Here is a 288358-nt window from a genome sequence, read left to right as displayed (position 1 = left end):
AGCCGAATCAGAAAATTTGAGCATTTTCTATCAAATACTTGAACCATGGTATTTATTTGGACTAAAAACGTACCTTTACAAGCCTTAAAGTCACAGAAGTATGACTTCCATCAAATAGCTGCTTGCTATTTTCCATTTCAACATTTAGTTATATAAGCTATTTTTAGCATAAATAATTGCAATCATGTACTCAGAGTACCTATAAAAGGGACTTTTGAAACTTACAATAAATTTCTCCCAACTCCCCTTTATTCATCATTTTCTGATTATGATTTGAAAAATCAAAGTCATTATTTAAATTTGAAAGGCCAAAAGATCTAAACAGACATTTCTCCAAAGAAGACATACAGATGGCTAACAAACACATGAAAAGATGCTCAACATCACTCATTATCAGAGAAATGCAAATCAAAACCTCAATGAGGTACCATTACACACCAGTCAGAGTGACTGCTATCCAAACATCTACAAGCAACAAATGCTGGAGAGGGTGTGGAGAAGAGGAAACCCTCTTACACTGTTGGTGGAATGCAAACTAGTACAGCCACTATGGAGAACAGTGTGGAGATTCCTTAAAAAACTGGAAATAGAACTGACATATGACCCAGCAATCCCACTCCTGGGCATACACACCGAGGAAACCAGATCTGAAAGAGATACACATACCCCAATGTTCATCACAGCACTGTTTATAATAGCCAGGACATGGAACCAACCTAGATGCCCATCAGCAGACGAATGGATAAGAAAGCTGTGGTACATATACACAATGGGATATTACCCAGCCATTAAAAAGAATTCATTTGAATCAGCTCTAATGAGATGGATGAAACTGGAGCCCATTATACAGAATGAAGTAAGCCAGAAAGAAAAACACCAATACAGTATACTAATGCATATATATGGAATTTAGAAAGATGGCAATGATAACCCTATATGCAAGACAGCCAAAGAGACACAGATGTATAGAACAGACTTTTGAACTCTATGGGAGAAGGCGAGGGTGAGATGATCTGAGAGAACAACATCAAAACATGTATATTATCAAGTGTGAAACAGATCGCCAGTCCAGGATGGATGCATGAGACAAGTTCTCGGAGCTGGTGCACTGGGATGACCCAGAGGGATGGGATGAGGAGGGAGGTGGGAGGGGGGTTCAGGAAGGGGAACACATGTAAATGTCAATGTACCACTACAATATTGTAAAGGAATTAGCTTCCAACTAATAAAAATAATTGGGAAAAAATAAATAAATTTGAAAGGCCATTTTACTTATCAAGTGTTGATGGGTCTTCCATAAGCCACAATAAAAAGCCATTCAAAAACTCAGAGGAGAAATAGTGATTAAAGACGTTGGGCTCTGGAAAGATTAACAAGGTTACTTCAAATAGTAGGACCTACATGTTCACTGTGGCTGTCCGGTGTCTGGGAGTCTCTGTGTGCATAGCATGAAGAGGAACTGGGGATTTATGGTGACATGAAAAACCAGCTGTAATTTTAAAAATGAAATGCAGAATATTTCAGCTTTGTAAAAATGTTTTTACAGAAGCAAAAAATGTAGAGTCCCTCATGCCCCCATCTAAACACTGATTCGTTCTATAGTCTCCTTGAAAATATCTACTGATATCTGAAAAAGGGTCCCCCTGCCTTCCAGATGCTAAAGGATCATGACTCATTAGTCAAACAAGGTGTTCACATGTCCTCCCTGCCACCTCAAACCTCTATGCAGCTTTTTACAAGTTGTTAATAGTACACATTGCCATGCCAGAGACAGAATACAAATGTGTTAGGCTTTCATTTTCATTTTAATGTCATGAGAAACTCATCTATAAAATAGGCTGAAACCTGCTTTTGAGAATGTACTCTAAGATGACAACTTAGCAAAAATATTTTTATCTAACTCTTTTTACTGGGTGAAGATGAACATTATCATATCAAAATTTCTCTTTTCCTTTTCTCTTCCCATTCTCTACCTGTTTTGAATGTCTGGGAACGATTCTGCACTTGTGCTTTTACTTAATAAATATATAATACACAGTGTGCATAAACTAAAAGTTTAGCATCTTTATCATGTTTCATCATTTTCAGTACAAGCGAAACAACATACTACAGTACCAAGGCAAATAATATAGTCTTAGTAAGGGAATCATTTTAAACTGCTGTTCAACCATTTATACCTTTATTCAAGTGATTTTGGTTCTTGTCCTAAAATCAAAATATAGACAATAGCAGCTTGCTGAAGACCAAAGAGGTGTTTCTTTCTTTTACCAGTCCATTTAACCAATTTTTTTTAACACCTGCCACATCAAGCCCTGTCTTAGACAATTGGAATATAGAGACAAACAAATAAATTAGACATTTTCCCTCAAGGAGCTTACATTTTGATGTATGTTGAAGGAAAATATGAGTTCAGAAATAAACCTAACTGAACATAATTTTTCTAAGGTGAGGTCATTTTAAAACTTGCCAAATTTAGAGACAGCTAACTTTTTGGAGGCTATACTTTGGTTCTTTCAAGTGTGAGATAGAAATTTCAAAACTCCAAGTGCTGAGGTCTGGCTTTGTGATTTTTGGATGTTGCTCTTTTTCTTTTTTTAAATTTTTAATTCCTTCATTCTCTGTCGAAGACAATGCTAAATGTCATTCAGATATTCAGTCAGTTCAGTTCAGTCACTCAGTGGTATTCAGTTCTTCGAGACCCCATGGACTGCAGCACGCCAGTCTTCCCTGTCCATCACCAACACCCAGAGCTTACTCAAACTCATGTCCATCGAGTTGGTGATGCCATCTAACCATCTCATCCTCTGCCATCCCCTTCTCCTCCTGCCTTCAATCTTTTCTAGCATCAGGGTCTTTTCCAATGAGTCGGTTCTTTGCATCAGGTGGCCAAAGTTTTGGAGTTTCAGCTTCAGCATCAGTCCTTCCAATGAATATTCAGGACTGATTTCCTTTAGGATTGACTGCTTTGATCTCCTTGCAGTTCAAGGGACTCTCAAGAGTCTTCTCCAACACCACAGTTCAAAAGAATCAATGACATTTAGCATTGCATTCCCTGAACTTTGGATTTCCCTGGTGGCTCAGAAGGTAAAGCAGCTGTCTACAACGCGGGAGACCCGGCTTTGATCCCTGGGTTGGGATGATCCCCCGGAGAAGGAAATGGCAACCCACTCCAGTATTCTTGCCTGGGAAATTCCACGGACGGAGGATCCTGTTAGGCTACAGTCCATGGGGTTGCAAAGAGTCGGACACAACTGGGCGACTTCACTTCACTTCCCTGATTTTGGCTCTGTGTTAAATAAGTAGCTTTTTCAAATAGACTAGTCATCCTGTACACTTGAGCTGGCAAAGGTTTCTGGAACAAAGCCATGGCTGTGATGGTCTGTGAGAGTCAAGACTAGTCCTGTGGGCATTGTCATTTCAGCGCCTCTAGAGATGTGTGTGTTCTTCTTCCCTTTTCTTCCTTCCTTCCTTTATTTCTTCCTCCTGCACTCCCTTCCTTCCTTCTTTCCCTTCTTCCTTCCTTCCTTTGTTTCTTTCTCTATCTTTTTTTCTCTCTCTCCATTTGTTTATTTATTGATTTTTACAAAGCACCCTAGTAGAGATTAGTTAATAGAATCTATATAAGCTGATGAGAACTATTTGCATTTTACACTTAAAACACATTCAGTAAAATCATGCATCACTTTTGTGGGATATTCGTATAAACTTTCACATTTCATCGTCAAAGGAAAGGCAACAAGAAAATATTTTGTGTTTGTTAGTTTCTTTTTCTTTTCTCACTTTATGTTTTTACTTAGACACCAACCACAATCTTTAAAAAGTGTTTACTGAGACCCAAGTAGTGCTTAATGAGTGTGAAGCCCATGCTAGGTGCTGGAGATAAGGTGATAAAAGCCACAGCCCCTAAGGAACTCTGACTCTAACGGAGCTCCTTTAATAGCTAATGTTGGTTAGTTTTAATTTCCCTTTTCACTTTTAGTTCCACTGTACATACTATTGTTTGTTAGTCTCATCCCAGGTTGTCTCTGCCGACGGTTGCTCTCTGATTTGAGGAGTTCTCCTCTCGAACTCTGCTTGTGAACTTGCTCAACGTTCACTTTAAGGAGAAACTGTCGAAGTCTGCCTCCTCTAACCCCACCTGGCCTTGGCCACCTGCTGTAATCATGCAGGACTATGACCATGCTTACTGGCAGTTGGAAGCTGTCACTCTTCTGGCCAAACTTAGTGTTCAAGCTGTTGCCCTTTGATTTTTTTGCAATCCATTAAAATTCTATGTCCTACAACAATGCAAGGAAGGAGCTATAAATGACTTTCACTGAGAAGAACAACTTCGAAATGACAAGTATATCACCATTATGTAGTATTGAATAGCAACAGAATTTGACTTTGATTGATGTGAGTTGAAAAAATAAATTAGGCATTTCACAGAATCAACAGGAGGGCTGGAGAACCAGGCTTAGTGTTACATACCTGGAAAAAACAACAGCCCACATCACACACAGAACTGATCTGCTAAAGAAACTTATTTCCACGCTGAGCTCTGAGTATTGCAGCTTGCATTGAAAGCCCTAGTACTCTGAGAATGACCACTCCCATACAGACTCATGACTTTCTGCTTCTTTGGGTCCAGAGGGCTCCAATTCCATCTTTGGGCAAAGCTTCTAAGCCCAGAGGCAAAGAAGGATGGGAAAGCAAGCCTCTGGCATTTTCAGTTTCCATAATATAAGGTTGATTCTTCTTCCCCCTAGACTTTCAAGATCTCAGAATAATACTCCAAAGATAGGCAGACAATTCAGATGCTGGACAGTTGAATAGAATGACAAATGTTGGTTTCAACAACTGAATTGAAAATTGTCATCATGTTGGTCAGAATCGTATATGCTGAGAAGCTGACAGGCTACTAAGGCCCTAAGCAGGTATTCTTATTTATCAGCATTTATGGTCAGTTTCCCATAGGACACACACTATGGGAAGCGCACGCGCACACACACACACACACACACACACACACACACACACGGAAAATAAAATCACAAGCATACTTGCTCCTGAACCAGAGCTAAAGAGTTAATTTTTCTAAATGCTGGACAAGTCTATGAAAAATGGAAGCTGAATAGAAATGAACCATTTGGGATTTTCTTCATTTGCCTTCTTGCTTGTTAATGACATTTTAAAAAATATTTTCCATGCTAATTTTGGTAAATGAACACTGGATTGAATGCATTGAATGTATTCTTCAATCATATTCCTGAGAAAGTTTTTGTTGTTAAAATCAAAAAAGTCATAATAAGTGTATGAAGTTCTAGCCTATGAAATATATAAGGGCATGTACTTATTTTTAATATGGGAGCCTAAAATGTTAGATGCAATTGAGCAAGAGTACAAAATTTTAGCATATATAGTTAGTAAGAGCTTTAGTTTATATTCATAGAGTAGGATGCTGAATAGTAAACCCATATAAAGAGGAAAACTCACAATTTCCATTTTTCTCTTGTTTTATATTCATGTTGCACATGCCCATACATTATATAACACTAAAGTTGCTGAACTTTTGTTTTCTTTAGTGGGAAACTGCTTTATAGCTCAGGGAGCTCAGCTCAGTGCTCTGTGATGACCAAGAGGGGTGGGATGAGGGCAGTGGGAGGGAGTCCCAAGAGGGAAGAGAATTTGTATACATACACCGGATTCACTTTGTTGTAGAGCAACATTGTAAAGCAATTATATTGCAGGAAAAAAGGATGGCCTTCCTTGCTGACTCAGACAGTAAAATATCTGCCTTCCATGCAGGAGACCCAGGGTTTGATCCCTGAGTCGGGAAGATACCCTGGAGAAGGGAATGGCTACCCGCTCCAGAATATAATCTCATTCTTTACTTCAGTTGTTTCAAGCAAACCAGATAGTTGAAATAAATCTGATCCACTATTACTGTTCTCAATGGTTACTCTAGTATACAGAGCACCAGCACACTCTGTTGGCCACTTAGAATAATGAATGTGGTCTCCAAATCAGCGTTCTGATGTCATTAAGTTCTGCTAAAATTATATGATTTTCATGGAGAAATCTAGAATTTTGGTATTTAGGTAACAATAATGTAAAATATTATCCTCCTTAGTATAGTGGTGAGTATCCCCACCTGTCATGCGGGAGACCAGGGTTCGATTCCTCGACGGGGAGGCAACACACCATTTTGGAGAAGGAAATGGCAACCCACTCCAGTATTCTTGCCTGGAGAATCCCATGAACAGAGGAGCCCGGCAGGCTACAGTCCACGGGGTCGCAAAGAGTTGGACACGACTGAGTGACTTCACTTTCTTTCACTTTCTAATGCATCTATACTGGCAGACCTAATCATCTGAAGGGCAATGGGATGAGGAAATGAGAAATACTTTTAGGTTATCACTCATCATGTAAGCAGACAGACCCTGAGAAGTTAGAATCATCCCCTGGTATCCACAGTGCGCTGATTCCAGGATCCTTGGCAATACTAAAATATGTAGATGCTGAAGTCCCTTATACAAATGCCATAGTATTTGCATATCACCTATGTACATCTGGATCTTCCCTGGTGGCTCAGATGGTAAAGACTCTGCCTGCAATGCAGGAGACCCAGGTTCCATCCCTGGGTAGCAAAGATTCCCCGGAGAGGGAAGTGGGTTGCCCACTCCAGTATTCTTGCCTGCAGAATCCCCATGGACAGAGGTGCCTGGTGGGCTACAGTACATGGGATCACAGAGTCAGACATGACTGAGCGACTAACACTTTCAGTTTATATACATCTGGTATACTTTAAATTGTCCTTAGATTATATAATATCTAATACAATATAAGTGCTATATAAATAGTTGTAAATATAATGGAAATGCTATGTATAATACATAGTTGCCAGCACTCAGCAAATTCAGCTTTTGCTCTTTGGAACTTTCTAAAAAAATTTTTTTTTAATATTTTTGATCCAAGGTTGGTGGAATTCCAGGATGCAGAACCCTAGGGTACAGAGTCTTGACTGCACTCATTCAACTCAGCACTTTCTGAATATCTGCTGTCTGTAAGTGAGGCTAACCATATGGAAAGATGGCTAAGATGGTCCGGCCTTGTCAGTCTGAAAATATGGCAGAGTTGAAATGTTTATGAAATACTTTGGGTACTAAGTAAGCAAAACCTAGATAAAGTTTAACTTTTAACTGTCCAGTACCACAATTGTTAGCATTGTGAGAAATTTAATTCTGAGAAATAAGACAGAGCTTCCCTGGTGGCTCAGCGGTAAAGAACCTGCCTGCCAATGCAGGAGACAAAAGAGACATGGGTTCGATCCCTGGGTCAGGAAGGTTCTCTGGGGGAGGGCATGGCAACCCACTCCAGTATTCTTGCCTGGAGAATCGCATGGACAGAGGAGCCTCACAAGCTAGAGTCCATGGGGTTTCAGAGTCAGACACGACTGAAGCAACTTAGCCACGTGTATGAACATGTTATTAAGACCACAGACTCTGGGAACTTACTATATCTACTCACATCTGCCCATGATTTATTTTGATATCTCAAGAAAAAGGTTTCTAGGCTCATATAAATTACAAGCATATCTTGGGATGAAAATAATGCTGGGATTTTTAGTGCTTGTTATGTGCCAGGTTCTTCTCTAAGGGTTCAGCCTATGTGATCTCACTTCATTCTCACAGCCATCATATGAGACGTGACTCTTCCCACCTTGAAGAGATGCAGAGACAAAAAGCACGAAGGGCTTAAACAATTATCAGCAGATCACACAGCTTTTTATACTTGACAGAGTCAGGGTTCAAACCCAAGCACAGGATGTAAGAGCTCTCGATTTTATCCCACACCGCAGGTGTTTCTGTGTTTAACCTATTGTATAAGAATGTGGGGAAGATAAAGAATGCTTAGCAGTGGCTCTTGGATCTGTAGAAAATCACTGATCTAGACAGCAATAGGGCATCCGATTGTCTGTGACTGAGGACTAGTCATGATAACACAAACTAAGAGGTGTGTAGCTTGTAGCTATTCAAGTGATTCCCTAATAACATGTCAGGTCAACACTGCTATGATGAACAACGGATATGTATAGACTATGATAATCACAATGTTTCTTCCTTCAAACTTGACTAAATACATTTTATATGTGTTTTTTTGCACCTGAAGCATTTGTGATATATATGTGTATGTTTATACATATACTGCTTACATATATATAATACATATAAAGCATTATATACATATAATCTTTATATATGTATATGCTTACATATATACATGTAAACAAAGCAGCTTTCATGTACATATATATATATATCCCGTTTCATAAAAGAAGAAAGGGTATTTTATTAATTACCATAAGTCAGACAAACTCTAATTCATCATCAATATAGACTGAGATGCTCTGGTTCATTAATATTCTTGTTAACAAAAATTCATTTATCATTGATTCACATGCCTATTTGCTTATGTCTCATAGTCATTTAATTTGTTTACTTCTCTTTTCTTCCATGAGATTGCAAGCACATTGAATACTCAGATTAAATTCATGAGTCAGTTGCTTATATAACAGTTCCAAATGTTAAGTATGGAAAATAAATACCCCATCATCAAAATAAGGAAATTATTAACATTACAAAATAAGCTCCAAAATAAGTACTTAATTTAATGACAAATATGCCAATTTTAATAAAAGCAAGTTGTTTCTTAAACAGTTGTCACTTTTTAAAATTGAAACCAAAATGATTATGACTTAATACAAATGACAGATTCATACACATGCATATTTATAGTATTGTGCCCATAAGGAAACTCAGTAATAATCTGATTTGTAAAATCAAATTTGTTATGCTCCTTTAATTAGGAGCAAATGGGAAGGTACAAATAGGGGCCAATATCAGAAAAAAGATAAGCTCTATCTTAGGTGATTCAGACAAAATCAAATAGCAGAAATTGCATTTTATAATATCTTTTGTCTCCTAAAAACATTAATAAATATATGAAATCACTATTTCCATAATGATGCAGAAAGCAATATTTATGAATTTCAATATAAATGTAATTATATAATCTTGCTCTAAGTTCCAAAAACAGGAAAAAATTGACAATAAGCTATGGCAAAGAAACGCCTTTAAAGCACTCTCTCATGTATTACACTGTTTCTATATGTGAAATATAAATGGTTCAAATCAAAATCACTTATTATTGTACAAAACACACATCGGGAGTTGTTCATACTAGTCAATGACTATTATTTGGAGAACTCTGAAACTGGAAATCTTAAGACCCATCCAACATCGGGGCAAACTCTTGGTGACTCCATGATGCCAAAACATGGAGTAGAAATGTCTAACCTGAATTAGTCAGTTTTTTTTTTTTTTACACTTTTTATTTTTTTATTTTTTTATTTTTTTTAAATATTATTTTATTAGTTGGAGGCCAATCACTTTACAACATTTCAGTGGATTTTGTCATACATTGACATGAATCAGCCATATAGTTACACGTATTCCCCATCCCGATCCCCCCTCCCACCTCCCTCTCCACCCGACTCCTCAGGGTCCTCCCAGTGCACCAGGCCCGAGCACCTGACTCATGCATCCCACCTGGGCTGTTGGTCCGCTTCACCATAGATAATATACATGCTGTTCTTTCAAAACATCCCACCCTCACGTTCTCCCCCAGAGTTCAAAAGTCTGTTCTGTACTTCTGTGTCTCTTTTTCTGTTTTGCATATAGGGTTATCGCCACCATCTATCTAAATTCCGTATATATGTGTTAGTATGCTGTAATGTTCTTTATCTTTCTGGCTTACTTCACTCTGTATAATGGGCTCCAGTTTCATCCATCTCATTAGAACTGATTCAAATGAATTCTTTTTAACGGCTGAGTAATATTCCATGGTGTATATGTACCACAGCTTCCTTATCCATTCGTCTGCTGATGGGCATCTAGGTTGCTTCCATGTCCTGGCTATTATAAACAGTGCTGCGATGAACATTGGGGTGCACGTGTCTCTTTCAGATCTGGATTCCTCAGTGTGTATGCCCAGAAGTGGTATTGCTGGGTCATATGGCAGTTCTATTTCCAGTTTTTAAAGAAATCTCCACACTGTTTTCCATAGTGGCTGTACTAGTTTGCATTCCCACCAACAGTGTAAGAGGGTTCCCTTTTCTCCACACCCTCTCCAGCATTTATTGCTTGTAGACTTTTGGATAGCAGCCATCCTGACTGGCGTGTAATGGTACCTCATTGTGGTTTTGATTTGCATTTCTCTGATGATGAGTGATGTTGAGCATCTTTTCATGTGTTTGTTAGACATCTGTATGTCTTCTTTGGAGAAATGTCTGTTTAGTTCTTTGGCCCATTTTTTGATTGGGTCGTTTATTTTTCTGGAATTGAGCTTCAGGAGTTGCTTGTATATTTTTGAGATTAATCCTTTGTCTGTTTCCTCATTTGTTATTATTTTCTCCCAATCTGAGGGCTGTCTTTTCACCTTACTTATAGTTTCCTTTGTTGTGCAAAAGCTTTTAATTTTCATTAGGTCCCATTTGTTTATTTTTGCTTTTATTTCCAATATTCTGGGAGGTGGGTCATAGAAGATCTTGCTGTGATTTATGTCGGAGAGTGTTTTGCCTATGTTCTCCTCTAGGAGTTTTATAGTTTCTGGTCTTACATTTAGATCTTTAATCCATTTTGAGTTTATTTTTGTGTATGGTGTTAGGAAGTGTTCTAGTTTCATTCTTTTACAAGTGGTTGACCAGTTTTCCCAGCACCACTTGTTAAAGAGATTGTCTTTTTTCCATTGTATATCCTTGCCTCCTTTGTCAAAGATAAGCTGTCCATAGGTTCGTGGATTTATCTCTGGGCTTTCTATTCTGTTCCATTGATCTATATTTCTGTCTTTGTGCCAGTACCATACTGTCTTGATGACTGTGGCTTTGTAGTAGAGTCTGAAGTCAGGCAGGTTGATTCCTCCAGTTCCATTCTTCTTTCTCAAGATTACTTTGGCTATTCGAGGTTTTTTGTATTTCCATACAAATTGTGAAATTATTTGTTCTAGTTCTGTGAAAAATACCGTTGGTAGCTTGATAGGGATTGCATTGAATCTATAGATTGCTTTGGGTAGAATAACCATTTTGACAATATTGATTCTTCCAATCCATGAACACGGTATGTTTCTCCAACTGTTTGTGTCCTCTTTGATTTCTTTCATCAGTGTTTTATAGTTTTCTATGTATAGGTCTTTTGTTTCTTTAGGTAGATATACTCCTAAGTATTTTATTCTTTTTGTTGCAATGGTGAATGGTATTGTTTCCTTAATTTGAATTAGTCAGTTTTGTGTTTTCTTTTCTTTCAGTATTAACAACAAAGAACTGGTATGATTTTATTTTTATCAGGCTAAAAGCAAACTTAAACAGTCTTTTCCAACATTATTTGAGTGGGATAACACACTGCAAGAGATGAAATTTAGTGGTTACCATAAAGTCAGGAAAGAAGTTACCCCTGCGTATAGAGAAAGGAAGCCTGATGTATTAGGGAGAAGCACACACAAAGCTTCAAAGATACTGACAGTGCTTACTTTACTGATTTGTTTTAGTAATGCGTCCATAGGTGCTCGTTTTAATTCTTTAAACTGTGCATATGTGCTGTATGTCCTTCATTCAATGTAAGACAAAGTTCACAAGAAAAAAAATTAAGGGATAAAATGATTTTAAAATCACTGAATAATCACATTTGAACTTCCTATATATCTGTTGTTAGCTTATCTATTTGTTTGATAGTTACTGTGTTAGATTATTTTATATTACTCTGGTTACCATAAAATTCTTTGTTTCTGCATGTTAGTCCTTAATATGTTTTAATTAGGATTAAGTTCTACTTCAAGTTAAAAAAAAATAATAACAGTGGTCAAAAAATACAGAAGTTTATTTTTTCTCACATTAAAAAAAAAATGTCATAGGCTCTGGCAATCCAAGAATGATGTGATAGTATGGCTTAAAAAGTTCTCAGGGACCCAGACTTCTTCCAGTTTTCTGAACCATGAACCTTAGGCTATGACCTTACTATTCATAATATGAAATAGAATGTCAGCCTCCCATTCAAGTTCTAAGCAGCTATATAAAGTGAGTGGGATAAGATGGAAGGAAAAGCTGCAATATATTCCTATTAACACCTCATTGACCAGATATTGATCACATGGTCATAGCTTCTTACAAGAGAGGTTGGGAAATGTAGTCTTAATTCTGATAGCCTTCTTGCCCTGCTAAACATCTTTTTTCTATGAAAGAAGAGAAAAGATACTAATAAATCCTAAGTGACCTGAGAATAATGTGGCAATGTTAACCATAAGAAATAGTATCTTTCTGATGATTATGTTTACATGTTTAAAAAATCTTTCTCTCCTTTAATTTAGAGTTTATCAGATTAGAAACTCCCTCTACTGATCTGTACCTATCTTGTAAATATTCAGATTCATAGACTATGTTTTTTAAAGGCCCCCATTCAGTATACTAGAAACTCCCTCTACTGATCTGTACCTATCTTGTAAATATTCAGATTCATAGACTATGTTTTTTAAAGGCCCCCATTCAGTATACTCTATTCTTTCCAGCAATACTTGATTGGATTTTAATATAATAAACTAAAAGGAAAATATAAACATAAAATCAATATGTTGTTAGTTTTATTAAATTACTATGAAAATTAAAGTGTAATACCTGTAAGAAAAACATTACCAGTTTTTTACCATTCATTTGTTGACTATATTGAGCATTTTAGGTAAATTTTAATGTAAAAATATTAAATGTAAGCTAGGTGTGCAATTTTCTTTTCTCCTATTCATAATTTGACCTTAACAGTAAGTGAAAAAATTAGTATAGTTTCCATTTCTTTCAGTCATTTATCGAAAATAATATATATATGTTAAGTTCAGACTAGTACAAAGAAAAATTATTTTTCCTCATCCTATTTACATAGCTGAGCCAGAGTTTAAAAATATTTTTAAAATAGTTATTTAATAAAGTCTGCTTTTTTCTCAGTTTTTTAATAACCACTTAATACATCATCTTTAAGTGAATAACCAAAGAAAAAATGTTGACTCATCCTTCATTCTGAATTTCAAATAATTGTGATAAATCAAATTTCCTATCTCACAAGTTAAATAAGTTTTACCTTTTTTCACCATTATTAACAAATCAAAGTACTATTACAGTATAATATTTGATAGTCAAAACAGACAAAAGAATGGAACAAAGAGAAACTCTAAGAATCAAAAGCGTAATATGTACATACTAAAGTGAAGTGTTAGTCGCTCAGGCGTATCCAACTCTTCGCAACTTTCGTGGACTACAGCCTGCCAGACTCCTTCTCCAGGCAAGAACACTAGTGAGGTTAGCCATTTCCTTCTCCCGGGGGTCTTCCCAATCCAATGATCAAACCCAGGTTTCCTGCATTGCAGGCTGATTGTTTTCCATCTGAGCCGTCACTGCTCACTTTTGTTCTAGAAATATTGTAACTGGCTGTTGCGTAAACTGAGAGTCCTCTGATTTACACAGAGAAAAATTAGGTATAAGTAGAAAATGCAGTGATATCATAAAGTACTCACATACAAGTTGAATTCATAAACATTTTAATGGCAAACCTTCAGTTAAAAATTGCTCAGAAAATCACGAAGCCGAATTTTGCAGTCAACTCCTAAATCCCAACTTGGAGATTCAATCTGATGTTAGAGTCTTCTACTCTGGGAGAAGGGTTTCTTGATTTACTTTCAGCTTCAAGTCTGCCTGTCATTTAGCACAAAGGTAATGTTAGGGGCTGACTGCCTGAGTGTAAAGGTAGTTAGAGGAACAAGCAACTTTTTTTGTTTGTATTTGCTCTCTGTCTTTCCTCCCACTGTGTTAATTCAAGTCACCTTCCAGGTTTAAGCGAGTTTCTAATGAAGGTTGTACTTGGTTGCTACCTGGAAAGTTTATCCACAGCCTGATACGGTGACAAAGCTTGCTCTGTTTTTGGCAGAGTGGCTGAATGTAACAATTTAGAGCAAGAGCTCTGGAAGTCCAGGTGACTGTCAATCCTAGCTCTAATGTCTAGCTCTGTGAACTTTAGCAAGTTAATTAACCTCTCAGTACTTTGTAGATGATTTTTATGGTGGGTGTGATTATAAGAGAGATACACGAAAACAGATAATAAAAATAGATGCCTTGCATCTATCAAGTACTCAAAAAATATGTATCATCATCATATATTCTATATCAGTATAGATATATGTATAAGGGTATGTATAAACATGACATTTAAAAAGAAACTATTGAAGAAGTTTTGAAAGTATTGAAAAAAAGTTTTGAAAGAAAGTTTAAGAAGAAAGTTGGGTAGGGGCATTGGAAATTAGAGTTGTTTGAGACCAAAACACTGAGAAGGAAAAAGAGAGTGATTGAAATCCCAATTAATCTCTTAACTGTTATGATGTTGCTGTGCAGAGTACTTTTCACTCCACCCTGGATGATTCTGTTTGCCAGATCTGAGTTGTTACCCTAGATTTATATGTGATTTTTAATGTCTTGGGTAATAATAGATACCCAAATTTCCCAAGGATCAAACAAGCCTTGATCAGTGGACAAGATGCTAATTTCAATCCACCATTTCAAACATCTCTTTCATCACTACCCTCCCCTCTCATCCAGCTGTTTGCTGCTGGCTGTTTAGGGAACGTAATTCCTCCCTCTGGGAGTTTGCATGAGTTATTGTTCTTACTTAAATAGCCTTTCCCTAACTATCTCTTCCGCTGGTGAAGTCTTGCTCTTGTTTTAATACCTAGCTCAATGATTTTGTCCTTCCCTTACTCAACAAGGTCAGCGGCTCTCTCCTCTGAGGTCCCCCAACTCTTTCCCCAAGCTTACTTCACCTCCATTCTGCCTCACTCGGTGGTCTTTTATCCAAGATCACTAGACTTTTTAACTCTTTGATGGCAGGTGTTTGCTTATTTTGTTTTCTCCAGTATCTAGCACACAGCCTGGAGTATAAAGTAAGTACTCAAAGAGCTATTGTCATGATTGAATAAACATAAGCTCCTTATGGAAAGCTGAGACATCATAATAACAATGCTAAGTTCATGTGAAGTATTACAGGAACTCAGAAGAAAGAGAATGGAATGTCATATTAACACACAATGATTTTCCAAGATACGTATTTCTTGTATAGAGACACTTGCATAGACTCATGTACTTCCTAGGAGCTAGAAAAAGATGAGATGCTTCTTGCTTTTCTAAATTTACAGTCAAGTTAGGGAGACAAGACCAGTAAGCACTGTTCAAGATAAAATTCAGAGGTTTACAGAAGTCTAGAGATGGGGAAATCATATAGAGCTAAATTAGCATAAGCAAAGATAACTTTCTTGAGGAGGTGAGACTAGCGTTTGATGTCAAAAAAGACAGTGTTTGTACAGCGTAGGGGAAAAACAGATGGTTTCCGAGATGTGCGAAGCAAGGAAAAGCAAAGGGAGCCTGGTGTGTATGGGAACTGCTGAAGCACAGCCCAGATTGCATGTTAGGAAGCCGTGGGAAATCATGGGAGACCAGTAGGTCCGGCCAGATTCTAATGAGGCTTTTAAAGTTACTGTTAACTAAAGTTTGAGATTTTTCTGGTAGCTGAAGCAAATGATTGATTGATGAAGCAGGGGGTGGGGAAACACTGCACTGACTAAATGTTGACCATTATAATTTTCAGCGCAACAGCTGCTACTGAAATTGCAGTCATTCAAAACGAAAAATAGACGCTGTTGTTCTGAAATAGCTTGGACTATTTGGAACCCTGGAGCCTGAGTGCATGAGATGTGGTTTCACTAAGAACATGATGGAGTGCGGGTTCCTGTTTTTCTTTTTTGTCGTAATGACTTGTTCTATGGATTGAGAATTCAAACTGAGCAACAATTTCACAGTCGGAGTTGGAGTGTGGGTTGTATAAAGTTGCAGAAGCACTTTTCCAAAGACTTGAAAACTCCTCCCTACTCCCTAATTACACTAACTAGAATGATGTTTGAAAAACATCAATTGCTTACTTTCCTGACTCCTACAAGTCTATTTATTATCCACTCATTATTTACATTGTATTACTTGCTGATAGTTATTTTACCGAAGAATTTAGCCACTAAGTTTGACAGTCTATTTTTACTTTAAGAGAAACATTTACAAAACTACCCATGTCATGTAAATATTTGAGGTAGGAATAATCCATAAATATTATTTACAATTAAACTCATGATTACTTATTGTTTTCTACACCAGATAAACAATTTTTTTCAAGGTCATCATTTTAGTTTCTTAGGGATTATCAATCTCTATAAAGTTGAAGAAATTATTTTATAGTTCAGTATTAATACACTATGCGTCCTTGTTTATTTTCTGGCCCACCATCTCTATACCTCTAATTTATTATAGGTGACTTTGCCATATCAAGAGATTTGGACATCATCTCATAGTAGATATTTGAAAACAGAGAGAAGCTAAAAAAAATCACTGTCTATGTGTTAAATATATAATACTGGCAGCAATAGAAAGATGAATTAGAGGACAAAGGGAGAGATTTAGAGGCAGAGGGACTACTTAACAAAATAAACGGTTAGGGCAAGAACAAATTGTGCAAAAAAAAAGAGAAAGAGAGAGAGAGAACCAGATTGAAGAGCATTTTAGGGGTTGAGTGGGACTTGTTTTTAGACAAATTGAATCGATGGGTACATATACAACTACCTACCAGTGGTGGAGTCCCAGACATGCTTGCTACTGGTAAAAATGGAGCTCTCTTGGTTACTGTAAGGAGAGAATGGTAGAGGCTTCTCTGGGTAGCAGGTTGCTATAGCAACAGTATCCTGTCAAGCACAGAGTTCCTGTGTCTCTGCTGGTGACCCGTAGAGGTTTCCAGAAGGCTGAAAATGTATTAGCATCCTGGACCAATTGCCTTTTTTTTTTTTAACAGAAAATCAATCATCAGGTGACTATCATAAACATGGTTAAGATTTGAACAGAAGCCTTATCTCATCAAATGTTTATGGGACTAAAACAAGTTTTATGTAAAAGTAGACTCCTTAAAACTTTGACTCTGGGAAAGTTGTTTAACATCTGTGTTTTCATATTTCTTCACCTGTAATACAGAATAATAATTATGCCTCTCTCATAAGTTTGTGATATGGTGCTTAGAAAATACAAGTTAAGTAAAATGTAAACATTAGCCTTTATTGCTGTTGTCATTATCATCTGCCTCATGTGAGTAGGTAGTGTAGTGTAGTAATTCAAAGCATTAGCTCTAGGAAGAAAATACCTGGGTTATTTATTTCAATATGGCACTTTTTAGCTGTGTAAACTTGGCAAGTTGTTTAACCTCCCTGTGCTTCTGCTTCCTCATTTTATTTTTCTTTAATTTTTATTGGAGTATAGTTGATTTACAATGTTGTGTTAGTTGAAACACTACAGTGTTGTGTTAAGTGTACAGAAAAGTGAGTCAGTTATACATGTACGTATATCCACCTTTTGTTTTAGATTCTTTCCCATATAGACCATATCAGGATATTGAGTATAGTTCTCTATGCTATACAGTGGATTCTTATTAGTTGTCTATTTTATATACAGTAGTGTGTCTGTTTCTTCACTTTAAAAATGGGAAATAATTGTATCTACCTCACAGAGATGTTATGTTGGTTAATTGAATTAATATTTATAAATACCTAAATTGATGCTTTGCAATATAGTAAATATTTAACAAGTATTTATTAAATAAACAAACATAGACTATTCTTATCAGATTCCTCTTATCATTCTAATATTCTCATGTCTCATTTTATGATAGTTATCTTTTAATTTAATTTGCTCTTATATTCTCTATGGCTTCTGAATTTAAAGAAAGCAAAAAGGCAGGCAGGAAAGACAACTAAAATGTATTGCATTTCTACTTTGTTCCAGGCACTCTTGGAGGTACTGTATCATTTAATCCTCACAAAAACCGCATGAGTTGTTTCATTTACAGCACGCTACAGATAAGAAAACAGACCTGGAAAACTGGAATAACTCAGTGCCTCACAGGTAACAAATGTTTAAGCCTGAATTGAAATCCACATTCTCTTGATTCTAACACTAATATTCTTTAAATTATAAACAGAATTTCTTAAATAAGTTTAAAGTAAATGATAATAATTAACAAATAATCATGATAAGCACTGATGATAATTATGTACTCTTTTTTTCTCATTTTATTCCCATCAAACCTTACACTTTTAGTAGTTAACAGGTTCTTCTGGATATTGTACAATACATCAATTTATCAACCTGTTATATTATTCCTGGGTGAGGAAAGTATAGCATTCTAACAAGGGAGATATTTAATGATTAATTTATCATTGATTATTCGATTAGTGGTGGATTCAATGGAAAACAGATCCTACAACATGACTTTAAAAGCCCATTAAAATATATAAATGAATGCAGTTTTCTATCATAACCATATCATTTGCTTTTTTCAAACTACCTTACACTAATTCTTTATCTTATAAAAATTATGTGTTTCACTTTACATCTAATAGTTTTATTAGGTTTTAAGATGACAGTGAGATTCCTTTATGTCCTTTAGGACAAAGGAAACAGCCATTAAAATTATTTTTAAGGAATTGATAATGCCTCAAACTTAAGAGTTCACTCCCTTTAAAGCAGAAAATTAGATTCCATCTTGGATTTAAGATGAATGAAGTATTTGAGATACACAAAATCCATCATTGCATTTTTCATCCTCACCAAACTTAGACTTAATAAAAATGACTTCATCTGCTATTTTCAGGTTAATTTTCAGTTCAGCATTTTGTCAAATGATATTTCTAGCTAGAGTCCCCAGTTGCACAGAAACAGCGATTTCCACATCAAAGTTTCAAGGAAAATAGAAACACATTTTCAGATGGCAAGAAAAGAAAATAATTACTGCTGTTAGTCACTCCTCAAGGGCCAAGGAGAAAATGGAAATGAGTTTAGATGTGGATGAAAAGGTGAAATGTGGTTCTTCTTTGTCACTGCCGTGCATTCATTACAAAGCAATCTAATAAGCTACAGCATCAGAGGGAAGAAATAAGGATGCCATAAGTATATTTTCTCTTTTCAAGTTCAAATGATCCATAATTTCTATTGCTTATCTTTTAGAAATTCCAATGAAGATATCTTCCACCTGCAAATTTGTTAGTGGTTATGCTTTCTATTCATATTATTTTAACATACACTTAAAATGGAAGCATTGTATCCAAGGATTTGTTTTCAACAATGTAGTTCAACAATGACAATGACAGCTGCTCAGAGGTAATCTATTCAACTCTTCTAAACAAATGCAATATTCTGTGTACATATGTTTACATTTCTACCTATCATTCTGAAAAAATAAATCACCTCCATTAATATAACCCATACCTTAACCTAAAACCTGTACAAGCTAGTGAATAAAACCTTTGGGAAAAAACATACAAAACTCATCCTAAGCAAATTCATGGTTAACCAGCATTCAGTCAGTTCAGTTCAGTCACTCAATCGTGTCTGACTCTTTGTGACTCCATGGACTGCAGCACGCCAGGCCTCCCTATCCATCAGCAATTCCAGAGTTTGCTCAAACTTATGTCCATCGAGTCAGTGATGCCATCCAACCATCTCATCTTCTGTCGTCCCCTTCTCCTGCCTTCAATCTTTCCCATCATCAGGGGATTTTCCAGTGAGTCAGTTCTTCACATCAGGTGGCCAAAGTGTTGGAGCTTCAGCTACAGGATCAGTCTTTCCAATGAATATTCAGGACTGATTTCCTTTAGGATTGACTGGTTTGATCTCCCTGCAGTGTATACCATGAAATATCAAAGTTTACAACACTGAAAACTTTTCTTAAGAATTACTGTTTCATGAAGTGAGAGCTTCTTTCAGAGAAATTGGAGCAAATCCAGTAGTATCTATGCCTTACATAGGAAAAGCTTAAAATGTTTGTAAACAGAGGGAGGGAAGGCTGAAATATAGTTGAAAAATTCACCATGGGAAACAGAAGTCATGTGCCTTCAACTATTATTAAGTATGTTATTCTTAGAGATGATCAAAGGGAAACAGGCATCAGGGAGCACTGAAATTTGTCATAAGAAGAAATATTTTTAACAGAATGAATGTTGGATATCTCAGAGATGTTCTATTTCCCTTGATTTCCACACTCTGTTTTTAACCACCCTGCTTCGTGCCCTGGGAGGCTGAACTCCATCAGTTGCACAGGCTCTTCTGACTTCCAGCTGGATTTGGTCCATGGAAAGTATTAGCACGTGAAGGAGAGTGAGATCCCAGCATTTATCACCCTGCTAACCCTTGCCAGCTTGCGGGTTGGCAGGGGTTGTCACACCACCAAAGGCCAGAGCGCCTGTTTGGCATCCCTCTCCTGTGGCACAGCCACAGTGAAAGCAACGGTGGCATTTTTTCATGGACTCCGATACCCATTCCCTTTCAGGTCTAGGATGCTAAGAATTTCCGGCTTTTGCCAGTCCTGAGGTATGGCATCCCTTGCTGGTTTTGCTGGGATTTTATGTTTTGTTTTGTTTGGAGTTTTTGTTTGTTTGTTTTATTTTGTTTTTTAGTCTAGCCCACAATTTCACAAGTAGTTCCTTTATTAAACTACACTTAATTACCCCCATTTGAGGGTGCCGTCTTTTCTGCTGACAAATATATGGAGCAAATACAGGCATTCTCAGCATTTAATTTTCAATCTCTTCCTTTAGCTACTAAAGAAATTAAAATGTCTTTAAAGCCATTTAAATGATTTGAGGGTTTATAGATAACAGACCACTCCCCTGGATTAGGTAAGCCTCGTAATTAATGATAATTTAATGCTGAATTTAAAGTTTACCTTTTCCTTATGAGAGCAGAAAAGTATTTCACAACTTGGTAAATTATTGTATCAAGAGAAACAAACCTAGGCACCTTTCTAATTAAGTATTTTACCTCAATTGGAAAATTATGAAATTTTCTCATCTGATTTTGATTGCTATGTCCTAATTATAAACATATCAAATAACTAAATCTCTCATTTTTTTCAAAGTCTTAGACATATTATTTACCTGTCACAACATCTTTTAAACAATGGCAAAATTATATATTGATACCACTGTATTTGAGTCTTTATCAATATATTAATACTCACATGGGTATCAAAGAATGGATTTTTTAAGACCCACAAGAGCAAAGCTCCAAACATAATCAGTATAGACAAGCTTTAGGATTGACAGGAATGGTCACCTTCAGTCCATTTGTGACATTCCCACGAATGTAATTCATTCCTGTCCCAGTTTCTCAGTATTCTTTTTCCCTCACCTGAAAATAAATGCTCAATCAACTAAGTTCAAAATAGAAATGAAAATAATAGACTGACACACACATTTTTCAATGTTCCCTTTTGTAACTCTTTTTATCCAATATGTGTAACCATATCAATAAGCTTTACTTGCCAAACTCCACCATGATATTTTTATTTACTTGGCCAAAAGGCAAAGATAATACTTCTCTATTAAATTTAATATGAACATGGAAAAAGCTAACCTATCACTCATATTTGAACAGATTATAAACAGCATTATAATGGTATCAATATAGCAATTTTCCAGATGGTGAAATGGAGACTCAGAGAGAGAATGTGATTTTCTCAAGGTTACATAACCAGTAAGCTATAGAACTTGATCTTGAACTGAGGTCTCTTAACTCTACTTAACTGCTTTATTCGTCACATCTTGTGAACATCCTTTGATCGAGTGGAGGAGAAAAGCAATAAAACACTAAACACGCAAGTCAGGATAAAGAGAGGAAGGGGAGACTGAGATCACTGATAGAAAACATCACCAAGTTTAGAATTTTAACTAGGACCAGCTTTACCCGAGGGGAAGAGACTTGAGACATACCGTGTTTGTCATTGGCCATTAATCTCAAAAGTAGAGGCCCAATGGTCACAAAAGAAAAGGAGGAAATGCAGATTTCTTCCCCTAACTTTCTGTCTTAACATCTTTACCTTGATCTCTCCCAAGAGTAAGAGTTAAGAAATAGGTTAAAAATAGGTAATTACATCAATAATTTGTTGACCAAGTTGTCCAGAAAGACTTGGAGCACTAGATAAATTAATGCCAACCATTTACTTGATGTGATACTAAGTAGCTGTTGGATTTGATGCCTGATTATTTCATTCGTGTAGAACTCACTTCAATGGAACAGGTATGCAGACTCCAAACCACAGTGGAGGTTTCAAAATTTGACTTGCACCTCGTTTGTTTGCTTCTCAGAAGGAATTACTCCCTTTCTGAGACTCATAATTAAAGCAAGGGGGAGAAAAGGAAATTCAATATTTTCATTGTACTAGGAATTAAACCATGTAGAATATTATCTGATGGAATTACCTTGAATGTGATGTTTGAACATGTGTGGGTGCTTATTTCCATTCTTCAGTCATTGATTCATTCAGCTGACATTTGTTGAGCACCTTCTAGGTAAAAAGCACATACCAAGGATTTCAGAAACAAAGGAGAAGCCTTGATGGCTTCAGTGGCTGAAGAGCTAGAAGACTGGCGAGAAAGACTGAGGTGCAAATGCCCCAGAGTTCCAGCTTGAACATCCTTGGAATACAATGCAGTCACATTTACACAAATGATAAAAAATGGTGCATGGAATCCCACTGTGTGCCTACAGGACCCCAGATCCTCTCTCAAGGAGTCCCAGGGTGGACTATCTCCTGTCCATCCATCTCGCTGCCTGAGCCTTCACACCCCAATCTGGCTCCATGCCTTATGACTCCATTTTCTGCTCTTTTCAATAAGATCCTCTTAAAGTTCCCATGGACCGCGTTGCCACTGCCACTCTGTCTTGAGAAGCCAGGGCAAAGATGCATTGTCATCCCTCACTCTGTGATGGGTACAGTGCCAGTTTCACTAATGGATGATCAATACAAGGACACAAGACTCTTCTTTCAAAAGAGCCCAGCACTTGGAGTTTTCTGCTCTCTGTTTACCTCCTTGAAATCCTTAGTAAGTATTTCTTTCAATGTGTGTTTTTGAGTTAAAGCCCAATGGGACAACACATAATGCACCAGGACTTGCAGCCTAAATCCACACACGCCTCCCCCCCAACTCCCACCACCTCTTGACTCCATGGTAGAAGTCCCAAATAGCCACTTCCCACACTCTGATCCCCTGGGTCCTGTCCTCCTTCCACTCTTTGCTTCCCCTTTATTCCCTGACCTCTGTCATTTTCCACCCAGGGTAGCAACAGGTCCATACTGGTGGGGAGAGGTCTACATTCCTCTTGTTGTCCTTCGCCCCCACAGGAGCCTGGGCAGTGGTCATGGGGCAGATCTGGGTCACTTGCATGTGCCCTGTGATGTCTAGAGGGGATGCATGGTAATGGTTATCCCATACCTGGGCAGGCAGGACCATAGCATTTGTGATGAAGGCAAGCCTCTGTTACACACTTGATCCAACTCCATGTGTTCCAACTTGGAGGAGACAGTCTTGGGACTGAGGGTCACCCAGACAGTGATACTTGTGATGGCCACCAATAGGAAATGAAGATTTACTTCTCTGCCCCTTCTGGGGTCCCAGATTTTCATCTTGCACTGGGGCTGCAGATTATGTAGCTGACCCTGAATAGGTACATCATGCCTATTGGATATTATACTGAACAGAATAACTTATCCTACTATTCCCTTTAATATGATAGAGTATGATGGAAAACGTTCACCATGTTAGAATAATGTGCAGTCAGAGAAACTGATGCTTGGGATATGAGCTTGACTGGCCTGAAGGAACCTCCATGCATAGAGGTGTTGAGGCAAAGGAGATGATTCATATGGTTAAAAAAATTACTTATATACAGACATTTAAAAACTAAGTGAATATATTGAGAATTATGGAAGCCAGATTTCTCACTGCTTGAGAAAATACAAATATAGAAATGAGGAAGGTGAGAATAAATCTTGAAGTGTTGGGTTGGAATTGTGAACTCATGGTTTTTAATACATAAATAGATGGATGAGTATAAAAAGAGATAGAGATCTAAGTGAGCATATACATATGTGTATGTGTGTATATATATTTCTAGTTTTGCTGCTGAGTTCTGCAAGCCCAGTGTGGTGGTGGCGGTGTAGTGTCTCAGTCATTTCCGACTCGTTGTGACCCCATGGGGATAGTCCACCAGGCTTCTCTGTCCATGGGATTTTCCAGGCAAGAATACTGGAGTGGGTTGCCATTTCCTTCTCCAGGGCATCTTCCTGGCCCAGGGATTGAACCCACATCTCCTGCACTGCAGGTGAATTCTTTACCGAATAAACCACCAAGGAAGCCCCATACCTAGCATCCTAATCTTGGTTTCTAAATGCTCCACTAAGCAAAACCAAGCTCCTTGGAAAAAATGGATGATTCCAGAGCAAGTAGCGGATACTATGGAGTTGGAATTCTGTGTGGTCCCAGAAAGAAAGGAAGGGATTGAAGAATATTGGGGCATGGCAAGGGAGCAAAGAAAACACCTTAAAAGGACAACTTGAGCAGCAAAATAAACAATAGCAATCAGTTACAACCCATTGAATAAGATGGGAATCCATGAGTCAAGCTGATATAATGTAAATGAAGGAGTGAATAAGCTAGTGGAAGAAGGATTGCTGTATATAACAGTAAAGCACCAACCATTAAACTGGAAAGAACGATGAACTGAGAATACCCCCTTCTGGCAGTCACCTCAGTAAAAATTGTTTCAAGAAACAATAATCAATGGGTGATTATAAAAAGAGTGAGGGGTTTCCCTGGTGGCTCAAGGGTAAATAATCTGCCTGCCCATATAGGAGACGTGGGTTTGATCCCTGGTCTCAGAAGATCCCACATGCCACAGAGCAGCTAGGCCTGTGGACCACAGCTATTAAGCCTGTGCTCTAGAGCCCGAGTTCTGCAACAAGAGAAGCCACTGCATCAATAGGCCCATGTACCTCAACTCGAGAGTAGCCTCTGCTTGCTGCAACTAGAGGAAAGCCGAACAAACAAAAATAAATAAATAAATAAATAAATTTTTTAAAGAGTGAAAGTTTGAAAGAAATGAAATTATTTACCTAGTCTCAAAGTTGTTCCCCAATTACTTTTTTTCAAAAATGGGTGCTAAACTTTGTTGACAGCTTTTTCAGCATCTATCAAGATTATCATATAGCTTTCATCTTTCAATTTGCTAATATGTGTATCACAACCCACTTGCTTTAAAGTACTTATGATTTATTTAAAAATTAAAATAATAAGTGCATGCTGACATAAATAACAATTTTTAGTAAAATATTTTTTAAAAATCAGTGAGAAAACAGGCATTCCTTAATTTTTTGTAATTATTAATTACAAAATAATTACAAAATTATCAATATTGTGATTACTGAAAAATAGCCGATTTTTATATCTCCTTCTACTTTCTCTGATGTGACATGTTGCTTTGGTTGAAGTAGGTAAAAGATATGTAGTCTCACACAGATACGTAGTTGAAAAATGAAAGTAATTTAACAGTCTTTGCAGATAAAGCTTAATATTCTTTGGTACTATAGCAAATTTTAACATTAGTTTCTTAAAATATATCTTGAAAAATTTTTTATGAAATAAAAAATGGATCGATGAAATTGTCATATTCTTTTAAATTCTATGTATCTTTTTTAGATTAATAGACTTTACTCTTAATGGCTTAATATTTATTTTTAAAAGTGAGCAGATAATGCTGAGTTCTCACATACACCCCTACCCCACACACAGTTTTCCTTAAGATTAAGATCTTACATAACTTTGGCACATCTGTTAAAATTAATGAGTCACATTTGAGACAATATTATTCACTGAAGTCTGTTGTTGTGGTTGCTCAGTCACTCAGCCGTGTCCGACTCTTTGCAACTTCATGGACTGCAGCACACCAGGCTTCCCTGTCCTGCTCTGTCTCCCAGAGTTTACTCAAACTCAGGTCCATTGAGTCGATGATGCCATCCAACCATCTCATCCTCTGTCACCCCATTCTCCTCTTAAAGTCCATAGTTCACATTAAAAGTTGCTCTTTGTGAGGTACAGTTCTCTGGGTTTTTACAAGTATATAATGTCATATATAGTTGTCATATGACATAATTTCACTGCCCTAAAAATCCCCTGCACTTCAGGTATTCATCTTTCCTGCCACCACTACTCCCCAGATGGCTGTCAACAATCAAGTTGCATACTGTCTCTGTAGTTTTCTCTTGTCCAGAATATCATAGCTGCAATCCTATAAAAATTACATTTTTCAGATTGCCACCTTTTGCTTACTAATATGCTTTTAAGATTCCTCCATTTCCTTTCATGACTTGATAGCTCATTTCTTTTTATTACTGAATAATATTCCATACTGCTACAATTTATTTATGCATTCACCTATTGAGGACATCTTAGTGGCTGCCAATTTTTTTGGTGATTAGGAATAAAGCTGCTATAAACAAATGCATGCAGGTATTTGCATGAACACCAGTTATCAACTCAATTGGGAAAATATCTAGAAATGTGATTTCTGGATAGTACAGTAAGACCATAGTTTTGTAAGGAACTGCCAAACTGTCTCCAAAAGAACCATTTTTCATTCCTAGCAGTGACAAATAGGAATTACTGTTGCGCCACAGTCTCTATAGCATTTGGTATTGGCAGCATTTATTTTTATTTTAGCCAGTTTAGTAGGTGTTTGGTGGTACCTCATTGTTTTACTCTTCTAAGAAAGTAAGAATATTTAATAGAAAAATGTTAAGCATATTTAATATTCTCATGGACCAAACATACATGGAGAAAAGTGGACAGAGAGCTTTCTGCAAGGAACTAGAGACTTTACTTCTAAAATTTTTAAATCTGAGAGCACCAGTAAGATGAAACATAATTTAAAGATTTCAAGAAGCATTGGTTTTACACCATAATGAGATGATTCTACATCAGACATTTTCAAATTCTCTCAGAGATTTTTTAAATTGCTATCTGTGGAATACATTATTTTAGTAAAACCTGGAAACATTTGCCATTACTTTGAAAACATTTTTGAAAGTCAATCAAAGATTTGGAAAGCACGTTAGCCCTACTGCTTACAATTCCATTTAAATTAGGGGACAATCATGCGAATTTCTATATTTCTTCTGTCTGTCTGTATAAACTTGGAACTGAAGAGCAGAAGCCCGTACCTGATGCACCACTTTATATAAGAGAAATAGTGACAAAGTTCTCTTCATTGAGTGTAGAATTTCTGTGAAATGTTCCAACATTTGGGCTGCCCCACAGTATTAGTTGAATTTCCTTGGTGGCTCAAACAGTAAAGAATCCGCCTACAATACGGATTCGATCCCTGGGTTCGATCCTGGGTTGAGAAGATCCTCTGGAGAAGGGAATTCCACTCCAATATTCTGGCCTGGAGAATTCCATGGACAGAGGAGCCTGGCAGACTACAGTCCAGGGGTCACAAAGAGTCGGACAAGACTGAGTGACTTTCACTTTCACAGTATTAGTTATAGGAAATATTTTTATCAAACCTGACTTTATAGGCTCTCTGGCAAATTTAATTGGTATATTTTACCATGTAAACCATACTCTCTCTGTGTGTATACCCATATATTCCATTTATTTATTATCTCCGTATCGCTCCAGTTCTACAGTATGAGGATGTGATAACACTTCACACTTTAATTTTCAGATAAGTCAAGTTTCTTTGGTGTTGTGTGAACCAATATACTTACTGCTTTTGTGTTTGGCTGTTAGAAATAGTTCATGAGATACAATGTGCTCAGTTGCTCAGTGGTGTCTGACTCTCTGCACCCCCACAGACTGTATAGCCTGCCAGGCTCCTCGGTCCATGGGATTTTTCAGGCTAGAACACAGGAGTGAGTTGCCATTTCCTACTCCAGATCTTCCTGGCCCAGCGATCGAAACCAAAGCTCTTATATCTCCTACACTGGCAGGCAGATTCTTTACTACTGAGCCACCTGGGAAGCCACAAGATATAACATTAAGATATAATACAGCTCAGCTACTTTTTCATTTTAGAGGAATAGTATTTAAGGCTGTTGGTTCAGCACATGTCATTAACACTGTGATCTTGGAAGTTGGAACCCATTTGTTAAATATGAAGATTCGCATAGTATAGAAAAGAACAAAGAAAAGTAACCTACGCACTCCTAGAGCTTTCAATATTGAAGACATAGTGCCATCTGGTGGGAGGAAAAAAAAGTAGAGGAGAAATACAAAACACAGGGTCCCACTGATGGCAGAAAGATGCTGGGACTCAGACAAAGGCAGGCAGGGGAATCAGGGAGAGAGGGCCATTTCTGAACCCTCAGTGGTCAGCTTGTTGCTGCAAACCGTGCTGTCAGGGGGGTGTCTCAGATGGGAGAAATTTTCTAACCGTAATCTTCATACCTTCTTTCATTCATCCATCTTTCATTCATCCTTTCCCCCATTTTCTTAACGACTGTTTGTGAAGCACTGTCCTAAGCCAGACATCATAGAATTTGCACCTGGTGGAAGGACATGGGCTATAGATAGGTCTTTTTAAAGAGGTATTTGATGCTTCAGAGAAAGAATTAAATAAAGCAGGACTCCAGGAGTGCTGGATGGAGGAAGGGTAGGGAGGTGGTGCTCCTGGTCTATACTCTGATGCTTTGGGCAATAGCTGGATCGAATTTAAGAGCAGACTGTGGGGACACCCAGGGGAAGAGTATCACAAGCAGGAGAAAGAGCAAGGGCCAAGGTTCTGAGAAAGGGACTTGGCTTATTTGAGAAACAGGTGTGTGTCCAGAGTCCAGTGAGTGCTGGGAGACATGGATGAGATGAGGTCCAGGAGCAGGGGCAGAGCAGGTGATTCACCAGTGTCTGCACGTTGCCAACCGAGGGACAATTTCTCAAGGAAATTGAGAGAAGCTAGTGTTTATTACTTTCCACTGAATGAGGGCAAGGGAAATTCACCTTATTTCTACATTAAATAAATATTTATGAGGGCCTGTTATTTGCTATACCTCGTGAAAAATACTGAAAACACATAGACATGATGCTTTCAATGATGCCAATCTAATGGGGAAAGTATGTTAACATAAGTATAATAAATAGTCCAATCAGATAATAGTAAGGCTTGAATGAGATACTACATATAAAACTGTTAGCAATTTTTGGGTAGGCTGTAAATAATAAATAAAGGTTAATCCCTGTATTTATTTATTTATTTATTTGTTTACTTTGCAGTTGAACGGGATAAGAAGGCATGTTACAGCCACCATAAATAACAGAACGATGCTAATTTAGCATTGATATGATTGTAAAACTACACCAGCAATATTGCAAAAATATCCATGATGTATCCTCTGTATTCTCTAATCATCAAGATAAAGAGTATATATCTAAGGAGAGGCAGTTCTACTAGTTCTTACTAGAAAATGTGTTAATTCATTACTAAAACACAAAAGTGAAAGTTCAAAAGTGTTCATAAGTACAGCAGCCTCTGTGTCAATGTCTCCTAGAATAAAATGAGAGGCTGCCCACGTATATATGGTAAAAAGAATACACATTTGCCTTGACCAAGAGGTCCCCCCCTGGATATGTCTACGTGCAGAGAAGCCCTTCTGCTGGTCACTATAAATGACCAGTCATTTAAGACTGAAGGACTTAAAAATTATGTTAACCTTACCCTCAGATTCACACTCACCTTCTATTTCTCAGTCGCAATTAACTTTCATGATAGCCTTTTTTAACTACTTGATATTCTCAAAACCACGTGTACTCTGGACTTTTTTTTTCTCTCTACCCAGAATGTTGCCCTCTCTTCACTACTCACCACCACATCTGACTCATAACCTCATGTATCCTTCCTTCAAATGTCACCTCCTCCAGGATGACTTCCCTGGTTCCTGCAGGTGAAATCCAGAATTTTCTCTTATGCTTCTCTGTAATGCTATGTATGTGCTCAGGCATGTCTGACTCTTTACAGCTCTACAGATTGTAGCCCACCTGGCTCTTCAGTCTGTGGAATTTTTAGGCAAGAATACTGGAGTGAGCTGCCAGTTCCTTCTCCAGGGATCTTCCTGACCCAGGAATTGAACTTGCATCTCTTGTGTTTCCTGTATTGGCAGGTGAATTCTTTACCACTGCAGTACCTGGGAATCCATGACAAATCTATTTCTTCTAGAATTTTAACTTGTTCCTGCATGTATTTATTTCTCCATCAGAATATAACCTTGAGGCTAAGAGATTATCATCTGTCCATTCTTTTATTTTATATACTTATCACAGTGTTTGGAACATGGTAGCACTTAAGTTTTTTCAAACTATAAGTCAAAATGAAGAGAAAATTCTCAGATGTGAGCTAGGAAGGGTCTTTTCCAGTTTCTGACATGAAAATATTCCTGTAAACAAGTGGTCTTAAATTCACCACAAATTGCTGAGCCCTTTTTTTTTAATTTTTTTATTTTGAAGCAAGTTTTTTACTTATCAACACGATTAAAGTTGAATGTCCTTGGATATGCATTCCAACAGTTTAAAAAGTCTAAATGGAGAAAGACAAGTGATATCAAATACCTAATTATTTTTCTTCTCTATGAGGTTTCAAAGATACACACTGTTCATTGTTTTCCTCCGCATAAAATAAATGACAAAGCATAAACGTAGAAGTGATTCAGGGACATATTAAGAAATGGAAGCTGAGACAGGGTTTTCCTGGAATCCCCATGTGCAGAGGCTTGCTATCAAAGACGAGCACTTATGCCAACTTCAGAGTAAACCCTCTTCCCCGCTGTCGGAAGGCAACGTGTATAGCAACCTCACCCTTTCCAGCCACTATTCGTCATCTTCAAACATGGTCATCCTAAACTAGTCCAACGTGGAGACTGCGCTCTTCAAAGAATCCAGAAGCACAGCAAGGCTTAAAATATCACTCAACAGAAAGATAATGATGCTTTGGCAAGGCTGTGTCATTTGATCGTTCGTTCTTTCATAAGTGCCACTAAGCACCTCTTTGGCCAAGCGTCAGGTTCAGCTAACAAGGTGTAATTCAAATCTCCAGCGAGATTGGGCAGGAATGTGCACCAGCTGATCAAGGTCCTGGCGGGATGAGAAAGCAGAGCTCTCTGGGTCAGGGCTGGGTCCACAGCCTTGTCAGTACGGGAGCCCTCCCGGGGCTGAGGGGGCCGCTGCTGCTGTCCACAGCATCCGAAGACAGGAAGCACCCGGGTGGCTATACCTGATGCCATAATCATCAACGGTCTTTCCTAATAGGAAATCGACCAAGTTGAACAAAAATCAGAACCTGGTTTAAACATGTAGTCTCTCCCTAGCTGCCAGTGAAAAGCTAGTAGTCTTTCAATGAACTTAAAACATTCCTAGAGTAGTGTCTATATATCAATCCCAGTCTCCCGATTTATCCCCACCACCTCCTTATCCCCGGTAACCATGACTTTGTTTTCTACATCTGTGACTCTATTTTTGTTTTGTAGATGAGCTCATTTGTACCCTTTTTTTGATTCCACAGCTAAGCAATTTCATAGGTGTGTTTCTCTGACTTATTTCACTAAGTACAACAATCTCTAGGTCTATCCATGTTGCTGCAAATTGACATATTCACAGTGCCATACATAAAACAGATAACTAACAAGGACATACTGTATAGCACAGGGAACTCTACTCAGGGATCTGTAATGACCTACATGGGGAAATAATCTAAAAAAGAGTATGTGTATATATATATATATACATATATCTCATATGTATAACTGGTTTACTTTGCTGCACGCCTGAAACTAACACAACATTGTAAATCAACCATACTTCAATAAAAAAAAATTAAAAAAAAAAAAAAAAAAAAAAGAACATCCCCAGAGGGGAGAAAACCCCTGGTGAGTACTGCCAATCTGTCAGGCTCTGTGGTGGACTCTTTACCTAAAGGCTCTTGCTTTTACCTTCACCATCAGCCTCTTCTTTTCATGTCATTATTCCCACTTCACAGACTGAGGAAACTGGGGATCAGAGAAAAGTTATAAAACTTTTTCAAGTTCTCACTAGTGAGAAGTATCACAGCTAAGATTTGAACTCAGTAATCAAATTTCCTTCCCACTATAGCAAACATCTCTAGTTTATTCCTGGTCTCAAGCTTTCTAGATCTTACAACCCCCTTTTCATCACTCTAACCAGTCTTTATTCTTCTTTTCATCTCCCTCTCCCTTACACTTTCTAAAGCTTTCAGAAAATGAACCAACTTCATTGCATGCCTCTTAAGATTGTGTTTCTAACCTTCAAAAGTGTCAACCAAGTACAAGTGAATTTTGGACTCATTGTTTGGAAATTGCACACTTTCTTGTGTAGGAACCATTTCCAAACATAAGGAAATCAATCACACTTCAGAGTGGATTCAGAAACAGGTCAAAGAGAAAGCACTGGGCTTATTGAACAGTTGTTTCCTTGGAGAGAAGTTCTCACCAGCAGCAATGGGTGCAAATGTATCCTCAATATTCACTGTTGTTAAGTCGCTCAGTTGTGTCTGGCTCTTTGCAACCCCATGGACTGCAGCATGCCAGCCTTCCCTGTCCTTCACTATCTCCCGGAGTTGGCTCAAACCCATGTCCATCAAGTCAGTGATGCCATCCAACCATCTCATCCTCTGTTGCCCTCTTCTCCTCCTGCCCTCAATCTTTCCCAGCATCAGAGTCTTTTTCATTATACTCCACCTATATATGTGTATAATGTCCTAAAACTTCACCTTATCTCCAAATAAAGCTATTTCACCCTGGCTTTTTGCAGAAAACAAATATTTCACTAGACTTTCACTGATTGTTTTTTCTTAATTCTAATTTTTCAAATCAATGAGCAATAGCAACTAGAGAACAAATTTGTGTAAAGGACTTAAATTTCTGGAAATGTTTGCTAGCTGTATGCCAGGTATATGTGAGTATTTATTTTCTGATATGTACCAAGATTTGAATTTTTAGACTTTTGGATTATAAAGGTAAACTACAAATGTTCATAATTTGCTGGACGATTTCCATCACCCCATCAGTCTCCTCACTGCCACCTCACACTCTCCATATACTGCCCTTCATCAAAAACTACAGTACCTGCTGGACTGGCTGTCTTTCCACCCATGTTCTGTCATCATCCTGACCAATAACACATCATTGACAACACATACGATCTCCCAGAAAACAAGTTCCTTGAACTACAAGGATATTCGCCTCCATTCAACTTCAGATACTCTCAGACCATCATTCCAAACTAACTAGTGTTATCACCCAGAACAGTTGATGCTTGTGAAACCCGAATCCCAAGGCTGCTGGAAACAACTGAGAAACATCACGCAAACTTCTCGCAGATGAGTTTGTCTGCTGACTCACGGGGGACCTGTCTTGACTGAGTTTTCAGTTACCATCCCTTCTACCCTAAGAAATTCCCCTTTATTCCAGATGGTTTCTTCCACAATCTTCTGTAACTTTGCTAAAATTTCCTACCCAAACATCTTTCCCATGTTTATTTTTCATTTACTTATTTCTTCATTATAAAATATTTATTGAGCACCCATAATTGGCCAGATCCTAAACTCAGGGTCTCAACTCCCACTTGGCAAAGAAAATGGGGTCCGTTAGGGAGGTAAGTCTTCAGCTTCTTGTCATGTTACCTACGAAGTACGTGGTACCCCCGCTCCTCTTTTCTGGCTTCTCTGTATCAGGGGTTCCCACACTGCTGAAGATGCTTCCATCTTTCCATCTATACTTGGTTTCTTCATTCCTTCCAGGCTGCTCTTGTTTACCCCAGCCTTTCCCTTGCCATTGGCTCCATGTAAGCTGCACAGAAACATCTCAAATATCTCTAACTTAAAAACAAACTGAGCAAAGAAACAAACAACAAGAACAAACAGCAGCACGTAGCTGATTAACCATGTTGTGATAGCTTCAGGGGGGCGGCAAAGGCACTCGGCCATTGGCAGAAGCCAAGATTACCCTAAAATATTTCACATCATCACATGTCCCATCAACATGTTGCTGTGTTTTCACTGTCCTGATACAGTTGATGTCTACAAATTTATAGACTGCTACAGCAATCTGAACTGTGAAGGTTGCTAATTTAAAATTATTTGAGAAATCTAAATTGTAACACTGAAACAAAACTTGACTGATTTTAAACTGTCATCATATCTATTCTTTGCAAATAATAGTAAATTTAACCTCTAATTGAGTCAGTCTCTTTGTTTTCAGGATCTGAGGACAGTAGTCAACAGTATGGATTTTTTACTAGTGTCAAAATGCCTATTGGATTTACGAGCAAGACTTTTTGTCATCCTGTTTCTAGGTGATGTCTTTCCTCCGGCCGATTTTTTAGGGGTTGGAGGGAGGCATGGCCTTTATCAAAGTCACCTTGTTTTACAGAATCCAGCTCTACCAGCTTCTCTGAAGGTGTCAGGAGGAGGTCAGCTCCATAGATAACACCATAACATGGAATTCAAATGCAATTCACTTAGTTTTGTACTGATATCCTTTCTGAAGTCTCTTAAATTAAGAGCAGACTTTTAAAGGAGACCTGCTGTTGAAAACATAAGAAATTTCACAAACAACCTTAGATATTTTAGGAGGGCACATCGGGCATTAATTTCTGTTATGAACTAACCATATTTAGCAGACTGACTTTTTGTATACCTACTTCACTTTAACAAAAAAGTACAGGACAGCTTGCTAAATGGGGGAGATCACTGTGAACCACTCCAGCTAAATCATCAACTATTATTAAAGCACTGTCAGGTTTAAGGAACATATGGTGAAATCAAAGACATGCTGTCTCTCTCTAAGTTTCAGACTCTACCTTTCAACTGTTTTCTAGTCCTATATTTATGAAGCATGATAGTGTGCATAGCTGTTAAGTGAGATATGGACTCTGACTCCAAGTATTTATAGTCTTGTAAAAAGAAATTTGGCCTGCTTCTAAATAGCTATAAAGCTGAGATAGCTAGGATAAATGCTTGAGGAAGATATTAGAAAATATATCATGGGAGTGTGGGGAAGGTAAAAACAGAGATGTTTTCACCCGGATGAAATCTCCAACTCATCATGTTCCAAACTGTACACCTATATTCCCCTTGTCTCATGCACTTACTCACTGCTTTCTTCAAATGAAATGTCAAAGTACTGAATATATGCCAGGTATTGGGCTATGTTGATGACAGAACAATGCATAAAATTCAATGCCTGCACTCAAGGGAATTTCCATCTACTTCCTCAAATCTCTCCCGGTACATTGTGTCCTATCTCAAAAATGGCACCGTCATGCTCCCCTTCCATCAAGCCAAGAACTTCAAAATCTTTCATTCCTTCTCCTTTATATTCAATTGGACCAGAAACCCAGTCAGTTCTCCCTCTTTGCTTTCTACTCACATTGTCTCATCCTAGGTTTAGCTATTTGCTAATAGTTTTTTATAGTAAATTGCTGGCCCCCCATATGGGATCTCTCCAATGTCCTAGTCAACACCTCGTTGTTGTCACTGTTGTTCAGTCGCTAAGTCATGTCCGACTCTTTGCGACCCCATGGATTGTAGCCTGCCAAGCTCCTCTGCCCATGGGATTCTCCAGGCAAGAATACTGGAGTGGGTTGCCATTTCCTTCTCCAGGGCTTCTTCCCGACCCAGGGATCCAACCCACTATCTTCTGCATTGGCAGTTGGATTCTTTACCACTGAGCCACCTGGAAAGCCCTGAATAATTACATACTACTGATATTTACATATTACTGGATATTTGCATATTACTAAAAAGTGGAAGGAAAAACAACCATCCATAATCCAGGTTGGACATGAAATAGTGAAGACACTGAAGCCTACAGTAATAAATTTTAGCTATGTGTGCATGCTCAGTGGTGTCCAACTCTGCGACCCCAAGGATGATAGCCAAGAGACTCCCCTGTCCATGGAATTTTCCAGGCAAGAATACTGGAATGGATTGCCATTTCCTCCTCCAGGGAATCTTCCCAACCCACAGATTGAACCAGCATCCCTTGCATCTCCTGCATCACAGGCAGATTCTTTAGCACTGTGCCACCTGGGAAGACATATCTCTAGTGCATAAGGACTTTGGCCCAATTATTACAAGTGCTTTTTTACTGTCTTCACACTGAAAGTAGTGATACCTCAAAATGAATAAGAGAAAGGCATCAACACTAGAATTCTCACTTACATTATCAGAACTAGTCCTCCTCTGCACGTCTGCTATATGTTGCTAAAAGACCAGCTCTGGAGTATGAATTCTCACACTCCCACATTACTCCTTCCAGTGAAGTTATAGAAATGACAAGCAACCCATCAAAACATTTGGCAGCTTAATACCTGTGCCTCACATTTCTGTGTCTCCTTTGATGTTGTAAGAAAAGCGGGTGGTTTCACACAAGAGAGCAAGATTGGGAGGTATGTGTTTCGACTTTAACTATATCTCAATGTGTTCATGTTACTTGAATTTTTGGTTCTTTCTAAACTAGAAAGACTCCATTGTCACAAAGTCAAGTCTGAAATAAATGATTAAAGGAGGTGCCCATATTGTGTTAGTAGCGAATTTAATCTGAATCTTAAATCTCTACCATAAAATTATTCTGTAACGAATTAGGAGTTTGAAGTAAAACAATAAAAGAAATTTTTGCTCTACCTGAAAGCATTTAGAATTTATCAGAACTATTATCTTCAGTTCCAAGCATTGTAGTTTAAGGAGAAAATGGTTCAATGGAAATACAACTCAGAGAAAATCAGCAGGTTGGTGAAGAACATGAGACCACAGGCTATCAAGAACGGTTGAAGTAATTGGGGTGTTTATCTTAGTAAAACTGAATATTCAGGAGGGAGTTGATGATTATATTCAAGTATCACTTGAAAAGAAGGGTTGTATTTGCCTAATAAGACACTAGGATTTAAAATAAACCCAATGGGTAAAAGTTCCAGGTAGGGAGAGAAAAAAAACAAGAAGTAATTTTTTTGATACCTCAGGAAAAGAAAAGGCTTCCTTGGAAGGCTGTATAGTAATATATTCCTTATCAGTAGAGAAGATTAAAGAGCCACAGTGACCTAGTGGCTGATTCTGTAAAACGGATTCTGATCTTAAATGAGTTGGTCAGATAACCATTGGGATCATTTGCAACTAAAGATTCTGTGATTCGCTTATTCTATGAAAAGAGTTCTCATAAAAGTGATAAAGAGCTTCTGAATAACATGTTCCAAGCATAACAACTGGAACAAGTTATTACTTAAATATAAAATATTCCTATTTACACTCTGAAAAAGTGTAAAATCCAGCAGATTTTTCACTCATCTTCAAGGATCCTAGCAACATGTTAAGTAGACGAATTGTTAGAAATAAAATCTTTTTTCCCAGTTTTGTCAATTCTTTTTTTAAATTAATTTAAACTTTTTTATTTTCCATTAGGGTATAACTGATTAACAATGTTGTGATAGTTTCAGGTGACCAGCAAAGGGACTCAGCCATAAATATACATGCATCCATTCTCCCCCAAACTCCCATGCCATCTTGCCAATTCTTTATGAAACAACTAAAAGAGTACTTGGAGATGAAGGCTTCATCCAATGAGATGTTATAGAGCAAGCGAAAAAGCAAGCAGCAGTGTGGATAGTATTTAATTAAGGGGGAAAATTGAGAAACAGAGAGTATTAATGGTTGTACAATATTGTAAATGTAATTAATACCATTGACTTGTACACCTAAAAATGGCTGTGATGGCAGATTTTATGCTGTTTATATTTTACCACAATAAAAATAAAGGCAGTAATTATACTGAGGATAAAGAAAGAAAAAAGAGTAGAGAGGAAGGAGGAGGGAGGGAGAGAGAGAGGGAGAAAAGAAGGAAAGAGAGAAAGAAAGCAAAGAAAAGGGGAGTGAGGAAGGAAAGAAAAAAGCAAAGGAGAAAAAAATCTGAATATACACTAAACTACTAAGTAAGGGGTTGTTATTAAGAATAAATTTAACTTTTTGCTCTTCCATAATACTTGAAAATGTTTTCAATAATTCTATATTATTTTTTTAAGTTTATTTAAAATGATTGTTAAACTAAAGCTGACAGAGAACCAACCTCTCTTTAGCACTCAATAAATGTGAATTGACTCATTGGAAAAGAACCTGATGCTGGGAAAGACTGAAGGCCAAAGGAGAAGAGGGCATCAGGTGATGGGATGGTTAGATAGCATCTCGGACTCAATGGACATGAACTTGAGCAAATTCCAGGAGATAGTGGAGGACAGGGAAGCCTGGTGTGCTGCAGTCCACGGGGTGGCAAAGAGCTGGACACAACTTAGTGACTGAAGAACAACAACAAATATGAATGACTTTCATTATAGAAGTCCTCAAAATATATTTCTGTCTTAAATATAATTTATTTTGGATGGTACTCTTCATTAAATGTCTATTAAATTTAAATAGAAACCAAATAAATTTAAAAGATAAATACAAAACAAACAAATAAAAAGTGAGGAAAGGAAAGCACTATTCCTTTATTCATGAAGATCATGATCAAAGAGAAAGGATAAGAAATGCATCCACAAAATAACTCAGGCGCATATTTACCGAGCAACATATTCACAGAGCAGGCTTCACTAGAGAATAGTTAAAAAAAAAAAAAAAAGAACTATGTACATAAATGATAAAGAATCTTAAATAAGTTCAGGGTTAAAATTAGATGGAGTTGCACGAAATATTTTATGGATGAGGTAAGGATGTTAGTGCAGGTTTCAAAGAAGGAAAAAGACAAGGAAAAAAAAGTTAGATTAATTGTAATTGTATGACTCCTCCTCTCTAACTTTTAATTATTATACACTTTCATGGATTGTTAAAAAGAAAAGACTACTCTCTGCATCTCTGTTTCCAAGGACATCCATCTTATATTTGCTAATTACCATTGTAGTTTAGTTTGGAGGAGAGTCTTATGTTATTCAGGTTTAGGGATCCAGGTGACAAATTTGTGGTTCCTCTTGGGTACACCATGTTTCAGAACATACTGTCAAAAAACCTTTGCTCCAACTTGTATTTGAAACAATAAGAGAAGTCACAAAAGGTAACTTATGTAACTTTTCCTCCACTTAATCTCACAGCCACTTTGATGGCCCCCTCCAACTCTCCCATTTGTTAGGTAGAGACTGTTGTTGATGACCTGATGGGTAACTTCATGCATTAATATGGGCTCTTGAACTTTTATTACATTTCTTTTGGCTTGTATGGCTTTTTAGTGAAAATCAACACTTTAATTTTCTTACAGGCAACCATTTCAAGGCTGAATTGCCCATTTGTATGACGTCCAAGACCTAAGCATTCTCTAAATTATGGGCTCTGTAGATTTCATGATCACTTTCATCAGAGACAGAGGGAAAAGGAAAGGGGTAGATTAAATGTACATTTCCCTGGTGGTTCAGACAGTAAAGAATCCAGGAGACCCGGGTTTGATCCCTGGGTCAGGAAGATCCCCTGGGGGAGGGAATGGCTCCCCACTCCGGTATTCTTGCCTGGAAAATTCCATGGACAGAGGAGCCTGGCAAGCTACGTCCGTGGGGTAGCAGAGAGTCGGACACAACTGAGTGACTAACACTTTCACTTTCATTAATATATTACCACTTTTAGCATCTGTGGTAAAGAATGGACTAGATGGCCAATTTCCTTAAGAGTTTTAAATCATTATTTGCCTTTCTTTGCAGAGGTGTGGTTGAAGCAACCCAGGATTCTAGAGTTGACTCTTAAAGGAGCTTTGGGGAGTTATGATGTGTCTCACACATTTCTAGACACTCACTCACACTCACACACACACATGCATGCACACACACAGCTTATTTTTAATCCTCCAAACCACCTTGTAAGAAGGTATTTTAGGCTCGCTTCTTAAAACTAAAAGAGATGTTCACAGAACTTAAACAACGAACTCATCATCAGACAGAAATTCGTAGCATAACCAGATTTTGAACAGATTTCTTTTAACCCCTTGAACTTGCACCTCTGAGGTCTGGTATCCTTGTGGGTCTTGTGAGCATTGGGCTGGGATCTCACACTCATGAGCATGGAGCCTGCCATTCCCTTCATGATGGGGTCCTCTTCCCAGCGGTCTCTTCCAATACACTGATGTTGAATGCTTCTGCATTCTAAACCTCCGCTCAGGACAGCAGCTACTCAGTCGCTCTCCCCTCCACCCCCACGGAGCTTGTAGCGCCTGGTGGGCTGGCCCTAGGCTCACCAACATGGGCATGGACACCCTCTCTCCTAACTGTGCCTCAGTGCTTTTGGAGTGCTTGCTCAGTGTTCCAGGGGATGCCATGTAATTGAAAGGTTTGCACACTTCCTTGTCAGCATTCACAAAAGAGTAGCATTGAGTTTGATGTTCTTAACTCATCTGAACTTGTCTCAGTGTGTTTATTATACAATTCAAAGTGTAGACAAGGTGACTTACTTGATGAAAAACTCAATCCTACTCCCTGGGCTTTTAAATCTAAGACAGAAGATCCAAATTCTCAGCTCTGCTTCCTCTCAAGTCAGTTAGTCCTACAGGCTCTCATCGGCCTTTTTAGAAAGCCACTAGGCATCCCTGGCGGCTCGGTGGTAAAGAATCCACCTGCCCATGCAGGAGATGCAAGACATGGGTTTGATCCCTGGTCAGGAAGATCCCCTGGAGAAAGAAATGGCAACCCACTCTAGTATTTTTGCCTGAGAAACCCCATGGACAGAGAAATCTGATGGGCTACAGTCCATGGGGTCTCAAGAGTCAGACACAACTGAGCAACTAAACCACCATCACCATCCTTTATTCCGTATAATTCTTTGTGAAAATGTGCTTCAGATTTCCAGGCGTGGCTTTCAGGATTTAAATGAAAAACTGTTCTTCCTTCAAATAGGTCTGATTTTTACAAATCAAAAGTACTTACTTTTAGGCTATGATTTTCCTAAGAACTCAACAAGCTGTACTTATTTTAAACCTCAAAGCAATTTCTTTGTGTCAGGGACTTTTTGAAAGAATGAATGCCTCCCTTTCAATGGGGGAGGGTCTTGAGATAATCAAGGAATGTGAAAGCAGTTTCAGAAAATAAAGATGTTGGTTGAACATTATAAAAAGTTTTAGCCTCAATAGTCTACATTTCCCTTGTTCATTTTTAAGAGTCCATCGAATTTGTTAAAGATACTTTTAATTTATTGTTTGGTTTGGTTTAAAGAGTCGCAAAATTTTTAAGATTATTTAAAGTAATAGCTCTTTGACATCATCTTTAGCCCTTGAAACAGCATCTGAAGTAGACAAATAGGAATTTTTGGCTTAAAAACTGTGAAGACACAATGGACTATAGAATACCTCAAATTAGATCCTTTAAAGCTTTGAATTTCTTCATGCAATTTTCATTGTTCAGAAACTCTATGAAAAATGTAAGTTGCACACTTTAATCCTTTAGATATAATTATACAGGCACACAAAATTTATTCTATAAAATGGCACCTATTTTATCCATATATTCAGAGGTATAACTATTGCAAGCCCATATTTCAGTTTTTTAAAATCTGTTAAAGTTCTTATGTTGTTCTAAAATTGATTGTAATGATGGTTTCACATACTGTGATTTAACTAAAAGTGATTACACTATGTACTTTACATGAGCAAGCTGTACAGTATATGAACTATGTACCAGTAAGCTGTTTTAAAATCTATAATGAATCATTATATTACATATTAAGTTATAAAATTAAATTTTTTTAAATGTTTGCACTTTGGAAATTAATTTTTTATTCTACTATTGTTCAAACTGTCATTCTTCCCTGAAATATATTTTTATAAATATATCTCATAAAACAAGCACTGTGTTGAGGATCAGGATTCATTCAACCATATTTATTAATGCACTATAATTATTAATTATAATTATAATTTTAAAATTATAACCAACAAGATTATAAATGCATAACTAACAAGGGCTTACTGTGTAGCACGAGGAACCCTGCTCAATGTTATGTGGCAGCCTGGATGAAAGGGGACTTTGGTGAAGAATGGATACATGTATATGTGTGGCAGAGTCCTTTAGCCGTTCACCTGAAACTATCACAACATTGTTAATCAGCTAGACCCCAATACAAAATACAAAGTTTTTTTTAAAAATGCTGTCAAGTATCTTTCCAGGAGCTAAAATTACAGTTGTGAATAAAACAGATAAACATTCTTAACCACATGGAACTTGCAAAGTAGTGAAGGATAACAGTGAGCAAGTATACTAGTAAATAAGTCTCATGGCAGAAAACATCTGCAGCCACTAGACATGGGCAACTAGGTTCCTGCTCTGGGCTTCGAAGTTTAGAAGCACCTGTTCTGATCCTTCGCCGGCCATGCACCTCCTGTCTGGACAAGCCATCCACAGGGTGAAGGATATGTGTTCATCCAGCCCTGGGGCCCGGGGTATCCACAGGCCTGTAGCTGTGTATTACTGCATGAGAAATCTGAAGGTAGGAAGAGAGATGTGGAAGGCTGATGCTTCCCCTTGCTCCCTAGCCCTAAGTCCTATACACGTAAGAATAGGCACGTTGGGGCTTCCCTGGTGGCTCAGTAGTGAGGAATCCACCTGCCAATGCAGGAAATGCAAGTTTGATCCTTGACCTAAGGAGATTCCACATGCCGCCAAGCAACGACGCCCATGTGCCACAACTACTGAGTCTGTGCTCTAGAGCCCAGGAGCTGAAACTGTGGAGCCCACAGAGAGAACCACTGAAGCCCACACGCCCTAGAGCCTGTGCTCCGCAAAAGTGAAGCCATTGCAGCAAGAAGCCAGTACACCGTGACCAGGAGTAGTCCCTGCTCACCGCAACTACATAAAAGCTTGTGCAGCAATAAAGACCCAGCACAACCAAAAGTAAATAAATTGAAATTTATAAAATTTTTAAAGTAAGAAATGTGTACTTTTGATTGATTGTTACAGGCTGGACTACTTCACGTCTCTGTAGGGGTATAAATTAACTTGCAGAAAAATGATAATTATAACTACCATTCATCATGATGTAAATAAATTTTGTCTGGTAGAGTTTCAATCTATTTCTACTCTGTAAAAAAAAAAAATTAAAAGACAACCTCAAACATTTTACTACTTTATAGAATACTTGCCAGCTTTGCATCTATTAGCAACTTCATTTCAGCATTCCTGACTATGCACATGTGTGTGTATGTATATGTACGGGCGTGTTAAGTTGGGTCCAACTCTGCGACCCCCTGGACTGCAGACTGCCAGGCTCCTCTGTCCATGGAGTTTTCTAGGCAAGAATACCTGAGTGGGTTGCCATTTCCTTCTCCAGGGGATCTTCCCCACCCAGGGATTGGCAGGCAGATGCTTTCCCACTAAGCCACCAGGGAAGCCCTGCGACATATATGTATACATGCACATTTATACATATGTCAAGGGTCTCCTCTGAATTTGTGCAAACATAGGTTCTTCCCTCATTAATTCATTAATGAGTTGAATGACATTTTTATACATATTGATTTTTCCTTACAGGATTTTACCTTGTGAAAATTGCACTTCAGAAAGAGTTCAAAGTTTAAAATAGGATCATCAGAGAAGGTCTCACTGGTAAAATAATATTTGGGCAAAGGCTGAAGGATATTAGAGAGTAGCAATTTGGTTCTCTGAGGTAAGAATGTTTCAAGCAGAGAGAAAAACAAATTCAAAGGTCTAAGACAGAAGACGTAAATAATGAGAAAAAGAAATTGATTCACTTCCATCTCTTACGACCTATGTACAACTGAGGTTTTTGAAAACAGACACAAAACAACAAACAAACATTGTATGGATATGGGTGACAGACATCCAGAGTCTATGTAATTCAAAATACACATTTCTGAGGGGACATAGCAAAGGAAATAATTGATTCTGCTTGGATGAAGAGACAGAAGGCTTCCCTATTGAGATAACAATGAACATTTGGTAAAACTGGCCGACAATCAGCAATTTAATCATGCTGCTATGTGTCTGTCATTTTGAATTGACCTTGTTTAGTCATTATGAATAAAAATGACATTCAGAAAAAATTTATTTTTTTAATAGTTGTCCTAGATCATGAAGACGTTAAATTTAAGAAATTAGTCTGAATGCAAATCACCTATTTGAATAACGCTGTCTACTAACAAGCAGAAATTCTGTAGTTATATTTCTAATAGAGTTTTGTCCTTAATTTAATACTAAAATAATCTTGAAATATGGTTGTTGAGAATATTCAGAATTAAGATGCATTAACTAATCCCAAAATCATTGAGATCTGAGTGGTCAGTTAAGTCATTTCACTATATTGCATTTTAGAATGTATAGAGAGAGTTTATATATATATATATGTATATATATAATGTATATATATGTTATATATATGTAATATATATATATATGATGTGTATACATATATCATATAACTGTAAGAAATTAGAAAAGAAGTCATATTCTACTAACCAAAACTTAAAATCTGTAATAATTGAGAGATTACTGTCTCACTTTACATTTTGCCCCAGAAATGAATAAGGCTCAGAGATAATAAACTTGATTTATGGATACAAAACAGGTAATTTGTATTTCCTATTATTAACAAAATATTCTCTGAGCCTCTTTCGGAATGTCAAAGCACACATGAAAAGAAAATAAGTTTCATCAGCAAATAAGTCATTCACATATTTTTAAAAGCTGACAGAAGAAGCAGGTTGTCTGACCAGTTTTTATTCCATTCATGCTCTTTTGTGTGAGAGACACCAATCTGAAATTTTAAAACATTAGGCCAAAGGATGAAGGTACATAGTGTTTTGGAATATTTGTCTGCATTCCCCAGACTTTCCTTAAAATGCATAATCGTTTGGGGCAGTATAAATAAATGAATAGTTCTATGGAGATGCACTTATGTCCGTGGTCACAAGCAGAGTCAGAGAGTCCCTGCTACCACTTTTCTACTCAGCTCTTCTTGTCAGCCTACAACAGAAATAGATCCTTGTCCTCCTTCCAAGAAACAGCACAGCAAAGCTTGCACAAGACAGCAAGGTGTACAAAGAATACTCTGAAATAGTGCTTAAAAGTTATCATCACAAATACAATGAGAATCTACATCCTGACCCCACCTTAGCTACACGGACATGAGTTCTGGTCTCCAGAAAGTGTCAGGATCTAGTAAGCAAGAATGATGAAGCAAATGATCAGAACATTGTTGATTTCACTCATGACTACCTTTGATGACTATGGTCACGAGTGCGGAGCAGCATTGATGCCACTTAGCATGAGAAGCGGCTAGAAGAGCACCTGTAGGAAGAGACTGCCAAAGGCTGCTCTCAAGAAGTAAGCGGAATAGCAGAGAAGAAAAAGGGGAGAGGAGCTTAGCAGCAGGAAAAGGAAGCTCTTATTTCTTTAGAGCTTTCAAAACCTGGGCAGAAGCTACACAAAATTCGGAAGTTTGGGATGCAGACAAGAAATCTACAAGCAAACGTGGTATTAACATGGTTTTTAGATGTCTGGCTGGTGAATCGAAGTTGATTTCAGGAAACCTCAGCAGTTTAAAGACAGCTGGAATGCAAGAAACTCCTTCACCTAAAGGGATCTACAAAAATATGTATCTTTGGGCAAAAGGTCAAAAATGAGGAGAAAAACTACTGAGTTAACACTGTCTCCTGATTTACGATGATTAAACTTGTCAGCTAGTTTTGTTAAAGTCCAATTTGGAGGGCAAACCACTGTCCATGTCAGTGTCACAGATATTCTACATAAAGCAGTAGATCCATAACGTTCTTAATCTAAGTCACTTGAGGCATCAAAAGAAAAAGGCTCTGTGTGTTTTTTTGTTTGTGTAGTTGGATTATACATAGGCATTAATAGAAAATTATTTTCATTAGTGTTGTATTTTGAACATTATCACATTCTAACTAATCTCCAGAAGGTGCTGTAAAGATTAAAAATTAAGCAATTTGAGGTTATACTGGCTCTAGTGATAAATTCATTTTATAGATCCTCAAAGGTTACTAAATTAAGGTACAAACTTCGAATCTTTCAAAATTTATGTGCTACTGTTTTCTAAAATTTTTATTGGAGTATAGTTGCTTTACAGTTTTGTGAAGTGAATCAGCTATATAGCAAAGTGAATCAGCTATACGTGAAGACATATCCCCTCTTTTGGATTTCCAAAAAGCACTTAGTAGTTCCCTGTGTTACACAGTAGGTTCTCATTAGTTGTCTATCTTATGCAAAGTGTCAGTAGTGGATATCTGTCAATCCCAATCTCCCAATTCATCCCATCCTCCCTTTCCCCCTTGATGTTCGTAGGTTTGTTCTCTATATCTGTGTCTCTATTTCTGCTTTGTAAACAAGATATCTGTATCAACTTTTTCAGATCCCACATACAATATTTGTCTTTCTCTTTCTGACTTACTTCTGTGTGTCAGTCTTTAGGTCCATCCTCATCTCTACAAATGATCCAATTTCATTCCTTTTTATGGCTGAGTAATATTCCATGATATATATGTACCTATGTATCGCTATCTTATTCAAGCCATTTTGTAGTAGCAACTCAATTTCCAGGGGCTAGTACAAACCACCCCAGTCAGTCAAGTAATCTAGTTTGTCAAATGTTTGGTTCATATTATGAAAATCACAAGGCAGACATGTGGAAATCTCAGCCTTTAGTTTTATGAAACCATTTCTGTATCTCCCAGTGGAAACACTCCTTTTTGGAAACTTAGAAGACTTAAATCATATAAGTCCCAGGTTGCAATGAAGGGAAGCGAACATTTGCTAATAGACCTCTGGAAGGAACTGTGAGAACAGCCACACAGATAGTCATTCTGATGTTAAACATTTGTAGTGATTAATGTTTTATTGACATTGTAAGATTATAACTGCTATGCTCTTATCAAACATGTACTTATCTCATCAATAATTAATTTTGGCAAAATAAGAGCATTTCTCCCATATAAAAATTAAATATTAAAAGAGTATGTGATGCAGTTAAAATTAAGGTAATCAACACACAACTTATTCAATGCCACAACCGCAAATCCTTTCAGGAATGAAGCAAGTGGATAAAAGTTTCATAAAACTAAACATTAGATATATGCATGATGCTATACATTTTACTGTAGGATTTGAGCCATAGGACAAGCATAAAACATGGATTATAAGCTTTCCATATAATAAAAAATTCACTTCGTGTATACAGATGCTCAGAAAATATAATTTAACTGGGAAATAGATGGAAAATAAAAGTGCTTTTTGAGACTTTGTAATTGCGTAAAAGTTTTTAATGCACTTTTATGGTTCGGAAAAATTGGGTTGGAAATGAAAAATAACTAGCAACATTTATAATTAACTCCTTTGTCAAAATGTTTTCAGGCAGCTAATTCTTCAGGAAATGTAGCATGGTCCACTGCCAGTTAGAATGAATTAATGCTTTATTTTCCCTAGGTAGTATCTCACACCTGTTTCTAATATTTGTTCCTTTGAAATAATTCCATGCACTTGGTTCACTGATTTCTCCTTTTCAAGTCTGCCTAATCTAAAAGAGTTGAGCATAACTACTAAACACAGGTGGTCTAGAAATCTTTATCACTGTAAGAATTGCGGTTAACCCTGCTGGGTGGCAGTGGATATGATGCTTAACAAAACACTCCACTTTCTTTAAAGAAATCACATAGACCACACGGTCCTACTTCTCCATTTGTGGCGTTGCCTAATGAGATGGGTTAATGGATTTGACTTCTTCAAATAAGTGATAAAGCAACTTCCAACATAAGCATGAATCATTATGCTCCAAGGAAAGCAGTGGTGATAAATTTCTTTTTGTGGTTTTGAAATCCAACTAAAGATAACCTGAATAAAAGCCCTGGGCATGTGAATCAGTTTATCCCTGTAATGTGTTGGAGCTTTATTTCCATTTGTATAGTGAACTTTTGCCATTCAATTGAAAGCCATGGATTCACAAATATATGATCTTAGATTCACTGAGCATGTATGAAAAAAAATAATTATTCACTGTTTATTCAGAAAGAATTCCTGACTTTCCAAAAGCCACAATTTGGTGACAAAAGCAGCTAAAACCACCAAAGAAATGTAGTAAATGTCAGAGTTTACTACCAAAGTTCAAAGAAGGAAGATGTAAATCAGAACTGTAGGAGAAAAACCGCAAATCTGACATGATGTTCCAGGGGATTTAACCTAAGCTGGACCTTGGGGCCAGCAGGGACTAATCAAGAACAGAGTTGGAGAGAGTTTTCCCTGATGAAGTAACAGTTAGAAGGTCAAAAACAGTCACGTATTCAGAGAATGTCAGGCAGTTTTATGGAACTGACAGATGGACCATTTGTGGAGGTGATAGACAACATTAGGTGGGTAGGCAGGCATTTGACGATGAGGTCATGATATCTGCACTTGCTTACTTGAGTTTTATCTACAAGTCAGAGTAACCAGTAGAGGATTTTAGGCTATAAAGTGACATGACTACCTGCATTTTTAAACGAATCTCTGGCAACCTGCTTTGATTGGCAGAAAATCAGGTTATATATAGGAGAGATATGGGATAAAGACCATAGATAGTGGCGATTAAAAGATCCCTGGGTGGAGAAGATCCCCTGCAGGAGGGTACAGCAACCCACGCCAGTTTTCTTGCCTGGAAAATCCCATGGACAGAGGAGCCTGGAGGGCTACAGTCCATAAGGTCGTAAAGAGTCAGACACAACTGACGCGATTTAGCACACAGAGAGATGGTAACAAGGCCGTTAGTTTCCAGGGACTGAGGGAAAGGAGAGATGAATAGCAAAGCACAGAGGACTTTAACGCAGTGAAATCACTCTGTGTGAATCTGCAAGGGTGGATACATGTCATCATGCGTACATGCTCAGTCACTTCAGTCGTGTCTGATTCTTTGTGACCCTGTGAACTGTAGCCCACCAGGCTCCTTTGTCCGTGGCATTCTCCAGAGAAGAATACTGGAGAGGGTTGCCATGCCCTCCTCCTGGGGATCCTCCCCACTCAGGGACTGAACCCGGGACTTCTGTGGCTCAAGCATTGCAGGCAGATCCTTTACCCACTGAGCCACCTGGGAAGCCCTCATGTCATTATGCATTTGTCCAAATCCATAGAATGTACACCATCAAGAGTGAGCCCTAATGTAAATTATGGATTTGGGTGATTAGGGTGTATCTATGGAAGTTCACCCGAGGTAACAAACATACTACTCTGGTGATCATGTTGATAATGGAGGAGGCTGTGCTTGTGTGGGAAATTTCTACCTTCTGTTCAATTTTTTGTGAACCTAAAACTACTCTAAGAAATAAAATCTATTAATAAAAAGTAAAATGTTCCTGTTGTCTTTTTTTCTAAACAGTTAATTAGACTAGATGGTGGAGTGCTAAAGAGTCAACCACGTTCCTTCCTTAAAGAACAAAGGTTGAGGAGGTCCGCTGCTCCATGCATTGTTCATCTTCATAGTGTGGGCCAAGCTCTGGTAGGATGTAAGGAATACTGTGCTCTATGTCATAAAAATATTTGGAAGATATTTCCAGATAATTCAGGAAAGTGGAGAAATGCTTGATGCATTTCAAAAAATTATTGTGTTTACACATATGTGTGAGATCTAGAAAAATTCTATAGATGATCTTATTTGCAAAGCAGAAATAGAGACACAGATGTAGAGAATAAATGTATGGATGCCAAGGGGGAAGGGGGAGGTGGGATGAATTGGGAGACTGGGATTAACACACATGCACTATTGATACTGTGGATAAAATAGATAACTAGTATGAACCAGATAACTAGTATACACCAGAAGCTCCACTCAGTGCTCTGTGCTGACCTAAACAGGCAGGAAATCTGAAAAAGAAGGGATATATGTATATGTGTAGCTGATTCACTTTGCTGTATAGCAGAAATTAACACAAAATTGTAAAGCAACTATACACTAGTAAAAATTACTTAAAAAAAAAGATTCTAAGACAACCTTGTCCTCTGCAACCTTTAAAAAGGTAAAGTTCATTTAAAAAATTGTAAAAGTCACAAGAAAATCCTGAAATCAGTGAAATACTATAATGTTGTACAGAGAAGTTCCCCCTCCCTTTCTCTCACACGGAGATAGCATCAGGTGGTTAAACATTGCAAAAATGTTCAAGTGCTTGAGGCTTTGGTCTCATAAAAGCCTAGTTAGTCATCCTTCTAAGTAAAACAGATTTCAGAGATCAACAGTGTCCTCATTTCATCCCCTTTTTCCTCTTTATAGAAGAGGAAGCTGACCACAGTGTATTGCCTAAAACCACCTAAGATAATGGCAGAATTACAACTAGAAACCCCAACCATCTTCTGCCTATTTATGACTTCCTTTAGTAAATTATTTAAAAAACTTTTTTCTGCTTTATCGTTCCTCCAAGTCTCATCTCAAATATTTACCGTAATAAAGTGTTATCTGAAAGTGATCATACTTTACAGAAGCTTTATCCAAAACATCACTTACAAGGCTATAACATTATGTAACCTTTAACTTTTGAAGAATATCATTTCAATGTGTCAAGGGGTTTTATACAAATATTTCCATCAGATTGAGTGTGCCAGACGCATTCTATAGAAAAGAGGAAATCATCGCCCAAAGGTTATATCCAGAGAGTTCTCAGCAAAAATAGAAAGAACAGATTTGGTAAGTTTTATTAAACACGATTTGGCTAGAAACCATGTGATTATTTAGGTAATAAAACGAGCATATGTTGTAGAAATACAGGTTAAGCTGTGATTTGAACAAGTCGGCCGTTTCTAATTTGTAGGCTCTTATGTGAAATCCCAGTATTTTCAAAGGTGAAGTCCTGGTAACAACTGGGATTGGAGTATTTGGTGGATGGTAAGAAATCTAGGTGAAGCTTGAATTTAAATTCACTGTGTCTTTGGACAGACTATACTTGTATACTATTCATTGATGAGGAAGGAAAAAAAAAAGAACACTGGAGGACTTTTTTAAAGAGGTGACTGTGCTTGTGAGTTTAGTTTGTGGAAACAGGGGGTGAGAGAGAAAGCCCCATGGTACAGTAAATCCTCCCACTTGAGAAGCACTGCCCAGTGAATAATAGGTCTTGAATTGAATTGTCAATTCCTCTTGCTTTGGGAAAAAGAAAAAAAAAAAAAAAGGTGTGGAAAGAGATAGGAAAGTCTGTCTCAGGGGTCAAAGGGCTGCCATCTGAATGGTAAAGGAACTGCCGTCTGAATCTTTCTCACATCTCCAATAAATTCTTTTTCATCTCTGACCAGAAAAATTTAAAAATTGTTTTTTTGACCCTATGTATTGGTTTTATTTAAACATTCCAAATGAACAACTTCTTGAGATATTTATAAAGTACTCTCAAAACAGATTGAAATCTTTTTCTGATTTTCTTCTTTCATTCTATAATGACAATTATATAATTGTCAATTCTATAATGGGAACTCCTAATACTGAGATTGTCAGAAGGTATTTACATAAATTAAGATTAGACAGTTTTTCTCATCGGACTTGATACCTTTGATTCTCATTCAACATGAATTGTGAAGATGCAAAGATAACAACAAAATATTTCTAGAACCAAACTCTTGAAGTAACCTAGCCAATACAGATGAAATTGCTCATAATTCAATGTCAGTTCATGTAAAACAAATCATCCTTAATATCAATAATACCTCAACATCTTAAAACTTTATTCGCCATTTCATCAAGGTTTGCTTTATCAGCACATATTTTTCACTTCTTTTTCAGTTTCTTTTTTAAAAAATAGTACAAGTTTTTATCAAGTTGAGAAAGTTCTCCATTTATGGTTTGTTGAGAGTTTTTATTTTACCCATGAATAGTGGTTCAGTTCAGTTCAGTCGCTCAGTTGTGTCCAACTCTGTGACCCCACGGACTGCAGCACGCTAGGCTTCCTTGTCTATCACCAACTCCTGGAACTTGCTCAAACCCATGTCCATCAAGTCGATGATGCCTCCAACCATCTCATCATCTGTCGTCCCCTTCTCCTCCTGCCTTCAATCTTTCCCAGCATCAGGGTCTTTCCAAATGAGTCAGTTCTTCCCATCAGGTGGCCAAAGTACTGGAGTTTCAGCTTCAGCATCAGTCCTTCCAATGAACATTCAGGACTGATCTCCTTTACGATGGACTGGTTGGATCTCCTTGCAGTCCAAGGGACTCTCAAGAGTCTTGTCCAACACCACAGTTCAAAAGCATCAATTCTTCAGCACTCAGCTTTCTTTATGGTCCAACTCTCACATCCATACATGACTACTGGAAAAACCATAGCTTTGACTAGATGGACCTTTGTCAGCAAAGTAATACCTCTGCTTTTTAATATGCTCTCTAGGTTGGTCATAGCTTTTCTTCCAAGAAGCAAGTATCTTTTAATTTCACGGCTGCAGTCACCATCTACAGTGATTCTGGAGCCCAAGAAAATTATTTGTCACTGTTTCCATTCTCTCCCCATCTATTTGCCATGAAGTGAATAGATTTTGGATTTTGTGAAATGCTTTTTCTGTATCCATTGATACTATCACACCATTTTCATTTTTTTCTTTTAAGCTTTATTGAGGTTAAATTGATATACAAAAAATTGTACCACATAATGTATACATCTTGATAAGTTTAGACATATACATACACTTGTGTTACCATCACCACAACCAAAGTACTAAACATATTCATCAATCACATGGCTTTATTTACTCTATATAATTGATTAATCTAACTAATCTTGCATTCCTACAATGAATCCCACCTCCTTGTGGTGTACGATTCTTTCACACATTGTTGAATTTCATTTGTTAACATTTGTTGATTATTTTTGCAATTGTGCTCATTAAACATAATTGGTCTGTAGTGTTTCTTTCATGTAATGTCTTTATATAGTTTTAGAGTAATGTCAGTCTCATAGTAAGAGCTTCTATTTTCTGGAACAGGTTGTAGAGAATTGGTATAATTTCTTCCTTAAATGTTTGGTAGAATCCCATAGTGGTACGATTTGAACCTGGCAATTTCTTACTTAGAAGATTTTTTATATAAACTTTCTTTAATAGTATAGTCCTATTCAGATGATCTATTTCTCCTTCTGTGAAATTCGGCAGTTTGTGTCATTCAAGGAATCAGTGAATTTCACATTTGTTGTCAAATTGATGGGACATCCCAGGTGATGCTAATGGTAAAGAATCTGCCTGCCAATGCAGGAGACATAAGATATCTGGGTTTGATACCTGGGTCAGGAAGATCCCCTGGAGAAGGGCATGGCAATCTACTCCAGTATTCTTGCCTGGAGAATCCCATGGACAGAGGAGTCAAATTAGTGGACATGGAGTTTTTCACTAGGGGACAGGGTCTGATCACTCCCTGGAGTGAGAATCTGATTCAGTCACTTTCGGGCAGAATGCTTTGCTTTGCTTTTTTTGCTTCTTTAACCTACAAGTTGATTCTGATGGATTTCAAGGTTTAAGAACCATTAATGCACAAGAATGGTCAACAAGCTTAATTAATTGCCAGAGATGAATTATTTGACCATATATCTTCTCAGAAGGGTGTACTCTGCTGACGCAGATAATCCTCCTGGTCTGCAGGAGTGCACAGTGCAGGCAAATAACTATATACAGCTATTTCCACCAGTAGAGTCTCCTTATAAGCTCAACGTCCCTTCCAAGGTGCTTGGAGTATTCTCAATTTTGAAAGCTTTGCATTCAAAAATGCATTATGTGTAGGGCATTTTATTACATGAAGGGAAAGGCTGGAATAATCCACAAGATAATGAACTCATTTTGGAGACACCAGTATGAACTCACAATTTAGCTTAATATAAATAGATATGATTAAGTACAGAAATATTTATAGAAATAGAAAATTTATAGAATATTAAAGATTTGTTTTAAATTATGTTGATGTATATTTGATGTAGGGCTTCCCAGATGGTGCTAGTGGTAAAGAAACTACCTGCCAATGCAGGAGACAAAAGAGACGCCAGTTGGATCCCTGGGTCAGGAAGATCCCCTGGAGGAAGGCATGGCAACCCACTCCAGTATTCTTGCCTGGAGAATCCCATGGACAGAGGAGCCTGATGGACTACAGGGTCACAAAGTGTCAGACACGACTGAAGCGACTTAGCACTCACACATATTTGATGTAGCCTCAAATCTGCAGGCTCCTTGTGATAAGCATTGATGCCTGTAAGTATGCTGGTTAGTATATATTATGAGTCTCCATCTTACTTAGGTGCCTGTTTGGGAATGTTGACTTTTGGTTTATAGCCACAGAGGCATTCCTGACGGTCACAGAAAGGGTTGGACATAGGAAAGGCGGATGTAATCTTGTCTTGATCTGGACCAGGGGCACAATAATTCTGACTGAATGCATGCCTCGGCGGTTTGAAAACTCCTGTGGTGGTGGTGGTGGTGCTTTAATTGCTAAATCATGTCCAACTCTCGTGACCCCATGGACTGTAGCCCACCAGGCTCCTCTGTCCATGGGATTCTCCAGGCAAGAATACTGGAGTGGGACTGAATGCATGCCTCAGGCAGTTTGAAAGCTCTTATCACATTTTATCTGGATTTCCTTACTCTTTTACTAAGGGCATGCTTCTTAAGGGAACTTCTCTCTCTTGCTCACTCACTCTCTCTCTCTCTCCCTCCTTTTCTTCTTCCCCAGCCCTTCCCCTTTCCTACTTGTATTTCAATGAATGACTGGGCTTCTCACACTGTGTTTGAATCTACAATCTTTATAGAGTGAAATTAACACATTTAGGGGTGGTAAGTGAGCCTTTTTTTCAGCTGTTAACTCTCAACATATTTATTGTTTTATAAGATGCACAAAGGTTAATCTTTTTCTGCATTCCTGTGGTATTCACTTACTACCTCACTTGAAATGAGCTGCAATTCACTACTATCACCACATATAGTCATAGCTTCAATTTCATGTAAGTAACTTCACTGCTATATATTTTCATGGTTTTCCACGTTGGATAGGACTGTGAGAAGAAACTATTTTTTAAGCTGCTGTAGACAGAGTCTCTAATCCATTCACACCTGATACACGACATAAGAAGCAGCCTGCTCCCAAACGCGCTCAGCTATTTCGTACTTAGACGTGTCTCTCACAGCGTCTGCTTTAGCTCTCTGGCCAGCTGCGGCTTACACTCGCTGTCAAACAACAGAGAAAAAAATGTTTGCTGTGTCTTAGCATCTGCCTTTGGGGCACAACCTACCTAACATTCACTCATTTATTAATAAGTTCAATGAACATTCATCAGATATCTGATATACACAAGACATGATCGTAAGTGCTGCTGACGTAAATGCAGAAAACAGAAATGGCATTTTGATCTCCTCTATCCAAACATAGACAGTTCATTCTATTTTATGTTCACTTGTGTTAACTAAGTAAACATGGAATAAGGACGTCTTGTATACACATTATTCTAATAGCTACCATTTGCTTTTGCTTTCTCTTTGAGCTTTCTCTTGATTTGTTAGAATAATAGTTATCCTACATATTAGAAACAATGGGACTGGAATTTCTGACACATTTGGGCATCCAGAAATAGTTATTTTCCTCCCTTTTATTTTTGGCCACACTTTGGCTTTTAGGATCTTACTTTCCCAACCAGGGTGGAACCATGCCCCCTGCAGTGGAAGTATGACGTCCTAACCACTGGACCACCAGGGAAGCCCCCAGAAGGAGATTTTATAAACCATGGCTTGTTGTTGCCCACCGAATGTCAGGCTGGCAGTAACGGATAGAAGAGACCATAAGACTAACTTCTAAACCAAGTAACCACATGAGTGAGATGATCCCCCAAGTTGATTCTGGGTCTAAATCAATATGCAAACTAGAGAAATATGCAATCTAGACTGCAGCTTGAAGGGTGAGAAGTGAACTCCCTGGTTATATCAAATGGGGGTTGTATTGTAGATGGAGAACACTAAGGAATGGGGGTAAAAATTGATTCCCGATCTTGGGGCAGGAGGCTGGCAAAACCGGACAAGGGACGAAGTCTCGTATGTGAAGAATCAGATGATTTGCTTGTGGGCCATCGGAGATGTCATGAAGGGCTGATGAGTGCTTCTGCCTCCCAATAAACCCCATCACAGTATTCTCCATCATTTCAAATAAACATACTCACTAAACACACAAATGTTGGCAGCAGTTCTTTTCCATAAGGTCCAAAAACCAGAAAGCCCTGGCATCCACCAGTAGGATAATGAATAAACAAATGTGGCAAGTCTGCACAACCAATACAAGTCAGTGATCAAAAGCCATGAACTACTGATATGAATAAATTCACTTCCCAGTTGGCTCAGTGGTAAAGAGGATACCTCCCAAAGCAGGAGATGCTGGTTTGATCCCTGGGTTGGGAAGATCCCCTGGAGAAGAAAAATGGCAACCCACTCCAGTGCTCTTGCCTGGGAAATCCCATGGACAGAGGGGTCTAGCGGGCTACAGTCCATGGGGTCACAGAGTAGGACACGATTTAGCAACTAAACAACAACTGATACAGGCAACAAAGTGAGCTGCAAGAAAGTGGAAATGTACTCTTGCTGGGCGTTCATATTTCCAACTAAAACTCAGGAGTGCTGTCCACTGAGTTTTAGTTGGAAGACTATCAGTGGACAGCAACAGACTCTATCAGGTTAATAACTGTAAAAAGCTACCTTACAGACCTGTTGTGTTTCATAGGGTAATTAATGTGTGAGGCTTAGCTTAGTAACTGGTACATAGTAAGTAATAAACAGTCATAGCTTGCGTTTGTAATAATAAGTATTATCAACTGTTTATATGTGCTTGAGTTCAAAGGGAGACGTGTGCTATCCAACTAGGTTTCGGGCTCAGGAAAAAACTGAGAGGGATTATTCATTGCAATCCCTTTCAATAATTAAATTTTTTCAATGTATCTTGGGTGGCCTGATTTTTTTTTCTTATTTTTTTTTTAGTTCAAGATTCCAAGAACAGTTACATCACATTCAGAGATGCTTAGCAGGATGGAGTTTTGTTTCTGTGACTGCTCTAATGGGTTTTTTGAACGAAACAAGTGGATTATGTATACTTTGCAACAGATTTGCTAATTTGCCAACAGGAATTATTTTTGATGTTTACTTCCTAAAACATTCCCTTAAAATAAGTGAGGTTTTGTTTCATTAGATTCAAGGTTTAATGCCAATGAATTAAAAAGAAAAATACACACACCCCAAAATAAAAAAGGCATAAAAATAATTGTGAGAAAAAATTTAAGCTGAATTGCCATCAGCTCAGTTCAGTTGCTCAGTTGTGTCTGACTCTCTGTGACCCCATGAACCACAGAACGCCAGGCCTCCCTGTCCATTACCAACTCCCAGAGTCCTCCCAAACCCACGTCCATCAAGTCGGTTTTGTCATCCAACCATCTCATCCTCTGTCATCCCCTTCTCCTCCTGCCCCCAACCCCTCCCAGCATCAGGGTCTTTTCCAATGAGTCAGCTCTTCGCATCAGCTGGTCAAAGTATTGGAGTTTCAGCTTCAGCATCAGTCCTTCCAATGAACACCCAGGACTTATCTCCTTTAGGATGGACTGGTTGGATCTCCTTGCAGTCCAAGGGACTCTCAACAGTCTTCTCCAACATCACAGTTCAAAAGCATCAATTCTAAAAAAAAAAAACAAAAAAAAACAAACAAAAAAAAACATCAATTCTTCAGTGCTCAGGTTTCTTTACAGTTCAACTCTCACATCCATACATGACCACTGGAAAAACCATAGCCTTGATTAGACAGACCTTTGTTGTCAATGTAATGTCTCTGCTTTTTAATATGCTGTCTAGGTTGGTCATGACTTTCCTTCCAAGGAGTAAGCATCTTTTAATTTCATGGCTGCAATCACCATCTGCAGTGATTTTGGAGCCCAGAAAAACAAAGTCAGTCACTGTTTCCCCTATTTCCCCATCTATTGTCCATGAGGTGATGGGACCAGATGCCATGCCATATATGACTCAGCAAATTTCTCTTCTGGGTGTGTACTCAAAGAGTTAAAACATAAACTGAACAAATATTTGCACACCTATGTTATAGAAGCATTATTCCCAATAGCCAGAAGGTGGAAACAATGCAAATGTCCATCATGGGATTTTTAGATAAAGAAACTGTGGTCTATACATACAATGGAATATTCAGTTCAGTTCAGTTCAGTCGCTCAATCATGTCCAACTCTTTGCGACCCCATGAATCTCAGCACGCCAAGCCTCCCTGTCCATCACCAACTCCCGGAGTTTACACAAACTCACGCCCATCAAGTCAGTGATGCCGTACAGCAATCTCATCCTCTGTCATCCCCTCCTCCTCCTGCCCCCAATCCCTGTCAGCATCAGGGTCTTTTCCAATGAGTCAACTCTTCGCATGAGGTGGCCGAAGTGCTGGAGTTTCAGTTTCAGCATCAGTCCTTCCAATGAACACCCAGGACTGATCTCCTTTAGGATGGACTGGTTGGATCTCCTTGCAATCCAAGGTACTCACAAGAGTCTTCTCCAGCACCACAGTTCAAAAGCATCAATTTTTTGGCACTCAGCTTTCTTCACAGTCCAACTCTCACATCCATACATGACCACTGGAAAAACCATAGCCTTGACTAGAGAGACCTTTGTTGGAAAAGTAATGTCTCTGCTTTTTAATATGCTATCTAGGTTGGTCATAACTTTCCTTCCAAGGAGTAAGCATCTCTTAATTTCATGACAGCAATCACCATCTGCAGTGATTTTGGAGCCCCAAAAAATAAAGTCTGACACTGCTTCCCTTGTTTCCCCATCTATTTCCCATGAGGTGATGGGACCAGATGCCATGATCTTAGTTTTCTGAATGTTGAGCTTTAAGCCAACTTTTTCACTCCCCTCTTTCACTTTCATCAAGAGGTTTTTTAGCTCCTCTTCACTTTCTTCCATAAAGGTGATGCCATCTGCATATCTGAGGTTATTGATATTTCTCCTGGCAATCTTGGTTCCAGCTTGTGCTTCTTCCAGCTCAGCGTTTCTCATGATGTACTCTGCATATAAGTTAAATAAGCAGGGTGACAATATACAGCCTTGATGTACTCCTTTTCCTATTTGGAACTAGTCTATTGGTCCATGTACAGTTCTAACTGTTGCTTCCTGACCTTCATATAGGTTTCTCAATAGGTGGGTCAGATGGTCTGGTATGCCCATCTCTTTCAGAATTTTCCACAGTTTGTGATCCACACAGCAAAGGCTTTGGCAGTCAATAAAGCAGAAATAGATGCTTTTCTGAAACTCTCTTGCTTTTTCGATGATCCAGCAGATGTTGGCAATTTGACCTCTGGTTCCTCTGCTTTTTCTAAAACCAGCTTGAACATTTGGAACTTTGTGGTTCATGTATTACTGAAGCCTGGCTTGGAGAATTTTGAGCATTACTTTACTAGCATGTGAGATGGTTGCAATTGTGAAGTAGTTTGAGCATTCTTTGGGATTGCCTTTCTTTGGGATTGGAATGAAAACTGACCTTTTCCAGTCCTGTGGCCACTGCTGAGTTTTCCACATTGTCTGGCATATTGAGTGCAGCACTTTCACAGCATCATCTTTCAGGATTTGAAATAGCTCAACTGGAATTCCATCACGTCCACTAGTTTTGTTCGTAGTGATGCTTTCTAAGGCCCACCTGACTTCACATTCCAGGATGTCTGGCTCTAGGTGAGTGATCACACCATCATGATTATCTGGGTCATGAAGATCTTTATTGTACAATTCTGTGTATTCTTGCTACCTCTTCTTAATATCTTCTGCTTCTGTTAGGTCCATACCATTTCTATTCTTTATCGAAACCATCTTTGCATGAAATGTTCCCTTGGTATCTCTAATTATCTTGAAGAGATCTCTAGTCTTTCCCATTCTGTTGTTTTCCTCTATTTCTTTGCATTGATCTCTGAGGAAAGCTTTCTTATCTCTCCTTGCTATTCTTTGGAACTCTGCATTCAAATAGGAATATCTTTCCTTTTCTCCTTTGCTTTTCACTTCTCTTCTTTTCACAGGTATTTGTATGACCTCCTCAGACAACCATTTTGCCTTTTTGCATTTATTTTCCATGGAATGGTCTTGGTATATTAGTCAGGCTTAAAAACACCAGTCAGTCCCAAGGAAATCAACCCTGAATATTCATTGGAAGGACTGATGCTGAAGCTCCAATACTTTGGCCACCTGATGCAAACAGCCAACCCATTGGAAAAGACCCTGATACTGGGAAAGATTGAGGGCAGGAGGAGAAGAGGGTGACAGAGGATGAGATGGTTGGATGGCATTACCAACTCAATGGACTTGAGTTTGAGCAAACTCAGAGACAGTGAAAGACAGGGAAGTCTGGCATTCTGCAGCTCATGGGGCCACAAAGAGTCAGACACGACCTAGTGACTGAACAAGAACAAGAAAAGAAATTCTGACACATGTTATAACATGGATGAACCTTGAGGACATCATGCTAAGAGAAGTAAACCAGTCACAAAAGAACATATATATGTATATGTTATATATACATATGTATGTGTAAGTGTATAATTCTACTTACATAAGATACTTAAAGTAGTTGAATTCATAGAGACAGAATGTAGAATGGTGATTGCCAGGGGCTGGGGGCAGGAAGGAGTGAGGAGTTACTGTTTAATGGGGTCAAAGCTCTAACTTTGGAAGATAAAAGCAGTTCTGAAGCTGGAGGGTGGTAATGGTTTCGCAACATTGCAAATGTGCTTAATGTCATTGAATTGTACGCTTAAACTGGTAAATTGGATATTATGCATATTTCATTATATCTTTTTTTTAAAAAAAATAAATGACTATGAGAGGAATATATATTTTAACTGCATTGAATTCCTTCTCCCTTAAAAATCCATCAAGTGTAAAAACTCCCATACTTGATGGCTTACATCTGCATTCATTCACTCTTTGGTTCATTCATTCAACACACATCTGTTGGGTAACCACTCTATGACAGGCTTTCTTCCATAAAGAGAGATTTCATTCTATTCTCATGAAGCTGAAAATTTTATTGGGAGAAAACCTAACAAGTATTATTAAATAATATTATGTAAAGTAGTGACATGAGTCATAAGGAACAAAAAACTAAATTTTAATGTGCAGAAAGTGAAAGTTGCTCAGTCGTGTCAGACTCTTTGTGACCCCGTGAACCATACAGTCCATGGAATTCTCCAGACCAGAATACTGGAGTGGTTAGCCATTCCCTTCTCCAGGGGATCTTCCCAACCCAGGGGTCAAACCCAGGTCTCCCACATTGCAGGCAGATTCTATACATACATGAATCAGTTAAACCACCAGGGAAGCACAGGAATACTGGAGTGGGTAGCCTTTCCCTTCTCCAGAGGAACTTCCTAACCCAGAAATCAAACCAGGATCTCCAGCGTTACAGGCGAATTCTTTACCAACTGAGCCACCAAGGAAGCCCAGTGATGAGAACACACTGTAATTCTGTCCTATGTGATATTTTATCCACATTTACACATGGCATTGAGTCACATGGCATTGAGTGAGACTGTGTTTATTTCAGGCCCACAAAGGTCCTATTTCATTTATACATATTTTTTATTCCCAGTCCACAGCAGTGAATGGCACATTGTCAGTGTCAGGTGGACAGCAGTCAAGGCAGCGAGGTGGGGGCTGCAAAATGTGAGTATAAACCTAAAGTTATGTGAATAGAACAAATTTCTGTTGTTGGAACTGCAACAGATCTTTTTTTTTAATCAATTGGTTCAGTGCTTTGTGATTCATTCTGTGAAGCTGGAATCTGGAAGTACCAGTTTCACATAGTATTAAAACCTTCCTTGTTTTTAAGTTGGACCGACTGCTTTTTAAGATTACATTTTTCCCCATGATTCCCTACTGTGAGAACAAGCACTGTCTCATGCTAATTATTTCCATGTCTAATAAGATACTTAAAAGGCGTAACTGTCCAAGAACGATAATATCCTGAATCCTCAATTTTAATCTTTAAACTTAAAAAAAATAGGTAAATTTTATACTCATTTTCTGCAATTTCATATTTAGTTCATTCGGATGTACTCAGTAGCTTCAAACAATGGTAATTAAATGTGGCATTGCAATCTTTTTTAAGCTTACTTTCTCAAAAGGGCTACACAGGTCGAGGTTATTTGTTGATGCCATAGTTTTTTAGAACTTTTCTAAGACATTTAGAGGAGAAAAGCAGGAGGACAGCTCTTTGAAATACGACTTCAAGGGATACTATTTCATAACAAAAACACTGAGAGTGTGTAGACACAAAGTCTGTTTGTCAGAAGGAGAGTCTGGATGGGTGGGCGCTTGCGTGTATTTTCATTCTGACAGCACAAGAGTAACAGAAACTTTTGGGAATGTTTTTGAAAAAGTCTTGTTCCCATGTGACAGGAAAAGACATTACATGATGTTTGCTGTTGACATTTCAACCCTAATTATAAAGGCTCAGCATCTTAGGATAATTCTTTCTGGAGCCACTAGAAGACACTCCCATTGAAAAGAGAGACAGTTGTTCAAGCGTGTCATGTATCAATGCAAAAAGACAGGAAAAAAAATAGGGTGGAAAGGGCTTGGCTCTAAAATTGACTTCCTTCCTACACAGGAGAATCCCAATTTATTGGCATCCGGGGCAATGTACAAAAAGAAAACCTTTGTTTCAATTGCTGAGTATTAGCAGAAAAAAGCAACCCACTTGCTTAGAATCACACTGTCTCCTATTATTCTGTCTGATAAACAGTTTCTTCTACCTTATATTTATGCATACAAAGGGTAACTACCTTCTTACAGGATGTCTCCAAATTTCAGAAAGTTCTAAATTTTCAAAGTACATAACTTTGTAAAATAGATAGAGTGCTCACTGTAACTTTGTGACTGTCTGCTCAGCATTAAAAGTGAGAGATATCTGACAATCATCTGTATTCATTCATCTGCCGATGGGCAACTAATTTGTTTTCACATTTTTTTTTAATTGGAGAATACTTGCTTTACAATGTTGTGTTGGTCTCTGCTATACAACAATGTGAATCAGCCATAAGTATGCATATATCCTCTCCTTCTTGCACCTCCCTCCCATCTCACATGCTCTAGGTCATCACAGAGCCCTGAGCTGAGCTCCCTGCGGTATACAGCAACTTCCCACTAGCTATCTGTTTTACACACAGTAATGTATATATTTCAATGCTACTCTCTCATTTCATCCCACCTTCTTCCCCTGCTGTGTCCACAGGTCTGTTCTCGACGTTTCTGTTTTAGCTATTATGAATAATGCTGCTATGAACACTTACATATAAATTTTTAGGTGGACGTGTGTGCTTTCAATTCTCTTGGATACATAAGTAGAAGGAGTATTACCGGATCACTTTGTAGCTTTACGTTTAACCTTTTCTGGAATTGGCATACTGTTTCTTTTAATGCTTTTTTCTTTTTCATATTACACTCCCACAAGCAATATATGAGGATACCATTATCTCCACATCTTTACCAATATTCTTTATTCTTTTTATTATAGCAATCCAAGTGGGTATGAAGTGGTATCTCATTGTGATTTTGTTTTCCCTAATGACTAATAACATCTTTTCTTGTGCTTATTTTATATCTTCTTTGGAGAAGTGTTTATTCGTAACTTCTACCCATTTTTCAGTTGGGTTATTTGTCTTTTTTCAATGATAAGAGTTCTTTATATATTCTAGGTACATGTCCCTTGTCAAAAACATGACTTGATTTGCAAGTATTTTTTCCCACTCTGTAGGTTGTTTGTTTACTTTCTTGATGATGACCTTGGAAGCACATACGATTTTAATATTGATGATGTCCAGTCTATCTATTTTTTTCTGGTTTGTACTTTGGTGTCATAGCTAAGAATCATTGACTACTCAAAGGTTGCAAAGATTTATACCTATATTTTCTTCTGAGAGTTTTATAGTTTGACCTTTTACAATCAGGGTTCTTACCTACTTTGAGTCAGTCATTGTGTATAGTGTGAGATAAGGGTCTAATGTCATTCTTTGAATGTGGATACCCAGTTCTCTCAGCACCATTTTTATGAGGAGACCATTTTTTCCCACTTGACTTGTGCTGGAACCCTCTCATAGTCCTAGCTGATTGCCGCATGGCTAGCATCTGAAAGACAGCTGATACATAAGCTTGCCAATGGCAGTGAAGTAATCTGAGATCTAAAAACTCCGTCTAGTAAGAAAGAACTCAGTCAATGATATTGTTCCCTCTTAGAAATTTGAATAGACATGCAAAAAGAATTTAGTAACTGAAAGAAAAACTAAAAGGTCATAAAGAAAAAGAATGTATAGTCATATGATGATTGTGAACAAACTGGATCATTAGTAAATAGATGCTATAGATAGTCATGTATGGATGTGAGAGTTGGACCAAGAAGAAGGCTTAGCACTGAAGAACGGATGCTTCTGAATTGTGGTGTTGGAGAAGACTCTTGAGAGTCCCTTGGACAGCAAAGAGATCAAACCAGTCCATCCTAAAGGAAATCAATCCTGAATATTCATTGGAAGGACTGATGCTGAAGCTGAAACACCAATAATTTGGCCACCTGGTGCAAAGAACTGACTCACTGGAAAAGACTCTGATGCTGGGAAAGGCTGAAGGTGGGAGGAGAAGGGGACGACAGAGGATGAGATGGTTGGATGACATCACCAGCTCAATGGACATGAGTTTGAGCAAGCTCCAGGAGATAGTGAAGGACAGGGAAGGCTGGCATGCTGCAGTGCATGGGATTGCAAAGAGTCAGACATGACTGAGCAGCTGAACAACAACAACTTAGACAGAGAAAGTTAGAAAGAGAATGATTTGTCTGATCTAACAACTTAGAGGAAAGTGACAAGAGACCCTGGAGAAGCAGAGCCTAAGAGGGCTGAGTCATTGTCAAGGCAGAGTGGAGAGATTATATAGAAGCCATTGCTAAGGGTTTAGTGCCTCCCAGATGGTGCAGTGGTAAAGAATCCACCTTCCAACTCAGGAGATTCAAGAGACGCAGGTTCAGTCCCTGCATCTGCAAAATTTCCTGGAGAAGGAAATGGCAACCCACTCCAGTATCCTTGCCTGGCAAATTCCATGGGCAGAGGAGCCTGATGGACTACAGTCCATGAAGTTGCAAAGAGTTGGACATGACTGAACATGCATGCACACTATGGGTTTTATATGATTTTTTTTCTTAAATTCCTAATAACTACTACACCTTTCCTTATGCTAGCCAGACAGATTTGCTGATCCTTGCAATCAGAATGACTGCCTGTATGTGTTCTGTTAAATCTATAGTATCCATAGAATACTGTTAAGTGAAATGAGACAGCTTATGATAGTAAGTCTGATACATATCTGGCTCCTAACAGAAGCTGCGCAAACACCCATTTCCCTCACTTACTCCCAGACTCTCCTTGTAGGTTTCGTAGGCACTGTCTGAATTCTGGAATGTATCAGAGATGCCCAAGTCATCTTGTTGTGCTAAATCATAACTGAAATTCCTTTGACTCCTGGAGTAAACACTGTAATGAATGATATATCAAATTTAACTGATGGGCAGATGGAGCCTGTCCAAATAACATTTCTCTTCAGATTTCCTATTCATCCACCACAGTACTTTTTTTACTTGGAGCCTTTTTACCGGTTGAAAGTATTTCGGATCAGATATACTTTTTTCCCACTGAATAGGACAAATCACATTAGAAATTAATACATATATGCCATGAATTCCTAAATGACTTCACAGACACTGTACCAGTACTGTTCTAAACCACATATTCTTTCTTTTCAACTAATTGTGATAACCTTTTTGTCTTTGATTTCATGGAATGTTTAGTCTTTTTTTTTTGAATGTCACTTGTCAATGGATTACACTTGAGAAGATAAGCCTGCAGCAATGCAGCTTTGCAAGGAGGCAGTACTAGACAAAAATGATAGAGGTGGAACGCAGGTTTTAGGCAAAGTTCCAGGTAGGCTACAATAGCAGCATTCCTGAAGACTTAGAACTTCATTCAAATTTTTCTGAATGTTGACTTTGCTTCTGGGATTTAAGTCTGTGTAATTATTTTCTTCTTTATGCCTTAGATCATTCCTGACAATAAAACATGATTTACATGAAAATCTGGATTATAACAACATAATTACTGATTTTGCTAAAATGGTGTTTTAAAGGTTTTTTTTTTGCACAGTGAGTTAAGTTTCATCTGGGGCAAAATGAGGACTGCAGCCTGGTAGACCGCATTTCAGACAGCTCTGAGAAACTCTCAGAGGACATGAGAGGAGCAGCCAGGATATACAAAGTGCTTTGCGGGCAGTCAGGAACATCACACGATTGCTGTTAATTAAAGAAACCAAGTATCTCAAGCTAAGGAATTCAGTGCTTTTCTATGTTTGGGAAGATGCTAGAGTCTGGGCTCACTGAAATCATTCCTTTGATATGCATCTCAGGTATCTGGGGCCAGTATCCTGTGTCTTCATAGCCTGAGCTTCCTCAGAGCTCACCCTTTGGGAGGGGCCGCCTTTTGATGGCTGCTAGATGGCGAGTATTCTTTCCTTCCTGAGTTCCCTCAGGTCTCTCCAGCTCACCGTCCATTGCAGCTGCAATTGCTGGTGACAGTAACATCCTTGTTTATCGATATGGCAGGAAATATTCCATTTCTCAATGGCATTTTAAAAAGTTTCACAGAATAAATAATAAGTACAAATTGTGAATGTCTTTATTTTATTATTCATTTAGACCTCATTGATCCATCAGCAGAACTTCTGTATTGGATATGGGTCTCCATTTGTCCTCCAGCCCAAGCCCTGCAAGTATTGGGGGACAGATGCCAAAACAGAAAATAGAAATTTAAGGCAAAAATAAACTTAATACACCAGCAAGTAGGAATGTGATGACTTTTGGTGGCTTTCAGGTGAAAAACAAGAAAGAGTAGTACTTAGAATGGGAATTTATTTGTGAGGCACATTGCACCTGTTTTTTCTTCCTTGCTAGAATCATTTTATTTGCTTTCTAACTTAAACGCCAAAATGTTAAATCCTTGGCTCAAGCTCCCCTCAAGGGGAATGTCTTTGTCCCTGGAACCTGAGATGTCCGATAATACCCTTATTACTATTCACTTTTTATGTTGTTATGATTTTTTCGTACGGGGAAAATAACCAGAATCTTAAAATAGAAAGCCCATCATGTTTTATTCTCTCACTTAAAATGTAAAAACTTTACATCAATAAAGTTTAATGCAGAGATAATTCTTGTAAGTAAGACAAAAGCATGGGCACTGTAAAAGCCAAGAACATTATAAATAACACTGAGCTAAAATCAAGCATCATCAGAGAGATGCTTTCCTTATTCATAATGCTACCTGAACTCTGCAGTGTGATTGAGAAACAATATTTCCTAACTTATCAGTAAACCAAGGATGTCATCAATGATTGAAGCCCTCCAATGTGAGCTTGTGAGCCCTGAGGAAACTCAGGAAGGTAAGAATACATGCCACCTAGCAGCCATCAGGCTCTGGCAGCTTCCCATATACAGAGAAGGGCTAAATTCCTTAACTTGAAAAATTTGTTTTTCTCTAATTAGCAATCATCTTCTGATGGTCCAGACTATCTGTCCTTTATTGCAGAATTTTTTGCATAATCTAGTTACCCCCTACCCTCCTCAGAGCAATTCTCCCAGGGTTACTCGAGATGCTGCCTTCCAGGCTTGACGTCCTAAAAATTTCCTACCAAATAAAACGTAACTCTCAACTTTTAGGTTGCACATATTTTTTAAGTCAACAAGATTAAGGATGGTTGCAGATAGCATTAAGCTATTTTGATAACAAAATTTAAGTGATTATTAATTCTCCATTCACTTTATCACTTTAAAGTCACCACTTTGAATCACTTTAAGGACTCAGGATTTTTCTTTCACATACTTTTGAAGAATGTCTGCAGCAAAGCAATATTTTCATATTTGGCTTCCTAGAATGATACTATGTTCCATGAGTGCACCAAAGGCAAATTTCCCGGTGTATTATTTTGTCACCATGGATGGAATCTTACTATCCTTCCATCAAAACTGAAACTTCGTTTTTGTAGAAAGACCTTGTCTGTTCCCCAAACTAAATTTGGTCACATAACTTAGTAGAAATATTCCTCATTTTATTGCATTTCTCTTTATTGTACTTCACATTTTTTACACATTGAAGATTTGTGGCCACTCTGCCTGGAGCCGGTCTGTCAGCACCATTTTTCCAACATCACTGGCCCGTTTCACATCCTGGGACACATTTTGGTAATTCTAGCAATATTTCCAAACTTTCTCATTGTTGTTACTTTGTTATGATGACCTACAGTTACTGATCTTTGATGTTAATATTGCAAAAAAATTATGGCTTGCTGAAAGCACAGATGGTGGTCATCATTGTTAGCAATAAAGTCGTTTTTAAATTAACACGTGCATTTTTGAGACCTAATACTATTGCATACTTAGTGACTACAGTATCGTATAAACACAATTTTATATACAATAAGAAACCAAAAATGTCATGTGACTCCCTTTATTGTGGTGGTGCGGAACTGCACCAGCACTCTCTCTGATTTATTCCTCTATTTTCTGTGTGTTCCTGTATAGGGACTTTTACAACTGCCTTCTCCTTATGCCTTTATGTGTTTACAGTCTATTCCACTAGATGAAGTTTAACTGCTACAAGGGCTACAAGGACCGTGTGTGTTAAGTTCACTACACATCCCTGTTACCTTGCACTGTTTCTGGCAAACATTACTCGCTTAAAAATATTTGGGGCATAAATTTTATTCATCTCATCGCCATTTATGATTAAGACTTAGAGACTGTCGATGTTTGAGGTTTCCAGAAGGTCACACAGATAGAAAAAGGACTGAAGAAGTTGAAAATGGTTTTGTTTGGGGATGAAGAAGGATAGGAAGACCAATAAGGTGGCCCTGGGTTTTTCTTTTTGAAGGGATGCTGGGCAATAAGGGAAAGTTTTATGGCCTCTTGAGTTTCCTTTGCTTAAGGGAGAGACGAAAGATTCAGAAGAGGGGAATCTTGATCCTGGTGTTTTCCAAAGTAGACAATATTTGCATCAGCCCCTTTAACCATGAAGGGCTTCCCTGGTGGCTCAGTGGTAAAGAATCCATCTGCCAATGCAGGAGATGGTTCTATCCTTGGATTGAGAAGGTCCCCTGGAGAAAGAAATGCCAATCCACTCCAGTATTCTTGCCTGGAAAATCCCATGGACAGGAGCCTGGAGGGCTACAGTCCATGGGGTCACAAAGAGTCAGACATGACTGTAAAACACACGCACATTTATTTCAGTTGAGGTCTATCATTTATTAGTTTACTGGTTCCTCTAAGGGGAAATAAGATTGTCAGACACTAGCTTGAGAGATATTATCTATATTCTCATAGATAAAGTTATTTAAGTACTGAAAATTTCCGATCTTCCATTTCTGGTCCATTCTATTGGGCTTTGCACTCTCTGGGAATATATCACAGACTTTGCTTTGGTCCAACAAGAGAACATGAAAAATCACATAATGTCTAAAACCCACTCCCTTCCCAAACTGAAGCTTTGTGTCTTATTTGTCTTAATGTCCCTAGAGCCGAGGGCAGTCCCTGGCACAGAACAGACCCCTAAGGGGAAAAAAAAATCCATGCACAAGTACCACATCTACAGATCATTCTTTCCCCACATCCCCACTCCCACCCTCAGTCTGATTAGATTAAAGAAACCAAACACGTAGGGCCTGTTTGGAGTCAGAGATGACACCATAGAAGCAGGGTTTGGGAGAAAGTTGCTAAGAATTTGGAGAAGCCCCCCGTCACACACATGTCCCCTGGGTAAAAGATAAGGCTTAGAGGAGGTCCAAGCAGGACAGAGCAGATTTATCCATTTACTATGTAGACAGCTATAGGGCATTTTGGATATATGATGTGAGTAGGACTGAGGTAATTCCAATTCACTCATGTTAAAAAATAGCAGCAAATCAACTGGGGAATAGAACAGCGTTTTACTCTCCCAGGACAGTCTGTCCTTGGAGATGCAGAATAACCATGCTTAAGATGGCTGATCAAGATGCCAGGAAGATATTACCTGCCCTAGAGGACAGTCGTTTTTTAAATTTTTGCTATCTTGTACCACTTAGAGAATCTGCTAGAGGAGTTGGGCCATCTGAAGATTGATGTACATTTCCTGCAGTGCATGGGAAAGATTACAAAGATTAGAGTATCACAGAAGAGCTTAGCATCTTTACACTTCAGCACAGAAATATCAGAATATTGTCAAACCCCTGATTGTGAGGCAAAACTTTTAGAAATACTAAGTAGATGACTCTTTACTGGTCCCTTAGACAAAATGAAATAGTAAAGGAAAAAAGAAAGACGAGAACAACAAGCATGGTGGTGGATTCTAACTGTGAATAATTAAGGTGGGTGGGACAGAGCCTGGTACAATACTTGGTGGTAGGGAAAATGCTTTCCCTTGCTCATAACTTTTTCCATGCCAATTGTTAGAGAATTTTCTGGGGACATCTGGGCTTACTTTGCCCCATTACTTAGTCAGCCTCAAGTGGAATGACTTAGACTGATAGTTTTAGTAAGAATAAACATGCCCTGCCACTTCTCCTTTGGAGCAAACCTGGAAGCAAGCTGTTTGCTGGTGATGAGGCCAGCTTTACTCTTCTTTTATGCCTACATCTACAAAGTCAGACATGACTGAAAGTCTAAGCACAGCACATGCCTACATCTTAATCTGTGCAGAAACTTGATGGGTAAGGAGCTATATGTTGGTTCTCCTTAGAGACCTCCACTACTTGATACAAAGTGATGCTCACTGTACATGCTAATTTTTCATTTATTCACTGATATGCACATGTTCTCACATTAAGCAAATGTGAGACATCTTAGGATTCTTCTCAAAGAATCTTTACAAAGCAGAAATTTGGGTATGTGCTACAGAATCTTTTAAAATCAAATAAACTAAGTCAATTTTATTTTAAATTTAAACATCATTTTGTATGGAAATTAATAATGAAGAAAAAAATTATCAATGACTCCATGTTTAGATAACCTTGATGAAAGCTACTTTAGAATTTATTCAGAGCAAGAAACAATTTATGATAGTCAAATAGACAAGGTCTTCATGTTAATGCATGTTTATTCTATAGTAAGATGCTCTATTGTGGTTGTCATTGTCATTGCTGTGTTCTCAACATTTACTAGACAGGATATTTTCTGCTAATTTACAAGGCTGCTTAAATGAAATAAATGGTAGTCAGACAAAACTAATTTTTTCCTCACATATAATTGCTGAAATAAACCTCTAGAAATCATGTTAAAAAAAAAAAAAACCCAGGCTGTAGAAAAATACATAAGTAGATAACGTTTTCTGGTAATCTTTGAAACTTGTAACAAACTTAAAATTCACAGTATCAACACAGACTTTGCTTAAAGGGATTCCAATACCATCTGAAAGGGATGGCCCATCTAAAGCATGAGTGACTGGTGAACAGGAAAACACATCAAGGAATTGGTGGTTCAACGGTTAGGATTCTGCATTTCCACAGCACAGCCTGTGGAATCAATTCCTGGTAGGAAATTAAGATCCCACATGTTGGGGATCTTGTGTGGCATGGCAAGAAAAAAGGAAAACAATAACAAAAACACACCAGTGTGCATCCAGCTCTTTGGGTAATGTCTGGTGGACGTCTGCTCTGAATGTAAGTCATTAAGAACAAGTTGAGCAGGTCAGGCAACTCGCCATCAATGCATGTTATCAGCAAAGACCTATTAAACTTTAACTCCACATTATGAGACTTTTGTGGCTGAGAATGTTGAGGGTATGTGTAGCCCAGGAGATGCATGGTCAGAATAGTTACCACCAGGTATTTGGTAAACAATGTTTGTGACTACTCCAACACAGTGATGTGATGTTAGATGAGTGATAAGACATTTGATATAGACATTGATTATCATTAATGTAGAAAAGTCTAAATGCAATTCCAAATGAAGCAAACCCTATATACAATTAAGAAAAACACTTATTTCACTAATTTTTAACATATGTTACTATTCTGGGCATATTACATATTAAAGAATGATTTGAGTATATTGGATTTGGGGATAAGAAAGACTTGAATCCATATATTGCTGTTAAATCATTATCACAACTATAAATACATATTTTACAATTTGATTTTATTACCCTCTAAAAATATAAAATACCTTATGAGAAATGGAATATTGTCTGCCATATTAGTAAATAAATGATGTCATAGTCGTGTGATGTCATGATGATGTCAGTCATATGATGTCACAGTTGCAACCAGAGCCTATAGTGTGCTGGTGAGCCCTCAGGGAATTAGGAAGGGAACAAAAAATACCTGCATTCTAGAAGCCACCACAGGGCTTCCCTGATGGTCCAGATGTAAACAATCTGCCTGTGATGCAGGAGACTTGGGTTTGATCCTTGGGTTGGGAAGATCCCCTGGAGAAGGGAATGGCAACCCATGCCAGCATTCTTGCCTGGAGAATTCCATAGACAGAGGAGCCTGGCAGACTACAGTCCATGGTGTTGCAAAGAGTTGGTCTCAACTGAGTGAGTAACACTTTGAGCAGCAATCAGACTGCCACTCCCAGTGGTGAACCCTGAGGATACTCTGGATGAGGAAGCACAGGGCAGGCTTCAATAGCAGAGATGCATATCAAAGGAATGATTTCAGTGAGCCCAGATTCCTGCATCTTTCCATACACAGAAAAATATGAAATCCCTTAGCTTGAGATGTCTAGTTTTCTTTAATTAACAGTAATCTTGGGCTTACCAAGTGGCTCATTGGTAAAGAATCTGCCTGCCAATGTAAGGTATGCAGGAGACACGGGCTTGATTCCTGGTTCGGGAAGGCACCCTAGAGAAGGAAATGGCAATCCACTCCAGTATTCTTGCCTGGAAAAAACCCCATGGACAGAGGAGCCTGGTGGGCTACAGTCCATGAGGTCACAAAGAGTCAGACACAACTGAGCTCTGCTAGCAGTTTGTACAATCTGCTCTTTGTTGCAAAACTCTTATGCGGGCTCCCCCAACCTTGCCTCCATGGAGCAGTTCTCTCAGGGTTATTTGAGATGAAATCCTAAAAATTTCCGTGGAGTAAAACATAGTTCTTAACTTTCAGTTTTTGCATTTATTTTCTTAGTCAACACTTACAATGTTAAAATTAAACCAAATTTGAATTATTTCTTTTAGTCATAAGAAAGCCTGCTTCATGTATATTTCAGTTATAAAAAATAGTGAAAATAATTTATTCTGCAACGGATTTCTAAAATGCTAAATTAATTGAAATTAGCAAATTTTGATTAATATTTGGTCGTATTAAATACAGCTTGTATGTGGGTGTGTTAAGTCACTCCCTCTCTGTCTGACTCTTTGTGACCCCATAGACTGCAGCCCACCAGGCTCCTCTGTCCATGGGATTCTCCAGGACAGAATACTGGAGTGGGTTGCCATGCCCTCCTCCAGGGGATCGTCCCTACCCAGGGGTCGAACCAGCGTCTCCTGCGTCTCCTACATTGGCGAGTTCTTTACCACTGAGCCATCAAGGAAGCCCAGTAAATGCAGTTTAACTAACAGAATTACAAAATTTCATTGCAGTTAAGCCTAAAAACTGCATGGGATATGTGAAAGAGGGAAGAAGTGGATTTTTAGGTCACAATCTTTCCCCTAGGCTATTGCAACTAATAATCCTGTTTTCTCTCTCTTTCTCTCTTTTCTTTCTTTCTTTCTTTTTTTTTTTTTTTTTTGGACAATGAGTCAAAGCATCCAGAAGCATGGATTATAGAGTTTGAGTTCATTAAATATAATTTTAAGTCCATTAGGAGCCCATTGAGACAGTCTATAAAGAAAAGCACATTCCAATATCACTTTGGAAAGGGCCATATAGAAGAATGAGACAGAAGAAAAAGGTAGCGATCTGGGGAAAGGATGACAGGGGTCCAGATTTAACATGGTTAATGCCCAGGCAGAATTCCCTGATGAGATAACACATACGGTTAAGTGAATGACTATGGAAAATACAGGAGAGAAACACAGGTAGACTACATACAGATATTTTCTTCTATTTCCTACTGAAACTCACTCAAATGATGATAAGAGGATTTTTTGTAAAACATTAATGCACAAGAATCAATGGTAAAGAAGATGTGATAGGAGCCAATTTTTGGAAGCTAGAATCCAGTGAATTGATTAATATCTAACTTTACAGACTAGAGGGAGCCAGGACCTGAGTTGGCAGCAGTTGGCAGCAGTTGGCCATCAGTAAAAACCATCTGGGCTGCAGAAACCCAAAGCAGCCCAGAAATTGGAGGGACTGTGTACCTGAAAGTAAGGATTCAGTTAAAAATAAACTAAGATAAGCTAACTGTGCAGGTATGTAGTAGTTAGCGCCCAGATCCTGACTCCTACCCCACCATGCTGAGTAACCGCCCCTCATCCATCCAGGCAGACGACAAGCGTACCTTCCAGAAAGGTTGAACTGGGGAGAATGTGAGAACAGACACCAGCCTCCACAGGCTAGAAAGTGAGCCCTTGAAATGGAGAACTGCAGATGTGGTGAAAAACCCAGGTAAGAAAAGAAAAGTCTCCCACAATTTAGACCCGTTAACCCTGAAACTGAAAGTCACTCAGTCGTGTCTGATTCTTTACGACCCCGTGGACTGTAGTCTATGGAATTCTCCAGGCCAGAAAACTGGAGTGGATAGCTTTCCCCTTCTCCAGGGGATCTTCCCAACCCAGGGATCAAACCGAGGTCTTCCACATTGCAGGCAGATTCTTTACCAGCTGAGCCACAAGGGAAGCTGTTAACCCTAAGAAAACACTAACTGACTTATTCTCATCCTTCTAAGAACAGAAAATCCCTTTCAGGGGAAACCATTCAGACCAAGCAGACCAAGAGGGAACACATACGCTGGTTGTTCAGCGCTTCTCCAATGAAACAACCTGGCCAGATCACCCTACTCGAGACCTACCGCCTGGGAGGTCCTTCCAACACACACACACACACACTCTCTCTCTCTCTCTCTAATTATTCTAACCTGAAAGGCAAAGGTCAAAATAGTCAAAGAAGTAACCCAGAAAAGAACATAGGAAATGCAAGTAGCAGAAGAAAACATCCCAAAACTTTAATTACTATCTTCAAAAATATGAGAGTATATAATATTCTTAAAGTGAAAATATAATTTTTTTTCCTTTTTGCCCAGCCACATGGCATGTGGGATCTTATTTCTTCCACCAGAGATGTAACTCAGGCCCCGTCAGTGAAAGTGAAGAGCCCTAACCTCTGTACCACCAGAGAACTCTAGAATGGTCTTATTAAAAAAAAGAACATTCTGATAAAAGAACTAGGAAAATTTGAAAAGACGATTACAGGAATGGAAATTGTTAAAAACAGGTTGAAAAGCAAAGTTGAAAAAGTTTCCCACGAAGTAGGAGAAAAAAATTTAAAAATATATATATATATAAAGTACATAAGAAAATTAGGAATCAATATCTGCCTTCTAGAAAGACAGAGAACAAAAAAACAACTAGAGAGGAAATGATTTCCTAGACCTGGGTATGAACTTTTGGACTGAAAAGGCCCACGAGTTCCTAAGACAAAAAAAAAAGACCTGTGTGAAATTACAGCATCAGAAAAAATTCAGAACTCTGTGCATAAAAGATATAAATTATAAAATTACTGAGGGAACAAATGATCAAAATCAAAGGATCAAGGATCAAAGTACCACCAGGCATCTGAACTACAACACTGGAAACTAGCAGGCCATGGAGTCTGAAAGAAAATTATTTCTAACCACCAAAATTATCACTCAAGTGGGAAAATATGTACAGATCTTTTTAAGGATGCATAGCCATAATAAGTATGTGGTGGTGGTTTAATCGCTAAGTCGAGTCCGACTCTTGCAACCCCATGAACTCTAGCCCACCGGGTTCCTCTGTCCATGGGATTTTCCAGGCAAGAATACTAGATAACATTTATCCATGGCATCTATATCAGAGGAAAACTCAAAACTTGCAAGATAAAGGTAACATTTCTGATTTTGGAGGTTTTTATTTTTGGGAGGGAGGTCTTCTCAACTCTGAACATAAACTTTTGCCACTGAGTAAATTACTTTCTTTAATTCAATCATGAGATTGTATTAAGCACTATATTGGGGCTTCCCAGGTGGTCTTACTGGTAAAGAATTCACCTGCCAGTGCAGGAGACATAAGAGACACAGGTTCGATCCCTGGGTCAGGAAGATCCCCTGGAATAGGAAATGGCACCTCACTTCAGGATTCTTGCCTGGAAAATTCCATGTACAGAGGAGCCTCACAGGCTACAGTCCCTGTGGCTTCAAAGAGTCAGACACAACTGAGAAATGAAGCACACACAGTCACTATGTTGAGCTATACGAAAACATTTCCCTGGATGAGCTGAAGTAACTCCCAAATTCCAAAATTTTTAACCTTTACTTATAGATAACATGCATAAATATTATGTTCTATTTTATTATATGACTATCAAGATATTCAACTAAAATATTATTATCCCTACCTCAATATTTCAAATAAGTCACTTAATGGGCTTGTTAATTCAATTATTAATTAATCCAATCATTATTTAAAAGAAAGCATATGTAACTGGAATAAAAGATATTAATATAAGTGGGACTGTTTTCTTTCTCATCAAAGTAAACTCTATTCTGTAATGCCTAGGAGTTTAGCATTTAGCAATATTCAAAAAATAGTAAATGAACATCTCTAAGTGCTAAAGGGTCAACAGTTAGCTAACTAAGCATGGTCTCTTCCTTTGTGACATTTTCAGGCTAGTGCTAGAATTGACAGTCACATAGACATTATACCTATTTGCATGTCATGAGAATATGTCAAACAAGATTATGACACATGTCAACCTTAGGAATCGCAGATTAAAATTGTTATACATGTCTATTAATTCAATAGCTATGTGTTGATTTGTGCTATATATCAAGAACAGTGCTAGACCCTGGTCATACTACAATAAATTGATTAGGTTTTATAATCCAAAGAGCAATCAGCATCAGTTTACATAATCATATTCAAGTTTCATGTCTTTGTTTTAAGCTCACATATGTTGAGCTTACATATTGTTCACATGTTCACATGTTGCCGTGAATTTTCTAAGTTATTTAGCTTGCATATGAGAAGAAGAAATCAGTGCCCATCTTTTGGGGCACTGTTTGAAGACTGTTTTCTTCAAACTGTAACAAATATTCATTGAGTTTTGAGATCCTCGCCATATGATAGTAGTCATGAATAATTAAATAAACACCAAGTGACAAGACTATCATAGAAAAGCATCCAAGTATTCCTGGATGTTAGAAGATGATATGGGTAAGTATTCCAGGGGGCGGAAGAAAGGATTTATAAAAGAAAAGGCATTAGAGTTTAGTCTTGAAGGTGGATGGATGTTTCCTAAGCAGAGAAAAGTGTGCCAAGCACAGAAAAAAAAAACGAGAACCTCTGGATTCAGTCTAATGATTGAGAGCACAGAGTTCAAGGGGGAAGATGTCAAGGGAACACGATGACATCGTTTTAGAGGGTATATTTTTGCCATGAGAAATGTATGTGTTTGAACTGAATTATCAATCAGGAGCTGTTTTATAATCTGACTCAAGGGCCAAATATCCACTTCCTCCTTTTGTGTCGAGCTTTTTCACAAGAAATGTATCATTTTGAGGCATTCTATTTTGGTCAATGCTGGTTGATAGAATGTAAAAAAAGAAATCTTTAATGTATTTTTCAATTAAATTTTTCATTAACTCAACAGATATTTGAAAGCATCTGCTCTACCCCAAGCACAATATACAGATGTGGAGAAACACAAGAGGTAAACAGGATCCAGTCTACCTTTGAGAATTTGCTGTTGAACTGGAGAAACAAAGGTAATCCAACATAATTACATACAAATATGACTTGCACTCTCTGATAAAAATGAGGGAATTTGGGGAGTGCAAAGATGTGACTCTCTCAGGGAAAATATAGGTTATTTAACAGAAAAAGTAATATTTTCTGTGTCTTTTGGAATGATTAAGGACTTGCCAGAAGGAAATGTGAGAAGAAAGTATTCTAGGCAGAGGGATAAAGATAAATGATGTCTTCTAGCTATAAATGTTCCTGGCAACTATATCTCTGCCCTAGTTTTGTATGCTAATGAAAATGTTTTCAAATGTAAGAAATTTCTATGTTTATAAACATTTGTTGCTCAGCCACTAAGTCATTTCCAACTCTTTGCAATACTGTGGACTACAGCATGCAAGGTTTCCCTGTCCTTCACCACGTCCCAGAGTTTGCTCAGATTCATGTCCATGAAGCTGATGATGCCATCCAAGCACCTCATCCTCTGCTGCCCTCTTCCCTTCCTGCCCTCAATCTTTCCCAGAATCAGGGTCTTTTCCAATGAGTCAGCTCTTTGCCTCAGATAGGGAAATTATTAAAACTTCACCTTCAGTCCTTCCAATGAATATTCAGGGCCAGTTTCCTTTAGGATTGACTGGTTTGATCTTCTTGCTGTTCAAGGGACTCTCAAGAGTCTTCTCCAGCACCACAGTTCGAAAGCATACATATGCTGCTGCTCATACATACATACACGTACATACATACATACTTAAAAACATGCTAAGTTGTGTCCAACCCTGTTTGACCCCATGGACTGTAGCCCACCAGGCTCCTCTGTCCATGGGATTCTCCAACCAAGAGTGCTGGAGTGGGTTGCCATGCCCTCCTCCCGAGAAAGCATACATACTTGCCCATTATAAATGTCTATTTTACTAGATACTATATGCAGCCAATTGGACACATGCTTTTGAAAAATATTATTTATAAAATAAAAATATCCCAAACATCAAAACCAGTGGGCCCAATTTTCACCTCTCCATTATATCCTCGTGTTTAAATACATACACAAGCAATACATAAGCTAATTATAAATTCTGTAAGAACAGTTCCCTTGGAAATATAGTAGTACTTTAAGCATGGAATAGATGCCAAAACACCATCATCACTAAAAACATTTATGAAGTATTTTTTGTCAGAGAAAGAATGAACATAACTATATTTATATGAATGAGTCACCAAACCAAAATAAAATTAATATCAAATATAACATCCATATAATAGAGCAATGTTCTGGACAGACTACAGTTAATGCTTGGTGAAAGAAATGAGACATCAGCAGAATGTTATGTAAGGAAGAAAATGCAGGGACTATGAGAAAGTCATGTAGAAAATGGAGGGAGTAGCACATATAGGTGTTAATACGTGTGTGTGTGCATGTGTGTGTACGTGTTGGGGGCAAGTTAAAGATGGAACAGAGTATAATTTGTGAAGCATGGGGTGTTAGTAATTGCTTAATAAAAACAGTGCTTACATGAATTATAATAGATCATAGAATCCATTAAATAGTTGATGTGTAAGAATGTCTGAATTTCTAAGCAAATCCCTGAGACTCAACTGATCTTATATGAACTATGGTACAAATGCCATTGGTGTAGGAGACTTTCATCCTGACATTTGTAATGTTCTCAGCAGACAGTTGATTTGGGGAAGCTGTTTTGACCTTCTGCCCTTGGATAATTCTCACTGTTAGTAGATACAATCACGCTTATTATAAATGCCCTCTAAGCTGGCTAAGATGATGGCATGTTTTATAGATGAAAGCAATCAAAACATCTGTGTGTTTGCATCACTTAGAGGTGATGGTGGTTTAGTCACTAAGTCATGTCCAACTCTGAAACCACATGGCCTGTAACCCATCAGGATTTCCCAGGCAAGAATACTGGAGTGGGTTGCCATTTCCTTCTCCAGGGGATCTTTCTGACCCAAGGATTGAACCCAGACCTCCTGCATTGCCAGCAGATTCTTTACCCTATAGTACCACTTGGGAATTCCTTGAATCACTTACTAGTATACTATTTATTTCTTACCATGACTCCAAATGAAACCTCATACTGACTCAAGAATTGTTCTTAGACTTATTTACATGTAACTATTTGCATGTATCTTTGACTTTATTCTTATTCATCTTTTCAATATGATCTGTCTTTCCAGTTACTGTGTAAATCCCCAAATATCTTGAGCCTACATCTCTACATTGTAAATATTCAATATAGGCTGAGGACAGAATGATTTTAGATGACTACTTACAATATAAGCTCCAGATGCTTCTTAGAAGCATATAATGGATACAAGTCTTTCTTCATTACTCTAAATATATATATAGGGCCTTTTAGAAAAATATGAGATAAATTTTATTAAGTTTAGGTATATATTTATGTTCACTTTTTTCTTGTTATAAATCTCAAGAAAGAAGTCACTGACTATATTTATTTCTAATGGACAAGGCTTCAGTAGAGACTTAGAATGTATTCTGAAATAATGATTATGCTATTTAGCTGAAATATAGTATTATGAGCAGAATAAGCAAGCTTTCAACAACTTTTCTTAATTGAGAAAAATAAGCCCTTTTGACAGAAACATCACATTTTAAAATCAATAAAATAGAGAATTATAAAAGGCAAAAGGACAAAAAAACTCGCTAAAAGTCAATAAATAAGGGGCAGGTTATTAAAAGTAAACTGAAGTGTTCCTGGGTAAAATGGTCTTTTGATGGGTCTACTTGGCTAAGCTGCAATGCCCGATTGTTCAATCAAGCAATCGTTTAGTTGTTGATGTAATTCAAGTTTGGAATCAGTCGACATTAAGTAAATAATTTGGGTGGGCCTGATTCCATCCGTTGAAAGGCCTTTAAGAGCAGAGATAAGGCTTAGATAAAGAAGAAACTCAACTGGTAGACAGCATCTTCAGCTCCAGAGTTCTAGCCTGCCTGTTCTGACAGCCTGCCTGTCGATTTGGGAATTGTCTACCATCCCCAAGACTACATAAGCCAATTTCCTTGCAATACATGTCTTGATACACATCTCTTACTGCTGTTCTTTCTCTGATTGAACACTTTCTGATACAAGGCATGCAAATAACAATGTTAATGCTTTTATATAAAGCATCTAGCTCAGCCCTTCATTTTCAGGGGCAAAGGACTTGCTATAATTGCATCCTAGAAAAGAAATTTCCTAAGACTATGGACATTTTAAAAATAAATTTGCTTAAAACCATTTCAGAGAGCTTTGTATTAACAGGGGTTGAAAACTATATATTCAAATATTTTAAACAAAACACCTTAATATTTTGTAATCAGGAAGCCATAACCAAGGAACGTGTTCTTTAATTTCATTTGATGTAACATATAAACAATAGCCAAATAAGAAAGTTTCAACAGACTCTTTCAGGTCATTGCTTTCATAGGTTTTAAGACAAGTACCTAAAGTGATAGTTCAGCATTCCTAGATTATTTGTTTATGCAATGAGAGCCATTAATCATTCCATTTGCGTTCAAGTATTTGCAATTGAACCTAGAACTAGAGTGCTGATAGAGAATATACTTGAAGACTGACCCTGTGGAATTTCTTTTCTTACTTTAACAAACAATTCAGTTTAGTTCAAACATTTAGTGAATACTCATTAGTTACTAGGAATACAAATTCTTTAGGATTAAGCTTTGCTTATTTGCCTATTGAACTCGAATATAAAATGAATGTCAAGATCCAAATACTTACATGACTGAGAAATGTTACAAAATTAGAAAGTCACCATTATTCATATTCTGAAAGTAGTTTTCTTCCACTGACATTCAAGTGAAACTATTTCTAATACTTTCCCAATCTTAAAGCATACCTCTCTCCTTCCTAAGTCAGAAGAAAACATTTTAAATTGCCTTTGTAATGCCATTCTGTAGCTAACCTAACTACCACTAAATAATCTCTTAATGGTTAGATTAGAGGAAAAGAAAAAAGAAGTTTGGCCAGGACTTAGGGTATAAAAATAGATGACAAAATTAGAAGGAGTATAAATAGATGAATATGAAAGGAGGGTAGAAAAATGATCAAAGGAAAAGAAACACAAACAGGAAACAAAATACAAAACAGGAGTAAGAAGCAGATGACAGATGTGAATTAAACAGCTAAACATCAGGAAATAAAACCAAGGGATATGGTTCAAGTGAAACAAATTTTAAAAACCATACTTCTGTGGAATAATCAATTAACAATAAAAATATGTTTTAGCATCCTTAGAAGAAAACTTATGTAATAAATCTCATATGATTTGATCATACTTTACCACCAATTAGACAGTAGGAAGACCAAACTCTTGTTAAGTCTAAGGCAAGGAAATTGATCCTCAAGAATGCAGATTTATAACATCAGTAGAGATGACTTGGGGATACCCTCTTATTTTTCTCCTTAGAAATCTAGGAGTGGTCTAATGCCTAAATTCACTTGTGAGTGATGGATTGAGGCACGGAACTCTTTTAAAAAGGTATCTGGACCCATTTTACCTTCTAATATATTAATGTTGTTTAGTCGCTAAGTCATGTCTGACTCTTTGCTACCCCGTGGACTGTAGCCCTCCAGGCTCCTCTGTTCATGGGATTTTCTAGGCAAGAATACTGGAGCAGGTTGCCATTTCCTTCTCCAGGGGATCTTCCTGACTCAGGGCTCCTGCATTGACAGACAGACTCTTTATCGCTGAGCCACAAAGAAAGTCCAACATATTAATAGCATAAAATAATACATGTCTGTCTATCCCTATATTTAGCCCACAATGTCTGGGCAACCGGCCTGCTTTATTAAGAACTCTTTTTTTCTTTATGGAATTGCACAGGTACAAATGCAACCTGTGTGTGGAATGAACTTCACCAAGTCTTACCAGGAATCTCTGAAGTCAAACGAGTTCTCATAATGCACAGAATCTCAGTCTCCTCTCAGTCCTGAAAGTAGCAGAAGTTTTCATGCATAAAAGGCTGGTTGTAAGCAATCCCACTCCTGGGCATACACACCGAGGAAATCAGAACTGAAAGAGACACGTGTACCCCAGTGTTCATTGCAGCACTGTTTATAATAGCCAGGACATGGAAGCAACCTAGATGCCCATCAGCAGATGAATGGATAAGGAAGCTGTGGTACATATACACCATGGAATATTACTCAGCCATTAAAAAGAATACATTTGAATCAGTTCTAATGAGATGGATGAAACTGGAGCCCATTATACAGAGTGAGGTGAGCCAGAAAGATAAAGAACATTACAGTATACTAACAGATATATACGGAATTTAGAAAGATGGTAACAATGGCCCTATATGCAAGACAGAAAAAGAGACACAGACTTTTGGACTGTATGGGAGAAGGCGAGGGTGGGATGATCGGAGAGAATAGCATTGAAACATGTATATTATCAAGTGTGAAACAGATCGCCAGTCCAGGTAGGATGCATGACACAAGGGCTGCTCAGGACTGGTGCACTGGGATGACCCAGAGAGGTGGGATTGGGAGGGAGGTGGGAGGCGGAATCAGGATGGGGAACATATGTAAATCCACGGCTGATTCATGTCAGTGTGTGGCAAAAACCACTACAATACTGTAAAGTAATTAGCCTCCAACTAATAAAAATAAAGGAAAAATAAATAAATAAATAAAATATACAAAGAATATCACCCACAAGTAGAAGTATATATTTTAACCCATTAAAAATAATCTCGATTTTACTGACATGAATCAGTTCAGCTCAGTAGCTTAGTCGAGTCTGACTCTTTGCGACCCCATGACCCACAGCACACCACGTCTCCCTGTCCATCACCAACTCCTGGAGTTTACCCAGACTCATGCCCATTGACTCAGTGATGCCATCCAACTACCTCATCCTCTGTCATCCCCTTCTCCTCCTGCCTTCAATCTTTCCCAACATCAGGGTCTTTTCTAATGAGTCAGTTCTTTGAATCAGGTAGCCAAAGTATTGGAGTTTCAGCTTCAACATCAGTCCTTCCAATGAACACCCAGGACTGATCTCTTTTAGGATGGACTGGCTGGATCTCCTTGCAGTCCAAGGGACTCTCAAGAGTCTTCTCCAACACCACAGTTCAAAAGCATCAATTCTTCTGTGCTCAGCTTTCTTTATAGTCCAACTCTCACAACCATACATGACTACTGGAAAAACCATAGCCTTGACTAGATGGACCTTTGTGGACAAAGTAATGTCTCTGCTTTTTAATATGCTGTCTAGGTTGGTCATAACTTTCCTTCCAAGGAGCAAGCATCTTTTCATTTCATGGCTGCAGTCACCATCTGCAGAGATTTCGGAGCCCCCCAAAATAAAGTCTGACATTGTTTCCACTGTTTCCCCATCTATTTGTCATGAAGTGATGGGATCAGATGCCATGATCTTAGTTTTCTGAATGTTAGTTTTTCTTTAATACTCTTAATAAGTATATAGTCTCATTTTAATATATATCTGTATGCATGAAAATGTTAAAAATATTTTGTTCTTGTTTTGGTATTCTCCCCAGTTATATAAAGTTCTTTTTGAAAAAAAAAAAAAAGGCTGGTTGTAAGCAAATTCTACAAAGCAAAACAAATTGAAGGACTCATATCAAAAGATCAGTTTGGGTGGGTTTTTTCTTTTTTTGAGGTTTCATCAAACGTTTTAGTATGGTTTTAATTGGATGATAATTGATTTACAATGTTGTGTAAATCACCATGAGAATACATATATCTCCTCTCTCTTGAGCCTCCTTCCCACCCCCACCCAAATCCCCACCCCTCTAGGTTACCACACTGATAACAGGCTGAATTTCCCGTGTTGTATAGCAACTTCCCACTGGTTGTCTATATCCCACGTGGTAGTGTGTATATGTCAGTGCTACTCTTTCAGTTCGGCCCATCCTTTCCTTTCCCCACTGTGTCCACATGTCCGTTCTCTAAAAGGTCAGTTTTACAAAAGTTATTCCCTTGGATTGTTTCTCACCCGATACATGTCCTCTGGTGTAAAGTAAGGCAAAGTGTGTATTTCTTAAAATCAAGATATTTGATTCTGCCAACGTGAGGACACTAGACCAGGAGGAGTAAAAGGGTAAAGAGAACACTAAGAGTAAAAACAGAAAACGGTAAACACATGGCTAGTTTGTTTAATGTAAATCCCGACATAAAAAAACCTTCTTTACAAAATCCCTATTTGCTATGTTAATCTTTTCATCCTTGCCACTGTTGAAGAATGTTCCTCTTTTGGTATTACAAATCCTGGATTGTTTCCAAAAGCTGCCTAACCCAAGAAAAATGTCTCAAGGCCCTAACCTATTTGCAAAGTTTTATGAACATTAAAAAAAGTTACAGATTTAAGTATTAAGCATGGCTCTCGGCTTATTAAGTTGGCGTGTGTGTGCTACTTCTCTAAGACTATTTTACATGATGTTGTTTTATTGGAATCAGCATGTTGAAAATTTCCAGGGTTGTTTATCTGAAGCGTTAGTTGTTGTTATTGTTGTTCAGTCACTAAGTCATGTCCAGCTCTTGCGACCCCATGAACTGTAGCCCACCAGGCTCCTCTGTCCATGGGATTTCCCAGGCAAGAATACTGGAGTGGGTTGCCATTTCCTTCTCCAGGGGGTCTTTCTGGACCAGGGATTGAACCTGTGTCTCCTGCACTGGCGGGTGGGATTCCTTACCACTGAGCCATCAGGGAAGCCCTGAAGCATTAGTTACTGACATCCCAAAAACTTTCTGTAATATACGTACATGCCCATTTAGAGTGCATCATAAAACTATTTCAGCAATTAAAAATTAGAGAGCATTATTTTTGTCAACTAAGTTATCAACTGAAATATTAGAAACTGAAAGCAATGAAAGGAACATAATAAGTGGGAGAGGTATTGGACAGGAAGAAGCAAAATAATGGATAGTATTTGATGAATAATGATTCTGATGCAATCACCGTTCTATTTACATGTATTATTTCATCCAATTCCTGTAGCCATTCAGCTAAATAATACTTCATGGAATATTCATATTTCTATTTTACAAATGAAGAAACTGAGAGCTGATGAAATAAAATAATCTGTTCAGTGATTACACAAGTAGTATATGGTGAAGGTAGGATTCAAATTCAGGCATTCTGCCTCTGATTTCTACAACTGTACACTATTCTACATTAACTCACTTAAATTATTTTCCTGAATTATACATTGATAGCTCTATAATCTGAATTATACCCTAGCAAGAAGTCAGGAACTGCCAATACAAACACCAGAATGATGTTCCAACCAGGGTTCCAGTTGCCTTACATAGATTTTACATAATACTAGGCGATGATGCCTCCTGATTTTCTGCACTAAAAAAAAAAATCTTTTTCCTGATTTTTCCTGTAATACACTGTAGAAAAGAAATGCTATACTTTTTGGCCCTGTGGCCCCTTCGTGCTCCAAAAAATGCTCTGAAAATTTATTGAGGATCTCAAAGCCTTTTTGTTTATGTAGGCTATATCTTTTTCTATTCACTGTATTAAAAATTAAATCTGAAAAGTTTTTAAAAGCTGAATTTATAGCCTTATTTTAAAATACATGGGATTTCCCTAGCAGTCTGGTGGTTAAGACTTTGCCTTCCAATGAAGGGGGTGCAGGTTTGATCCCTGGTTGGGGAGCTAAGATCTCACATGCCTCATAGCCAAAAAAACAAAACAGAAACAATATTGTAACGAGTCATTAGAGACTTTGAAAATGGTCCACATCAAAAAAAATCTTAATTTCATTAAGCATAATGTAAATCCATTGGTGTTATCACATGTAAACATACTTTTATGAAAAATAACTACATTTTCTAAAAGAAAAAAAAAGCAAGAAACTTGGCATTATTTTACATTTCTGACAAATCTTTCAACATGTAGCTCCATAGAAAGCTGCTGGCTTGTATGTCTGCTTCTGTGTCAATGACATTCTTAACTGCCCATACACGGGTGGTGAAAAAAAGAAATGACCAGTAAGGTCATTTGGTACACTGTATTGACTTGTGCTAAGGCCCAGGAGTTTTGTACGTCATTACATTTGTTCATTCAATGCAAAAGGCCAAGAGATCCGATATTTAAATCCCAATAATTTAAAGAAGAAAAAGCGGAACACAACCCTGACCAAATGAAGCTTCTGTTTCTACCAGCACAATAATAATAAAACAGTAATGGAAGAAATCTTTATCATGGAATGGTTCCCATCATGTCATTTTAATCCAATGAGGAAAGTTATTGGTAAAAGAACGGAAACCTTGATCTGACTTCAAGAGCAAAAGCAGCACCAGGCTCCTCCTTTTCAGGTGGCAGCTGTTTCTCATAACCAAGACACATGTTTGTTTTCTAAAATACTTGTGAGGACTGAGGAATAGCTACAAATGCCTTATGTAAAATTAGATTCGTATTTTTATTTGGTTTGTGGAACTTTACCAAAAAAAGAGATCAAACACTGTTGAAAGGAATTGTTTGAAGTCCATAAAAAAAAAAAAAAGATTAGAATGAGCTATGGTATGATACGTCATTCTTCCTTTGATACATACTGGATACAACTCTGGCAGACATATATGTCTAGCTAAAAAAGATTGATGATGGCTGAGTGACCAAAAGCCTGTGACCCAGTAAGGAAGAATAGATTGTGGTGAAACTGACTAGCTTTTCTCCTGGCAGTAATTAGCACCTTGGCTGTATACAAAACAACCCACCAAACTAATCTTTGTTCCAGCATTGTTATTAAAAGATGCTATTTACTTGGTATGCCCACACCAAAGGACAGGAAAATCTTGCACTAATCAAGAGGGGTCAATAAAACTGTTTGTTGTTCCCAGAGGGCACCTTTAAACACAGAACAAATAAAAGAATGATAAAAGAATGAATTGATTCAGAATGGCGGAAACAACACGAGCCAATGGGAAGCATAAACAAAAGTCCAGCGGAGATGTTCTAACAACTTCCTTAGGCCATAGGGCTACTGGCCAATCTCAAAAACTGAAAAAAAAAACAAAAGTTACATTAAAGTCCTGTATCAGACATATTTTCTGAGCATCCAGAAAATACACTGTTAAATAAATGTCTCCCTCCAATGACTGAGTAATGGTTTCTGTCTTTAGTACATTACATTATTGCACTTACTTGAGTGTTTGTAAGTTCCTCTGCTTCTGAAACTGTGATGTTAAGGCTGAGAAACATCCTCCTCTGTGTTCCAAAAGCCTGGCACATGGAATAACAGAGGAATGTATGTTACACTGTGAGGGCAGAGATCTTCCACTATTGCATTCCCAGTGCCTAGACCACTAGCACCCCGTCGGTACTCAGTAACCTTTCTTGACTGAGCGGCACAACCATGACTGCATGTGTGCTCAGTTGCTGAGTTGTGTCCGACTCTGCGACACCAAGGCTGTAATGCCACGCCAGGCTCCTCTGTCCATGGGATTTCCCAGGTGAAAATACTGGAGTGGGCAGCCCTGCCCTCCTCCAGGAGATCTTCCCAACTCAGGGATCGAACCTGCAATTCCTGCATTGCAGGCAGATTCTTCACCTGCTGGGCCCCTGGGGAAGTCCACAGTTATGATTAGCAGCCACATATTTCTCCCACTGAAAGAAGAAACTATTTTCCTTTTCTTTTAGTTTATCTTAAGCTGAATTTTTCCTAATCATGACATAGATTTCTATGACTCTTTTTTTTTTAAATACTGATTTGCCCTGGGTAGGCCCTTAGATTATCAATTCTTCAAAAGCCAGAGGCAATTGTTTTACCCATATCTGAACTCTGCACATTTTTCTTTGCAACAGTAAACTCTAATGATGTTATTCATGGTAAAATGTCATATCCTATTCTCAACTCTTTTCATTTTATGTTAAGAAAATGTTAAATCTATCTTCTTCATGTCTCACTTGTACATCCATCAAAAAGTTAAGAAAATCAAATAAGGGTATTTTAGAAAAATGCAATTAGTATAAGCACTTAGAAGGCCCTCTGTCTTCCATCCGCTCCTGTTAGCTCTGGTCCAGGCTTGTCCTAAGACACCTCCTTGACAGACAGGATCAGGGTGTGGCCCATAACACAGACAATGGAGTCTTCTAGTTTTGGGGCCTCATAATGGGAGGGGGAGTGTGTGTGTGTGTGTGTGTGTGTTGGTTGGTTGCTCAGTCATGTCCAACTCTTTGTGACTCCATGCACTGTAGCCCACCAGGTTCCTCTGCCCATGGAATTCTCCAGGCAAGAATACTGGTGTGGGTTGCCATTCCCTTCTCCAGGGGATCTTCCCAACCCAGGGATCAAACCCAGGTCTCCTACATTATGCATTAAAAAGCGAAAATTTATAGAATCTTACTTCTGTGTGATGGCTATTAGGAGAAAAAAAAGTTTGAGCCGAATGAAAAATTTAGTTTTAATACTAAAGTTGCAAATGTAATCATACCAAAGTTAAGGAAAAAATAATATATGAAAATGGTCTTGACGTAGTAATCCCTAAAATAATTCAGTAACTGACATCAGGATTCAATGTTCAGTTGACCATGGCAATGTGAATATGATCTAGTTAATTTTCTTGTTATCTTATAGTCTCTAGATTGTGGTTAATTTTATCTGTGATTTCCACTTGGTGTTGATGTGGCTCCTCCTATAATAAAATCTTCTCCAAAGAGTTTTCAATAACCCAAACAATAAAAAAATATACACGAGACAAAAGTGAAAGTAATAACCACATAACCAAAACTATGAGAATGTCTTATGAAGGAATAATGTAAATTGAAACCAGTAAGTTTATTTACTAAGTCATGATTGTTGCCTAGATGGCATTTGACTAAAACTTTGCTGTTTGGCTAAACAAAAACCAAGAAGGAAAAGGAGTTCCTTCCAGGCTATGGTTGCTTATGCCAGCTTCTATCAGGTTATCTCCACTCCTGATCCAAGGACCCTGGCAGCCTTACAGGAGCACAAGGCACCAGCTGCCTCCACAGCTTTCTGCACCTGGGTGTGAACGCTTCAGGCCTGATAGCTGAGGTCAGGGTGGAAATTCACAAGCAACACCAGTGTATATAGTAAACATGGCTCTCATTCTTAATTGTAAATTGGAACTTCTTGAAAACAGTTTCTTCTAATTTATATTCTGGAGTGCTGCTAAGGGAAAGGGCTCTGCCAAAGGGAAGCCCAAATATGCACAAGAATACAAGAGATCATTGCTTGGTCTTCTTTAGGGGCAGAAGTCATGGAGTGTGGTGGACTTTCTTCTATTGACCAGCCAGACTGACAGATTGGTACTGCCCCCTTGTTCATAGAAGGCTCTGACCATGTTCATCCAGGGATTTCTTTTTCCTAAAGAGTCTGACTTCATCCTCATTCCACTACTAAATTAACTTCCCTGAAGATTGTGCATCATCTTCTGATCATCAGATCCAATGACTGATGTTCATTTATCATCAGACAAGATCCTGCTGAACCAGTCCATGTCCCCTTCTACTTCTGACCATGACTTTGCCACCTGCCCCCCGCCCCACCTTAAAAAGTGGCTGGTTGACCTTATTCTTTTCTCATCCCTGTCTTCCATTCCCTTTGAGATCCTATTCACTCTCCCAGCCTTCATCTAAAAAACATACCACTTGGCTTTCCTTCCTTGCAAAGAGTGGACACAACCGAGCGACTAACACAAACATTTTGTTCAAATATTACACTTTACTGAATCTTCACCTTACTATATTTAACCATATGAAGTTTCTATTTATGTAGGCCCAAAATGGTCAAATATCAGTAATTTCACAGGATTTACTTTACCATTGTACAAGTTCCAGTGCTTTTAATCGCAAACTACTCCAATAGCCTCCTGTTTCTTATACTTCCATTTCTATACCTACAGCTCTTTCTGAAGGTTGCAATTTATTAATCCTCCTAAAATATTCAACTTTGAGAACTTATTTATCTTAAGTAAATAGTCTAAATAGCTTTCACTTTTCATTGATCACCTTACAATTTGCACCAAACCTATCTTTGCAGCCTTTTGCCCTTACTCATCTTCAGATTCCCTCTGTTCCAATTGAACTGGTATAAATATCATCTCTCTCAGATATTTGAGCAAGCTCCAGGAGTTGGTGATGGACAGGGAAGCCTGGCATGCTGCAGTCCATGGGGTGGCAAAGAGTCGGACACAACTGAGCAATTAAACTGAACTCAGATATATACTTTAGAAATTCCTCAATAAATAGACTTAAACATTAACCTTACATATATTAAGGTTATATAATATATCATATATATAATATAAACATTTCCAGTATCATTCACTTCACATCCAATTACTGTTTTCATGACATGTCTTTTTCTACACACTGTTTAAATGTCTTCAAAGTACAAATGATATCTTTTATGTCTCTTTATTTCTTCATTAAGCAGACAAGAGAACTTTGTATATAGTAAGTGATCAAAAGATGGTTGTTCTTAGAGCTTTTTTAAAAGATCTGAGATACCTATCTCCTAAATACCGTCACTTAATCGTCTTATCTGGAAATAGTTCTCTGGGCCCAGAGATGGGATGTCTTTTAAAGCAATTTTTAGATGAAACTCTCCTATCAATGCTTCTGCAATTTATGATATCATGCACTTGTGGACTGATCTATCTCCTAAGCAGACTCCTAGGTTTCATCAGAATAAAAACTGATGAAAGATAGATTCGTTCCACAGGTTTTTAGAATCTTGCACTAGACTTGAATTTCTTTAAATTGCTAGCAATGAAGTCTTTTAGAGATGGGCGGTGATATAGCTCAGAATCTATGAACTCCAAAGAGCTCGATTACTAGAGTTAAGTTGAGAGCTTTGATACATGAATCCTGTTTTCATGGGACCTCAATAATCTGTTATTTGAATATCCAGATGAGGACATGCCTCTTTTGTCATCAAGTCATAATTGTTTGGTTCTTCCACCACCTGCTTGATTTATTTTTAAATACCCTAATCTTAGTTTTCTTGTGGATCTAAATAAAATAATTTTTAAAAGCCCTGCTGGGCCCCTAACATTTTCTATCCATGTTTCATTTCTGTTGCCAGACAATTGCTGAGATCAATCCAAGATGATTTAAAAATAGTCTTGTCTTTGTGTTTAGATAACTCCCTGAAAAGGTAACTCTAAATCTTAAAGTTGTATTTCTTGAGAAATTTCTATTACATGGTCCACTTTATTGAACAAAGAATAAAAAAAGCTAAGAATGAATCGTTTTGACTTGAAAACAATTCTGTCCTTCACCAATAAAGGTAAAGATAAGAAATAACTTCATGACAGCATACTCTCTTCTGAACCTTTACACCCTTTTCAAAGACTACTTACAAAAGAAGAATCAATAAATTTAAACAAAGATTTATACCATTAAGCTCCAATGAGGAAAAGATTCATTTCAGAGGACCACAAAAAAAGATAATGAATAGGGAATAAAATAAATTAAATTTAATCTTTGGATGGGACGTACTTAGTTAAATTTCTAAGTATCTGATATCATAGCATACAAAGTCATTCAGTTTAAATTCATGATTAAAGAAAACAAGATACCACATTTATTTAAATGTCCTGTATTCATTAATTGTTGAACCATATGACTGGATTGCTATTTTACCTCGGTTAAAGATTAATTCTGGCTGTTCTTAAACTTTCCTTAAATCTTTTTACTTTATAATTAAGTGGAAAGGTTATACCTAAAGTTAATTTCTATGTCATATTAGGAAGGAAGGAAAATTGATTGCACCAAACAGAAAAATTTCCCTTAACTCAGACGTATTGATTTTAAAATGAGAGCCAAACAAGTAAAGATCTTATTTCTTTCTTTTTTTTTTTTTTTAATTAACCTTCGTTCTTCCTTTATTTGTCTTGGAATGGATTACAAAGCTTTCTAACTAAGCATTTCATTTTTTGGTTTATATTCAATGTAATATTATTAGAAAAAAATTTACCCTCTAACAGAAATGCATATGTCTGCTAATTTTTTCTTAAGTGCTACCATCTGCAAACTAAGTGTAATTAATGTAATTTTAAATTAAGCATCATAATTTATTTCTCCAGAAGAAAAAACTTGCATTTCTATTTGCTGCCTTCCAATTCACACCCCAAAATATTTATCAAATGTCTACTATGTGAGAGTATTTTAATAATTCCAATAATATTTTATAAGAAATGCAAGCAAAACATATAGATACATTTATTTTCTTCATAGGCAAGAATACTGGAATGGATTGCCATTCCCATATCCAGGGATTGAACCCAAGTTTCCTGCAACTCCTTCATTGGCAGGCGGATTCTTTACCTCTGAGCCACCTGGGAAGCCCTATTGTACTATCATAAATTTATAAATGTAATTACAGCTATATATTATAATCACATATATTTATGTAAAATATAAATATATTGTAATATTATAAAATTATAAATATAGTGCTTTGCAAAGTTCAGTGAAACACTGTAGTGAATTATTGAACTTGAGAGGATAATAGGAACCCTCAAATTTGTAGCCAGCAGAATAGAAGTGCAGGTGATGTGTTGTCTGAGGTTGAGGGCAGCCTTGTACGAGACTATACCCTGAACTTGTGAAATTTAACCAAACTCAGGCAAGCTAGAGTAAGAACTGTATTGTGCACAGTATGTTACTTCCAAGAATAGGTTCTACAAGATGTGGTGGCTTCTGCTTCGCTCTCTTCTCTTTCTCTCTGGGATCCCTTGCTCTGTGGAAATTAGTTGCCATGTTGTAAACAGTCCCAGAAAAAGTTCCACAGTGAGAAACTGAGACCTCCAGCCAACAGTTATGTGAAGGAGACTCTTGGAATTGAATCCTCCGCCCTCAGTGAAGACGTTAGATGACTACAGTCCTGACTGACACTTTTGTTATAATTTCACTTGAAACCAGAGATAGCACCAGCCCTAGATCCCTGAACCACAGTAACTGGAGAAAGCCAGTGTTTAATTGTTTTTAACCACTAAGCTTAGGGTAATTTGTAATACTACAATAAATAACTCAAAAGGGAGGACAAAGTTAATTCCGTTTAGTTTGAAGATTCTAATCTCTTATTTTCCAGTGCATCTCCAGGTACAAGAATACTTTGTAACTGCCCCACCTCTGTCATTGATTAATTTTTCTTTGGAATGGACCTCAGTCAATTTGCCTATATGCCCCCTAACCAGTAGGACTGTCCCTCTAGACTTTAAGATAGGCTAAACCAACCCCAAAACTCAGTCGCTTGTCATACCAAAAGTATGTTTCATGATCACGTTGTAGTTAGATGTGGTCTAAGCCAAGGATCAACAATGTGTTTCTTTCATTTTTTCACATCTGTACATGGGAAATCATATGGGGTCTTATCACCAGGCTTCAAAACTATGTACCTTACTTCTGCCCACATCCTGTGACCAAACTCAGCCACACAGCACCATCCCAACTTCGAAGAAAGTTGCAAAATGTGCTTTTTATATCTGGCCAAGAAGAAAAAATGGAATTTATGACCATCAGGAGTCTTTCCTATAGAGATCTACTTTCTTTGGGGTACATTGGTCTGGTCAGTAACATAAAAAGATATAAACATCCTCTACCCCAAATAACAAAACCTTCATGATCAACAGAAGATGCATTAGTACAATATCATTAAATATCTCTATGAAGTGGCACTTGTAGTGTATCATGACTTTTAGTTTCTGTTTTGGTGAAAATGTTATGCTGTTTACACTGTCAAAAAAACAAATAATATGAAATGTAGGTGTCTCTATTTCATCTACAATTATATTTTTTTGTTCTATCACACTTGAGACAGTTACATTATCTGTACATTTCTATATGACCTGATTGTGAAGATTGGGTTGAAGGACATTAAAGGCAACAATGAGTGCGGGAAGGGCATCTCATATACACCTAGAGACACACTCACCCAGGTCATTTGTTCTGACCTGAGTTGCTTCCAAGATGGACAAGTTAGTGCCTAATTTCTCCATCTCCTCTAATATGCAGGCATTATCTTTACTGAACTTTTAAGTTTTGCTCAGCTCAGACCCTGAGCCAGTCCTCATCATGAAAGTCTTCATTCCTGTGGGCTTAGACTCACCAACATGGAGCAGCAGAATATGATGAATCCTGCTGCCCTAAGTACATGCATATCAGATCCCTCACCCGCCTCTTCTTCTCCAGCCCACGCCCCTGCCTCAGTTCCTCTTGCCCCTGCCATATACACACACTTTTCACGGGTGCCCTGACCACGTGCTTGGGATTATGCTTAATTGTTGGAGAAGGAAATGGCAGCCCACTCCAGTATTCTTGCCTGGAAAATCGCATCTACTGTTAAGAGTCGGACACGACTGAGCGACTTCACTTTCACTTTCACTATGCTTAATTGTATGTCCATTTCCCACACTGGAATTAAAGCACTGGGCTAAAATGTAACCTACAACATTTAAGTTTTAATATCCACTTTATTTCTTGTTAAATATGAATCTGAAATCTCTGTATCCTTTTAAAATATTTAATTTGGACTAAAATACTAGAGGGAGACCTATAATATACATATTTCTAGTGTCTCTGGGCCTGCTCATTACTGAATTTCTCCCTGTACCAGCAGCTTCTGATGAAGTTTCAGCATGGATGAAGGCCAAGCTTCCACAATTATGACATTACGCTGTGATTGGTTTTATCCAAGGACCTTTTGAAGAGTAAGTGAGCTAGAGAGAAAGAGAAGTTTAAAAGGACTTTATATTTATTTTTGAAAACTGAGTATTCTAAGCAATTTTTGGCATTTGTAAGATATTAAAGAAATCACTATAATATCATATTTTCACATATATGGATTACAATGAAATGAAGACTACAAAAAATAGATCTAAACATGAAAAAAAAATTGATTCTGTTGGAAACCAGAAAGGCAATATATATTAATACAAAACATCTTAAATCATTCTCTTTATATGCTTATTCTCAAGTTCCTGGGAACCCAGAAAGAAAAAAAAAAAAAAAATGTATTATCCAAGCTAAACAGGGCTTACTCAGAATCTACAATTTAAATTAAAATTTAAGATAAAAAGTCAATTCTGTGGTTAATTGGCATATACCCTAAAGAAAAAAGAGATTATCCAAAGATTCAGATGTTCCCTCTCCCAAAAATCTGCCTGTAAAGCTACCTTGAACTTTAATGATAATGATAAGATTGAAATTTTATCATGTTTTATTATCTTCCTGAAAAACAGGTAAGGATGAGTGTAGAGAAAGAAAAAGAATTGCTCATTAATTACTCTCTTTTAAATCTTGATTCATCCAGACTTTCCAAACTGGAAATGCTTGATATCTTACCCTGAGCTTTGCCATTTATCAATCTATAGATTAGAGAAAGAAAATTAAAAAGTAAAACAGGCTCATGTGTTCTGGTCTATTCTGCAAGGACTCTGAAAATATGCTTTGAATAAACAGGCATGGAGTATTTTTCTTTCTCTTCTCCCTGGAAGAGGAGAGCAAGGGGCAGAAGTTTCCACTGTCCTTTCTTCTAAGCACTCTCTGTTTTATCTGCCAAGCATGCTTAGCAAAAAAAGGGGGCTGCTCACAAACTCAGTTCCAAATTGTCTTCTTACGATGAGAGGCTGTATGAATCATTGAACTGAAGACCTGGGCAAGACCCCAGCTGCTTACAATCAGTAACTCTTCCAGTTGAGATAAAAAGAAAACTGACACAGAGATAACTTAGACGGAAGCACGTTTAACATTTTCCTCTCTGGATGTAATAACTGAACCAGTTCTGTCTTCACATGAACCCTGGTTGGGAAGTTTTTCTCCCAAATTAAACAAAGGAAAAAATGTAACTATTTTTCATTGCAATTATTAATTCCAGGTTTAAATTCTTACATTCAGATGTAACTTGCCTTTCTGGAGGGCTCCCCAGCGCATAACAGTGTTCTTCATCTTTTTGTGTGTGTGTAATTTTATCTGAGAAACCTTAAAAGGAATGCCCTAATCCCCAGCCCCATCCTCACCCAAAGGGGTGGGAACTACAGGGTGAGCTGTGTTCATTCACTAAAGCACAGGGCACTAACCCTGTGTCTGACTTATTTTAGGTTCTAGGAACAGAAAGATGAACAAGAGGGTCAAGAGAAACCATGCTTCCCTTATAATCTGTAGGACATTCAGGTCATCTCTCTCTATTTAAAAGCTTAGTTCCCACGCTGTGAGCTGTGAGCCTTAAGGGGTACGTCCCCTGCTCTGAAGATGTCTTTCTTTCTTCTCCCAAGGAAACCCAGAATGTGCATTTTCTCACAGGGCATTGAGACAAAATCAACATTGTGGACAACAGGGGTGTTCCAATCCTAAATGCACGCACAAAGTAAGGGTAGGAGTCAGCAGCAGGATCATCATAGGAAAATGAAATGAATGGTGCTCAGTGAACGGAAGGACCTTCTCTTTCCTGTCACTCTTTGCTGTCTGCTCCTGTTTACTTGTCAATGAAAATTGTACTGCCGTGTTGCCCCAAACCCAGTGTGGAACTTAGAATAATTGCTCACTTTTCCCAGCTCTTTAAATTACACAATAATTCAGCTGCCCTATTACTCTCCAGCCTTTTCACACAACTGCCTTTTCCTGTAATCTCTCAATCCATTTTACCTGTGCTTGATTCACTTGCAATTTCTCACTGAATATTTCTTGAAATACTCAGGTCTCCTCACTGCCTCCCTCTCAGTATCACCCACCAGTTGTTCGTGTCAGAGTGGCTGCTCTACGTGGCGACTCCACTCCCTCTGCAGTGTTAGGACGCAAATCAGCAGCAAAAAAAAAACTCTGTCTTTATCAATCAGATAAAGAAGCCAATATGCAAAAAAAAAAAAAAAAAGTTTTTTCTTTGTGCTTGAACTATGTTATCTGTCATTAAACCTCTACATGGCATTGCATTTCCACAGTATAATTGGGAAAACTTTTTATAAAGTCATAAACATCATGCCACTGGGGGTATCTTGCCTTTTTTCTTAATGGTGATAAAACTTGCGATTTGCTTGTTTACCATTTGTGCTAAGTTATACATTCGTTTTGCTTCTTTTAGTTTGATTTGGTGTGTTTTTTTTAATTTTTAATTGGGGGAATAATTGCTTTACAATGCTGTGTTGGTCTCTGATATCCAGCGACGTGAATCAGCCATCAGTATGTACATATACCCCCTCCCTCTTAGCCCTCCCTCCCGCCCGCTGTATCCAGTCCCTTTAGGTCACCACACAGCGCCAGGCTGGGCTCGCTGTGTTTTACGGCAGCTTCCCAATGGTTATCTAGTTCACATATGGTAACATATATATGTCAATGCTACTCTCTCAATTCATTCCACGCTCTCCTTCCTCCGCAAGTCCACAAGTCTGTACTCTGCGTCTGTGTCTCTCTTCCTGCCCTGCAAATAGGTTTGTTTTTAATTCAACAGTATAAGCTCAGAGCCTGGCACACCTGAGTGAGTGAATAATACAAAGTCTAGATTGGTGCGCGGAACCAAGGAATGGCTTAGCAACCCAGCTAATTGGCTACAAACTTAATCAACAAGCATTTACTGCTTCCTACACAGTGTGCATGCAGCCTTCTGCATCTTATCTACCTCTTGAAACATGTATCTGCTTTTCAAACTGTCAGCATTGCTTTTCATCAGCCTGACTAAGGTGGAAAGAGACATGCTGGGGTGGAGAGAAAAATAACTCTGCTTTACATGTTCAAACTTGACGGGGTGTCATTTTTTGGTGTTTGCATAATAAAAATCTGCCTGAAAGGGAATTATGTCAAATATGTACGCATGGTATTTGCCTGCAGGAGCACCAGAAATCTTAGAACCTTCAGACCTCTGCGAATCAAAGACAGACACACGGCGTCAGCCACCAGGTGATGTAAAGAAAAGGTTTTGTGGGAAAGTTGACGAATCTCAAGTTAAGTCATTTTCCCACAATCATGAAGTAAATCAACGAAAACACCAAGGTTCACACAAGGTGAGCAACAAAAGGCAACATATTCCTTGTTGAAAAAGCTCATGTTATATACACACACTGTTTCTCTATTTTTCATTTCCATTTGAAGGTCTACATCAGTCACACTGAAGCTGAGTGACAAGTCAAACAGACATTGGGTTGGGGACATGTTTAAAGAATCAAAGGTTATAGAGTAGGAGGTTCTGAAATCGGTCAACCTTAGTTTGAAATTCAAAACTTCTGGAAAGGAAAGGAACGAGAGAGAATCAGAAGAAACCAGGACCAAGTGGGATGAGCTTTATGATTCAGCCAAAGGGTTAAATCTGAAAAGATCCTGTTACTGGCCCCCTCTCGATCATTCCCCCTCCTGTTTCCAGGCTCTGTTCCATTTTAATCCTTCTGTTGAAATTTCAGTCTTTAGCCTGCTGTTTGCTTCTTCTGTTAGTTTCTATAGAGCAGGTGTTTTAAATCTAAGATTCATGAACTCCTGGATAAACTGGAGGGGTGGAAAGTTCCTCTTCATGAACTCCTTGAAACTGCAGGCAAACTTTTATATATATAATTTTACTTTTATTCATTTATTTATCTTGGTTGAACCAGGTCTTCACTATGGGATGCGGGATCTGGTTCCCTGACCAGGTATCAAATCCGGGTGGCCGGGGTTGGGGGGGTGGTTGCGGGGTGGGGGGTGGTCCCTGCATTGGGAGCAAAGAGTCTTAGCCACTGGACCACCAGGAAAGTTCCTGCTGGCACACTTGTGGGTGAATTGCGCAGCTGTATATCTCCGAGGCACGGGGTCAACAACCTTGATAAAATTGCCTGAGTGTTCATACTATGCAAATATGAGTCAATTACTGCCATAAAAAGTAAAGAAGAGTGACATATCAAATCCTATTCAGAAATCAAAAAAAAAAAGTTTTGTTTAGAAATTCAAGGGAAGTATTAGCTGAAAAAGTGTTGATAAGAAACAGAATTGTCCATTGCACTACTGTGATGCTAGCTGCTGAGGGTAAATTAGAATTACACCAACAGGAACTCCCCAGCTCCCCTCCCACCACCTTAAGGGTCACCCTCCCAAACCTGCAGGACCCTTTCGCTCCAGCTCTGCTTGTGATGACTCAGAGTGAGGCTTCTCTACCAACAGCAACGGCTCGCTGACTGCTGCTGTCTCTTCGTTCCCTTTAAGTGCCAGCTCTCTGGTTTTACTGAAGTTAAGGCTTTCCTTCCAGTGTTTCCTGGAGTCCTTTCTCTCAAAAAATGTATGTATGTGTAAAAGAGAAACAAGTAAGTAAATAAACAGAAATGGCAATCCACTCCACTATTCTCACCTGGAAAATTCCATGGTCAGAGGAGCTTAGCGAGCTACAGTCCATGGGGTCGCAAAGAGTCGGACACAACTGAGCAACTGATGCGTATATACATACACTACATACATACACATGTATGTGTTTATTTATTTGTTTCTCTTTCTTCTGCTAGTACATCTAAAAGTATATTTCTGTTTGCTATGACATCACTGATATCATAGAGTTTCTATGATGCATCTCACCTTCCATCCTGAACAGTGATAGTTGGTATTCAATGACAGGTTTAATACTTTTTAAACGCCAAGTTTTAGAAAAGATATTCACCTACACTACATCTAAAATGTGGCATTTTCAGATTACTACGCCCTTGTGCTAAAAATAGATGACTCTAACAATTGACTTCTCAGGCTAATCTCAGAAAAGAGATTTTAGAACTAAGCAATCCAAGAGATCCTGTTCTCAACTTTTTACAGTAATTCAACTTTATATAGTAACCAAGGTATAAGAAACAGAAAAACAAAGGACTCAGTCTTCATTTTTTTTCTGAATGCTTAACTCACAAAGAGTCTAAAGACTGAAGCAATTTACTAAAAATTTTAAAATATAAATACAAAATAGAAGCAAAGCATGTGTCTAAGCTAAGTTATAAAATATTCTGATGAAAGAAAGTGAAAAACTGAAAGTGTTAGTCACTCAGCCATGTCTGATTCTTTGCAACCCCATGGACTGTAGCCTGCCAGGCTCCTCTGCCCATGGGATTTCCCAGGCACAAATACTGGAGTGGGTTGCCATTTCCTTCTACAGGAGATCTTCCCACCCCAGGGATCAAACCAAGGTCTCCTGCATTGCGGGCAGATTCTTTACCATTGAACCCACCCGGGAAGCCCCATCCCAATGAAAGAGCATCCTTAACAGAATTAGGTAATAAACGCTTCTTCATTCAATGGGACTAAGTAATGATAAAATAGGTTAATAATAAAAAGGTTAATTTTATCTTGATTAGCAAGACATTTTAGATGTAATTAATAGAAAGTCAGCTCAAAATAGCCCAAGAAAAAAATGAGAGAGAGGAATTTATTGCCTTCCATAATATGCAAATGTTCTTAATTCTCCTTCACTTCTAAGTAGCCTTCTCTTGAAAGTTTTCTTGAATCCCTACAAATCCCAACCAAGTAGGTGATTCCACAGGATGCTTTTAGATTCCAACTTGGGGGGGATTTCATTTGTGAATTATAAACAAAACCCATTTTCCTAGGAAAAGACTAATGGTTATATAGCCATGTTAATAAGTATCCATCAGCATCGTAAAATCAATTTAATCTCTGACAGCTTGCCTCAGGGAACATACTTTTGTAAGCCAGCCAAGCAGTAACAGCTCCTGGTGGATCAGGAACTAGCCAGTCAGAAACAGACTCAGACTCAGTCCTCTCAACTCTCCTTTAAGTGCCAACCAATTGTCAGCAATCTCCTCAAAATCTATTTCTACAGATGATGTTCAATCCATTGACATGCTTGAAATTCTGCCAGACTCTGAACTGCATTCTTTTTCTGAACCACGTATGAGATCAACGGTCTGCTCCGCTCTTAGACTGTGCCTGACCAATGTAGCTCCCCCTTACCTCAGTAAAAGCCCACTCATCTTTGAGCTTTCGGTTTCTTATATTGAATCGTCATCTCATAACTCTCTGACAATCTATATTGCACTAGTCTGTTTTCTTATCAGTATCTACCACTGGACACTCTCATTAGGGCAAAGACAGAATCTATGTTTGTTGGCATATGTTGATTAAATATGAGGATGCATGTGGGGATGGATGAATAGATGGGTCAACTGATGGATGCATGGGCAGATGGATGGCGGTATTGAAAGCGTTAGTCGCTCAGTTGTGTCCAACTCCTTGCAACCCCACAGACTGTAGCGAGTCAGGGTTCTCTGTCCATGGAATTCTCCAGACAAGAATACTGGAGTGGGTAGCCATTCCCATCTCCAGATGGCAGTAGAAAGGCACAATCATATGGTTACCTGGAAGGTTCTGGGAGAAGGCCCTCTGGGCAAAAGAAATTAGAGGTCTCAAGGGGGACATCAATAGCAAAAGTAATGAAAAAGATCATTCCTAAAGAGATTGTGATTATATGTGAGATATTGGCAGAAATTCTCAAGATAGGTGGGGGTAAATATTTATAGAAGAACCTCCGACGCTGGGAAAGATTGAAGGCAGAAAGACAAGGGAGTAACAGAGAGTGAGATGGTTAGACAGCATCACCAGCTCAGTGGACATGAATTTGAGCAAACTCCGGGAGACAGTGGAGGCCAGGGGAGCCTGGCGTGCGGTAGTCCATGGGGTTTCAAAGAGCTGGACACAGCTTAGCAGCTGAACAACAAAAACAAATACTAATGGGGTCTTTTTTGGGTTTCTAGAGCAGAAAAAGGGGTCCTTGAGAGAGGAAATGATCCAAAGACAACAATGTCTCAATGAATATGTGATCTATTATTTACTCATCATCAGGTGGAATCAGAAGAAACTCAGGTTACTAAGTCATCACCAAGCCACTGAGAGACACCAAGCCACTGAGAGAGTTGAAGGATTGGAACCCATGTTACAGCATTTGATTTTATCCAAATCACACTGCCTTAGGTTGGGTTCAGTGGGAACCGAGCCTGAGATCAAGATTTTGGTTCACGTGATTTATTGAGGAAGAACTCTCGTGAGATTGGAAGTGACAGGTGTAGGGGACAAAAAAAAAAAAAAAAAAAAAAACTAGGCAAGAATGTAATATCAACTAAAACCTAGCTTTAGTGTGATTCCTCCAGGAAGCTCTGAAGTATGAATTACTCCACAGAGTCTGTCCCACCTTGAGGCAAAAGGCTTGCTTTTTACGTCATCGGCCTTGGTCTAATGGTGAATGGGTAGAAGGGAGAATTGGCTAGTCTACTGAGGTGGTTCTCGTTTGACCAAGGGTAGATCTCTCAGAAGGGAGAGGACATGAGCTATCATGAGTCAAGACTCAAAGCAGCTGTCCTATGAAAAGACCAGCACAGAACTCAGAGTCTTCGCCCCAGTTGATTAGCATTATACAGGTAATGTATGGGTGTTGATGATGAATGCCCTCAGCAAAAAGGAATATTATATTTGATATTCTTCTCATGGATTGCCAGATTTTTATTGCTACAGGTTTTATTTTTCCTTCGCTACCTTTTATGAACTCCTATAAATCAGAGCCATCACATCTTATGAAATTGCTGAGATTTTTCTAACATTATTAAAATTGAATATGTCATTTCAGTGACATTGGGAAAATAATCAATTGTACAGTATTGGAGAAGTCAGATGGATTCTGATATTCCAATAGTTGTCTACCTTTATTCACGTTGCCTGCATTGAGGACATGCAACATGACCCCAAAAAGAAGCCATACTTAGCATCTACTTTCATTTGAAGGCATTAGTTATTTTAATAGGCTATTTTCCTCTATCTAATATTATCCAGAACACTTGTGAAGTATTTCGGTTTTTGTCATTGTAATGCACCAGTACTTTATATCACATAAACTCCCAGATGATGTCATAGTAGTACTATCTCAAAAAATTGTTTTACCAACTTTTTCTATTTCTCTGTGTGTGTGTGTGTATAAAATCTTATACATGTACATATTTCTATTTTTTTTTAATAGCTCTCCTATAGTCAGGCACCAGCACAGCAAAATCAGTACCTAAGATATTGTTTTTAAGCACACACAGTAACCTATTGGAAACATAATATATTATGAGTGTGGTGAGTTATATACTCTAGGGAACAGAGATAGTAAGCAGAGTCAGATATTTCATCATAATGTAAAAAAAGATATTCTACTGCAGTATCTTATACACATATCAGCATGCCTATAAAACCAATATGTTTCTAGATAAAACACAGAACCCAAAGATATACATATATGTTTTTCTGAGTTAAGACTCATGTAGCTTAACAGCATATTTTTACAAAAACTCTCCTACCTACACTGGAAAGCTGTACTCATAGACACAATCAGACAGATATCAACATGCAGGAATCTGGAGGCATTAGGAGGAGTAAGTAGGAATGTGCTGAAAAATATTAGTTTGGCTACATAATTAAAAGAAGAAGATAACTTCTAGAATTTAAATGGCAAGTTACACTGTTTAAAATATCGTAATTATATTATTTCAAAGTCTAAAATAATAGCGCAAAGAGCTGGAAGGAAAACACTCACTGGAGTTTGAGACATTACAACTCTCTGTAACCAGAGCCTATGATGAATATCTTTAAGCATAACAGTTTTACACCAGGAATAGATCAAAGAGATGTAACGGCCTTGTGTATATAATCATAGCCTTCCTTCCTTTGATGACAGCACGGTGGATGTGGGTGTGTACAGGGACTTGGATGTAAACACGTGCTCTTTTGGAACAAGACTCCCTTGTTCAGGTCCCACTCAGTTCCAGTTCTTTGGGTCTATGAAGTCTTCCCACATGTTAGAAGTCTCACACTTCCATTCCTAAGCCTTGTGAAATCTGTTTTTGCACTCTTCTAGTTAGAAACCATAAAGCTGTCTTTAATTCTTCTGTCATCTTGACACTCTATAACACTCCTGTCCATTCTTAGCATACTCCTTTCCATGTAGGAAGCATTCAACAAGTATTTCCTCAAAGTACTTGCTATCGATCTATTTTCACTTCCACACTTTCTAGCCTTTCCTTTCACTCCTTATTTCTGCAGCAACCCTACTCACCTTACTCCCGTCATTCCAATGAAATGACATCCTAAGCACTATATTCTCATTTACCACACAGGAAGTTAGCTGCCAGATTAATTTTCCTAGGACAACACTAATTATTGATCACCTTGAAAATCCCCAGCAATCACTGCTAGTTTGGTTTTCAAGTCTTAATGTCATTTTTTAATCTTTTTCCGACAGTGTGTTACAAGGCTGGGCTAGCTTCTGCTGCACAACGATGGGAATCAGCCACAAATGTCCATAAGCCCCCTCCCTCTCGAGCCACCCTCCCACCCCCCATCCCAGCCCTATCAGTCATCACAGAGCCCCGAGCTGAGCTCCCTGTGTGACACAGCAGCTTCCCGCTAGCTAGCTATTTTACACGTGGTAGTGTCTATATGTTAATGCACTCGCTCAATTTGTCCCACCTTCCCCTCCAACCCCGGTGCATTTCCTTTTTTTTTTAAAGTGAGTCTGTAACATGAATGACTACAGCAAACTCATCAATACTTTTATTTCTATCACTACGTTTTGGTCTGTTTTTATCAGTACCATCTGCTACTAAGATGTAGAGTTTTTGTTTTTGTTTTGGCTGGGCTGTGTGGCTTGTGGGATCTTAGTTCCCTGACCAAGGATTGAACCCGGCCAAGAGACTGTGAAATCCTAACTGCTGGACAACCAGGGAATTCCCTAAGGGACAGTTTTACCCACACCCTTAACTTCTGATGTCCTCCTTGACCTACAGGCTCTCCTCTCTATTCAGTTATTCAAGTGCATCCTTCAGTTTCCAACCCAAACCTACTCCCTTCATTAAACCTTCCTATCTTCAACTTCAAGTACTTTTTTTTCCTAAACAATTACAGTCTTTAGTCTACGTTGCAAAATTCATTATTTATTTATATATTATTCTGAATTCCTTTCTAATTTTCCCTTAACTTCCTTCTGGTCTATCCAATTTGATGGTTCAATTTTTTTTAAAGGTAAGACAGATTTTAATCACCATCTTTAAGCTCAGAAGTCATGAGAAGTACTAGGCTTAGAAGATAAAGTTATTTATTTTATCAATGTTATTACTGATCTTGATGCACTAAGTCAGAAAATGTCTTGAATAAAATAATTGAAAGAAACGTTAAAAAATCACTTTTTCCTTCTAAGAAATCAATGTCTTTAATATGATAAGCATGATATGTAAGTTATGGGAAATGGCAGGTTACATCAAGTTCAAACTCATTAATATGAATTTGAAAACTCTTTCAGAAAATTGCTTCAGCAGATTTTACTTTTCTTATTCTTCCAGTCGCTGTTCTAGTTTTCTTAAGATGCAAACCAAGGAAGATGAGAAACCTAAATATTCTTAAAAGTAGTAGAAAAGAATATGATTACATTTTACATGATAAGCTAACAATTAAAAAGTTTGTTTCTATTAAGTTAGTTTCTTAGATATATTGGATTTAGTATTTAAGTTAAAATATATCCATTCATTTACAGTGAGGTGAACACATTTTGTTTTCTATAACTTATAATTTCTATTAATGAGACCAGATCTCCTGCGTTCATCCATTCAAATCCCTGCAGCTTAGCCTTGCACATAATAAGCACTCAAAAATTATTTTTTCAAATGACCTGTGATGATATATTCTTACTTCTAAGTGTTCTTTTTTCCTCCTTGTTCCTACAGCCACCTGAGTCATCTGGTCCTGGGAACCATATTTAAAATATTATGAATAATTATAACCAGCACTTGTTAAATAAACATTGATCTAAAATGATTCTCTGGTGTTGATTTGTTTGCTTTGGATATGAAGTTAATGAGGTCAAGGGATTAGTACAGGGGCTTTCCTGATGGCTCAGTGGTAAGGAATCCGCCTGCAATGCAGGAGCCGCAGGAAACACAGGTTCGATGGGGGGACGGTGGAGATTCCCTGAAAGAGGAAATGGAAACTGACTGCAGTATATTTGCCTGGAGAATCCCACCGACAGAGGGGTCTGGTGGGCTATAGACTGTGGAATTGCAGAGTCGAACATGACTGAACAGCTGCTGCTGCTGCTAAGTCACTTCAGTCGTGTCCGACTCTGTGTGACCCCATAGACGGCAGCCCACCTGAGCAGCGGCAGATATAAAAAGGCAGCATTGCCTACCCTACTGTGTAAAGCGACTCCTCAAGTGATTTCTCTGTTAGTTTGCTACATTTTAATTTATCTTTCTATTTTCTTTTAGACAGTTTTTTGTGACTTTTAAAAATCTATAATAATATAATTATTATCATAAACATCTCTATTTGCATAGAACTCATTTTAACATTTAACTCATTTAACTTCCTAGGATAAGTTCTTAAAATGACAATAACTTCTTCAAAGGAATAAAAATATCCTCTCTTCATTGGGAGCCAACCAATATACTAACAAATAAACTAATTTCTTTCCAAAGAGTGTGGTAACAGTGTACACGTTTTCTATAACTTAAGATTCCTTTTTTTGTTTTTCTTTTCCTTTTAAATTTCTGATGCTGTTGTGTTTGTTTCTCTAAAAACTGAAGAGATTAAAATGGAGCTAGGGAATTTCCCAGTTAATTTCTCTCTGCTGTTTTAAATTGTGCTTAGCAGAATAATGTGGTTTATTTTACTATGAAATACCCTTGAAACACAAATAATGGAAGTACTGTGTTGGCAGACAAGATTGTGTAGAATAGAAAAGCCCAGTCATCAGATCTATATAACGTGGGTTCAAAACCCAGCTCAGTCACTAATCAGTCATGCCATCCCAAGAAATCTATTGTGCTTAGGTCTTCGTGCCACCTTTTCAAAGAGATACAGATAAACAGAGCAAATAAAATGGCAAAGAATCTGGAAAAGGTATTGCAAAAAAGCAGCTGAGTGAAGCAGTGATATTTAGTCTGGAGAAAAGATAACACAGTAGGAACACGAGGGCTGACCTCAAATACCTGGGGAGCTATCATGTGGAAGAAGGAGTAGATAGAATCCATTTCATGCCAGCGAAGAGAATAGATGGAAATCACAAGGAGGCAGTGTTCAGCTTTATGGAGGATGAACTTTCCAGTAATTACAGCTTTTCAGTGATAAACCAGACTACGATCTGCACTAGCAAGCTTTCTGTCATTGGAAGGGCTCTAGCTGCAGCCAGATGACCATTTATCCAACTGGTGAAATTTAAATACTGAAGTCTGGCCAGGAAGGCAGGAGATGGGGATGGAATTTGGGGGACCTGGCAAAAGATAACAGGGCTGAGCCTGCAGAGAGCAAATTGGGATATGGCTGGAGATCCTAGGAAGGCACATGCAGAAGGAAGGCTGGCATCTTTTAGGTGGGGGCTAGAAAATTCCTGGAAAATTGGGTCTAGAGATGGATTCATAAATCAAAAATGAAAAAAAAAAAAACATTTTTGGAAATGTTTAAATGACCTACCTTCGCTCTTAAGAAGAATGAAGTCATCTTAAAAAATAGCTTCTGAAAATAAATCTGTAATGGTTTCTGTGTTCTGACCTAATAATTCTGTTTTGAAGCCATTAAAGGGTCTTTTCCCCTCTAGAAGTATATACACTATTCATCTTATATTAAAATTAGATAGATTTTTTAAAATTTTTAAAAATTTGTCCCTTAGATTACTCTGTCTTATAGAACTTAATTTATGTGAGATGTAAAGGAGAAAAAGTCCTCTGCTTCAGAGGGGCTTTTGTAAAACTCATGTGGTCTATTCCTAGGATACTATGCATACCTCAGTGAAGGCCTATTAATGGGGGTCAAGAATAGCATTGTTGTAAGAAACCTACAGAAGTTATCCTATACATTTTTTTTTTTTTTAATTTAAATCCCAGTAAGAGTTTTTTCCCTTATTTGTTCTTTGTTTAGTTCTTCTGGGTTAAGCTGAGTGGTAGTCTCTTGTTTCAACTTAAATTCCACTTTGTTCTGAGTTTTGCTTAAAATTTATGGGTGAAAAATCCACAGCTATTCATATCCCAGGATCACTGAGTTAAAAAAATATATATCTTAACATGACACAGCCAAATATTGGGGACAACCATGTTAAAGGGTGCCAAGTTAAGGCATTTATGCTGAACCTCGGGCCACGCTGAGTTTTTATTGCTAGTTCAGCTCAGGTCCCTGCAAAGCACAATGACCTGGCCACTCTCTTCTCCTTCCTCCTTTGATTGCTTTCTTCAACAGGAAGAATTTTCACAACTGTATGGATTGAGTAGGTTTCCAAGTGCGTGGATCTAGTTATCCCTATTAGTGAAGGCCATCAGAAGATGATGCTGGGAGTGGGATGGGGTTGGGTGGGAGGGGGCTCAAGAGGAAGGGGTATATGTATACTTTTGGCTGATTCATCTTGTTGTATAGCAAAAACCACCACAACATTGTAAAGCAATTATCTTCCAAATTAAAAAACAAAAAATGTGATGCCATCATGAACCACTTTCTCCTCTCTGCAGTGCTCAGTAAGCCTTTCCCTCAATAAGAGAAACAGGAAGCCTTTGCCAAATATGCTTCAAGGATTTTTGTGTTTTTTTTTTTAATGACATATTTCAGAATGAAAAAAAAAAAAAAACAAATTAGCAGTAGTCAGATTGTAATTGAATTGTAATTCATTTATTTTTCATCTCATCAAATTTATTTAATTCTAATTTTGAGATTAATGGCATGAACTTGGAGGGGGGTGGAATGAACCGAGCTGTGTCTCAATCTGAGACACCCGGGAAGAGGTTTCTCAAATATAAAATGGTGATATTGATACTTAACTACTATGACATGCTGTGGTTGTATCTGGCTCCCTGGAATGTGAACTGCTTTCTCATGAGAAAGAATTTCTCTCATGAGAAATTCCCCCAGTGTGAATCTTAGTGTAAAGAGAGCCACTCAACACCAGGAGGACAAAAACACCAGACGCACAGGTCCCCTGTGCCCTTGGCAGCTAGAATGTGGGCCTGTGACTTAAGCTGGGATAATCCCCTCCTGCCTGGATATGTGAGTTTACAGTGACAGAGAGAGAGAGTTCATTTGGTCAGTCACTGCCGTGACATCTGGACTCTTAGGACAGCAGAGGTGGTATTTACAAAGCTGCTGTCTCACACCCAGTTTTGGAAAGTCCAGTCCCTAGACAGACTGGCTCAGTATTAGTCGCACAGTTGTGTCTGACTCCTTGTGACCCCATGGACTGTAGCCCACCAGGCTCCTCTGTCCATGGAATTCTCCAGGCAAGAATCCTGGATTGGGTTGCCATTCCCTTCTCCAGGGGATCTTCACAACCCAGGGATCAAACCAGGGTCTCCCACATTGCAGGTAGATTCTTTACCATCTGAGCCATCAGGGAAACCCAAACAATGTGGAGTTTAGCATAAAATATAGAGATGAAGCCAATGTGTCTTACTTGACAGGCAGTGGGAAGCCTAGAAGAGATTTTAGCAAAATGCTATGATCAAAGAACTTTCATTTTTTCTCTGGAGCAATGCATAGAATGGCAGATACAACAGCCAGGAAACTGGGATTTGAAGAAAGTTTAAAAAAAGAAAAACAAATGATGAACTGAACTAGGATGATGACAGACAAGGGTGGGAAGAGAGGACAGTTGTGAATGGCATTGTGGAGATAGAGTCTCTCCAACTTCACAGCTGTAGAGAATGAGGTGAGTCATGGTCAAGATGACTTGGAGGGTGAAGGTCACTTTGTAGCAGGTTTATAACTCTGTCTGGTGAGAAAGTTGAAACAGTAGATACAAATGATTCAAAAAATTCAGAAAGAGAGAAATGTGTGCATAGCTTGAGGGGTTGCTATTACCGAGGGACATTGTTTTTCTAGAAAATAGGAAAAATTAAGCAAGATTTTAATCAAAGAGGAAGCAATTAGAAAGACTGGAAATCCAAGTGAGAGAGGAAAACTAATAGAACAATTAATAAATATGGTTAGGATTTATTATTTGTTATGATCTCACAATCAAATGCTTGACTTTCACTAACAGAGCTTCCCTGTGACTCAGCTGGTAAAGAATCCACCCGCAATGCAGGAGACCTGAGTTTGATCCCTGGGTTGGGAAGATCCCCTGGAGAAGGGAACGGCTACTCACTCCAGTATTCTGGCCTGGAGAATTCCATGGACTGTATAGTCCATGGGGTTGCAAAGAGTCGGACATGACTGAGCGACTTTCACTTTCACACTGACCCAAATATTTTGGGGGGCTTCCCTGATAGCTCAGTTGGTAATGAATCCTCCTGCAATGCAGGAGACCCCAGTTCGATTCCTGGGTCAGGATATAAGATACTAAGAAATTAGTTCAGCAAATGAGAAAAGGAGAACCAAAGAGAAACTAAGAGTTTGCCATCTTTACTTAGTAAAAATCTGGAATATTATCTCTATTGATCAATCTATATCTACATATTTCTAGATATAGAAAGGTATTTGAAAGCAATGACCATTTTTGTTTATTTCAACTTTGCATATATACATACACATAAATACATTCATATTTTATTATTATTTCACCTTTCCAATAGCATCATGAAGAAAGTCTAGGCAATATTTTCATCTTCCTTCTCTCGTCTCCAGTCACATTTTTTTTAGAGGTGGAGACAGTGACTTGTCCAGAGCTCAAAGCAAGTAAGTGGAAAAGCCAGCTTCAAAAAAACAAGGGTTCTGGCTTCTAGTCCAGTGTTCTTTCTTTTTTCCACAGAGTAGACTCCTATTTGAGCATAGTTTTATCTAGAAGATTGGGTATATATGACACTGTGTGTATCACCTTATAATAGATTCATCTTGAAAATTTATCTATCCTCCTAATGAATTTTAATTTAGTTTTGTATTGCTAGGTTTTAATTTTGATTTTCTCTTTGATTAAAAAATATAGTTACTTAACGATGTATGCAAGCTACCCATGTCAATGAATGCAAAAACTGTTTCATATTATCTAAAAGGAAACAATTGATCCATTGGCAAAGGGCATGAGCTTTGACTTCTAATTTTCTGACTAGGTAGTAGTCATATTTTTTTATTAGTGGAGCCAGTCTTGCCAGCAAGAATGATAATTATTGCTTCTGAGCATAGAACATAAGGAAGGAACTGGAAGGTCACCCATAAATTTGATCTTAAGGCACCAAAAACCAAAAATCAAAATATTACCAAAGAGGAATTTGTGCACAAAGATTGAGGGCCTTGGTTTATAGTTGAGGAGACTGGTTGCTAAACAAAGGGAACTGCTCCAAGTCACTTGGTGGATGTCAGAGCCAAGGCTGAAATCCAGCTTCTGGTCAACCAACACAAAGCTGTTTACCCTCTCAGCACCATTCTGAATTTAGTTAGGTTTGGATTTATAGTAAGCTGAGGTTCTGAAACTAACAAAGAATAAAATCCCATTGAGAACTATTACAGATGTTTTACCTAAAACTTCAATCACTCATCTGTAAGTACTTTTACAATGCCTATTGAGCAATCTCTTCTAGTAGTCTTTTGAGCCAGTAGCGGAACATAAGAGAGGTGAAATAAACTGAGAAACCACTCTGAAACAATCAAAATGTGACCACGTGTATCTTTAGCACATCTGACTTAAGAGTCCCAAACCTATTATCCCATTTCTACCTGAATATCTTGCCTGCATCTTTTATTTTACAACACAACAAGTTCTTGGGCGCTTAACCTTAGGTCAGAGATCCTTTGAGATTTAACAATCAATAAACTTAGCTTTAAGATGGTTTGAGGAGACATTTTGGTGTGTGTTCCATAGAGTAAACGAATTTAAATTTTTATTGTAAAGGATATTTCCCCCAGAATATATACAGCAGGTGTTTAAAAGCTTTAAAAGGCAAGAACTGAAGACTTAAGCTTGGCATTTTTAAAAAACTACATGTTTGTCAACTTATTTTATCTCTTAAGATTTGCAAGTGTTGGTCATAAAATATTTCTTTGCCAATTTAAGTACAGAAATATTTTAACACTGAGGTATTTATCCAAATGAGAGATCATTGCCTTCAATAATCTTTGCTTTCAGATGAGAATTTAATATTTCACTATTTTATCAATGATCATCAATGCAAAATACATTTAAGTAAATAAATGTATGTGTTACTTTCTCTGTAATTTAAAAAAACAAGTACCTAAGACATTTACCAGAAATAATTTCTAAGAGTCACTCCTTCACCTCTATCAAGGCAACCTAAATTAAAAAGTCAAAAAAATTATAATTTACTGATTTCCTTAGGCTACTTGAAAATAAATGTGGACCTCTATTCTTCTTACCATTAAACAAAATATTGAACTCTGCCCTTCAGGCATACTGCCATACCTCAAATGCTGATCTTATCATTGCTTGCAAGTCAAACAGAGTTGGACTTTAAAAGGAAGAAAGGAAAGCCCTCCAGCCATTGGGAAGCACCAGGGGTCAGGCTGGTGGTCTCACTGGTCAGAATGAACCCACAGTCACAATGCCTGACATTTTTCAATCAAGACCCATACCAGGATTTGAAATAAAACACATAAAGAACCATATTCTGAAAACGATGTCCCTTTACATTTGGCCTTTCAGTCGTCCCTTTCAGATGTCCTTTCCAGCTTGTTTTATTTGTGAATAGGACATCATAGAATTTGTCTTTTGAATTCTGTACATAATAATAAACAAGCATACTAAATTATAAAGTAACAATACCAAAACAGATCAGAAATTGATGAAGAGTTGGATGGGGATTTCCTCATATGTTTAAAATATTGGTCACATCCCTTCTGTGTTCCTGGATGTCCATTTTGTACTAAATTGTAAAATGCGTGTATGAATTGTACAGAGGAGTTCAAAGTTCTCTAGAAGTACAATATATATAGAATAGGCTGAAATATATTCCATTAACTAAATGTTATTTGTTTGGATAAGTGACTCACTTAAACTCTCTCCCTCTCCACTCCCAGGCAGAGGTTGCCCAGTGGGATTCCTGGAGCGGACTCTGACATCACTCAATACTCTCGTAGAGGTGGTACTGGGTCCTGGAAAATAGCTCTCAATGCTGCAGGTAGTCATCAAAACCCTAAGCTGGAGGAGCTCCGGATAAAAGCACCAAAAGGTTAAACGGATAAATGCTTCTCACCGAAATGTATCCCCATATGCATCTTAAAGGCTTCCCTGGTGGCTCAGTGGTAAAGAATCCACCTGCCAAACAGGAGACGCTGGTTTGATCTCTGGGTCAGAAAGATCCCACTCCAGTATTCTTGCTTGGAAAATTCCATGGGCAGAGGAACCTGGCAGGGCTACAGTCCATGGGGTCGCAAAGAGTCGGACACGACTTAGCTACTAAACAACAACAATGTATCTTACATCTTCAGTTTGGACAGAAATGTAAAAGGCCTTAACACTGTCTTACACTACCTCCCCACCCCCAACCCCCAAATCTAAGATACCCTTGAGCAGGAAAAGGGCAGAATGACCATTATTTCAATTTTATATTCCAACTAATTATCTGATCTGTATTATTGGAGAGAAAAGAATGTGACCTGAAATAAAACATTTTGCTCAGGAAAAGCAAGACTGCTTAAAGAACAAATGTGAAAACGGTAGTCTTAATTGTGAGGATTCAAGGGGGAGGGAAGCAATTAGAAAACCTTTCCGGAGGGGAATCTCCGCACTTCTGAAGCCTGACAAACACAAGGGGGCAGGCAGAGCTCGAGTCAGGCTTCAAAACCGGCTGCCTGAAGGGAGCTAACCTATTTTAGCTCGCCCTCCGGATATTTATCAGTTCTCTCGGCATGCCAAGAACTGTGATGCTGACAGGCAGGTTTAGTTCGTACTTGGTCTAATTACTGAGAAGAGAACAGGAACATCTTTAATGACAGCTGCCCCAACAGCGGGCTTTGGAAGAGCCTGCCCCAACAGCGGGCTTTGGGCTACACTCCCCAGAACTTACTCTTTGGGGCGACCCTCGCGATTTCGATCTGACTGCATTTCTCACCCTTTCCAAAAGCCTCTTTCTCCTTTCGCTGTGAAATTTGGTTGCAAAGCAGGGACTTGTTGAAATCTCACCAATCCCGAGAACTGTACCCGTCGTAATTTAAAAGGAGACAGTAGGGGGCGAGGGGAGGCTCTGCCTCCTCTAGTTTGACTTTAAATCCAGCTCTCCTTATGCAAATTTGCGCCCGAGTTTCTCCCTTTACTGCCCCGGGTTTTGATTCAAACTTCAGCCACGTTGCTTCTAACTTGCCTCTTGGGCTTGCAAGTTTCAGCGAGAAATAAACATTCCCTGAGCGGGTTCCCATTGGATCTGGGGAGTGGGAGGTAAAATGGGGGTTCTCGCGGATTGCAGGAGGCTGAAGTCCCAACCCTAGCAGCTCAGAAAGAAGCGAGCCCCCTCACTTCCAGGACAACCTGTTGCGCCTTCTATCTCCTCCCCTGCGCGCCGTTTCCCCGCCTTGGCCCCCAGGACGTGATTGGCAGGAGTCGCTACCCAACCCTGGTCTCGGGGCCTCCTCCCCGGACTCACGATTGGCCTCCTGGGAGGACTGGAGTAAGGGGGTGCGAGGGGTGGGATTTCCCTCAAAGCTCAGGGTCCCGGGACCTGGAAAGGAGGAGTGGAGGAGACTCAGTCCTCCGCGCGCCTGAGCCGCGAGCCGTGGAGCTGGGCCGGCCGGGATGGTGTAGCCTCCCCGCGCAGCTCCAGCCTGGACCGCGCCGGGCCACTTTCCCATCCTTCTGGTCCATCCTCGCTGCAGTGAGACGCCGCGGGCGCCGTGCGGAGTTCCTGGCACTTTCCGGAGGACGCTCTCACCTCCTGCCCGGGACTGGGGCTGACCGCGCTCTCCAGGGGACCGGGTTGAGCCGTCACAACCGGACCATGCGAGCCACCGGGACCCCCGGGGTCACCGCGCGCACGCGCCCCGCAGGAAACCCCACCAAGTCTCCACCGACGCCTCCGACGCCACCCGGGCTGGTGCTGCTGCTTCTCCTGTCACTGGTAAGCCGCGTCCGGGCACAGCCACCTGACCCCGGCCGGGCCTTGCTGTCCCCGGATCTCGCGGGGGTTGCAGGGGTCCCCGCCGAAGAAGCCATAGTGCTGGCGAACCGCGGGCTCCGGGTGCCCTTCGGCCGTGAGGTCTGGCTGGATCCGTTGCAGGACCTAGTGCTGCAGGTGCAACCGGGGGATCGGTGCGCGGTGACCGTGCTAGACAACGACGCGCTGGCCCAGCTGCCCGGCCGTCTGCGTCCCAAGCGCTTCCCCTGCGACTTCGGCGCGGGAGAGGTGCGCTACTCGCACCTGGGCTCGCGCAGCCCGTCGCGGGATCGAGTCCGGCTGCAGCTGCGCTACGACGCGCCGGGAGGGGCGGCAGTGCTCCCCTTGGTGCTGGAGGTGGAGGTGGTCTTCACCCAGCTGGAGGTTGTGACGCGGAACCTGCCCCTGGTCGTGGAGGAGCTGCTGGGGACCAGCAATGCCCTGGACGCGCGGAGCCTGGAATTCGCCTACCAGCCCGAGACCGAGGAGTGTCGCGTGGGCATCCTGTCTGGTTTGGGCGCGCTGCCTCGCTACGGGGAACTCCTTCACTACCCGCAGGTCCCGGGCCCGGCCAGCGAGGGGGACACCCAGGAGGCCCTCCTGATGGACTGCAAAGCCTTCCAGGAACTGGGCGTGCGCTACCGCCACACCGCCCCCAGTCGTTCCCCGAACAGGGACTGGGTGCCCATGGTGGTGGAGCTGCGATCGCGAGGCTCTCCTGTGGGCAGCCCGGCTTTGAAGCGCGAGCACTTCCAAGTGCTGGTGAGAATCCGAGGAGGGGCCGAGAACACCGCCCCCAAGCCCAGCTTTGTGGCCATGATGATGATGGAGGTGGACCAGTTTGTCCTGACCGCCCTGACCCCAGACATGCTGGCAGCCGAGGATGCGGAGTGTGCCCCAGACTTGCTGGTCTTCAATCTCACGTCTCCATTCCAGCCGGGCCAGGGCTTCCTGGTGAGCACTGAGGACCGCAGTCTGCCGCTCTCCTCCTTCACTCAGAGGGATTTGCACCTCCTGAAGATTGCCTATCAGCCCCCCTCTGAAGACTCTGACCAGGAGCGTCTCTTTGAACTGGAGCTGGAAGTAGTGGACCCAGAAGGCGCTGCCTCCGATCCTTTTTCCTTCATGGTAGTGGTGAAGCCCATGAACACGCTGGCCCCAGTGGTCACCCGGAACACTGGTCTTATTCTCTACGAGGGCCAATCTCGGCCCCTCACTGGCCCTGCAGGCAGTGGACCGCAAAACTTGGTCATCAGTGATGAAGACGACTTAGAGGCCGTACAGCTGGAGGTGGTGGCCGGGCTCAGGCATGGTCACCTTGTCCTTCTGGGTGCTTCCAATGGCAACTCTGCCCCTAAGACCTTTACTGTAGCTGAGCTAGCAGCCGGCCGAGTGGTCTACCATCACGATGACAAAGACGGCTCGCTAAGTGACAACCTCGTGCTCCGAATGGTGGACGGGGGACGCAGGCACCAGGTGCAGTTTCTGTTCCCCATCACCTTAGTGCCTGTGGATGACCAGCCCCCAGTCCTCAGTGCCAACACGGGGCTGACACTGGCAGAGGGCGAAACTGTGCCCATCCTGCCCCAAGCTCTGAGTGCAGCTGACATGGACTCAGAGGACTCTCTGCTGCTTTTTGTGCTCGAGTCACCCTCCTCCACTGCAGGGCATCTGCTTCTCCGCCAGACCCATCCTCCCCAGGGGGAGGAGATGCTTCTCGGGAGCCCTTGGAGAAAACAGGGCGCCTTCTATGAGAAAACAGTGACAGAGTGGCGGCAGCAAGACATAACAGAGGGGAGACTTTTCTACAGGCACTCTGGGCCCCACAGCCCTGGGCCAGTGATTGACCAGTTCACATTTCGCGTCCAGGATAACCACGACCCCCCTAATAAGTCTGGGCTACAGAGGTTCGTGATACGCATTCATCCCGTGGACCGCCTTCCTCCCGAGCTGGGCAATGGCTGTCCCCTTCGAATGGTGGTACAGGAATCCCAGCTCACACCGCTGAGGAAGAAGTGGCTACGCTACACGGACCTGGACACGGATGACCGAGAACTCCGTTACACGGTGACCCAGCCCCCGATGGACACAGATGAAAACCACTCACCAGCCCCGTTGGGCACCTTGGTCCTGACCGACGATCCTTCGGTGGTGGTCGCCCATTTTACCCAAGCGCAGGTCAACCACCATAAAATTGCTTACAGGCCTCCAGATCAGGAGCTGGGGGTGGCTGCCCGAGTGGCCCAGTTTCAATTCCAGGTGGAGGACCGAGCTGGGAACGTGGCTCCAGGCACCTTCACCTTTTATCTGCAGCCAGTGGACAACCAGCCGCCCGAAATCCTCAACACTGGCTTCACCGTTCAGGAGAAGGGCCACCACATCCTGAGTGAGGCTGAGTTGGGCGTGCGTGATGTGGACACTGATGTGGCCCACATCACCTTCACGCTCATACAGGTGCCCAAACATGGCCACATGAAGCTGTCTGGACAGGTACTGCATGTCGGTGGGATTTTCCACTTGGAGGACATAAAACAGGGTCGGATTTCCTATGCCCATAATGGAGCTGAGTCTCTGACCGACAGCTGCTCCTTGGAGGTCAGTGACAGACACCACGTGGTGCCTGTCACTCTCAGAGTGAATGTCCGGCCAGTGGATGGGGAGGTGCCCATGCTGAGCCTTCCTGCAGGCACGCTGGGGTCCTATCTGGACGTTTTAGAAAACGGGGCTACTGAAATCACTGCCAGTGTTATCAGGGGGACCAACAGGGATGCTGATGATTTGATGTTGACTTTCCTCTTGGAAGATCCGCCCCTATATGGAGAAATCCTGGTCAATGGAGTTCCAGCAGAGCAGTTTACCCAAAGAGACATCTTGGAGGGCTCTGTCGTCTATGCTCACACAAGTGGGGAGATAGGTCTCTTGCCCAAAGAAGACTCTTTCAACCTGAGTCTGTCGGATATGTCTCAAGAATGGCGAATAGGCGGTAACACTATCCAAGGAGTTACCGTGTGGGTGACCATCCTCCCTGTTGACAGCCAGGCCCCAGAAATTTCTGTAGGTGAACGGTTTATCGTGCTGGAAGGCGATAAAAGTGTTATAACCTCAATGCACATAAGTGCTAAAGACATCGATTCTCTCAATGATGACATCTTGTGCACCATCGTCATTCAGCCTACCTCGGGTTACGTGGAGAACATCTCTCCAGCCCCTGGCTCTGAAAAATCAAGAGCAGGAATTGCTATAAGTGCTTTTACTCTGAAAGATCTCAGGCAAGGTCATATAAACTATGTCCAGAGTGTCCATAAAGGAGTAGAACCGGTGGAAGACAGATTTATATTTCGCTGTTCTGATGGCATTAACTTTTCAGAGAGACATTTTTTCCCCATTGTAATCATTCCCACCAATGATGAACAGCCAGAAATATTCATCAGGGAATTTATGGTGATGGAAGGCATGAGTCTGGTGGTTGATACACCCATCCTCAATGCCGCCGATGCTGATGTTCCTCCGGATGACTTGACTTTCACTATTACCAGGTTTCCCACCCACGGTCACATCATGAACCAGCTGATAAATGGCACTGTTTTGGTGGAAAGCTTCACCTTGGACCAGATCATAGAGAGTTCCAGCATCATTTATGAGCACGATGACTCTGAGACTCAGGAAGACAGTTTCGTGATTAAACTCACAGATGGTAAGCACTCTGTGGAAAAGATGGTCCTCATTATGGTTATTCCTGTTGATGACGAGACCCCTAGGATGGCCATCAATAATGGACTGGAAATAGAAATCGGGGAAACCAAAATTATCAACAACAGAATATTAATGGCAACTGATTTAGATTCTGAAGACAAATCCTTGGTTTACATTATTCGTTATGGGCCAGGACATGGCTTATTACAGAGACAAAAACCTGCGGGTGTCTTTGAAAACATCACATTGGGCATGAATTTTACTCAGGATGAAGTAGACAGAAATTTGATTCAGTATGTCCATTTTGGGCAAGAGGGCATTCGGGATCTAATTAAATTTGATGTGACTGATGGAATCAATGCCCTCATAGATCGCTATTTTTATGTGTCTGTTGGAAGCCTTGACATTGTCTTCCCCGATGTGATAAGTAAAGGAGTGTCCTTGAAAGAAGGCGGTAAGGTCACCCTCACAACAGATCTGCTGAGCACTAGTGACTTGAACAGCCCTGATGAAAACTTAGTTTTTACCATCACCAGGGCTCCCATGAGAGGCCACTTAGAAAGCACAGACCAACCTCGAGTGTCTATCACGTCTTTCACTCAGCTCCAACTGGCTGGCAACAAAATCTACTATATCCACACAGCTGATGATGAGGTAAAGATGGACAGTTTTGAGTTTCAAGTCACTGATGGACGTAACCCTGTCTTTCGGACATTCCGTATCTCCATCAGCGACGTGGACAACAAAAAGCCAGTGGTCACCATCCATAACCTGGTTGTCAGTGAAGGTGAAAAGAAGCTGATTACTCCCTTTGAACTCACTGTGGAAGACAGGGATACTCCAGACAAGCTCTTGAAATTCACTGTCACCCAGGTACCTGTTCATGGTCAACTCTTATTCAACAATACCAGACCCGCCATGGTTTTTACCAAGCAGGACTTGAATGAAAACTTAATCAGCTACAGACATGATGGTACCGAGTCAAGTGAAGACAGCTTCTCCTTCACAGTGACTGATGGTTCCCATACAGAGTTCTATGTTTTTCCTGATACAGTTTTTGAAACAAGAAGACCTCAAGTAATGAAGATTCGGATCTTGGCTATTGACAACAGAGTCCCCCAAATTGCAGTGAACAAAGGGGCCTCTACACTTCGCACTCTGGCCACAGGCCATTTGGGGTTCATGATCACAAGTAAAGTATTGAAAGCAGAGGACAAAGACAGCTTACATGTTTCTCTCCGGTTTATTGTGACGGAGGCCCCTCGACATGGATATCTCCTCAACCTGGGCCAAGGCAACCACAGTGTGACTCAGTTTACACAAGGTACTGTTCACTTTTCTTTCTTTATAATCAAAGGGCACTCCAAGTCTTCCTTCTTGAGATATGGCTGTCATTGATAACTTTGTAAGTAGAGCAACAAATTAGAGGCCAGGGAGGACTTCCCTGGTGGTCCAGTGGTTAAGACTCCATGCAGGGGTGTGGATTTGATCCCTGGTCCAGGAACTAAGATCCCATGTGCCACATAGCACTGCCAAAAAAAATTTAAATTAAAAAATAGAGTCCAAGGAAAGAGAAGGAAAGGGAAATAAAGGAAAGGCAAAAATACAGGGACTCTGTTTCCTAAGAGAACACCTCTCTTCTTGCCATATGTCCCACTGTAGTGACCTTCATTAGTAGGAGTATTGTATTTTGAAAATATCAGCTAAGATGCCAAAGAAAGAGCTGAACTTCAGTGAATTAAATTTGAAGCAGGCTTTTCAACTCTGTTCCATTAGCCCCACTTTTCCTCTGAGCAACCTGTTTTGTATGCGGAGGACAGTTCATGAAGCATGTTAGCATCTTAGAGAAAGATGTGCTTTCTAAATTTTCTGAATCCACATAATTATTATTACCAGCCACCATTCAAATAGGGGCCTCCCAGGTGCCACAGTGGTTAAGAATCCATCTGCCAATGCGGGAGACACAAGAGACACAGGCTCCATCTCTGGGTCAGGAAGATCCCTTGGAGTAGGAAATGGCAACCCACTTCAGTACTCTTGCCTGGGAAATTCCATGGATAGAGGAGCCTGGCGAGTTATAGTCTGAAATCACAGAGTCGGACATGACTGAGCACATCAGCGTGTTACCATTCAAATAGACCCTTCCAATTTGTATTAATTTGATTGCTTTTTAGAGGGTTGTTTTAAGACTATTATTATTGTTAGCAACTTTGTAATGAAAATAGAAAGATGTATTTATATTTACTTTGTAGATTTTAGAATTTTTATAAGATTTTATGAGACTAACACCTGTCCAAAGATATAACAGGTTAACACTTATCTAGATTTAGAACGATTATATACGTACAAGGCATGTTACCTGAACCACACAAGAAAAGAAAGTATATTTAATAATATGTAAAAAGACCAGGTGGCGCTAGTGGTAAAGAACCTGCCTGCTAATGCAGGAGATGTTAGAGACACGGGTTTGATCCCTGGATTGGGAAGTCCCCTGGAGGAGGGCATGACAACCCACTCCAGGATTCTTGCCTGGAGAACCTAATGGACAGAGGAGCCTGCGGTCACAAAGAGTCAGACACGACTGAAGTGACAGCACAAGCAAGAAGACAGGAAGTCCATCACCAAAATATATATCCAGTTCATTGTTAAGAGCCTAAAGATACTTTAACAAAATTAGTAGTAGGAGGAAATTATCTTCTCATGTCACACCTCCTCTCTGCCCTGTGTCAAACACAGTAACAGATGGTATTGCCTCAAGCATCTGCATTCTCAGAGACGAATGCATGTTTGTAACCTCGATTTTCTTTGTGTGTCCACAGAGTCTGAGACAGGAAGGGCAGGTGACCTGTGCAGAGTTACTCAATGACTAAAGGGAGAAACCCATTCAATCTGCTGGGTTGGGACTTAGACCTCTGTTTTCTAGAATGTGCAACTTTCATTACAAAGAGTTTTGGGTTGCTTTCATGAAAATCTCACCCTTGTCAGAATGGAAACCAGATCTCTCCTGTGTGAGCTCTGTGGGTTCGAGATGGAGTTAAACCCCAGGGCTTCCCAAGAGGGAGTGTTATTGTCCTGTAACAGTGTTAGACTCTTAGGTAACAAATGCTTTAATAAACATGGATGTCCCAGAGTGCAGTGTTAAAATAAACTGCTTCTCTGTTTTAGATTCTGGCAAATAGCCCTACCCTTCAACCTCCTGATTCTTGGCTGAAAGCCTGAATATATATCCTAGGGCCTGCAGGGACAGGAAAACTTCTGGGTGCCAAGTGTCATGCAAGACCAGCAGGAAACGTGTGTGAAGGCTTTCTGAGGATAGAGATGCATGCACTCTTAGGCTGGTTTCTTTCCTTGGAAAGGAAAGAGGATGAAAGGAATATTGAAAGGTTATTCTTTAGAGGATCGAAAATGTTACTTCAAACGAATCCTGTGATCAGAAAAAAGAATCTGATTTTAGTGATTTTTTAAAAAAAGAATTTCTGAATGAAAATAGGGCAAGGATATTTAATTTAAATTCCATGGACCAAGTCCAATATTTCAAAATATTGAAATATTATTTCCTGAATACAGAGTCATTAAATCATGCTATTTCAGTACAGACCTTTGCTGTGTCACTGGTTTGGAATCACCGTGATTGCTTTTTTGTAGTCTTTTGTAAATATAGAGTAGCTGTGAGTTTATTATAAAAAGTGAGTATAAATTTTTAAGATTACATTTTAGGAGAAAGCATCACGTTCCAATGAGAATGCAAATACTGAACATAGGAAAATTGTTTTTATTTAAACACACAAGGACTCATTTCAGCAAGTTGAGGCTGGTGTTTGATTCAGAGGAGTTATTATGGAAATTAGATGAGTGAGTAAAAATGGAGAAAGCTCCGTTATCTTGGTTACCATGGCTGCTCTTGCAGTAGAGGAAGTAATGTTGTTGCTGTTGTTCAGTCGCTCAGCCATGTCCTACTCTTTGCGACCCCATGGACTACAGCACACCAGGCTCCTCTGTCCTCCACTATCTCCCAGAGTTTTCTCAAATTCATGTCCATTGAGTCGGTGATGCTATCTAACCATCTCATCCTCTGCCAGAGGAAGTGGAAGCAGTGTCTAAAGTGACGACTGTGCTGTCTTTTTCTTTGTTTTGTTTTATCATGAAGGGACAAGCTGAACAATATTTTGATGGATTTTCAATACACTGAATTAAGTCAGCTTAGCATATATGGCTTGGGAAGGTTATTGCCAAATAGATTGACTAAATGGTCCCTAAGAGAAAAAAAAAAAACAAAAACATGATTTCTAAAACATATTAACTTTCACTCTTAGGAAAAGTAACCAAGGTAGAATTAGACAGATTAGGGAAATTTTTTAGTTCTTTTCAAACATCTTGTTTTGTCGAGATATGCTTCTTTGCTTTGTTCACCACAGGTCTCAAGTACCAGGATTTTTTTTCTGTACAACAAATACATAGTGATATCTTATGGGAGATAATTTATCACTTTCTGAAATTTCCCCAAAGATAACCAAGGTGTGGTTACCAGGAATGTCAATTAATTTAGAATTTTTTTAAAAAAATGAAATGATTGTGTAGATAAACTGAAATAAATCTGATGCAAGTTTAAGAGCAAGAAGAAAATCTAGTTAATTATCCTAAGTTTACTTTAAAAAGCAGCATTTTGGCTATTAGATTTTTATCTTTTTAATACTGCTGTACCTTAAGAGGCAAGTGTTTATATATATATAAACACAATAATATGCTCAGGCGCTCAGTCATGTCTGACTCTTTGTGACCCCATGGACAGTAGCCCACCAGGCTCCTCTGTCCATGGGATTCTCCAGGCAAGAATACTGGAGCGGGTTGCCATTTCCTTCTCCAGGGGATCTTCCCGACCCAGGGATTGAACCTAAGTCTCCTGCATTGCAGGTGCATTTGTTACCAACTGAGCCACCAGAGAAGTCCTATATATAATATAAACACATTATATATATATACACACACATGTATATAAATACATATATATAAAAGTATATGTGAGTATATATATTTTATATAAAATACTTATATTTTATAAATACTTATTTATATTCTATAAATACTTATATATAGAGGCACCTATAGAATAACTGTTGCAATCAAAGTCTTTACTTGAGATTTTGAACAATGCATTATTAAGAAAATTATAAAAAGAGTTTTCATTTGTTTCATCTAATCAATAGTTTAGGTCTAACTTGGAGGGAAAATTTAACTCTTGAGTATCTTATAACTGAATTCATGTTCTCATTACTTTAAAAAAGAAAACTTCTGAAAAATCAGCCTTGAAGTGGTAATTTGTTTTAATGGAACTATCTCCCAAGTACTATAGTTTTTGTTTAGAAAACATTGATACAAGGACTGGGTGTGTTTTTTTTTTTTTCTTTTTCTTAGTACAGCCTTTAGATTTTCTTATAGAATTAAAGATGACCTTTCCACGTGACCAAAGGATGTCTTTCTGCTAAGCACCTAAGAGTCAGAGCAGAGTTCCCTTCACTCCTTCACCAATAAAACTAAAGGCTGTAAAAGTTGAGAGTTGTAAGAGTAAACTGGGAAAGACCAATACATGAGGTTTCACTCCTTACCCTGCAGAAACATCATCCATACAAAGGGAAAGATGCAAGTGTGGGCTGCCAGACCTCCAGCCTCTTTTAGATTAAGACACATTTGAGCCTTTATTGAGTGTAAGATCCTTGAGCAAAGGACCATGGAAACAGAAAACAAAAATTTTCAACCTTCTACGAAATGTAACCATGCAGAAAGAGGCAGAATTTGGAGAAATTATAGTAGAGTCAGAAATGAAGTTCTAAGGAGAATAAAACATCTTGAACTCGCTTTGTCCTTAAGTATCTTTATGCAAAAGAAGGTACTGTTAACTATTAAATCAGATTTCCCCCTCTTCAAATGTCTGATGGTAAGCAAGTCACCTTTCAAATCTATGTGAGCCAAGGTAGATTGTATGTTGGAGCTATAAAAGTTCATGGAGTAACTGGTCGTTTCTAATACTCTGCATCACTTGAGGGATCTTCCCTAGCAGTCCAGTGATTAAGACTTCACCTTCCAATGCAGGGGGTACAAGTTCAATCCCAGGTCGGGGAACTAAGATCCCGCATGCCTCGAAGCCAGAAAACCACAAACAGAAGATAGAAACTAATACTGTGCATCATGTGATACTATTCCTTTCATAAAATCTTTTTCTTATACGTGATGCCTATAAACTCCATAGCTTGAACTGATTAAAGATCTTAGAAGATAAATAAACCACACACGAGACAAATATTGCTTATCACTGTTGAAGCAATCTTTAGCCATGATCTTGATATTAAGTAATCTTGAAAATAACTACTTTCTGATTGGCCCAGATCTATAATAGTGGTCTACTAGTGAGTCATGGGAGTGTCACAGGACAGAATGATGTTTGTTTTATTATGTTGTCTGTGTGGCATTGTTACGGAGAAAAACACAAAATGGATGAATAAATTTTAAAATTGTGTATTAGTCAATACTGAAAACAAACCATACCAGTGAACTTGAGAGCTTGAATAGAAAATAGTAGAAAAAAATATTTCCGAGGCAGAATAATTTTTCACTCTGAATAAAGGCTTCAACTTTTACTAGATGTTTTCTAAGTTCTCTTTGGTACTAGGTCATGATAGAAACTTCAATCTGTGGGATTTTTTTTTTTTTTTTCATTTTTTTCTTTCAAAAATTTTGAGAGCTTAGAAACAGCCTGCTGTAACACAAGAGGAAAGAAAAGTTAGCCTAAAGGGAAAGCAGAAGAACCTCTGTCCTCTCAGGGCCAGGGAGGCAAAGGGTGTGATTTCTGTAGTGCCAGGAAATCTGCCATGCCTCAAAATATCTCCCTTTCCACCTGTCATGGAGTCTGACATTCCGTATTTAGATAGTCACTCCTTTGGTGCATGAACATGCAAATACCATTGGGAGGGGCAACACCTTGCTATTATTATAGCCTAACTCTTGCACTCTATTTATCTGTGTAAGGGATCAGATTTCCAAGGGACAGCTGAAATCAAGGGGGCTTAGAGATAGGAGAAATAAGATAGCACCGATTCCCTTAGGAGAAGAAGATCTAAACGTGGTTCAGAAGAGTAACAGCCAACAGGACTTAACATCCGTAATGAATCACCAGTTTTGCCCTAGTAATTAATCATCTTGTTATTTGGTTGTTTTCTAGCTGACATTGATGATATGAAAATATGCTATGTCTTAAGAGAAGGGGCTAATGCCACAAGTGACATATTCCACTTTACGGTTGAAGATGGGGGTAAGTATTCACTCTCCTGTTAGTATAAACAAGGAGAGTGACTTTTATTCATCGCTCTTTGACAGTCTTCATACAAGGAATCTGTATCAAGTATCAGTTTAGGCTCACCTAAATTTTTATGGAGTGAATTTGGTATTTTCTCTAGAAAATCTTACATTCTCAATCAGACACTATCCTACTCTGCAATGATTGTGAATACATGTTCTAGTTACATTATTTTTGTCTTGTGATTTGTAAAGCACTAAAGAGAAAGATCTATATAAATAGGATCCTCACGTCCAGTTGTTCAGATTTTGCTCTGCATAAAGCTGCCTACTTGAGGGGACAAGATGTTGAACCAGCCAGCCCCACTTGCAAAGCGTGTCCTATCTAGCTGTGTTTTCCCCAAGGGGGTGCCTTTTTCTAATTTGCTTGGGTGCTGTGTGGGCTAAGGCTGGTGGATGATACATAGCATTCACCAAAAGAACAATGCTAAGTAAATATACATTTCGTCTCATCAAGTTCAGTATGTCTAATGATTGTCTTAGTTTGGGGAATTTAGTGACTTAGTCTAGCTAAACTTTTCCTTAGTGGAGTCTGAATACTGCAGAGTATAGACTATGACGTGAGATCTAAGCCACCTCAGTAATTTTTGTCATCACTCCCTCAGTGCCCTGACAGCCACTCCCATTGTTCAGTTCTCTTCCTCACCCTAGGAGGAAAGCTGGCCACTTCTAGATTGGTCATAAAGATGTTTGTGTTCTCGTTTGCTCTCAGAAGAAGCAAAAGGATCTCAGGAAGAATGTGTGGACAGGACACAGGAAATGAGGGCACCTGTGTGCAAGGGAAGAGAGAGGGAGAAATAATTCTGATTCAGTCATCTGTTTCTTTATGACACCTTATAAAAATGCACACTGTTCTGTCTTCTATCTCAAAAAGATTCCGTGTTTACCCTTCCTATTTTTTGAAGTATTAAATCGCGCTTGTTTAAAATATCATTGGATGTAACAGGATCGCAAGCTCTGAAAAATGACATCTGCTGAGTGTGTGCCAGAGAGGCAAAAAAAAAAAAAAATGTCAATTTGGGTTCAACTAAATTTAGTAAGTTTAATAACTTTATTTTTTAGCAACCAAATTATACTTTACTATTCAGCATATTGATAAGTGAATCTTAGTAGGAAACCAAGTTCTGAGAAGGAAATCAACTTATAGAAAACTAATCTGCTTGTTGATTCTTGCTGCTCAAATGGGAAATTTCACTGTGAGTAAACTTTAGAATGAGACTCTGAAATAATTCAGGTTTGTATTTTATATACATATACTTGTGTATATATATACACACACAGAGAGACACACACACACATATTTGTTGGCTTCCCAGGTGGCATAGTGGTAAAGAATCTGCCCGCCATGCTGGAGACACAGGAGATGTAAGAGACACAGGTTTTTATCCCTGGGTCAAGAAGATCTCCTGGAGGAGGAAATGACAACCCACTGCAGTATTCTTGCCTGGAGAATCCCACGGACAGAGGAGCGTAGCAGGCTACAGTCCAGAGTCACAAAGAGTCAGGCACGACTGGGCATCTGAGCACACACACACATATTTATATTTATTTATATATATATATGTCTTCCCTCATAGCTCAGTTGGTAAAGAATCTGCCTGCAATGCAGGAGACTCTGGTTCGATATCCTGGGTTGGGAAGATCCGCTGGAGAAGGGATACGCTACCCACTCCAGTATTCTTGGGCTTCCCTTGTGACTCAGCTGGTAAGGACTCCGCCTGCAATGTGGAAGACCTGGGTTCGATTCCTGGGTTGGGAAGATCCACTGGAGAAGGGAAAGGCTACACACTCCAGTATTCTGGCCTGGAGAATTCCATGGACTGTATAGTCCATGGGGTCACAAAGAGTTGGACATGACTGAGCAACTTTCACTATATATATATATATATGTGTGTGTGTGTGTGTATGTATATATATATATAAAATATAAACTTAAGGACTAAATTGTTGGCTTAAAGCACCATGTATGTATCTCAGAATGACTGAATAAACCTCAATAACAAAAGTATCATTTTCTTTAAAACTGCCAAAAAAGTTTGAAATCCAATGACTACAATTCCAAGACATCATAGCTTTTACTTTTCTATATATTTTACTTTTTCTTTCTTTTTATTCACATATATGCTCTGTTATTCTGCACATTTCTTTCCTAAGCTGGATGGACTTTTAGTATTTACTCTGAAATTTTGGTCTGTGTTCAAACATGAGAAAACACTATGCTGTATCATATTTCAAAATATTAAGTGAGGAATGACCAGCTGAAGAGACTGGGTTTATTTTTGGATTTGCTGAAAAAATGAATGAGCCTCTAAAGACTGTGTTTATGGAAATAGGAACTAAATCATTTCGGGAGCTTTTTCAGAGCTAGAGTTTCATGTGAGAGAGAAAACTTCCAGAGATACTGTCCTTTACTCTTTTCTTCCCCACTGATCATATGTTACTCATAGGGTTCAGGCAGATTCTGGCAACTTTTGGTGGAACAGAATTTATTTTTAATTTCCCCAATGCAAGAAAACTTTGACAGAATAGTCATGGAGAAACTGCAAGGTTAAAAACTGAAAAGTCACATATGTATTTCAAAATATTTTTAGTCTGATACTTATTTTTTGCATTGTCTATAACATATTCTAATATTTGAATGAGAAGTGCAATGCTATTTAAACTTACAGAGAATATTGAGTGAAATTCTTCTCTCTGGAAAGTGTGAGGTATTTTGACAAACAGAAGTAAAAAAAAAATTTTTTTTGCAATATTTGTGAGAAAAGAAAAAATAATTTTCTTTCCTTTCCACAAAAATATTATACTAAGAATTTTAAATTTTTTCTGACCTAGCTATGTATCTTCTAGTTGTGCAGTCAATAATTTCATCAAAATCCATTCTAGAAAAGCCCTATTTTATAGACTGTAATAAAAACATATATTTTCAATATGGTCAAATGTAACAATGTAAATTTCATGAACTAGATGACATGTTTATGAAGACACATTTATGATACCATTTAACATTTCTCAAAGATATGTATGTCTCAGGAATTATGGCAGGTACTTGAATCTTATGAACAAAGATTAGCCTTGCTTCTCAGTTGGAAGGATCTAGGTCTTGGAACAACCAGGTAATTTCCCCAAACACGACCATCCTTCCAGAAAGTTACAAGAGCTCCTCAAGGGTATTTATTCTTCCCATCTGACGACAAACTTTTTAGACCAGAGAGTTTGGTTATTGAATTCAGCTATTGTGTTTTATTGTCATTTATCAATATTTTATTAACTTTCCTGGTGACTCAGTAGTAAAGAATCTACCTATCAATGCAGGAGATGTGGGTTCAATTCTTGGGTCGAGAATATCCCCTGGAGAAGGAAATAGCAACCCACTCCAGTATTCTTGCTTGGGAAATTCCATGGACAGAGGAGCCTAGCAGGCTACAGTCCATGGGCTCACAAAGAGTCGGACACGACTTAGCTACTAAACAACAGCAATCAATACTTTATGTAATTTTGTAAGCCTATCTGTAAACCATTCTCATGAAATATATGAAATGCTTTTAACATTTCACATCTGGGAAGCAAATCAAAGTCTCACATCATAAAACCAAGAACTCTCTACCACCAATTCTCTCTTCAACCCACTAAATTCACTTTCTTCAAATCTACCATATTTATTTTAGGATAGCAACTGTCTAAATAAATTTACTAGAGCAAATAGAATCTTCAAATAATCTTAAAAATAAAATATAGCTTTGAATTTCAGGAATCAAGAATGGGAGAAGAGAGGGAGGAGAACAGAAAACTAAAATCTTGTTTCAGATTTAATTATCACAAGAACCTGGCTAGCCACAGAATTCTTCTGTTAGCATGTAGTAATGGACTGGGACCATCCACTACTAAGGGGTGATGCTTAGGACAGAGTTTCTACTTTTCAGTTTTTGGGGGGTTTGGGAGCAATTACCAAATGACAGGACTATACAGTTATCTATTCAAAGAATAGATAATGTCAGAATTTTCACCTCAGGGAGTTCTGCCCTGTTTGGACTTAATGAACGTTACTTAATATAGCAGGTGTATATTATACACACACACACACATGTATTCATACCTCATGCACGCATACTCATGTGTCATTATTCTTTCAATTAGAACTTTTATCAGAACTGTCATTTATGCAATTTTGCCTTCATAGCTCCCAGCATGGTTAAATATATATATGACAGATGAGGGAACTGAATCACAGATATAGGTAACTGACCTCTTGCAAGTTGCATAATGAGGCAGCTAGATGCCTGTTTGAATCTCGGATTCTTTCCCCAAATAGTAACTTCGACACATTCAGGAGAGACTTGAGAGGGAGGAATGCTCAGATCCTTCTGGTTTCTCCAGACTGAGTTTTGCATGTTCGATAGATGAGACTGAAGAGTTCAGTTCGATTCAGTTCAGTCACTCAGTCCTGTCCAACTCTTTGCAACCCTGTGGACGGCAGCACGTCAGACTACCCTGTCCATCACCAACTCCTAGAACTTGTTCACACTCATGTCCAATGAGTCAGTAATGCCATCCAACCATCTCACCCTCTGTCGTCCTCTTCTCCTCCCACCTTCTGTCTTTCCCAGCATTAGGGTCTTTTTCAATGAGTCAGTTCTTCGCATGAGGTCGCCAAAGTATTGGAGTTTCAGCTTCAGCATCAGTCCTTCCAATGAACACCCAGGACTGATATCCTTTAGGATGGACAGGTTCGATCTCCTTGCAGTCCAAGGGACTCTCAAGAGTCTTCTCCAATAGCATAGTTCAAAAGCATCAATTCTTCAGTGCTCAGCTTTCTTTATAGTCCAACTCTCACATCCATACATGACTACTGGAAAAACCATAGCTTTGACTAGATGGACCTTTGTCGGCAGAGTAATGTCTCTGCTTTTTGATATGCTCTCTAGGTTGGTCATAGTTTTCTTCCAAGGAACAAGTGTCTTTTAATTTCATGGCTGCAGTCACCATCTGCAGTGATTTTGGAGCCCAGAAAGATAAAGTCTCTCTCTTTCCCCGTCTATTTGCCATGAAATGATGGGACCAGATGCCATGATCTTCATTTTTTGAATGTTGAGTTTTAAGCCAGCTTTTTCACTCTCCTCCTTTTACCTACCAGAAGGTTAGGATCTGCTGATAGGTAAAAGTTCTGCATCATTTGGAGTATAGTTTTTTATTTTAGAATACCTTAAAGGTCACTGTATCCTAACATTTATAGTATTCTTTCTTGGTACCACACTGTAATTTTTCTAACTACATGTGGAGAAAAATGTATTCTTTCTAAAGTTAAACACAAATCAAATCAATCCTAAGATACATTTTATACTTGTTTATCAATTACAAAGAAACTTTTAAAAAATTCACCTCAGGGATTATGATGAAACAGTTACACTTCCAAACTATTTGTTAAGTTGAAAACTAAGAAAATGAAATTGAAGAAACATCTCTGAGTTGCAGATGGAATCAGGAAGGCTATAAGACTCCACTGGAGACATAGCTTAACAGAAGCAAAGACTTGTAGGCACAAGTGTGTCACCATGTGAACAAGAGCAATCTGGAACTTGCTCTAAATGCCAATAAAAATGCGAAGAGCTTTTTAGTAATGGTATCAACACCAGAAAATGTTATACAGCCCTGAAAATTCATATTATAAAATTGTCATAATGTAATTCTTAAAATGATCATTTAGTAATGAAATAGGTATATTGGAATATTAATAAAGAACATGCAGCAATCCCCTGGTGACCCAGTGGTTAAGACTCTGCACTCTCACTGCTAAGGGCCCGCGTTCAGTCCCTGGTGGGCCTTCCTGATGCCTCAGACGGTAAAGAATCCACCTGCAATGCAGGAGACCCGGGTTTGATCCCTGGGTTGGGAAGATCCCCTGGAGAAGGAAATGTATTCTTGACTGAAGAGAAGAGTCCCATGGGCAGAGGAGCCTGGCGAGCTACAGTCCATGGGGTCACAAAGAGTCAGACATGACTGAGCGACTAACACTTTCACTGTTAAGAGTACTAAAGTCCAACAAACAGTGTGCTGCAGCCAAAAAAAAAAAGGAAATATTATATCAAAATAGGTCATCCAACCAGATTTTCTGGGGCCAAACAGCACATGCATTTTCATAGTTACAATCTAAAAGGTCAGATTCTGGAGTTATGAGATGTGCTTCTGTTATCTGTGGCTTCTGCTGAGAAGATTTCCTAGGTAAGTGTGCGTTACAATCACCTATGAGTGCATGCTTGCTTGTGTCTGACTCTTTGTACCCCCATGGACTATAGCCCACCAGACTCCTCTGTCCATGGAATTTTCCAGGCAAGAATACTGGAGTGTGTTGCCATTGCCTCCTCTGGGGGATCTTCCCGACTCAGGGATGGAGCCCTGGGTCTCCTGCAGTGGCAGGTGGATTCTTTACCATTGCACCACCTGGATTTAGCTAAACTGTCATCCATGTCTTTTGTTTTTACTCTTTATGCCTTCTCAAGGGTAACTCAGTATAATAATAATAATACAGACTTGGAAAATACATCCTCTTTTGATAATTGCCTCTTTGAATGAAATTCCATATCTAGTACTCTGGAATTTTGTGGGAAGAAAAAAAGTATGCATTCTTTTATTTTTCTTTTATTTTTTTTATTGGATATAATGGCTTTACAATGTTGTATTAGTTTCTGCTGTACAGCAAAGTGAATCAGCCACACTTTTACCTGTATCCTCTCTTCCTTGGGTTTCCTTCCCACTTAGGTCATCTCAAAGTATTGAGTAGAGTTTCCTGTGATACACGGTGGGTCCCCATTAGTTATCTATTTTATACGTAGTAGTTTTATGTGTCAATCCAATCTCCCAATCCATCCCACCTCACCTTTCCCCTCTTGTTATCCATGTTTGTTCTATATGTCTGTGTCTCTATTTCTGAGAAAAGCACACATTCTTTTATCCCCTTTTTAACAGAGCATTTCTTGTCTGATTTCTTCTCAGCATTTAACTCTGTAATTTTGCTATTCTCACATTCTGTGTATTTTAACATGGAAGCGCTCCTGACCATTTTTAGTTTTCTCGCCAATAAACTCCTGTAGCTCTTTATTGTGATGTGAAACCCAGTCTCAGGTAACTGTTCCAGGCATGCCCCACCCTCAGCCCTAATGACTGTTAATCACTCTTCAACTTTCGACTCAAATGTCATTCCCTCTCTAGAGTTGTTCCCAGCATGTTGATAACAAAATTTGTCATGCCTTTTTTTTGTGTGTGTGCTTCTGTCCCTATCTTTATTTATAACAGGAAAGTTGTATCCTGATTACTTGCTACTGTGAAGATCTTCATTAGTAGAGAAGAAACTTTTTCAAATCAAAAAGATGTCATTAATCTTGATACCACAGTGCCTGCACATGGGTGAACACAGAGTAAATATTTCACAAATATTAATATAAATGAATAGATAAATGGCAAAAAGAAGCTCTATTTTATATAAGGATTGATTAAATAGTATTCTATGAAAAGTTCCTATAAACAATTCCCAGGGGACCTGTGCATTCTTTTAGAACATTCTCTTATCCTAGCATTAATTTAAATCCCTGTGGCACCAAAAAAGATTTTTAGTAAAGCTTTCACATTTTTAAACACATGGAACTAACTCCTATAAAAATGCCTTTGAAACCTTCCGTGAAATATACTTAAGACTGAAGAGATTCACAGTAAACACCAGTTTAGAGCTCATATTACTTTTAAAGAATTCTTTTCAGAAAATAAAATAGTTGTCAGTGTATTATATAAATAATTGTATCATATAATACAATTTAAAAAATTTAAAGAGACATAGACATTTTTAATAAATCACTGAAATATTTATGGATGTGAGAGTTGGATGGTGAAGAAAGCTGAGTGCCGAAAAATTGATATTTTTGAACTGTGGTGTTGGAGAAGACTCTTGAGAGTCCCTTGGACTGCAAGGAGATCCAACCAGTTCATCCTAAAGGAGATCAGTTGTGGGTGTTCATTGGAAGGACTGATGGTGAAGCTGAAACTCCAATACTTTGGCCACCTCCTGTGAAGAGTTGACTCATTGGAAAAGACCCTAATGCTGGAAAGGATTGGGGGCAGAAGGAGAAGGGGACGACAGAGGATGAGATGGCTGGATGACATCACCAACTCGATGGACGTGGGTTTGGGTAGACTCCGGGAGTTGGTGATGGACAGGGAGGCCTGGCATGCAGGGATTCATGGGGTCGCAAAGAGTCGGACACGACTGAGAGACTGAACTGAAGTGAAGTGAACTGAAATATTTAAGTCAGAACCACTGCCTAAAGTGTTTTTAGTCACCCCAATTTTTTTGCCTCATGTGAGACAACTTTACGACAAGAAAAGTAGAAAGTATATTAGCATAAACTATCCTCAACTCTTATTAAAAAGTCATTATATACATTTTTTCTGTTTCTTGTTTCAAGTCTCAAGGTGTCAGCATCAGATTCATCAGATTCAGGATAGTTCGCTTTTTCTGCGATCTCTCTTGATTAACAGTGTTGTGATAGTCTCAGGCATACGGCAAAGGGATTCAGTTGTACATATACATGTATTCATTCTTTTTCAAGTTCTTTTCCCCTTCAGTTATTACAGAATATTAAGCAAAGTTCCCTGTGCTATACAGTAGGTCCTTGTTGGTTATCTGTTGTAAATAGAGCAGTGTGTACATGTCAACCCCAGACTCTGACATAAATCAAGATACTTCTTGATGGGCAGAAGAAAGAACTAGGATATGTGATCATCTGGCTGGTTATACTAAGTAGGAGGGGCCCTGCTTTGTCTCCATTATGGAAATTGTTGGCCATTTCCTCATTTCAGCTCTCATATGACACGGGCATGCCGACTAAGAGAGTCTGTCTCCGGTTTTGGCCCTGAAACTCGGGTGTCAGACATGATATGTGTCTTGGCCATTATAAAGCGTCTGGTCCGAGGCCAGACATGTGTTGCCACTGTCTTTGATTGTGCTTTGTGGGCTAATTTTTCATCCGCCAAGATCCCTAATTCATATGCTATTGAAAGATATAAATAGCTTCTTGACATAGTAGAAAAAGCTGCAAAGTCATTTCTGTATGTGAAATGTCAGTTGAGGACGAGTCTTTCAGATTTTTAGTCCGTACTTGACGATTGAATAGTCAAGACCCAAGGAGACTGGATGCTCTTCATTCTGGTGAGAAGGAGCACAACCCTCTGCTGAAAGGTGACCAGTAACTTTACGGTTTAAGGCAAAGTCATTATTGATAATTAACTTGAATTTAAAGCAAGGCTGAAAAAAGAGAGATAAGCGCAGTAAGTTGGAAAATGAGGTCTGAGTACAAGCATTAAAAGATTATACAAATATTCAACTGAGAGGGAAAAAAAGCAAGCATTCTTGGCAATAAAGTTAATTGCTAGTGACATGAGAACCAGAGGAAAGATACTAGTGTCTCAGGGAGTTATAATAAGAAAATGAAGTAATGTCAGGCACTGATGCAAGTATTTTTTAATCTGTAAGAGAGCACAGATCCACTAGAAAACTGATCCTGGCAGGAGGTATTGGTGACTATGGCATAGTGTTTGTAAGCCTTTCTTTTTTCATTGAGCAGTTCAGAACAGTTCAGGTCATCAAGGTCTTTCAGTGCCAGACTCCTGCCTTTAAAAGCAGGAATCAGAAATTCTCCTCCAGTCCAGTCATTAGGATGCCATGCTTCCATTGCAAGGATACTGGTTCAATCCCTGGTCAGGGAACTAAGATTCCACAAGCCACTAAAATCACATGGCCAAAAAGAAAAAAAACAAATAAAAAATAAAAGTATGAATATCTGTGTTATATCCATGAAAGAAGTTGTACTTTTTAAGTAGAAAAGTATAAACTACATTTTATTAGTTATTATTCTTCAGGCTCATTCCAAAATTTTATGGATGTACCATTTTTATTAGCTTTAGTTCAGAGGAAGCTTTATCAAAAGCGTTAAATCTTCCATGAATATGAATCTGTATTAGATATATCTTTTTTTTGTTTATAGCAGCTTTATTTCAACTGTCAGCTATTGGAAGCAACCAAGATAAGTACCAGACACATCTTTGAAGTTTAGCATGGTTCTTTGTTTACTCTCACAACAAATGATAATCAGCTTTTAAAAACTAAGCAAATGTTTCATAAGTGATTAAAATACCATAGTTTCAAATCAAATATTTATTCATGGTATATGTTACATAACTCAAAAATATTCCAGTCTGTCTCTTTAAGTTTGCTCTGGGCAGTCAGGAGAAGTAGAATGTGGTGCTCAGTGGTCTAGTACACAGTTGTAATTAGTATAATTATATATTTGTTAGAAGCTGTAAGAATACAATGGGGTTTTCCTAGTGGCTCAGATGGTAAAGAATGTGCCCGCAATGCAGGAGACCCAGGTTCTGTCCCTGGATGGAGAAGATCCCATGGAGAGGGAAATGGCTACCCACTCCAGTATTCTTGCCTTGAGAATTCCATGGACAGAGGAGCCTGGTGGGCTATGTCCACGGGGTTCCAAAGAGTCGGACACGACTTGAGGTGGCAATAGTGATAAAGAAGCTACCAGCCAATTCTGGAGACATAAAGAGATGCGGGTTCCATTCCTGGGTCCGGAAGATCCCCTGGAGGAGGGTATGACAACCCACTCCAGTAATCTTGCCTGGAGAAATCCTTGAACAGAGGAGCCTAGCAGGCTACAGCCCACAGGGTCGCACATAGTCAGACCGAACTAAAGTGACTCAGCACACACGCACACACTTAAGAATAACAATAGAACCAGAATGCAATGAAAGAGTTTCTGTGGTGAGACTTACTGGGTGAAAATGATTTCCTTATTCATTTGTTTATTGAATTATTTAGCAAGTACTTTTGGAGCAGCCACTATGTTTCAGGTGTCTATTGGGACCTTGAAAAACAGTGACAGTCACGGCAATTACGATCTGATCTGAGGTTCTGATAGGTATGGATAATAGAACAGTAGACAAATACAACACGTGTACATTGTTTAAACTATTGCAGAGGTAATCAGTGAATCCAAGATAAAGATGCATTTATCAGGAAAGGCTTCAGAAAGGTGATGTTTAAGCTTAGACTTAGGATGAGATGAAGCTGCCACAGGATGAAGGGAGGAAATGTTCCAGGTGGAAGGAAAAAGGCCCTGAGCTTGGTGTGTTCAAGGGGCCAGAAAAGCATCAACACACCTGGAGCTCAATTAACAAGTGAGAGAGTGGCACCAGGCAGTGGATACCAGAGAGCTAGATGGGGGCCAGATGGTACAGAGCCTTACAGACCCAGGGTAGGCATTCAGATTTTGTTCTAAGGGAAAGAGGCGCCCCCAGATCTTTTTAAAACAAGGGAGTTCACAAGTTCTACTTTATGTTTTCAGACAATGGCTCTTGTGCTGGTAGAGAGTCAAGGGGGCATTTCAAGGAGGAAGAAGGGAGACTGATGTGGGGCTGATGCAGGAAGACAGATGTGATATGGAGAGGAGGATGGGCTTGCATAATTTCACATCTCAATCTACAGGACTTATTGATGGATTGGAAGAAAGAGAGCGTAAGCTTGATGCTGGGTTTCTTGGCCGGAGGAGAGTGGCGTTGCATTCACTGAGATGGGAAAGACTAGAGGGGCATGGGAATGGTCTAAGGGAGGAAATGAAGAGGTCACTTCGAACATCTTAATTATGAGATGTCTCACTTCTTTGAAATGTGTACACAGGAAGGCCAGTCTCTTGACCCTGCGTATCTTCCTGATGGAAATCACTCTGATGGAAATCAGAGTAAGGGGAATTAGAACTGGAATAAATATAGGTTCTGCCTCCAACAAGAATTGGTGATATGACCCTGGGCCAGGAGACTGAACCTTTCTTAGCCTCGATTTCATTTTTAAAGTGGGATAATAATAGCACCTGGCTATTAGGGTTCTTTTGAAGATTTCAGTAAAATTATTCATGGAAATAGGATCATTCATGCAGGACAGTCTCTGTGGCAAGGTAGCAACCGTGCAGGTAGCTACTACAGTGAGGGTTTCCAAAGCTTTTCTTTTTTCTTTTTTTTTTTTTCCTTGCTTTTATTTTCTCTCTCTCCCTTCCTTCTTCTGTCCTTTTCTTTCTTCCTTTCTCTTGCCTTTCTCACAGTAACTGTGTGTAAAGTTTGACTATCTGTTTTTGGTGAAAAGATGGGATAGGAGGGATGAAAGTGGAAAGATAATTAACACTTCTTCAGTGCTGACTTTAAAGGATAACAATGCTTCCAAAGTTATTGGACCACTAGTAAGTAGCTAAGCTAAGATTTCCATTAATCTAATAATAATGAGTTTCCACTTTGGCCAAATCATGGAAATGCAAAACACTATACTTCTTGAGCTCACTGTGCATGTTTTATTTCTCTTTTTTGATGCTTGGAAGTGTACATTTTATAGACTTGAAGATTAAATATAGTAACCCACTTTTACCAAAATGTAGTACTCTGAAACCCCTTGATTTAGCAGTTGTGGGAGGTTCAAAGGATAGTTTTGATTGCAAGTCTAATACACTGGACTGCAACCAGCTGAAGATAGTGATAACATACCATGTTTGTCCAGGTCTTAGAATCAACTGAATATGTTTAGTACAGAAAGCTGTAATCATGCAACTGACAGATTTATAAAGAAAATAGCAATTCAATAAATGCATCTTTGAGAAAATTAGTAAATTTAAGTAATAAGGCAGCATATATTTTTAAATTCTTCATTGAGGTCATTGGAAAATAAGCGCTGTAGATATTTAAATTTTGCTCCTAACGTTCCTTAAAAATTCAGTAATGCTTGTGCAAATGATTTGTAGTAGAGAGATACTTCTTGATTCTGTGTAATACAAGTGTGAAATCTTATTTTCCTGTGATATCACAGGAAAACTAGATGCTTTTTAAAACTTTGTCCCTCTAATGTTCTTATAAATAGTGTTTGAGTTATTACTTTATAGATTTTATTTGGGCTTCCCTTGTGGCTCAGCTGGTAAAGAATCTGCCTGCAATGTGGGAGACCTGGGTTGGGAAGATCCCCTGGAGAAGGGAAAGGCAACCCACTCCATTGTTCTGGCCTGGAAAATTCCATGGACTGTATAGTCCATAGGATCACAAAGAGTCAGACACGACTGAGCAACTTTCATACACTTTATTTAGCAGCCTTATTTATTTGTTTCTACCTTATAAGTATTAAAGGCATGGATCTTTCTGCTATATTTCAGTGAAGTCAAAGGGACAAATGTCATACTTAATCCTGACTGCAAATAAGGGAAAATATGGTTTATTAAAGCTTAGCATTGTGATAAAGTGAGGAATGTATGAACCACACACACATACACACAAAAATATAGATTTTTTGGTTTTTGTTTAACAAATGTAGATCAATTTCATAATGTACATTTCTTGGGAACAATAATGTTTGTGTAAATGAAGGGGGAAAGTTTTTCTGAACTTTTAGTTTTAAAACTGTAAATTAACTAAAATCATTGATTTATTGACCTGTTTCCGCCCCTAAGAATAAAAAATCAATTGCCAAGCCATGTTGCCTAAGTGATTTTTCACTTAGGGAATAAATAATATAAATACTAGGTTAAGAAAACAATGTATCTTTAGATGGTTATAGTGTTGTTATGGTAGAAGATTCCAGAATAAATTATTCAGTTATTCCTAGTAATGTCTCAAGTAAGATACACTTTTTGCCAATGCTACTAATATTCTTGGTACTAAGAAATTCCAAAGAAAAGATTAAGGGAACATAATTATCTCGCTATATTTGGTTTTCAGTTTAGAACTACTTTTTATCCTTCTTGTTAATTGTGAAGAAAGCTTAGAAAATAGCTCATTTAGAGTATCTTTTGATGAAGGAAGCCAGGACACAATTCTCGTTTTGTTTCGAGACAGCTCTGATGACTTTCCTCCTAACTGAGACAGCAGACCTGCCTGTTCTCCATTTCTTTGCTGGTTTCCCTGGTGCAGAAAGGTCTGGTCCTCTCACCCTGGTAATGCCCTGCTTGTTACCTTTAACTCCATTTGTGTAGCTGTTAGAGGCATGTTTGGAGAACTCTAAAAACAGTGTTTTCAAGCGTAGCTCAAGAGAGCCACTTCAGGAATTGAAAAGAGAGTAGTAAAACTGGTCAGTAGACTTCAGAAATCCAAGAGCCAGAAAAGCACTGTTTTGTGTTCCCATAGTCTTTCTCTTGCTTTACATGTTTATGTAGAAATAGCCCCAAATTAAATGCACTGCATCATTGCTCTAGAATTAAGTAAGCTACGCTTAACCATATAAGAAATTGTTGGCGTTGAAAAAATAGATTTGATGAGTGAATTGTACTATAATCGTACACTTGAAACACTTTTATAAAACATATATACATATACATAATATATTGTTCCACTTACAACCTTATAGTTTGCTATTATTATTTAATTTTGGCTGCACCAGGTCTTGGGTGCCGCTCAGGCTTTTCTGGAGCTGCGTCCAGCGGGGGCTGCCCTCTAGTTGTGTTGTGAGGGCTTCTTGTTGTGGTGGCTTCTCTTGTTGTGAGCACAGGCTCTAGGGCTCACAGGATCAGTACTTGTGGCACACGGGCTTAGTTGCCCCATGACATGTGGAATCTTTCTGGACCAGGGGATGAAACTATGTCCACTGCTTTGGCAGACGGTTTCTTTACCACCAGACCACCAGGGAAGTCCTCTTATGCTATTTTTAATTATTTGTGCTGCCATTTATATAATAATTTAAAATATTTGTTTCAATGTCATCTTTTATTTCAAGCAGCTTTCACAAGCTAAAGGATACCTTCCCTGGGCAATGATCTGACACAGGATCAAATTCTTCCCTCACTTTTGTCATTATTATTGTTCACTGTTATTCGGTCATTCAGTCGTGTCCGACTCTCTGCGACCCAATGGACTGCAGCACGCCAGGCTTCCCTGCCCTCCACTGTCTCCCAGAATTTGCTCAAACTCGTGTCCATTGAGTCAGTGATGCCATCCAATCATTTCATCCTCTGTTGTCCGCTTTCTCCTCCTGCCTTCAATCTTTCCCAACATCAGATTCTTTTCCAGTGAGTAGGCTCTTCACATCATATAGCCAAAGTATTGGAGATTCAGCTTCATCATCAGTCCTTCCAATGAAATATTCAGGACTGATTTCCTTTAGGATGGACTGGTTGGATCTCCTTGCAGTCCAAGGGACTCTCAAGAATCTTTAACAGCACCACAATTCAAAAGCATCGATTCTTCAGCACTCAGCCTCCTTTAGGGTCCAGCTCTCACATCCAAACATGACTACTGGAAAAACCATAACTTTGACCATATGAGCATTTGTTGGCAATGTGATGTCTGTGCTTTTTAATATGCTGTTTAGGGTTGTCATAGCTTTTCTTCCAAGGAGCAATCATCTTTTTATTTCATGACTGCAGTCACCATCTGAAGTGATTTTGGAGCCCAAAAAATAAAATCTGCCTCTGTTTCCACATTTTATCCCACTGCCATGGGACTGGATGTCATGATCTTCATTTTTTGAATGTTGAATTTTAAGCCAGCTTTTTCACTCTCCCCTTTCACCTTCATCAAGAGACTCTTTAGTTCCTCTTTGCTTCTGCCATTAGGATGGTATCATCTGTATATCAGAGGTTACTGATATTTCTCCAGACAATCTTGATTCTAACTTGTGATTCCTCCAGCCCAGCATTTCTCTTGATGTACTCTGCATATAAGTTAAGTAAGCAGGGTGACAATATACAGTCTTGACGTACTTCTTTCCAAATTTTGAACCAATCCATTGTTCCATGACCAGTTCTAACTATTGCTTCTTGACCTGCATACAAGATTCTCAGGAGGCAGGTAAGGTGGTCTGGTATTCCCATCTCTTTAAGAATCTTCCAAGTGTGCTGTGATCCACACAAGCCAAAGGCCTTAGTGTAGTCAGTGAAGCAGAAATAGATGTTTTTTCCTGGAATTCTCTCTTTTTCTATGATCCAGCAGATTTGGCAATTTGATCTCTGGTTCCTCTACTGTTTCTAAATCCAACTTATAGATGGGGAAGTTCTTGGTTCATGTACTGATGAAGCATGACTTGAGGGATTTTGAGCATTACCTTGTTAGCTTGTGAAATGAGCTCATGTATGGTGGTTGGAGCATTCTTGGGCTTCCCTGGTGGTTCACAGGGTAAAGACTCTGCTTGCTATGTAGGAGATCAATTCAATGAACTCCAATGCAGGAGTTCAATCCCTGGGTCAGGAAGATCCCCTGGAGAAGGGAATGGCTACTCATTCCAGTGTACTTTCCTGGAAAATTCCATGGGCAGAAGAGTCTGGCAGGTTACAGTCCATGAGTCCATGAGGTCGCAAAGAGTCAGACACGACTGAGAGACTGACACTTTGAACATTCTTATATGTGAACATGCACTTTCCCAATATTCTTCGCATAGGCTTTCATGGTGACATCAGACTCTGTCTTGGTTTTATTATAATGGAGATCTTCTTCTTACATGTAATGCCTGGATATGATCTAGTTTAAAGATTTAGCTTTTAGGCATTTCAGCTTTTGTAGATGCTGCAATTTCTCTAGCTTAGTTATAATAATAAGTGTACTGAATCTTACTGATTTATGTTCTAGACACCACTGAGAGTGGAATGAGTTTATACTCTTAATAGACTCACTTCACTCCCCTTTTCCAACATCATTTTGACAAAGATGAGAAAACTACTCACCCCTTTCCCTCCTTCTTCCTTCTACCACCTCAAGTATGTGTGTGGTGAAAGTCAGCATCGATAAGAAAAGATACAAAGTCAACTAAATATTACCTGATATCTGTTTCATTTAATTAGGGAGAAAAGTAACACTGTAAGAGATAAAGTGGATTAGCAGAGCATTTTATGCCAGAGATTCTTCTGAATAAACGGTGTTGCTAAATGATGTGATAAGTAAACGTGTCTAGAAATAAATCAGTCTCTACTTTTACCTGCTTGATTAAACATTCCCTGTATGAATTTATATAGTGTATGTGGTGAAGACCGTATTTACATAATCTTCAGAATTTTAGACACAATATAGCATTTGATTTTGAGATTTCAGAAAAAAAGTTGCCTTTTAAATAGAGGATTCCTAAAGTTTTAATATGTTGACCAAGTCAGTGGCTTAATATATTCATTTAGAGATAGTTTTTTTAAAGTCTTACTACTTAATTTAAAAATTGAAAATAATTTTAGAATTCTAAAACAATTTTTTCCATGAAAGAATGAAGTAAACCAAGTCCATGTAATTATAAAAGCATGAATTAAAAGAGCATTTGACACTTCATTATTACTATCCACAAATATCCACCGTGACCACAAACAGTTTTAAATTAAATGGTTTAATTTATAGATTCCTGAAACTAAGAGTCAAGGAATCATGAAAATAGGGCAGACTGGAAACACAGATGTATAGACTGGTTTTGCGTAAGGGCTGTTCTGTAATTCTCTAGAAAATCATGATTTTGCCTTATTAGATAGTTACCTAATCCATGGTGATTGGGTTACTTGGCCCAAGGTTTTTTTTTAGTGTAAATAATATATAGAACTAAGTTCATGATTAAGGCACTTTTGAATCTAGCAAAATCCTTTAATACCGGTTCTGCCATATTCTTACTACTTCCTTAGGGATTATCCTGGGGCTTCCCTGGTGGCTCTGATGGTAGAGAATCTGCCTGCAGTGTAGGAGACCCAGGTTCAATCCTTGAGTCAGGAAGATCCCCTGGAGAAGGGAATGGTTGCCCACTCCAGCATTCTTGCCTGGAGAATTCCATGGACAGAGAAGCTTGGCAGACCAAATTCCCAGGGCCACAAAGAGTCAGACACAACTGAGTGACTAACACTAGGGATAATATATCAATATAGACCCATTCTCATATTTTAATGATCCTTCAGTATCTTTATTAAGTAGAATTCAGAAAGCATTTTATATATGTTTCTATTTTTACCCCATCAGTTACTTTGAAACAGGGCAGTACACACACACATTCACTTACACACTCACACACACACAGACTTCTCCTGTGGGATCCTTGTGTATCACTTTTTTGTCAACCAGTTTTACACCTTAATGAATTTAAATAACATTTCCTGATATTAATTTCAAAATTGCCCTCTTAAGTGATAATATTAAAAAAGGCTGAAAATATTTTTTCACATTCTGAGTTATTCCTGGATGGTAATTTGATTTGGCATTTAATTCTTCCAGTAGTTAGGTGGCTGTTATCACACACGACGCTTCCGTCGTCCCCATTTCTATTAATGGTATGTCTGTTCTCTCGGTGTTCTAAACATCTTTATAAAATATTTTTGGACCCATCTGTATTGCTCTTCCATGCTAACAGGTGGAATCAAGCTGTATTCTTGTTACTTTTAAGAGTTGATGAGACCAAGACCCCCTCGGCATTCCTTTTCCCTTTTTAGGATTAATGGAAAGAAAGTATGGTTTATAATAATCTTTTGAACTTTGAATTCCTGGCATGCTTATTCAGAGCATCTACTAGCTCCGAAGTCATTTTATATCCCCAGTGATAAGCTATACCTAAACAGAGATTTTTTAGTATTTGCTAATAGCGCTTGTTCTTCCAGTTTCTCTCTATCTTTCTTAAAAAATTACACTAATACATTGAAGAGATAATTCTATTAAGTCTATTAGATGCTTATCTGTTAATTACATCCCCTCAGTTTTGAATAGAGCCATCATTGCAAGATTTATGGTGGCAGGTTATTATGGGCCAGCAGATAGAAGAGATAGGAAACAGTGTGTATTGAATACTTCCTGTGTAACCAGCAATCCACCCTAGTCAATTTACTGGATTAGCAGGAAAGCAGTCAGTGGCTTCTGTTATCACCATTTTGTTGTTGCTGTTTAGTTGCTCAGTCGTGTCCGACTGTTTGCAACCCCGTGGACTGCAGCGCGCCAGGCTTCCCTGTCCTCTTTGCCACATAAGCTAACATATTCACAAATTCCCCAAGGATTAGGGTGAGGCTATCTTTGGGGAGCCATTATTCTTCCTACTAAGGTAATCCTGCTTGTAGGAAATAAACCAAGTGACAAGTCAAGTCCCAAGTTGGTCCACATGTTAGGAGCCACAAAATAGATCCTCCTGTGCAAAGATATCTCACCCATTGCCTGCCATGATATCTGAAAATCCACCATCAGAATTAGTGTCTTTGAGGTTCATGTGTGAAAGTCCCTAAGGCTCCCCCAAGTAAAGTTCAGATATCATGGGTCCGCAGGAGATTTGTTGACAACTTATTGAATACAAGGAACATTTCAGGAGCAGGAAGTAGGGAAAAGGGTAGCAAAGAAGGTCATCGAAAGGGGAAGCAGAATGATGCTAATTTTCTTCCTAGTCTATTACATCGTTTGGCCCAGAGCTAGTCTTACTGGTAAGATTTCCCCCTTACTCAGGAATATGAGGCATGTACAAACAGCATTGGAACTTTTCCTTGATATATTTTCTGTATTCTTAATCCTTATTTACTACTCTCTTGTTGATACTTGACAGTTTAAAGCAAATCCGTTGGCTCACTATCAACTAGAATGGAGATGTAGGTTTGTCTACAGAGATTGAGACTAAATGTAGTCAATTCAATTGGACACAGTTTCATTGATTTCTTGGTATGTGCAAGCCACACTGCTTAAAAATGTGGGCTTACATGTGCTCTACATGCGCGCGTGCCAAGTCGCTTCAGTCGCGTCCGACTCTTTGTGACCCTATGAACTGCAACCCACCAGGCTCCTCTGTCCATGGGATTCTCCAGGCAAGCATACTGGAGTGGGTTGCCATGCCCTCCTCCAGGGGATCTTCCCGACACAGGGATTGAAACCGAGCCTCCTTCAACTTCTGCATTGGCAGGCGGATTCTTTATACTAGCACCACCTGGGAAGACCACATGTGCTCTCACAGATATGAATTTTGTCCCAATTCTGAGTGGATACTGACATATGAAAACTTGGGTTTATAAATTCAGACCAGAATGATCTATGTGAATTAAAGGAAGCTGTCTGAATCACATTCTAAAAAATTAAATATCTGGAGTGTCCCAGAGGTAGGTGTTCTGAGCCTGAGCTGGACCAGGGTAAGGGTAGGCTCCCAGCCCACAGCCCAAGGGGCAGAAAGCTAAAGTCCTCAGTCCAAATGAACTGAATTAAAGTGAAGATGTTGTGGAGCATTTTGCATATACTTTATGAGACAAATGGCAGACCCTAGAGAAACCAGGTTCAAGCAACCCACTTCAGAAGGGAGGAAGAAAGACGGAACCTAAACAGCATGGGACCCCTTGACCTCCCTGGCATGAGTGGAGAGATGGTCGGGTACCCAGAGGGTTAGAGTCCAAAAGAAGGAGTCCTTTTTCTAAGATGTATTACTACTCTCCTCACTATGGATCCCGTACTACTGAGGGTATCCTCAACGTGGAAGCACACAGATCTTTCTGATCATGACTGATGAAAAGAGGTGCTGTGACTGTTGAAGTAACTGTGTGTTTGGTAGATCAGGAAGGAAAAAAAGATGTTTAGTAAGCTGACAGCGCATGGAAATTGACTCCAGATGTCTCTAGAACTCGAGGAAAATGAGATTAACTGATAAGACATCAGAGGGAAGAGAGCAATGGGGCGCATAGGTAGGGACCAGGAAGGCAAGAGAGAGCAACCCTGAAGAGAGGATGAGCCTTGGGTGAAGACAGCAGACCAGAGGGAGATGAGGGAGGCAGAGGGAGCCACCGAGGACAGAGTCATGCCAGCCACACGGCTTTATAGTCACCGGGGGCTTCTGCTCTGCAAGTCGTTCCGTCGTGTCCGACTCTTTGCAAACCCAATAACTGTAGCCCTCCAGGCTCCTCCGTCCATGGCATTCTCCAGGCAAGAATACTGGAGTGGGTTGCCCTGCCCTTCTCCAGGGGCTCTTTCCAACCCAGGGATCAAAGCCAGGTCTCCCGCATTGCAGGCAGATTCTTTACCGTTTGAGCCACTTGGGAGTCCCCTTTGCTGTGGGACAGTGGTAAGCTGATCTCTAAGTAGAGTTCCACGGGGACTGCTCTGGTGGTCCAGTGGTTAAGACTTCACCTCCCAGTGCAGAGGGACCGGCTTCAGTCCCTGGTCAGGGAGCTGAGATCCCACATGCCTTGTGGGCAAAAACCCAGAACAAAAAACAGAAGTAATATTGTAACAAATCCAGTAAATGCTTTAAAAATAGTCCTAATCAGAAAAAATCTTCGGGGGGGCGGGGAAAGTGCAGTCTTATCACTTGTACCAGAACAATGATGGATGTGACAAAGGTGATATCTACTGATGCTGATCCAAAAGGCAGGTTAATGGCACATTTTATGAGAAAGAGTATGCATATTCAAACAACACAATTTCAGCACACTGTGAAGCTGCAAGGGAAAAAAATATTGACTTTTTTCATAACTCTTATTTCTGAGACTAGTTTAACTCTTAATAACATTTTAGCACTGCTGAATCCAGTCATTTGAGTGAAATCTGCCAAATTTTATTCCAAGTAACAGTAAATTAAGTAATGTTTACTCTTACATTTTAGTAGAATAAATACACGCTCATTTTCTTCTTATGATACCCAAAGCTCCTAGTGCCAGAAAATAAAACTCTGAAAATGAAAACAGTGACCATCATTCCTGAATACTACCTATAGCTTAGAGAGAGTAACTTCTTAGTCCCAGTCAGGTATCAAAAGTACACAGACAGTTTTTAAAAATTCCAAAGCCCAAGCCAGTCCCAGGAATTTGAATCTCTGGAGCTGAGACCCAAGCATTTGCTATTTTTTTTAACTCCTCAAGTAATTTTAATATGCAGCCAAAGATTGAGAAACACACTTAGACTCTAAACTCTAAATCCTGCCTGGAATTCTGACCTCTTTTTTTTTTTTTTTTTTTTAACACTGATTTAACTGACTAAGCTAAGTCTACATTGCTTGAGAAGTGGTTCTCAAATTTTAGCATGCATCAAAATAACCCGTAGGGCTTGTTAAAACACAGATTAAAAGGCCCCACCCCTAGAGTATCTGATTCAGAAGCGCATTTTGAGAACCTCTGTTCTAACAAGATGATGTAAAGATAGAATCAAGCAGAGTTTATATCTGGTAATATTTTTTCCATCCTACTGCCTGACTACTTGACCTCAGAGATTCAATCTATGACCCAGTGTTAATATCAAACACGAGATTTCAAATACTTCCTATTTATTACTGATTTCTGACAATCTGTTGAAGAGGCTTGCAAAAAGTCTTGCTGAATGTTGAAAATTTGAGCTTTGAAGTATTTAAAGGCCAGCTCAAGATGCCCATGGGGGTGTGCTGCAGTCAATGTGTTTATTCACCTTGAATCTGTTAATATCTGTGTCTGGCACACGGTAAGCAAGTAGAGCTTGTTAACACAGGCATGAGTTTTTCATTTTGTCAGATATAAGAAGAAATTTTTGATGATACCACTTACATAGAGAAAATTTCTTTTGTATCTGCCTGTGCACTGATTGCTTATCCATGTTGCTGGGGGAGAAAGAAATACATCCTGAAATGGACAGTTTTTAAATGTAAATTACACTTGTTTTGAAATATACTTTTTAGGGAAGAAAAGAAAAAGATAAAGTTATACCTAGGACTTTTGGAGAATTGTATGTAACCCCAGCATATGTTCTGTCAGTCACAAGCAGTGATTTGGGTGTGTAAATGGATGTGCAGACATACACATTCATTTATTAATTTATTCATTCATTAGCTGTTCATTATTTAGCAATTTTGTGTCAGGTACAATATTAGGTACAGGTTTTAGACAAGGAAGAAAACAAGGAATCTGTGCCTTTGTAGTTCTTCTAAGGGTGGGAAAAAAAACAATGGACAGGTAAACAGGTAAAATTTTCAAATGGTTATAGATCATAGTAAATAGTCTAAAAATAAAAGGAAACAAATTGTGGGGGAATGATGGGGAAATAGAGGAGATACAGGAGGTATTAAAACTTTCCTAGGCAAGGTCTTCCAGTGAAGACCCTCATTAAGCTGCATTTAAAGCATTAGTTTCTCAGTCATGCCCAACTCTTGTGACCCCATGGACTGTAGCCCGCCAGGCTCCTCTGTCCATGGGATTCTCCAGGCAAGAATACTTGAGTGGGTTGCCATTCCCTTCTCTAGGGGGTCTTCCCAACCCAGAGATCAAAGCCGGGTCCCCTGTATTGCAGGCAGATTCTTTTCCCATCTGAACCACTAAGGAAGCCCCAAGCTGCATTTAAGCTGAGCCCTAGTAGGTGAGAGGGATTTAGACCAAGGAAGACTTGGGAGAAAATGAAACACTCAGAATGAACAGTGTGGGTCATTTCTGCCAAGACCTGAGGTGGAAAAGAGTCTCACCTCTTCAGAACTGAAAGAAGACTAGAGTAGCTGAAGGAAACTGAAGTAGAGGGAAAGTGAGTGGAAGTCAGATCATTCAGAGATGTTAACCCTCGTAAGAGGCTTCCCAGGTGGCTCAGTGGTAAAGAAACTGCCTGCAATGCTGGAGACACAGGTTCAATCCCTGGGTCAGGAAGATCCCCTGGAGAAACAAATGGCAACCCACTCCAGTATTCTTGCCTGGGAAATCCCATGGACAGAGGAGCCTGGTGGGCTGTAGTCCATGGGATTGCAAAGAGTCAGTCACAACTTAGCATGCACACAATCCTTTTAATAGCCATGGATTCCATCTAAAATACAGTGGATGTCATGGAGAGTTTCTGAGCAACTGAAAGCATTCATCTAATTTACTTTTGCAGCTCTATAGAGAACTGATTTGGGCATCTTTCAAGCTCAAGTAATTGGATAAATGGCAAGGCGTTTTGGTGGTGTGGGAATGTAATTTGGGGAAAATGAAAAGTTCTACTTTAAACACGTCAAGACTGAGATGTCTCCAAATGAGGCACCAGGTGTGCAGTTTCATATGGGATCTAGGACTCACTGAAGTCTGGGCCTATTTTGAAATGTGAGTTTTATTATTATTTATATATGGCGAGGCCAACAGATTAGTCTTATGACTGCTATTAAAAAGATAGTTTGGGTGGTCCTGGTGGCCCAGGAGTTAAGACTTCACCTTTTAATGCAGAGGGTACAAGTTTGATCCCTGGTTGGAGAGCTAAGATCTCACCTGCCTCTGGGTCAAAAAACCAAAACATTAAAAAAAAAAAAAAAAAAAAGTTTGTTACTCACAGTTCCCAAGAGGCAGGAGTACATCGTGTCATGTGGGGCCACATGGAGAAGCACCAGGTTGGGGAAAGCGGAAAGTATGGGTAGGAACCTTTACTGTTTCTTTTGCACAGGCAAGGTGGGGTAGGCAGGCTTAGGAGAAAAAGGCAGCTGGTTTGAAAAATTTCAGCAGTCTCTGGAGAACAGGGCTGTCTTTAGCAGTCTGGTACCTGACCCTGGGATGATTAAGCAAAGGAGTATTGCTTTCTGGAGTGTAAGAACCTAATGGAGGAGTTGGTAAAGAGTACAAGCTCTGGATGAGTTGCTTTGCATATGAAAAGCCTGTGACTGGGAGCAAGACCCCAGATTCCAGAACATCAAGAATACAGAAAATCAGGGACTCCCATGGTGGTCCAGAGGTTAAGACTCAGTGCTTCCAATGCAGGGTGTGCAGGTTCGATTCCTGGTTGGGGAACTAAGATCTCTTATGCCACAGGATGTGGCCAAAACAAACTACAGAAAATCAGAAAATATAGTTAATCTAGGACTGGAGGTATGAATTTGTAAGTGGCATCTATTATGTGTTTATGAGGGCAGGGGTGCTAAATAAAGGTTGAGAATTATTCACTATCTCAGACACCTTTGTGCTAAGTCACTTCAGTCCTGTCCTACTCTTTGTGACCCCATGGACCGTGGCCCACCAGGCTCCTCTGTCCATGGGATTCTCCAAAGAATACTGGAATGGGTCACCATGCCGTCTTCCAGGGGATCTTCATGACCCAGGAATCAAACAGGCACCTCTTTTGTCTCCTGCATTGGCAGAAAGATTCTTTACCACTAGCGCCACCTGAGAAGCCCCTTCCCAGATACCTTTGGTAAGTGCTAAAAATGATATCCAAAACAGTGGTGGAAAAATACTTTTTGTTGCTTTTTTTTCACCTTCCACTAGAAAAGACTCTGGCTGTAGGGAGCTTAGACAAAGAAATTGCAACTGCTTTCTTATTGCCCAAACTATTCTTACTGATGTTTTAGCCTAGATGTGTGATTGTGGGTGGAAAAAAATAAAAATATTTACCCCGTATGCATATAATGAACTTAGAGCTGTTGCTGCACCTTCACTTGGAATCTGATAGCTGTTTCTAAAAGAGTTAAGTGGTGGTTCAGTTAATCGGTAAGACTACTGCCAAGTTGCTAGGTATTTTAATTAAAATAGTTGAAATGAAAAGTGGTGATTGTCAGGTCTGACAAAGTAAGATTCTTTCCTGACTTTAATTAAGGTGCAAAGAAAGTATTGTTTTAATTCCCCAAAGATTGTCAGAGGTAGTTTTTATGCTTTAGGTATAATTTCAGCTGTACTCAACCAGAAATTTTCCTCTATTGCACCAAAACACCTCTAACTTGTAGGTATTTAGGTTTTAGATTCTAGTCTAAAGGATGGAAATCTGTACCATATCACTGATACAAGTAATTTTAAAAGAATTCCTCTGCATAGTGTATTATTTGATTCATTTATTTTAAATGCTACATAAAATACAGATCTACCTTCTGCTTTTCAAATGCATTTGGAAATTTTTCTTTTATCGATAAAATATTGCAGGCTGCTTGAAGGTGGGAACCATGTTTGGTCATCATTTTATCTGGCACTTAACATAGATAGCCCTTGGGTTTCAAGAATCTGCCTGCAATGCAGGAGACTCAGGTTTGGTTCCTGGGTCGGGAAGATCCCCTGGAGAAGGAAATGACAACCCACTCCAGTATTCTTGCCTGGAAAATCTCATGGACAGAGGAACCTAGAGGGTACAGTCCGTGGGACTGCAAAGAGTCAGACAGGACTGAATGACTGAGCATGTATGCAGCATAGTCCTAGGCACAGAGTAGTGAGAGCTGAAAGTCACTCAGTCGTGTCCGACTGTGACCCCACGGACTGCATAGTTAGTTCATGGAATTCTCCAGGCCAGAATACTGGAGTAGGTTGCCGTTCCCTTCTCCAGGGGACCTTCCCAACCCAGGAATCAAACTAGGGCCTCCTGCATTGCAGGCAGATTCTTTACCAACTGAGTTATCAGGGAAGCCCAGGCACAGAGTGAGCTAGCAGTAAAATCTAGTGAATGAATGATTGCATGGACACCAAGTAAATTAAAGCAACAGTAATTATTACGTGTGCTCAGTCGTTCAGTCTTACCCAATTCTTTGGGACTCCATGGACTGGGACCCTCCAGGCTCCTCTGTCCATGGAATTTTCCAGGCAAGAATACTGCAGTGGGTTGCCATTCCCTTCTCTAATTATTAGCTATTGATAGGTAACAAGTGTTGCCATGTACTCATGCTTTTTGCACTGCGTAACCTCTCGATATCTTTCTTTCTTCAGCCCTGTTTAGCTTCTGCCAGTAATATTTCACAATTTCATTATGTAATTTTAGTGATGGAAGTGGAACAATTCAGGGCTATAAAATTAATTCTATTTATCTTTAATTACAATTGCAAGTGAATCCAAGTTGTGAGATGAGCATAGCTTATGTGCAGCTGGTTACTCAGCAACACTACTGAGCGGCTCAGCCAGATCAGATCAACCTTATGATTGCATGTTGGATGTGAGGTCGGCCCATTTCTTGGATGAAGGAAATTAGGCAAGTAGAGGTTTAGGATGCACTTAGATTCACACAGAGAGCTCACCTTGCATTCAAGACTAGAGTCCTCAGATACCATGATATTGTAAATAATACAGAACATTGTATATCTTTTTCCTTTTTTTTTCTACCTGGTGGATTCTACCTGACTCTTTGATAAGGACCAGGGCACCAATGTTATTATTGGTAGGACTGCCAGTGTTACCATTTTTCACCAAGCAGGATTAATACTACAGGACTGAATATACAATGAGTGTGCGCTTAGGTAGTCTCCATTTGAGTGATTGAGAAGGTCACATATTGATGGCTTTGTGTTTGAGATGGAACATTCACTAAGGCTCCCAACCCTATCATTTCTATGAATATGTTTCACAAGTCACTGAGCCCATGAGATAGTCCGTGAAAGAAAGTCCACAGAAAGCTCTCTGTTTCAGAATTACTGCCTACTTTATCTTCCTCATAAAATGCCCTATAAGTTTGAGAGTTCTGAAGAAAGGAAACCTTTAACTCATTATTTCCCATACTCATTTGATCACAGACATTTTCTTTTTCAAGTAGCATCAATTAGAATACCATAGAATTGTTCTTTCCAAAACATGGCTTATGGACACTATGGAGAGAATGATGAGTTTTGGTGCATGTGATATTTTCCCCTGAATTATATATGAGATAATAGCAAGATAAGAACTTGTATGTCATTCTTGAAATGTATTGCTACATAGCTGTCTGAAAAGGTAATGTAATTCTGTCATGGCCTCAAGAACATCTTAGCATATAATTTCCATTATTGCAACATCAGCAAGATTGTGATTTTCTTAAATTTTATTTTAATCATTATCACTGAATTCTACACCAAACTAGGAATTTAGACTACTTTTATTTCTGTCATCTCCAGTGTTTCTAAAGGACTTGGGTTTAATCCTCACTCAACTTTATTTACCCATGAATACTTCTTTAAGGACACTATACCTGTTTGTGAGTGATGCATTTGATGAGTACAAAATTGTGATAGGTGGGGTCAATATGTTTCTTTCAAAAAAGTACATAGAGTATTTAAAATTGTTTCAAATACTGAATTAGTAACATCGGGAGAAATGATAGCCTTATTTATGATCTGGCAGTAAACATTAAGTTATCTTATGTTGGCTAACCATAGTTTTATCCAAATTTGTTTAATGATAAAACAGAGACAGCTGTCAGAATAAAGCTACAAATCTATGAGGTAGATAAATGAAGAGATCAAAAACACTAGGAGCGATTTCTTTTTTCTTTTTTTGTACAATTAGAGCATAGTTGTTTAGGAGCGATGAGGGGAGTGAACGCTGATGGCCAAGAATTTAGAAACGGTGTTAGAATGCTGCTTTCGGTTAATGCTAAATAAACTGGGAATCCATTGTCGTGCACATCTCATGGTACCCCTGGGTTGCGGCATGAAGATGTCTTATTTTCTGTTGCACTGTTGAGATTCTCTTATTTTCTGTTGGACTCTTCCAGTATGCTGCTGGTGCATTTGTTTAAAGAAAAAGTGTAGGGGAGGAGTGGATTGTTATACGTTTAACTTCTTTATAAATGGTTACTCTTTTTGTTTATAAAGTGATTCTCTCAACCATTATTCAGTGGTAAAAATGCAAGTGGCATCTAAGAACTTCATATATGGAACATATACAGGGAAGGTGAACTTGGCAGCTTGGCAGTTACTAAAGGCACTTAGGTGCTTGCTAGAGGGATTTCTGTGAGCTTTCGCTTTGCTATCAGTGTGAATCAGTATCCCATTCTGGGAGAAAGGAATGCTGCCTTCCTGGAGATTCTCATTAAGACTTGGCACTTTCTTGGAAAGAGTTGTAAGAAGAAAGTAAAAGAATTATATTTGACCTATTCCTCAGGCAACTCACCCTCACTCCCCACCCTCCCCAAACCTATTATTTGCACCTATGTGATTTGAGATGTGCTCATGGCTTATTCCTACGAGTTTAAAGTACTTTTATTGAACCGTGATTTGTTATCTAGATAAGGATCCTTGCCTTCGTTTTAGAGGTGCAGATAAGATGAGGAAAATAGTCAAAAATATTTTTGTTTGTATATTAAAGGAAGGAAAGATCAAAGACACTATTTTAATTCAAGTTTCAAAAGTGTAAATTCTAGCCAAATACACCAAAATGACAATAAAAGTATCTTTATGCAACTTAATTTTCGATAAGTTTCTCTTCTTCAAAGTCTTCATCTATGTCTTTGCTGAGAAATACTAATGCTGTTGTGAATGTTGTTTAAAGTATCCATTCATTTTGTTTTTGAACTTAAATCCACATACAAAGCTTAATGCTTAGTGTTCCATTTCTGCCTACTGCCTTTTAAATAACAGGACCCCATTCAAAGTGGAAAGAAAAAGAAAATAACTTAGATAAGACTGAGAGCTCTAGGTTAACTTCCAGAAATTGTAGCCTCTGAGGAAATAATTTCTGCTTCACTGACTTTATTTTACTTGGTAACTAATTTAGATATTAAATCAAGAAAATTGTAATGACATAAGCATAAAAATTAAATGATGAAAGTTATTTTCAGATAATTTGGCTTAAAAAACATCATATGGATGTTACTGGGTGGAGGGGGGAGTAGACAGAAATTATAAGATGTCAGTGAGAAGTAGCCATCAACAAGTTCCCTGTTAGATGCACTAGCTTGTCAAATGGATCTTTTATGTCATTACAATAAGTTCCCTACATGTGAATAAGTTCTGCTCTGAAGGCACATTTGTAAGTCCTGTTTCTTCGTTAAGTCCAACAAAGTTAGCTTAGGTACCCGACTAACACAGTCAGTCACATAGTACTATATTACAATAGGTTTATAATACTTATCGCACAAATAGCACATTAAAATAGACAAACAGAGGTTGACAAGATACAGTCCCTGGCAGGAAGAGGTATAACAATGAGGAAAGAACTGACCCTGGTGTCAGACAGACTGGGTTCAAAGTCCATAATTTATGTGCCATGTCTCCAACTATGCTGTCCTTCTGAAATATCACTAATGCTCACTAAAAGACCTGATGAAAGTTCTGAAAGGAAGAAATCCTCCCACCAAGCGTAATAATGGAAGTTCACAAGAAATTAATGAAAATAATTATCAAATCTCAATGAAGATCCAGTACGGACTTAATAGTGAACCTGTAGAGAACGTTGTCAAATGTGGTTTGTGGAACCACCAGCAGAACCTGGAATCCTGATACGGGAGGAAGATCTCACTGGCTTGGTAAATGGTGAGAAATATTACTTTGTTGTTTTGATATTGTCTCAGTAATTTTACAATGGTTAAAGAACTATTAGGGGTGAAAGCAATGTCAGAAGAGGCTCTTTGGCAAGGACAATAGGAAAGAGCCTTCATTATGGAGTATTTAGTTACCTGCACAGAGGATGGCAACAGATGATGGAGAGAGGAAAAACTATCAGGCGGTTGCTAGAGTCGCCAAGTAATGAGAAAGGGTGTCTTGAAGGTCTAGATAGTAATATGAACTCTGAAGAGGGAATTGGGAGTAGAACTGCCCGTTTCTAAGAGGCATCATGGATAAAGGAATGGACCAGTACCTCCTCTTCACTAATGAATGAGTAGTCAGAACAGGGCGGGCTCTGGTGGAGCTGACTTGGGGGCAGTGGTTTCTCCTGGGGATGTGCAGGTGTGGTGAGGACAAAACAGCGAAGGAAAAAACATAACCTCGAATGCACAGGAATGTCTGCCTCTAACAGAGCAGGGATACAAAGGGCACAGCTCTTTTCCAGGAACCATACTTATCCCTGCTATCTACAGGAAATGGACATTTTCTGGTCTACCGCTTTTACTAAAGCATTGGTTGCAACCCACTCGCTAAAATAATTTCACTAACCACTGATTACATGAATCACAGTAGAAGATTTTTCTTGTAATTAAAAAAAAAGTCTTTTAGGGAATTCTCTGGTGGTCCAGTGGTTAGGGCTCCATGCCCCCACTGCCAGCAGCCCAGGTTCAATCCCTGGTGAGGCAGCTAAGATCACATGAGCCACGCAGAGTGGTCCAAAAAAAAGTTTTATAAATCTTTAATCTGTATGTATCTGCAGCAAGTGGTATAATGATTAAAACAGAGGCATAATGTCATTCTTCAGTTCAAATCCCTTTCCTTTGTTTTACTGTTGTAAGAAATTATTGGACAAAATACCTCTGATATCCATCTTAGGGAAACGTAAGCTGTCTGCATTTGATAAATAATTAGCTTACATAGAACTGTATTTACCACCCAGTTAATGATAAAAATAAATCTAGTCTCAAGTCAGGAAAAAAAAAAGCCCACCTAAACAAATGTTTAGGAAGCCTAGTGAACAGGTTGTGTAAGTAATACAAGGAGAGCAACATTGATACTAAACACTGGACTTTATGGTTGCCTATTTACATCCTTATTTAAAAAACATTTTCAAATGAACAAACCAAGTAAAATGAGCTCATTCTTAGGAAGTTTCAGGACTTCCCTGGCAGTCCAGTGGTTGAGACTTCGCCTTCCAGTGTGGGGAGTGTGGGTTCAATCCCGGGTTGGAGAGCTAAGATCCCACATACCCCATGGCCAAAAAACCAAAACAGAAAAAATGTAACAAATTCAATAAAGACTTTAAAATACTGGGGGGAAAAACAGTTTAAAAAATTAAAAGCTCAGCTTACATTTAAAAAAAAATTTTCACTTTGTAAAAAAAATAGCATGTATTGCCCTATCTTTTCAGTAATCACATGTTTTCTGAACTTTACATGTTCAATATACATTTTTGAGTCTGGCAGGAGGCATAGAACAACATGAGAAAAGAGAACCTCAGACAGATTCATGGGACAAAATGTATTTCTTGCTTTTGCAGCTGTGAAGTATTTTATTTATATAAGCAGTTAAAAGATTTTCCTTGACCCCTGAACCCTTGTCATTAAATTATTGTTTATGCATATTGTGTAGCAGCAGTTCTCAGATTATTTTGGATTTAGAACTTTCTACTCTTACATAATTCTTGAGGATTGCAAATAACCTTTGGGAAGATATATCTATGGATATATGACATAATTAAACTAAGAAAATTTTAAAGTATTCATATATTAGTTCATTTAAGCTTAATAATAATGAACCCATTATTATTTGTCATTTTCATTGTTAACATTTTTATTAATAATGGCTATATATTGCTAAATAAAAATCTTAGTGAGAAGAGTGGCACTGCTGTACATTTCTAGAAATCTCTTAAACATTAGGTTTAATTAAAAGACAATCTGATTTTCATATCTGATTCTGCATTCAGTCTGCAGTGATAAGTCATTTGGGTTAAAGTATATTAAGATTATTCAGCCTCACTGTTTTTCCTTGTGGAGAATTTTAGTATCTTCATACTATATATAATTATTAGAAATTGAGGCTAAGTTTTATGTGTAAGATGTTTGTGTTGTGCTCAGTCATGTGTCTGATTCTTTGTGACCTCTTGGACTATAGCCTGCCAGGCTCCTCTGTCCATGGAATTTTCCAGACAAGAATTTTGGAATGGGTTGCCATTTCCTACTCTGGGGGATCTTCCTGACCCAGGGATTGAACCCACATCTCTTGCATCTCCTGCTTCGGCTTGCAGATTCTTTACCACTGCGCCACCATAAGATGTTTAAATCATCTCAGTTTATAACATGTATCATAATCCAATTTATAAATGTGTCCTTTAGTTTAGAAATTATATGGTCACATTTTGAGAAGCAGAGACTTCTGACCACAATGTATATATATATCCAATAATGGCTATATTTGAAACTGGCTATATTTAAGGTGGGAATGATCTGCTCTCTTTGATGGCTCTCTCTTTTTTTTTAAAACATTTTTTAAATTATTTGATATAGGTAATACATAATAGAATAATTACAAACAAGTAAAGTAAAAAAAATTTTTAATTAAAGTCACTCCTGAACCTACTACAATGGAAAGCAGTTATATTTTTATATACATTCATTCAGATCACATCATCATGGATATATTTCTATGTCAGTAAGATGGTTCTTTCTTAATTATATCTCTGAAAAAGATCACTGCTCCTTTGTCATCCTATTTTCAGTTTTTATTCTTTGTAAAAAAAGAAAAAAATCATCAAAATAGTAATTACTTATCACCATAGCAGGAAATCATAGCAAGAGCTTTTGAATAATGCTTCCTCAGGAACAACTTAGGACAACTTAAATAGCTGTTGCTGGACAGCTTCACACACATCAGTGAGGAGTCCAAGAATGTTTGGTTAGTCAGAGAACCAACGGAGTGGCTTTTCGAGTAGACCCAGAAGCTGACTTTTCTGTTGTTGGGAACCTTGTTCCAGGTGAGTGAGCGCATGGGGGACCCGTGAGCACCTGCCCAGGCAGGTAACACTGAAGACTTCCCCTTGCCTCCTCATCCCAACTACTGTCTGCACCCCTCTTTCCAGGTGATGAAGCTAGGAAAATGGGATTTAGTTTACCGGACCCCCTCAAAGTCACAGAGATGCTGTTGCTGTGAAAACTGGAATCCCCGTTTATCCAAGGAGCAGAGGGTTAGCAGTCAGTGGCAGAATGGGGAGGGGGGGTTGCAGAATATGGTTCCCTTTGGCTCATGAATCCACTTCAGTATATTCTAACACCCCCCCCCCCCCAAACACACACACACATCCAGCCACAAGCACTCTGAACCAGACTAGTTTGCACTGTTTACTCAATCAAGCTTTGCTTTGCCTCAGAGGTTCACTTAATGATACAGGATATCTCAAACCTTGAAAGATAATTTTTAACTAGAAAGTGACCTATTTGGAAGAATGGTTTATAGCAAGTGGTTCTAACTGGCTTGCATTTTCTGGCCTTGGGGCGCTACAAAATTGTTTCAAAAGAAACATCTAAAAGCAGATGACGGAAATAGAGGTTGGAGAGACTGATCTGTGAAGGCAACTTGCTTAGAAGTTTTATGATTTTATTAATGAGTACATCTCAAAACTGCTCTCTGTAACCAGGGAGCAGGCATTTTTTTCAAAAAACAAAAGGTCCTTATAATTAATTGTAGTAGTTTATGCTATTTCAACATGTGAAACCTTTCTGGTGGTTTGCATTGAAATGGTTCCATTTTTACACTTTCCTCCCAAATGTTTATATATTAGACTGTATTCTCTCCATCCATAATATATAGCAAGGCCCTTTTGATCACGTGGCTTGTAAGAGATGCAGATCCATAGACACATGGTTCAACCTCAAGCATTAGGAAAACAAAGCAGATAATAAGTAGATATTCCTAGTCTTAATAAACAATGGAAACCCGCCATGGAAAGAAATGTGTACTGATGCTCTAAACCAACACATTTCCCTGTGATGAGAAGTCCATTCACCAATAGGTAGTGTTAACTTTTAGCAGAAAACACACAATTAAATAAACTGTTTATTTTCATTATGGCTTCCATAATTCTTTTTATTTGTTTTCTCTCTTACAGCTTACTTTTAGTTCCCTTTGCATTTGACAGTCTCTCTGTCTCAAATGTCGTTACTCCTGTCTTTGTTTAAACCAAGTCTTTGTCTTTAGAGAGTCAGCTTCTGCAGGGTCTCCTTCTGGAAACTGTTGGTGACAAAGATGATGTCACTTCTTTGTGCTCCCCACCCATGAAAGTCCTGTGTGTGTTTATACCCGGTGTGGGCATTTCAGCAGCTGGTGCTCTTATCCATCTCCCTTTGGGTGCTATGTCTCCTTCATCTTGGTACTATCTACCCCTAAAACAGCCCCTTGCACATGGCACATTTTTACGGTTTGTTGAATATATAAAACAATGAATTAGATTTCACTTTTGAATGATTAGAGATCCCAGAAGCTCCCCTGTACAGTTATTATTTTACTGTGAGGTGTGTGGAATGCTCCTGCTTTTACTTTTTAGATTTCTTTAAATTAAGAACAGTATCCAAGACCAATCTGAAGGGAGGAATACACAGTGTTCACTTTTCTTTCAAATACCCACGGCAAAGTGCAAGCTTAAAGGCTGCCCAATGGAATTGACTTCTGAGATTTGATTGGTGATCTTGGTGAACACAGGTTTCCAGGGGCCAGAACACCTGCTGCAATAGAGATCAGGTATTAATGAAGAAACCAGTATTCATTAGGTTGAGTCCTCCTTGACTTTTATGGGAAGGAGACAAATAGGATAACTTTTCGGTTTAGCCCTCTGAGCCTGACGATGCCTGATCTGTTCAGCCTGGCTCTTCATAATATTGAATGGTTCCTCCTACATTTGTCTTCCTTTCCTTATACTGTTTCCTTCCTAGAAACCAGAAGCTGGTTTCAGAGTGTTTTTTCTAAACACATCCTTCTAAGTGTGTTGTGTTGGTCACTCAGTCGTGTCCGACTCTTTGTGACCCCACCAGGCTCCTCTGTCCATGGAATTTCCCAGGCAAGAATACTGGAGTGGGCTGCCATTTCTTTCTCCAGGGAATCTTCCTGACCCAAGGATTGAACCTGGGTCTCCTGCATCGCAGGTGGATTCTTTACCCTCTGAGCCACCAGGGAAGCCCCACCCTGATCATCCTTCTCTCTAAAACTCAGCCAAACACCCAACAGCTCCATGAAGTCTCCTCTCATCTCCCCTTTCACTGGCTCCCCTGTGTTCCCTCCTTTCAAACAGAGCCTCTGCACCATCCCTACAACACCTCACATGAGGACTTCCCTGGTGGTCCCGTGGTTAAGACTCCGCTCTTCCACTGCAGGGAACTCAGATCCAATCCCTGGTTGGGGAACTAAGATCTCACATGGCCCGTGGTGTGGCCAAAAAATAAAAAGCCAAACAAAAATACCTACCACGATCACTTTAGTGCCACCATTTCCCAAAGAGATTCTAGCCCGTGCCTCTGAGGACACAGATTTGGGGTCTTACTTGGTTATGCAGTGCTTAGCTGGAACTTGTTTTATTGATCATGATAATGTAACTGGAATATATCGTAATGTAATTTAAAGTTGCTTTTTAAAAATTAGCCATGTGATTGGTATGGAAACCTCAAATTGATATACACAGAGTCTGAAAGCATTCAGAGAAAGGTATTATTGCCTGCTAATAGCAGCATAATTTTGTCCTTCAGTTTAGAGTGGCTACATTTAAGCCTGTTAAAAATAACAAAATGGATCACAGTTTCAGCTATTCCTTCCACCTATAATTTAACTGATTCTTTTTGGCAGTTCAAAGCCAAACCACATCCATACTTTTACCAAAACTTGTAACTGTGTTTTTATAAACTCTAAGAAAACTTTCAGTGATGAGTTATAATAATCTATTTTAATATGTCCTCAATTAATGTTTTTTGTAAGTAAATAAGTCATTCATTGAAACATAAGTAGTAGGCTGTTTGCTCAAATATTTAACAAGCCATAGAGAAAAAATGATTTAAAAATAACATTTTCATTACATACTATAGTTTCATGCTATAGAAATGTAGTATTTTGAGTTAGAAACAGTAAAGAATCATAGCAAAATAGAAAACGAGAATCTGAAATCTTACACACGCACAAATTGAAACAGCCCTTTACCAAGACATGCACCATTAGGAACTAAGACTTCTCAAATGAAAATAGTGAATTGTTGATTTGATTAATTGGAGCCAGTGGGTGAGTCTAATGATCATGTTGCTCTGTGTGCTTCATTCTTTACAAAAGAAGCAAAGACAATTAGAGTATTCCATTTGCAAGCATTGTTCTTCTTAAGGAAACAAACGAATCATTCTGTATTTGGTTCTCTGGTTTCGTTATAGCATCTGTCATGGTGAAAAATTTAGTAGTGTTGTTGGCCCTGTAGGTACCAGTAAGTGCTGATGATAATTAAAATTTTAATTGCAAATAGAAGCACAGTTGCATGTGGTCAATTTTAAAAAATGAGTTCTTGTATGTTAAGGTTTTAGGAAACTTTTACGCAAGGCATGCCTTTGGAAGCTTGCCCCATTACTAATGGTTAGTGTTAAAAGATAGAAATGAGACTGGACTTGCAACTCTTGGCTCTTTCCTGCCTTAATAGTGAAATTAGCAGGTGAAATTAAGCTTTACCTTTCAACAGTGCAAGGCTCTTATGTACATGCAGGTCATCCACACACACAGGGGAAAAAAAAACTTACATAATAATATAAAGAATATATGCTTTTGCTTTATACTTATTGACTTCAAATCCCTATCCTGCAAGGTGTTTAGCTCAAGGTTGCAAGGTAGGAAACTGAGGCACAGAGGGACTAAACAAGAGACCTCAAGTTCCATGGAATATTTGGAAAAGCTGGGATTCAGACCCTTGCTATATGTCTAAAAGAAAGTCATCTGGCCACAAGCAAGACAATACATCATGCCCGATGTAGCACCAGGAGAGCACAAGAGGGCGAGACAGTGCTAGACATTATGAAATAGAAAGATGGGCAAGTGACAGAAGTACGTTGTGCTCTTTTAACACATTTTAAAACATGGAATCACAGCAGATGGTGAGTGCAGCCATGAAATTAAAAGACACTTATTTGCTCCTTGGAAGAAAAGCTACGACCAACCTAGACAGCATATTAAAAAGCAGAAACGTTATTCTGCCCACAAAGGTTCGTCTAGTCAAAGCTATGGTTTTTCCAGTAGTCATGTATGGATGTGAGAGCTGGACCATAAAAAAGGTTGAGCACCGAAGAATTGAAGCTTTTGAAAACTGTGATGTTGGCAAAGGCTCTTGAGAGCCCCTTGAACTGCAAGGAGATCCAACCAGTCCATCCTAAAGGAAATCGGTCCTGACTATTCATTGGAAGGACTGATGCTGGAGCTGAAACTCCAATACTTTGGCTACCTGATGTGAAGAACTGACTCATTGGAAAAGACCCTGATGCTGGGGAAGATTCAAGGCAGGAGGAGAAAGGGACCACAGAGGATGAGATGTTCGGCTGGCATCACTGACTCGATGGACATGAATTTGAGCAAGCTCTGGGAGGTAGTGAAGGACAGGGAAGCCTGGGGTGCTGCAGCGCATGGGGCACAAGGAGTCAGACGTGAGCAGCTGAATTGAAAACACGGAAGAAACATTACGGACAAACAAGTGGCAAACAAGCAGAGTTTCCCCAGAAGTGAACGTGAAAGTCGCTCAGTCGTGTCCAACTCTTTGCGACCCCGTGGACCATACAGTCCATGAATTCTCCAGGCCAGAATACTGGAGTGGGTAGCCTTTCCCTTCTCCAGGGGATCTTCCCAACCCAGGGATCGAACCCAGGTCTCCCACATTGCAAGCAGATTCTTTACCAGCTGAGCCACACGGGATGCCCAAGAACACTGGGGTGGATAGCCTAATGAGGACTTTAATGCCCTGAAATTACTCACTGAATTACCACCAGTTTGGAATTCAACACATCTTTCTGAATAACCAATATACACAAGCCACTGAAGTCCATTCTTGAGGATGTGAAATGCAGTCTGTGGCAAACATTTACAAACATGGAGATCTGTTATGGCAAGCCAATCATTGTCAGAAGTACATCAAGATGCTAAGGTTCTGTGCTTTTAGTTTTTCCTAGGAAACAGCACAAATCTGAAGTAGTTATTACCTTAATAGCACTTCAGTTAATGGGCTCCCTGACTCTTAACCTTTAGGAAGCATTGTTTTCATTCCCTTACTTGAGTTGATGCAGCTGTCTTCATCCGTCATGGAGGGTAATTATCCACATGAATAGTTATGCAGCCACTGCTCCTGGCACACATTTTTCTGAGGATGTGAAAATGGGAATCACTTCATCAAAATACCAGTGCAAATGTTTCCAGAGCCAAAATGTGTAAATCTAGGGCTGAAGTCTTGATATGCTTGTCAGGTTGGAGGAGGCACTGAGGATCCTCTTTTTTTTTTCTTTTCTCTTGTTCACCTAATAAATACTGAAAGTTTAAAAAAAATGCATATTGTTCAGAGGCTGGACATACACTAGAAGTAAACTGCTAAAAATATAGCTTTGAATTATGAACCTAAAATAAGGCAAACTAGCACTTTATTTACAATAAGATCTAGGTAATCATTTTCCTATCTGTCAACATTTCTTCCATGCAGTGTTTTCAACTGTTCAGGTTTTAAGGACCTCTACCAGAGATGGCGCTCACGTTTAAAGTTACTACTCTGTAGAAGTGTTTTAAAGGCCTGTTTAGGACAGATGGGTGGAGATGGATATACTATGAGAGTTCTGCAAAAAAATATACACATGCACATCTAATAATGAGTGTTTATTTCTGCTATGTTCCATGAGGCAGGATTCCCTAATTTATACAGCACAGATATCATGAAAGTGAGACGTGAGATCAGATTCCTCATACAGAGAAATTTTATGGACTAGAAAAGGTATCATAATGTGAATTTGGCAGAGGGGATAAAACAGAGGCTAACTGTGAGGATCTACCTGGTGCCATCAATTTCTGAGCTCACTTTTTAGTGTATTTAGTCACAAATTGGGCTTCCCAGGTGGTGCTAGTGGTAAAGAACCAGCCCACCAATGCAGAAGACATAAGAGACGTGGGTTCGACCCCTGGGTTGGGAAAATCCCCTGGAGGAGGACATGGAAACCCACTCCAGTATTCTTGCCCGGAGAATCCCATGGACAGAGGAGCCTGGTGGGCTATAGTCCATAGAGTTGCAAGGAGTCAGACACAACTGAAGTGACTTAGCATGCACATACGCACACATCTTCTATGTTGGCAAGAGCCAACACCTGTGAATTATTGCAACTGTTATATGACTGTCAGGGCAATGGCAACCATATAACTTGTGGAAATGGCCCAATCACAAGGTCTGAATTAGATTTGCTAGACTAACTTATGGAGAAGGCAATGGCAACCCACCCCAGTACTTTTGCCTGGAAAATCCCGTAGACAGAGGAGCCTGGTAGGCTACAGTCCATGGGGTCTTGAAGAGTCGGACACGACTGAACAACTTCACTTTCACTTTTCACTTTCATGCATTGGAGAAGGAAATGGCAACCAACTCCAGTGTTCTTGCCTGGAGAATCCCAGGGACGGAGGAACCTGGTGGGCTGCCGTCTATGGGGTCGCACGGAGTCAGATACGACTGAAGTGACTTAGCAGCAGCAGCAGCAGCAGCAGACTAACTTAGGCATTGAACTAGGACCGCAAATATTGTAACATTTCACATGTGTGACACAGCATAGTTGGCAAACTTATCTGTATGGAGCATTGATTTTTTTAAAAAAAGGAGCAAATAAAGCAAAACAAGTTCTGAGGAAAAAAATTGATACCCCCTCTCATCCGCCTTCCTCCCAGACATTTCCTTATGCTGGGGAGAGGGAGGATCTCCTTTTGTCCAAATCTACACTTATACAATCCGGGGAGGCCTCAGCTAACTTAATTTTTGGCATACTTGGTCAGTTTTCTATAGATTTTTCTCAGTCTGAGTAGCATGTTCTTTACCTTTACGCTATTTCCCAAAAAAACATTGTGCACCAAGGTTGCTCCTCTTTGCTTCACTCAGTCTATGGAGTTCAGTTAGTCATTTATTCCAGGCCCCCAGCAGATTTCAAAGATGATATCAGGATGGGTTGCAGAAAGAAATGGCAACTCACTCCAGGATTCTTGCCTGGAAAATCCCATGGACAGAGGAGCCTGGTGGGCTACAGTTCACAGGGTCACAAAGAGTCAGACAGGACCGAGCAACTGAGCACATTAGGATGGGTGCAGAGCATCTACTTAAAAGAGGAGAGCTTCTATAACATAAGTGAGAGCAAACAATTTACAATAATAGAAGAAAGAGAAAATCTATTTTAAAACAAGCCAGAAACTCAGAGGGCACAATGGAGTCTATTTAGTGTAAGTACAGAAAGCCTTGTGCTTCTCAATAAGCCAAGAGGCATTGCTTTATTACAGAGTAGTGTAATAACAGCTGTTCATAACTGTGTTCCGGAGCCTCTAAGCCAACCACTGTAGCACCCTTTACTCTCTGATTATCTCAGTCCTTAGCAAGCAGAACAATAAAGATATCTCTCTATGAGTTTTCCCCTATTACATCATGAGATGGCTTTTTACATCCTTGGTCCTGGCACCTAGCACAATGCCTGGTTCATGGTAGCCACTTGTAATTACTTGTACAGTAAATGGCTTAACAAAATGGCTAGCAATATAGAAAGATAGGCAGGTAGGTAGATAGACAGAAACAATTAAATGTAAAGGCTACCTAAGAGCAGAGAAATACTTATAAAAACATATAAAGACAAATTCTCCTAATTCTCATAGAAATGGGATAGGTAGAAAAAAGACAAAGTGAACAGAATAAACATGAAGATGTTTTTGGATTTAAAGAGTGTCAGCTAAGACCATAAACTACCAACATCTGTGAGGTCAGAAGAAAAGCATCTAAAATATTTTGTTGTTACAGCTCTAGTTTACAGATTAGTGGCAAACCTTAGTTTTTCTTTGAATGACTCCAACTTGTTTCTGAACTTAAGATAATCCCAGATGATTCTATAGGAAAGAAGCCAACTCTTCAGTTAAAAAGGATGCCACCTTCCTTATCCAGGTAATTAAGCAGATTTCAACAGGACTTTTACTCATAGAGGCCATGTGATAACAAATAATCTCAGTCATTATTTATTTAGCTTTATATAAACAAACATGACGCTGTGGAGTTCACTGAATCATCTGTTTTTCACTAGAAGTCAAACTGTATACATTTGGATTATATCTTATTTTTTGCTTAGGCAAACGACTTCATGGCCATTAAAATATTAGCTAGTATAAATGACCCAATAATCCTCAAATATGAAGGTGATGCCTGCATGGAAAAGAGAACTATTGTAGAAAATATAGAAAATAGAAATGAGGAGCACATAAGTAGTGCATAAAATCCCATGATTGGAACTAAATATTCATATATTAAGCAGGCTTTAATCTGATTTGATTATTTTAAATTTTGTTGAAGTATGTTTTTAATAATACAGTAATAAAATGAAAGTTTTGTTGAGCATGCTTTTCATATTTTGTGATACATCTTTATTAAAAAAAGGTTACAATCTGGGCTACAAAACTATCCTGAGGTACTTCCCTGGTAGTCCACTGGCTAAGACTCTGTGCTCCCAATGCAGGGGGCTGGATTCAATCCCTGGTCAGGGAACTAGATTCCGCCTGATACAACTAAGACCTGGCGTGGCCAAAAAAATTAATTAATTTTAGAAACTATCCTGAAACATACTTCGTTTAAATACAGTTATTTGACCTTCCATCCCACACTTGTTATGGATATAGTCCCTGACATTTCATAATAGCATTCTGTGTATTTCATTCTGGGGTATGATTGCTTATAAAAGTTGAGATGTGGTACTTAATCACCTGCCTGAAGACACCAGGCTTACTTCTGTCTTTCCTGTGTGGTTTTCACATATTTGTCTCTTCTTAAAAATCTTTATGAAGAAATAAAATGTAAACTTTAAAAATATTTCTCATATTTTACTCCCTTCTTCTCCTCTATTGACCTAAGAAGTCTAGGTTGTTTTGCTAACCCCATTACCACTTTTTTTTTTCTTTCTCTATTATGGGAACACATCAAAACCAGGAAGCTGACTAGGTCACTGCTGGGGATTATCCATATTCTTAGAAGACATCTAGGGCAAACACAGGAATTTTCTGCCTGCATGTGTTTGCCCACCTCATTTCTTCATGTTCCTTTCCTGGCTTCCCACAACTACCCTCTGTGCCCAGTTCACATTCTGGTAACGTATGCTTTCTAGACCTCACCATTCCTCTATATGAAGAATCTGATCCCATTTCTCACTTTCATGATCCCTGTACAAATCAGGAAATCTTGCCTTGCTGAATCGAGTTGAAATAATTATTAGATGAACGGGTGTACTTTTTATAGAGCTCTTACAATTGTAATCGTCTCTACTCATCTGTCCTAACTTGGCCTTTGTGTGTGTGTGTGTTCATTGCTCAATCATGTCTGACTCTTTGTGACCCTGTGGACTGTAGCCCGCCAGCCTCCTCTGTCCATGGAATTCTACAAGCAAGAATACTGGAGTGGGTTGCCATGCCATTCTCCAGGGTATCTTCTTGATCTTTATACCATTCCTGTGCTAGCAAGAAGCTCCAAACATAGGCTTAGTAACCATGTACTTTGTTTTTCTTCATGACAGCATCTCCAAGCCTCTTTGACTTTTTGGTAAGGCTGCAAACAGAATTCATAAGTAGAGAAATATATGTACTCAGAAGCTTCCATAAGTTTTTAGACCATTCCTACTGAAAGATCTGTAATACTGTCTAAATGTGTTGAGCATGAGGAATGATAAGGTCCTAATCCTGACTTTGCCAAAACACATAAAAATGTCCACATCCATATTTGCAACATACAGATCACTTTTCTAGCCAAAAATCTCTCCCTAGAAATGATAGAGGTGAGGGATGCTGGCTGGCCAGGGGTTGGTATAAGAAAGATAAAGTGCAACAACCATGTAATTTTATGAATTTTCTCCCTGAGAGATTAAGTAAGAATAATGGTCTACATTATTGTAGAATTCCTATATTGTAGGAGACAATTATTGAAATACATGCTTTAAAATATATAATTGATGTTAAGAAGCTCCCCACTTGTAAAAAAAATCCTGAATAAATAAAGGTATTTTAGGCTGACTTACTTAAGAGAAGTTGTTTAACACCTGACTGTTTTCAGGTAAAGGGGTCTAAAATGGAGGTTAGGAAGAAAGAAGGTAAATTGTAGAGTTGGAGGGCTAGAATGAAGGAATAAGAGCCCTAAATGACTGAAGGTGATTGATTCCTCCAGAGAACAAAGGTGTAGCAGAGACACATAGAGGCAGTCTTTGCCTACCTGGAGACATTACGGGGTCCTTGATGAAAACCAGAGCAGGGTACCAAACACTGGCCAGGTGCAGCCTTCCAAACCAATGCAGACATCTTAACTCACAAGTTGATCACAAACTGGGGCAATTCAGTCTGGTTCCCCCTTGATTAAATTCATTTAGCCCAGTGCCTATAATTTCTATCAGATATTCCCTTGTCTGGGTCCCATCCTTCACCTCTCCTGACCCTCCCGTATTGAGAAAAGAGAAACAAGAGCCAAAAAGAGAAGAAATAGGAGTATTGCTTACCATTTTACTCATTTTATGATCGGTAAGAGACTAAAAGATATTTATAAGATTTTCATCTCTTAAGAAAGCATCCTGGGATTTCTTTGGCGATCCGGTGGTTAAGACTCTGAAGTCCCCAGGTAGAGGATGGCCTTGTGGACACAGCCGGGGGAAGGAGAAGGTGGGATGAACTGAGAGAGTAGCATTGAAATATATACATTTCCATGTTTAAAATAGATAGCTAGTGGGAAGCTGCTGTGTAACACAAGGAGCTCATTCTGGTGCTCTGTGATGACCTAGAGGGGTGGGATGGGGGACGGGCAGAAGGGTCAAGAAGAAGAAGATATATGTCTACATATGACTGATTCATGTTATTATACAGCAGAAAGCAACACAACATTGTAAAGCAATTATCCTCCAATTAAAAATACAAACAAGCTCTGCGTTCTCAATGCAGGGGGCATGGGTTCTGTCCTGGTCAGGGAGCTACAATCCCGCATGCAGCATGTGAATGCATGCTAAATTGCTTCAGCTCTTTGTGATTCTTTGTGTGTCCGGCTCTTTGTGATTCCATGGACTGTAGCCCGCCAGGCTCCACTGTCCATGGGATTCTCCAGGAGAGACTACTGAAGTGGGTTGCCATGCCCTCCTCCAGGGGATCTTCCCAATCCAGGGATCAAACCCACATCTCTTAAGTCTCCAGCCTTGTCATAGTACAGACCAAAAAAGCATCCTGAGAGTCTTCTATATTCCTAATAGTTTTCCTATTATTATTCTTTAAAAGATACACGTGGTCTGGTTTTCTGTTTGTGTGAATTTTCTCTTGTAAAGATTTTTCAGTTTCAGTTTCTTGAATGTGTATCTAAATATATATATACACTTTGACATATATACTCTTCTATACATACATACCCCAATAGTGGAGTTAATTAACTATTTGCATTTGGTCTTTCAGTGAATAAACGATATTTTCCAGGAGAACTGGCTAGTATCATTACAACAGTCAGTTGAGATGTGAATTGATGATCCAAGGATGTTTTTCTGCTTCCTCCTGAAATTGATGAGTACAAAGCTGTCATATTGATTGGTATTCTCATGAGAAATAATTACTGATCAGGGTGAGGAAGAAGTACAGACTAGGAAACAATATGCTTTCACATTTTTTTTTTAAATCTGTTTATCAACCTAAAAGTCTTTGTTGCAGCCTTATCCTCTTTCCAAAACCCAGCTAAGTCTGTTCTTCCCGTGCCTGTTGTTTTAATAGCTTCAGAAGCATTCTTCTTAGTAAGCCTTTAAATCCCTTATCAGAGTTAGGCAGATCATCGGGTTCAAATATCCACAGTGAGTGAGATCCAACTGCAAATGGGAGGCTGACATGGCTCGTTTTACATTGTTGGTGATTTTCGATGTGTTTTTTTGGAACTAGTGAAAATTCTAATCTTTGTCTCTTCTGACATCTGATCCCACATTTGACTAATTAAAAAACAGAGCTGAGGCACTATAGTGCTAAGCCATAAAAATGGCAAGGCATGTGTCTTGAACAGTAAATGTGGTCTCTAGGGAACAAGTTTACCAGTAATCAGTTGTATTTACTTGAACTTAGTTTATTTTTCTTGGCATTCTGCAAGCTAACATATTTATTTTCCACTTGGATTAGGAAATGGAAGCACCTTGAGCCAGAATTTGTATGTTGATAGTAGGAAATCCCTTAACTTTATTGGTTTTTGCTCAAGATTGTGAATTTCAGTTCCAATGTTTGGTGTCAAATGTGAACAACTGAAAATGATGTGACTTGGATGTGATTGACATTCCACAGGACTGTCTGCTTATATCTGGATTTTAAATGCTTTATAGCAACCACTCCAGTATTCTTGCCTAGAGAATCCCATAGACAGAGGAGCCTGGCAGGCTACAGTCCATGGAATCACAAAGAGCCGGACACGACTGAAGTGACTTAGCATCCCTGAAGTCAACTTATCCCAAAGTACAGTCTGTAGACCAGAATCTCACAGGATAGCTTCAGGAATGGGTTCCCTGGTGAAATGAGATTGGGAAATTCATCACCCTCTAGCATGCTTCTTGTGCATGCTCAGTGACGTTCACATATTAAACCCCTAAGAATTGCCTCAGTGAAGAGTTCTGTTTAGACAGTTTAATCCCAGGACATTTCTCTCCTAGTTGACTCAGGATGATTTTTTTCAAAACAAAATGCTTACGAACAGATAGGAAACATACGATTTGGAAAAAACGTATCCTGGGAAATGCTTCTCTAACTCGTTTAGCAGAAGACCTGTCAAAGGGCTGTGTATTCTGTACTTTTGGAGGACGTTTTGGACAGTATTTTCATTCTTTGTATAAGCCAAAGGAAGGGTGTGTGTGTGTGCACACACGTGTGTGCCAGCACACAGGTGCATTTGAATAGGTAGTATTTCTTTTTTCAACTACAAAAAACAACAACAAAAATGGAAAACAAGGTGACCTGTGCCCAGCTTCACCTTCCTAAAAGGACCTTTGAAAGCCCTTCGACTTCATACTCTCAACTCTCAGCTGTTTCTGGTGAAGCCTCATCTGCTCAGAAGCTCCTGATAGGAAATCACTGCCCACATACTTGATTTCATACTAAAATCCGTCATGCATACACTGTCACTTTGACATAGTTTGTGCATTTCTTGAGACAGTCACTCCTAACTTCCCTGATCTGCCATAAATTTTGACCGAGTAGGAAAACTACTGGCTCAACTACTTCCTGAAACAAGAGAATACACTCTTTGTACTGGAAACTTTCCACATCAAGGATGGTTTTGAGAATGTCTGCATATTCATGTGCAAAGAGAAGGCACATTTATCATTCGACCACATGTACCATCAATTCATAAGAAAGCATGAATTTACAGAGAAAAGTCAGATCGTATATTTATGAGAGGTTATATATGTTAATATGTCAGAATATAGTAAGTTTTAGATGATTGACATTTGAGGCAGGTAATTCTAATCCTTAATTCACAGTCTAATTCTGACTGTAGGGTCCCTACCTCCCTGGCCTCTACCCACTAGATACCAGTAACCTCCCCTCATTCTCTCCCCCACTGTGACAACCAAAACTGTCTCCCAGTGTTGACAAATGTCTCCACGAGGGCAAAATCATTAACCCTCTCTCCCTCACTGAGAACTATCTGTTTGGACTAGGTTCTGAGTTGCAAAGTCAATATATTGACTTTCTAGTGAAAGTGAAATTCGCTCAGTTGCATCCAATTCTTTGCGACCCCATGAACCATACAATCCATGGAATTCTCCAAGGCAGAATACTAGAGTAGGTAGCCTTTCCCTTCTCCAGGGGATCTTCCCAGCCCAGGGATCGAACCCAGATCTCCCACATTGCAGGCAGATTGTTTACCAGATGAGCCACAAGGGCAGTCCATTGGCTTTCTAAGTCTGTCTTCAAAGAGTTTTCTGCAATCCATGAATTCTCTGCAGTCAGCGTTGTCTCACATCCTCAGAATATTCAAATCATGCCACAACATTGCATATTAACCAAGTGAAGAAATGTGGCTTATCTTGGCCTGAAAGAGAATTTTGTCATACTGATTGTCATTTTAAGTAGAGAGAGAGGAGTCAGAAAAAAACTTTTACCTGGGGCACTTTGGCAAAAATCTATGTTAAATCTACCAGTTCAAGTATATAAACATTAACTGTTTATAGCGGGTGTTTTGGTTAGCCATGTTATTTATTCTTTGGTAAATTTTAATATTTTAAGGACTCATTTTAATTGTAAGCAAAACTTTTCTTTTCCTTATGGCAATATTCATATGCTCAGTTGTATCCTATCTTCCACTGGCAGAAACCTAATATGGGGAATTCCCTGGCGGTCCAGTGGTTAGAGCTCTGCTGGCTCATTGTGAGGGTGGGGGTTCAATTCAGGGTGGGGGAACTACTATCCTTGCAAGCCAGGGTGGCCAAACATAAATAAGTAAACAAATAAATAAATAACATTATTAATAACATTGCTAATGATACCTTTGGTTCCCAATCCCAATTCTAACAAGTCCTTGAATAATTTTATCAGATTAATATTTGTGAAAACAGAATTCAGATTCTGCCCTTCTCCACCCCAAATTTCCTTCTTCTGCCCTACCCTCCACAGCTTATCTCCTCCTTCCCAACTGCACTTCTGCAGACCCTACAAAGCTGGGCTATTTTACTGATGCACATAACAGGCTCTCCTTCTGCACCTGTTTTCCTGGGATTTCTTCCTCTCAGAGGGACACCATCCTTCTGCCCCTCCACGGTGTCTCTTCTGCCAAGACTTTTGTGGTCCCAGTTGACTGTCCTCCCATCCCTTCTCTGAGCCCAGATACCGTTCAACGTTTCACCTTACGTTTTTGCATTATAATTTACATATGGTTTTTGGTTTGCCCTCCTTGCTAGAGTCTAAGTCTTAACGGAAGGGACTATACATGAACCATCCTTATACTGTATAACACGTGTGTTTGTACAGGGCTCTGATTAAACAAACACATTCGCTGTATGTTTTCTTATTTCCTTCCAAGGTCTGGTGCTTTAAACTATACCAACCTGTCTTTATACTTACTGTGTCTGTTGTCTTTTGGCAACTATATATGGCAGTAAAATCACCCAGGGTAACTCTGGCATAATTTTAAAGGGATCAGAGCACCACCAAAAAGTTTGATTAATTAAATAATGCACAAGTTGAACACAAGAGCCAGCTTTGAAAAACTAATCTGAAATAAATGAAAAGAAAATGTGAAAACAAACACATGACATTGATGGTATTCTACTCCACTCGCTTCCGGCTTCCCCCCACCCTATCCCTCCTTCCTTTCATCCTGGATAGACATCAGTGACAAGGCTTTTTTTTTTAGTTCGTCACAGGAGCCATAACTAGGAAACCAGTTGTGATACAATTCCATACACTTCTTTTTAATTTTCAATCTAAAAATCTAAAATTGCCAAATCTTGATTTTACTTCTGACAGCAAATATATCTAAAACCGTGTTAATGACTCAGATTTAAAAACAATGACAATAGGTTAACCTAAAGCTTGAATTTTCAGGAAATTCTCATATAGCTCTAACATCCTAGGACACTAAGTTAAAAATCATGTTTTATTGATAGAATGGCTTTTGTGTTGCCATACCAGACTAATCCCTCCATCCCAGCCATCAAATTTAAATTGTGGTGATAATATAAACAAGTTAGGTTGAAGAAGATTTCTTTTTTAACGACCAGATTAAAGCACTTCTTGCATTTTCCACCCCCCCCTTTTATATTTTTATCTCAAGGTAGATATAACACATTTTCAAAAGACAATCCAAAATAGAACTCAGTCTATAATCCTTGTTAATTGTCGTGGCTGTGTCTTATAGTATGTGCATGGTCCTCTTATACAAATAGGAATTAGGGAGCCACCTCACTTCACAGGGAATTAACTAAATGGTGCTAAACCGGTTACTCCAAGAGGTACAGGAGAAAGAACAGTGGCTTTCATTTCCCTGCAGTGTCTCCTTGGGGTTGGGGGGAGGTGTCTGGCGCCACAAGAGGAATTAGGCTCCAGTTTGAACAGAAACCTGAAGGCTATTAAGTTTATTTTAAGAATGTGTTGCCAGAGATCTAATAAATTTCTACGTTGCCTCAGGCAGTGCCTGCGTGAAATCTTGCTTCACCAGGTGTTTTGTTTTGTATATTTTTTTCTTTTCCCCCAAAGCAGGAGAGGGCGTGAATCTTCTTGACAGATTTAACTAACACAGTTCTGCTGAAGTAGTTATTGTTTCTATGAAAGTATGGTGGTTTTTCAATTTTACTCCTATTTGTAAATGGGGAGGGGGGGAGGAAATGATAGAAAATTAATTATTCCTGGGCTGCTTTTAAAAGAAATGAGGAAGTCTCCCCACATTTAAATATGTATATATATATTTGATCATTTTAAACACATGATTTTTAGGATTTTGTGCTTAACCACAGTATTTGAGATCGCAGTCTCTTAAATGGAAAGACCAGTAGACTAGAAGTGAAAACCTCCAGAATTTATTCCTCTTCTGCAAATAGCTGCTTTGTAATCTTATTCAAATCACAACCTTTCCGGATCTTGCGAAAACAGGGCCATGAGAAAAGATGCAATCAAGAGTTCATTCTTGCTCTAAAGTGCTTGGAGTTTATACATGCCTTGTTCAACAACATAATTATTCCTTGAATTAGTTGATGTTCTTGATCTGAATACAGAATCCCACTTTCATTTTCAGAAAATAGTCTCCCTCGTTACTCATATTACCGCATGAAAATGATGGCGCTAGTTTTTAATTTTGACTGCACGTGATCAGCTTGGAACCCGCCTGTTGTAAATCAGAGTTCACCTTGAAATTGTACATTTGCCTTGTCCTTGGTCCTCTCTAGAGCTACCTCTGAATTCCATATCCTAGGCATACATACCAAGAGGGAAGGCATTCGTTCCACCGGGTTTAAACTCCTAACTAAGAAAGCAAAGTATTGCACAATTAGGTTTGATTAAGGAAGTATTTTTAAGCCCTAGGTTAGGAGATATAAGCTCATAGTTCTCCCCTTACTTTTTTCATTTTGTTACAGGGGCTGAAAATAAGCACATTCCTTTTTTCTCTAGAGATGGAGTTGGGGGTAGGGCCCATGCTTGGAGAACTCTGGAGGACTCATGCAGGTTGGGGCTTGCTGGCTCTGACCCAGCTGTGGCCCTGATGGAGCACATCAGTCAACCTGGAAGAAGGGATCTCCTTCCAGCATCCCTTGCTTTTGGCTATGGCCCCCAATTCATTCATAAAACCAGAGGGTCGTATCCTTCTTAACTTTTCTGTGATTCAATCTCAGATATTTGAAAACTGACCTTCATACTCTTGTTTCCCCACTTAATTCTTATTATTTGTCAGCCTCACTCTGCATAACACAAGAGGACTTCCTGATGGTCCAGGGAAGCACACTCAGACCTTCAGTTTTGCTTCGGTCCATGGGCACTCATTTAGAAATTAGGCTAAAGCAAATTAAAATTCAGCTGGAGTCACCTCTGCATAGAATGGTGACCTAAAGGAAGTAATCTGATTGTTCCGAAGAAGTGTAAAAGCAATACTAGCAGGCTGGATTTGAATCCTAGGTCTATCACATACTATTTGTTGTTGCTGTTTTTGCTTAGTTGCTCAGCTGTGTCTGACTCTTTGCGACCCCATGGACTGTAGCCCGCCAGGCTCCTCTGTCCATGTGTTTTCCCAGCCAAGAATACTGGAGTGGGTTGCCATTCCCTTCTCCAGGGGATCTTTCCAACGCAGGAATTGAACCCACATCTCCTGTGTCTCCTGCATTGCAGGTGGGTGGATTCTTTACCATCGTGTCACCTGGGAAGCCCATGTCTTAGTGGTAAAGAATCTGCCTGCCAATGCAGAAGATGCAAGAGATGAAGGTATGCTCCCCAAGTCAGGAAGATCCCCTGGAGAAGGAAATAACAATCCACTCCAGTATTCTTGCCTGGAAAATCCCATGGACAGAGGAGCGTGGCAGGCTGCAGTCCATGGGATTGCAAAAGAGTTGAACATGACTGAACTAATGCATGCTTAAGCTCAATTCCACATCGTTTATGTGACAGTTACCCAGATATCACAGTGCATGTGTGTTTTCTCTTAGGAAGGGTGTGCGTGTAAGTGCCTTTCCTAAGAATAGCCTGGAAGACCTCTGCACAAGCGTATGTATCCATAGAAGTCAATATGTGCTGTGCGTATTTCTCTCCCGCTCTGGGTCTTGGTCATGGTCCTTGTTTTTCTGTATGTTTCTACATATATTCTCTACATGTCTCTGTGGATCTGACCCCTTGTGCTACGCAGCCTATTTTTCAGAATGTGTCTGATAGTGGGAGGGCTTCCCCCATGGCTCAGCAATAAGGAGTCTGCCTCTGAATGCAGGTTTGATCTCTGGGTCTGGAAGATCCCCTGGAGGAGGGCATGGCAACCCACGCCAGTATTCTTGCCTGGAGAATTCCATGGACAGAAGAGCCTGGTGGGCTACAGTCCGTGGGGTCGCAAAGAGTTGGACACGACTAAGTGACCAACACTTACTTACTCCCTCTTTGTCTTTAATATTCAGTTACTTCAATAGAAAAAGGAGAGGGAAATAAATATTGAGTAAATGTCCTGAGCTCCTATCAAATTCTTTGAAGTTCCCCTTTTACTGAATTTCTTATCTCTGTTCTTATACTTAATCTTCCAGGAACACTTTGCCTCCCCTCCCCACCATCTCGCTGAGTATCCAAATACTTGTGCTTAAGACTGCATTTAAACACTATCTCTGCCATGAATTTGTCTTTGATCCCCTCAGGTTAGCATAATCTCTCACTCTTGTGAGCTCCCCCAGCTCTTTATCAGTGGCTCTCTCCTAGCACTTGTCAGCCTCTAGCTTATACACATTATCTACATACTCATGCCATCTTCCATACTTGAGTGTCAACTCCTGGGGGCGGAGGGTGGATGTTAAGAGCCAGTTGACTCCAGCTTTGTACCTGGTGGTTTTCCATAAACAGTAAAATCCACCTGACTATAAGAGCCAGAAAACAGAATTCCAGGAGTTCTCAGAGGTTCTGTTATGGAAGATTCTAAGGTCAAGCAAACTTTTTGTTCTGTTTTTTTTTTTTTTAACTAATTAATTTTTCTTATTGGATTATAGTTGATTTACAATGTTGTGTTAGTTTCTGTTTGTACAGCAAAATGAGTCACTTATACTTATATCCACTCGCTTTTAGATTCTATTCCCATGTTGTTGTTCAGTCGCTAAGTCATGCCCAACTGTTTGCAACCCCATGGACTGCAGCACACCAGGCTTTCCTGTCTGCCACCAACTTCCAGAACCTACTCAAATTCATGTCCATCAAGTCAGTGATGCCATCCAACCATCTCATCCTCTGTCGTCCCCTTCTCCTCCTGCCTTCAATCTTTCCCAGCATCAGGGTCTTTTCCAAGGAGTCAGTTCTTCACATCAGGTGGCCAAAGTATTGGAGTTTCAGCTTCAGCATCAGTCTTTCCAATGAATATTCAGGACTTATTTCCTTTGGGATAGACTGGTTGGATCTCCTTGCAGTCCAAGAGACTCTCAAGAGCCTTTGCCAACATCACAGTTCAAAAGCATCAATTCTTTGACACTCAGCTTTCTTTACAGTCCAACTCTCACATCTATACATGACTACTGGAAAAAACCATAGCTATAGCTAGATGGACCTTTGTTGGTAAAGTAATGTCTCTGCTTTTTAATATGCTGTCTAGGTTGGTCATACCTTTTCTTCCAAGGGGCAAGCACCTTTTAATGTCATGGCTGCAGTCACCATCTGCAGTGATTTGGGAGCCCCCCCAAAAAATAAAGCCTCTCACTATTTCCACTGTTTCCCCATCTATTTGCCATGAAGTGATATGACTGGATGTCATGATCTTAGTTTTCTGAATGTTGAGTTTTAAGTCAACTTTTTCACTCTCCTCTTTCATTTTCATCAAGAGGCTCTTTAGCTCTTCTTCACTTTCTGCCATAAGGGTGGTGTCATCTGCATATCTGAGGTTATTGATATTTCTCCTGGCAATCTTGAGTCCAGCTTGTGCTTCATCTAGCCTGGCGTTTCTCATGATGTACTCTGCATATAAGTTAAATAAGCAGGGTAACAATATACAGCCTTGACGTACTCCTTTCCCAATTTGGAATCAGTCTGTTGTTCCATGTTCAGTTCTAACTGTGATTCTTGACCTGCATACAGATTTCTCAAGAGGCAGGTCAGGTGGTCTGGTATTCCCATCTCTTGAAGAATTTTCCACAGTTTATTGTGATCCACACTGTCAAAGGCTTTGGCGTAGTCAATAAAGCAAAAGTAGATGTTTTTCTGGAACTCTCTTTCTTTTTCAGTGTCTTTCTTTATCTCCCACAGTTTGCTAAAACTCATGTCCATTGAGTCGGTGATGCCATCCAACCATTCTCATCCTCTGTTGCCCCCTTCTCCTCCTGCCTTCAATCTTTCTCAGCATCATGGTCATTATAAGTATTAAGTAGAGTTCCCTGTGCTATATGATAGGTTCTTATTAGTTATCTCTTTTAAATATAATAGTGTATATATGTCAATCCCAGTCTATCCCTCACCCCACTTCCTTCCTGGTAACCATAAATTTGTTTTCCACAGCTGTGACTCAATTTTTGTTCTATAAATAGGTTCATTTATACCATTTTATAAGATTCCACATATAAGTGATATCACATGATATTTGTCTTTTTCTGTCTGACTTACTTCACTCAGTATGACAATCTCTAGCAAAGTTTAAAAGTTCATCGTAACACCAAAAGGGCAATGAAATAAATTCCTTATTTTAATTTTCATTTTTGATTCTCACAATAATTAATAACATTGATGCTGATGGTAGTTGCATGGCTACTGCCCTTACTTTCTAAGAGAACAAGACTGCTTAAAAATTAAATTTTCCCTTATACATTAGGTAATATTGTCATTTTAATCTTTTCTATATTAATATCTATCTCTACTGGTGATTTAAAGGTTGATATCCAGCTTTTTAAAATAGCCATATATTTGATTTCCAATTCACTCCCAGGGTGAACTTTATTCTGAACAAATGGAACTGTAGCAAGCTAGAGTCAGACATGGCTGAGCCACTGAACTGAGAACTGAGCAAGCTAGAAAACCTTAGGGCTTCCCTGGTGGTTAAGATGGTAAAGAATCTGCCTGCAATGCAGGAGACCCAGGTTCAATAAGAAAATCATAGCAGGTTGGAAAAATATTACCAGTGGAATTATGTTCTATTGGAAGCTAACTTTTCTTCATGAAAAAAAAAAGTTTGTCAGAGCTTAAACAGGCACCCAGAAATGACCGTTTACTTAAGCACAAGTCAAAGTTGTGACACCAGTTTTGTATTGAAAGCAGTGTCCTTTGTCTTTGCAGAAATTAGGCAGCCCTAAGTTCCTAGGGAGGGCTAATTGAAGGTTGTGACTCTTTGTTATTCTGAAAAAAAATCTGTTGTGTTCTCATTGAGAAAGAAGCTGAAGATGACTAAAGACCAGCTGGAAAAGTTCAAAAGAGTTCTTTTCATCACAGCCTTAATGGCTGTGGTGTCAGGGTTTGGGGACAAAGCATTTGGGAGTGTAGTTATCAGCTGTCAGACACCTGTTGTATGGATTTATGACACCGGTTACGACTTTAATTTGTTTCCAATGAGAATAGCTCCTTGAGCCTCATAGATGACAGAATCTCTTAGAAAAACAAAGAATGACGTGGAAGTGAAATTTTGTCAGTTTTTTAGGTTGTTTAAATTCATCCAAAATTTCACATTCAGTAAGCTGTGGCTATTATTATTAAAAGGGTCAACACTGATTATCCCTATACTTTGAGCTTTTAGGGGAATTTACATGGTAGGTAACCTGTAACGTGTAATAAATAACATGTCTTTACATTCTTCTTCTGTGGACTAGTTTTTGAGACTTTATTGAATTTGTTACAGTATTGTTCCTGTTCTGTTTTGCGGGGTTTTTTTTTTTGTTGTTGTTGTTGTTTTGGCCACGAGGCATGTGGGATCTTCACTCCCCAACCAGGGATCGAACCTGCACCCCCTGCATTGGAAGGCGAGGTCTTAACCACTGGGCCTCCAGGGAAGTCCTTTTACATTCTTTAGATGAAGTACAGAGTTCCATGTGCAAGACTGATTTTATTTTTTTTTTACCTTAAATCTTTTAATGTTGCAGAATTTCATTCCTTTGAACTAAAACTAGGAGCTGCATCAAAATGAACTTATGTGCAAGGTCAATTTTAATAATCAGAGTTACACTTAAGTTCAGCTTAGCTGTTCAGATCCTTATAGCACTTCTGCACAATAAGTAGTGCCTAAAATTTTGCAGATTCTGAGATGCAATATGATTCCCGTATGTAGAAATCAAAAGAGTTATGTAGTAGTTAATTCTATTCAAAGTGAAGCTTTATACACTAACATTCTAGCCTCTAGTAAGATATCTACAAAAATCCTCAATGTAGAGTGAACGCCGAGCATTTAAAACAGTTACCTGGATTGAGTCTCGATCTTGTGAAGCAAAGTTTCTCAGTGTTTCTTTTGAATTTTATTTCAAATAAAAGCTGAAAGTGGTGGACATATGAAGTCCTTGGCAAACTTTTTCAGCTGTCTGTCACTTGAAACCCCTGATTAACCAGTAACCTGGCACTCTGATCCTTCCAGGACATAAACACCAACCAGAAAATAAGCTTTATAAATCTGTTAAGTAGAGGTGAAATTGGCCATCCCTAAGACCATCTCTGCTGCTTTATAATGCAACAGAAGGGTTAAACAGGGCTTTTGTCATCAATAACCTCTGGAGGTCTGCTCCAGACAAATCCAAATTCCAGTAATTCACATTCATAGGTAATCATTTAAAATCTTTACATAGTGTTCAGAGAAGTATGCAAGACACTTTAAAAGAGTGCTATTAAAAATAATTTTATTTAGGAAATTCCCTGGTGGTCCTGTGATTAGGACTTGGTACTTCATTGCCAAGGCCCCCGTTTCGATTCCTCATTAGGGAACTAAGATCCCGCAAGCAGCATGGCACAGTCAAAAAAAGATTGTTTTAACTAATTTTTGTTGTTGTTTTAAAAAGATACAGTGCTAAAAAGGATATGTTACATTTATATAGGATATTTATATTGCCCGATAAATGAAGTATTTCTGAACTTCTTTCAACCAAGATGTTAAAGTGTCTAATTCATTAAATCAGCATTTTTCTAACTGTAAGCAGAATGAACTCCCCGCTCTCCTGGGTCATGGGTTACAATGGGAGGAGACAGAGTGAACAAACAAAAACGAAAGCATAAATGGGATACGAGGTTGTGGAAAGCACTGTAAGGAAAAATTACCCAAAATAAAGGTGCTAGAAAATGCTGGGTTTTTTATTGGTATTTGCCGTTTCATACTGAATGTCAAGAAAAGGCCTCATTGACTTGAGATTCTTAAAACATACAATATTTAGAAAAAGGGTAATATTTTCCTGAATATTTGAGGAAAGAGTTAGAATCAGATCTTAAAATTAGCTAAAAATGATTAAAGAGAAATGGTATGTTTAATGATCTCATTCTTAAACATAGGGGAAAGAAACCGTCAGGAAGAAAGTGTACAGAACTATAATAAAATTCATTTGTTGAACACATTAAACCCAAGAGTTACTGAATAGGTCAGACATGATTAATCACAGTCAAGTCAAACTGTAGTGTGTGTTTTATTTTTCTCTTCTTGTAAGCTGAGAACTTTTAAGAAATAAGGAATAAAACAGGAGTTGCAAAGTACCCATTTTATAACTGAATATCGTATTTACTCCATAGGCCTTTTATCGATCGTCAAGGAAGAAGTCGGTAGACCTCCCAGTGTCCCTGCCATTACGCTGGCTTTGGACGCTAGCAGGATGAATTTGACCAGGGCCTGTGCTGGGGTGGGGGGTGGGGGGATTCGGGTAGAATAAGCATGAAGATAAAGAACTACAGTTACCCTGATTGAAGATACAGAAGAAGTGCACACAGCATGCTAAGCCAGGCTTCCTGAGCTGGTGATTTGGCCTTAAACAAATTAAGGAGGAGTAGGGTGTCGAAAAATTGATGCTTTTGAACTGTGGTGTTGGAGAAGACTCTTGAGAGTCCCTTGGACTGCAAGGAGATCCAACCAGTCCATCCTAAAGGAGATCAGTCCTGGGTGTTCATTGGAAGGACTGATGCTGAAGCTGAAACTCCAATACTCTGGCCACCTGATGAGAAGAGCTGACTCATTTGAAAAGACCCTGATGCTGGGAAAGAGACTGAGGGCAGGAGGAGAAGGGGGCAACAGAGGATGAGATGGTTGGATGGCATCACCGACTCGATGGGCATGAGTTTGAGTAAACTCCGGGAGTTGGTGATGGACAGGAAGGCCTGGCATGCAGGGATTCATGGGGTCGCAAAGAGTCGGACACGACTGAGCGACTGAACTGAACTGAGGAAGCTATAGGTATTCTGAGCAGAAGACTTCCCACATGCAAAAATCACTCATCAAGTTCAGAAAACAATGAGAAGTTGGGTATGAATGGATGTTCCTCCCCGTGGAGAAGCGATGGGACGTGAAGGTATTCAGATGGACTGTCTGGCTTGGTATAACTGGACAAGAACTTGGGAAGAAAGTCTAGGACTTGATGGAGCCACAATCTGAATGAGTGGGAAGTGCAGCATAAACTTGCTTCAAGTAATAATGAGAAATCAGAAAGCTGTTAGGTATTAACTTATGTTATTAAATATGTTATTCTATTCTTGTTGGGTATCTATGACTTTCTAGAAGAAATGTTCTCAGTAATAGAACATAAAGGCAATACTGTAAAAAAGTATTTCTAAAGATAGTAAGACCAGGTCTTGGTTTTAGTAAAAGAATGAATGGCCACTCTCAGTCTCTGACGAAAATGAGCACAATTAGGAAATGTGTACAATTAAACAGTAGGAGAGGATATCCACTAAATTGCAAAACTGCCCAAAACTATTGACAGATGAACAGCTGCAGAATTACTGAGATGAGAGGTCTAGAATGATGACAGGAGGCTTCATGGAGGAGATGGTAAAGGGAGACTTTGAGTAGAAAGTTCAAGCAGAAGAATGATGGGGACATCATCACTGTAGGCAGGAGAGTAGAACTGACAAGAAGAGTCAAGGTGACAAATCCACGGAGCAGCAAGACTCTTGGCTAAACCTCAGAGTAAGCAGTTTAGAGGCAAATGGAATAAGACAGGGCAGGGAAAACCAGAAATCTGCCAAGACGGCCTCATGGCTTGATGTGTGCAGCAGCTGTAGGGAGATGGGGCAAAGGAGAACTGAGGATTTAAGGCAGATTAAGAGTCAGGCAGTGGGTGAGCTGGGTGGATTGAGCAGGCGTGGTACATCGCAAGGAGCGAGCGAACTTTTGTCGAAGGAGGCTACATTTGTATCACACTGTAATGCATGCATATAAGGCTTATCTCACTTGACCCAGGCATCAATTAACATTACCCTCATTTGACTCTCCAGATGAGGAAATAGAGGTCTAGGAAAGAAACTTGCTCAAAACCAAACAGCAGATAGAAGTGAAGTGGGCTGTGGACTCCAGGTTGGGGAGCACCCAGCCTGTGCCGCAACCCCCTCCAGAACAGAACATGTCTAGGACATGGCAGGCACAATAAGTTAAGAACAGAATGTGGAAGGAACTCCTATTCTCCAGTCTATTTATCTTATAGATTAAAACTTAAACTAAAAGTTGAAACATCTTCAACCCCACCCATCCAAACACCAAGCAGCTCCCTATTTGTAACATCTCATGTTACATCCCTGCATTGACAAGCATCAATATTGTTTCTGTATTTTAAGTGTTTTAAGTATTTCAACAAAAATTTCATATTTTTTTGTTTAATGGCTGAATTCTCTTTCATTGATTTTTTTTTCTTTTTTTTTTTCTTTCATTGATTTTTATATACCAGAAAAATAATAAATTCTAAGATTTTCGATTTGGAGGCTATTACAGAATGTATTGCAATGCACACAGTCCCTTACAAATATATTTTTGCTTCTCCCACAGAAGGACTTACGAGATCAAATGGTATGAACATTTTTTTGTCTCTTACATACATTGCCATGTAGCCGTCTAAACGGCCGGTGCTAATTTACGACTTAAACAGCAATAAACAAGAAAAACAATTTCCTTACGTAATCTCAGCTCTAATGGGTGTTCTCTTTCATCTTTAGCACATGTCAATTCAAAGCTCAAAGATGCTGCAATTAAAAAATAAAATTTTCCAGCGAAGATGAACATTTGTTTCACGTGTCTGTTCACTCGCTATATTTCTCCATGTGCAGATTTTTTTCTCCATGTGCAGTCTATTAAAGCCTTGATGTTTTCCTGTCTCATTTCTTTCTCTCTAGCATAGCCCTGTGTGAACTCAGAAGGAAAGAAACTGGAATTAAAATTGCGCCTCTAGCTGTGTTTAGTATTTGGGCCTTTTCCCACCCTTTTACAGAAAGACTTAAAAGCAATTATTGATGCCTTTGTTTATAAACCTCAACTTACTCTGAAATAATTGGTGTAGATCAAAGGAAATAGAAGGATACATGCATAGTGATCAGCTGATAACCACGTCTCTTTTCTTTTACCTAGCAGAGCAGCTTTCACATTATAGAGATCACACACAAGGTTTATTTTCCCCGCATAGGAAGCCAGCTCCATTTTGGGGGGATGGTGGGAGGAGAAAGCCTTATCTCCAGAGTAGAATGAAATCAATGAAAGGAGCTGTCTGTTTGCTCTAAGGAATGGAGTGGACTCTAGTGGGGAAGGGAGGCGGAGAAGGGATATTTGTTTTTCCTTAAGTGGTTATAATTAAAGCCTTCCACCCAATTGCTCAGTGAACCAGAAAAAGCTATTTGTGAAGCTGTGTGTGTGTGTAACACCACAAAAACGACTTGCAGCTTTCTTTTTGGTAAAACTTGCTCTCTAGCGGCACCTTGTGGGGACTGAGTCATCCTTCAGCTTGAATATTTGATTTTGTGAAGAAACAGAATTGCTTTTGGTAGTCCTGGGCTCCTTCCTAGTAATCCATTTCCCCTGCTAAAGACTAAGGCATTTTGTGAAGATTTATGTCAGCTATTGTGTGTCTTCATGACAGGTGGTGGACAGTAAGCTGGTTTTCCTTGGATATATACTAGATTGTGAATCAAGCCAAGTAACTAGAGGGATTCCTAATGTTACGCCATTTGAGTTGTCTTTGGAATGTCTAAGGTCATTCATTAAAGAGAGCGCTAATCTGAGGCTTTACACTTTTTGTTTTCCAGGTGGAAACAAATTAACCAAGCAGCATTTTCGTCTGAACTGGGCATGGATCTCCTTTGAAAAGGAATATTACTTGATCAATGAGGACTCCAAATTTCTAGATGTTGTGCTTAAGCGTAGAGGTTATTTGGGAGAGACTTCCTTTATAAGTAAGTTTAATTTGCACTTCTGTCCCCATATCCCTTTTTCTATCAAAAGTTCATGATTTTACAATAATTAAAAAATGTTTCATTTTTCTGGTCTAGCTTTAAAGCTTAGGGAGAGACTGACAATTAAAGGCTCTTTAAACTGCTAATGAAACATGCCAAAAGTTTTGTGTTGAGGCTAAATCAAAGAAACAAAGGCTGAAAAATAAGGAATATGTAATCAAAATATATATCTCTTCAAAATTTCTACCTACATTTGATGTTGCCCTGGTACAAATTAACAACAAAATGTCCATAATCACTCATACGTGAAAATAATTTAAATGTCACTAGATCTTAGCAGGTTGTTTAGTCGCTCAGTCATGTCCGACTCTTTGCAACCCCATGGACTGTAGCCTGCCAGGCTCCTCTGTCCACGGGATTTCCCAGGCAAGAATACTGGAGTGGGTTGCCATTTCCTTCTCCAAAATCTTAGGATAGGCTCAAGCAAATCTGTAATTTATAAGATAAATGTCTGCTGAAATATCAAATTATGAAAGCTAGTTTGATAATAAGTAAACAAAAAACCTACTTGGTGACTTGTTAGGCATTGAAGCATAATTTACTATCTGTTGCATTCAAATGTTCTGGCAGGTCGCTAAAAGTTTCAAGAATCCTAACACTACATACAAGTGCTACATAAAAGATATATGTTGTGACTTTTCTTCAGAATCAACAAAAAGGTGTTAAATATCCATCACTTTTTGTTGCTTTACCCTTTTATGTAAAACTGAGAGTCAGAAACATGCATAAACTTTTTTTATGAGCTCTCATCTCACGCTCAATTTCATGCAAGCGTAAAATAGAGAAAAGTAGGTATATTTGTAATTTTAAGCAGCCATTTTTTCGGCACAAAATATTTGACATCTTAGTGAAAAGTGATTGCACCCCAGGCAGTTATATTATTTGTTGGTAGCCTGTGTTATATAGGGGCTTCTCTGGTCTCTCAGTGGTGAAAAATCCACCTGCTAATGCAAGAGATGCAGGTTCAATCCCTGGGTGGGGAAGATCCCTTGGAAAAGGAAATGGCAACCCACTCCAATATTCTTGCCTGGAGAATCCCATGGACAGAGGAGTCTGGCGGGCTACAGTCCATGGGGTCACAAAAGAGTCAGACATGATTTAGTGACTAAACAAGAATAGCACTGTTATACAGACATCTAGGCTCATAGAGTTTTCATGGGGTGAAATAGCTTTCATTGAGAGTATCAACTAAAGTAAGAATCTAGGGAAATGTTGGCAAAATAAAAAAGCTGATAACCCTGTGTTTGTTTCCAAAATGATTATTTGAAATTTTACTGGTCCACAAAATTAAAAAACCTGAAACAGTAGAACCATATCAATGCACGTGCACACGCACAGACACACATACACACACACAAGCCCACACATATACATTCCACACCCCAAGCTTTTGCCAGGACCACTGTCCCCACCCACCTGCCATGATTACTCCTGATGCCTGGCTGCAGTATATTAATTACCCCTCATTTCAAAAATGCTTTTTGTTGTTTTAATTTTAGAGGAGGGTTTTTCACACCCTGCTTCGCCAGTTCCTCAGGATTGTTCTAGCTTCAGGAGAACTGGTCGACCCTTAGGCCCATCCCATCCCCCATTGCTTTTAGCACATGCCTCTTTGTAGACAGTCATGTACAGCCTGCGTTTAACCTTCTAGAGCACAGTGAATGCTCTTATTGCCCTCAAAGAACTATGCTGTTTCTGTGCACACACAATGTGACCTTCAAATCAGAAATCTGATTGATTCTGTCTTACATAGTCAGTGAGAGATGTGCCTCAACTCTGCTTTGTACTTGAAAATAGAGCAGAGAAGTTGCAGGGGAAATAATAACTGAAAAATAGAGCATCTTAGCGATTCTTCACCAAGTTTTCATCTATTTGCATGTTACCTAAATTCCCACTCCTAGTGTGTGAATTTAATTATTCACTCACTTAGTCACTTGATAGGAATGGGAAAGTTAATAGTTGAAAAATATTTTTTCAACTATCTTTTCAGGGACTTCCCTCAAGGTCTGGTGGTTAAGACTTCACTGCCCAATGCAGAGGGTGTGGATCCATCTCTGGTCGGGGAGCTGAAATCAAACGTAAAGCAGAAGCAATGTTATTACAAATTCAGTAAAGACTTTAAAAATGGCCCTCATCAAACAAAATATTAAAAAAAAACACACACACCTATCTTTTCAGGTTTTTCTCTCCATTGCACTTTTAAGCTGGATGCTAAAATATGGAATGAGTGCTCTTTTTGTCTCCTGCAGTTATTTTTTCAATGAACCAGTATTTCCTTCTAGTATGAAAATCACTCACAATCCTATAAAGGCTCTATCGCTCTACCTGGTTAACCTCATCAGGTTACTCAGTAACCTGCGGTGATGGAAAGTTGGAAAGACTTCTGTGCATGGCCCTCACTCATCAATCATTGAAGATGGTAATAGAATTTACATTAGGACTAGAATGGAAAAGTCAGGTTAATGTGAAGGGTCATCCCATAGAAGTTCTACAATGGATATTTTTTCATAGAACTGTTTCCCTACAACCTCCAATTTCATGTATGGACATTTAGAATTGGATAGTTTTATTATAGCTAATGGGGCTTCCCAGGCAACTCAGTGATAAAGAATCCACTTACCAATGCAGGAGACTCGGGTTTGATCTCTGGGTAGGGAAGATCCCCCCAGAGGAGGAAATGGCCACCAACTCCAGTATTCTTGCCTAGAGAATCTCATGGACAGAGGAGCCTGGTGGGCTACAGTCCATGGGGGTCACAAAGAGTCAGACACAATTGAGAAGCTGAGCATGCATGCATTATAGCTAAAGACAGGATGTTACTTACCTACAGGCACACAGTTAATAAATCATGAGTTTTATACATATATTTTTCCAGAGATAATTATTCATTTTACAACCATAATAACCCAGTAATAAATTAAATCTGTGTTTGCATTTCACAAAAGAAATTCAATTTCAAACATATAATTGCTTCCAGTTATCAAACATTTACCTAATACAAGCTATTCAGCCAAGCACATTAAGTACTTTACCCATCGCTTTTTACACTTTACAATCCTTTATTTCCTAACTCAACTAGTATTTTCTTGAGTGCTTGGTAAGTGCTAGACACTGTGTTAGAAAATGGACTATGAGGTAATGACTATAACGTTGTTTAGTCACTAAGTCATGTCTGATTCTTTTGGAACCCCATGGACGGTAGCCCACTAGTCTCCTCTGTCCATGGGATTTCCCAGGCAAGAATATTGGAGTGGGTTGCCATTTCCTTCTCCAGGGCATCTTCCCAACCCAAGGATTGAAGTGGCAGGTGGATTCTTTACCACCGAGCTACCTGAGTTTCCTGTAATGAGTCATTGAGTTATTATTATGGGCCAGGCCTAGTTCTGAATACCTTACATTGTCAGCCCCCCTGGAAGAGGGTCATTGCACCCTCCATTATCCAGGTAAGGAAACAGAAGGGTTACCATGTTCTCAAAGTTACACAGCTGCTAAGGGGCAGCGGTGAGATTTGGTTCCAAGCCTGACTGTCTTAATTACCACCCTGTAGGGCTTCTTAAATCCTCCCCATGATCCCATAGCCTCTGTGTGTATGAGGAAGGACTGAAATCTAACCTCTCATTCCAAAGTGCGTGCTAAGTCACTTCAGTCATGTCTGATCTTTGTGACCCCATGGACTGTAGCCCACCAGGCTCCTCTGTCCATGGGATTTCCCAGACAAGAATATTGGAGTGGGTTGCCATTCCCTTCGCCAGGGGATCTTCTTGCCCCAGGGATCGAACCTGTGTCTCTTACATCTCCTGCATTGACAAGCAGGTTCTTTACCACTAGCGCCACCTGGGAAGCCCAAAGTGCCTTACTTAACCTCCATGCCATTTTTCCACACCACAGGAAGAGATGCAATTGTAACTTTATTCAGTAAATCAGAGTAATATTTTTTTTAATAATTATCTTTGAAAAAAAGGAACATCAATTTAAGTCTAATTTGTAAGCTTTTACTTTCCAGAATTCTTCTTGCCCCATATAATAATATTTCTGTAGTAGGTATGGTTTACCAGCTGAGTATTTGTATCTCCAAGTAGGAGCAAAATTTTTGAACATTGACTATGTGACTGTTTTGTCTATTGCATTCAAGTGTGGACCATCTCCTCTACAATCTATACACCATTTCTTCATCCTTTATTAAAGTTAGGCACCTCTGTCTAGGGCCTCATGGAGGTATGATGTATTTAGTATGTGTCTACCCACCCATGTGAGTCTTATGCACATTACATGGGGAATCCTCTTAAAATGATTCTGATTAAGTAAGTTTGGGATATGGCTTGAAATTCTGAATTTCTAATGAGTGCCCAGATCTTGCTCAAGCTGCTGACCGATGGACCACACTTTAAGTAACAAGGTAGACTAGCCCTGTGTTTAGAGTGGATCCTATGTGTTAATTATGAAAAGAGAATCTTTATTTTTACTCCAAGCAAGTTAAATATTCCATCTGGCTCTTAGTCAACCTTTTAAAAAAGATGACATGCCTTTCATTGTTTTCTCATGTTTGAGAAACATGTCAAACAGTTTAAGATGACAATCTTTTCCACAAAATAGAAATCTATCTCTCTTCATTTAATAAATCAAAGATATTGTCTGTTTATACTTCACATCCAATTGAAAATCTCTTATAAAATCCACCAGAAAAGTTCTGGGTGTTTTTGGCAGCGACAACTGAGATTTGCTTTTGCAATTTATTTTTTATTAGGTTGGATGGCTTAATTATCAATTAGAAGGATGACTAGTTGGAGCTAGTGGACATTCCTTGTGTTATACAGAATCCTTCTGGTTTTTCACTGCCTTTTGAATCTCTGGGGAAATAATGCATTGCTGATGAAACAAAACAAAATAGAAAAGTGGGCAGTAGCTATCAGAGGTGAAATAATAGATTCTTTTGCGGGTCGTACCACTGGGAATAAATGGGTCAGTGAGCCGCGTGTGTGCTGGAGCCTCAAAGAGAATGATTCCTTTCATCATCACCTTGGCAGTAAATTGTGGTGGATCTAAGACGTGTTGACAGCCACTTTGTGTGTTCTAGGAACCAGAGAGCTAACAGGAAGCCTGAAATGCTCAACAAGATATGTAGTGCTGGAATTCCTGGTTCTGGGCCCCTTTTTTGTTGCCATTCAATAAATTATGCTTTACCTCTTATTGAATGATAGGCAATATTTCTGAGATCTATAAGAAGTGATATATTCAGGCTGGGAAGACCCAGAGGAATCAGGTGGAGAGGGGGGTGGGTGGGGGAATTGGGATGGGGAATATGTGTAACTCTATGGCTGATTCATATCAATGTTTGACAAAACCCACTGGAAAAAAAAAATAAAATAAAATATCTAGCTGCAAAAAAAAAAAAAAAAAAGAAGTGATATATTCAGATGAAGAAATATCATTCAAATTGTTCTTGCATAAGCACCACACAGACAGAGATTTTATCTGTTTTGTCTCGTGCATAGTAGGCACTGTATGTATATTGGTGGTTGAACGAATCTTACTTGGTCCAGTTTCATTTCTAGTTTGAAGAACAAAGGGACATTTTTTTCTGGAAACAAGATAATTTTTTCAATTAAGTGAGAAGTGATGCAAAGAATTTATTTTCAGACTTTTTAATTCCAGTAGGCTCAAATTTTTTTTTTCTTTTTTTAAATCTGTCTTTCTACCAACTTCTCTGAAATGGCCAGTGTTTAAAGGAATATATTTGAAAATTATTCTATTAACTTGAATTATTAAGAGGTTCTAGTTCAGTGCCCAAAGATAGAACAAGTACTAACTGTAATTTTGTAATTTTTCTGTGATGTTGAATTTGTTGACTCTTACTCATTGCTTTATAGATAATATATTTTATTATTTGAGTATGTGGCATAGTAATGGCAAATAAAGATCTTCTCATAATGTTCTTGGAGACTCAGAGATCTTTCAACCTTCCCAGCTAGTGGAAATTAACCTTGAGTGAACCCACAGAGTAAGCCAAACATACTGCTCACAAAAGTCGTATATATTTAGCTCTCCAGTTCTGTTCACTTGGCTTCATGGAATTCTGGAGTGCTCCACAAAGAAAAACCTGGCAATAGTCATGTTGACAAACAGTGAATCAGATTTTTTAAGGGTTCTAATGTTGAGTGAATATTATAAATGTTTATTATTATGCTTGGTCATTTACAGCTCAGATTATCAAAGAATTCACTGACTCACAGAATCTCTTTTTGGCTTATATTTTCTAGTTAGAGAATTTTTCTCAAGTTTTTAAAATATGACACATACAATACAACCCATGCAAAAAAGCAAGTGCAAAGAGTTTTTAGATTATATGAATTTGTGGGTGTAAGACTGTTTCAGAGCATGAGCATCAGTTTCCTCTATCTCATTTTATAAGCAGTTCTAATACAAACTTAACTCAAAAATATATGACAGAGGGACTTCCCTAGGGGTCCAGTAGCTAAGACTCTGTGCTCCCCCTGCAGGAAGCCTGGGTTCAATCCCTAGTTAGGGAACTAGATCCCACATACCTCAACTAAAATTCCTGTTTGCCACAACTAAGACCTGGAGCAGCCAAATAAGTATTTTTTTAGAAAGAATATGTGAAAGAACCATACTGGGGCCACAGTAGAACAGAAATCATGGACTGTTAATACCTACAGCAAGGCACTTAAAATTATCCATTTCATGGAATCAAAGCAGGATTTACTTTGCACCGCAGGATATCCTAACACAGAACGTTAACAAGGAAAACCTTAATAACCCAACTGAAAATGAAACTATGGATGTTGTGTTTTTGTGAAGGTATTGGCACAAGAGATGGGACTGCACAGAAAGACAAGGACTTCAAGGGCAAAGCGCAGAAACAAGTGCAGTTCAACCCAGGCCAGACCCGGGCCACGTGGAGAGCACGGATTCTGCGCGACGGGGAGCACGAGCAGTCCGAGACCTTCCAGGTGGTCCTCTCAGAGCCTGTGCTGGCTGCCCTGGAGTTCCCCGCAGTGACCACAGTGGAGATCGTAGACCCCGGAGATGGTAAGAGCAGCCGTCACCTCACTCGTGTTGTCGCTGTTGGATTTTTATGAAAAGCATTTTGCAAAGGAGGTGTTTACATGTACTGTTTGGATTTCCATAACGCAGACCTTTCTAGATGAATGGTTCAGCATTCCTAGATATGCTGCTGGATTAGGGAACTCAAAAATGAAAGAAGAGAAGCTCTACTTTTTTTTAAGTCAGTGAACTACGAGTATGCATAGGATTATCAACATGTTCTTTCTCATTATCATTCTATCTTAGAACCAACATCACTGATCTCATTTTTCTAGAATTATTTCATGACTTTGTTGTTGTTGTTGTTTAGTTGCTCAGTCATGTCCGACTCTTTGTGACCCCGTGGACCACAGCACACCAGGCCTCCGTGTCCTTCACTATCTCCAGAGTTTGCCCAGGTTCATGTCCGTTGCATTGGTGATGCCATCCAGCCATCTCATCCTCTGATGCCCTCTTCGCCTTCTGCTCTCAATCTTTCCCAGCATCAGAGACTTTTTAAAGTCTTTTTAATGTCGTTTAAACAAATACTTTAAGGATTAGACGGTTTGGGGATTAATTTTTTCTCCATATAACACTTAATTATTCAAATTTCTTCATATCTTCATCAGTCAAAACTTTTCATCCTGCTGTATGTTTCCATATTTCTTACATAACCGCCAACCCACCCCCACTCTATGGTGAAAAATGTCTTGAATCATTGCTTCTAATTTCTATGAGATCACGTTTTCTTGTCATTGCACAGCCTTGGCTGATGTTGGTTAAAATGAACCTCCCTGCTTTTGAGTGTAATTTGACCTTCCCTTCCCCTGTCACACGCCTACAGTCCTGACTTGTCTCAGTGCAGCCAAGAAGAAAAAAAAAAGATTGAATTGGCTTTTTGAGGGCTGGCATTTATACAAAACTTGGAGAGACTCCGCTAAAGCTGAAATCCTGTCAGAAGACAGACGTGACTTTCTTTTAAACTGCCAGCCTACTTTACTTCATCAGCCAGAAAACTCTTAAATGTTCTGTGAAGATACAATCTACTGAGTACATGAAATGGAGACGTGTGTGGAAATCTCTGGGTTTAACAACAGAGCATAATTAAGGAGAGAGGATAGGAGAACTGGAGCTCTGGCTCTGTTTGTTTAACATCTTTGTCCTTAGTTGAAAATGAAGTTCAGTTATGTTTATCATTTCCATTAAAGAACAGTTAACAATTTAATTACACTTAATTTTATCTGCATTATCTAGGAATAAACAATTAAATTTTCTTTTAGTCCTGAGTTTTGGGTAAGTTTTGGGTAAGCTAGCATAATAAAGCTTCTCTCTTTGGAACAAGCCTATGACAGCTTTACTACATATAAACTGGCCCATTAGTTAGAGCTTGTTTGAAGCCATTGCTTGGTGTTTGCCCATTGGTATAATTGCCATACTTGACCTTAAGGAATAAGACACTTAAATTCATGTGCTTTCCTATTTATAAGCCCAGTGTAACACAGAATACTCTCTACTCATATTAAGTCTGAGAAGTGGGATTTTAATAATACACACACACACACAAACACACACACATGCATACTCTTTATATAATCTTAAAGGCTACCAAATAAAAACTTGCCATAATTTCATCTTAAGTAATGGTCATCTAAGTTGTCTTGGCATTTTCTGGATGAAGTTCAGCCCCATTCATTCCAGGCCATGATCATCCCTGTGATGACTCACAAATGTTCTGATACAGCAAATGCCTGGTATGTTCCATGTCTGGTCAAAGACCAGTGGTCTTGAAATGACAAGACCTGGCTTTGATTCCCAACTCTACCATCTCTAGTTGCCTGACCTTAATCAAGTCAAACAGCTTTTATTAATATTTTGCTTCCCGATGAACAAAAAAGAAAAATTACTCTCTTGCCACAATTCTTATGAAAGAGTTCCGTAAAAACAAGAAGCGCAACACAAATGTGGTTGTTATTTCTCTTATCATAAATATAATGTCAGATTTCATATTCACAGATTAAGCAATCTTTTTTCTTTCCACAAAGGATTGCTTTCCTAACCATTTCAAAAGTTCAGTTGTTTCTTTCTACTCTCTCTTATAACTCTTCACCTATAAATTCACTAGCTCTAGGAACCATTGTGTCTATAAGTTCTCTTGTTGCATATTAATTCTAGGACATGTCATGATACTATTTTTGCATGTATTAAAAATGTATCCAACTCACACTGGTGCTAAGTGCAGCACTCTGTATTGGGGATGCAAAGATAATAGGATAAATCCCCTCTGTCAAAGAGCATATGGAGTAATGGGAAATAGAGATCTATATATAAGTGATGGCAACAGAGTGTGATGTAGTAGAACAAAGAATGATGTAGAACAGCAAAGAATGTGCCTTATGGGAGCAAGAAGGGGAGAACAGCAGCTCTGCTTTGTCTTAGGCCGGGAACTGCTTTTACTTATTAGCCATTTAACATTATATAAACACACGCAAGTACACTTTTGCCAGTTCTTTACTTACCCATAACTGATACTGATAGTGATCATAACTGAAATTCATCGAGCACTTGCCGTGTGCCAGGCAGTATTCTCAACACATTTTACACCTTCTTTCATTCACTCCTTCACCTCACTACCTCTCGGGCTTCTGGACCAGTGTAGGCGTTTTACTTGATAAAGTTCTTCTTTTTGAATTCTATTCCTGTGAAGCATGGGTCATTGCCTTAAGAGAAAGAAAAAATTACTAAACACTTGTTCAAAGGACCACACATATTTATACATTTCTGGTTCCAAAAGGTCAATAAGAAAAAAAAAATGCTACCAAATAAAACTATTTCATGTGATAGAAAACTTTCTAAAAGTTTCCAAAATAAAAACATTTAATGATGTGAATGAACATTACCCAAAAATTCACTCCAACGAAAATATTTGCCTGGTGCTTTAGAATTATTTTTGGACCTCATGGTATCCTAATGCAAACTTACCACACTTACCATGTGACTTAGATATGTTTTCATTATTCTTATTTTTTAAAGTTCCCATTAAATTAGCCTATTTATCTGTTTTGGAGTTAAAAAAAAAAAGAAACATGTTGAAATGTAAGAAAGCTTTCCATCCTTTCCATAGATGTTCAACTATCAATGGCAGACTCCACATTCAGTGCCATGTGTTGGTTAGTTTGGGGGCATGCGAGCAGCCTGAAGATGTCCCAGAATATCTTCTGGGTCATTTTTGAATATTCCAAACTTCTTAAAGATGATGGACACTCAGTGCCTTCGTCCAGGCACTGTATTTTTCTTTCCCTTCTTTGTTATATTACAGCAAAGAGTTTTAGGAGATATTTTTTCTATCCTGTTTTTAGCAGTCTCTCTTTTTCAATCTGCTCAATATAGCTGAGAAAAGGACATCTTTCAAATGTAGTTACAACTGTTTTATTTCTGAGAACAGAAGTCATTTTTTGCCTGAGTTACAGCACAGTCAAAACCTAAAAATAAAGTTACTGTTAGATGAATCAAAGTACTCCTTTCAGTTTAGTCACATAGACTAATACAGAGTACATTCATTTTATTCGACTTCATCATTCAAAACAAAGAATAGTGAGACCAATCTGAAGATATAAAGGCAACACATGTTCCTTGTCAAGAATTCAGAGATTTAAAGAAATGAAAGTCACCTGTGCTCCTACCATGTGAAAATAACCATTGCTTACATCTCAGAGGATGACCCCACAGTCACTCTTTTCTGTGTCTCTGTTACTTAGTAAGGGCTTCCCAGGTGGCACAGTGATAAAGAATCTGCCTGCAGATGCAGGGTATAGGAGATGCAAGAGATGCATCTCAGATGCATCTCCCAGGTTTGATCCCTGGATCAGGAAGATCCCCTAGAGTAGGAAATGGCAACCCACTCCAGTATTCTTGCATGAAAGATCCCATGGACAGGGGAGCCTGGCAGTCTACAGTCCAAGGGGTTGCACAGAGTTGGATACGACTGAGTCCAGCTCACACATTTACTTGGTAGAAAGTTCAACTGTTTCTCCCATATCACCCTGGCTTTGTCTCTTGGTGTATACAGTAGTGTGTATCTGTTAATCCCAAATTCTTAATGTATTGCTCCCCCAAGCTTTGCCCACTGGTAACCATAAGTTTTATTCCACAATAAAACTTTCCCCCTCCTCTGACTGCTTTGGGTCTCAGCCAAATATAGGTAATGGTGGCTGACTCCCTTGCTATAGCAAAGCTCTGAATAAATCGCCTTTGCTTGTTTCATCCATAGGGTGATATTTGTTCCCATAGTATCTTGCTCTGAGTAATACCAAAGTGCTTCCAATGGACTTTAGTCCTGAAAGCTCCATGGATCCACCTACCACCCACCTCATCACCACTTCACTGGCCCCGTGTTCTGTCCTGTCCTCCTTGCCCAGTTTACTCAAACCATGTTGGCATCCTGGCCGTTCCTTGTATGGGCTTCCGTGGTGGCTCTGTGGTTAAGAATCTGCCTGCAATGCTGTGGGAGACACAGGTTCAATCCCTGGGTCAGAAAGACCCCCTGGAGAAGGAAATGGCAACACCCCGCATTATTCTTACCTGGGAAATTCCATGGACAGAGGAGTCTGGCAGGCCACAGTCTTTGGGGTCACAGAGTTGGACTCCAGTTCGTGGCTAAACCACCACCACCATTTATATACCTGGCCCGGGGCCCTTTTCACTTGTTCATACCTTTGCCTGGAATTCTCTTCTCTGAGTTACTCACATGGGGTATTTCATTATCACTTTACAATCTCAACTCAAATGTGACTCCATCAAAGAGACTTTCCTGTTTAATACGGACCTGCCATGGCATACACATGCCCCAGCCCTCTCTACACCCTCAACACACTTCATCTTCTCCATATCATTTATCACCTCCCGACATACTACATATTTTCTTGAATATTTGTGTATTTTCTTCTTCACTCCCAACTAGAATGAAAACTCCATGCGACCAGGGATTTTTTTACTTCCATATCGCCTCTGCTTAGTTCAGTGTCTGGCAAGTTGAAGTCACCCCATCAATGTTTGATAAATGAATAATTAGTTGTGAAAGCTTATATCCACAGCTTTTTTTAATGGTGCCATTTTTTAAACTTGTATACCAGAGTCCCAGGAGAAAACAAAAGGCACATTCAGAAGTAGCAGTTTTAAAATCCTTGAATAACAAGACTATTTGCAAAGGTGAGGGTGAGAACTGGGAAACCCAGGGCACTGGTGGCACTGGTGGTAAAGAATCTCTGCCAGCGCAGGAGATGCGAGAGACCTGGGTTCAATCCCTGGGTCCTGAAGATCCCCTGGAGAAGGAAATGGCAACCTACTCTAGTATTCTTGTCTGGGAAATCCCCTGGACAGAAGAGCCTGGCAGCTATAGTCCACGGGGTCACAAAGAATTGGACCTGACTGAGTACATGACGGATAGACAGTTTTACATTGAACCATAATTTTTAACAACTTCATTATGCCATTTTTACTATTTACTGTACCTCTCCTCTACTTTACAAAATGAATCATTGAGACTTACAGTATTGTATAAATATAATGTTGTATACTCAGTATTATGGTTATTCCTCTAGGAGAGGAAGGAAATGACAGATGTGTTCCTTACGGTCAATGCATAGGTTTATCAGTTCTACAGGGACTGCTATTTAGGAAACAGCAAACAAAATCACCAGGTGTCAAACAATGCATAATTATACTTTTAATCATTAATCATTTAGAAGGGACACGTGGGGTTAAAAAAATAATAGAATGGACATTACAAGATCTGAATTTTAATCTGAGCTTGATCAGTAAGAGTTCTTGACAAGTAATTTCAACTCTGTGGGTCTAAGTTCCCTCATCAAAGTGAGAGGTGAGACAAGAGTACTTCTACAGTCTCTTCTACATCTAAAAACCAAACTGCTCCACTAGAAGATGATGATCTTCACCAAGAGAATGAGGTTGGATCTAAAGGAAGTGTGTCAGCAGCACTCACTAATTGAGGAAAAAGCAATTACTGGAGTTAAAAGCAATGTTGTGTTCTATTTCTGGGTTAAGAATTCACTGGTCTAGAGCGTACATGCATTATAGCTCTTTCTTCTCCCCTCTCTTCCCTCCTTCCCCTCACACTGTGCTCTTCTGAAAGAGCATGTGGGGAGGGGAGATGGAGGGGTGTGGTGCCTATATACAATGGAATATTACTCAGCCATAAAAAAGAATGAAATTGGGTCATTTGCAGAGACACGGAGACTGTTATACAGAGGAAGAAAGAAGCAAGCGAATATGGTATATCAACAAATATATGTGGAAGCTAGAAAATGGTAAAGATGGTCTTATTTGCAAAGCAGAAATAGACAGAAATGTAGATATGGGGGAGCATGCAGGGAGGGTGGGGCGGGGAGGGTTGATGATGAATTGGGAGGTTTGGATTGACATATGTACACTGCTGTGTATAAAATAGGAAACTAGTGAGAACCGACTGTATAGCACAGTGCTCTGTGTTGAGCAAAATGGGAAGGAAATCCAAAAAAAGAAAAAAAAGAGAGATGTATGTATACATATGGCTGATTTGCTTTACTGTGCATCCGAAGTTGACACAGCAACTATACTCCAATCTTAAAAAAAAAAACTAAATAAGCCATAAGTATACATATATCCCCTCCCTCTTGAGCCTTCTTTCCACCTCCCCCTGTCCTACCCATCTAGGTCATCACAGAGCACCAGGCTAACAATTATGATAATGATGATAAAGAAGAGGAAGAGAGCAGGAGGGTAACAATGAACCAAAATAATAATGATATTAAGAAGAATAATAAATAACACTGAGATGTATAACAAATAAGTAAATAAAATTGAGATAGTACATGAAGAAAAATTTTAAAATAAAAGGATATGCAAGGGGAAATGATCAGTCACAAGAGCAGTTTTGATTTGCACAAGATTGTTTCACATATAAGAAGCTCAGACAAAAACAATTGTATTTTCTCCTTAGAATCAACTGTGTTCATACCCCAGTCGGAATACACCATCGAAGAGGATGTTGGCGAACTGTTCATTCCCATCAGGAGAAGTGGAGACGTGAGCCAGGAGTTGATGGTGATCTGTTGTACGCGGCAAGGTAGCTCAATTTGCAAATGGAATAAAATGTCTCCGCAAAGATATAAATAAGCCTCTTAACATGTCGGAGCTATAACGTTAAGCCATGAGGGTTATACTTTATTAGTACAATTTTAAAAAAGAAAAAAATTGCATGCAAACATCCTCCTTCACTATGGCACCTTTGAGGGTCTGGAAGGACTCCGCTGCTTATTGAAAACATTTCTGATTTACTTGGTTTACTTACTCTAATAATCAAGGCCTTTGGGACTGCAGGAAATTGAAGTTCCCCTTCCCCACTCAAGCCTGCTCAAGTAGGAGGTTACTGTTAAAAACAACAACCAAGAAAAGAGGCAAGGAAATGCATACACAAGGAAAAGAACTAATTTTAAACTAGTTTGAGACTCATTGCAACCAAATATAAAAACGCTTGTCTTGCTCATTGAGTCAGCTTGCTCTGAAAGGTGATTTTATGTAACAAAACTTAGATTAATACGTAATATCATTAGTATTCTAAACACCTTTCTAGGAAACAGGTACATTTTTTCTAAGCATATAAAAGAAAAGGTCAGAGATGCAGTTAACACCTTAGCAGACTCTCATTAAAATTTTCATTAATGTATATGAATTTAAAGTCAATAAAGTGTGGTGGTCAAAATGCAAATTTCAGGATCAACCTTGAGCACTGGGTACCAGAGCAAGTGGTTGACTTCTATAAACCTCAGTTACCAAACGTGTAAAATGCAATAGACTGGTTAAGAGTATTAACGAGGCAGTGCATGGAAATCACTTGGCACTTTACCTGCACACCGTTAAGCATTTGAAGAATAGGAGCTATTATATTATTGTGTTGCTTTAAAAAAACCACTGGCAGGAAGTAGAGGAGAAAACACTTGAAATGTAATATTTGTCATATGTTGGAGACCATTATGAAGATGACTCATGATGCTAGAATCAGTATGCTAGTATGGAGGCGCTATTGTGATTTCCAGGAGTGTTCATAGATATGGTGGACCATGAAAATGCTACAGATGAAAATAATCATTTCTGGAAATACCCTTGTAGTATGTTTTATAAGCCCCTTCTGGATCCTCCCTGCCTCCAGGAACAGCAAGAGGAACCGTGCCTACGTCTGTGCTCTCCTATTCTGATTACATATCCCGGTCCGAGGACCACACCAGTGTTATCCGCTTTGACAAAGATGAGCGGGAGAGGATGTGTAGGGTCGTTATAATTGATGACTCCTTGTATGAAGAGGAGGAAACGTTCCACGTTCTCCTGAGCATGCCGATGGGTGGGAGAATTGGATCAGAGTTCCCAGGGGCTCAGGTTACAATCAAACCCGACAAAGACGATGGTAAGTACTAATTTACCTAAAAATTATTCCTCCCACCGGGCAGACCAGCCCTCTAAACCTTCTAGAGACAAAGTCCTCTAAACAGAACGAATGAGAGTGTAAAAGAATTTTCATGTGCACATTTGTCTTATGCTTGACTTTATAGTGTGATTAAGTTTCTAGGCTGGCTGCATCAATCCATTGTCTTTCTTGATTCACTGCTTTGGAAGGGTAAAGTCACGCCTTTGTGTGTTTTCTCCTTTGTACAGTTTCTTTGATAATGCCATGTCCCGTTAAGTGATTAAACTTTAAAAATTTCATGGCGAAGAATCAAAGCAGTTTTAGTAAATGATTTGTTATTTTATTTGTTTTGCTTTGATTGTAAAAGTTTCTTTTTTGTAACTTGAATCTCTGTGTTTGAACTTGTTTAACCAAGAAACTAGCAGACAATTCTATTAAATGAAGAACTAGGAAGGTGATAAGTATATGGGAAATTAAGTCCAACAGGCTTCCAAAAAGGAGGAGAGTTTATCCTGACTCTTCTTCATGAGGGAAACCTAAATACCATAAAATAATCCTTCTCCCAGGCTTCCCTGATAGCTCAGATGATAAAGAATCCACCTGCAATACAAGAGACCCGGGTTCGATCCTTGGGACGGGAAGACCCCCTGGAGAAGGGAATGACAACCCACTCCACTCTTCTTGCCTGGAGAATCCCGTGGATACAGGAACCTGGCCGGTTACAGTCCATGGGGTCACAAAGAGTCGGACATGACTGAGCGACTAACACACACGTACACACACACACACACACATTTGTTCATTCAGTGCAGTTCAATCACTCAGTTGTGTCCTACTTTTTCTGACCCCATGGACTGTAGCCTACAAGGCTCTTCCATCCATGGGGTTTTCCAGGCAATAGTACTGGAGTGGGTTGCCATTTCCTTCTCCAGAGGATCTTCCCGACCCAGGGATCGAACCCGGGTCTCCTACATTCTAGACAGATGCTTTACCATCTGAGCCACCAGGGAAGTCCAGTTTGTTCATTAGGAAGAGTATATTGAGTCAGTGCTAGCAATATTTCACTAATCTTTGCTGTCAATCTTTGGAAATTAATTAAGGAACATTTCAGCTGATTCCATTTTCTGCTTTTGTGTGCCAACCCGCAGGGGTTTTAGCTATAGTGGCTGGCTTCCTCGACCACCCTGGAGAAATGATCACACTGGTAGATATAAACCAGAGATATGTAAAAGGTAGAACGATGCACCCCGTGGTAAATGTAACTCAAGTCAGTGCCATTCAAAAGCTTACTGACATTAGAAAAGCTTTCTCAACAGCAGGAGTACCATAGAGAAGAAAATATTTCTAGTGCTAGAAAAATACATCACGGCATGGTGTGTGAGTGAGATATGGTTTATTCGTTTGTACTGAACTGACAGGCCTGGCCACCATCCTTTTTATTCTTGAATACTATTATTTGCATTCGGGTAAACTCCAGTTAAGTAAGGGCTTCCCTTGTGGCTCATCTGATAAAGAATCCACCTGCAATGCAGGAGACCTGGGTTGGGAAGATTCCCTGGAGAAGGAAAAGTCTACCCACTCCAGTATTCTGGCCTGGAGAATTCCATGGACCGTATAGTCCATGTGGTCGCAGAGTTGGACACGACTGAGCAACTTTCACCTTCACCTCAGCAGTTAAAAAATGCCAGGTCGATATGCAAGGAATGGCCAAACTCAGTTAAACTAACAGCTTGATGAAGTGACATTCTGTACTTCATCTTAGCCAAAAGGCCAAGAAATGATCACAAAGTTACGTTCTGTATTTAGTATGCTTGAGTTAGAACAATATTAAAAATCAAGAAATGGAAAAATGAGTTTCTAACTGCTAAGAATATTAATGCATTGAAGCCATTAACAGATTGCTTAATATAGTTGATAATGCTAAGGATTCAGTGAAAGCTAATGGATGTTTAATGAGGTTCTAGCCTGTGGGAGGCATTGCAAGAATGCGCTGAATAGTAAAGATTATATACTTTTTCCACATGGAAAGAATACTAGTTTAATGATGTAGATATTACACTCTTTGAAAACAAAAATAAGATAAAGGAAAACATATGAAATGTCTTGCCTTTTAAAAAAAATATTTAATCTCACATACCACACACACAGCCAATATTTATTGTATACTTACTAAGTGTAATGTGTGGGGACTATAGAGACATTTAATACAGAGGCCAAGATCTCACAAAGCTTAAAATCTGTTTGGGGAAAAAAATCTAAGTACATAAAAAGTTAAAGGAGAATAATTTATAAATGATCATTTGGAACAGTAAAATGGAGACAGAAGATGGCCCCTCAGTTCAGTTCAGTTGCTCAGTCGTGTCCGACTCTTTGCAGCCCCATGGACTGCAGCATGCCAGGCTTCCTTGTCCTTCACCATCTCCCGGAGCTTGCTTAAACTCATGTCGGTGATGCCTTCCAACCATCTCATCCTCTGTGGTCCCCTTCTCCTCCTGTCTTCAATCATTCCCACCACTGGGGTCTTTTCTAATGAGTCAACTCTTTGCATCAGGTGGCCAAAGTACTGGAGAAGGGAATGGCAAGAAAACTGAGCAAATGTACAAAATGAGGTACCTTACTGGAGTTCTCAGATAAAAATTACACTTTTAGACCTTTAAAACAAACTGATTTTAAATGTTGCCTCTTTTTAAAATAACTAAAAACTAAAATATTCGGGTCTACTTCCCTCATTTTGTACCTCCTTTGGGTTAGACATAAACCATATTATGATAAAGGGTCGCTTCATAACATTTTTTCAAATTGTAACAGTTTCAGGAGAGGAGTTGTGCAATTCCAGGATCAATTTATTTTTGACAAACTAATGAGTGGGAGAGGGCAGGAAGAAAAAGAGTGTTAGTGTATGTGAATGAGTGAGTCATTCCCTAAATGTGATTTAGGAGTGTCCAGAGAAGGGAGACTTTCCAGGCTTGATGATGGGAGGACCCACAGGGTCCTCATCCCCAGTCCTCTCTTCTTAATTCTGGACCTGGCTGGACACAGAGCCTAGAAGGCCAGCTGTTTATTGGGAACAGCTCCACATGGGGCTGGGGTGCAGGGACATGCACTAAAGTAAAGGCAAGTGAGCAAGGGTCTGAGGCTGCTGGGATGGGTTCGTTAGCAGTGGGGGCACCTTTGACTCCACCTGGTCGTCGGCTCTGAAGGACCTCGCTGCAATGCTCTTGGGAGCTAGTCTTTTTGAAACTGTTGATCCAGTGTCCTGCTCACAGCAGGGAAGGCATTCAGAGCTTTGTTTCTCTGCACACACGCGAACTTGGCAAGCAGCCACTTGAATCTCTTCTGCCAGTCACATGAAAACATTCACCGCTATTACCAGAAAAGGCAAAAGCTCCAGAGTTCTCTATGAGAGCAGCTCACCATTTTCTATAATTTACATTGAAGAATGACCTTATGGCTCCCAAGAAAGTGAGCACAGGGAACTGTGGGACGGTTCACCCAGAAGTAAGCTCTCAAATTCATGGAGAGTAAGCTAACAGCTCTGTTGTCTTCTAGAGTGATTCTAAGATATTAAGGCTGCAATATTGAATAGGATCATACTGTTTGCAGTGTTAAGCCAACTCATATCTTTGTTTTTCAGGTCTCCATAGATAGCATATATGTCATACAATAATAACTATAACAAGGATACTGGAATGGGTTGCCATTTCCTTCTCTAGGACATTTTCCCAACCCAGGGACCAACCCATGTCTCCTGCATTGACATTGTGGACTCTTTATTACTGAGCCACCTGGGAAGCCCAATAACTATAATATATAGTCACTGATAGGGGCTTTCCAGGTGGCACTCGTGGTAAAGAACCCACGTGCCAATGCAAGAAACTTAAGAGACATGGGTTACATCCCTGGGTCGGGAAGATCCCCTGGACAAGGGCATGGCAACCCACCCCAGTGTTCTTGTCTGGAGAATCCACATGGACAGAGGAGCCTGGCCTACAGTCCATGGGGGAGCAGAGTGTCGGACACGACTGAAGCGACTTAGCTTGCATATATAGTCATATATGACTATTGCATATGATAGCAGTAGCTTAGATGTGCTAAGCCTTTTACTTGAATGATTTCATTTAATACAGAGACACGCAGACTATGAGCATGGTTCTGTTATATTCAGTTTTATTATCTTTGAGTGGCTAGGTAACCTGCTCAGGGTCAAATAGCGGAGAAGAATTTGCCAGGCTGACCACAGAGTCCAAGGCACCAATCGGTATGTTGCCCACATCATAGTGTACTGGCAGCATGTATACTTAACAGATATTATATTTTGTATATTTTACACTGTAATATTCGAAAATAGCATGAGGCATCCTAGTAGAGATGAAGCAAGCTGTATACTTTTCTATGCATGCAGCACTTGATGATTCTAGAATACTTCAAGTGTTAGCAGTTACAGATATTAGGCTAACTTGTGCATGAATTATTTTGGTTCACCTTTATCAACTAAAATTCCTCCAGGGTCATTAGGATATCATATGAGTGGAATCTGGCAGTTCAATTGCACAAAGTAAAGCATTGCTTTTCCACGTCATTTAGCAAAGAGCCCAGTGGAAGATTTTCCCACCTGAAGGACTGGATTTGAACTGTCTTGTCAAGCTCTTATGGATAAACGGCATCTTGTGTTTGTTTTGTCTTTTGCTTGGTAATACTATCTGCCTCACTCCCATCTTTTCCACATGGGAGAGAGAATGCTGGCTATGTAATACCATCTTGTAGACATCGAAGGATAAATATTGCTGATTTATTATCACTAAATCCCTGGAAGCAGGTCACTGAAAACATTAGAAACCTCAAGATCTCAGTCACAGGTGAGCTCCATGTTAGTGCTAAAAATCACATAAATGTGAGAAGCAACTTCTCAGATCCTAGACTTCAGATTTTAATAAGCCCAATTTCAATAAGCTTGAAATTATTGTTAAAAGAGATATTATAATTAAAAACTAACAAACTTCATTAGAGATCGAACCATTAGAAAAGATCTCTTAGTAAATGTTAGTGTCAGCATCAGAAACTCCAAATTATTCGCCAGCAACAGAGGTTTAATGTATCCTTTTGTCTAAATCATAAAACACAAAGAAAATGCTGATAAGCTGAAGCTACAGTTTATCTGAAAACAGAACTTTTAAAGCCTGACCTACATGCTCCATGATGTAGAGAGAAATGAGAATCTATGAAATACTACACTGAATCACAGAGGTCTGAGTATTTATTTAATAAGTCCAGACAGTGCACATATATGTACCTGTGGTCTGTTGAAAATGCATGCTGCATAAAATCAATTACTAAATGGACATCAGCATCTCCATTAATTGTTTTAGAATGAAAAGTTAGGAAAGCGTTTTGGAATTTATGTACTGTTTTCTGAGACGTTTGGTTAAGCAATTGGTCACTGTAGAAATGTGACACTTGTTAGTTTGGTTTTCTATGACACTTGTCACCAAATGAAGGTAGGTCTCAGATTAGAAGTCCTGAAGGGCCCCCATGTTCTCTGGATATCTTCCTTGCTCTGCACAGGTAGATGTTACCTTTCACAGGAGGCTCATGAATTTTATGATTTCCCTAAGAAGTAGGTCTTCATTCTGTCTTACTGAAGCAGACGTTTGAATCTCTTCTTCTCTCCCTTTATTCCTAGTTTATCAGTCATATACATACTTTTTTTTGTCATTGGCCTTTTAAATCTTTCTTTAAATGATGTCAAGAAGCTTGCTACTGACCTCGAGAGATACAAAATTACCCAATAAAGAATACAGGTAATATCATTTGATAAAACCAGTGAGCTGCATCATGCTACAAATAATCACAATAATAATGTATGTTAGGATTATCAAGTGTAGCTAAAACTAGAAAAGCCTCTTTTCTTTGGGCCATTTGTAGCAATTTGAAGCACTTAAAATTATGGATAAAACTTTCCCCTTCACACTTCTAGAGACATAAAGCATCACTTCATCGTTTTCCTTAGAAACAGGTCTTCATTCTGATGTAGTGAGACAGATGACTGAAATAACATATATTCAGACATATGCTTATTTAAAACGTTTTCTGAGCATCTCTAATGCCCCAGATGCTGTGCTGGGGTGAAAGAGAGAAAGGATTTGTCCTGCCCTCAGTCACTCTCTCTATATATATATAGATAGATATGTAAATGTGTATATATATAGACATCAACACCACATAACACTTAGTAGCATCTTTCCTGAGTAGCCTGCAGCTCTGAAGGCACCAGGGATGCCATGATGAACAAGACAGGCCCAATCTATAGAGGATTACCTCAAGAAAATAGGCAAAGAGATACAAGATAGCCACTGATAAAACCAGGCTCCACATGCAGTGGTACTTTCAAAACAGCATCGAGCGCTGCCTGAGGTTCCGGAAAAGCCACACCAAGAGTCAGGAAGACTGAGTCATGGGAGGTGGCAGCCCAGAAATTGACGTGCATTGTCACACATCCCCTTGGGCTGTGACAGTCTCATCACCGTGAAGACCACTACAGTGTCCGGATGAGCCAAATCACAGAACAGGTCAGCAACCATGGAGTTAATAAACACAGTCCTGGGGAAAGAAGTCAAATGACTGGTAGAGCTTTACTAGTCAGTACTTAAAAGTCAGAAGAGTCAGAATATTGACACTGCGAGAGAAGGATAGCTTTCTCTTTACACTTCATAGGGCTGAAATGTGTCTCAGCTTCCATTTCCCTGAGGGTGTTTCACAAACAGTCTGCTTTATAATCTCAGGGAGAGGATGCCACGAAGCTGGAACTCTGTGGTCAGAATGCCAACAAGAAACCCGATCTTCTTTTGCTGTCATTGTTTGAGAATCACGCTTATTCAGAAGGGTGACTTTTCAGGATTGCACCCACCGCCAGGGAAAGCTTTAAAAAGCTTCACATTCTTAGTCCTGCAAGGTGATCCACTAAGTACAGAAGAAAATTGTAGAGGGTATAGATGTCACTTTCACACTTTGTGGACCTGTGGTGTGTGGCCCCTAGCTCAGTAAACTGGTAAAATACTATCTACACTACACAATGGGCTTCCCTGGTGGCTCAGTGGTCAAGAATCCACTTGCCAATGCAAGGAGCCACAGGAGAGGTCTGTTTGATCCCCAGGTCGGGAAGATCCCCTGGAGAAGGAAATGACCACCCACTCCAGTATCTTGCCTGGAGAATCCCATGGACAAAGGAGCCTTGCTGGCTACAGTCCATTGGGTCACAAGAGTCAGACACGACTGAAGCGACTTAGCGTGCAAGCACGCACACTACCCAACAGGGTTGAAAGACATACTGAGATTTGAACCCACTTTCCAAGGGGTCATTATCCTCCCAATGCATCCAGCTTGCTTGCCCTAACTGACACTGGTCCAGAACATATAAAGTTCTTTAAAATATCAGCACATCTTAACAGCTCTATGTACCAAACTTACTTCAATATACTGAGAGGACAAATAAACTATTAGCAGGAGAGGTTTGACTAATTCTCTGAGGACAACTTCATTACCGTGTTCAAAACATGATATCCCTCGACATTTCTGTGAAGAGAGAAACTCCATTAAACTCTTGTGTTATCATTGTGGGGGACCCGATAATCAGGTTATGTGAGGGGTCTGTTTCTTCTTTTTCTCTTGAAACAAGGAAAGTAATATAGGCATATAAGTCACCATGGCCCTAGCGCCTTAGCTTCTGAAAGAAATCAATGCAAATCAAGGGGAAAAGTAGAGAACAGTAGTCCTTGCTCTAACCTGGTTTTCCTCCTGTATTCTTTTTTTTTAATTAATTAATTTATTATTTATTTATTTGGCTGCACCAAGTCTTATTCGCTGCATGCAGGTTCTTTAGTTGCTGCATGTGGGATCCAGCTTCCTGACCAGGGATTGAAATTGGGACGCTGCATGAGGAATGTGGACTCTTAGCACTGGACCACCAGGGAAGTCCTTCCTCCTGAATTTTTAATCTTGGTGACTAGTTCTACTATGACTAGACTTTTATCTTCCACTCTCCACCCCAAATCCTTGATTCTGTTTCCTTTATACCTCCAAATGTGATATGTTTACTGTCTTTTTCACCCATCAGAACCGCTACCATCTTGTGCTAGCCAGCTTCACGTGCATGCGTGCATGCCAAGTCACTTCAGTCATGTCCGACTCTTTGTGACCCCATGGACTGTAGCCTGTCAAGCTCCTCTGTCCATGGATTTCTCCAGGCAAGAATACTGAAGTAGGTTCCCATGCCCTCCTCCAGTGGATCTTCCCGACTCAGGGGTTGAACCTGTAGCTCCTGCATTGCAGGCGGATTCTTTACTGCTGAGCCACTGGGGAAGCACCCAGCCAGCTTCATTATCTGGCCTCCATTCCTGAGATTGCTAACTAGTCTCTCTGCTTCCAGTTTGCCCACCTGCCGTGGGCATCCATCCTCCAGACCCTTTACATGTATATTTCATCACATCTCTCCCCTTCTTGAATCTGAACCCACTTGTCGTGTGATAACTTCTAGGGTAAGCTTCCAACCCCTTGGCATAGCACATGTGACCTGCTATTGCCTTCTCTTTTATTTATATCTATTTGACTGCAGTGGGTCTTAGTTGTAGCATGGGGGATCTAGTTCCCTGACCAGGGATTGAACCTGGGCCCCTGGCACTGGGAGCTCAGAATTTTCAGCAGTGGACCACCAGCGAAGTCCCTGGCTGTTGCCTTCTGTTTTCACTTTTCCCCCATCTCATCACCCCAAGTAGCATACCAGCCATGCCAAATGCTTCCTAAGCCCCCAGACACTTGAAGCTGTTCCTTTTATCCCAGGAAGTTATATGGCTTTATTTTTTTTAATCTCGCTTTTTAAAAATATCAGACAGCTCTTTATTCTCTATGAATTAAGACAAAGCACAATTTGAAAGGGTGAAATATGATGTTATCTTGGGACCCAGATATATTACTGAGTAAATTTTATCTGAATATGAGAAATCGTTTGAAAATCAGAATGTCTATATTTTTATCTTCTGGGTTTATGGTTTCTCCTTACTGTGCAAACATTTATAAGAAAGGATGATTTTCTAACTCTTATTTTTCCTTGAGAGGAAGCAACTTTTTTCCTTGCAATAAAGAATGGGGATAGTCCGCATAAACAGATCTCATGGATGTTAAATGAGAGAACTAGTGTCATTATCAACAAGAAAGGCACCAATCTGAGAAGGCCAGGAAGGGAATTTGCATAGTCCTGAAAGCTTAACGACCTGACCTGCACAGCTGGACTGATTTTCTCCATATTGCAGACCAGAAACCTAAGAATCAAAGAAGTTGACTTCCCCAGTGTAAGGCATTTCTGAAATGACTGAAAGGGGATTTCACTCACGGCTTATAGGAGAGCTGCTTTTGTTTTTTTCTTCCTCATCACACTGCAAGAGGACAGAAGAGTCCTGGACCACTTTTGAGGTTCCACACTAAGACGCAATGGAGCGCAGTCGCCCACTGCTGCTGAGTAATACAGGGGAGAACAGGGAAAGAGGATTCTTACAAAAAAGGAGCCCATTGTCTCAGCTGGAAATGGAATGGCTTTAGCTATTTATTCTAGAATCCCTTTCTTTGCTGCCTGCAGGCGTGTTTCAAGTGTCAATTATTGAACGGTCTGTGGTCAAGGTTATTTATTTTTCCAGTGTCAACCACATGCCTTTATTCCTGAGACCTCACACAGACTGTGCTTGACACCACATTGGCCGTACTCTTTCTCCATTCAGCTGTTGGGATTCCCACATAAATCATCCTGATGTCAAAGTCTCTATGGATTCTGAAAGCTTACTTATGAAATTCACTTATGTATTCAGGAATACAAATGTATATGCCTGCCCTCTGATGGGTGATTTGGGGAGCAGTAACAATTTTAAAGGGAGAAATTAAGCATAATGTGACACCCTATTTTTCTTTCCTTTCTATAAAGGTTTGATCTTGTTTTTATTTTTAATGAAGACATTTTTCTTCATAACTGAGAAATACTGATCTATAACATATTCTAATTTTTATCTTACATGGAACATTCCAGCTCTGTCTTTACAGACTCTCATTATGCTTCTTTAAAGAAAAATATGGTAAAAGTGCAAACTTTTCCATTATTTAATCACTTTCAGAGACAGCACTACAATCATGAAAAGAAGCACAGCTTTTGCAATCTTAGAGACTTAGGCTTGCATCCTGCATCTACTACATCCAAGCTATGAAACCTTAAGATAATTATTTAATCTAAGTTTCCATTTCATTTGCTTTGTAAACAGCAGATAAAAACAATGACCTTACAAGCCTATTAACCTATAGGCTGTTGGGAGCATTATAGAAGATTCTAGAGATTCTGATGTGACCTAAAGAGGCAGACACTTGGTAAAAGTAGCAATTATGTCATAATATTACTCTTGCACTAGCTGTAATATTTATTGGTGTGTTTTCACAAGATGAGGTTTAGAAACGTAATGATTACTTTGTGTTTTTAAATATTTATTTATTTATTTATACTTTATTTCTGGCTGTGCTGGGTCTTCCTTGCTGTGTGAAGGTTTTCTCTAGTTGCAGCAAGCTGGGCCTCCTGTTTAGTTGCGGTGGCTCTTCTCATTGCAGTGGCTTTTCTTGCTGTGGAGCACAGTCTCCAGGGCATGCAGACTTCAGTAGTTGCAGCACATGGGCTCAGTCATTGCTGGGCCACCGGCTTAGTTGCCATGAGGTATGTGGGATCTTCCCGGACCGGGGATCGCACCAGTGTCCCTTGAATTGCAAGGCAGATTCTTAACCACTGGACCACCAGGGAAGCCCTAAATGTGATGATCTGTATTGGTAACACTGGAAGCAGTCTGCACACATTTTTTCTTTTTTATGATCTCATGTGTCAGGCGCTATGCTTCTCATTGGAGTTTACAGATGATTACAGATGAACAATACTTGATTTCTGCCTTTGGGGATGTCTCTGCCTAATGAGGGAGAGGAGTGAGTGAGTGAATAGAGTGTGAAAAGTGCAACATGAGAAGTGTGAGCTGGCCGGACTTGCTTGACTGTCAGCAGGGAGGAGGTTATATGTGAAAATGGAAAGATGCCAACTCTGTAGGGCCTTGCAGACTCTTAGATAATGGTTTTTTGAAAGCACAATAACTTCTCAGTTCCCTGGAAAGCACACTGCTCCGCAGCACTGCAAAATACTGCGGCAAGGCGGTAAAGAGGCCAGACTCTATTAAGAGTTTAAGATGTTTCCGATCTTAACAAGAGAGAAGAGACTCTCTGCTTTGTCATACATATTTTTCTTAAATCTAATATTTTAAGGAATATTAGATTTAATATTTTGAGCCTGTGTTTCATTGAGGCATGTTATGCAGATTAATCCTTGCTTAGTATTAATATTTTTATTATAAAATCATGAGAACCAAATAGAAGTACATCACCTGAACAGCAGTAGCCGTAGCTCCCTCGTCAAACCCGTCCGTCTCCCTGGAGGCCACTTGCGCATCATGCATGGCTTTTTTGCACACAGTCACATGCACACGTTTCTTTTGACTTGGACTAGAATTAATTGTTGTTATAGCAAAGAAGCAACGAGCACATATTTCCTAGAATATGGGAGATAGTCTGTCTTCCTTCCCACTTACTGGCTGTTGATCTTGAATTCCTGGACTTCAGTTTCCTTATCTGCATAGTAGAGATGATAGCAAACCTACCTCAAAGGGTTATTAGTGCTTAGGACAATTCAGGCACACTAAAAATACTCAATTAATGTTTGCTATTTTACTTGGCCTTGCTGATTCAGATGGTGAAAAAAAAATCTGCTTGCAATGCTGAGAGACCCAGGTTTGATCCCTGGGTTGGGAAGATCCCCTGGAGAAGGGGGATAGCAACCCACTCCAGTATTTTTGCCTGGAGAATTCAATGGACAGAGGAGCCTGTCAGGCTATAGTCCATGGGATCGCAAAGAGTCGGACACAACTGAACGACCGTGTTATGAATATTATTTTATGTTATACTTACTTCACGTAACAGTGTATCATGAAAAACTTTATGATGGTACACATAAACCCTACTAGTTCTTTTCAATGGCTTCACAATATTTCACAGTGTGGCTGTAACATATTTTAAAAATTCCCTACTGATGAGCATTTAAGTTGTTTTCAGATCTTTTTTTCTGTTACACACATGAGATAGTAAATATCTTTTTCACCTATGCAAAATATCTTTTATTTCTCTAGTGTTTATCATTACATTGCATTTTAGATGCCATAAAAAATAGTGGTTAGGGAATTGTACATTGAATCCATTGGGTTGAGAAATCAATTAGTGAGTTATGATCAGTTTTCCTTCCTGTCCCTTGTTTATATGAAACAAATATTAAAAGTCTTAAAAACACTCTTCTAGAAGTGGGTTCTCAATAGTATTTGTTGAATAAATAATATTCAGGAAGCCTTCTTCAGAGACTGCTGGATGGTAGAAAACTCTAATGACCTTGACATTTAAATTTTATTTTAAACTTATATCAACCCTGAAAATGACAAAATCAGAGTTTGGCAGTAACACTAGATTGACAGTAGAATCTCTGATAACATTGTTTTTTCTGGAGAAAAGCTCCCCACATATTCTCAGCTGAAATCTTGGAAAGATTCAGTCCTAAGTTATAAGCATTTTTAGACATGTCCTGTCTTTTCTTTCTTCCTTCTGAGGAAATTATAGTTGGCAAGGGAAAGAAATGTCAAAACATGCCTTTAAACTGATATATACTGAACCTATATTTGAACTTTATTTTTTCAACAGGAATTTTGAAAATGCTTGTTGAAGACTAAATATGAAGTCGTTCTTAAGAATGTTTATATATTTTTGAAAGAAAAGTACAGAAAGGCCCAGTCAAAATTATTTAACACTAGTTTTTTTTAAAAGATGTTGTTTATAGAAGGAAGTTAACCTGATTTTGTTTTTCTTCCTATTTACAAAAGTAATACATGCTACTTGGGGGGGAAAAAGTAAACTATATAGCATGTTAGTGTGTGGAAGAAATGCATAGCAAAGGAGGTCAAATTTCCTCCTAATTCCATCTCTAGGAAATAACAAGTTAGCAGTTTGATATATATTCTGCATATATTCTACACCACCTTGCTTTTTTCTTATTGACTTAATATAGCCTTCTTGCATCCTTTTATTTTACCTATTTTCCTCCAGTTTTGTTTACAGCTGTGTTTGTAAGTCTTTTTGTTCTTTAATCCAGTCTATCGGTTTTAAATAAGAAAAGTTAAACAGTTTACCTTATTCTAGTTAAGTAGTATATTTGTGCTTTTTATTTAGCATCTGTCTGTATGGATTTTTCCTTTACGGCTTCTTCTTTTGCCAAGAAAGTTTTCTGTATCTTTTGTGACTTTTATTTTCTGCTGGTTTCTGTCCTATTAGTGGCAAGTCATAATTTTAATGAAGATACTTTACTCTCTGCCTAACAAAGTTTACTGTCTTGAAAAAGACGAGGACATGGAAGAGTTTAGAGACCCACTGATCTCCCCCTAACTTTCTCTCTGTTGTTTCAAGTTTCAGTTTCAGCATTAAGTTGAAAATATCATTTATCATGATCATTTATGCTTGCAATAAGTAGTTGGATTTACCAGCATATTTTATTAGTTGCTCAGCCAAGTCTCCTTCATTCAGTCCTTCTCTTTGATTTTACTTTTTTTCTGTACTTTTAGCAATTTATCAATGTGTATCTATAGGCGAGTAAAACCTTTGTCTTTGATCGCTGAAAATATCTATATTTTGCCCTTGAATTCTGTTTTCATTTGCTTTCTTTGATTCCAGTATTGGTTCATGGCCTTAAAATACCAGCAAAAGCTTTCACTTTTGGCTCCACTCACCACTGTGATGTCCTGTTGTTCTCTTACATTTTTAGTTCACAGAAATGTTTACCTTCTTTTGAACACAGCTGTCCCATTCCTTATCAAGTATAATAATGATAAGTGGAAATCATCATAGCTACCAAAAAGAAATGCCATGCTGTCTTTCATTTTTAATTTCTCATTATTGCTGATGAAGCCAAGTAGAGAGTGTAAAATCACAAAACTGTCTTTAACCAGACATCAATGTCTTACTAGCTTTTATATATACCTATATACCTTTAATAAAGGAAAGGAAAAAAATCAACTTCCTAGCCTGGTGTTTCAGTTTATGAATGAACTTAATACAAGCAGTCTCCTTCTGAGGGATTTTCGCTTGTTTTCAGTTATGCCCTGGTATAAATGAAGTACAACATGTACCTGTGTATGTGTCTTTGTACATTTACATCAACATTTCTGTTTGATTAACTCCCACTTATTGAATTGTGGGGCGAACATTATGTTCGTTAAAATCTTGTGACCACCTTTTGTATTATGACCTTTCTCTTGCCTTAGTTAAGGTTGGTGAGCTTAAGGGCACACAGGGCTTCCTGGGTGGCTCTGTGGTAAAGAATCCACCTGTCAGTACAAGACACAAAGACGTGGAATCCCTGGGTCCAGAAGATCCCCTGGAGGAGGGCATGGCAACCCACTCCAGTATTCTTGCCTGAAGGATTCCGTGGACGGAGGAGCTTGGCGGGCTACAGTCCATGTGTCGCAAAGAGTCGAACACGACTTAATCAACTGAGCATTCACACGAGGACACACACTTTTTCTTGGTGTGGATCGTAACCCACTAGTTCCCTGATGTGTGCTTTTAGGCAGATCTCTTAATTTCCCTAATCCTTAGTTTCCTTATCTGTGAAAACAGAATTCACATACCTCATTGGGTGGCTGTAAGGATGAAGTAAGATAGTGTTGTATCTAACCACGAATTACTGTTTGCTAAAACACTGACATAAGCAAAAACAACCTGCACATTGCTGAGACCTGTAGTGGTTTTCAAAAACACTGGTGCGATGCATGGATGGAACGGGGGTATATGGATATCTCTGTACCTTCTGCACAATTTTGCTGTGAACTGAAAACTACTCTAAAAAATATAGTCCACTGAAAAATGAGAAAGAAAAAGAGACAGCGCTGGTGTCTGGGCATCACCCACCGGAAATCCTGATTCGATAAATGGGAGGTTAGGCGGAGCCTCGGTTTCTTTAAATCTCCTTGGATAAATCTGATGCACATCTAACCTGGAAAAGCCTGCAGGCAAAGTATTTTAAAAGTGAAAGTAACAAAATCTCTTGGAGTTCATGGTGGTGGCCTTCCCTTGCCCCTGTGGGCTTGCTCCAGATTCAAAGGGCCGCCCTCCGCAGTCATTTTACCGCAGACAAGTTCTTCACCCTCCTCAGGCTTTGTAACCCCATGCATGCTGCTGACTGTGGTCTTCTAACTCACCCACCACAAAGACGCACAGTCAGTTCCCTCCATACGAATGATTCCATTCTGACAGCACACTCGTGAGTCCAGTTTGTTCCTAAGTCCAGCAAGGTTAACCTTGGTAAGCAGTGATGGCTCAGACGGTAAAGAATTTACCTGCAGTGCAGGAAACATGGGTTCAACCCCTGGCTTAGGAAGATCCTCTGGAGAAGGAAATGGCAACCCTGAAAAATTTTCTTGCCTGGAAAATTCTGTGGACAGAGGAGCCTGGTGGGCTACAGTCCATGGTGTCCCAAAGAGTCAGACATGACTGAGCAACTAACACTTTTCACCCAACTAACACACTTTGTGTACTGTATAGTACCATATAGTACTATAATAGGTTTATAGCTGTAACTGTGCTATAATAAGTTAATAATACACACAAAACACAAACACAGAAAATTAAGAAAACATTTTTATTTATTTATTTTTCCCACCCTTGCCTTCTCCCACAGAGTCCAAAAGACTGTTCTATACATCTGTGTCTCTTTTGCTGTCTCGCGTATAAGGTCGTCGTTACCATCTTTCTAAATTCCATATATATGCATTAGTATACTGTATTGGTGTTTCTCTTTTTGGCTTACTTCACTCTGTATAATGGGCTCCAGTTTCATCCATCTCATTAGAACTGATTCTAATGTATTCTTTTTAACAGCTGAGTAATATTCCATGGTGTATATGTACCACAGCTTCCTTATCCATTCGTCTGCTGATGGGCATCTAGGTTGCTTCCATGTCCTGGCTATTATAAACAGTGCTGCGATGAACATTGGGGTGCACGTGTCTCTTTCAGATCTGGATTCCTCAGTGTGTATGCCCAGAAGTGGTATTGCTGGGTCATATGGCAGTTCTATTTCCAGAAGAAAACATTTTTAATCTCATAGTACAGTAATATCAGCTACATCCCTGCTGCCTTTACACCTGCTTCAGGACATTCTGGGTTCAAAATAAAGATATTCTATTACTGTACTCTGTACAGTGCGTGTGTGCATGCTTATTTGCTCAGTCATGTCTGACTCTTTTGTGACCCCATGGACTGTAGCCCGCCAGGCTCCTCTGTCCATGGGATTTCCCAGGCAAGAATACTGGAGTGGGTTATCATTTCTTCATCCAAGGAAGCTTCCCCTTCCCAGGGATCGAACCTGCATCTCCTGCACTGGCAGGCTGCTTCGTTACCACAGAGCCACCTGGGCAGCCCGCTCTGTATAGGACTGTATAATAAAGTGCCCCAAAGCACAGCCACTTGTAGAGGATGCACGCACGTGACAGTTCAGACGTGTGAACTAACTTTTGTGTTTGGGCATACGAATACACGTTCGCACCTTTGAAAGTTCGCAACTTGAAGGTTCGTGTGTAGGGGACTTCCTGTATCTGTTCATTTGCTCTGGCAAATCAATGGTCCTGTTTTACAGGATGTTCATTCATTCCACAAATAATTGAGCAACTTATAGCCAGGCATTGTTAGGAAAACATCAGTGAATAAAGGAGGTTGAATTCTTCCCCTTAGAGAGCTCAGAGCCTGTGGGAGATGCAAGCCTGCCATGGCTGGAGGGAGGGAGGGCTCTGATGGAGAAGACAGGGCACTCCCCGGCACACGTGACTTCTAAACTGAAACCTGAGAGGAGCAAAAGTTATCCCAGTGAGGAGAGGTGAAGGGTGTTCAAGGCAATGGCAATGACTGGGCATGCCACATTTGACATTCAAGACACTGAATTATTGGATAGAAAGGAGGCCAAAATGCAGTTTAAAAGGCAAATGTTTTTAAAACCAAATGTTTAGTGTTTTACAGACCAGCATTTTTAATTAGTGACAAGATGGTTAGGAAGTTTGGGATGGACACGTATACACTGCTATACGTAAAATGAATAACCAGCAAGATCCTTCTATATAACACAGGGAACTCTGCTCAGCGTTGTGTGGCAGGCTGGATGGGAGAGGAGTTTGCTGGAGAATGGATACGTGTATATGCATGGTTGAGTCTCTCTGCTGTCCACCTGAGACTATCACAGCATCGTTAACTGGCTATTGATCCGTCACTAAGTCGTGTCTGATTCTGCGACCCTGTGGACTGCAGCACTCCTGGCTTTCCTGTCCTTCACTGTCTCCCAGAGTTTGCTCAAATTCATGCCCATTGAGTCGATGATGCTATCTAATCATTTCATCCTCTGCCGCCCCTTCTCCTTTCCCTGCATCAGGGTCTTTTCCAATGACTCAGTTCTTCTCATCAGATGGCCAAAGTACTGGAGCTTCAGTTTCAGCATCCATATTCAAGGTTGATTTCCTTTAGGATTGACTGGTTTGATCTCCTTGCTGTCCAAAGGACTCTCGAGAGTCCCAAGAGTCTTCTGCAGCACCACTGTTCAAAAGCATCAATTCTTCAGCATTCAAGCTTCTTTATGGCCCAACTCTCACATCCGTACATGATCATTTGAAAAACCATCGCTTGACAGAATGGATCTTTTTCGGCAAAGTAACATCTCTGCTTTTTAATACCCTGTCTAGGTTTGTCATCGCTTTCCTTACAAGGAGCAAGCATCTTTTAATTTCATGACTGTGGTCATGGTCCACAGTGATTTTGGAGCTCAAGAAAAGAAAATTTGTCACTGCTTCCATTTTTTCCCCCATCTATTAACATGAAGTGACGGGAATGGATGGCATGATCTTAGTTTTTTGCGTGTTGAGCTTTAAGCCAGCTCTCTCCTCTTTCACCCTCATCAGGAGGCTCTTTAGTTCCTCTTCAGTTTCTGCCATCAGAGTGGTATCACCTGCATATCTGAGGTTGTTGGTATTTCTTCCAGCTATATGCCAATATAAAATAAAATATTTAAAATAAAAAAGCCTGTTTTCAATCCTAAGAGCACTGAAACACTGACAGGCTTTCAGCAAAGGCATTCCCATGATGAGATTTGCTTTGGTGGATGGCTTCTGGTTAAGAACCTGGCTGAGTGGCTGCTAGAGGGGTTCAGTGGTGGGTGATGCTGGGGTGATGCTGTCTGCATCTAGGGTAGGGGCAGTGACAGAGAGAGAAACCAGGGGCGGGGCAGTGGTGGTGAGTACACTTTCTCGTTTGCAAGTTTTCCTTGAGGTGCCCATGGCATGGGACTCTGTAGGCAGCTGGTTATCAAGGTCCAAAGCTCAGAAGAGAGATCTGAGTTGGAAATAATTTAGGGAGGTTCCTTTGTATTATTTGCAGCTCTGAACGAAAAGATGGCATAAAAGTTTTTGTTTTGTTTTGTTTTTTTTCATTCAGTTCTAAGCAAACATCTTAGAGCTACAATGCCTACTTGACTGATAGTCCAGGTACACGTGAGTAAATAAGATTTGGCTCCAGATAGCAATTACTCCAGGCACCTCTTCCTTTCATCTCCTGAGACACAAAGTAATTGTAAACATCAATCTAGACACCACAGGCTCAGCAAGGGAAAAAAGTTCACTTTTTCCCTGTGGGGAAAAACTTGAGTTATTTTCCCTTTGTCTTCACTGCAGGTGTGTGTGTTGTGCGACTTGCCGAGCCGTCCTCATCAGCTTTGTTTGTAAGAAAGAGACGTGATCCTATCTGTGTTGTTTGTGTTGAAAGTCTCTCCAACCTTGAAAGGCATATTAATGTTTAATGAACTAAAACAGACTTTTCTGTAGTCAATGCCTTGATCTGTGCCCTTTATTTAGAAGTGTTAAGACCACAAAGAATACAGAGAGTAAAGTTTGGCTTCCCTTAATTTCACACTATGTCATGTGGCCAATTTAAAACTTTGCTTGTGGTGCTCACACACTATTTGGATATAACTTATTTTTTGTCTCCAGAGGGAATAAGCATACTTTCTGCCATATTTTCTGTGGATGATGGAGTGGTGAAGAATGACTGTTTTATGGCATTTTGTGGATGTGGGTTGTGGCATACATGACTATAATTGATCATTCTCTCATTCCGGGTAGTAATATCAGCTGCTGACTTTTCTCTATTAAGACTATGAACTAACAAGACACAGCGTGTATTTAAGATCTGACTCTAGGGACTTTCTTAGTGGTCCAGTGGTTAAGACTCTGCTTCCAATGCAGGGGGCATGGATTCAATTCCTGGTTGGGGAACTAAGGTCCATGCCATGGGGCATGACCAAAAAAAAATTTTTTTTGTTCACAAAATTAAATAGGTCTTTTTTTCTGATTTGCTTGAAGTTGTAATGTGGATATTTACAAAACTAATAGACAAAGGTCTACAGTTTACTTAACTTTTTAGAGAAACCAAGTGCCCATATAAAAACAAACAAGCATTGTACCAAAGAAAGGTGAGTTAAAATCTTATTTATAAATTATAATAATTTGCGAGAACAAGCAATTTTTTGGGATGTTGCCCAGATGTCTTTCAGCTGTTGACAGTTTCCATGCATCTATTCTTTCTTCCTTTCACTTGATTATTATCTATGCATTAAAATGTCCAATAACCTCTTGCTAGTTATTTTGAGTGATTATTTATAACTCAACTCTTTGCTTGAGGATGTTTAAGTCCTTCATATTACATGAGATTCTGTCCAAATGTTGACAATTATAAATAGTCTTTAAGTTTTAGAGGTGGATGATGAGGTATTGAGAAATTGAAACTAGGCAGTTAACAAGAGTTATTTCTCTTCTAAAAATATTCAATTGTGTCTTAATTTCATTATAGTCACTTTATACTTTAATCGCAGATATTTCAAATTGATTAGTAGACCTATTTTCCAGTCATCATGAATAGAGCACAGAGAGGAAGAGAAATTATGTAAATAACTCAAATCCATAGATATGCAAAAGTCCATTTTAAGGAAAGAAATCTTTCTTAATGCCTTCCATTACCTGCAGTAGTAAAATTGAGAGATTTAGGATTAAAATTCCTCTTCCATCTTCCCTCTTTCTTTCTGCTGGAAGTAACTACATACTACACAATAGCGATATGATAATGTGGTTTGCATTATTCCCATAAATCTTATGTATTGTTACATGCACCATTACCGCCCACCTGTCTCTCTTTCTCTTCTCTCTTGTTTTCTCTCTCTCTCACACATACACAAAGAACATAGGTCAGACACATAATAAATGTCTTACATATGGTAACTGTTATCCTCACTCTTCATTCTTAACAGCAATTAGGATTAAAACTTTTCAGAGTGCTACGTAAAGCATTTTTTCTTATATGAAATGCACATTGAATGATACCATAAAAACACGTGATCTGCAGTTGACGGAGTGAGTCTGAACACACAATGGCAGAACAAATCTTTGGCTCTGTGGAGCCCATTTGGTGATTAATGATCACCTTCCCTCACATGATTTTCTTCTGTTCTACCTCTAGTATGTGTCTGGGAGGCATAGAGAGACAGGAGGACAGGAGGGATCATTATTAAATAGGTGGTTTTCCTTACTGCACTTCCCAGATCTCCCCCATACCTCAAATCTAATCTGCACAGTGATGTGGTTTGCCAGGAATGTAAGGAGACTTAGATTACTCGCTGGTGCGGCTGATCAGGACTCTGCCGTAATTACGTTAATAAAAGCCTTTAAAAGACATACAATGTGCTTGGTGCGGCTGTCTGGTCCAAGTAAGCATTTTCAGGGTTCTGTCTTCACCTTTGCCCCCTACTCAGGTGTGAGAAATGTAAGGAATTTATTGGCTTGTAGTTGAGGTCCACCTTGGCTGAGGTGAATAAGATAACACCTTCATCTGCACACATCCACTGACATGCCCAGGCACCCTCCAAGTCTAAAGGATGAGAAGCAGGTGAAAGTATGCTATGGGCAGATATATCATTTCGTGAACCAAAACGTGCGCCAAAATGTCCAAGGTTGGTTGTGTTATTCAAGAGTCCAAGGAGCTCTATGCTTTTTATTGTACACCCCATAGGAAGAAACAAAGAAAACACTAGTTTCAATGAAGATGATTTATCTTGCGGACAGGAAAATAAAGAATCTTTACTCCACTTGAGCAATGCCCCAAACTGGCTTTCCTGTGTGGCTGTGAGCCACGATTGTCGAGTTTTGTCTGATTTTTGTGTTTGGTAATTCAATTAGACAATCTGAAATGGGATAGTCATCTCCTGAATGGCCCTGCCTTTTAGGAAACACTGATGTGAGTTGTGTGACCTTTTAGACTTAGTCCTTTGGAGTCATAAAACCACACAGTGTCTCAAGCTAAAGGCTGTTTGCCTTATTACGTGAATATATGCAATTAATTTATCTTTGTTAATGGTTGCTTATAAAATAAGCTCACAGTGGGTAAAGTGTACACTTTATATCTATTTCTGCCTTTTCCCATGAGCCCGTAAATATTTCAGAATAAGTCTGGGGATTTTTTAAAGTAAGCTCACAAATCATCTCTCTACTTTCTTCATTAGTCAGCTAACTGTAGTCCCTCAGACTTCCGGCTGTTTTGCAAGGTAAACTGCTGGTCACAAGGGGAATCAGAGAATGTTGTTAGATCAATTTGTCACCAGTACTGGAGAAAAATATAAAGTCTCCAATGTATGTGTCTATTTTAATGACCTAAGTCACACAATTTTCATACATGTTTAAGACAAATGTAAACTCCTTGGTATGAGATCATTTCTCTAGTGGAACCTCCATTGGTATAGAGTACCCTCAAAAGCTTATCAGTTCAGTTCAGTTCAATCGCTCAGTTGTGTCCAACTCTTTGCAACTCCATGAACTACAATACGCCAGACCTCCCTGTACATCACCAACTCCCGGAGTTTACTCAAACTCATGTCCATTGAGTTTGTGATGCCGTCCAACCATCTCATCCTCTGTCATCCCCTTCTCCTCCTGCCTTCAATCTTTCCTAACATCAGGGTTTTTTCAAATGAGCCAGCTCTTTGTATCAGGTGACCAAAATATTGGAGTTTCAGCTCCAACATCAGTCCTTCCAATGAACACCCAGGACTGATCTCCTTTAGGATGGACTGGTTGGATCTCCTTGCAGTCCAAGAGACTCTCAAGAGTCTTCTCCAACACCACAGTTCAAAAGCATCGATTCTTCTGTGCTCAGCTTTCTTTATAGTCCAACTCTCACATCCATACATGACCACTGGAAAAACCATAGCCTTGACCAGACAGACCTCTGTTGGTAAAGTAATGGTCTTTACTTTTTAAAGTAATGGTCTCTGCTTTTTAATATGCTTTCAAGGATGGTCATAACTTTCCTTCCAAGGAGTAAGCATCTTTTAATTTCATGGCTGCAGTCACCATTGCAGTGATTTCGGAGCCCAAAAAAATAAAGTCTGACACTGTTTCCACTGTTTCCCCATCTATTTGCCATGAAGTGATGGGACCAGATGCCATGATCTTAGTTTTCTGAATGTTGAGCTTCAAGCCAACTTTTTCACTCTCTTCTTTCACTTTCATCAAGAGGCTCTTTAGTTCTTCTTCACTTTTTGCCATAAGGGTGGTGTCATCTGCATATCTGAGGTTATTGCTATTTCTCCTGGCAATCTTGATTCCACCTTGTGCTTCTTCCAGCCCAGCGTTTCTCATGATGTGCTCTTCATATAAGTTAAATAAGCAGGGTGACAATATACAGACTTGATGTACTCCTTTTCCTATTTGGAACCAGTTTGTTGTTCCATGTCCAGCTCTAACTGTTGCTTCCTGACCTGCATACAGGTTTCTTAAGAGGCAGGTTAGGTGGTCTGGTATTCCCATCTCTTGAAGAATTTTCCACAGTTGGTTGTGATCCACACAGTCAAAGGCTTTGGCATAGTCAATAAAGCAGAAATAGATGTTTTTCTGGAACTCTCTTGCTTTTTCGATGATCCAGTGGAGAGGATGTTGGCAATTTGATCTCTGGTTCCTCTGCCTTTTCTAAAACCAACTTGAACATATGGAAGTTCACGATTTGTGTATTGCTGAGACCCCGATTCAATTCCTGGGTCAGGAAGATCCTCTGGAGAAGGGACAGACTACCCATTCTTAGTATTCCCTGGGTATTCTTGGGCTTCTCTAGTGGCTCAGCAAGTAAAGAATCTGCCTGCAATGCGGGAGACTGGAGTTTGGTCCCTGGGTTGGGAAGATCCCCTGGAGAAGGGAACAGTTACCCACTCCAGTATTCTGTCCTGGAGAATTCTATGGAGTGTATAGTCCATGGGTTCACAAAGAGACAGGACTGAGCAACTTTCACTTTCAGTGGACTAGAAGATGTCATTAAGGAAATAGTCTCCAAAGTGATAACCCAGTAGGAGACATTTTGACCAGTTGGGCCAAATTTATAAAATTTTAGTCTTATTTGTTTTGTTTCATTTTGTTGTTATTTTACCAGCTAAACGTTTAGGGAATGCATTTAGGAACCATTCATAATTCCATATACAGGGGAAAAAGTAACTCATATGCCTCAAAATAAGAATGTTCCATTAGAAGGACTTCCCTGGCAGTCCAGTGGTTAAGACTCCGAGCTTCCACTTCAGGGAGCAATGATTCGACCCCTGGTCTGGGAATTAAGATCCAGGAAGCTACAAGGCATGGCCAAAAAAACCCCCAAAAACAAACAATAAAAAAAGTTCCATTAGACACTTTACTGTGTGTATTTTTGTTTCTCAACGGAGACATTTTGATCTGAAACCCTGTATAAGTCTAGACATTAAAGAGATGTCATCAGGACCTCCCTTGTGGTCCAGTGGCTAAGATGCAGTGCTCCCAAAGCAGAGGGCACTGGTTTGATCCCTGGTCAGGGTTCTAGGACTCTCATTCCTCATGGCATGGCCAAAATACATTAATCAAATACAGAGAGGTGTTCTCTTGCTTAAAGGAAAAAATTCAACCTTGTATGGAAGTCTATGAGATGAGGCATTACAATTCTTTGTAATTACGTATGCAGAGTTGATGTGGGAAAGTAAATGTAAGTGAAGTGGTTTCTGTTTCCTTCTTCACAGAACCCGTCTTCTACTTTGGCGACGTCGAGTACTCTGTGGATGAGAGTGCGGGCTTGGTGGAGGTGCGGGTGTGGAGGGGCGGCACGGACCTGTCCCAGGCTTCCAGTGTCACCGTGACCTCGCAGAAAACAGACCCTCCCTCCGCTGATGGTGAGCGTTTCCTGCAATGATTCTTTTTGATTATTCTACAATTTTCAACTTCCTATGGCAAAATGCCTTAAAGCCCAAATCCCTCACTTCTGTTAAAGCAGTCTGACTGAATGTTCTTTTTTCCTGACATTATTGCTATACAGTAGGTAAATTTACACTCTGTTTACTATTGTGAGAAAGTGCACCCCAGGGCCACAGATTGAAAGCTAAGTTATAAACATGTAAGTCAAGAACTATAACTTTGAATGCCCTTTTTTTGCCTGAATAGGTTCCCTGTACTTGGCAAATCTACCATGGCTGAATCCTATGATGTCATTGCACAACAGGAACAATCTTGCAGGCCACCCTTACAGAATCTAGTGACATTTAAGTATTATACAGGTGTGGATCTCTGGCTTAGCTCCCTCTTCATTTTAAACAAGCATCCCCATAAGTACTTGACAAAGACTTTTTCTACCCTTCATTATACAATCTGTCTTAGCTGACAGATTCCTTGCCTTTGATTTTGGAATCTACATCTGCAAAAAGTTGATCATGAAACTTAGGACAAGCATAAGATGAAATTTCCTTCTCTTGTCTCATTTAAATGACCAATAAAGGACTTTCCTGGTGGCCCAGTGGCTAAGACTCCATGCTCCCAATGCAAGAGACCCAGTTATCGAACTGGTCAGGGAACTAGATCCCACGTGCTGAAACCGTGAGATCTGCAACGAAGACCCAGTGCAGCCCAAGAAATAAATAAATAAAAATACTTAAAAAAAATAAATGACCAATAGTACAATTTACTTCTTTCTCAATCATACCCCCATGCACACATAAGACACACATTACAAGCTCATCACACAAAGCAAGTGGTGGGCATTCCATTTTAAAAGTCACCCTTAAGTTTTCACTTTTTAAATGTCGCAGAACCAGCAGAGTGCTTTGAATGTGGTCTGTGTCCAATAAAACTTTGTTTAGCCAAATTAGTCATTTCTTTAGAGAAAATTCAAATCAAACAGATGAGAATAAAGATGTAGAAGCAGAGGACAAGAAAAATACAAAAGGAAACACAGTGAGATACAGAGATTTTTAAAAATAAATTAAAGACATGTACTTAATTATAGTTGCATATTCAGAGGTAAATAGATACAAAATTAGAGTTAGAAGAGCATTAGATATGAAAACAAAGAGATAATACTGAACTGTCTCCCCTATTCCCAGTCTTCATGGATGTCATGCCTAAAGATTAAGAGAAAGTTTTGTTTCTTAAATACTCTAGACATATATGGAGGTGTCAACATTAGTATGCACGCCACAGTCTGAAAAATAATACACTAAAAACGAAATATGTCTTTGAGAATAAAAGATTAGTGTCTTTGCCAGGGGTAGGAATGGGTGAAGTGTGTTGGACAAAAGCTTATATTTGAAATATGTTGCTTTAACCAGCAGGCAATCACACACCTAAATAAGATGTTCTGTAGTAGTTTCTGAAAATAACAATGGTTTTTTAACTAAGGTTAACTATTTCCATGTTTATATTTAATAACTTATTATGATCAAATATTTGATTGATATGCTGATTATTTTTAGACCTGATTTTTATTAGCTCTAATTGAGAATCCCAGAATAGATAAACTACAAGACAGAAAGCTAAAATAACAAAAAAGAAAAATAACCTTAGACATAGATAAGACAGAGTTAGGAACCTGATCTTTGAGCTACCATCTCAATAACCAATGTAAATGCTAATCTTTTACATTTCATTAAATATACTCCTCTGTAATGTTATGCTAGTCAATATATTTTTAAAAGAATAATAAAGAAGTCTGTTGAATACATAGTTTGCATCTCGTAATTTTGTGTATATTTAGGCAGTCCCCAGCTGAAATATTCTTTTGTTCCTGTCACAGCTGGAACAGACTATGTGGGAATCAGCCGTAATTTAGACTTTGCACCTGGAGTCAACATGCAAACCATTCGTGTTATCATTTTGGATGATCTCGGACAACCAGTGCTGGAGGGTATTGAGCAATTTGAATTGGTGCTCCGAATGCCTATGAATGCAGCCCTTGGGAACCCCAGCAAAGCCACGGTGACCATAAATGATTCTGTCTCAGATTGTGAGTGTTTGTTAATTGATGATGATAAGTAAAAAGATAGGCTAGAGTTTACATAAATGTTAAGTAAAATGATAAACTAGGCTTTATATGGATGTGAATTTGAGCAAACCCCGGGAGATAGTGAAGGCCAGGGGAGCCTGGCGTGTGGCAGTCCACGGGGTCACATAGAGTCAGACACAACCGAGCGACTGAATAAGGGCAACAGCCTTTTCGAAGGGAAATGAGGGAAAGATCGGTTCCAGCTCTCAGTTTGCAAGTGGCCGTCTTTTCCGTATGTGTCTTTACATCCCCTTCTGTGTGTATCTATGTGTTTAAATTTCCCTTTTGTATAAGGGCGCCAGTCATATTGAATTAAGGCCCACACTGATGCCCTCGTTTTTCCTTCATTAGTTCTGTAAAGACCGTGTCTCCATATAAAGTCATATTCTCAGGTATTGGGTGTTAGGACTTCACTCTATGAACGGAGGGTGGGGGGTGGGGGTAGACGGACTGTTCATCCCATAATTATACCTTAGCTGACAAAGTCTTTCTTCTCCTGGTTGTTTTCTGATTGTTTTGATAGAATTAGACAGTCTCAGAAGAAAAACTTTTAGTCTTCCTTTCAAATTAAAATAAAAGTGAGATTGTTATCATTACCTTGCTTGTGGGTCAAGAACTCCCTCCCACAGGTGGGTGCAACTGCGTGAGATCGAACAGACCCTTGAGTATTAACGGTCTTTTCCCGCTTCTCCACACCAGACACTTTCTGTGACCTCTCTACCCCCAGACAGTCCAGAAATTACTCCTAAGGATATAACAAAGGCAAGGCTGTCTGACTCATCATCTAAAAGAAATTCTGAATAATCTTCTACCATGATGATCTTGACATTACTTGGAGGAGTCTAACCTATTGTCAATGAGATCTATAGCTAATTGACCTGGCATAGGTGTCACCTGTGTTTTATATAAAGGCTTCCCTGGTGGCTCAGATGGTGAAGAATCTGCCTGCAAATGCAGGAGACCGGGGTTCGATTCCTGGGTCAGGAAGATCCCCTGGAGAAGGGAATGGCAACCCACCCCAGTATTCTTGCCTGGAGAATCCCATGGACAGAGAAGCCTGGTGGGCTACAGTCCATGGGGTCGCAAAGAGTCAGACATGACTGAGCGACTAGCACTTCTTAATGCAATTTCACATGTATTATGTAATATACATATTATAGTCATTGTCATCTTTTCCATTATGGTTTGGGTAACTATGCTTGTAATTATGTACACAATCTTTAATGTTTTTCATATGAAGAAATTCTGAAAGACTCCTGATTAAGCAATATATATAGATGGTGGTGGGTTAGTCACTAAATCATGTCCAACTCTTGCAAACCAATGGACTATAGCCCACCAGGCTTCTCTGTCCATGGGATTCTCCAGGCAAGAATAGTGGAATGGGTTGCCATTTCCTTCTCCAGGGGATCTTCCCGACCCAGGAATTGAACCCAGGTCTCCGGCATTGCAGGCAGATTCTTTACTGACTGAGCTATGAGGGAAACCCAATGTATATAGATACAGATATCTTAAAGTCTCTGGTTTTGTCTACTTTTTCCCATTTCATTGCATCTCCCTACTCCACAAAAGAGGCAGAGCAAAATGTCAAGGATAAGGAAATCAGAACTCTGGGTTAAGTGGTTAGCTCAAGCCCAAAATACTGGCCAGTAACCGAGCGGAGACTGGGATCCGGTTCTTCTTGTTGTTGTTCTGGTATTCTTCCCACTGAACCATGTTTTCTGAAATTCCATTTTCCTCAAATTTCTGTTCACTTTGATTCAGGTATTTATGTTCTCGTGTTTTCTGCAGTACCTAAGATGCAATTCAAAGAACGAGTATATACTGGCAATGAAAATGATGGGCAGATAGTCGCCATGATCCACCGGAGTGGGGATATCCAATACCGGTCTTCAGTGAGATGCTACACGCGACAGGGCTCTGCACAGGTGATGATGGACTTTGAAGAGCGCCCCAACACTGACACCTCCATCATCACATTCCTCCCTGGTACGTTTCAGCTTGAAGCTTTCGTGTGGAGTCTGCAGAAGCCAAGTTTCGGGTATGAAGGATCTATCAAGGACACTTGATTCTACAAGTTCTTGATTCCCTCAAGCTTCTGACATGGTTTAATGTGCACTAGATAATAATAAAGTGAGGTTGATTTTAACAGGTTGAATGCATTTTCCTTTGGTTTCTTTGTCAGTGTATTGATTAGTTTGCAGTGATGTGCTATATTGTTTGGGCTTCCCTGGTGGATCAGTGGTTAAGAACCGGCCTGCCAATGCTGGAGATACAAGTATGATGCCTGGGTCAGGAAGATCCCCCTGGAGGAGGAAATGGCAACCCACTCCAGTATTCTTGCTTGGAAAATCCCATAGACAGAGGAGCCTGTCAGGCTACAGTCCATGGGGTCGCAAAAGAGTCAGACAGTACTGAGCACACACGCTATATTGTTTATTCAAAACTTATTCAGCAGAAAATGGCATGTACAGATTTTATAATAGTGGGAAAGACTTAGTGTTCAAATGATAGACATGAAAAGAAATAGGTGTCACGTTTTAAACATGGATTCAATGTCTTAAAATACTTGACTGCTTTGATCCAATAATTGTCTAAGAAACATGTGAAAAGTGAAAGTGAAAGTTGTTCAGTCGTGTCTGACTCTTTGCGGCCCCACGGACTATACCGTCCAAGAAACATGTGCTGTGATCCAATTGACAATGACCAACTGGTACAAATTTGCTAAATTTGCATCCTGATCATAATGTTAGAAATTTGTAAATGATATTGTCATTTGCACTTTCCCCCTTGTTTTCAGACATGAGTGACAAAACTTAAAGACAGACATTGAAGAAATTTCCTGTACAGACAGGAACCTGTCATTGCATACATTCAAACCTCATTGTTCATTCGGCAAATAGTAACTGAAGGCTTATTACATGCCAGACATTGCTCTTTGCACTACTGATGCAGCAAGGGACAAAACAACACCCCCGCCCTCATGGTGTTTATCTTCTAGCTGCAGAGGTATCCCTTACGGCTTAAGGGATGTGACTAACCTGCTGTCATGATTATTGTTCCAGGGGAGATCGAAAAGCCTTGCATCCTGGAGCTGATGGATGACGTATTGTATGAGGAGGTAGAGGAGCTCCGACTGGTTCTTGGCACCCCACAAAGCAACTCTCCTTTTGGAGCTGCAGTTGGGGAACAAAATGAAACTCTGATAAGGATCCGAGATGATGCTGATAGTAAGAAGCCGTGTCTTGTGCTCCGTTGTATATTGGGAACTGAAATCCATCTGTGTTCAAGTTTTAGGTGGCTCAGAAAATAAGCCCTTCTTCCTGTCTAGGCTTTTTAAGTGGTTGAGAAATAGGAAAAAGGGGACTTCCCAGGTGGTCCAGTGGTTAAGGCTCCACCTTCCAATGCAGATGGTGCAGGTTCGAACCCTATTTGGAGAATCGAGATCCCACATGCCATGTGGTGCAGCTAAATAAATAAAAAGAACTTTTTTAAAAAAAGATTGTTAAAAAGAAACAGGAAAAAGTCTAAGATAAATGGAGAATGCAGTGAACCGTTTACAACTGTCAGTTGATGTTGAAGAACATTGTTTATACGTAAATGCTGAGTCCAGAGCACTCATACTTGTTTGCTACTCCTCCTGCCTTCAGTGTGGGTAGTTCTGGGACAACAGTTTCCTCCCTCCCCTTCTGCAATCCAGTGGCCCACTCCTGTACAAATTTTTGGCACACAGAGACAGCCCAGAGCATGTGATTTCTGGGGGCTGGTTAATTTCCAAGAGAGGAGCTGGATCACGCATGCCCAGTTTCTCCTGACACACTCCCCAGTTATACTGAGTGAGGGGAGAGAAGGAAGCCCAGCATATGATATAATTTAAGCTCCTCCCACATGGAAAAGGGGCTTCCCAGAAGGCACTAGTAGTAAAGAACCCGTCTGCCAATGCAGGAGACGTGGGTTCAATCCCTGGGTCAGGAAGATCCCCTGAAGAAAGGCATAGCAACCCACTCCAGTATTCTTGCATGGAGAATCCCATAGTCAGAGGAGCCTGGCGGGCAGCGGTCCATAGGGTCCCAAAGAGTTGGATATGACTGAAATGACTTAACATGCACACACATGGGGGGAAAAAAAGCTGTCAGAAATAGAGGAAAAAGCATCCCCTTTACAAACTAATTTGCCCATGTTTCCCACTGTTTCAGAGACAATTATTAAATTTGGAGAGACCAAATTCAGCGTCAGTGAACCCGAAGAACCAGGACACTCAGTGGTTATAAAAATTCCAGTGATTCGCCAAGGAGACACTTCAAAAGTTTCCATCGTGAGAGTTCACACCAAGGATGGCTCGGCCACTTCTGGAGAGGACTATCACCCTGTGTCCGAAGGTATGGGGGCTCTCGGGGTGTGTCTGGGTGAGTCGTGCTCACACTGCATTGGTGCTGGTGTCCTTGAGAAAAAAAGAGAAATATCCATTCACCTGAAATACAAATACACATACTCCTTTAAGTTAACTTCCTTCAGAAAAACAAAGTCAATGGAATTTATTTCCAGGCATTTCCTTTTTGATTTACAGAGTATGTGTCTTAGGATTTAAGGAAATTTTGAGTAAAGTTGCTAGATGTTTTGAGTCTACTTTCATTTTCAACAATCTTTACCTTCGTTATGGTCATTCGATATTAAATAATAGCTTTCCAGAATATTCTATTACATGGAAAATGTGTGTCATAGCCAAGAAGATAGTCTTTTTTAGTTTTAGAATACCAACAATCCAAAATGTCAAGCTTGAAAATTTTGTGTTAATGGAAGGCAGTGAAAAGGGGGACAGATGAGCAACCATAGAGACCATGAATTCTCTGAGCTTCAGGAGTTTGTCATAAATACATTTCATCCATCCCTTTTCTTCTTCAAACTTTTGAATCATTTCACCATTTACTTTTAGAAGTATAAAGCAAATCAATTATTCTCTCTTTCTCTCTTTGGATTATTTACTGGCAAAATAGACATAAACTGATGTCCAAAATTAAGTTTATGAATTATTTGTAGTTAGTTGTCCTTATCCAGTTTGTTTCTAGTTTTCCACCTGCCACAGCCAACAGTTTTTGGTGATCATAGACTACAGGCATTCATCTTGGTCTGCTAACTTGAGAACAGTTTAGAAAGTGCCTAATAGTTACTAATCAGTCATTAACCGAGTTAATGAGACAGTAGGAAAAAATAGCATCTTCTACAATGGAGCATGTATTTTCTTTGCATATATGGTGAAAGTTTGATGAACTACTATAGAGCTTCAAAGTTATCCTCATATTATTTCCTATGTAAAAAATGATAATCTATTTGAAATAAATCACTTAAAATTGAAAAGGAGGGGAAAAAACTGATCAGCTATGAAATTATAAAATCTGAAATACGTATTTCTAACATAAGCATGTTTTACATGAAGGGAACATCTTCTAAGTATGTACAACATGACCTTTAACAGAAAATATTTTTCTTAGAAATAAAATAATTCTTTTTGCTAAAACAAAAACAAAGTCATATGTACATAGTAAATTGACAAATGAGGTCAGAAAAAACATAAAATGTTAAATCAAACTGTGTCTCTTTTGTCTTATAAATATTAGCATGCCATTTATAAATGCTTATAATAAAGATTTAGTCTTTCCTGAAACATAACATCTTTTTATGGACCAAATTGTGGTCAGTCCTTTACAATAAACAAAAAATGAAACATAGAATAAAAGTTGAAATATTTTTGTGTTAAAAATGTCTGAGGACTCTTCTGGCAGTCCAATGATTAAGACTTTGCCTTCCAATGCAAGGAGTGTGGGTTCAGTCTCTGATCAGGGAGCTAAGATTCCACATGCCTTTTTGCCAAAAAATCAGTACATCACAGACACAATATTATAACAAATTCAATAAAAAATTTTTAAATGTTCCACATCAAAAAAAAACAAAACTAAAAAATGACTGAAGTGGCAGATAAACACTATAAAGTGATTGAAGAAACAACTATTGTTTAGCGTGTATATGTAAGAAGACAGTAATTTAAGCGTTTAAAATAAATACTTAAGTTTTTGACTTCTTAGAAACTGGGTTTGTATAATTCACAGCATTACAGAACTCAGATGTTTATAAGGCTAAGACAAGCAATGAAAATGAGTAGATCAAGGAGGGTGTGAGGGAAAGATGGAGTAATGGAAATCTTCTTCAACCAAAAAGTCCATTCCCTGCTGAGCAAAACTTATATGGTCATAGCCAGATGACTGTATGCAGTCAGAAAAGTGCAAAAGATATGAAAAATCTGTATTTTCCTGTGATATCCCTGGATATTGAAGGACTGGAAACTAACTTTCCATTGCAACATCACCACAGGTCAAGCCAAACAAATTGGTGACCTGGAAGTGATCAGCTATTTTCACCCTCTGGAACAAGAAGCATAAGCCCTCCTGGGGTGGGAGAAATCTAAGACTGATGGACTCAAAGTACAGGCTAAGGCCAATGTGAGAAATGGCTTTACCAAGAAACGGAACTAATTTGAAAGATGAGTCTGGCTTACTAACACAACTTTAAAGAAAAAAATCTTTTTCATAACTGATGGAAGTAGGCAAAGAAAGATGCATTAAAGACACATTTTCTTCTGTCACGTTTTCTGTCATCTTAATTTAGAATTGTAATGATCAAATACTGCAGCATTTGTTATCTTCTCAGATTGGAATGATTATGCATTATATTCTTTATTTTCTCTCCTGAACCAATTTCTCAAAAGACATTGTAAAGCCCACAACATTTTTTATCCAAGTTTAGTCAGCTGCTTATTCATGAGTTCAATAAAATCAATTAATTTTTTAATATCTTGAGAATTTTAGAATAAATGATTAAAAGGGGATTATCATGATTGGGTTTAATTTTCATAACAATGAAGGGATTATTTTTAGTGAGGAGGAACAAGGTGAAAGCAAAAACACCATTAACACTTTTGTTAAAAACATGTTCTGCATTTCTAAGATTAACACCAACAACCAAAAGAAGTCTTTTCAAAATATAATTTGACGTGATGTTAAAAATTTCAACCATTTTATGCCCAGCTTTTTTAGATACACACATAATGAAAATACTATTCACACTCAGTAATATCTGTGTGATCATATATTTGACACATGTCCTATTGGTCTAGAAATTCTGGGAAATGAGAGGTGAGTTTGTCTGATTGTTCCAGCATTAGAATTATGAATTGCCTATTCCATCACTCTGCATTTTTTCAAACTGTGGATCAAAAAAATCAATTTAGTAGCTTATGATTAGTGTTTTCTTCTGGATAAAATGGAATGGAAAAATATTAGCATGCAAGGCATGTAGTGAGAATAGATGACGTTTTGAAAACGTTATTCATTTTATTCACACCCATACGTGCACACAAACAGATGTGAGTATGTTTACATAGTCTTAAGTATACTGGACCACAATATAAAATGTATTTCTCATTGCGGGTCATTGTCAAAGGTTACCAGAAACCTCTCAGATTCTTATGTAAAGGATTTAAACCTGTGATTTTGCATTTGTAGAAATTGAGTTTAAGGAGGGTGAAACCCAGCACATTGTTGAAATTGAAGTAATATTTGATGGTGTAAGAGAGATGAGAGAGGCCTTCACTGTTCACCTAAAACCTGATGAAAACATGATAGCAGAGACACAGGTAAGTAATCAGGTATGGATATAAAGTCATGGCCAGCATTTTATCAGGAAAAATGTGTGTAACCATCCCAAGTATACAGTTAAGTCATGGACTTTAGACTTGTATAAAGAAGATGCATATAATCTCTTTTCACCTCCTAAATAAATGTTTCCATTGGAAAACAAGAATGAAGAAATTCCTAAATTCCTTAGTGGTTCAATGGTTAGGACGCTATGCCTTTATTGCCAAGGACCTGCGTTCGATCCCTGATCAGAGAACTAAGATACCACAAGACAAGTGGCACGGCCAAAAAAAAGAAAAGATTCCTGTCTCTTTCTAGAAAAATCATGTTTGTAGGACGTCAAGGACTAGAGTCTCTGAGTCCCATGGCAGCCCAGTTTACCCTTTCCATTTTAGTCAATAATGATTGAATCTGGGATTAACCTTTGTGCTTTGTAGTCTCAGCACAAAGATGAGGCTATTAGTTTAGTGCATTAAACACACTCATTAAAACACACAACTCATTAAAACACACATTTTTAACCCACAAAACAATTTTCTAACCCCCAAAATTCCCACCTGTTCATCATAACTATTAAATTGATGTCCAGAGGCTCAAAGACTCAAATGTTATGGTCCTAACAATTCTTTTCTGTTTTCATTTAATTTTATTTTGTGTCATCAACCAGATTTTCTTCAAAATAAACATAATTTGCATAGAATTTTGACTTTTAACTCTAACTTTTAAAACTAAAGGATTTTTAAATTTTTATTTTATATTGGAGAATAGTTGATTAATAGTGTTGTGTGAGTTCTGGGTTTACAGCAAAGTGATTCAGTTATGCATATGGGTGTATCTGTTTTTTTTCAAGTTCTTTACCCATTTAGCTTATTACAGAACATTGAGCAAAGTTCCCTGTGCTATCCAGTAGGTCTTTGTTGTTTATCTATTTTAAATATAGCAGTGTGTACATGTTAGCCCCAAACTCCCATTCTATCGCTCTCCACCACCCTTCCCCGCCTAGTAACCATAAGTTCATTCTCTAAATCTGTTCATTTGTTTCTGTTTTGTAAATAAGTTCATTTGTATCATTTTTTTTAAGATTTCACATATAAGTGATATAAGAATTAAGGAACTGACCAATTTTTATATTATCTGTGCTTACATTTATTATATTTCTTTTGTATATTAGTGGTTTCACTATTAGTGGAGGATATTTTTCCCTTAAGTACAGGTATTTTTAATATTTTATAATTTTTGCTACTTGATGGTATTCAGAGTGCCTTGGGTTTTTTCAAGTCATAGTTAAAATTCAAGAAGTAGGGACAGCAAATCTTTTTCAAATATATGTCTTGATCACCTAAGAAATGAGCCTTTAACTTTTATGGAGCATTGTATTAACCTCTCCTGAGTAAGAGGAACAGAGATTCATTCAAATGACTTCAAGCGATCAAAGCCTCTTTTAAGAGGACACCGGTAAGTATAGGCTTAGAAACTGTGATGTGTCCTCAGATACTGGAAGGTGGCTCAGGAGCTAAGGCAAATTTATCAGCAAGGTGTTCCTATCACCCTACCAGCAGTAGGTGTTCACGGGACCCTCTTCTGTCTGTGACTCAGCTTCTCCCTCTGCCTTTGTTTCAGGCTGTGCTTCTGCTCATCTGAAGCTTCACTTTTCACGGCCATCCACTTCAGCAGGGTCCCCAGAATCTACCTTCTCCCATGGTGTCTTTCAGCTTTCCTCCCGCTATTAATTAATTGACTTTGTCATCGTCTTCCACTTTGCAACCCCAACAACACTCTACAACCAAGTTAGACTTAGCTAGTATCATTGCAATTTGGAGAAAAAATTACAACCACATACTTTGTGGGCCACTAGCCAACAGACTGCCCTGGGCTCAGGTACCCTCCCTTGGACATGCTAGGGTTATTAGAAACAAACCACATAGGACCGGTCACACTGCAGGGTCTCTGGGCATGACAACTGCTTTTATACTGAAATCATGTACTTGCCAAGTATTGTATTGTTCTGCACAATAGAAGCATCAGGAGTCTGATATTTCAATAATCATGGATAACTATCTTTTCCTTCAAGGCGACCAAAGCCATTGTGTATATAGAAGAAACGAACAGCATGGCCGATGTCACTTTTCCTTCCGTCCCTCAAGTTGTGTCCTTGCTGATCTACGATGACACTTCCAGGGCCAAAGAGAGTGCTGGACCTGTTTCTGGTTATCCTGTCGTCTGTATCACAGTGAGTAGGAAATGGAGGAAAATTGTAAAATAGTTAAAACAGTTATGAACATTAACCAAGGTAGCATGGGCTTTGCCATGATGAGATAAAAGTGGGAAAATACTGCAGGATTTACTCTTTGGTCTTTGGAAACGAAAATATTACTCAAGTGAAGCTCCCATTTTTCTCCCTTCATCTGACAAAGGTTTACTAACTGATGTGCCCATAGTGTGTATCTCATATTATCTCAGGATCTGTCACTGGGAGAAAAATTAATAAGATATAAACTTTGTGCTTGAGGAATTTAAAAATAAGGAAGAGGAAAATATGTACGAATTTATCACTCTACTATAAGGCACAATGAGCATTATCATGATACAAATTAGGAAATAGAACAGCAGCTCCACCTGTGAGGGGAGGTTTGGGATGGTCTGATGGAGTGTCACTAGTTTGAGTCACATAAGGAAACATCATTCCAGAATGAAGTGGTTGCATTACAAATGGCATATTATCATTACTTTTTTTAGTTACCATCTCTTTGCTATAAATTATAAGCACCTTGTGAGCAAAAATTCGGATACATTTGCTTATTTTATGTTGCTTTACAATTTTGGGTTAGTTTCTGCTGTACAACAGAGGGAATCAGCTGTGTGTCTGTATACACACGTCTCCTCTCTCAGGGCCTCCCTCCCACCTCTCTAAGTCATCACAGAGCTGAGCTGAGCTCTCTGCGCTCCCAGCAACTCCCCACTAGCTATCTATTTTATACATGGTAGTGTATGTACTGGGCTTCCCTGGTGGCTGAGACAGTAAAGAATTTGCCTGCAATGCAGGAGATATGGCTTTGATCCCTGGGTTGGGAAGATGCCCTGGAGAAGGAAATGGCAACCCACTGCAGTATTCTTGCCTGGAGAATCCCATGGACAGAGGAGTTTGACGGGCTACAGTCCACGGGGTCACAAAGAGTCAGACACACAACTGAGTGACTAACACACGTAGTGTATGTATCTCAACACTACTTTCCCAATTCATCCGACCCTTCCTTCCGCTGCTTATTTTTATATTGCAATATCTCGGGTTTAATGACCTATATGTAATAGGTATACAGTAAGTGTGTGTTGGATTATCAAGGCAAGCAATGATTATGTGGTACAAGTAATAGAAGTCTTGAAATATATTAAGGAACATGGACCTCATTTGTTGGGTAGCAGGGAGCTCTTGCCCAGAAGAATGACAGGAGCAGACAGGTTGTAGTGGAGTGTCACCATGGCAGCAATGGCCCCCTGACTAGAAAGGCTCTGAATTAGATAGAAAGGTGGTGCTGGGAATGGAAAGAAGGGGCCAGCTTACGAGACACAAAAAGAATCAACCAAGTTCCCTGGCCCACCGGACATGGGGGACAATATAAAGATGGGGGGAGTGAGGGAGAGAGAAAGACAGGGATGATCTGACAACTCTAGGGATGCGAGAGATGATGAATTGAGTGTCACTTTTACTCAAGTTATCAAGTTAAAGGTGGAAAAGCCCCATAAGCTGTTTGAAATGCAAGATCAGAGTCCTTGAAAGCTAGCATGGCTAGGAATGGGAATTTGAAAGTTGCATGAGTAGCATTGTTGACTTGGGGGGAAAAAGAGTAGCACTGAAGATAGTAGAGAGAATTTAAGAGGAATAATTTCCACCTTGTTCCATCCTGTGGCCCTAACACAGTTATTTGTTTCCCATAGGCTTGCAACCCTAAATATTCAGACTACGAAAAAACAGGCTCTCTTTGTGCAAGTGAGAACATCAATGACACTTTGACCCGGTACCGATGGCTGATCAGCGCTCCTGCGGGCCCCGACGGCGTGACCAGCCCCATGAGAGAAGTGGACTTTGACACCTTTTTCACTTCATCCAAGATGATCACTTTAGACTCCATATACTTCCAGCCTGGCTCCAGAGTGCAGTGTGCGGCTCGAGCTGTGAATGCTGACGGCAGTGAAGGCTTGGAGCTGATGAGTCCCATTGTGACCATCGGCAGAGAAGAAGGTAGTACATGGTGGTTTTCACAACATGTTCACTGGAATACCAAGGAATGTTATATATGTCTAATTTCTAGTTATTCATTCATCCAAATGCCACATGTATTCTGTGATATGTTGATAATTTTAAATGATAAAGTGAAAGTGTTAGTCACTCAGTTGTGTCTGACTCTTTGCAACCCTATGGACCATAGCCCACCAGGTTCCTCTGTCCATGGGATTTTCCAAGCAAGAATACTGGAGCAAGTTACCATTCCCTTCTCCAGGGGATCTTCCCAACCCAGGAATCAAACCCTGGTTTCCTGCATTGCAGGAGGATTCTTTACCATCTGAGCCTTTGCTGCTCTTAAAATGATAGGTATTTTAAAATGATAATCTATTTTCACAAAAATAGTCATTAGAAAACAAACATATACTCATTGTTCATTTTTCAGTCACTGTGCAAATGTCACAATTTTGCTGGAATATGAAAAATAAGCATGATTCCTGCCCTCCCAGTGTTCACACTCAAGTTGAAGACAGACGCATTTTAGTCTGGCAGGGGCACAGAAATGCAGGTCATTGTGATGAGTTCTAATCTGAATGGATCATGAAAGGTTTCATCAAAGAGGAGATGCTCAAGCTGAATCTTGAAAACGGGAGTGGGGGGAAGGCATAAGCAATGACTCATAAACGCATGAAGAAACCTGGAGTATTCTGGGAGCTGCAAGCAGAAAAATAAGCAACATGTGAAGGAGAGGAGGGGCAATCAGATGAAGCAGATGGTACACGTGGGTCAGATCTGGGCAGGGTGGCTCATGTGAAGGTGTGAAGCCAGGGCACTCCCAACTGGTTGTTGGATGAGGAGGAGTTTGCTGGGTCAGTAGGGGAAGGACAGTCCAAGAACAGAGGTATGTAAGAGTATCTATACTTTATTATTACAAGGGAGTTCATAAGGGATGTACATACTGTAAGAAACCATATAGAGAGAGAAAGCTACATATTTTGATCTCAAGACTCTCTGATTCTAGTTTCTGTTTCTAAAATGAGTACATTTTTAGCTTTATTTTATTACAAATAATGTATATTTTATGATTAGTCTTAAGTATTTAATTCTAGGATAACAATCTCATTCATTTATTTAGTTAAGCTACAGTTACTTTTTTCCTGTTGCTTTCCAATCATTTTTACTATGTCTGTTTATATTAAAATGATCTTGTGAATGTGGCTATAACTGATGATGAGGCAGGACTGGAGCCCAGACACAGTGAAGGTGGGAAATAGATGTGGCTGGAGACAACATTGAAAAGACAGGAAATCTACTTTATAAATTAACCTTTTTCCTGGCAGAACTTTTAAACTAGAGTTTTAAAATAGCTCTTTATAAAGCTACTTTATATATATATATATATATATATATATATATATAATTTTTATAAGATTCTATTTCTAAAAATTCCATTTGTATACAATTCTTCAGAAGTATGTTGGTTGCAGCAAGAAAGGTTATATGGACCATCTCCTACCCTTATATATTCAGGATCAATATATATTGATAAACTGTGTAGTAAACATGTTCTTTTATCAGGATTACAATGTATGATTTTTAAGTTTCTTTTTTTTCCCATTTATTTTTATTAGTTGGAGGCTAATTACTTTACAATATTGTAGTGGTTTTTGCCATACATTGACATGAATCAGCCATGGATTTACATGTATTCCCCATCCCGATCCCCTCTCCCACCTCCCTCCCCATCCCATCCCTCTGGGTCATCCCAGTGCACCAGCCCCGAGCACTGTCTCATGCATCCAACCTGGGCTGGTGATCTGTTTCACCTTTGATAATATACATGTTTCGATGCTGTTCTCTCAAAACATCCCACCCTCGCCTTCTCCCACAGAGTCCAAAAGTCTGTTCTGTACATCTGTGTCTCTTTTTCTGTTTTTCATATAGGGTTATCATTACCATCTTTCTAAATTCCATATATATGCATTAGTATACTGTATTGGTCTTTATCTTTCTGGCTTACTTCACTCTGTATAATGGGCTCCAGTTTCATCCATCTCATTAGAACTGATTCAAATGAATTCTTTTTAATGGCCAAGTAATATTCCATGGTGTATATGTACCACAACTTCCTTATCCATTCGTCTGCTAATTGGCATCTAGGTTGCTTCCATGTCCTGGCTATTATAAACAGTGCTGTGATGAACACTGGGGTGCACGTGTCTCTTTCAGATCTGGTTTCCTTGGTGTGTACGCCCAGGAGTGGGATTGCTAGGTCATATGGCAGTTCTATTTCCAGTTTTTAAAGAAATCTCCACACTGTTCTCCATAGAAACTATACTAGTTTGCATTCCCACCAACAGTGTAAGAGGGTTCCCTTTTCTCCACACCCTCTCCAGCATTTATTGCTTGTAGACTTTTGGATAGCAGCCATCCTGCCTGGCGTGTAATGGTACCTCATTGTGGTTTTGATTTGCATTTCTCTGATAATGAGTGATGTTGAGCATCTTTTCATGTGTTTGTTAGCCATCTGCATGTCTTCTTTGGAGAAATGTCTGTTTAGTTCTTTGGCCCATTTTTTGATTGGGTCGTTTCTTTTTCTGGAATTGAGCTGCAGGAGTTGCTTGTATATTTTTGAGATTAATCCTTTGTCTGTTGCTTTGTTTGCTATTATTTTCTCCCATTCTGAAGGCTGTCTTCTCACCTTGCTTATAGTTTCCTTTGTTGTGCAAAGCCTTTAATTTTCATTAAGTCCCATTTGTTTATTTTTGCTTTTATTTCCAATATTCTGGGAGGTGGGTCATAGAGGATCCTGCTGTGATTTATGTCAGAGAGTGTTTTGCTATATTCTACTCTAGGAGTTTTATAGTTTCTGGCCTTACATTTAGATCTTTAATCCATTTTGAGTTTATTTTTGTGTATGGTGTTAGAAAGTGTTCTAGTTTCATTCTTTTACAAGTGGTTGACCAGTTTTCCCAGCACCACTTGTTAAAGAGATTGTCTTTTTTCCATTGTATATCCTTGCCTCCTTTGTTGAAGATAAGGTGTCCATAGGTATGTGGATTTATCTCTGGGCTTTCTATTTTGTTCCATTGATCTATATTTCTGTCTTTGTGGCAGTACCATACTGTCTTGATGACTGTGGCTTTGTAGTAGAGCCTGAAGTCAGGCAGGTTGATTCCTCCAGTTCCATTCTTCTTTCTCAAGATTGTTTTGGCTATTCGCGGTTTTTTGTATTTCCATACAAATTGTGAAATTATTTGTTCTAGTTCTGTGAAGAATGAAATCCCTTGCATTCCTATGCACTAACAATGAGAAAACAGAAAGAGAAATTAAGGAAACAATACCATTCACCATTGCAACAAAAAGAATAAAATACTTAGGAGTATATATACCTAAAGAAACAAAAAACCTATACATAGAAAACTATAAAACACTGATGAAAGAAATCAAAAAGGACACAAGCAGATGGAGAAATATACTATGTTCATGGATTGGAAGAATCAATATTGTCAAAATGACTATATTACCCAAAGCAATCTATAGATTCAATGCAATCCCTATCAAGCTATCAATGGTATTCTTCACAGAACTAGAACAAATAATTAAGTTTCTTTTAAAACCAAAGTATTGTGTTGGTGCCAAAAAAAATTAAACAATGATTTTAAATGAATCACCCTTAATTAATAAAACAGACATGCATGATTCTAGGGCCTGATTCTGATTTTGTTGACATTCTCATAAATACCTTTTGAACTGTGGTGTTAGAGAAGACTCTTGAGAGTCCCTTGGATTGCAAGGAGATCCAACCAGTCCATCCTAAAGGAAATCAGTCCTGACTATTCATTGGAAGGACTGATGCTGAAGCTGAAACTCCAATACTTTGGCCACCTGATGCAAAGAACTGACTCATTGGAAAAGATCCTGATGCTAGGAAAGATTGAGGGCAGGAGAAGGGGATGACAGAGGATGAGATGGTTGGATTGCATCACTGATTCAATGGATGTGAGTTTGAGCAAGCTCTGGGAGTTGGTGATGGACAGGGAAGCCTGGCGAGCTGCAGTTCATGGGGTCACAAAGAGTCAAGACACAACTGAGCAACTGAACTGACACTTACTTTTCTCCTCTTGTTTTTCAGTCATTTTTACTGTATCTGTTTATATTAAAATGATCTTGTGAATATGACCATAACAGATGATGTGCAGCACATGTTAAATCATGTTGAACAGTAACTGTTTTTTTCACAAGCTTTAGAAGATACTCCAAGTCTTAAGAAGTAGCCATTGAACTGTCTGCTGGGATTACTTCTCACACCATGGTCTTTTGATTCCTCATAATATCTACTCTCAGCAATGCCTTGGTCCACAGAGAATTTTAAAGTACATAGAAAAATAATAGTGCCTATTAAAAATATATATACTTTAGGTGTCAACCGTAATCTTCTTTTAGCATAAATGTATATTCATTGTGCCTTAGGTCTTTGCCAGCCTCGAGTGCCTGGGATAGTGGGAGCAGAGCCCTTCTCAGCTAAACTGCGCTACACGGGCCCCGAGGACCCAGAGTACACGAACCTCATCAAACTCACCGTCACGATGCCCCACATAGACGGTAGGTGACTTGGGTAAGCAAAGCCGTGGAGATAGTTTGGGCTTCTCTTTACCTGGTTTATTTTCCTGAATACAGGTAGAGCTCATTTCATTGCACTTCGCAGATACTGTGGTTTTTACAAGTTGAAGGTGGGTGGCAACCCTGCTTCCAGCAATCTGTTGGCACCATTTTCCCAACAGCATCTGCTTGCTTACCTCTCTATGCCACATTTTGGTAATTCTCTCAATATTTCAAAACCCCCACTAGCAAAAAGATTTTGATTCACTGAAGGCTCAGGTGATGGTTAGCATTTTTCAACAATAAAATATTTTTCAGTGAAGATGGATCCACTGTGTTTTAGACATGATGCTATTACACACTTTACAGTATAGTTGCACTGGGAAACAAAAAAAAATTCGTGGAACTCACTTCATTTCGATATATACTTTATTGCGGTGATCTAGAACCAAACTGGCAGTATCTCTGAGGTCTGCCTGTTTTCTGAATAACCAAGTGTACAATAAATGCTCAGTTTACAACTTAAGTTTCAAGCCTTGCTTCTTTTGAGTGTTTTTTGCAATCTGTCTGCTCAGTTTTATTTTTTCTGACAATTTCAGCACTTAAAATTAGGTAAATGTCATACATGTCACAACACAATGAAACAAAGCTTTGGTTGATGTGCTATTTTTTATGAAATGGCATAGTGTGCCTTCAAAACTCTTAAATTTGGACTTGCATTAAAACACATGGTATCTCAATGCCTACCTTCAACATCTATTTGCTATTTCATAGCAAGAATCTCATAAATCTCTGCCAATGTTTATTGCAACAGCTAAGACATTTCTTAGCCGTTAAAATAAGACAAAAATGCCCCTAATAATGTTAAATTTTGTGTTCATTTTCTCTGGATAGGGAACTGTGGCCAGAATTTCTAAATTAGTAACTTTATCCACACCTTAGGAACATTTCCTCATGTACAGAAGACATTTTCACATTCTATTCCTCTTAATTCACTTTATAGCTAAAGTATATAAATATTAATTCTATTACTTGGTACGTTAGTTATAGTTTAAGTAGCTAATGGAGAGGCAATATTAGGCAATATAGGTAATATTACAAACTAAAATATATATATATGCATGTATGTGTGTGTGTATATATATATGTATGTATGTGTGTGTGTATATATATATATATATATATATATATATATATATATGAGAAGGAAATGACAACTGGCTCCAGCATTCGTGCCTGGGAAATCCCATGGACAGAGGATCCTGACAGGCTACAGTCCATGGCGTTGAAAAGGAGTCAGACACAACTTAGAGACTTAACAGCAAATATGTATGTATGTATATGTATAAGGTAGAATTATACATAAGGTAGAATTTATCTGCCTCATAAAAAAGGACATTATTTTGCCTTGTCTGCTTATTGCATACCCAAATTTTTGCTATATGGACAGCAATCTGCCCCTCCTTATTTCATAGTGTAAAGTTGCATTCATGTTTGACCGCCCTACCTTTAGACCCCTGTGAGCTCTCACCATGTGAGAGGTGTGACTCAGACATGCAGACAGTGGAGGAGACCATCAGGGAAGGGCAGACTTATAACAGTCCTTCCTAATAGAAAGACTGGTCCCTCATGCATCTCCTAGAGCTTGACTTAGCATTTTCTAAGACAGTCAATGCTCATAGCTCTGCAGAAGCTGACCAGTTCTTTCGTGGGGCCAGCATTTTGCTCTGGGAGAATCTAAGAAGGAGAGGTAGAAAAGATTCCAGGAGAAAACCTCTTTCATAGCCCTTTTTGCTGCATTGCTTACCACAAGGTTCAACAAACTAGGTCCCGTGGGCTGAATCTAATCTGCTGCCTGTTTCTGTGTGGTCTGCAAGCTAAGAATGCTTTTTACATTTTTAAATGTTTAGAATAAACCAAAAGAGGAACATTTCATGATGCATGAAAATTATTTAAAATTATGCTGCTGCTGCTGCTGCTGCTAAGTCGCTTCAGTCGTGTTCGACTCTGTGCGACCCCACAGACGGCAGCCCACCAGGCTCCCCTGTCCCTGGGATTCTCCAGGCAAGAACACTGGAGTGGGTTGCCATTTCCTTCTCCAATGCATGAAAGTGAAAAGTGAAAGTGATGTCGCTCAGTCGTGTCCGACTCCTAGCATCCCCATGGACTGCAGCCTACCAGGCTCCTCCGTCCATGGGATTTTAAATTATAATCCCTAATAGAGGCTTCTTGCACACAGTTATGTGAATTCCTTTACAAACCATCTATGGCAACCTTGGCTCTGAAATCACAACTCTAAACAGTTGCAGCAGATCCTTATGGCTCACAAATCCTAAAATATTTACAATTTGAGTCTTTGTAGAAGAAGTTGGGCAATTCTTATCCAATACTCTATGGAGGTAGTTTTCAAAACTTTTGGTCTTAGGGCACACTCAAAATTATAGCCACAAATACCTTTCATTTTTGTGGGTTATAGCCTCAAGTATTAACTGGATTTAAAATCAAAATTGAAGAATTGTTAAATATTTATTCATTAATGTTAAAAAATAACAAGAAATCCATTACATGTTAACATGAAAAATACACTTTTAAGAACTATACTTTATAAAACAAAACAAAAGAATGGCATTGTTTCACATTTTTAAAAACATCTTTAGTGCCGGGCTTAATAAAAGACAGCTGGATCCTTATATCTATTCAACCTATTACAATATATGATTTAGTTTAGACTGGAAAAATCCATTGTACACCACTGAGAAAATAAGCATGAAGAAGTCAAATAATACCTTAGAGTCATGAAAAGAACATTAGTATTACAGATTTCCTGAAAAATTCTCAGGATCCTCAGGGGTCCTAAATACCACTTTAATAATCATTGAAAAAGAAAGTGAAAGTGTTAGTCGCTTAGTGGTGTCTGACTCTGCGACCTCATGGACTGTATCCCGCCAGGCTCCTCTGTCCTTGGGATTTTCCAAGCAAGAATACTGCAGTGAGTTGCCATTCCCTTCTCCAGGGGATCTTCCCAACCCAGAGATCGAAGCCTGGTTTCCTGCATTGCAGGCTCTTCTTTACCATATGAGCCATCACTGCTCACTTATCTTTTCAAGAAATAAAGAGATTGTGAAGCAAGGGTTCAAAGCCCTTTGCTGTTGGTGAAAATGGTGACAGTGATTATCACAATTCCTTGTAGGCATGCTCCCCATAATCTCTACCAAAGAGCTTTCCAACTTTGAGCTCACACTCAGCCCTGATGGCACCCGTGTTGGAAACCACAAGTGCTCCAACCTCTTGGATTACACCGAAGTAAAGACCCACCACGGTTTCTTGACTGATGCTACCAAAAATCCAGAAATAATTGGAGAGACATATCCTTACCAGTACAGCTCGTCTATCAGAGGTTCCAATACCTTACGCTTCTACCGAAACCTGAACCTGGAGGCCTGCTTATGGGAGTTTGTTAGCTACTATGACATGTCCGAGCTGCTCACTGACTGTGGCGGGACCATTGGAACCGATGGACAGGTATGAACCTTTAACATCTGAGCATTGGTCACTGGACAAACTGGTTGGACAGAAGTCCTGGCTTCTGTTTTCCATCTTGGTGATGTAGGTTATTGGGCACAAAAAAGAGTAGGTGATTGGCATGAGTGCTATAAAAACCCATGTCTATTTCTAGAAATCTATGTCTTTTTTTAAGCAATGGGTCAGTAGCATTATCTTTGGATTGAAATGACACCATATAACTATGCGGTAAGCTCCAAATCTACTCTGATATTATAAAACTGCAAATACTAATTTCTCTTCAAAGTATACATTTGCATTTTTTGTGTTGTATTCCAGATGCCTGGGATGTATCATGAACCATCTAAAATAAGGATTTGGTCCTCAGAGTCCGTCCAGTTTTTCTCCCTCCTTACTTTCTTCTTCATCTACCTTCTTTCTCTCCTTCTACCTCCATTTTGCCTCCTTTATCTTTCTAGTTTTCTCCCCTTTCACTAACATAGTCCATCACTAACATAGTCAAAAGTATTTTCATTTAAAGCTTACTGTTATTTCTACTCTACAATTACTTATTCCTCTTCATACTACACAGGCAGACATTTACACATAAAAATACACACACATAAACACAGTCCACCCCCCACCCCCACCACCATCAGCAGTAAAGTTGTTGTTAAAATGGTGGTGAAGCAAGGTCTTCATTAGCGGTTATAACAGAGAATCTAAAATACATAGGGTGTAGCTTAGATTTGAAATGAGTATTTGAATTAAAACTCATGTTCCATCCTACCTGGCTGAACAAAGAATTTATATAAGTAGGCTTATACATTAAACTAGGGCTTCCCCGGTGGCACTAGTGGTTAAAGAACCTGCCTGCTAATGCAGTAGCTGTAAGAGATGTGGGTTTGACCCCTGGGTCGGGAAGATCCCATGGAAGAGGGCACAGTAACCCACTCCAGTATTCTTGCCTGAAGAATTCCATGGACAGAGGAGCCTGGCAGGCTTAGCACACTTGCATACATTAAAGTGTCAAATGGTATCCAGAATATATCTTGTTTTTCAAAAGTTAACCATGAGTCTATATTTCTTTCTGTGCTATATTCCTGTGATGTTAAAATATAAGACAACTAATAGCAAGGGAAATGTAGATCATAACTCTGGGTTTACTCCCAAAGCAAAGCTGTAAACCTTGACCAGTTCTGCTGGTGTTGATATCGAATGGCCCTGTATTTTATGTCTGGGATCTATTGGACTCCAAGGATGTGAGACTTTATCTCTATGTCCTATAAAAGCAACAAATATCCAGAAACTTGCTTGAATTACTAAAAATCCCAAGTAAGAATACCAACAGGAAGACAGTATAGAACAGTGTAAAGAGCCTGCATATTGAAATTTAGCAAATGCAGACCTAAAGTTGGCTCTGACATTTTCTAGCTCCATCTTCTTGGGCAGGTTACTTAAACCCTCATAAGTGTTGCTGTTCAAGTCCCTCTTTGCCACCTGGAAGAAACATGAAAGAAACAAAGTCCTACCCCAGAATAAAGACTCATGTTAGCACATCTACATTCAGCGTTTTTCTTTAGAGGACAAGTATCTCCAGTCCTTTGATTGTTCCTCACAGAGCCTGTTTTTGATCCATTATTAAGTTATCCCTGTATTCTGTCTGGATGCTCTTCTCTCAGGATCTTGCTAGAGTCATGGGCTCTACTGGCATAAACCCAACGGGACCCAGTAATAGGATTCCACTGTTGTTCTGGTTCTTGTTTGTTAAAAAGCTCTTCGTACCATGGAGCTTCTCTGTTGGTCTTATCTAATCTATGGTTACTTTTTAGTCTCAAGAATGTTTTCTATCTTCTCTGCAAAATGGCAGTACTTCTCTGTCTTTTATGCATGCAATCCAGACAGGCTTCCCTACTGAAAAGCCTGCACTTAACCCTATGCTCTGTCACTTCAGTCATGTCCAACTCTTCAGGATACCATGGACTGTAGCCCGCCAGGCTCCTCTGTTTATGGGATTTTCCCAGTAAGAATACTGGAGTGGGTTGTCATTTCGTACTTCAGGGGATCTTCCCAAGCCATGGATCAAACCTGCATCTCCTGCATTGTAGGCCGATTCTTTACCAACTGAGCCAGAAGGGAAGACAATAATAGTATAGCTAACATCTGTTTAATGTTTACTATATACCTGTCATCACGTCTAAGTACTTTACATATGTCCACTAAACCTGCCCTCACAACAACACTATGAGACAAATATGAATTTTTTTCCCTTTTTGGAGATGCTGAAGCAAAAAAAATTCAAGTAACTCATCCCAATTCAATTCGTTTGTAAGCCTGTGCTCTTAACCACATCATGATACTTATCTGGACATTTAATTGAGTGAATTCAGTGTCATTTAGTTGGGTGAATGTGAGGGATGGTTATGGTCACAGATGAAATTGCAAGAAAGACAAATAAACTTTGTTCTCTGTTCCTGATACAAGAACAGAAATAACCCCAGGTCTGTTTGTCCTCTGCCAGCCAATTCCACATCTCCCTGGCCAAGCAGCAAATAGATATGCCTTTCTCTCTTCTGGTCCTTTTCTAAACTTGCCAACTTAGATCAAGGTAATCACTATGCAAACAAATTTTACTAAGTGGTAATTGCTTCTGCCAGGAACAACATGATGAAGGGCCGATTTTTATCTTTAATGTTCTTAGTAGCAAAAGCTACTGCCTGGAAATATTGCCAGGTTTCTGCATTTTTCTTTGTGATTAAAAAGCTGTTTGTAACACACTCTTAAAGGTTTCTGGCTTGTCTAACCTCCCAGTTTCAAGTTATTTAACTTACAAGACAGAGTTGCCAAACTGAAGGATTCACATGAAATATCCAAGATAGTTATCTGTTAACAGCAAATGAAGTTTTATTAAGTTTTATTCAGTTTGACTACAACTAGTTTTAGCTAATATTAAGACTGGTTCTGCTTTTTCTATCTTATTCATTGTGACTCAACAGTAAAAAATCTGCCTGCAATGCAGGAGATGTGGGTTCAGTCTCTGGGTCAGGAAGATCCGCTGGAGTAAGAAATGGCAACTCACACCAGTATTCTTGCCTGAAAAATCCAATGGACAGAGGAGCCTAGCAGGTTACAATACAAAGGGTTGCAAAAAGTCATACACAGCTGAGCACACACACCCATAAGACTGCTTCTGCTTTTTCTATCTAATTTATTGCCCACTTAGTCATTAAAGAAATATTCAATAAGCACCTCCTCTGTGCCAGGGTCTGTATGGGTACCCAGTGAGGACATCAAACACAGACATTAAACTCCCTCCAAGTCAAGTTACAGGAGTTAAACACTCATTCTTATAAAAGTTAACAATTTACTTTCCAACAAAAAGAAATTTGGAATTTCTCTAATGATAGTCAACGCTAAAATCCCTCTTAATAGTTAGTTTCTGAAATGTAAAAGCAGATACAGCAGGAAGAGAAAAATAGAGATAAATTGAAAATTATTCTGCTCCATTGTTTAGTATGACCTGTTTTATAAATAAACTTCTAAATTGTTTGGGTACACAAAGAAAAACACTAGTGATACAAAATAGTTATTAAAGTAGAACTAAATTTTTAAACTGTTGGATTCTTTTGGAGACTTTCTCTTGCAAATCATTTCTCTTAACGCTAAAAGATCTCAGTTCATTCCACCTTTCACATCCTGGTCAGCAGTATTGAAAGGTCAGAGGTTTAACTCTCACCTTATTAGCAACAGATAACATTGTTCATGGAGAATGAACAAATTGCAGAAATTCAGCTTCAATCACATGAAATGGCAGTTTACTCGTGAAAAGACATAATATGATTCTGGAAAAGTATGTATGTTTTTTTAGTTGTTGATTAGTGGAATAATTTTCCTTTAAAAAAAAACAACTATGTGTTTGATTTAGAAACATACACCTCTGGGGCTAGAGTCTACTTTAGAAGTCATCTCTTTCCATCCCATTATTTTCCACTTAGCACACCAATTTACTCTTTAAAAAAAAAAAAGTGTAAGCTACTCGAAATCATTTTGTGAGAAATAGCAAGAATCCAAAATGTATAACTTTCATGAACTACGTTGCTTCCTATGTTGTCAAGTTTGTCAATATTTTTAGTGATGTAGGTTTTTTTGGTTAGTGAAAGTAATGATAGTACTATGGAAAGCTGGGAAACTAAAAGTTTACAAAAGAACTCACTCCTTGCCCCACAATCACTGTACACAGGCATATTTTCTAGCCTCTTTTCAGTATGTATATGCATTTTTAATAGTAACAGCATATTATTTATACTCTTTGGTTATGACTTTTTAACTTAACATGTTATAATCCTTTTCCCCCGTGACAAGGAATATTCACCACATACATGATTTTTTCTGTGTTTTTAAATTTTATTTATTTATTTTCATTTATTTACTGGCTGTTCTGGGTCTTTGTTGCTGTGCAGGCTTTTCTGTAGTTGCATCGAGCAGGACTACTGTCTTGTTGCTGAGCACAGGCTCTACAGCATGCAGGCTTCAGTTGCTCCACAGCATGTGGGATTTCTGCACCAGGGATCGAACTCGTGTCTCCTGCATTGGCAGGCAGATTCTTTACCAATGAGTCCCCAGGGAAGCCCTTATATTTATTCATTTATTTTTGGCTGCACTGGGTCTTCGCTGCTGCGCACAGCGAATGGGCGCTGCTGTCTAGTTGCAGTGTATGGGCTTCTCATTGCGGTGACTTCTGTTGTTCCAGAGCACAGGCTCAGCAGGTGCGGTGTGTGGGCTTAGCTGCCCTGTGGCGTGTGGAATCTTCCTGAACCAGAAATTGAACCCATGTCACTTGCATTGGCAGGCCGATTCTTAACTACCAGATCACCAAGGGTGTCCTTCATAAACATGATTTTTGGTTACTACTTGATTTTTCATATTAAAAAGCAGAGACATTACTTTGTCAACAAAGGTCCGTCTGGTCAAGGCTATGGTTTTTCCAGTGGTCATGTGTGGATGTGAGAGTTGGTCTGTGAAGAAAGCTGAGTGCCAAAGAATTGATGCTTTTGAACTGTGGTGTTGGAGAAGACTCTTAAGAGTCCCTTGGACTGCAAGGAGATCCAACCAGTCCATCCTAAAGGAGATCAGTCCTGGGTGTTCATTGGAAGGACTGATGTTGAAGCTGAAACTTCAATACTTTGGCCACCTGATGTGAAGAGCTGACTCATTTGAAAAGACCCTGATGCTGGGAAAAATTGAGGGCAGGAGAAGGGACGACAGAGGATGAGATGGTTGGATGGCATCACCGACTCAATGGACATGAGTTTGGGTGGACTCCGGGAGCTGGTGATGAACAGGGAGGCCTGGCGTGCTGCGGTTCATGGGGTCACAAAGAGTCAGACACGACTGAGCGACTGAACTGAACTGAACTTGATCTTTCACCTTGTTGGTGTGCCATCATAATTATTTAACCTTCTTCTATTATTGGCCATTTAGATTATTTCTGATTCTGCTATTGTAACTTCCTATAGAGTTGTCCTTACTCCTGAAGAGTGTGTGGACTAGTATTGACTCCCCCTTGTTTCAAGGTCCCTCATTCATCTCTGATACCACAGTTGTTCAGAAAGGCATCTAATGGGACGGATGCCAAGGTCTCCGTCCAAGTGTTCTGGATGTGTAGACTGCTATTACTCAAGAGACTTTGGCTAAGAGTTCTAACTTGTTCAAACAATGTTCTCTGCTGAATAGCTAAGTACACACTTTATTGAGACATCAAGCTATTGAGATCTATGAGCTGTCCTTACCCATTCACACACACCACCGTCTTGATGATGTAGACATGTGTCTGTCAACAAAAGCAGCAACAGAAAGAAATCTCAACCAGTGGGAAATCCTCAAATAGGATTCTAACAACTCTGGCTCACTTTTCCTTGATGTAAGGGCAAGTCACATATCCCACATAGAATATCATAGCTGTCACATATCCCATATCCATCATGACTGTTGATACGTGGCTATCAAATATTTTTAAATGATTATTGTTCTCAGTGTGTGTTCTAATTAAAAGACCTCAGGTAGAAGAGTCTAATCTGTGCTGTCCAATTTGGCAGTCATTGGCCATGTGTAGCCATTGAGCATTCAGAATGGCATTAGTCCAAAACGGGATGTGCTGTGCATGTAAAGTTCATACCAGGTTTCAAAGACTTTGTGCAAAAAAAATTAATAATGTAAAATATTACATTAAAATTATTTTTATTGATAGCATATTAAAGTGTAGTATGTTTGATGTATTGGATTAAGAAAATTAACTGCTCATTCACATGACATTTAGAAATTAAATGAATGCATTGCATTCTTCATTTTTATAGGAATGAACAGGTAAATGTTCATTTACCTGGATGATCTACCTAGTTCCATTTAGGTTCCAGTTCCTTTAGACAGAGGTTCTAAGCTGAGAAGAAGATGCAATAAGATGCTGATTCCACATCCAGAAACAGTTAAACTCTAGTTTACCAGTGAAATCAAATGAAATCAAGTGAGAAATAGTAAGGGAGCTGTACACCAAGTAACTTGTCCTTAGGACATCAATGTTAGTTTTCTCCAAAATAGCACACTCAGTAACATTTGATGGATAGTGTATAATGTAGGCAAAATTATTCTTTTAGTTTAATTGGGAATCCATGTCTGCAGCCTATTTTTTAATGAGTGTTTATTAAAATCACAGGAAGAAATAGTCATCTTAATTACTGGTGGCATATGGATTAGCAATCACTCTCCATTACACTGTCAGGGTGTTAAAACTGCACTTCACGATCAGTTTCTCCATAGCTGCAAGAACAGCAAGTCTTAGAAAATGCTGTCTTAAAGGACCTCGACATAAAGCCCCTCTGCTGCTGGCTACGTTAGCAGATAACCGGGAGAGTCAGCTACTACACAGCTGAGAATCAAATAATGGGCTTGGTGGATGGTGTTCTTTTATTTATTTACTTTTGGTTGTGCTTGGTCTTCATTCCTGGGCGGGCTTTCTTTAGTTGCAATGCAAGGGCTTCTCATTGAGCTGGCTTTTCTTGTTGTGGAGCACAGACTCGAGGTCACAGGCTCCATAGTTGTGGTGCGTGGGCTTAGTTACTCCACAGCCCGTGGGATCTTTTCTTTCTGGATCAGGGATCGAACCTGTGTCCCCTGCCTTGGCAGGTGGATTCTTTACCATGAGGGAAGCCCCAGATGGTTTTCGTTTGATGTATTTTTGTTCATGATTCAGGTGGTCATTTTGTGATTTGAGGAGTTTACTTTTAACTCCATGAAAACATGATAAATGAGAGTTTATCATGTTTTTAATTATTCAGTAACTCACATGTGTGATTCCTGTTGCCAGCCTTAATAGATGTATCCGAAAACCTGACTCAAACTTGTGAGCAGTATGATCTGACCTAAGCCCATTTCCTCATGTGTAAGAAGAAGATAGTTGTCTTTGCCCTACTATTCTTCAGAGCTATTCTGAGAATTAAGGATGATAACTTTTGTTAGGTGATCATAAGACAGTGCTCAGCTTTGGAATATAATCAAGTGTGAAAGAGCAGAATAGGCATGGGCCAAAGACTGGTTTCTGTTACTGGCAGGGCTACTCCAGGAGGAAGTGGGAAATTTCTGTTGGGAAATTTGCTTTATTTCTTTCAGTCTTAACTTTCCTGTCTCTATCCTTCACCTCTCTATCCACTCATTCAGTCATCCACACCTATAAATACATCCATACCTATAAATACAATTACGGGAGAGAATGAAAATATTGAGTAGCTTTATTTGTGAACCCAACACAATGTCAGTAGTAGGAGCTCAGTACATAATTGTTATCCTCCATGACCCCAATCCAAAATTAAGTGAGGGGACAGTAGTGCTGTAAATGCTATCATTTCTTTTCCTCTATGATTAACTCAAAATCTTCAGATGAGTGAAAGGAGAAAATGGCTTGTACAAAATTAAGTGTGTTTAATTAACCCCGGATGGTGCTGGTAAATATAATTGTATTGTTTTAGGTCCTAAACCTAGTGCAGTCCTATGTGACTCTTCGGGTCCCTCTGTATGTCTCCTACGTGTTCCACTCCCCCGTTGGGGTTGGAGGCTGGCAGCACTTTGACTTGAAGTCCGAACTCCGTCTGACATTCGTGTATGACACTGCCATCTTGTGGACCGATGGAATTGGCAGCCCCCCAGAAGCTGAACTCCAAGGTGAGTTAACAGAGACTTGGAGAATGAAAAATTTTCTTACCTATATGAATGACTTAAGTGACATTTTTGCTGCAGCTAAAAATAAGAGAAGCAACTTCCAATAATTTTATTGTTATCGTTCATACTTTAAAATAATTTCATTTTGTCATGGAAAAATCTATTTTAACTAAATTATATCAGTGCCTCAAGTTTTTGCATTTGTGACTGTTAAATATAATGTCCATTTTTAAGGTGATTAATCGCTCATGTGGTACTCAACACAGTCTATCTCTCCCTCTAGATTTTAGATAATGGATGAAGGAAGTTCCAATTGAAAGAAAGGAAATGAATTCAGAGAAAAAGTTCCACATTTTTGTTTCTGAAAGTGGGAGAGGCATTTTAAAACCTAGTATAAACTGGGTCCTGGCTTCTATTTCTGGGTTTACAGCTAACTGGCTGTGTGATCTCAAACATATTGCTTAATCTCTGGCACTCAATTTCTTATGAAAGATAGACTAGACTTCTAATATTCTTTCAGTTTAAAAACTCTATTATTTTGTTATACTTAAGCTGAATGCCTTGGAAGGGTGGTGGTGTGAGCCACTAACTGTTGGGCCCCAAAATTATTTGCCCCAAACAATAACTTAGTTTCAATCTCACTGTCAGAATCATAACTCAAAGTCCATAAACATAAAGTGAGTTACTCCGTTAGTAGAATTAATGCTGTTTCTTTTCAGGTACATACTGCTGTTCTGGTTCCTTGCATGTCTGATCATCATTACCTTTTATGAGCCAGAGAGAAAATACTGTTGATATTTTCTCCAAAATCTCAAAATCTATTATCTTAAACAGATTAAGATTACCTTAAAGCTATGTGAAAGGTAATATGATCACCCTGAATAAACCTTCTAGATCACTGCAAATGTTTTAATCCCATATCTTGCCTTAGAAATGGACATTTAAGTGAATCTTACTGCAGATTCATCTCTCAGTTCTCAGCTTCCACATAAGAATCTCATGTTTCCTTCTTATGTCTGGAACCAACTTTGATCAACTTGCTAAATTTCTTAGGAAGGCTTTGGAGTTTTCATTAAGCCTATAACATTTGGAATTATTCTGGAGAACAAAAACCTGTTTCCACCTACATGTGCAGATCTTCAAAGTTTGACCAGTTCATCTGTCTCTCAATTTACAGTTTAGTTTATGTAGACTAAAGCTTTCAAAAATACCTTGGCCTATTGTTGTCATTCTGTATATTTCATATGGACCTCATTTGTATGACCTAATTCTATTTTGCCTACCTTCCAGACAATTCTTCTTGTTAGAAAAACAGAACAAAATAAGAATACTTCTGTCTTTCTGATCACTTAGAATTTTTCTGATAATACCCTTTGACTAGAATGCTTAAAGATGAGATGAATCTGAATTTGGTTTTGGAAGAATCACCAGTATTTCCACTCTTGTGCATCATCGCATCCTAGGTTCTCTCTACCCAACCAGCATGCGCATCGGTGAAGAGGGGCGTTTGGTTGTGAACTTTAAGACGGAGGCTCAGTTCCATGGCTTGTTTGTGCTGTCACATCCTGGTAAGCCCCATTACCCACACACAGCCACTCTCCAGACAACAAGAAGATAGGTTTCCATATTTGCATGTGTTTCCACATGCTTACCTATGAGCTTTGAAGCCCTTAATGTCAAATGAATTGTGTATGTGCAAGTATCTACACGAGGGCTTGACATTGTTCAGCTATATGTCTCATAAGCTGCAAAATCATCGCTGTAGACTTTTAGAAAAAATACCAAATGGTTAAAGTTAATTTAAAAGAAAACTCTATTGGGAGTTCCCTAGTGGCCAAGATCCAACATTTTTACTTCCATGGCCCAGGTTCAATCCCTAGTCAAGGAACGGATATCACAAGCCACGTGGTATGGCCAAAAAAATAAATTAATTAAATAATAGAAATAAAAGAAAAATCTACCAAGTTAATTAAGAGGAATTTTCCTTTAGATAGAGAACATAGCCACAACATTCCCATTCTCTACTTCAAATGCATTGTTCAGAAATTTGAATTTTGATCATTTATTCAGCAAGCAGAGCTCTTTTCCAGGTATTGTAAGAAACCGTTATAATGGTGTCAGAAGTAGCTTTTCACTATGATACCTAGTTTCAGACATGCTAACTCTCTTAAGTATTAGCTACGTAATTTTACTAATTTGGTGGATTGTGCTATGCATATCAATAATGTGGCAATCACTAATGTCCCATGTTTAAGCTTTTCTAAAAATTTCATTTCATCAGAAATAACTTCTTATTCGACTTCACATTATTAAACTGTCTTCACATTTTACTGGTGTGCCAACTCATGTCAGATTGGAAGGGGAAAATAGTTCACATGCTCTCTTCTGTGTCCCTTTTCCTGGATCCAAGCTCTAAACAAAAGAGAGACTAAGGCTGAAGATACAGGAAGAGAAAGATGGTTTGCTGTAATTTTGTGAGTCTGAGTTCCAAAATACAGAACAAAAAAGAATCATTTAGCTTTATTGCAGCTGACTGTTTTGGGAAAATGAGGATTTCCTGGTCTTTACAGTGTCCTTCTGCCTGTCTACCTTTCTAATAAACTGAGGCTTTGTTTAAACATGATTGAGGCAATCTAATTAAAATTAGACTCCATTTATAAATTGGGTTTTCCCAGATCTGTTTACCCAGAGGCGAGTAGACTGAGGTTCACTTCATAGCTTCAGTGCACAATGAATGCATTCACATCAGCCTTTATTGAACGGCTGTGCCTCCCTGGAAAGTAGCCTTGAACCATCTGAGTATTTCTGTACAGTTATTTTTTGACAGAATTATAGAGTGGAAAAAGCTCTGCAGTAGGAATGAGAAGGCACATATCCCAGCTGTGTGATCTGGAGAGAGTCACACAGTCACTCTTAGTCCAGTTTCTTTATCTGCGAAATGTGGATAATTATACCAACTTTGCAGGCTTGTTATAAGCATCCATGCAAATAAGGTATCGTAAGGCACTTTGAACACTCTAAGCTGTTATGACCCTTTTAACCACTAGACCATTATTGTTGTTGGCACTTTTCTAGCATCCTTCACAAGCTCAGTGATCGTGTCAGTGGATCATCCAGGTCTAACGTTTTCCCTGCGTCTCATAAGAAGTGAACCAACCTATAACCAGCCAGTCCAGCAGTGGAGCTTCATATCTGACTTTGCAGTAAGTGACTAAGACTCTTCATTTATCTTTGTTACTGCCTTTGTTGCACTTCAGATTTTTAAGTGAAAAACACGAATGTCCTCTCTGATCCTCAAAGGTCCGTGACTACTCGGGGACCTACACAGTAAAACTGCTGCCATGCACCACTCCATCCCATCAGGAATACCGCCTGCCTGTCACCTGCAACCCCAGAGAGCCTATCACTTTTGACCTTGACATCCGCTTCCAACAGGTGTGTGTCATAGAATGCTTTTCCCGTGTGTACATATGTACGTGTGTGTGCGTGTGTGTGTTAGTTGCTCAGTCATGTCCAACTCTTTGTGACCCCATGGACTGTAACCCGCCAGCCTCCTCTGTCCATGGAATTCTCCAGGCAAGAATACTGGAGTGAATTGCCATTCCCTTCTCCAGAGGATCTTCCAGACCCAGGAATCAAACCTTGGTCTCCTTCATTGCGGGCAGATTCTTTACCGTTTGAGTTATAGGGAAGTCCCTTTTCCCAAGTAGAAGCCCACTTTGTTAAAGGCATAGTTTACTTTTATCAGTTAAAAAAAAAATTCTCACCCAGTGACTTCAATTCTTGCATGCTGAGAAAAAAGAAAGTCAGGCAGGAAGGGAGCAAGAGAGGAAGGCATTGCCCTTTATTCCTTATTGGTTCAGTATGTCAAATCCACAGTTTAAGAGTATGTAAGGGTTATTTTTTCTTATGTGATCTGGTCTCCTCTGGAGTCTGCTGCCTTGGAGATTTGAGACTTTTCCCCAGAGTTCTGTACTTCTTTGTCTTGTTCTTGATAATTGAGGAGAATGAATATCCTGTAGTTGCCACCTCAAAGTACCTGACTGTCAATATGCATTAAAAGAAATGTGATAAAATCTTTTGCCCGAGAACTTACACTAAATGTTGGCCTTCCACTGACCATGATATTTACACATCCTTTACATATCCCGATAAATCAGTGGAAATAAGCTCAAGCAATGCTCGTTAGTCCCATTCAGAAAATGATTTAACCTTGGAACTTCCCTGGTGGTCCAGTGGTTAAGGCTTCAGCTTTCCAATGCAGGGGGTGCAGGTTTGATCCCTAGTCAGGAAGCTAAGATCCCACATGCCTACCAGCCAAAAAAAAACAGAACATAAAAAACAGAAGCAATATTGTAACGAATTCAATGAAGACTTTAAAAATGGTCCACATAAAAAAGTGTTTTAAAAAATGGTTTAATGTTGACCATTTTGCCTTCTTAAGAAGGACAAAGCCAGTGTTATAATTCCTTAGGTCGGTTTGGTTGGATGTGAAAATTGATCACAGTGCAGTTTAGTGTTTTTTATGCCAGAGTACAGCACATGTGCGTTTCTGCAAATAAAGTGTTTGTACGCCACCAGAACCATCAACAACACATAAGAGGGCTTTTACACTTGATTTTAGGTCAGTGACCCAGTGGCGGCTGAGTTTAGCTTGAACACCCAGATGTACCTCCTCTCCAAGAAGAGCCTCTGGTTGTCTGATGGATCCATGGGATTTGGGCAGGAGAGCGACGTTGCCTTCGCAGAAGGTATCACTTTACAAAGGGGAGGCCTGCTCTGTCTATTTGCCATTGTGTCTGTTATCCTTTGCTTTATTGGGATTGTGATTGAGGGGGACAATTGCAACTTATTTTATGGTTTTGAGAGTGTAATTGGGTCTTCATCATTTTGGCAGAGATGGGGGAGGGGGTCGTTGAAACTGGATATGTGTTTAATGTGCTCTGCGACCCCATAGACTATAGCCCTCCAGGTTCCTCTGTCCATGGGATTTCCCAGGCAAGAATACTGGAGTGGGTTACCATTTCCTTCTCCAGGGCATCTTCCTGACCCAAGGATCAAACCTACATCTCCTGCATTGGCAGGTGGATTCTTTACCACTGAGCCTCCTGGGAATCCAGATATATATTATAGGATGGTTTTTATTCTCAGAAAATCAACCTTTATTTCCCTTAGTGAAGTGGAAGTCTCTCAGTCATGTCTGACTCTTTGCAACCTCATGGACTATACAGTCCATGGAATTCTCCAGGCCAGAATACTGGAGTGGGTAGCCTTTCCCTTCCCCAGGGGATCTTCCCAACCCAGGGATCGAACCCAGATCTCCCACTTTACCAGCTGAGCCACCAGGGAAGCCCAAGAATACTGGAGTGGGTGGCCTATCCCGTCTCCAGGGGATCTTCTTGATCCAGGAATCAAACAGGGGTCTCCTGCACTGCAGGCGGATTCTTTACCAACTGAGATTTCCCTTAACTAAGTGATTTTTGAAACAAGTCTGCAATTTTTTCCTTGAATGTTTTTTTTTTTTCAATTTTCATGCACTTAATATTTCATACACTCAAGTACATGAGAATGTAGCTCATGGGTTAGGGTTTTGCCTGTCTTGTTCAGTGGTATATTCGGAGGACGTAGCAAAATGCCTAGTACACGTGGTAGGTGTTCAGTAGTAGCTGTGAAATAGATGAGGAAATAGCAGGGAGTCTCCTTAAACCCTCCTTTAAAAGCAAATATTCAGCTTTTTATTGGTGTTTTCTTTTTTGTGTTATCCTATAATGATTTGCCTACATCTTGCCAACTACTGTACTTGTGTAAACTGGACTTGAACTACAATGGGATGTTATGAATGTTAAGTTATAAGCCATGCCTCAAGGTTATTCCCACTGGCATGTAAGGGTCAATAAATCTTCAGTACTTGTGGTCATCTGTCAAGTGGTCCTATCTGAGGCCTGGGAGTGGACCAGACCCTGAAGCTCATGCAGGAAGTTCTTCAACATTTGATACCAGATTAGGAAGAGAAGGGAATACTACTGTTAGTGTCATTATTGTCATAAACTCTTTGCTGTGTCACATAGACACACCGTATCCCTTAATCGAAAGGACATTTCCATGTGTCTGTTGCAGGTGATATCATTTATGGTCGGGTCATGGTGGATCCAGTGCAGAATCTAGGTGATTCCTTTTACTGCAGCATTGAGAAGGTGTTTCTGTGCACCGGGGCCGACGGCTACGTTCCCAAGTACAATCCAACAAACGCAGAGTACGGCTGCTTGGCTGATTCGCCTTCACTCTTATATAGATTTAAAATTGTGGTAAGTGCTCTCACCCAAACAATGCACCAGATTAGACAGTCAAAGTTAATTGTTTCTGTCTTCTATTTTAAAACAAAAGCATCTTTTAAAATGAAACAAAATGGTGACATTTTATGGTAAAGGGTACTTGCACAAAACTAATAGGAAAACCTCCTGCGTTCACAAACGTTGGCATTATCCACAGCAATCCTCGTTTTCCTTATTGCCTGAAGGACAAAGCTCAACCAGAGACACAAGCCACCAGCTTTGGAAACGTCCTGTTTAATGCCAAACTGGCAGTAGATGACCCTGAAGCTATCCTCTTAGTGAATCAGCCTGGATCTGATGGATTTAAAGTCGACTCGACACCACTCTTTCAGGTGAGCCAGAAACAAGGTTACTTACAATAGCCGTGCAATCACAAGCAAGTCACTTAACATCAGAATGTCTCAGATGTTTCTCACATAAGAGACAGTAATTGCCATATTGTGTAGAGTTAATGTGAACTTTGAGTAAAATAATGCGTGTAAACCACACCAGACCATCCTGAGTGCATCATGAACATTCCATAAACATTAGCTATTATTATGTTTATCAATGCATTCATCCTGTTTTATGTCTATGTGTAATGAAGACCCTTATTCAGCCCAGAGTATAAATCTAAACCTATTGGTTAGGAACTCTGGTGGTCTTCTTCAAAATCTCCTTTCATTTGACTTTTCATGACTGTCTTTATTAAAGTGATCTTAAATAAACAGCTGGACTCAGAAAAACAATTGTGCACAGCACAGAAATCTCCATTCTTCATAGACCAAAATAGGAAGAGCTAACCTAGAGACAGAAGGTAGAAAGAGATCCAGGAGATCATAACCCTGAGCAGACAAATGAGACAAATTCAGAGATGTGTTCACATTGTGAATCCTTGGGGTAGCAAGTGCATCTTTTAGGATGTTTACTGAAAATTGACCAAATAGGATGGGCTGGAGAAATATATTACCCTTATTCCGCTAAGAGTTTCTCTTGTGGTTCAGCTGGTAAAGAATTCACCTGCAATGTGGAAGACCTAGATTTGGTCCATGGGTTAGGAAGATCCCCTGGAGAAGGGAAAGGCTACCCACTCCAGTATTCTGGCCTGGAGAATTGAATGAACTGTATAGTCCATGGGGTCCCAAAGAGTTGGACACAACTGAACAACTTTCACTTCACTATTTCGCTAAAGAGGGAATTTAAGGAAGCATGTCTGTTATCCTGAATCTTTTCAAATAGGAAGTTGAAGTATGATCTTTTAAAATATTTACTTGTTAACTTATTTGTTTGACTGTGCCAGGTCTTAACTGTAGCAAGCAGGATCTTTAGTTCCAGCGTGTGAACTCTGAGTTGCAGCATGCAGGATCTAGTTCCCGGCCCAGGGATTGAACTCGGGCCCCCTGCATTGGATTGGAAGCACAGGAACTGAGCCACTGGGCCACCAGGGAAATCCTGATTTTTTTTTTTTCTTTTGTGTTTGTTTATATTGTTAACCCTCAAAGCATTTGACCTGAAGTCAAATCCTGACATCTTCGAAGAGTCATCAGAAAACACCTTCTTTCCACAGACCCTGAAAAAAGCAGCAAAAGTTTTCTATGGCCATATATGTAAATACACAGCAAGACATACTAGAAAGAGAGTTCTGAGCTTCAGAAAGTCTTACCTCTAGACCTGCCTCTGATTCTAACTAGTTCAATGATATTGGGCAAGTCACTTAACTGCTCTGTATTCTCGTTTGCTCATTTTTTAAATTTTTTTTAATTTTTAAAATTTTAGACATTTTTAAAGGTTACTGTCTTATTTAAAGGTATTAATATGACAAGATATTGGCTCTATCTCCATGTCATACAGTGCATCCCTGTAACCTATCTTGCATCCAGCAGTTTTTTTATCTCCCACTTCCCAATCCTTATGTTGCTCCTCCCCTCTGCTGGCAACCACTCATTTATTCTCTGTATCTGTATCATTCACTCATTTTTGTTTGTTTGTTTTTAATTTTTAGTAGTTGGAGGCTAATTACTTTACAATATTGTAGTGGTTTTTGCCATACATTGACATGAATCAGCCATGGATTTACATGCGTTCCCCATCCTGAACCCCCCTCCCATCCACTCATTTTTTAAGTGAGTAGGTTAGACTGTGTGGTCTGGAGTTCACTGCAGCCCTGACAAATATTGACCAGCACATGCTCCCTTAAGAGCTGCACAGAGTATTTTACAGAGTGCTTTACACAAAGCCTTGGGCAGACTACACATGTAACGATATTAAATATATTAATTCTGCAGACTAAATTAAATGATTATTCATGATCTCTATTATGAACTTCTCTTGCAGAGAGTCGTGGATTTTTAGGTTGGCCTAGGATTAAATTTTCTAATGAGTAGCATTGTGTTTCTAGGTCTCTCTGGGTCGAGAATGGTACATACACACCATCTACACAGTAAGATCGAAAGACAACGCCAATCGAGGCATTGGCAAACGCAGCCTGGAGTACCGGTCCCACTCTCTGCTGAGTCAAGGGAAGCCCCAGGCAGCTACCAAGAGCCGGAAGAAGAGGGAGATCAGAAGCAACCCTCCGCTGGCGTGGGAAATCGGGGCTGAGAACAACCGGGGAACAAACATCCAGCACATCGCCCTGGACCGCAGCAGCAGGAAGCAGATCCTTCACGGGAGGGTCTCCCCTGACGGCGTCCGCCCCCGGGAGCTCGACAGTCCCAGCTCTGAGGTCAGCCTGCTCACGGTGGTGGGGGGCGTCGCGGTGGGGCTCCTGGCCGTCCTCCTCACTGCCGTCGCGGTGATGATGCACCAGGGCAAGAAGGGTGCCAGGAGGAAGGACGCGCCCAAGGACCCCGGCAGCCGTGAGCCCATGATGCTCTCGGTGAGCCCCCACAGCGACAGCTCGGAGGTTTGATGGCCGCAGGGGAAACCCAGCCTTCTCCTCCAGTGCCCAGGAAAAGACAATCGAAACCCAGTGCTTCTGTCGACGGCAGAGAATTGGGGACTTCTGTGACAAAGCTGCTCAGAGGACCTGACTGTACTAGTGAACGTTCTCATTCTGTCTACTCGTTCAGGCATCAGAGGACACATTCAGATGTAGACCACATCTTTCCTCTTGCCTAGAAGGCATCAAGTATATATCCAGTGGTACCCAGAGCCACGGTAGACGGCGACGAATGTACTCACCTTAGGCCTTTCTCTACGCAGTGGAGATGAACCTGGTGCTCACAGACTCCTTCAGAAACTCAACAGGAGTCTCTTGTTGCTATATTGGTGTGAATCTTGAAGGTGCAATTATCATACTGCTTATTCATTATATAACATTTTAGTACTCAAAAGGTTTTCATTAGTAGTCTTGAAGAATGATAAACACACTGTTTATTGTGACAAGTTTTCTAATAGGCGAAGACAGCATGGAATTATGACCAAGGGTAGCTCAACCCACAAATCACCTCTTTTTCCTACTTGAGAGGGAGTGGAAGGAAAGATAGAGGGCAAGTAGCTCAGTCTCTTGCATTTGCCTTGCTCCTCATCTTCGCTGGATCCTTCTTGTTTCATTTGCTTATTTAATTTTAAATTAAACCAAAGAATATGTTAAGTCTGGAGAAGATGGTTGAAGAGAGACTGCTCTGTTTGGGTACATAGTAAGAAATAGTAGAGTTCTTGCATGATAATATACCTTATTGGTGCTCGTTTGTGGGACATGAGAAGGATGGTGACAGTTTGATGATGAAGAAATGCCATAGAGTTAGATCCCCATTTACAAGACAATGTTCTCGAAGAACTGAGCCTAGATGTTTGCAGTATTGAACCCATAAATGATAAAGAGAAATGTCATTATGATGGTGAAGGGAGAAAGTGGTATTTATTAATATAATATGTTTAACCAAAGTGCCTCTTACATATACTTTATATAGAACAAAAGAACATTTTGACGATGACACATGAGGTTAACCCTCACAGTAGCATTACACAATGAGGTCCAAAACAAATTGTCCAGAAGACATTTTATTAGCTTTCTAATCAGCACCTGGTCCAAACAATGGGAATCCCTTCAACCGTCATTCCAGAGATCATCTTAGAGATGGCCAGCATCACTGATCATATTTTTCTTCTTCTTCTTTTTTTGTCCATGCACAAGGCATGCAAGATCTTACTTCTCCAACCAAGGATCAAACCCATGCCCCTTGCAGTGGAGCTCAGAGTTCTAACCACTGGACCACCAGGGAATCCCCAATCATACTCTTCTTTGATCAAAGAAGAAAGCTTCAGCTCTCTGACATCTTCAGTTCAGTGAAATGACGCATTGCAGTCCATCTCAGTATCTAAAAATACTGCTTCCAGGGTTAAAATCCAAGGAACTTGAGTGAGTTTGTTTGGAAAGCCTCCCATTTTCTTTCTGAGAAATGTACTTTCACCAAATAGCAGAATTTTCAGTTGATAAGAGAAAATATTAGTAGTTTAGTGACCAATCTTCCAAAATCAAGTGAAAATAGGTCAGCAGGAAAAGAACCTGACCTAAAGACTCACCCTCACGTGCTGCCTGGGTTTCCCTGTCATGCCTAGGCATAACCTGGCCAACCTGGACATCCTGGAGATTTTTAGAAGGTCAATGGCTCAGTCAGTAAAGAAACCGCCTGCAATGCAGGAGACGCAGGTTCAATCCCTGGTCGGGAGATACCCTGGAGCAGGGCATGGCAACCCACTTGCCTGGGAAATCCCATGGACAGAGGAGCCTGGTGGGCTGTAGTCCACGGGTGGCGGAGTCAGACTCGACTAAGTGAATAACACAGTCACAGCGGCCTCTGCAGGTCATTCAGGCGCTTTCAATGAAGTCATGAAATGACAGTGAAGTCATTTCGCTTCACTGAAAAGAAGTGACGTTGGTGCTGGGAGAGCGGCCAGAAGTAACCAATGCTTCTCTCTTCTTTGGGGCAGCCCTGAACTTGACATTCAAAGTCTTTTCAAGAATAGGGTAGACTGTAGTCTCCTTCCATTGGGGAATACATAAATGTCACCTACAACTCCAAGGTAGGTGGTCCACGGGAGGACTTCTATACACAGAAAGTACTGTATGACCCAGGAGATCACTTATCAAATAAGCATTAATACTTTCTTTTTTTTTTCATTAATACTTTCTTAATGATCCCTTTTCCTTTTACTTTGCTTTCTGGTAGATGCTTAGCGGCTTCTTTGGCTACCTCGTGACTTGCATAGGAATGAGCATTTCTTAAGCAACTTTAAATAGCGTGTGGACTTTTTTTACTACTTAGTATTGGATTCAGTTTTATGGAAACTGAGAACAACTACTCTCAGTTGACTTTATATTATGTTTAATTAAGATGCTCTGAGCCTCACTGTCATACAACCTTGGGGGTTTCTGTCACTGAGTATGCTCAGTGAAATGTCATTACAAGAAGCCTATTGTAAGCCTTTGGGCTAGGCTGGTTTTATACCAAACTTCTCTCTGCAATGAGTTGTTCTGATGAGATGACTTTGGATAAATTGGAGAGCTCATATAATATAGCAAATGCCCTTTCTAGAAAAATCTCTTCCTCTCTGCCCATCTCCTCTATTTCTTTCCTTTTCTCTTCTTCTTCCTTCTTTCCTCCCCATGGGGGTGGAGGGAAAAGAGCCTATGGGAAATAGGCAGGTATAGCTTTCTTAAGTATGAACTACTTGGACTTCTGCATCATTTTTTAATATCTGTATACATAATATGTGATTTAATAGACATCTAATCATTAAAAACTCTTTAGTGGAAAAAAAAAGGCATCAGACATATGCTTTGCTATGCAGTAAGACAACCCTTATAGAATAGTTTCAATATTCTATTTTTAGAGAATCATTCTAATAAAATAAATTCCCATATATCTATAAAATAAATACATAAAATAAATTCCCATGGAGGACAGGGTGTAAGCAGAAATCGCTCCTTAGATCTCAGTAGCTTCTGACTCCAATAAAACAAGGTCTGTTGACATTGCATAGAAAACAGAAAACTCAATATTAAGCATTAACTGCTCACCTGGCATGTGAACCAGGAAGCATTAAAATACATAGGTGTGTTTTAACAGATGATTTTATTTATTTCAGTTCATTCCCTCAGTTAATGTTTACTGAATGTTCCTCTAGGATTAGCCCAAGCTACTCTTACCCTCGGGCAGGTTACAATCAAATGCGGCTGTTTCTTTGGATGGAAGGGATCAAGATTTGCATTTGTTTCGCTCTTGGATGAAGAAGACTCTAAGCCCATCTGTGAACTACAGTTTAACAGTCTCTCGATTCTAGCAGAAGAGTCAGCTCTTCTCCATCTAAAGAACCCCACGTGTTATGGATCATTCTGAACGCAGATCTAACACCAAATATTTCAAATCAGAAATTTAATGGAATCATCCTTTGCAAAACGACACAAAGAAAGTATGTTGCAGAGATGTCCGTCGCTAAGTCGTGTCTGACTCTTTTGCGACACCATGGACTGTAGCCCACCAGGTTCCTCCATCCATGGAATTTCCCAGGCAAGAATACTGGAGTGGGTTGCCATTTCCTTCTCCAGGGGATCTTCCTGACCCAGGGATTGAACCTCCATCTCCTCCATTGGCAGGCAAATTCTTTACCACTGAGCCACCAGGGAAGCCCCAGCGATGTGGGAGGCCTGGCATATTTTTTCTTCTTCATGGAAGATAGGCCCATTTTATTGCAAGGATGTGGTGTAACAGCTAAGCTCTACTGGTTCTTAAACATCAACCCCATCTCCTAAAGTTGCACATCGTGATTCACACAAGCAGCATGATTTGCAAATTATATGAAGAAAGGTCAACTAGAAATCTGCTGCCATTCTACTACAGAGCTTTTGTGACTAGAGGGTTGACTCTGGGCTCAACGCCAAGGGATTCAGTTCTGGAAGCAATGAAAGAGTCTCTTTATCAAGTCATCTTACCTCTTATTATTTTTCAAGGTACCAACTACAAAGTGTTAGTCACTCAGTCATGTCCAACTCTGCAAATTCTCCAGGCAAGAATACTGGAGTGGATTGCCACTTCCTTCTCCAGGGGATCTTCCCAACCCAAGGATTGAACTGGTGTCTCCTGTGTCTCCTGCATTGCAGGCAGATTTTTAACCATCTGAGCCACCAGTGAACTCACCAACTCCAAAGTCAATTTTTAAAATGAAAACAGAACTGCATAAAAACCACAGAGAGCCCTTCCTCAGACAATTTGGTGCTAGGGGTTAAAATAGCCGCAACCTGAGAAATGTTAGGGTAACAATAACAGTGAAATGTAACGACATTTAGATTTTAAGAGTCGGAAATTTGATTTCAGCTACTGCTTTGAAATTATCTATCTAGGATTAACTTAGAAATCAATGTTATACTTTAATAGGAAAAAAAAATTTTTTAAGATGTAAATAATTTACAAATTAGAATTTACATAATTGTACTAATTTGAAAGCCAGAATATTATGGATCTTTGAAGCTTTCATTTTTTTTCTAGCCATGATAGCAATAATGAAAGGATGGAAACAGGTGTCTTCACTGACCATATGGCAAATGAATAGAACGCACATGCTCAACAGTCCAACTTGTCAAGGCTTTAAAAAGTATAATTTGGCCAGAAACTATAAATACTGCTATTAACACACACACAGAAGCTCACATGCATTAAAAAAAAAAAAAAATCACACTTCTAGGAAATAATGACCCGAAAAGCCATAGTTTTAACTGGAATTGCCCGTTATGAAGATTTTCAAGGTCAACACAATGCTCATTTGTAAAAACAGACCATAGGGGAAGTTTCTTTGATACTAATTCGAAGGTTAATGTGTTTCCTGAAGAGATCTTTTCCCTAGAACTGATTCTAGTATTATTAATACATAGTAATGACATAGGTTTCTAGTTCCTTCTTAGAAACTATTATCCATATGTTCAAGGTAACCCTGTTTAATTCTCTGTTTCCATATCCTTGGATATTAAGAACATAATACTTTGAGATTTTGGTAGTTATTTTGATAAGAGATTCTAAAACAAAAGTGCATGATATTTTCCTACAGTTTTTACTAAAAAGATTACAAAGAAACCTTTAAAATAGGGAAAGAAAGCTGATTCTTTTAGAATTAAAGTTGATAAAATAATACAGACTAATGTGAGACTCTTCGTTTTCATGGAAGAAAAATGAGAATGTTGAACTTACAAATTTTAAACAAGAAAGGTTTTTTTCCTTTCCTGTCTTTGAAGTGCATTTGCTTTCTATTCCTTGATATTTGTTTATATTTTTTTCAATATTGTGTTTTGCTAAAGAACAGATGCAACAGCATCAAAAACAACCGCTCTAGCAACAATATCTACTTTTACTTTGTTTTCTTTCCTTTCTTTCCTTGTTTCTCTCGTGGACTTGTTTTTTTCCCTCTCTGAAATTTGTCGTTTTTTCAGTAATGCTTCCCTTTAGTTTTCAAACCACTACTGTTTTCACTAAATCATTAGTGTTCTCAGTTGTCTGAAAGCTGGCAAGTGAGCACAGGGCTTGTGTAGTGTCCCTTCTTTAGAAAACGTGAAGGCTTTTGGATGTAGGGGGAAAAAGAACTTCCTGCAAAAGATCAAAAGCATCATATTGAATGATGTGATGACAATCTGTCTTGATTTTTCTGTCAGTGGAAATTCAACATTGACATTTAAAATGTGAAAAACATCCCTTTAAGAATTTAATTGAGCAAGAATAAAAGGTCAAAGATCACAAGATGAGGTTCTTTTGGATGATGGAATACCTTGGAATGAAATGAATGGCCAAAAACTTTGTTAAAATGTTAACAGTGTTGAAGTATTTAAAATTACAATCATCAAATGCACAAAACTCTTTTACTACTGCCCAGACGTGGCCTGAATACATGATTATTTAGACACTCTCAGTGAATTTCTGCTACAGATATTTATTTTTTCTGATGTTTGAGAGATTCTGTAACAGTGCTGTAGCTAAAAAGAAGAAGAAAGAAAAGAGAAATGTAAACTTTAAAAACTAACATTAAAAACAAAGACCATTATAATAAAAATCACTTAAAATATAAAAAGATAATTATTGGTAAGACTAAAAGAAAATTTCTGTAAGGGCCCACATTAAGCACATTACCAAAAGAAGTACAAAGCAGAGTCTTTGTCTGTGGCTTTAGGAATTCAAACTTTTGGCAAGATATTTTTTAAGTCCATTTGTCTATACAAAAAACTTTATCCTGGACAAAGAATTGTATGCTCTATAATCATTTTAAGTGCCCTCTATAATCTATAATCATTTAAGTGCCCTCCAAAACACTCAACAAATTTGTTTGTCTAGCCGCCGAGTGACATAACTGTGTGTAATAGAATTATTTGAGAACTTAATAGCCTTTGTGATTGTTTTCCCATGAGAATTCCTCAAAGAGAGTCTAGGTTCTTTTTCTCTATTTACTAAGGCACTGCATATTTGCTGGATATTGAAGTTTATCCCTGGGAATTCAATTATGCAAGCAATCTGGAGTTATTCAGTCTTAAGTCCATGTCTAAATGAATTTTTGCTACCACTTGTGTTTTATAACTGCACCTGTTTTCCTTTACAACATATCACATGTTGAATATAAGTAAAACCCATATAAACATAAAAGTGTTCAAATGGCTAAGTCATTGGGGTGTATTCTATACCTTTTAGCCACACAAAAATCACGGAATCCCCGTAGTCTGCAATGACTGGCAGTTGTTTTCCATTCTGATTCTACAGCCTTGAGCATCTGTAGGTTTTCAGCCTGGGACCTGAACCCCCATGACTTCCTTAATGCTGGTGGTAAAATATTGCTGCTCCTCAGGGTTTTAGCGCCTGCCTACCCATTGTAACAGGGGCAGACACAGTCAGAGGGCTGCCAAGGCAAGGGATATTTAGAGGCAATAACATACTTAAGTGACTAACACTTCATGGGGTGGGGCCATGGTGGGTGAGAGGGAAGGTTGACCAGACCTGGCTAAGCTCTGAACCTGCCCAGCTGCACTGGTGAAGATGAACCAAATCATCTGATCTGTTGCCAAGGTCTTTACTGCCAAGGAGATTAGTCACTTCTTTGCAAAGTTAACCTAAGTCAATGGGCTTCCCTGGTGCCTCAGTAGCAAAGAATCCACCTGCCAATGCAGGAGACTCAGGTTCTATCCCTGAGTTGGGAAGCCTTTCCCTTCTCCAGGGGATCTTCCCAACGCAGGAATCGAACCCGGGTCTCCTGCATTGAAGGTGGACTCTTTACCAGCTGAGCCACAAGGGAAGCCCAAGAATACTGGAGTGGGTAGCCTATCCCTTCTCCAGAGGATCTTCCTGACCCAGGGATTGAACCGGGGTCTCTGGCATTGCAGGTGGATTCTTTACCAACTGAGCTATCAGAGAAGCCCTGCTATTGAAGAATTATCCCCCCAAATGGGCAAAATATACAGAATTACTTGGAGCTGAGGGGGGCGGGGGTGGAAACTCCTGTGTCAAAGTTCTCCCAACACTTCTAAGACTCAGGGGAGAAAAGGTTGTGTTTTAGCAGAAAGGTTGTGATCAGCAACAGAAATGTGTGGATGGATTGATCAGTCCCCGCCACAGAAGAAAAAGAAGGTCTGTGTGCTGGAACTTTCCAAGCTGTGAGAGAGAAAGCCTGGCCTTCAGGAGCGTGGGGAAGGGAACCAAGAAAGGGAAGACTGACCATCCAGCTCCACAAGGATGCTGACAGTTCGAACTAAGATCTCCCTGCCAGAAAGTCACAACCACTCCCAGAGGCACTCAATTTAAAGGAAACGTCCCCAAACTGGAATTAGTCAAAGTGGACCTGACTAGAGAAAAAAGCCATCAGGAGACGAGTCAGGCCGATTTGAGCTGACCCTATACAGACTCCTGCCTAACCCCCAGCTGCCATATCTTAAATGGAAAGTGAAAGTGCTAGTCTCTCAGTTGTGTCCAACTCTTTGGGACCCCGTGGGCTGTAGCCCCCCAGGCTCCTCTGTCCATGGGATTCTCCAGGCAAGAATACTGGAGTAGGTTGCCACTGCCTTCTCCAGGGGATCTTCCCAACCCAGGGATCAAACCTGGGTCTCCTGCATTGCAGGCAGATTCTTTACTGTCTGAGCCACCAGGGAAGCCCAATAAAACTCTTAAATGTAAGTTTTATTATAATTAAGGTATGACAAGGCCAACAGGTTAAGAGATAATTGCTATTGAAAAGACACTAATTATACTCAGCTCCCAAGAGGAACACCAGGGGAGCAACAGTGTCCATCAGGAGGCAAAAGGAGTGAAAGTAAAGTGTAGGCAAGAGCCACCACTGTGGTTTCCATGGGAAGGGGTGGATAAGGCAGGTGAACTGGTTTAGGATGAGCTGAATACTGAGCTGAAATTACTAGGTTTGAATCATTTCACTGGGCTCTAGACAGAGCTGTCCCTGCTTATCTAATGTCTGGTGCTGGGGTGATTGGAGCACATAGATCTGGACCAGAGTGTTAGAGCCAGAGAAAGGAAGCTTTCTTGGATTCAAGAAAGAAAGAATTCTTTCTTGGAGAATTCCATGAGCAGAAGACCCTGGTGGCTACAGTCCCTGGGGTTGCAAAGAGTCAGATGCCACACTTTCACTCTTTCCTTCACTAGAGCTGTCAGTTGAATCTATTGAAAAATTCCTAAGTTGTGAATTGTCCAAAAATCATATAAAGCATGATATGGCTTCATGGGGAAACAGCAAGTTAGAAAATCAAAAGTAGAGTGGGATCTCCATTTTGCATTTATATGCAGATAGTTCCTATGTTTTGAGGGGAGCACACGGAGGGAATGTGAATGGAGATGGAATAGGCGGAGAGGGAGAAAGTGAGGTTGGGCGTTACATGGGAAGTATGGGTGGAGTGTGAAAAGGAGTTTGAGTGTATGATGATTCGTGTGCACACGTGTGTGCAAGCTCTCAAGAGTCAATGAGTGTCTCAAGTGTCTCAAGACATAGTGAAAAACTATAGTGAGCACCCAGACTCCTAGAACCTAAAAGATTGGAATTGAAGGCAAAAAAGCAATGGAAGGGCTCCATCACCTCCCCCACTTACCTCCCCCCCAGGCAAACTCAATGATTTTTAAGAGCAGAACTTTGGAGGCAGATCTGATTTCCAGTCCCAAATCCATCACTCACAAGCTAAGGGACTCTGCATAAGTCATTCAACTTTTTGACACCACTTTCCCTTTTTAAACATAAGAATACTTTTTAGCATCCATGAGGGGCTGAACACAGCGTCACACACAGCAGACATTCAATAAAGGATAACTTTAAAAAATTCTATCTCATTGCTCAAAATGGATCCCAAAAGAAAACTGCACCATGGCAACAAAACAATCTCCAGAAAAGCAATTTTTAAAATACATTCACATTCTATGGAGCCTTTATTTTTGAGAGGTTTGGGGGCATGGGTTACAGAGGAAGAGTAGAGTTTACAAACAATCCTTGATGACTTGTGGCTCTTGGAACTAAGGAGAGACTGGAAACAAGAAGTTCGCAGGCTACTGTTCCCCCGTGAGTTCAAACAACACAACCTTTTGCCAGCTTCTCACTTGTGAACAAATAAGCAGACTGGAGCCTGCAGGGTCACAACATCTCATCTCACCCTCTGACAAAGGTGCTGGGAGGCCAGGATTGGCCACCAGTCCCAGGAGGAGGACACGCAGCCAGGGAGCTGAGGGCAATCTGCCTGGGAGAGGGAGGTGGTGATAAATTTGCAGCCAGAAGCCTCAGTGCCTCTTTAGTCCTAAACATCAAAATCAATCATAATTTTAAGCATTCTGGGGATTTTGTTGTCACAATTAGAAATTTAGCTAATAACTACTTTGGAATTACAAAGTAGATAGCTAGAACTGGAAAGTGAGCAAATAATCACTTTCGATTGATAAGGCAAATAACTAGTATAAATGTGTTACTTTGCCGATTATCTAGAGTGCCAGGGGAATCTTCCCAACCCAGGGATTGAATCCAAGTCTCTTGCATTGCAGGCAGATTCTTTACCATCTGAGCTACCAGGGAAGCCCTGCTTAAACTCATTAAAAAGTAATTCTGAAATCTTAATCACGGTCACCCAAAGATCACCCCAGCTACAACAAGAAAGTTCCTGCTCTAAATCAGCGATGCCTACTTACTGATTATCCTAAGACTAATGCAAAGTTTTCTTTCCTTTCTTAAAAATAAAAGTAGCATACAGCTGTTTCTTTCTTTCTTTCTTTCTTTTTTCTTTTTGTAGCCTCTATGCCTTTTCCTGCTAATGCTGATCCAGCTGTAAAGTTACTCTGCTTGAATAGTGTTGACATTCTCAACACTTCTAACTGCTGGGGTTGCCATAGGAACAGATATGCATAAGTGATGGCCAGAGGCAGCAGGAGGACCTCAGGCTCTGTTGGGAACCTTCTTGTGGTTGTCGTAGGTGATGCCACCAATGCCCTCTAGCATATTTATGGGCAGAGGAAACACAATGGTGGAATTCTTCTCTGTGGCCACGGTGGCTAAGGTCTGCAGGTAACGCAGCTGGAGGGCTGCCGGGGACTCAGCCAGCACCATGGAGGCGGACTTCAGAGCTTTAGAAGCATTCATTTCTCCTTCCGCTGCAAGGACCTACACCAACAGAAAGAAAAGACTTTAGAAATAAAGGTTCCCGACTGTGACTAGTGCTTGCTTTATCTGAGTCTGCACTGATGTTTCCCTCCCAGCCCCCACTTGGCCACCCATGTTTCATCTACTTCTTCGGCAAGGATTAGAGTTTCACATCCTTATGTGATTAGAGACATTTGAAGAGGTTGCAGGAAACAGAGAGATAACTTACAAATTATGAGTCCCTAGTTTTCATTCCAAACAAAATAAAAGCCCTGCCTTTAACCCAAACAAATACAGGTCCAGCCACCCTAGTGATGCTCTTGAATCTGTGCTCCCCATCTGCTGCTTTCATTTGCAGAGAAGACTGAAATTCAAGGCTTCCAACTGGCTTTTTCTTCTGTGAGTTTCACTTATCACAGATTTTTTTTTTTTAGTTTCCTTCTGTTGCCAATTTTGTTTCATTTGTTAATTGGAGTGTAATTATTTTACATTGTGTTAGTTTCTGTGTACAAGGAAGTGAATCAATGACATGTATACATATATCCCCTCCCTTTTGGACCTCCCTCCCACCACACCCCCCATCCCACCACCTAGGTCATCACAGAGCACCCAGCTGAGCTCCCTGTGCTATGGACCAACAATGAAAGATTAGAAAGAGAGATTAAGGAAACAATCCCATTTACCATTGCAACAAAAAGAATAAAATGCCTACCTAAGGAGGCAAAAGACCTGTACTCAGAAAATTTTAAAATACTCACGGAAGAAATCAAAGATAACACAAACAGATGGAGAGCTATACCACGTTCTTGGCGTGGAAGAATCATTACTGTGAAAACGACTATACTACTTAAAGCAATCTGCAGTTTCAATGCAACCCCTAATAAACTACCAATGGCACTTTTCACAGAATTAGAACAAAAAAATTTCCAATTTTGTTTCCTTCTTACAATGTAAGAATTGTTCCCAGTTCTGCCTTCTCTTGATTACAAGCAGCAGCAATGCCAGTCTGCAAACCCTCTTTGGAACTCTCCTAAGCACCCTGCACCTCCTCCGGTTCTCCAGCTGCCCAGGATGACTTGGAACTCAACTGCCCCATCCGTGGGCACTCACTGCCCATGTGCAAAAGTGCCTCCCCAAGTCCACTGCTTAGAAACTGCTGGAGTTCAACAGAGAAGTCAGAGATAAGTAGAGGGAATCTTCCTGGACTCCCAAGTAAGAGTCCAAAGAGGATAGTTGGAGGCTTCTAATGTCAATTGGTTTCTGATACTTCAGAAAATTCATCCACACAGACAAGAAGGCTATGAATCCAACAGATTCAAGAGCACTCGAGACCAAGTTACACTCACATTTTGTAACTCTACCCTGGATTGTAGTCACCTGGTCCTCTTAATCTAGTGTGTTCACTTAACATGCTAGAGGGTTGATGCTCCAGAGGCAGGCACCTGGTTGCTACACCAGAATCCCCAGCCAGCTACATAAAAATGTAGGTTCCTGGGCCCACTGGAGCCTCTGCTTCACAGAGTCTGAGGTGAGACCTGGGGATTGGTGTTTGCCTTGCTCATGTCTCTCAAGGGGACCCACCTTGCTAAGTCACTGAGTATAATATAAACATATATTTATATTATAATATTTTGCATTCGGAGAAGGCAGTGGCAGCCCACTCCAGGACTCTTGCCTGGAAAATCCCATGGACGGAGGAGTCTAGTAGGCTGCAGTCCATGGGGTGGCGAAGAGTCGGACACGACTGAGAGATTTCACTTTCACTTTTCACTTTCATGCATTGGAGAAGGAAATGGCACCCACTCCAGTGTTCTTGCCTGGAGAATCCCAGGGACGGGGGAGCCTGGTGGGCTGCCATCTATGGGGTCTCACAGAGTCGGACACGACTGAAGTGATTTAACAGCAGAGACGATTAATGTGAGTTTGAGCAAACTCCGTGAGATAATGAAGGACAGGGAAGTCTGGCGTCACAGAGTCCAACACGACTGACTGACTGAACAACACTGCTGATTAACAACGCTGTGATCGTTTCAGGTGGACAGCAAAAGAACTCAGCCACACATATACACTCATCCGTTCTCCCCCAGCTTCCCTCCCATCCAGGCGGCCACTTAACATTGGCAGGGTTGCCCGTGCTCTACAGTAGGTCCTTGTTGGTTACCCATTTTAAATACAGCAGATGTACCTGTCCATCCCAAACTGCCTAAATATCGCCTCTCCCCTCCTTCCCCTCAAAGTTGCCCATGACCCTTTAATTCAGGAAGAAATTCTCAGTAAAACTTCTAAAAAAAAATGGAGGAGAAGCAGCCCTCTTCTTATTGACGTCATTGAGGAAGCCTGAGCTTCCATTCAAGCTGCATCCTCGTCGGCTCTAGGGTGGGGGGCTCGCCCTCCAGTGCCGACTGGAGTCGCCCTTACCTTGGCCCTGGCTTCCCGGGTGGCCTCGGCCTCAGCGGCCATGGACCTCTGCAACTGCACGGGAATCCGGACATCTTTGATTTCCACGCGGGCCACCCGGATCCCCCACAGCTCGGTGGCATCATCAAGTAAGGTCTGTTTCCAAGTCAAAAGAAAGGACATCGATCAGAATCCAGGGAATGCAATCAAAGTTTCTGCTATGTTTTACATATGCAAGAGAAGCCCTTTTCTTTTTCTCCTTTTGAATTTACAGCATTTGGAGTGAGACTATTTGGGAAGAAAATAAGAATTCTTATCACTCCCTTCCTGGAATTGAAGTAAATCCCAGGAAAGATTCAGAAACAAAAGTTGGTATTTCTTTTAGGAGGTGGTTACTCAGCAGATGCACCCAAACCATTCCTAAGGAACATACACTATCCATCTAGATTTGAGCAAATACCCAACATTTTCTTGTCCCTGACACCAAGCAGCCAGCAGTGGCTTTTGTCCTGGTTCTGCCATTTACAGCTGTGAATCATTGGGCTCACTCCTTAACCTTTCTGATTCTCAGTCTTCATACCTATGAAAGGTTTTCTTTCAGGATAGTCATGAGGTTTGGATAGAATACACATAAGATATCTATCATGGCCCAGTCATAATTCAATACATATTAATATTATCACTGGGTACTTTTTGAGATACTCTTTTTCTTGCTCTGTTTAACCTCTGACCTGTGGCTCAGTTTTAAACAGGTAGCAAGGCATACATGTTTTTTTAGGGCAGATAAAACCTAAAACCAAAGACATCCTCATCGTTCATTAGAGCTTCAGACAACTGAAGATAACTTGCTGGTTATCCTGGAGGGGTAGGGATGAGTAAGAATGCCTCAAGACATAGTGAGATCAGATGAATAGTTCTCCCAAAGCGTAAAGGGCAGAGATCTCCAGGCTACCAAATAGCAAGTGAGCCCTTGCTTTCCTGTGATGCCTGCAGAAAGCCGGGAGATGGGGAGACCCCCCCAAGAAGCCACTGACCTGACTGTGATGGGGAAACATCTGCGTCATTGAACCTGTGAAGCTCTTAAAATGGCATGGAGCATTATGCAGAACTGATATTATCTTATAAAGCCTCAGGGACTTTGCCCTACCTTAGAGACTGGAGGAAAAGCTGAGAAGGACCAAAGATGAATTTCCCTCTTAGAGAAGGCAGGCTCAGAATAAAAATGTAATTGATTCCAAAAACACAGAAATGTGATTGTCTATAATCTAGGGCTTCCCAGGTGGCACAGTGGTAAAGAATCTGCCTGCCAATGCAGGAGACACAAGAGATGCAGGTTCAATCCCTGGGTCAGGAAGTAGAAGTGGGAAATAGCAACCCACTCCAGCATTCTTGTCTGGAAAATTCCACAGAGGAGCCTGGTAGGCTACAGTCCATGGGATCACAAGGAGTTGGACAAGACTTAGCACACACACACATATACATAATCTAGGGTGAACAAGAGGTAAGAGGGCTACATGTTACATCCTCATCAATAGTATAACTACGATTGCTATTCATATCTTTATTGACATTAGGAGCATGAAATCAGCTTTCCTAGGAGGAAAAAGTTGAAGTGTATGATGTCAATTCATCATTTTGAGTTCCAAAAGCAATTCCAGCGGCTCCCTTTTCCCACCTACATATTTAAATCTGGACCTCATGATTGTTTAAAAAAAAAGAAAAGAAATGCTAAACTGAAGCCCATCTGTTAAAAGCAGCAGTGCACACATGTGGGTGCGCAAATGGAGGTGGTGTTTTCAACTGCTAATATTTGATTATCACTGATAATTAAAATGAGTGGATTAACAACGCAGGCTCTTTGTTCTCAGTGTCTTTACCTGGATGCTATGGGCGATCTCTTCTCGGCCAGCTAGGATCTGGGACAAGGTCTGTGTCCCTAAGACATTTCTCAGAGTGGTCTGAGCCAGCAGAAATGTGGCTTGGTGGACATCATTGACATTAGCCACCGCCGAGACGGCGCTATAGATCCTGTAATAGACCACTCCATCCACCTGAGTGGTCACAGAGTCTCTGGTGAGGATCTGGAGAGCAAGAACACAGAAAATCACATGCATATGACTTTCACACAAAGAGTCAGACACGACTGAGCGACTGAGCACACATACACATGACTTTCACAATGACCAAAAAAGCATCAGACTGCCTCGGATTCCACTCCACCAAAGGAGAGCCTTCATGACAACTCATGCCAGCAGCACCGAACATCTGCCCTGACTTGAATCTACTATCATCCTAATCAGTAACCAAATTCCTACATAGGTGTGATATGTACCTATCCCTGTAACTTCATTTTATGGAAGTCTCACCCCCTACTCAGAGGTGAAGGAGGTATTTCCACTTTAAATTGTAGAACCCTGCTGAAATTCTACCTTCTAAAGAGAGGTAGAAAAGTCATTTCCCTGATACTTGAAATCTTTTCGGTCAGTTTCAACAACTTGATGAATAGCAATGCTTCTTAGAAAACATAGATGGCACCAGAGACCCGTGTTCTGTATTCAGATAGAGAAAAACCAATTTAACTTTAGAGAGGCTCTGTGTTAGTTATTCTGCATTAACATGATGAGGGACTTTGGAAAAAATCAGATTTCTGGGCGTACCACGGAGGTAGGCCCTAGAACTCCATTCTCCCATCTAGAACTGTTTACCATGGAGCCATAAAAAGCCTGTGATAGGTCCCTAGGCATCCCAAGGTTGCTTATGATTCGGGCTGAATTCTAAGGTAAGGACTCTGTAACTTCCGCCAGTGGCATGAAGACATCATGGTTGGGTCTTGATTGAGTTTTCTGGACCAGAGAGAGGAAAATTATCATTTACCCAAAGATGTTGATTTTTCTCTCTTCTAATCCCCTTTGCTCTTCCACACACTTTCCTTTCTCTTCCTGGATTGTTTTTGTTTATTAGAAAGTTGCATGACTTTAATAACTCTGTTTCTCTCCCCTGTCACCCAGTCCCTGGCCTGCTTCCTTCAGTTTCAGCACTTCAAGAATGGAAAAGAATTATTTGAAATCCAATGGCGGGTGAGGCCTGTGCCCTGGGTGTTCCTTCTCCATGCCCATCTCACATTGTTGCATCCAAACATATGAAAAAATTTAAAGCAGAGGTGAGAGATACAGATGGGACTAAAGCATTTTCTGAAAAGGTGATGAAAAGGATAATATCATAGCCAGTGACTGCCATCTACCAAATTAATTTCAGCTCTTCCTTAAAATGGTTTATCAGACTCTCGCAAGCATCTGCTTGTCATTCTGCATCTCAGCTTCTCTGCCTTCTGTATCCATTCTTTCTCTTCTTTCAGACTTTCTCCCGCCCAATCATTCCACCTCTTCTAGCTTTTCAGTCCTTGCTCCTGGCTCCATTCTTGTTTGGCAAAACAAGGCCCAAAAGTTTCAGAGCCACCTAGGACTCCTCCAGCAGGTCTCTAAGAATTCAGTTCATCTTTCCTTTTATCGTTTGAAAACATATTATGAATTCTCAACTGTCTATGTAACAGGGAAGAGATTGGTTTTATTTCCAGAAACGTATCTTTAGTCAGCATTACCTCCTGGGGAGGAATGTTGCAAGTAACCGTCCGAAGATCAACTTTGACAAACACATCTATGCAGGGCAAGATCAGAATCAGACCTGTGCAAAAGTAAATACAGTTTAAAATTTGACCCAACTGAAAATAACTGCAATAGATTGTCTCCTAGATATATAGTACATTGTTTTTGTGGGAGTATAAAGGCTTCTCAGATGATCTTCAGTAAATATATCTTTAACTTTGGGGTAATTATTTCACCTTATGAATCAAAGACTAAAGGAAAGTGATTCCCTAGAAATTAAAATCTTTTGTTAAGAAGCTAAAGATTCTTGACATTTAATTTTTATTTCTTTCAATATTTTTTCTGTGGGCCATTTTTTTAAGTCCTTATTGAATTTGTTACAATATTGCTTCTGTTTTATGTTTTGGATTTTTGGCTGAGAGGCCTGTGGCATCTTAACTCCCCAACCAGGAATCAAACCCACACCCTTGCAGTGAAAGTACAGAGTCTTAACCACTGGACCACCAGGGAAACCCTAACATTTGATTATTAGATATTCTTCGAGAGGGACGGAACATATGTATACCTGTGGCTGATTCATGTTGATGTATGGCAGAAAGCAACACAATATTATAAAGCAATTATCCTCCAATTAAAATTTAAAAACATTGAACCTACTTCTAATTCAAGTATTGAATTAGACATTTATTTATAAGAATATTTTGGAAATTGGTTTTTCCCTGGGTTAAAGGTATCTGTACAAAAGATTCAAGCACAGACTTTAAGCCTTGAATATCAGTGTCTGTCCACATTCTCATTTATATTCTTCAAGAGTGAAGGAACGTTAGCATTAAAATCTTCCCAGGATTTCAGTGTCCCTAAAACTAGTGTATTACAACATTTATAGTTTCTCTGTAACTGTGTTCTAGCTCATATACAACTTTCCTCAATTGTGAATACTCTTACTTCTCTCTGAGCTGTCAAGTATTAGACTAGGGGGCGGGAAGGGCTGAGGACACTCATTTGAGGATTCTATGATGCCTTAACTTTGCTCTGGTGAAGCTTCTCTATAGCAAGAGTGACCAAGACTAGAACCATAAGCATGTCAGCAAGATGGGGACACCCATCCATTTCCATTTACCGGAAAGATTCTGGTGCTATTGTTTTTGTTTTCCAATAAGAAACAAGTTCTTTCATTGAGTACCTTGAAAAGGGCTGGTAGCATCAACAGAAAACACTTATGCTGCTTTCTTTCTTTTGGTCTCTAAGCCTTTCTGAGGTGAGGATTACTTCCTAATTTACTCCTTTTTTGGGTGCTAAGTCACCAGTTAAAATCATGGCCCTTAGAACTAGACAGAGGTGAGTCCTAGCCCTATTGGTTACTAGCTTGTGACCTAGGAACATTCATCTAATTTTTCTGAGCTTCAGTCACCTAATTCCTGTAAGATGATAGTGAAGATTAAGCATGATTATGGCTTCCCTGTTGGCTCAGATGGTAAAAGGATCTGCCTGCAATACAGAAGACCTGGGTTCGATCCCTGGGTCAGGAAGATTCCCCGGAGAAGGGAATGGCAACCCTCTCCAGTGTTCTTGCCTGAGAAATCCCATGGACAGAGGAGCCTGGCCAGCTACAGTCCATGGAGTCGAAAAGAGTCAGACACAAATGAGCGACCAGTATACACACAACATGATAACGAAAATAAAAAATGTGCTAAACGTAGTGCCCTGTGGTTCAGTGGTAAAGAATCCACCTGTCAATGCAGGAGACACAGGTTTGATCCCTGGTCCGGGAAGATCCCACACGCCACAGGGCAGCTAAGCCTGTGCATCACCACTATTGAGCCTGTGCTCTGGAGCCTGGAGCTGCAGCTCCTGAAGCCTGCATGCCCTAGAGCCCTGCTGCACCCAGTGAAGCCACTCTAATGGGAAACCCGCACACCACAATTAGAGAGTAGCCCCCGCTCACCACAACTACAGAAAAGCCCACACAGCAAGGAGGATGCAGAAGAAACAAAAATAAAAGTAAGTAAATACAATTATTTTTTAAAAAATCATAGTGCCAGGCATGTATTAAGTGCTCAAGGAGTAGCAGCTCTTGTTATGAACACTTTTATTGTTAAAGAATAGTTTACGATTTAGAGAAGTGGAGAGGTTCTCTGTTAGCAATTTGGCTTGTTTCCCTCTGGCTCTTGTGACATTCTGAGATAACTCCTTCGCCCCAGAGACGTGTATGACGAGATTTATTATCCTGGGACATTTAGTGGTGAACTCTTCTGGGAAAATTCATTTAGAAGAGACTTTTCTCCAGAGTCCTTCAAGCTGTGGTTATTCGACCTCTCTCAAATCCAGTTTTTCTCCTAAGTTATAATCTTGGCTCCACCAGGTGAAACATGCCTAGAAAGGGTTTAGCTTTGCTCTGTTATTCCTCAGTTGGATAATTCCATCACCTGTATTTGGATGAGCGTCTAAAAATACCCGTTAACAAGCATTTCTTGCTTTCTTTCCCTTAGGTTCCTTATTAGACAAGGCACAGGGTCTTCCTTGAGGCATGGAAGTTTAGCATGTGGGATCTAGCTCCCTGACCAGGGACTGAACCCAGCTCCTCTGCATTGGGAGCTCGGAGACTTCGCCACTGGACCTCCAGTGTGAAAGTGTTAGTCACTCATTCGTGCCCGACTCTTTGCGACCCCGTGGACTGCAGCCCACCAGGCTCCTCTGTCCATGGGATTTTCCAGGCAAGGATACGGGAGTGGGTTGCCATTCCCTTCTCCAGGGGATCTTCCCGACCCAGGGATCAAACCTGAGCGTCCTGTACTGCAGGCAGATTCTTTACAGACTGAGCCATCAGGGAAGCCCTAGTACTCTGGCCCAGAGAATTCCATGGACTGTATAGTCCATGGGGTCACAAAGAGTCAGACACGACTGAGCGACTTTCAGTTTCATTGGATCACAAGGGAAGTCTATATTAGACAAGGAGGATCATACTACTTGAAGTGGCCAGGTCTCTGTAACAAGCTTCTCCTTTTGAAGTTTCTCATATGTTTAAAAATGTAAGAGACACCTGAGCACCTGCTTTAGTACATGGCCAAGTGCAGAACACACGGCGTGAATAAGGAAGTTCCCCAGAGACCCTACAGTGCAGCTGAACAGAGAACGGTTTTACTTAAATACACCTTATTAGGGGGCAGACAACAGATGATACTAGAGAGGTTTCGCAAATAACCCTTCTCCTCCATGTGCCTTTTAATTTAGTTTGAATAGACTCTTCTTTCAAGAATATTGGAATCTGTCCTATGAAATTGCCTTTTTTGTGAGTTGAAAACAAACATTAGCAATGTCATAGAGTTCAACTAAACCTGGTGATAGTTCAGCGAAACTAGTGTTATACCTGGTCCCTTGGCTTTGTCAGCTTGGATGCGTCCCAGTCGGAATACAACAGCACGTTCGTACTCCTTAATGATCTGAGAGATGAAGGGAGAGCATTTAGTGTTAATAGTTCATCAGCTCACACAGAGAGACCAATCTGTTTCCCAGGGTATTACCTTCAAGCACATCCATATGGAGATCGGGAAGGTAATGACCATCAGCAGGAAGGAAAGCAAAAGCAGGATCCAGCCACATACACCAAGCCCTTTACTCTTGATGCCTAGGTAACGGGAAGGAGGCAAGCCTGTAACTCACACGGTTCTTAGGAAAGTGATTCAGCGACATGCATGAAGAAACCATCCAAGGAGCTGGCCAGGCTGGAATGGGGCTGAGAAAGCAACCTGAATCCATCACACTCATGATGGCAGTAACACCACACACACACACACACACACACACACACACACACACACACACACACACACACACACACACACACACACACACAGAGAAAATATTCATTCAGGTTTTTAGATGAAGATGGACTTGTCCCTCCTAACACACCTCATGGCAATCAATAATAATGATAACCATAACATTTACATAGGGCTGCCATGGTTTATTACTCTCAAAACGCATAAAACCACCCACATGAAAATCACCAGGGTGCCATCTTAAAAGACAGATTCCTGGGGACTTCCCCGGTGGTCCAGGGGTGCAGGTCCAGCCTGCATGTCTCACGGTGCAGTCAAAAATAATAAAAATGAAATAAATAAATAAAAGACAGATTCCCAGGCCCTCAGAATTCCCTAGGTTAAACCAAGGCAACCTCTGAGGCAGATAGGTAGGTACTACTATCCCCAAAGGAGACCTTGAGGCACAAGGAAAAACATTTTCAGGAGTGCTTACGTTTGAGTTTCTATGAGAATCTTTAACTCCCCAGGGCTGTGGTCTCAGAAAAACCAC

General features: G+C 39.4%; 2 protein-coding genes across 2 annotated transcripts; one reads left to right on the top strand and one right to left on the bottom strand.

Moving 5' to 3' along the window:
• The first annotated feature begins 115452 nt into the window (after nt 1-115452).
• Nucleotides 115453-274072, top strand: FREM2 (FRAS1 related extracellular matrix 2). The gene is made up of 24 exons (XM_065902066.1): nt 115453-120887; nt 126777-126866; nt 187677-187823; nt 194700-194930; nt 201919-202044; nt 203128-203379; nt 227642-227791; nt 229684-229893; nt 231724-231921; nt 232998-233162; nt 234129-234311; nt 237489-237619; nt 239692-239850; nt 241554-241857; nt 246313-246444; nt 249632-249963; nt 257961-258153; nt 259614-259718; nt 261226-261353; nt 261451-261585; nt 262775-262901; nt 264268-264455; nt 264668-264814; nt 266860-274072. Exons 1-24 carry the CDS (start codon nt 115715-115717, stop codon nt 267370-267372), a joined length of 9519 nt encoding a protein of 3172 aa, XP_065758138.1. The 5' UTR covers nt 115453-115714; the 3' UTR covers nt 267373-274072.
• A 590-nt stretch (nt 274073-274662) lies between these two features.
• Nucleotides 274663-287625, bottom strand: STOML3 (stomatin like 3). Its single transcript, XM_065901956.1, has 6 exons — nt 287569-287625; nt 287415-287487; nt 284044-284126; nt 282323-282526; nt 280467-280601; nt 274663-278069 (listed from the first exon to the last, which is right to left on the bottom strand). Exons 1-6 carry the CDS (start codon nt 287608-287610, stop codon nt 277845-277847), a joined length of 762 nt encoding a protein of 253 aa, XP_065758028.1. The 5' UTR covers nt 287611-287625; the 3' UTR covers nt 274663-277844.
• Nucleotides 287626-288358: the final 733 nt, after the last annotated feature.

Source organism: Muntiacus reevesi, chromosome 11, assembly GCF_963930625.1.
Source record: "Muntiacus reevesi chromosome 11, mMunRee1.1, whole genome shotgun sequence".
NCBI classification, from domain to species: Eukaryota; Metazoa; Chordata; class Mammalia; order Artiodactyla; family Cervidae; genus Muntiacus; species Muntiacus reevesi.
Note: the sequence above shows the minus strand (reverse complement) of the source record. Positions and strands in the feature narration are given on the sequence as shown.

Excerpts from the sequence above, each read along its gene's own strand:
- STOML3 (XM_065901956.1), bottom strand. The coding sequence starts at position 287,610 with ATGGTCATTACCTTCCCGATCTCCATATGGATGTGCTTGAAG. Across the intron at positions 284,127-287,414 it reads TGACAAAGCCAAGGGACCAG|GTCTGATTCTGATCTTGCCC; the intron begins GTATAACACTAG and ends ACTTTTGCACAG. Across the intron at positions 278,070-280,466 it reads CCCGGGAAGCCAGGGCCAAG|GTCCTTGCAGCGGAAGGAGA; the intron begins GTAAGGGCGACT and ends CTGTTGGTGTAG.
- FREM2 (XM_065902066.1), top strand. The coding sequence starts at position 115,715 with ATGCGAGCCACCGGGACCCCCGGGGTCACCGCGCGCACGCGCCCCGCA. Across the intron at positions 264,456-264,667 it reads TATATAGATTTAAAATTGTG|GACAAAGCTCAACCAGAGAC; the intron begins GTAAGTGCTCTC and ends TATTGCCTGAAG. Across the intron at positions 264,815-266,859 it reads ACTCGACACCACTCTTTCAG|GTCTCTCTGGGTCGAGAATG; the intron begins GTGAGCCAGAAA and ends TTGTGTTTCTAG.